Here is a 230,296-nt window from a genome sequence, read left to right on the forward strand (position 1 = left end):
TCGGCTGTGAGCTGAGGATGACATCAGTCCTTGCTCTTGCAGATGGTCGGCCACTTCGCCTGGTAAAACCAGTGGTTTTCTGCACCTTCCTTGGCATGTCCCAGCTTGCCATCATGCTTTCCAGGCACCTGGGGAGAAGCAAAGCCAGCAGTCCCAAACTGCAGAGACTGGCTCCCCTTCTGCAGCAGCACACGGTCCCTGTGGATGGTTTTCCATCGGGGCTGAAGAACATGGGGAACGGCAGCGCCAAGAGCACAGGCTCAGCAGGAGATGCTGCAGAATACCCGGGACATTTGTTGCTGAGGGATGGTGCAGGGCTGGACAGGACTCTCCTGGCAGAGGGGTTCATTAGCGTTGAGACACGCTGAGGGCCGTGAGCAGGTTTGGCCATTTTCAGGGGATGGAGAGGGTCTGGCCGAGGTTAAGGTTTCCTTTCGCTTGCAGTGGGCTTTTTAATCTTTTCCAAGCATCAGCTCAGGGCTGCTGTTAAAGACAGGATCCTGATTTCTTGTCTTTAGGGTGTCTGCAGGAAGGGCACACAGTGAAAGCTTGCGTCGGCTCTCAGTCCCACAGAGCTCTCAGGACTCTGTGTGAGGGTCCCTGGCCCGGGTGTCTGCAAGCCCAGCACCCTTGCTGGGGTTACACCATGTGTGAAGGACACCAGAAGGTCCTCCTGGAGCAGGGTCCTCTCCTGGACATTTTCCAGTGTCCGCTGCCACCATCGACGCAGTCCCTGATGTCCCAGCCTGCCCCATGGCACATGGTGCACGCTCGGATGCGTCTAGCCCGGAGCCCACGCTCCCCCTTCCCCACCGTCCCCGGGAGGCTCGAACGCAGTGCAAGCACCCTGGGCAATGCCGCCACAAGCCTGCAGAGCAAAGCTGCTAAAAATACCCTCCAAGCCTCAGAGCGGTGACAGCTAAAGCCTCCTCCCCCTGATTTACAACATCTCCAGCTGCAGCGTTGGCTCCCCGGGGCATCGTGGCCGCGCTGGTCCCTGCGGGATCATGGAGATTGATTTTCAGGGTGACTTTCCCAACCAGAGCAGGAGAGCCCTGGTGCTTGGGCAGCCCCGCAGCGCTGTGTCCCCCAAGGAGCCCGGCGAGAAGCCTGCGTGACGTGGCTTCTCCTCCGGGCTGTGAGTGGACATCCCACCCTCAGGCACAAGCCCACTGTAAGCCACCAGAGAAGCCTGGAGGGGACGGAGGATGGGAAGCAAGTGACAGGGACGTGGCAAGCCAGAGCCTGGACAGGAGCTGCCTTGGAGCCAGACGTCCTCGGGGGACACTGGTTTGGGCTTGGGAGGAGGAAGAGGTTCCTCACAGCCCTGCACCCCTGGGTGTGCGCAGCTGGTTGGGGAGCAGCACCCAGAGCCTGAGATCTGGCCTCTTGTAGCCAAGAGCAACTTGACCCTGAATTTTGCAGCGACATGAGCAGAGCTTTGCACGTGAGGATGCTGAAAGCCCTGAACTGGGGTCAGAAACCAGTGTGAGCTGGTGGCCCTGTGGGCGATGCCAAACCTTGGCAAGGTCCCGCCTGGGCAGTCCTCCCCATCCAGCTCTGCCAGCACTGGGACATCGGGAGCATTTGCAGCCGAAGCCCTGACCTCTTTGGGGCACTTACCCCTGACAGGTCCCTTGGGTGGGAGCCCTGCACCCCTCAGCACCCCAGGCCTTCCCCAGCCCTGTCTGCAGAGAGGGAGGAGGTCAGGATGAGCTCATGTGTGGAGCACGGACAGGTCCCTCCATCCGAGGTGGCTCATCCTCTGTGGCAGCTTTCAGGGCCCTGTGTTTTGGGGGAGGCACGGTCAGCAAGGGGAGCATGGGGGTACGAAGGAGCCCTGAGGCCCAGGTCCTTCCCTGCCCAAACCCCCCAATCCCAAAAGTCCAAGGGGAGGTGACTGGGGATCCTCCTCCTGCTCTTCTCCTGTATCTGAAAAGGCGAGAAGCAGCCCCAGGAATCAAATTCCCATCTTTAATCCCTCCAGCAACATATTCAGTTTTGGGGTCTCTGCCCTCCACAAAGACCCCAGACCCCAATAAGTTGGGGCTTGGGTGGGGCTGTGGGTGACAGCCCCTGGCAGACCCCCCCCCCCCGCGTTACTGTCCTGGGATGGGACAGAGCCCTTTCGGCAGCCGGGAAATATCAGAGAACCACAGCAGAGCATCCTTTGCTGCTTGGCATGCCGGAGGTAGGAGGATGCAGCATGCTGCTCCTCCCTTCCCAAATCCCCCAGCCGCTTCCCAGTGGGAGCCCAGGGTCCTCGGCTACTGCCGGTCTCCTCAAGTGGGGAAATGGGAGCAGCAGGAGGAGTGACAAGTGCCCACTAATAGCTGTGCCAGTCAGCTTAAATGGCCCGGGGAGGGTCGGGAGAGCCCAGCTTTACCGTTACAGAAATGGTAAATTTGACCTAAAATTACCCCGCTTGACTAACTGACTTCCCCTGCAAGGAGTGGGCAGACTGGAAGATCCCCAGACCCGCAGACATTTGTCAGAGGGTTTCGCTGTGTGGGAGGCGATGCTGTCATCCCCAGCCCATGCAATCCCAAGTGACTCCATTCAGAAATCACCGATGATGCAAAAGAGGAAAAAAAAAAAAAAAAAAAAAAAAGGAAAAGCATCTGAAATGGAGGAAATGCCAGAATCCTGGTTGCCCGGACAACGAGTTTGGACCCCCTTGTCCGCACGTCTGATGACTCAATCCTTAATAACACAACGGAGGATCGTTTTTGCCTGCAGGAGCCCCAGCTCACCCAGGGAGCAGAAGCAATCACAGCCAATGCGTGAGCAGACACAGCCCATGTCTGGCCTCCTCCAGGCCTGCCGACAACGTCTCCCTGTTTAAGGCCAGGCACAGGCTTTTGCCCCATTACCAAAGGACCGTCGTGCTGGGATTGGGGCCGGCTAAGCCCTGGGGACACCGGGGACACTGGATGGGAGGCTCCGACTCCTGCAAGGATGCCCAGGGAAGGGCACCCAGTGCAGGAACCGGGAGGCAGCAGCGGTTACAAGGCTGGGTCACCCACGTCTTGGAGACGTTTGGTCTTTTCCTCTGGTTTTCAGCACTGTGAGAAAGTCACCAGCAAGATCCACTTGTGACTTTTATTTAAAATCCTGTCATGTCATGCTTTTTTTTTTTTTTCTTTTACGCTTGCCATCTGCCGGCATCCATTCTCCCCAAACCCTGCTCCCATAGGGAGTTTGGATTGGGGAATAAAAACGCTGGGTAGGGAATAAATAATTCATCGGGCACAGTAACCGAATGCGGCATCCAAAGCCCGTGGCGTGATAGGTATTAAACTGTCCCGCTGCGGCACGGAGGCCAAATAATATTGCTGGCCGCGGCTTCGTCCTGATGCTGGCATCTGCCAGGGCTGGGAGCACGATGTACCTGGTGCCTCTGCTGATGCATCACAGCATGCCCAGCCTCTTCATCCTGAAGATTAGGATTCCTGGCACGGAAAAGAGAGGGAGACTTGGGCTTTAAATAAGAGAAGCTGGCGGGCTTGGGATGGTGATGGATGGGAGTTTTGGGGGGGGGGGGAGGCAGAGCTGGGGGCATGGAGGACGCAGCCCTCCAGGGACTGCAGCGGCCTGGCCAAGGTATCCTCAGCCGAACCGGTGGCCGAGTCTCCGTCTCCTCGGCGGGGACAGTGTCGGAGGCTCAGCTGGGGCCCGGAGGGGAGGAGGTGATGTTTCCCCCTGCCCTGGCAAGGCAGGGTGGGTTCAGAGGGGCTGGCAACCCTGCCAGACTGTGCCGACGTGACCTCCGGCAGCAGGGCAGAGCCGAGCAGGAGCTGGCAGCAGACACGACGCCACAGCCTTGTTTGTGTCTACTGAGATCATCACTCCGGTTCTCCTTCCCCTTTGCAATGAGAGGCTTGTTACAGAGAGGACCACCCCAGAAAGGATGCTCTTGCCAAGGGGCTGGTACCCCTTGCTGCCCGGCATGGCGGGGTAGGGGCAGCCGGGAAGGGCAGCGAGGGGCTGGGAAAAGGCGCTGCCGGGGAGGGGACCTGCTCTGAGAGGCAAAACAGGTCACGGCTGTCTCCCATCCTCACCGGAGACAGCACGTAAGAGCTGGCAGGCAGGCTGGCGGCTCGCTGCCAGCCCTCGGTGATGGATAGTGACTCACCCAGGTGAGGACCACGCCAGGGACTGTGCTTGTGATGCTCACTGAGCTCCAGCCTCCTCCGTGGAGAGCTCTGGGCTTCATCCTGCCACCCTCACACCCTCCTCTGCCTCTGTGTCGGCACTGGGAGCGGGTCGGGGCTGGCCAAGGACAAAAGCCATATTCTTGCCACATCCCTGTGCAGGCAGAGAGCAGGAGCAGGGGCTGGGGGTGAGACCGGGAAGGTTTCCCCCAGCAGCAGAAGGGGCTAGGGTCAGACGGGGTGTAGCTTGTTGTGGGGAGGTACCGCCTGAATTTCGGAGCCACGTGCAATTCGGGTGCAGTTTGGTGCTGGAGCGGGGCTGGGGATCTGAATCCTCATCGGAAGGAGGGTGAGGTGTGGGGAGGGGGCAGCCGGTGCATCCATCCCAGGGCAGCCCCCATCCTGCCCCGCCGGCGGCTGAGCCCCTCAGCTCACCCCACGCTGCAGACCCCCAGCCGGACAGCCGGCTGGCTAACGCTGCCGAATATGCTGTTCTCCCAAGGCTTTTTTTAGCCCCTAATCCAGGGGTGGTTCAGCTGGATTTATCCACCGGGTCTGACCTCTGGGGGTTTCAGGCAGCTGGGTTTCCCCTCCAGCCTTTCGGTTTTCCTTCCAGCATTTTTGCAGTAACATGTGTCGAGAGCAGAGCGGGTCCTCGCCAGGGATTGCTCAGAGAACCCCCCTTTTACACGCTGCTCCCCTCGCCGCCCCTCTCCTCTTGCAGGAGACACACAGCCCACGGCCGGTCACCTGAATCACCGGCTCGTTTTAGCTCGGCTTGGGTGCCAGGGCTTTGTAAAGAAAGGACTAAGGGATATTTACAGGGAAACCATCCCAGGCAGGACTGGCTGCTGCTGTGTGTCCGTGATTCATTTTGCAGGAATCTGCCCTGTGAGGAGGGACCATCCTGTCCCAGTTACTTTACCAGAACAGAAGGGGCCCCGGGGCCCGTCTGCAGGTCAGGACTGTAAAAACAGGCTTTAGGCTGTGCTAGAGAGGGAAGCGATGGACGCACCGGCTGCCCTGGGGCGAGTGGGATGCTGCCAGCTCCCGGCCGGCAGAGCCATGGCCATGAGGGGCTTAGGGCAGCGATGCCGGGTAGCCCAGCTCACGGCAGGGATAGCCACACCAGCCAAAAGATGCTAATCCCGTTGAAAGCGGCCAGACCCCGCTCCAGGATGAGCTGACCCCTGCCTGCACCATCAGGCGGGGGAGCAGGAGGAACCAGGGGGGAGGACAGGGATGCTGCAGCCCTCCAGCAGCTATGTGGCTACAAAAACCTGCCTTTTTTTGCTCAGTCCTTGAGAAATTTTTCCCCGGGGAACCCTCAAAAAGGAAAGGCTGGAGGGCGGGGGTGCACTCAAAGCTTTTGTTTTTATCATCTAAGCAATGCCGCGTCGGACCCTGTACACAGGGGCTTATCCAGCTGCTGCCGCTTGTCTCACTGCCTCCGGGGGACAAAGAGGGTCACGGCCACCGAAACAGGACACCCACGGCCGCCGTGTGTGCCCCTGGCCGGGGATGAGCTGGCAGGTTCCCCGTCTGGGAATAAACATCTCTGCAGGCAGCCCTGGCATGGGCACGCTCCCCTGCGGGACACGGGTGCTCCCACCCTGCCGGCCCCGGGTCTCTCACCCCAGGGGGGCCTCCAGGGTTGGGGTTTGTACTTGTTTGTCCTTTGGGGAAAGGAGATGGGGTTTGGTCAAGGAAGAACCTGCCCTGTCAGTCTTCTCAGCGTGCAAATACCCTGCCTGGATCTCCATGAGGGCTTCCAGGGCTGATTCAGGGCTAATAAACCCCCAGGACCTGACCTGGGTCCCCGCAGAGGCACTTGGGTTCCTCAGCATTGCGCTTACCATTACTGTCCCAGCTAAATAATTTATTTTTACCATTACCTGGGTTATCTTTATCCTATTGCCTCAATAATGGCAATTTGGCCTTGAAAAGCACTTGGCTTTCTGCACCACACAAAGAATGATGCTCTACTTGAAGAGAAGGAAAAGAAAAGAAAAGAAAAGAAAAGAAAAGAAAAGAAAAGAAAAGAAAAGAAAAGAAAAGAAAAGAAAAGAAAAGAAAAGAAAAGAAAAGAAAAGAAAAGAAAAGAAAAGAAAAGAAAAGAAAAGAAAAGAAAAGAAAAGAAAAGAAAAGAAAAGAAAAGAAAAGAAAAGAAAAGAAAAGAAGTATTTTCATTTGGAAGGGACCTACAGTGATCATCTTGTCCAACTACCTGACCAGTTCAGGGCTGACCAAAAGTTAAATCATGTACCCCCCAGTCCTTCCAGGCGGCAACGTTCGCCTTCACATCTTCTGCGACTTTCTCAGTCAGCCTGGGATTGAAAACGATCTTTCCAAACAAGACCGTGGCAAGCACCGGCATTTATCCTTGTAATGCTTAAATTTGTATGTCTGTGTCTGCACACGGCCGGTCCCCCTGGCTGCGCATTATCTTATTGACCCTATTTAGTAGGATCGTGCTTCCTCATTTATCATCAAAAGCCGGTGCTGGCTTTGCTGGAGCCACGGGCTGTATGAGCAGCTGAGTGGAGCAGTAAGCCCTGTTTCTGCCCGTGCAAGGCGGTTCGGCTGCCCTCGGAGGCTGGGCAATGCCATCCCTTGGTGCCAGCAGCCCAGCCTCCTTCCTAATAAGCTTCTCCAGCACTTCAGACTAGATCCGAGGTAGCAGCCTTCCTAAAGGAAACTGAGATATTAATTAAAAAAAAAAAGACCCTGATAGCCACCTCCCTGCTCATCATCTTAGTGGTCACAGCTGGATGATGGGCAAATAATGGGAAGAGAATAACAGGTTTTGTCCTCCTTGGTTGATTTCTGCTGTAGAAAAGTCTTGTTCTTGAAGCTCAGAGCAGGGTTTGGACAACCTTCAACCATCTCCACTGCTACCTGGAGCTGCCTGTGCAGCAGAGAAGGCAGGGGCATGTGGCAAGGAAGGTCCATGGACAAAGCATCTTCCAGAGCACTCAACCCCAAAAAGACCAGCCCAGACCATCTGAGCATCCCTGGCGCCAAGGATGCTGGCTTTTAAGCATCTGCTAGCAAGCCAAGGGCCAGGAGCGACGGGGTGTTTGCGAGCAGAGGCTTATTAGACCAGCCAGGTGCTTGATGGAAAGCAGAGATTGCTGCAACACGTCCCCAAAATGCAATTAATGCTTTTAAACAGCCAAGTCCAGCTCAGCAGGGTGGCTGCAGCTTCCAACAGCGATGCACTAGCCAGGCCCTGAAGGGCAAGGTTTGGCCAGTCAGATAAATGGATAATGCCACTGGGTAAGGTTTTGCAAGGGAAGGAAGGTTTTAGGTGGCAGCCCAGTGAGTTGGCAGAGTGAGAAAACAAACACAACCTAGGTCTGGTTATGAGTTGCTCGCAGATGGCAGGAGAGGAACAGAGGTCACCCGGGATGGAAAAAGGTAAGCAGCCAAAGTCCAAGTGCCTCAATTCCCCAGCGTGGCTTTGGAGAGTAATTTGTACCAGGGAAGCGATCTTACCACTGAGCATTAGAGCTGAGGGTCTTCCGTCTCTGGTTTTGGGTCCCCAAAATGTTACCGTCCCTCCCCTCCCAGCCTGCTGTGTGCAGCTAGCGGAGGCAGGATGGGACCTCAGCAAGTGCTGAGGTTGTTTTCCTCATTCACCGCTATTTAACGCAAGCGCTTCTGAAGCCGACAGGGACAAATAAACCTCCTCTTGTTGCAGGTTTGGGGGCTGGGGGGAGCGAGGAGCTTTGCCCTGATCCTGCCATCTTCCAGCCTCTCCTGTATCCTGCACATCCCTTTGCCACCTGCAGAAGGGGGATGGAGATGGGATGTGGGAACCGACGGCTGGCGGCAGGAGGAGGATGGGGTTGGCAGGTTTGAATGAAAGAAAATTAGGGCAAAAAACATTCTTTGGCTGTTTTCCCCACAACTTTCCACACCAAGTAAAAGTCTCTCCGGTCCTTCATCTTTCCATGCTGTGCCTCATGGCAAAGCACATCGCTCCCTTTCTCTGTGGCTCTAATTGGCATCTCTGCTCTCTGTCAGGTTCTTGGCTGCTCTCAAGAATGGTGAAGAATTGATTTTTTTTTTGCCTTTGAAGCAATCAAAGGGCTTATTTTTAAACTCTGCTTTCCTCTAAAGAATCCCATTTTTCTTCTTGCAGAATCTAAATCCTCGGATAAATAAGATCCTTGCAAAGATAGTATTTCTGACCTGGTCTGATCCGTTTGAGTCAATTTATAGTGTAACTGCTCCCTGTTTGGCTGCACGGGGAGAATAATTAACGTCCGTGTTGCAGAAATGAGTCCAGCAAGGTAGAAAGAGCCAAAAGCCATTAAAAGAAGGAGAAATATAAATATTGAAAGGCCAGGGTCAGCTGGACTTCAGGTTGCTGCTACAACCTTAACTCAGCCCCTTGGGTCTGGAGGGCACTGCCATCAGCTGCTTTTGTTGGGGACCAGGGAAGGGGACTCGGGTTCACTCAACCTGTTGCTGCAGTTGGGACCATGCAAGCGTTGGTGCCTCTGCCAGGTCATTCCCAGACAAACTGTCCCAAAACTACTGCTTGAAGAACAGGACTAGTTTGGCAGAGGGTAAGAGATGATGCTCGTTAACTTTGCTTCCCTACTGCTGGAACCAAAGCTGTTTGCTGCAGCCCATTGTCCATCAGCACGGCCCTGGCACGGGTGAACCATGGCCAACACACCCATCCCCATCCCCGACCAAGGCAGAGGTTAGTCCAGGACAAGCATCGCCTGCTGGTGCATCCTGATGGTATCTTTAACCCTTTTCATCTGGGAGAGCGAAACGGGAGCCGCATGCATTGGCACAAATCACCTCCTGTCCACAGCAGCTCCAAGGAACTGCCCCCGGATAAGGTCTTTCTGCCCTTGGAGACTGCTAAGCTATTTCTGAGCTATATTTGCTTTACCCTGGGGAATAATGAGTTCTTATAGACTACTCAAATCACTCAACTTTACGTCAGTCCTCCATCAACATTTACTATCCTATTGCCATGGTTATATTATTACTGCTTAATATTTGGTCAGTGACCAAAAACAATTCCTGATAATAATCACAAGCTAACGGAAACGTCATCTCCTGGATTCCCTCCTTCGCTAGTGGCCACCCCAGCTTTCTGGGTAAGAGCCCGATTCTGCACTGTCAGCAATCCGAGCTCTCGATTTCTGCAAGACGTCAACCTATGCAAACAGCATGGGCGCCAAGGGACAGCCCTGGGAGCAGTTGATATTCGGTTTTCTCTTCTTGTGGGTCTCACGAAGGTACGAGCCACCAGCACGGCACTTGCCCGAGATGTGCTGCTCTGCTGCTGCGGCTTCAGCCGCGCCACATGCGATGTGGGGCACGATGCCCACGCAGAGTGCGGCTGGCTTCTAGACTCTGGTAAGCAATGCAAATCAGCATTGCTCTCTAATCCAGAGAGGTGTAATTTGAGCAAATCTGGGTAGACATTTCTTTTATACAAAGGTGCTGGAGGTACCTCTGCGTCATAGCTCCAGCTTTTTCATGAGCCCATTCTCCAGGTGAATGCCAAGTCATCCGGAAAGCAAAGGGACAGAGCTCCCTAGACGAGCAGTCCTTCAGAGTAAAACCATTGCATGAAAGTGAAAGGAACATCTTTTCTCTTGATCTAGTATACAGCACAGATTGGCAAGATGATAAATAAATTAATAGCTCTGGGGCACCCGGTGTGTTGCCCAACACTGAGATGTTGGACAGTCTCAGTGCCTACCCAGAGGTGAAGCACCTCGTGCTCCTGTTGCACAGACGGAGAGAAATGAGCCTTTCCAGGAGGAGTTTCTCTCTCTTAGCTGAGATGAATCATTTCCTAGAAGAACCCTTTTCTCCTCCTTCCTCCAAAGGCAGCCAAGGCCACTGACCCAGGGAGATATACAGACATATTTTGTCTTGTTGGGCTGATCTCTAGGTGTCCTCCAGGCGCTACTCGTTGGGGTTAATTAGGCCAGCAGTTCCCAGGCTTTTGGGGATACCAGAACAGCCCAACCTCACTCCATCCTCCCCGCAGTTAGCTTTGTCCCCCAACAAGTGATGGGACCGTGGGCAGTCATGGCTATGGGGTAGGTGCGTAGTGGATGGATGGTGGAGCTGGAAAACATCTGCAGAGAAGGTCGCAGATGGGCTCTGGGGCCAGGGAGAGCAGCGAGAGGGTCCGGGACTGTGCGGGGCAGTACCCTGGTAGTGTGGAGGAGGGAGGAAGGTCCATCAGCTCCTGTCCTGGTCAGCTGTCCTGCCAGAAGAAGCTGTCCCACATGGAGCAAGGGGCTTTGGAGTCTGAGCCAAAGAGCAGCCTCTGAGGCAGGAGGGATTTCCTATCCCAAGATCGTGAGCTGCAATTAAACCCCCGCATTGGTGCAGTGGCTCACTTTCTCTCTTTCTCTCTCTTCTTGCAGCAAAGAAATGGGTGGCATCACGTGGACCGGTGTTATACCAGGCTTATCTTTCCTCCAGGGTCAGAGGTTGTAATGCTGCATTTGTGCCCAGGATTGAGCCCCTTCACCAGGTCCCATACTCCAAAGAGTCCCACTCCCCGCCATGGCACCTGGTGGAGGTTGATTTACTCCCTTCAGCCCACCTCATTTGGTACTCCTTGTGCATCAAAGCAAAGGTGAGCAGGGCTCTTGGCACTAGGGCTGGCTCAGCTACCTTTTCCACTGCTGCAGGAGGCTGTTCCTACTTGGGAACAACATGCATCTGAAGAGAGATGAGAGCTTTCAAGGAAGGTCCGGGACTTCTGGTACCAATGCAGGACTGTTGGTGTCACGTCTTGTTGCCGATGTTATCAGGACACCTAGCGCTGGTCTCAGCTGTGCGGATGGTTTGGTTTGGGGCTGTGTATCAAGACCCTTCCTCTCCTAGCTCCTGGTCAAGCTGCAGTCAAAGACGCCAGGGCCACACCAGCTCTGCCAGGGGAACAGGAGGGAGAGCTGCAGAGATATCGTGCCAAACTTCAGGACCCAGAGGCTGTTTGGCATAACCCTGAAGCTGCTCGGGTGTTTGTACCCCTCTGTTGCTTGAAAACAACCAGAATACAGTGGAGGGAAGAACTACATCCAGCTGCTGTCTGCTCTAAGGCATCGAATACAATTGACATCCAGAGCCTGGATTCAGTCCAGCCTGATCATGCACCTTTCCATAAGCAATCTGGAGAGTAGAAGATGCTGGCCTGGAGTAGATGCTCCAGGCTGTGCCTCATCAGCCACATGGAAACCCTGGCTGGGGTCCAGCCACCACCTCTGGCTGCCTTTAACTTGGGGTTTAAGCTCAATTGCATCTTTGCATTCTTGCACACTAGGCAGTGTTGTCCACTTCTGTTTGAGCTGGTCTCCCAAGTGCCCAGTGCCACAGTAAATGGCAAGTTTGCTTTGCAAACCAATCGATAATAAGCTATTTAAACAGTGTTGTGTTGAGGTAATAGCATTAGAGTGTCTGTAGGGAATTAAGGAAATAACAACTGGCTTTATTAAGGAGCTTAATTCAATTGCATAGGCAGGATGGTTTAAGCTTCAGTCCTGAGCTCCACACCTACAGCTCTTGGAGCAGGATGCTCAGCGGCAGTGGCAGCGAACAGGCAGCCAAAACCAACTCCGATCTCCCTGGGAAACTGCAGCATGGTGTATCGGTGGAGCCCGCAGGACACGCGACAGCTTCCCTTCACCTGGAGCACGTATGCTCCATGCTGGAGTGGCAGGAGAATCAGCAGGGCTGAGGCTGGTGGGACTGGGAGAGGGCAGCCCTGCCCCAAACTGGGATCAGCTCTTCACATGTCATCCCCGATAGATGCGTGCTAACCGTCCTCAGACCACGCTGGGATGGAGCCTCCGCCCCCTCCCAGTCTATCCCAGACTTTCACTTGTTTGAGACTGTCCCTCTAGTGCTTAACCTCACCGTTCCGTGTCACATCACCTAGCCTCACCCTCCCATGCCATGTCACCTAACCTCACCCTCCCATGCCATGTCACCTAACCTCACCCTCCTGTGCCACTCAGGACACCCCATCCCTTCCTTGCCCTGGTGAGCACAGAGGGATGAGCAGGCTCTCTCCCTCTGCAGAGACTTCTCATCAGTGCGGCGGTGCCCACCTTGTTACCACTTCTATTTGCCCACCCTCCTTGCACACTGCAGCGTGCTCGAAGCATCCGGGCTGACACACAGCAAACATTTTCCAAAATTATCCAAGCCCAGAGAGAGGCTTTGCTGTCTGACTGCAGTTGGTACTGGTGGTTACTGGTCTGGATGCAGACAACAGCATGGGGACAGCAGTAAGAGATCCCTTCACCCTGTCTCCCCATTCCAGAGCTCCTGAGCACAGAGGACAGGTTGACACTGGCCACAGATGGTTGCAACGGAGATGTCTTCCCGGGATCCTTCCTCTCCCAGAACGGCAGCACAGCTGCTGCCCCAAGGGCTGACAGCCATGACATGTCCTGCTGGGGCTGGGAAGAAGGAGGGAAGCAGGAAGGGTGAGGCAGAGTCTTGGGAAGCGTCAGCTCTTCCCAGACACCGTGGTGGGACACCATCACCACAAAGCAGATGTGTCTGCTGTAAACAGGCAAAAAATCTTCCAGCATTGTCACTTTGGGTCCTCTGGCAGCTCTCATGAACCTTGATGAGGATGGCCTCACCACAGCAGACTTTGGGTAAATTCCTGGGTATGCTGCAGAGGTAACGGAGATTGGGTTTCCATTAAGAAGGGCATCTGCAACGTGCCTGCACCCGCCAGGGCACACAGAGTACTGAGGCATACCTAAAATAAAGATGCCTTGCATCCAGTGCAGCACCCAGGGAGGATGCTGGGGGCAGAGCCGAGGTGAACATCTCCAAGTCCCGACTCAGAGCTGCCCTGGGCAGAGCCCAGTGCTCTGCCTCTCTCGGAGCTCAAACAGCAACAAGGAGGCTGTTCTGTCTCCAGGACACTGGGGAAGAGAGATGAAACGCTCACCCTCAGCAGCAATAGCAGTTTAATAAACACTGGCAGGAATGGTGAGGGACATCTGCCTAAGAGACGTAACTGAATTTTGTGGTAGCAAGTGGATTAAGGGATCTGAAATGGAGAAGTTTTGAAATCATAATAACGCAAGGCAAGAGACATTGCACAATCTGATTCTGCTGTGGACAATGGAAACAAACAGATTAATCCCCGGGAGGACAGGAACCAAAATATCTGGCAGGCAGTGAGAGGGGGTCATGTTTATACAACTTGAACTACGCTGCCTGCCTCTCCTGCCTCTGCGGAGCTATTGAAAAACCCATTTTGGGTCATCTGAGCCATTCTCTACCTCGTTTGGTGAGGGAGGCAGTTCTAGCAGTTTGCCAGCACCCTTTGAGACCCAGAGGCTGCAAGTCTTGTTGATGTGACTTGAAACATTTTGGGGAGGCTGATACCTCATCACAAATGCAAGATCAGCTGTAGGGGCATCCTCCTGCCCTGGACACTGCCTCCAAGCGTGACCGACAGCAGAAGGCTGGGACAGGACACCCATGATGGATCATTTCTCTGGTCAGACACCCCTGGCTGCTGGTAGCCAGAGGAAGGACTCCCGGAGCCAGCCGTTGCATGCACGATGACCGACCACAGAGGAGCTGTCTTCCATGGATCAGTCTGGCCCTGTTTTGAATGCATATACATTTTTGATGTCTTTGACACCGTTTAATGACAGACTCGATGTGCAGAAGTACTTCCTTGTTTGTGTTTGAAGCCTGTTATCTTCTCGCCAGGTTGAAAGTCCAGCCACTCCGGATGACACTGGGACATCCATCTGTCAGATTATTTGTCAGGACCAAAGTACTGACTTCAGGAGAAGAAAGGCAACTGCAAGAGATAAAGGGGCTGAGATAGGAGCGCTCCCAATACGAGTGCTGCCGAGCACCAGGGGCGGGGAGGCAAGCTGTCCAAGCTACAGGACAAGAATGACTAGAGACACGCTGCAAATGAGTAAATGAAGCCTGTGAAATAGAAAGTTCATAACCTTAGAATGGCTGTTTTCAGCCTGCAGCAAGGCTTATCTTGACCAAATGTGTCCTCTCTAATTTCAGTAGTGATTGCTCAGGAAAAGTGTGTAAGACCAGGGTGTTATTTAGTGTCCCCTTGATCTCTGGCTTCTTGAAACAGTTCGGTGGAGGGTGGGTAAAAGCACCAAACACCACTCTGCCCCAGTTCTCAGACTTCTGCTGATGTGCTGGGAACACATAACTGGGCCACATGAACCTTGTTCCCACACCATCAGCTCTTCTTCTGTTCTTCATCACAGTGCAGGAGAGCCATCCAGCTTCAGCGATCAGAGGTTGTCTTAGATCTTCCCACACCACAGATAATACCTACATTTTTAATGCAAGAGTCCTTGAAAAGAATTTCCCTCATGTCTTGAACATTTTCTTTCGGCAAGAAAGGGCCTGCATCAGTCTGTGGTGCTGGGTGGTGAAGGAGTTCTTCCAGCTTGTTTCACAACTCCCTTCAGATCATTTCACAGAGACTGTTTTCCTCATTCAAAGTGGTTCTGCAGCAACGGGTCAAGAAATAGTGTTCTTAAGCCTGAGTTAGTCCATGTTCTGGAGATGAGATGGGACAGGATGGCATGAGATGGCATGGCATGGCATGGCACGGCATGGGGTGATGAGACGAGGTGGTGTTGGGTATCACAGGGCCTTTGAGTATACAGTCCAATTGCTCCATCACATTCTTCATCAAAAGCGCCCCAAAGAGAGGGAAACTAGAGCAGCTAAAGAAGGCATCACTTGCTGGGAGGTAAAGCCCCTGGGAGCTGGAGCAGGGAAAGGATTCCCTGCCCTGATGGGATGTCCCAGCTCTCCCAAGCACCTGCAGCATGCACCAGCCAAACACACTGAACTAGTAATTCCAGCCTGGCAGGACCAAGCTGGCCAAGCAAACTGAACTCTGAAGCAAATGCTTGTTCTGGTGAAGAAATGTGTGTCCCATTTCCCCCCTTTTCCCTCTCTTTTCATGTGTCCCCTCTGTGAGAAACAGCAACAGTTTCTACACTCAGTGTGCAACCGGCAGAAATGATGTCTTCACTCTGCTGCCTTCTGGAGTCCTGCTTCAACAAAGAGGGGAGTTTAATTGTTTCTTTACTAAAACTGGATGAAAAAATAACAGCCCTGCACAGTTTCATCCTCCTGAATGAAAACATCTCAGGGAAGCTGCGATCTATTTTATTTTATTCTTTTACACTCCTCAGTGGCTCATACATCTGCTCAACAACAATTTAATTAGGAGAGTCCTCACTTCCTTTCACACATGGAGGAACAGCAAAACAGAAGCGAGCAATAGTTGTACGAAATTATCTCATTCCAGCCTCTTTTGAGATGGAGAAAAGCAAGAGGGTGTTTTCCTTCCTGGGCTGTGGAGAGATGAAGAGGGTCAGGCTGTGCACTTGTGTGAACAACTGATGCTCAGTTGTTCTCCTTGCTTCCAAATATTTTTCTTATGCTACTCCAGGACCAGGCTTGCATGGCAGAAAGGACATTGCTCACCTCTTCCAGCCACTGAGAATATTTTGTCCTTAAACTTGCTGGTATCCAGTGACTCCCGCGTCGGTGCCTGGAGAGCATCACCCCGGTCCCTGCTGCTGCTGCTGCCCTGGAGCCCACACGGCAGAGGGTGGTTCTGCCGGGGTAAGGTGCATATCTGGACCCCCACATCTGCACAGGATGGTCTGATGAGCCTTTTCCCATCATCCAGCTCTGCCTAGCGTCATCCTCTGCTGAGGACAGGCTGAATCATGTTCCAAATGGAGACACCATCTGTAAGTGCAGGGAGTTCTCGTGTGACCCAGCTCCTCTTAGCTTTCATCTCCAACACGACATGAAATGGAGTCTCTAAGGGCCAGTTTATTACATTTTCCTGGAAATTTCACTGCCCAAATGTGTTTGATGATTGAGAGAATGGAGGCAAGCTAAGGCAGGGCCAGCGAGGCTAGGGAGCGCCAACATGTCCCAGTAACACACTAAAAGGGCAATAATTATCTATCCAGTTCCCCAGAGAAATTAATTCCTCCAAGTACAGCACTTGAAATGTATTACTTAGGCTACTAGTGCTTTCCACACACAGCCTTTCAGGAGGGTGCTTGGGGCAAAGCTGGCAGGAGCATCTTTCCATCCCTTTAACCAGGCTGGAGCTGTTTCCCTTAACAGATGCTCCGTTATTTGAGTGAGGCTGGGATGGCAGGGATCATAACAAGAAGAGATGCCCGTGGGTATCGGAGGCATCCACATGGGGCTAGAAGGTTTTAGGGGAGACCTCTGTCTTTGTCTGGACTTCGGGACTGAGCCCAGAGCAATTCAGCTGCCCAAGCCCAAGGCAAGCTGGATTGCCGCCTGGGTCGGATCTCCACGGGCTCCAACAGGAGCCGGGCACCAAGAGCGCATGCAGATGCCAGGACACAGTTTGGGACCTACATCTGGAGGGGACTCCTGCCCCAGCCACCAGTCCCAGCCAGGGAGGATGTTTTTAGGCAGGTGCCGATAACATTCCTCCTCCGTCTTTTCCAAGCACTTTCTGGAAATGAGTCAACAGACGCACGAGCCCATCCATCAGTCTGTCCTCCAGCTGGCCGAGGAGGAAATGGATGCAGTGAGGTGAAGTCTGTTTAGATTTGCTAAAAGCATGCCTGTCTTCTTGCCTTGCTCACTGTTTATGAGAGGGGAGAGGGCAGAGAAAAGACACACCTGGACGAGGAGATGGAGACATTGATGATGGCTCATGCCTCTGGGAAGGCTTTTGACTAGGATAGCCTTACTTCTGTTGAGTAAGGATGCTCCTTAACCCAGGCACAACCCAATGCAACCTAACTGCAGAACAAAAACCCAGGTCACAGCACCCCCTTTCCATTCCCTTTTTCCCTAACCAAGATGCAGCAGGTTAACACAGTCTTTCAAGCCGTTCAGCTTTTCACCAACAGCCTCCAGGTCTGCTCAGACCAGTCACTGCACTGGCTCAGGGATGCTCCGCTGCCACCCTTGTCCCAGGTGAAGCTCACTCCGTCCCCTCTAACCAGCCTGTGCAAGAGCCCAGAGAGCTCAAGGAGGTGCAGAGACCAGAACTATCAGAGATTGTGTCTCCTAATGAAAAAAGGAATCAGGTAACCATGGTAACACTCAGCAGGGAAACCATGGAGACCAAACTAATGGTATGGGGCAGCGGGTACTGCTGGGAGGGAAATTGTCCCTGTCCTAGATGGGTGGTGGGTGTCCCAGCCACCCATGAAGCCCCATGGGATGAAGTGTCCCAAAGGCCATGGAGAGCAAAGTCCTGGGCATGAGTGAGCAGCCGGCCTGCCGATAAAAGCACAAGGGTTGATGCTGGAGGAGACAACCCAGTGCCAAGAAGTTCTGAACCACCAGCAATGCTCAGGAGGTCAGGAACAGCAGGGTCTGAGGCTGGGATGTCTGTGGAAGTGCCAGGACCCCAAAGCAAGCAGGGACCCCAGGACATCAGTGTGAGGACAGCAGAGCAAGGTCGGGGAGGTTGGTCTCACCCCAGGACTCGGTGTTGGGCTCAGCGAGCTGGCAGAGCTGGAGCGCAGGCAGCAGGTGAAGGCAGGGCCGCGGAGGACGCGCTCAGTGATGCTCCCAGCCTGGTGGCACCATCTCCATGGGGTGAAGTGTCCCACTGCAGAGCTCTCCTGGGGATGGCATTTTGGTGCCATGTGGCTCTGCAAAGTTGCACGGGCTCAAAGGTGGCAGCAGGGTGACCTTGGTGCTGCCAGCCCCTTCCTATCCTAACCCTGCTTATCCCAAACTACAGAAAAGGACCAAGCATCACTTTTCTCTTCACCCCCTCAGTGCCGGCATCCTCCGGGGAGGCTACAGAGGTATTTTGTGACCATCCTCAGCCCTGCGTGTCGTGAGGCTCCAGCTCTTTAAGTGGGTAAATGCTCCAACTTCTCCATTTCCCATGAGCAGAGCTTCTTATTTCAAGTCAAAGCCACCTGCCTGCCCGTTAATCTCCCCCAAATCCAGCAGAAGCCCAGCGATCCCATTTAAATGGGGTTGTTTTATCTGTGGCTCTGGCCCAGTGTCAACTGGGATGGATACTCCCTTTTAACTCCGCTGTGTGCAACTGCCCATACTGATTTGTATTTAGGATAAGTGTGATCTGCAGCCCTTGTTCATTAGTTACCTCCCACAAGCAGCAGGCACGAGGGAAACAAATGGGTTATTTTACTCACATCTAATCCATTGCCCTTGGAAACCCACTAATCTCTGAAGCTGTCATAATTGTAAGGAGGATGCTAACAAGACTGATGCCGAACAGAGCAGGGTAAATAAGGGATAATTTGGTTTAGCGACTGAACTGAGGAGTCAAAACTCCAAGTTATTCTGTGAACAGGGAAATTCATTAAGCCAGAGTTTGGTTTGGATTTTCTTATGCCTCCCAATGGGATAATCTGGCTGTCAAAGATGGAGAAAAAGGAAAAACGAGGAGTTCTACTGTGTTACGCAAGGAGCAGTGCAAGAAGTTGGGGAGCTAGCCACATCCCTTCAAACCCTAGGCTGCACCACAGCAGCATGGGGGGACAAGGCAGGGAGCTAAACACAAAACCTCCAGCTGGAGATGTTGCACCAGGTGCCCGGCTCTGGGGGGAGAGCAGCGCATCTCCCACGGTGGTCTCGGAGGACCCGGAGGCTCGTGGAGGCTCTCTGGGTACCACCGAGCTCTGCCCAAGCCACACGCTCAGGTCACGCGAGGTGACACCAGCAGCAGGCCAGGAGCGAGCGAGCACAGTTTGTTCGAGACACCTCCCGCCTGGGAAAAACATCTGTCCTGCCAACGGACACACGCGCAAGAGCCTTGGAGGACAATCTGAAAATAATTTTGAGTTTTCCACTGAGGGTCGGGGGTTTAACACATTTTCCCCTGTCCACAGAGAGTAGCAAGTCCAGAAAAGGCAGGTATCTGGTACTAACCTGTCTCCTACATTGCATCTGAAGGGGATTAAATACGCATAGCATGCAGCCAGGTCTTCCTTTTTTTTTTTTTTTTAATTTTCCCTTTGTCATTTCCCTTTTTAATCATTTGGCACACTTTAGGGATTAAACGTCTTGTTAGAAAATTCATGTTACTTGTATCTCTTGTCCCTGAAAGAGGTGACACAATCCAAATAGTCTATATGCTCTAAGAATAATGTCTATATTTTCTTAACAGAGAAACTACACATGTTAAGATTTTAGAAATACTGCTGCCTTATCTGCCCAGCGGGAAGGAAAGCACACGTTCCTGCAGCAAGGTTAATGAACGGCTCCCAGCCCCGCGCTGCTCAGTATTCCCCTCGACGTGCCCAGAGCCAACCTTAAATCCTTCCTGAGAGCTTTTACCTCTGCCTGACACAATGACGGATGGAGAATAACGGCCGAGCTGAGATGCCAATGCAGAACAGTGGCGAATCACTTTGGGGACGATTAAGCAGCGCAGGGTTTAAGGCAGAAATAGCAACAAGTTTTTCTTCCTCTTCGCCCCTCGCAGCATCGCCCTCGTGGGTCAGGGGATGGATGGGGGCGTGGGCATCATGTCGGTACCCAACAGGTAGGGACAGTGCGAGGGACAACAAAGATCCAGAGTTAGGAGTTGCCAGAACATCCCCAGTCTGCAAAGTCCTTCCCGCAGCGTGCTTAGGCTTTCACATCAAAATAAAGGTAAGGGAGAAAACTTGTCACAGCATATAATGACCTCTCCTGGGGGGAAGTGACTGGTAGTGGAGGCTCTTTAATCAAGCAGGCAACGGGAGCGTGAAAGAGCTGGAGACTAAACTTAGAGCAAGCAAAGATGAAAGTAGGAATAAGATCAGAGCTTCCCAGGATGACCTTTCCAAGGGAACTGGCTATCCTGGGATTCAAATGAAGCCTTCATATCCACTTAGGAAACCTCCACGAAGGCTTCCTCAAGCCCCTCAAGGATGAACCACGGCTGGAGCTCTGCAGGGATCAGCTCAGGAGGTCTATCTTCTGATCCCCATCAGGACATGGACCACCCGGGATGCCTGTGTATGGCATGGGGTGGAGGAAGGTGTTAGGACCTGGCCCCCAGCCCGGTGCTGTGCTCCTGGTACCCACCGCCCCCTCCGTGCTCAGCTCTCAACATCTTATCTTCTCCCCACCACCCGTGCTCAGACATCTCCTGCGGCCTGGCCTGGGCACCACGTTTAAAACCCTTAACCATGGCCCAAGCTCCTCTAAGGCTGGGCAGGGTGTGAACCATTTGGATATCACTATATGAGCATCGTATGTAATTTCCAGGCCTGAAGGCTATGGAGCACTTCTAGGGAAGGGGATGCGGTCCTGCTTGGTATGCATGACATTGGTCCTAAAGAACTTCCCCGACTGTTCTGCTAAAGACATCTTTTGGACTTTCATGCAACACTGCAAAAGTTCCTTTAAGGGCAAATCCCCTTCCTGACTGCAGCAACTCGGGAAGGTGCCGGAGGTTGGGTTTCTGCAGCCAGACCTACCACGAGTTCCTCAAGACCCGGGGCAGCTGCAGAAGAGGCAAAGCTGCTGTGTCCTGGCCACGGTGAGGTTGTCCTGCTTTTGCATCTGTGGGGAGCTGGGAATTGGCACCAAACTCATGCAAAAGGTTGTCTTCTGCTAAATCAACCCTACGGGGGGACTTGGCCAGCCCTAACCTCACCTCCATATGGCTTTCTCAACCATCTGCAGAACCCAGAAAGGATTTACTGGGATTTTCTCTCTTCTTTTGACGTGAAATACAAGTTAATCATGCTGAAGACTCGGGTCTTTTCACATTTTCCCTCTTGTTTCCTTTTTTTTTTTTCCTCCCTTGTTTTTTTCTTGCTTTGTAGTTTTTCCAGCTCTGGGAAAGCTGCGGAGCAGTGAAAGGGGCTGTCAAAACTGTTTCTTAAAGGCAAAACTGAGAAAACCATCCACTTGTTTGAGAACTGCTCCTGGATTTTGCTCTCCCCCTCCCCCCCCCCCCCCGCCAGCTCCAATCATCCTGGTTAAATCTTGACCTTGCATTTTCAGCTGCAGCTTGCCTTTCATGCTCCTCACCCCAGGGCAACTCTGTTCTTTCCAGCAGAGATTCCTCCAGGCCCTCCCAGGCAACTCTTGAGAGAGACAAAAGCTGCGCTGGAGCTTACTTGCCAAAAAAAAAGCCCTGTTATATTGGGGTCCCCGAATTGCTCACCGCTGAGTGGCCTCATGTGTGCTTTGCCCCTTGCATCACCTGCAGCCAAAGTGCAGATCCCTAAAAGCAACGATGTACAGGGGCTGCCCCAAATAAGAGGGGGACAGCCAAAGAGAGCCAGCTGGGAGGGAGGAAAAAGGTCAACGGATGCTAATAAGAAGTATAAAAGAATGGTAATAAGGTGGCCCCGAAGTTTCCTTAACGGCACCTATACTCAAGGGGCCATGGAAGCCTTACACATAAAATTGTGCCACTCTCAGTGCTGCTGTATAATTACACATCCCTGTTAGGGAAGAAGCTTCTCATTTCCCAGGGTGCTGTAGCATCGAGGACATATTAATGAACAATCTCATTTAATTACTTCCCCTCCACAGGACAGATGGCATGGAGGGGGGTGGGAGCCAGATGTTCACCGCGAGCCCACAGCAAGACATGGTGGTTCCCAAATGAAGCCCCAGCCCTAGCAAGCAACTGGGAGATACTGGAAAAGAGGATGCCTCTGCCCAGACCCTGGCAGTGCCCTGGCACAGCCGGGCACAAGCCTCTCCTGGAGGCCAAGAAGTCCGGACAAGGATCTAGCAATCACCATCACGGATTTCTAGTGCCCTAACCGTGTAATTACAGGGATTACACTGATTAGGGAAAAGCAGGGCACATGCAAGGGGGAAGAAATATGTTTCACTTAATACCGCTATTTCACTTAATACCACAAATTTGCTTTCAGACACGAGAGGAGCATCTGGGGACAGCTTGCTTTGGGGGGGTGGAGACCCTCTCCGGGGGCATTTCTCCATCCCTCATCCCAATCCAGCCATGGACCAAAGCAAACCCCACTGAGATGTCTCCCTCACGCTCATCTTGGGAGCATCCAAGTACTTTGTAGATTTCCTGCAGGGATTTTCAGTGCTGAGGGTTCATTTCTGGGATATTTATGATCCTAGAAAAAAAAATAATTGTTTCTCTTGAAAGGCAAAAAATGAGCAACCTCGCCATTCCTATAATCAGAGAGAGTCTCTTGTTGAGACCCATCCAGATTTCCTGCTGATGTCATGAGCGTCCATCACCTGTCTGGGACTTAAAATATATGAAAACACACAAATGCAAATATCTGTGCAGGAAATGCGCTATCCCGAGGAACAGCAAAAAGTAAAAAGGAGAAATTCTGAGTTGTGCTTAAGGAATCAGACAATTGCTTTGGAGGACTTAATTAAAATCCAGGAACTAAATATATTTAGATACACTGTCAGTCTGAATTACACCAAGTGTGTTTGACTTTCACATGTTTAATTAAAGTTCTTTGCATGACGGGCTGCACAAATCTCACAGCTCAACTTTACAAGCTCCTGGAACAAATGTTTTAAGAATGAAGAGCTCTCAGAGGCATCGAAAGTTGAAAGAAAACTGAAAACATGGGAGGAAGGCTGTACCCCCACGTGCATGGGGGAGGTGGGGTGGGACAGAAGGATGTGTTTTGGGGAGGTTTTTTGCTTTCCAGGTATCGATTGAGATCTGGGACTGTGGGGTCCTGCTCTGGGCAGGTGTCCTGCAATGGGAGCTCATAGCTGGTATCACCCCCTCTCCCCCCACCATCCTGCAGAGGTTTGGGGGAGATGCCCCATTCCCGCATCCCCATCGGGCGCTGCACTTGGTACCCGGCTGCGCTCTGCAACCGCGGCGCCTGCATCCCTTCGCCCCGACAGCCCGGCGGTGAGCTGGCCGCGGGGGCAGACACCATCACCGTCCCGTCCTCCCAAAACCCAGCTGGGCTGAGAGAGAGCACAGATGAAGTTGTTTATTCAGGGCCGAGATGCTCGTGCCAGGCAGAGCCACATGCCCGGCTGGTGCCCCACCGGCTGGGGGGGGAACCAAGCTCAGCGATGCCGAAACCTCCCGGGACAGGCGCCAGGCGGGTTCCCCCCGTGCCAGCCATCCCACGCACCGTGTCACCGCGGTCACCCCTGCGCTGCCTGAGAGCCCGTGCTAATTAGCCTGTGTTTTAATATCCCTCTCCGCTGTTTTCGCCTTCGCCACTTGACATTTGGAGTTATGTAAACACGATGAGCCGTGGCAGACTTTGTGCTTTTTTCCATTCAACGCCACTGCTGAGATTACCTCCGCGACCGCGGCGGCCAGCAGCATGTCAGCCAGGAGCATTGCAAGCGTGAGAGGACCGTGCCTTCCCCGAAATGTGCTGCCACCCCTCTGTCCCTGCCAGATGGCACGGGGGTTCCCACCAGCATCTCCTTCCATGCGTGGGAGCACCACCAGCCCCCAGCCCTGCTGCTTTGGGGGATTCTTGCCAAATCCCCCTTTGGGGAACTCTAGCCAGCCTAGCTCTTGGGACATTTTCTGCACAGCTTTCCCCCTCCACATTGTCCCGATCCCATCCTTGGCTGGTTGCTTACTCCTGCGAAGTGCCAGTCTGCCCCATCCTCACGTTCGGTAATGTGACTCTGTGTTCCTCTCCTGCTTGCCAGCAGGACGTGGGAAGGGCTTTTCATCCCTTTGGGGCAACACCTCGCTGTCCTGGTAAGCAAGGCAGAGGGATGGGAATCACCCGGGAAAGCTGTGGCAGAGAGGTGGCTCCCAAACGCTGCGGGGAGCATGGTCAGTGTGACAGTCCAGCTTTAGGTGTCTTTCCAGGTGGTGGGGACAAAGAGATGTCTCCTGGGTGTGATTTACCTCCTCCTGGAGCCGCCGTTGGAACAAATTCATGTGACTCCTGCCCCAAAAAGTAGCTCTGATGAGGATGTCCCCGCTGCACACATCGCAGCACCGGGATGGATCCTGCTCTGTGCCGGCACAGCACTCCCACCGCCCTCGCCGCTCGGCTGCGGGTCCCCTTCCATGGGGTGGGGAGGCTCCTGAGAAGCGGGGTCCCTCTTTGCAGAGCCAGCATGGCCCCGAGGAGGTGCAGGATGCGTCCCGTTGCCTTGCACCCGCTCAACAGGCTCCTGTCCGGAGGGGTTTCTCCTGGAACTGCAGAAGACCCCTTCCCGCAGGCAGGACTTTGGGGTGCTGGCCCTGATGCCATGCAGCTCCCTCCCTCCTCCCCAGCAGAAATCTCCCCCTTGGGAGACAAAACCAGTCCCCCAGGCGAGATGACTGGTGCAGAGCTTCCCCCCTTCTTATGTATTCCTGCAGCATCCCCAGCGCAGAGCGAGCCGGAGACAGTCAGAGTCTCGCCACGCGTCTGCCATGGATCATTTCAGATGAACACTTTGCATTTCGGGAGGGCTATAAAATGCTCAAGCGAGCCTTTCCCCGGGCTGCCTCTGCAGTCATTACCCGCCGAACAGACAATAAAGAAGACACAACTGTGCATGTTCCCATAATAGCGGGACGGAGGGCTCCAGCAGGCAGCTCACGCTCGCCCGCCTTGATTGCTTATGCAGATAACGGGGCACCGAGCACAGCAGCACCGTCAGGGAGCAGCTCTGGTTTGCCTTTGTACAACTGGATTTTGCACAGAGCTGGGGGCAGAGAGGTGGGGGTTTATTTTCACTTTGGGAGTCAGAAAACAAACACTTTGTTATTATGGATCATCTGTTTTATGCAAGTATCTAACGGCCCTGCCTAACACCAGGCGTGCTTTGTGCCGCTGGCTGGCTGAGTACACAATAAAACACATCTCTAGTCCAAACAAGCGCCAGTCTAAACACAGAAAGGTGGGAAAAAGCCAATGTCACCCGCTCGGGTAACCGGAGCACAGAAAGATTAAAGAAGTTGTCAAAGACGGTAAAGAACATCAGATCGATCCAGCAAACATCCACCTGCCGCTTCCGTAGCCGGAAAAAGACAGCAGGACAGGAACTGGGGCTGTAAGGGCGGGCGCCTACCTGGGTTAACCTTTACCTGGTTAAACGGTGCCGGTGGCTGTGCCAGCCGATGCCCGGGCTGGTGGCGAGGGGGGACCCCACCTTCAGGAGGGATCCGAGATGGGATCTGGGAGCAGGCAAGGTGGGGAAGGGGCAGCGGTGGTCAGCGGGAGAGGCAGATTTCCAGGGGCAGAAGAGGAGGAGAGGGCTTGCTAGGAGCTAAGCTGGGTCTGGACAAAATCAGCCTGCATTTGCAGAACACTGAGCCTGACTTAATTAATGGGACATGCTGGAGGGTGGGAAGAGTGCAGTAAACAACCATGTCACAGAATCATGGAATCACGGAATCATAGAACAGTTTGGGTTGGAAGGGACCTTAAAGATCATCTCTTTCCAATCCCCCTGCCATGAGCAGGGACATCTTCGACCAGATCAGGTTGCTCAGAGCCCCGTCCAGCCTGAGCTTGGATGGTTCCAGGGATGGGGCAGCGACCACCTCTCTGGGAAACATATGATTGAAGGGATGAAGGGAATAAGATGGGCAATGAAGGGTTTTCCTTCCCTTTCTCCCCTTGCTTTCTCCCCATGTGAAAGGCAGGAATCTCTGCTAGTATTCAGGGTGTACTCAGATTTCCCAGGCAGGTTTGACCAAGACCCACAGAGGGGCTATTAAAGCCACATGGATGAGCTGGGGCATCCTCCTGCGGCTCCGGAGCTGCTTGGAGGCCAGCAGATAAAGTGAGCAGGGGTGGGCATGGGTCCTCTTCTCAACGGAGAAGAGCTGCTGGCGGGGCTTTCTGGAGCTCTGCGCCCAACAGCACCCACAGGTAACATGGAAAAGTGGCACGAAGTAGGCTGGGACACTCAAACCCAGCCTGCAGCCGGCAAGGTGAAGAAGGAACTCTCGCTGCAGGCTGCCTTGGCAGGACATGGGTCATGAAATTCAACATTGACAAGTGCAAAGTAATGCACCAGGGAAAGAGAGACCCACAATGGGTTTTAAACACGCTATGACTGCTTGAAGAGGGGCCCAGGCTTGAGGGCAAACCTCACGTTAGGTTTTTCCAGGAAGGCAAGAGTGAGCGAAGGAGGGCATCGCTTCCAGCTGTGTGTTTGGGGGTGTCAAAGGAGGACATTGCTTCCAACTGTGCTTCTGAGAGTGTCATGCAGCTCTGGAAAGCACATCCCCAGGAAAGCTGTGTTAGATGGCACAGGGTGGCCAGTGGAGCGGCTCAGCTGCCCAAGAAAGAGAGGAAGGACAGAGCAGGGGTCTTCCACCCAGAAAAGGGGCAGCTCAGGAGGGTGTGAGGCCTGCAGGCTCGGGGCCACCTGAAGAAGATGAATAGGAAGCGGTCCTTGCTGTGGGCTTGACCCATCCTAGAGCCTGGGCCCCACCCAGGGGGGGAATTCCCACCCTGCAGACCTCTTTGCCATGCAAAAGGGTCGAGGAGCTCCTTCCCCTCCACCCGCAGCATGGAGGAGCTGGTGTCCTCTTCCCTAGGGCTGCAGCAGAGTGTTTGGCATGTCCCTTATGTTTAATGAGGATTTCACTCTCTTTGGACACCAGGTGTGTCAGCGACGCTTGCACTGTCCCCGTCAGTGGGCACCGCTTCCCCATCAAGGCTGTGACCGTGTCCACGTTCCTCCTCCTGAATCTGGTGGTGGTTCCCACCAGCCAGTGGTGCAGGTCCTGGACCTGCAAACCACAGAGTGCTCCCAGTGACCCCAGCATAGCCTTTGAGGTGGTGACCCTCAAATTTCTGCTGTAGTAGAGCACCTCAGAACTCCCTAGCATGTTTTAATGACTGATGACATAGCACCGTCTGCGCACCGCCTTATATAGTCCTCCCTGACACTTTGGATTTTATCCCTACATCATCCTTTTGATGGTTGGAGCTTTTCCAGCAAAGTAAAATTCTTTTGGAAAACGCTGGTCCCTGGAGCGCCACATGTTTTGGTTTGTTTTTTCGGTATCTCAGGTTCAGTGAACTCTCGCTGGTGCCCAGGCCAGGTCCATGGGGCTCTGCCTGGCCTTTCTGCAGAACATTCTGGGATGGGGGACCTTCTCCCAGCACCTCCATCTCCAAGCTCTCCATCTTGGCTCCAGTGGTGCTTGCACAGCAGGGTGCGGGGTCCCTGCTCAGGGTGCCCCAGACCACCAGCTCCTCCACACAGGACAACCCCCAGCAGGTTTCCCATGCCTCTTATGGGGTCTGCAGATAACCCCCCCCATACCACCACCTCCTGAGGGAGCTGCTTGGGGTCAGCCCGGTGGGATTTCCGGGGGGGGGGGGGGGGGTCAGCGTGGGGAAGTCTCACTCCTGAAGCGCTGGTGAAGGGGGGTTTTGAACACATTTTCCCCCACAAACTTCAGCCATCTCAGGCTATTTCAAGGCCATCTTCATATCCTGCCCTTGGCTTTTGCTGCAGAGGGGATGCTCCAACCCTTTATTTCTAACCTGGCTGCTGCTCCTCCTCTCCTGTCCACCCCATCACCCCATCGCATTTGGGGTTACCTCTCCCAGCCCCTTCTAGCACCACAGGAGCAGCAGAACATGACAGCCAGGATCGGTCTGCACTGCAAAGGAAAATCCCATCCCACTGTGCACGGACATGCAACAGCCTTGTTTGGATGGTGGGGTTTAATTCCAGACACAGCTGAGCTGTCCCAGTCCCCAGGCCCCAGATGGTGACAGCCCCACGGGTCTCCCTGTCCCCCGGGGATTTTCTCCCTTCTCCCCGGGCACCCAGGTCCTGGAGAGGGCCCTGCAGACAAGCAACACCATCTCGGTGGGCTGGGAGTCAAAGCAACTGGAAAATGCAGCCCGGTTTTGCAAATGTCAGCACTCTCCCCTGCCAGAAGGGAGCCTGTCCCTGCCCCAGCTCTGCTGCCCGGGCAGGAGGCACCCCGTGATTTCTACCTTGCCCTTCCTCTGTCACTCACCCCTGCCCCATGTCAGGAGCAAGAGAGATGCCGGAGTGCAGGTCCCATACAAGCAGGCATGGTCCCCACGGGATCCGGGTGCCTCAGGCTCCCCCCACACCCAGACAAGTCCCCAGTTGCGTAGTCCGAATCAGCGAGGGAAGCGATATGGGAAACTGAGGCAGGAGAAGCGGTTGTCCCTTCCCTGCACATCCATTGCACGTCCCTGCGCCGCAGCTGGGTCCCTGCACCGAGCAAAGCCCTATTGCCCCACGTCGCGGCACCAGCGTGGGGCAAAAACTGAGCGGAGATGCCGCAAGGTAAATTCGGTGTCCGTGCAAGCAGCCAGCTTGGAAACCAGTCCAAAGGATTGGGGGTCCCATAACCCACCTTCTGCCCGAGCAAGCTGCCAGTGAGCACAGAGCACAGTTTGCAAGCTGCTGGTGCCCTCTAAAGGGAGATGCAAAGGGAAAAATCCCCAGCAGCTTGGCCCCAGCCGCAGCAGGACAGCCACCCTGCTGCAAGACAGATGTCTTCTGCTTCAGAAACAAGGCATGGATTTTGGCAGGGGGGGGCTCCTTCCACCAGCAGCACCACCCAAGCAGCCTGGTCTTGCCCCTGCTCCAACCCTGCCTGCGAGAAGCCAGGGCTGCAGAGCAAAGGGACCTGATTATCAAAGCCCTGGTGAGAACAAGAAAGCCACAGAAACCCAGAGAGACACTTTAAGGGTATAAACTTGAGGCAGTTTTCATTTGCTTCTTGTCCTAGGGAGAGTTGTACAGCTCGAAATGGCCAAAACAAACATGTACTTCATCAGGATTGTGCTGTTCCTCGGCCCGCCAAGATTGCCACCCTGGCACATCACCCGCTGCAGGGGCCAGCCCATCTGCTGCAGCAGCCCCAAAACTCTGTGCAATGGGGGAAACACCAGAAAATGGGGCTGTTTGCTGCATCTGTGCTGCTTGAGAACAGGGAGGGGAGATGTACCCACCCTCCTGGGCTGATGGAGAACAGATATTATGGGTGTGAGTGCTCCAGAGCAGGGGCTCGCCTTCCCCTACCTTCAACATTTCTTATTAAAGACATTCAGAAATGTGGCAAGGATTGTCTGCACCATTGGCAGGGCTTAGGTGCTCATATGCTGAAAACATCTCCACTTCTCTTTGCATTAAAGGGCTACTGAAACAGGGTCACCAGAACTGGCTGTTCAAAATATCTCCTGGAAAGGCCAAGATATTCTTGGTGCCTTCACGAGAGTGCTAGGGAGGTGGAAGGAAAAGGAGCCAGGAAAGCAATTGAAACGTCTCTTGCCTCTGTTACACTGGGTGCAATAATTGCCAGCATAGTTTAAAGCTTGGAAAACCACCCTGATGTTCTCAGGAAGGTTTCTTCACTACAGGATTCTTTTGCATCTGTTTTCATTTGCTTTCCTGTGCTTAAACCCTGCAGGGTGTATTCAGGCAGCCCTCTTTTCCCTGCCCGCAGGTCAGTCCTGCCAGGCACCGAATCTGCACCGTGCCCTCCACACACCACACTTCTGCACTTGAGGACGTGCTAGGCAGTGACAAAGCATGTCCCGGGCTAAAAATAGGCCCCACGTTGGGTATTTGCGGTAAGATCACCTCCCCTGCCAGCTCCCTGCCAGGCGGCCCTGTGGAGGGGATGTGGAGTCATCTCCTGAGGACGTGGTTTGGTAACCCCTGGGCTGCCTGTCTGCTGCCGTCACGTTTCAGGGACTGGGGAGAAGAGGGAGAGGTTTCCCCACGATGGGGAACCACCTTGTAGGGTTTGGTGTTTGGACCGTGCCACGCACGAAGTAAAGACCAGGGGTTTCTCTACGTGCAGGGGTGGCTGGAAGGATGAGTTTGTCTTAGAAGTCTTGGCCAGGGCAAAGATAATAAGAGATATTTATCTGCGGCACTGGCTTTGATGTGCAGGGATGCTCCAGGGAACTTCAAGGACAGGGCTAAGGAGCTCCTCCAGCATCTGTGGGGAGGGGGCTGGTGATGCTGAGGGGCTCAGGCTGATGTTGAGGAGCTGCAGAGGGGTCTCACAAGAGTGTGAATAGGCAAAAAAAGTCTTCACTTGGCATCTAAAATGTTAGCCTCCGAGTTGGCCATGGTCCAGAGCCGTCAGCAAAAGGACGATTTGGGCTTGGCCACCTCGGGTGGGAGCTGTGAGCTGGGGACAGCAGGCAGGGGTGCTCCGTGAACCCCATCGGCCCCCACAAACCCACCAGAGAGCTCACAGGAGGAGGGTGAGGGGTGACATACCCACAGCCCCTCTCTGTCATGCAGGCGGGTGGGCAGATGCTCAGTTCCCACTCCTGCAGCATCCCTCTGGGTGCCTAAAAACAATCTCAGGATCAGATCCTGGACCTGCAAGGGGTGACCCCTGTGATCTGCTGATCTCCACCCAGCCTGGGCCTCTGCACTAAAGATCTCAAACCTCTTGTTTAATTCAGGGGTCCATCGTGTGATACAGCACCCAGACAAGAACCTCCCCAGGACACCTCAGCAGCCACGTCTGAGTCAACATGCAAAGCCCTTCCAGGGAGACAAATGAAATTTGGGGGAAATGATGCCATTAATTAATGTTGTCTTATAGTTCAAATAAATAGATCTCTCTTGCTGTTTGGCCTTTGCACCACTGGCTCAAAGTGACTTTCTTCTTTGTGGCTGCTGCAAACATCCTTCCCGCCCTATAAATGCTGCGTGGTTGATCTTGGCAGAGGAACAAGCCCTAAAAAGCATGCACGACTCTGTCTCACTGCAAACGATGACCTGACAGGAGTTTAAAGTGATTTTAGTAACGCACTAGAATACATGAGGACTTTCCCTGGTGTGTTAAACCCGAGCTTTTGAAGTGCTGCAGTAGTAAGTCCCCATCAGCTTGCTCTAACTGGATGAAATGTGCTGGCTGGGGAGTGAGGAGGAGATAAGTTTAAAAGGGTTATTTCACTTCAGATGTCAGCGAGTGGGGGAAAAAAGTCAATAAAAAGCTACAAAAAAACCCATCTCTGGGTTTCCAAAATAGCTGCTACAAAGAGCCCCTCATTGCTAAGCTACTTGTGTGTTTCGAATCAGACATGGGAATCAGACAGGAGGCTGGTTATGAACCAGCTGAGTAAGGAAGAGCCCGGGGATGTGGCTGGGGTGGAATTGGGGCGAGGACGCGAGGCTGCTCCTGTCCCTGGCAAGGCAGCAGTGACCAGGGCTGAGCTGGACCTCCAGCCTCTGCCCTCCCTCCCAGCAGCTCCAAGCTGGGGTAGGAGATGGACGTCTGCCCGTAATGGTGCAGAAGTGGGGTCAGGACCCCTTCTCCAGCCCCGTGGGCAAAAGCCACAGGCTGACACGCAGGGAAATACTCTTCAGAGGTAAGCAGATATTTCTCAAACACTGGCACAGCTTGCAAGGGTGCTCACTGGTTGCCCATAGGTGTCAGACCCCTCATGGATGGGTGGCATACGGGGCAGAGCCCCGGTCGTCAGCATCAGTGACAGACTCTGTCTGTGCCCTACCATGTCATCCACTTCCAAAATCACAGGAGAAAATATGTCTTCTCAAATAAATTAAGCAGGGCTAAGGCTGTGTGCTGCCCCTTGCCCACACTGGGACACTGTCCTACCAGCCCTGGCATGGCTTAACCCATCCTAACGTGCTCTCCATGGTGCATGAGCCCTCCCAGAGGATGGAAGAATTAAGTTCCCCTTCCTCCTAGCAAAGCAAATCCTCCCTAGAGTCATTGTCCTTGTAGTCAGTCATCCTGAGAGTAGTTTTCTTCCGCCAGTTTCTCTGGTAGCTTTTTGAAACCATGTCAGATTTTGCTGTGCACAGCATCCTAGGAAGGGGACTCCAGTGGTTTGGAAGAATTACCCCGTTGGGTTTGGTTTGAACTTGACAATGGCCACCTCCTGTGGTCCTGGATGAGACAGTGGACAACCGACCCCACCGACCCCCTGTCCTCTCTCTTCCAGGCTGACGGGCTCTATGTTGCATGGCTGTTTCTTGCACGGACGCCACGTGGACCTCCAGCTGCTCCAATACCCTTCCCTGAACCTTCTCCCGCTCCAGCATCTTACCCTCTCCTGCTCCTACTCCATCATCTCCTCCTGGAGGCAGGACAGCCATGCCATGCACAGGCAGCAGGGAGGGCAACCCCCTATGGGCTTCCAATGCTGCCTGCTCTGCTCTCCACTCTTTTCCTAATTATTCCTGGGGTCTGATTTGTTTTTTTTGGCCACTGCCAGCCACCCACCCGCTGTAAACCCATGGTCTGGCTGCTGGGTGGTACCACTGGGCTGGGAACCCCATGGGTGATTTAGCAGCATCTTCCCCAGAGACCCTCCTGCAGCCTTGCCTTCGTTACCTGGACGATTTCATGCTGTCTGCAAGCCCGTCACCCTGTCTGAGGTCACTGGTGACTATGCTGAAGTCTATGTGCTCTTCCCCACCATTGCAACACTTCAGCAGTTATCCCAACCCAGGCGAGAGGGTCCTGGGTGACCCCCCACCACCGCGAACGGAGCCCAGACTGGGACAGAGGTTCCCTTCACCCCCGGCAGATGCAGCAGCGTCCATGGGCACGGACAGAGCTGGGGGGGACATTTTGCCTGCCAGACGGTGACCCCGTCAAACGGAGCTAATCCCCCGCCTGCCCGCAACCTCAGCCCATTGATCATCCCAAATGGCAAGAGGAACTGCGTGGTGGGCAGCCGCCCCCTCTCCTTGGAGGCCATGGACAAAGAGCACCCCTGCCACATGCGGGCAGGTCCCCATGGCACACAGAGCCCGAGACAGCCGGCAGCCCCCTCTCCTTTATTTTCCTGTCACTCCACTCCCAGCTGGAAAACTCGGTTTCCACCGTGGGCAGGGTGGATGCCATCGCTTAGGCTCGGTACTCGAAAAAGCTGTCTCGGGTCTCTCTCTCTCGGGAGGTGACTCTCTTCCCTGAGGGGAAGGTCTGGTAGGTCCGCAGGTTCACCGGTGACACTCGCAGGAAATGCCAGTGGGTCTTCGCACTGAGCGGTGGGCTGGGGAGCAACAGGGCACCAAGGATGGTTACAGAGGTGCAGGCAGCAGGTACGGCGGTGCAGGCAGGGGTTACGGAGATGCAGGCAGGGGTTACGGAGGTACAGGCAAGGGTTACGGAGGTATGGGCAGGGCTCAGCCATAGGGGTGTGCTCCAAGGGCACTGGGGCACCCGCAGTCCTGGCACCGTTCACCCCAGCAGAGCTGCAGAAGTAGGCGAGCTTGCAGCCCCAAGAGAATTCTTCTTTTGTCCCCACAAGAGAACTTGTTCAGTCTCACCTTGTGCTGGGCTGATGCAACCCTAGGGCTCCCAATTCCTGAGCTCCCGCTGGCTCTGTCAGCTCCTGAGCCCCTCACATGCACCCAAAGTCTTGCTGTCACGGATCGCATGGGCACAGGTACTGCTTACTGATAAGTGCAAGGAAAACAGAGGCAGAACTGGGGTATTTTGTCTGTGCCATGTTCGGAGCTGGTGCTGCAAGGCCAAGCGATGCTCTCCTGTTTGCAAACACCCATGACCTCCAGGCCACAAATACTAATGCAGACCACTGCACGGGGAAGGACCCTGGGGATGGGGAAGTGCTTGAAGGGATAGAGGGAAAAGACAGATTACTTTTGAGGCCACCATCACTTGTGCCCCTTTGGGGACACGTTGCCTGTCCCTCCAGGAACAGGTCAAAGTCAAATCATTTCTGTGGACACGAGTCAGGGAGCAGCGAGGTACTCAGCAACAAGGAGCAGGGGTGCGTTAGCAGCAAGTCAGGGTCAGGATGAGGTCTGAAGACCGTGGTCGGGGTCAGACACAGCCCGAGAGCCACCCAGCAGCAGGTAGGTCCGAGGTCAAGCCCAGATCGGGTCCAGGTTGGAGTGGAGGAGGTCCAAGACCGGGCGCAGGGCCAGCTGTGGCACAGCTGCAAAGGTGGGGGCCCGTGATAAATCTGTGGCTTAAAAGCAGAACCCAAAGGAAAGGAGGTGCCAGCCATCACCTCCAGCTTTGCTCACAACAGCTCTTATCAGCGCTGGGGCTGACCTTGGCCTCTGCCAGCTAAACGCCTGGAAGGGGGATGCGCTCATGGCCCCGACAGCATCTGGTTTACTCCATGCGCTTTCATCTATCCTCCTCATCCCACACATTTCTCTGCCTTGCCGTGAGACCTGGCCTGGGTGAAGGACAGCCTCCCCCACTCCTGTTTGTTTTGGATGGGCACCGAAGGGTTGATATGAAAACATGAGCTGGCCTAGATAGCTACAGCACACCGCCAGGATGAAGCGCTCCATGCCCATCAATTAACCTCTTCTTTAAGCAGCTTCTCTGAGCTTCGCACACACAATTTTGCAGAGTCCCAGGCTTCCAGGGCTGGCCATAACCAATTTCGCTGCTGTGCTCACAGCATGGCCATGACTTCCCATCTCGCAGCAAGGAGGGTCCAGCCACCTCCTGGGCTCTGCAAGCAGGAGAGCGGCCAGCGAGGCAGAGGCAGCATCCAGCCCCCCTGGTCGGTGCCTGTGGTGCTGTGGCCGGTCTGAGGCTTCTCCGTGCAAGGAAGACACGGACATACCGCAGCAAGGGCCACCAAGATGGGCTGGAGGACCTGATGTGGACCAACCCCACCTGGAGTCCTGTGTCGGGCTCTGGGGCCCCCAACATAAGAAGGACATGGACCTGTTGGAGCAGGTCCGGAGGGGGGACACAAAAATGATCCGAGGGCTGGAACACCTCTGCTGTGAGGACAGGCTGAGAGAGTTGGGGTTGTTCAGCCTGGAGAAGAGAAGGCAAAATTGTCTACAGCTACCTAAGGGTAGGTAGCAGAGAAGAGAGGACCTAGAGAATGTGGAGATGCAGGAGGCTGGAGGATGCACCTTGAATTTCGAGGTGCACGCTGATAGGAGCAGTGATAGGCACAAGTTACAGCATAGGCAGATCCAGCCAGATATAAGAAAAATATATGAAGATATTTTATCCGAAGCCCTCTGAAGATGAATGGAGGGGTTTTTTTCCCTGGATTTTACACTCCTGTTGGATCACAGGAACACGGCACTAGAGGGCACCCGCGTATTTCTGCGGGCAGCTGGCTCCAGCTGCCTCCCACCGCAGCTCAGCTCCCAGGCCTGCACTGGCAGCTCTGTAGGTGCATTTTCAGCCCATTTCGGGTGCTATATAATCATCCCAGGAGGCCAGTGTTGTGCTCAGAGCTCAAGGCAAGAGGCTATTTTGGATGCCAGCTATAACCCGCATTGGTCCAGAGCAACACATTCCTCTGACAGCTCCCCTGGTCCTTGGAGGGTTGAGCAGGGCAGTGGGGGCTGTCAGTGCCATGGGTGTCCATGGGTGGTGGGAAAGGTCCCAGGGAGCAGCAGAGCCTGCAGGTATCCCATAGTAACGAGGAGGGGAGGAGATGGGACAGGGGGCCCCCAGGATGCTGCTCCCGTTTTTGTGAGGGCTATGAAATAAATAAACATCCAGGATTTCAAACACACAGCCAGGATGCTTTCTTTAAAAAAAAAACCAAAACCCTGGGACTGCTAGGTTGGGAAAGAAGCCTCAAAGCCTGGCACACCTCCCACTTTTTCTTTCCTTTCAAGTTAATCTGGCTTCTTCTGCTCTCATTTTTCTGAAGACAGAAGGTTTGGGTGAAACAGAGAAGGAGGATTAGGCTCGCACTCCCCCATACTTCTCCAGTTTCATCCCACTAGCCCAGACCTTGGGATTTGGGTGCCACCATGTCCTAGGGACTGTCCACAGGGCTGTCGGTACTCACAGGTCAAGTGGATGAGGATATCTCTCCTTTTCCTTCGAGGGCAGCACAAAGTAGGGAAGGACATACAGCATCCCGCTCTTGTCCCGGTAAAACTCACGATGCTGCTGGGTCAGCTGCAGATAAAAGCAATCACCCAGGCATTTTGGCTGAGTCCAGTGTTCCCAGTCACGTTTGCACCAGCATTTTGCAGGGCTTACTATCGCAAAGCACGTGGCAATCACCTCCCCGCTCTAAGCGTGCAGAAACACCGGTCACAGCCCTACTCCCAAGCTGCCCTGCCTCAGACACTCGGGCTGCTGCACTAACAGGCAAATTAATAAGCAGCATCTGTGTTCCCATCATTAATTTGGCAGCTTGGCTTGAATTATTCGTGATGCATCGTAAGGTGTCAGCAAGAAATGGGCCCTGCCGTGGCCGGGGCAGGGGGGGCTCCTGCAGCCAGACGCTCCCCCTGCTTCTCAAATGCTGAGTTATCTCAGGCGCTTGTGCCCGCAGGTCTCTGCCCACCGCTCTGCGGACAGTGCCCGTTGCATTCAAGACCCTCACCCTGTGCCCTGCCCTCCGGCATGCCAGCCCGTGGAGACAGGGGTCCTGGAAGGGGCAGAGCTGGCTGCTGCAATGGGGGGGCTGCTCCCCACGCAGCACCTGGGAGCGGCAGCCCCGGCTGCCTGATAAATACACACGGCGCACTCCCCCATGAACACACACACACGTGTGATGCCGGGGATTAAACCCCCTCCAGCCGAGGCTTGTTTCAGTTTTGTGAGCACCCAAACACACGAGCTGCCTGGAATCAAATTTGGCTGCTGAGGGGGCATCCCTGCCTCCTGCCTGCACATGGATTTCGGACGGCGAGCCTCACCGTGTGCAGGCGGCACAGGAGGGGTCATCTCTCCGCAGCCCCTGGCAGCTAGTGGGACACTGTGGCCACCCTGGTTCCCCTCCATGGTCCCTCGTGTCCTCACCTGGTAAAACCTGCTCAGCTCCTGGGACCGACCGCCGTCCAGGCTGAAACGGGTGCGCAGCGGGGTGCGGGGGCACGGGTCCCGGTCCCCTGCTTGGCATGCCATCACGGTCTGGAGACCCTGGGGGTATCTCATGGTGGCGTTCCCACGGGTGTTTCTGAAGGAAAACATTGCGTTTGGGATGTGCCTTCAATGCCTGCGTGGGAAATGTGGTCAATGAGGGCCATGCTGGGGCTTTCCAGGAGCAAGGAGCTCCCCTCTCCTCCCTCAACCTGCAAAATGCCTGTGGGAGCCAGCACCCACCTCTCTGGGTTTAAATAACGCTACTTTAGCAAAAAAACCCACATTTGATGCACAGTGTTGCATCTGAGGATAAACTGCTGCTCAGGGGATCCTGGTGATGGAAGGAACGGTGCCTTCATGACCCAGGACATATCCCATTTTCCTTTTCCCTTTTGAGCACTCTTCCTTGCATTTTAGAGGTGCCCCGGGCAGGGAGCTGCTGCCAGCAGAGCAGGGTTCACTGCATCCCCGGCCGGCCATGCACCCGAGGAGTGGGAAAGGGGAGCAGCTGGTCCCTCTCCTGGCAGAAAACCTGCAGGAAAAGGGAGAATGAATGGGACCCCTCCATTCCAAGCATGCAGACCCCCAGCATCCAGGAGAGGTCACCACGCGTTTTGGCCAGCTGTCTTCTGGTGGCCTCACATCCCACAAACCACAGGGTTTCAGGCTGAGGACGTGGTACCAAACTCGGCTCATTCCTACCGGGCAGCTCGCGGAGGGCTCAGGGCTGATGGGGAGATGCTGCAGAGCATCTCAGGGGACCAGCCTTCTGCTGGGACGGTCCCAGAGGCCCTCTGATGCTGTCTCCCATAAAGCAACCAGGAACCTCTCTCAATCAGGGAACAGCCCCACAGATGCCCCCTTTCCAAAACCCAAGGCCGGGCTGGGGCAGGGAATTCATCAGGACGTGGCGCTGGCTGGCCCTGAAAACAGGGGAGGGCTGTACAGACTCATTTCTACCACTTCATCTGCCCCATGAAGACATTATTTGGAAGTTCCCTTAGCGCTTTGCACGCTCAGAGCTGAAAATCCAGTTATCACTAATAATGAGTGGTAAAAAAATAAACTATATTTGCCCCTTCAGCCACCCTGGAGATCTCATAGGACTCTCTGTGTGTTCCCAGAGCATGGATATATGTCATTATTCTCCCGCCAGCTTCTCGCAATGGCCGTGAGCAGTTGGGTTTTCTGCAAAGCCTCATGTGTCGAGACAGTGCCATGTTTCACAGCAGTCAGTGGAAACTGCTTCTTTTCACCAAGTAAACTCACCCAAGGCATATTGGAGTTAATTTTCCTGCAGTCTGAGATTCTGAGAGCCTATAACCTGAAACCAGTGTTTCAGCTGGTGCAGGAGACCTTGGCTCTGAGCACAGAGCTGTACCATTCTGCAAAAGCCAGGAGGAGAAAAGGAATATCTAAGGGAAAAAGAAGGAAATATAACCCTTTCCCCTAGCTGCCAGCGCAGAGAAAACAGAGCTGGCAAAGAAAGGAGATAACTGAAGGCGAAAATCAATGACAAACTACTTAGCGCATCCCCTGGTCAATGAGACCCTGGGCTTGCTGAGTCCTGTGCCTTATGCCCCCCTCCCCAGCGATGCTGCCACAGTTGTTTTTCGAGTCTGGGTGGATGAAACCACTGTCCTGCTGCCTGGCCCGCAGGGACCGGCCTTGGTGGCCCCAGCAGCCTCCCGTGCTGAGCCCAGTCCCTGCCCGGTCCTGCTGCGGGGACAGCACTAACACCCAGCAGACACCCCAGGTACAAACACAAGTTCATTTGTCTGGCAGACAGCAAGATTCCACTTAGAATTCTGGGACAAACACAGCACAAACCCCCCAGTTTTCCCATCCATTATATAGGACTTTTTCTGCCTGACCCTGCCCAGTTACCATAGTGTAGCTTGAACCTGGAATGATGATTTGCACACCACAAATTTGGCTCATATTTGAAAAAGATTGGGTACCAGGGGTTTTGCTCATTTAAGGACTCAAATGATTTTTCACAAGATAAGGTCATTAATATGGATTCTGCTTGCCGTGGCCACTGGTGCAACAAGGCCATCAGGCCACCAGTGGCCAGACCCAGCCCAGCATCGACCGGCCGCAGTTTGCTTCACCTGATCCACAGGACATTTAAATACCCTGCCTTTGACAGAAAACACCCTCGTTCACCAACATACAGGACGAGAGCGCTGTGCTGGCCCGTTCCCTCTGCTCAGCCCTGGTTTAACAGCCAAATAACGAGCATTTCTCTTCTCTGAGCCTCTTGAGACACAAAGGGGATGACGTGCAGCTGGTGACACAGCCCTGCAATGCTGTTCACCTCTATGGGTATCAACGGGCCACAAATCCAAAGCAAAGCAGTAAAGACAGACATCTGATATGCAAGTACCCTGCTGCTTGCCACCCTGGGAATATTTGTGTGAACAGGTACAGGTGCCAAAAAACGTGGGATGCAACTTAAGCGTGCGAGCACCCGTGCAGTCAGGGCACCCAGCCTGGAGCCCAGGGCAGGCAGAGCAGAGCCCAGCGCCCGAGCATGCAGCTCAGGACATTTGGGTGTTTGTCTCTGCAGCGTGGCTGCAGTTTGCTGTTTGCCAGAGCAGCTGAAGAAGAGAAAAGGTGAAAGATTTGGCAGCAAACCCGCTTCGGGGTTGAAGCCGTGAGATGTGAACTGGGAGTGGGCTGTCAGCTAGAGCACTGGATGGTTGACTGATGCTCTGGAAAGACCAGAGGAAAACATTTGTATACATATACATATAAAAATAAAATATGCATATATCTCCTACAAATATAGCTCTGCCTGTAAGGGAGAAATGGAACTCCAGCAGGCTGGAGAGAAGCAGCGAGAGGGATGGATGCCAGCCCCACACATAACCCCACCAGCAAGGAGCCCGTGGGTGCGGGTGCACCTCCTGGGCGCACGGGACACGTAGCCTTGGCACCCGGCCTGGCTTTATACCAGGGGAAAGCTGCCAGGGACAGGCATTACCCACCCAGGGCAAGGGCATCCCGCGGCAGTTTGGACCAGCCCTGGCCGCAGAGGAATCTTTGCTTACATGAAACAAAAGGAGACATGAAAACAAACAAGAGAAGAAGGGGGAAATATGTGATGATGGGAAGGGGCTGGGGAAGCTGCCTCACCCGAGAGGGCAGGACAAGCTGAAACTCGCTTAGACAAGAGACATTTGGGGTCTATTGGGGAGAGGAAAAGCCCCCAAAGTCCTTCCAGGACCAGGCGGGTGTTTTGGTAGGGTGCACTTGAGAAGTCTGCCTCTCTCAAAGGCTGCATGCATTATTCACTGCCCTCATGCGATATGCATGAGGAGGTGAGAAAATCCACCGCTCTGTCCCTCTACAACCCCCGATAAAGAAGACAACCCCTGACCCGTGTAAAACAACCCGAGGGAACGCGCAGACGTGGGGTTGCAAGAGCAGAGCAGTCAGGAGACGGAGTCCCTGCAGTACTCGGCTCTTACAGCCCGTCTTAAACGCGGTCCGGTCACGGGAAGGGTGCAGGGTGCCTGGGGCAAGGTCCCAGGACCCGTGAAGGGTTCCTGGGGCAGGGTGCAGGATCCGTGAAGGGTGCAGTGTCCATAGGGCCGGGTGCGGGGTCCCAGGGTGCGGGTCTGGTTGTGCTCAGCCCCTACCCGCTGCCAGCCGTGTCCGGGCTGTGGAGGGTCCCTGCCTTGCAGCTGCCCCCAGAACTGTCCTGGCGGTTTCTGCCTGGCCCAGCCGGGTCACAAACACCGTCACTGGGCAACGGTGGGAGTCCAGCAACACCCCTGGCCGCCCCCGCACCCCGCCGGGACCCTGAGATACCCCGCACCCCCCTCGGCACCCACTCTTGACCGTGTTCAGCACCCACCACTTGCACCCAGCCAGCCCTCACCGCTGCGCCCACCCCAGAACCCCCTGCCCTGGACTCTCCTGCTGCAGGGGATCCAGAAATATCCCCAGGTTTGCATTTTGTTAGGCTTTGGGTGGTTTTTTCCCACCCCCAGCTCCTTGTGTAAGGGGAGTAGTGGGCTCTGTTCCTGCCCCAGGAGGGCAACCAGGGACCTGTCCTGGAAAGGCTTTGGGAAGGGTCAGTTGCCTATAAAGAACCAATGTAAAAAAAATAATTGCACACAGAGATCTGCGTGTTCTAGTAAAATAATCCTTGCTTGTAAGGGGCACTGGAAGGTGTGGGAATTGGAGGGGCTGCTCTTGATTTGTATTTAAGCTCTGAGGTATTTCAAATAAAAAAAAAAAAAAACAAACAGGAGAGAATAAGAGAAGGAAAGAAAATAGAAATCCAGGGGCTTTCAGCACCTGCCTCACGCTAGGACATTACAGTGCCAGCTCTGGAGAAGGTCTCCCAGCCGCTTTCTCTCCCAGCTGGGTTGTGAAGCAGAGGCATGTGTTGGTCTCACCAGGCTGTGCAGCCTCAGGTTTCAGCATTTCCAAAAGCCACGTGCCATTGCTTCCCTCGAGGACGGATCCACTGGGGAGTCGATGGGCTGCTCCCAGGTCAAGCCGTGCATCCCCGTGAGCTGGACCCTGCGGCTCAGTGGTCAAGCTGGCCAGGCTTCTGCTGCCACCTTCTCTAGTTCCCAGTGAGACGTGGATTCAGCCACCGTGGGACTGGGGAGAAACTGGTGGGGTGGGATCCATCGCTGGGAGTTTGCTACAGGCATGGGAGACCTCATGCAGAAAACCACTGCATGTCCTTACAGCTGGCTCCTCTCTGAGAGGAGAGATGAGGTAATCTCGGTTTGCTAATTGCACTGAATTCAAGAAAATGGGAAACCCCCCATGACAGAATTAAAAATAATAATAATAATAATAACAATAAAAAAATCCACTCATTGAGAGCTGCTGCATTGCTACAGCTGCTGAGTAACAAGTACAGCTCTGGCATTTAAGAAGGAATGAGAAGGTTGTCTGGCTCCCTGTGGGCTTGTGACCCGGCATCCGCACGGCTTTCCAATCCGTCTCGGAGGATACAATGGGAAGATAAGAAAGTAAACGGAAAATGATGCAAAAGGCCAGACGGATTTACCAAAAGTCAGTCCTGCTAGACTGACTAGTTATTGTTATTGTTATTCATCCTTGTTATTCATCCTCCAAGGCTCCAGCTCAGTCCTTGTCGCTGGGGCAAAGGGGCAGCATCAGCACAAGGAAGAGCAGGGCCAAAAAACAGTGAGTCCAACGGGAAATGAAGAAATGCACATTGCTGTCCCTCAGGGCAAGGAGGCTCTGGCACTGCTGCCTGCACCTGCGGGCCCTGGGCTTGGTCTGAGGAACACCTGCATTGCAGGAGAAAGGGGGTTTTCTGCTCCTTTTTTGTGGTGCCTTCAGCTACAGCCTCTTTGCCACCCAGGCAGGGCTCCCCTCCGGGCTGATGGTGATGGAAAAGCTGGTTCGGTCGCTGCTCCTGTTCTGCAGGACTTGGGACTTTAGCTGCCGATGGGGAAGAGGACCACCATCGCCACCAGTGACCTCGGCAGAGAGCGGACCCAGCGTGGGAATCTGCAGAGCTAAGTGCTGCAGGCTTTGACAAGTAAATAAAGCAGCCTGGAGGAAAGGGCAGGGAATATTTCTCTTAGCAAAATCACCCACTGGAAAATGAAATCCTCTCCCTCGTCGCACAGAGCCGCTGCGTGTCCCGGCTCAAGAGCTCCCTGGCAAGGGTATTTCCTACGTCTGAAAGGAGCCCGTCAGCCAGAGCTGCACGATTGCTCTCTGCTTCCTCTCTCCACCCTCTGCAGCATCGCCCTGCCAGCACCGCTGCCATACTAACACGCTGCCCCAAAGCACACTGTCCCCAAATCCTGCTGTCCCCAAAGCCTGCTGCCTGCAGCCGGCTTCGTTTGCCTCTTCACCGGGCTCTGCCCGGCGCTGCCTGCATCCTCCCGGGAGCGAGGAGAGCAGCGGGATGCAGTGCAATCTGCTGGGACACCTGACGGCTGCGCCTCCAGCGCAGAACCATCTCCCTGCCCACGTCTGGCAGGAGGAGACCCCCCGGTTATTGCTGATTTCACTAAAACACCAAATTCCTGCTCGGCGGGACTCAAGAAGCATCACTGTGCTGGTCTGCAGATGCAAGGAAAGGGGATGGGTCAGGCACCCGTTAAGGCTTTCTAGCAACTGGAAGAAAATTTGGAGCGGATTATTCGGCACATTTATTGCGGGTATGTTACTGGAAGGAGAACTGCCTTCTTCAGGCTGTGTTACCGCAGCCTGGATCCGCTCAGGCTAGCGGGCTCCTGGGGATTTTACGCAGCAGCCTGGATGGCAAGAGAAGAGAAACCTAACGCAGGAAAACATACAGCTCTGTATAGGCACTCACACTCTTACACAATATATTAGCATCGCCCATTAGCGTTTAAACGTCACTCAAAGCCTGTCCCAGAGATTCCTGTTGAGGAAAGGGGCCAAAATCAGCCCCCAAGTGCGGTGTCTTTGTCCGACTCTCAGGCAACATGAAAAAAATGGGAAACGAAAACCACAACAGCTTTCTGTAATTAATATAGAGGATTTCAGTGGTTTGACAAATGGGGAGGCTGATATGATTTTTCCAAGCGTGGGAAGAGAAGAGCTGGGAAAAAAAATAGAGAAAAAGAGTTAAGAAGAGAAAATTTAATTAATTTTGGACTTAACGTTCCATAGCATCATAAGGCTATTGCTTCAGCATGTGCAATTGGATTTATTTCAACGGGATCCTGGTGCTGTGGGAGGTGTACGCGGAAGGACTAGTTAAGGCCTGATTCTGCCATGGCAAGAAGTGCCTTCCCCCTTGCCTTTGGTGTAAAGCCATAGTAAATAAGAGCAATCATCAGTGATTCAGAGGTGGGTGTGTAATTTTGATCACATGCAGCGATGTGAAAACTGCAGAGACATTGTGAAAAACTGGAATTAATGTTTAAAAAAGGCATTTTCTCATCTTGCTCAGTCACAGGCAGGCCTCTTTAGCTCTCAGGCTGGAGAGAGCATTTTTAACACACCGTAATTTGACAGTCCTTGTGTTTTGTCGACTTTGTTGCAGTTGGGTTCCCGTGTTGCTCCTGCTCGTCTTCATTATCCAATTTATGAGTATAATGGGTGGATAAATCACCAGGGGGGCAAGTGTAGATCCTCCACCATCCAGAAGAGCATTGAGCTCTAGAGGTGTCTTCAGCTACGAGAGGATAAACTTTGCTGAGTTGTAGCATCCTAAGAGGATGCCAGCAGCTGAAGGGCAGTAGTTTCTTGCGCTGCTTTCAGCGACTACAGGCACCAGATTGCAGTCAGATTTAATGCACCATATTAAAGACCCCTATGCATATCGTCTCCTGTCTTAATTTCTTCTTTCTCACTTTGCTGTGTCTCTTTAAGTCTGCGAGTAAAACTATGGGTTATCACTCCCCAAGAGCCTTCCACGTGTGCTTTTACAGTAGGAACGGTTAAATCATGTCTGGGATTTCATACAAAATAAAATCAGGAAAAAAGTAGTCATGGTCCTTATCAGGTCCTTCAGGCTGGTGTTTTCACGATGGCCATCCAGCATAACCTAACCGCACGCTGCAGCTCTAAGCGATCCCTCCTACTGCCTCTTGTAACGAATATCTTCAGCCAACAGCCCTTCCGCTGGATTTTTTTTTACTTAGTTATCTACTTTCTGATATTGAGTAAGAGGTTTAAAATTAACTACATGATGTAGCAGGTGTTTTCTGTGGTACTTGTGCTTTTAGGGCAACGTGGGTTGCTCTGAAGATGCCTCCTAGAAACGCTGGTGTAATTTGCTTGCTCTCGAACCGGGTGAATTGGAGAGGTGGAGCTGGGGGCGATGAAGGTGAGGCCATCTTCTGCCACAAAAGATGAGCAGTATTTGGCTGAGGGGTTTCACGTGGCTGTTACGTCCCACTAGAGCTGCTGCCTTCACCGCCACCTCCTCCGTCCGTGCTGCAGCACTCTCCCCTCCGGGCCATGCTGCCAGGAGGTAATTATGAACATAGTGAGAAACGGCCCACACTGTTAATCTCCACAAGTTCTGTCACTCTCGTGCACTTATGAATGAGCATAACGATCTTTTCCGCTGGCAGGAGGACAGCAATCCAGACTCACTAACAGAACCTGACGTGGTAGATGGAAACAAATGTCTTATTTCCAGTTTTTTATTACCCATTTGCGAAGGTTTCACCCTCGCTTCTCTCTCTCTGATGATGCTGAAGGTCTCCTGGGTTTACGCTTCACCACAGATGGATTTTTCCTGGAAGTGCCCACGCAGGAAAGGCAGATGTGTGAGGCTCAAAGGCCCTTGCGTCTATGTTCTTCCTCTTCCCAAACTTGCGTGTTAGTTGTCTTCCCTGAAATAACGGACAAGTTTAAGACCCCAGGAAAGGTGTTCATGAGCAAACCTACAGGCAAGACCCGCTCCAAACTGAGCCTGCAAGCCCAGATTGTAAAGCTATCACTTATGTCTGGAAATTCCACTTAATCCTGTTGAGGTTCAGCCTAGCACACGGCAAACACGCAGAGCGGAGCGCGGAGCACGCTGCAGCTCGGATAAGCGCGCGGTAGAGCGCGGCACTGCCGACGTTTAGGCAGCGGCTCTTCCAGGCTGGGATGCCACAGCCCCGCGGTGTGCCGACGCTGCCTGCGCTGCCCAGGACCTTTCTGCACCCACCCAGCACTGCTACCAGACATGTCCCATCCTCCGGTCCAAACTTGTTCATGGTCCAGCTGAAGGGCTGTGGTCTAGCGGCCCTGCTGCCATAGCCGTGAGCTGTGCAGGCTGGTCTTAGCTCTGCCTCCCACCACTGCTGGCTGTCACGGCGGAGGGGGGACATGGACAACAGCCCACCCATCTCTTGCGCCTGACCCCAGGAGATGCTGATGACAGTGTGGGATCCCTGTGCTGCTGGCCCTTGGTGGTCCCAGGCAGTGGGGGGGGGCTGCGTGTGGTCTTGTCCCAGAGGCTCCAGCGCACCCGGGGAGCCCTGCCTCAGTTTCCGCACTCACAGTCATCTCCTGCAAGTGGAGGGGGAAGTTCCCTGCAGAGTCCCATCACTCCCCCCAACCACCCACTTTCCCAAGGGAAGGGAAGGAAGAAAGGAAGGGAAGGGAAGGGAAGGGAAGGGAAGGGAAGGGAAGGGAAGGGAAGGGAAGGGAAGGGAAGGGAAGGGAAGGGAAGGGAAGGGAAGGGAAGGGAAGGGAAGGGAAGGGAAGAAGGGAAGGAGGGAAGGGAAGGGAAGGGAAGGGCAGGAAGAAAGGAAGGGAAGGGAAGGGAAGGGAAGGGAAGGGAAGGGAAGGGAAGGGAAGGGAAGGGAAGGGAAGGGAAGGGAAGGGAAGGGAAGGGAAGGGAAGGGAAGGGAAGGGAAGGGAAGGGAAGGGAAGGGAAGGGAAGGGAAGGGAAGGGAAGGGAAGGGAAGGGAAGGGAAGGGAAGGGAAGGGAAGGGAAGGGAAGGGAAGGGAAGGGAAGGGAAGGGAAGGGAAGGGAAGGGAAGGGAAGGGAAGGGAAGGGAAGGAGAGGGCGGGCGGTGCCGCTGCTGAATAATTCAGCGCTGGGGGGAACACCGCCCCGCGGCTCCGCGCACCGCCCCGCGCTCCGGAGCGCAGCCGGGAGCGCAGCGCGGCGCCGCGCATCGCACCGCGCATCCTACCGCGGCCGCGGGCACCGCACGGCGGGCAGCCCGCACCGCTCCGCGCCGGGCCGCGCACCATGGCTCTGCTGCTGCAGCTCCGCACCGTCTCCGGCCTCCGCGGCAAAGCCGACCGCATCGCCAAAGCGGCTTTCCGAGGTAGCTGGGGTGGGGGGGTGCCGGGGGGCTGTCCCGGGATGGGTTGGTCCCTGCCGCCGCTACTCCCTGCCTCAGTTTCCCCACCGCGGCCGTGGTTGGGTTGGGAAGGGGGGATGCGAGCCTGACAGCTTTAAGGGCTGCGCACCCCTCCCTGTCTGGGGCATGAGCCCCCCCCCCCAGCCACCAGAGCTGCTCTTCTGGGGTCTCCCCGCCTGCCGGCACCCAGCCTGGGACACTGCAGCCCCCACGCTACCTCCCCTGCGGGCAGCCCCTGGGGAGGGGGATTCAGCCAGGGCAAAGTAGGTGAAGTCCCAGGGTGACACCCCCCCCCCCCCTCCAAGGAGCGGGACCGTGCCCCAGCTGGAGGGAACTGGGCTCCTGCCGTAGGGTCAAGGGCTTGGTCATGAAGCTGTGCCACCAAGAAAGTGTCACTGGAAGGGCCAGGAGGAGAACTTGCCTTGTGCCGGGACCCGACGTGTGCCTGGATTTCTTCTAAGGATGCTGCAGCTTTGGTTTTTCTGCTCAGATCCGCACCAGCTCCAAAGCTTTCTAAGGGAAGCTTGCAAAAGGAGCAAAAACTCTCCGGGGGTGCGTACCCTCAGCAGCAGCCAAACCTTTTCCAAGTCCCTGAGGGCTTGGGGAAGCCTCTGCGTGAGCTCGCTGTGTGGTGCCGGATCCATCCCCCAGCGTGCGGGAGCCCACCAGCAGGCAGAGGCGGGCGTGGGATGGTTTGACAGCACCAGGAATCAGGAATAGCAATCCTTTTTCTTGGCAAATGTGCCATGGGAGAGCGGGGAAGCAGGTATTTTCATGACCTCCAAGCCAGGCCAGCCAGCACTGCCTGAAATGGCCTTCCCTGCACTGCCTTAATGACCATAGTGTCCTTAAAAAGGTGTAAGTAGCCCCTTATTTCCCTGTCCCTGCCTCCCAGCATCAGTGCAGGGGCAATTAAATAACCTCTGCAGGAACAGATCGTATCCCCGGCTGACGGTGAAGCCTGGAGCCATCCCAGCCCTAAGCCACCCCCCGGCAAGCCCCCACCTCCTGCCCTGGCAGTGGAGAGGGGGGATCTGCAGGAGAACCAAAGGCCACTGCGGGTTTTCCCAGTGAGCCCCGGGAGGACCCATGTTTCCAGTCCTGAGCGTGCCTGGCCCCTAGCCTGGGACACAATCCCTGTAGGATGTGCAGGAACCATCCCTGCTTTCACACCTTTACTTAAGAGCCACTGTGAGACCCTGCGGTCCAACCGATGGGCAATGGGAATGACACCCACTTTGAGTTGCTTTGGGATCAATGCTGTGCCTGCTGCGCTCCTGCAGCCCTGGGCTAACCCCTGCCCTGGGATGGGATGGGGTTGGATGGCCCGGCAGGATGGCCTGGACCCTCAGAGCCAGACCCAGGAGAACATCCCGCTGTGGACGGTTGGGTTTTGGTGCCAAGATCTCTAGAGGGAAGAGTCTCCTGCCTTTCCCCAGTGACTCTAGAGGGAGCTTTAGACCCCTTTAGCATGGAGTGAGGTGACCTCCACCGGTCTGGCATCCCTCAGTGCTCCTCACAGCAACTCACAGGTTGAGTGTTGTGCTGATACTCCTCAGTACCCTGGTTTTCCTGGAGTTACTGAGCGTTGCAGAGAGGGATGCTCTTCGCTAGTCAAGCTGCCATCCAGCCTTCTGCCTCTCCTCACCCACCGGCAGCACAGCCTGGGGCGTTTGGGCAGAGCTCCCCGAGTGGTTCGTTCAGCCACAAGTATCTATTATTGCACAAGAAGAAGTTAAAGAAAGAGTTTGACTCCAGTGTGACAGGCTGCCATGTGCGTTTCTGCAGGTGGGCAGTGCTCTGAAATGCTGCTTGACTTCCGCTCAGGTGGGAGATGAATAAATCACAACCTTGATAAAAGCATTCCTGAGAAAAGGGCTGAGAATGACAGCTGTGTGGGATGGCTATGGAATAATGCTGCTTCTCTTCTCCCAGGGATGCCAGCACTCCTGGCAGCCCCTGTGAGCCGTAGCTGCACTATTTGCATTTTGCAAATAGGAGAAACTGAGGCACAGGCAGGAGCTCCCAGTTCTGGACCCATGGGAGCAGCCAGGGAGAGATGCCAGGTTATCCAGGTCCCAGTCTGGAAGTGGAAGGGAGAGGTAGCCAAAAATCCACTCCTACCTCTGAGCATCAGGGATTCATCTCCCACCATGGTGCTGGATTTGACTCACCAAATGCCCAGGGAACACTCGTACCCTGGGAGGTTGCGGGGCGGGGGGTGGGTAACCAACAAGATCCCTTGACTTTATGACCCTCCCAGTTATTCATAGGAGATTCGGGGCTGGTTTCGAACTTCAGTGTCTTGTAAGGTACACATCGCTCCACAGCAGCTGCCCTGAGCGTGCTCCAGGCTGGCTGAAAAGGGCTCTAAAGCCCCAAATCCAATGCCATTGCAGCTCCCCAGTTCTCCACCTCTTTGCAGGTGAAACTCAGCTAGGGGTGACTTTAGGATTTTCTGCAAATACTTGCTCTTCAGGCTGGCTGCAGGGGAAGAGCAGAAAAATGGTGAATTTTCTTCAGCCTGCCCATTTTGGGGGTGCTTGCTCCTGTTCCCCAGTGGGGTCTGAGCTCATACAGGGTCACTTGCCCATAGCAAAGTTTTCACTCTTAGACCAGCCTAATTGCATTTGCAAAGGAGGGGACTTCTGCCCCAGTGCAATTAGAGTGCTTGTCAGCTAATTGATCACAGATGGAGTTATAAAGAGCTTCTTGGCGAGGCTTCCTCTCTGGATTAGTGTGTGTAAATGAGGGAGATAATTCATGGATACCTCCTGGACCACCACTAGGCACCAGTGGGTAATGATACTGCTGTAATGAAACATCACCGTGATGCTCGCTGGACTGGGAGAGGATGGGGCAGGGGAGTCCCACCGTGTTGGCTTGTCTTAAGTCCTGCTCTGCGGAGAAATATTTTGGGTGGCAAATTGTCCCCCTTAGAGTGCCTTCTCCCAGATACTGTTTCCTATGTGTGTTCGCTTGCAGCCGATTCACCCCCTGACCCGTGCACGTCTCCTCATTAGTTTGGTCCCGTATCTACGTGAGGGTGCTCTGCAGCTTCCCCTTGAGCTCACACCACGGCTGAGATGCTGGCTGTGCCTCTGGCACGTGATGCCTTTTCCATCACCTGGGAGGCTGGGGGGTCCTAGAAACATAGAATCATGGAATGGTTTGGGCAGGAAGGGACCTTTCAAGGTCACCTAGTCCAACCCCCTGCCATTCAACCAGATCAGGTTGCTCAGAGCCCCGTCCAACCTGACCTTGAATGGTTCCAGGGATGGGGCAGCGACCAACTCTCTGGGCAACCTGGGCCAGTGTCTCACCACCCTCAGTGTAAACACTTTCTTCCTTATATCTAGTCTGAATCTGCCCTCTTTTAGTTTAAAACCACTACCCGTTGTCCTATCGCTATAGGCCCTGCTAAAAAGTCTGTCCCCATCTTTCTTCTAAGCCCCCTTTAAGTACTGGAAGGCTCCTGTAATGTCTCCCCGGAGCCTTCTCTTCTCCAGGCTGAACAAGCCCAACTCTCTCAGCCTGTCCTCACAGCAGGGGTGTTCCAGCCCCCTGATCATCTTTGTGGCCCTACTTCTGGTGGCTCCATCCCAGTGGAGGACTGGTCCCATTCCCATTCCCCATCCAGGTTCCCTTGCTTTGGGTGAGGAAGGGCTGGGCTGCATCCCACTGCAGCTCCCATCCCACTCCAGTGAAAGCGAGGAGGGAACCAGCACTGGGTCCTTTTGCACTGGGAGGCAGCCAGTGTGCACAGGGCAAGGGTGGGCAGCCATCCCACAGCCCTCGAGGCTTGTGGGTCTCCTCCACCCTCACCCAGAGTCAGCTGGCATGAGAAAAATACAGTGCTCTGCCTATATCGCCGAGAAACTCAGCGGGATACAGGACTTACCTTCTGGGTTTGCTTTACCCAGGTCGGATGTTGCAGACAGCAGAAAGCCTGACAAAATGATTTTCTGGCTCTTCTTGGGTAATAGTTAAATTAGAAAGGGATGGGGCATTCCCTGTCAAGAGCCGTGTCAGCAGGATGTCTCAGTCTTTGGTAAAACGAAGTAAAAGTTGACCCTGCAGCAGTAAGGGGTACCCTGGCATCCACTTACCCTGACCACGGGTTGTCTGTGCAATGCTGGGCCCAAACCAGGCTCATGCACAGAGATGTTTTTAATTACCCAGGAGACAATTTTCTTTTCTGGAAGGGAAAGCCTCACTGTGATTCAGTGATTAAATATTAGCATTTTTATAAGTTTTCCTCCTGCAGTGTTATGAAGTGGATATTAACTAGAAATATTGATTCAAGGGAGTGTGTGTAGCTAAGGTTATCCTACCGAGAGCAGCTGAAAGCATGGGGCAACCTAGGAGCTGGGGCTCCTTGGGAAAACCTGATTACTTCAATAACTAATGCACATGCTTGGCTGCTCTCCCTGGGCTTTCCCTCCACAGTAGCTTTTCCTCTCATCCCATCGCTGACGAGGGGCTTTCGAGGCTCCCCTGCCTGCACAGGCAGAGCAGCCTCAGCTCCTCACCTTCCCCAAATCCCTGCCCCGGGACAGTGCCCGGCAGATCCGGGGGTGCGGCGGTGGAGGGATGCTGCCGTCGGGGTGGGGACGCGTGGCTGCATCCACGCAGTTGGACTCAGACCTGCAGATCCTCTGCTCTGTGCAGGAGCTGGGGTGGTTTTCTTGGGGTAGCCGGTCCTAAGTCTCATCCCTGGGGTTCGAGCATGCTGCTGGGGTGTGTAACCTGCATCCCAATACCCCGAAGCTTGAGGACCCCCTGTTCAACCAATGCAGAAACTGCCACCATCCCCCTCCCCTTGCTCTGTTTCATCTGCTCTGCAATAGACGGGACAAGACTTGAGCACACCAATTAAGTGTACTCCAGAAAAAACTTCTTAATCAGCTCTTAAAAGAGGTTAATATGGTGTATAGTGCCGGTGCGGGGGAGCTGAAGCTGGGTTCACCCTCTTGTGTGGGCTGTCCCCCGCTTTGCAGACACGCACACGTGCCTGCAGTGCTCTCACACCTTCGCAGACGCCTTTTCCCCACCCCAGGCGATGCCCACAGACCGTGTGCCATCGGGGCCACCCCTGCAGACCCCGACCCTGGGGTCTCGCTGCCGCCGGTGCTGTGCAGCTCCCACCCCGTGTCTGCTGCTCTGGCTGCGCCTCGCCTGGCGGCAGCCAACCTGTTTTTCTTCTCCCCTCTCCAGGGCTCTCCTTCTACACCCGAGTGCTTGAAAACTGCGAGGACGAGGCCAGGTTTGATGAGGTAAGAGAAGACGTGTTTTCTTCCCGGTCTGTCTCACACATCTGGTTGCTTTGCCGTGACCCCCTTTCTGGAGAAATATCCCCGTTCCCCAATTTAAGTGTGTTGGCATCTTCATTGTCTGCTCCAGGGTTTCTCCTGGCAGGTACCAAATGGGTCTCTTGGCTGTGGTTTGGCTGGGGCTGAGGACACGGGCTGAGGACATGGGCTGAGGACACAGGCTGTCCTGTGACCTGGGAACAGCCCTACAGCATTTCCCCATGAGGCGATTAATTAAAAAAACAAAACCAACAAAAAAACCCCTACCCTGTTGTTTGCACTGAAGTTTCAGGAAAAAATTTCTTGTCTCCACTGGCAAATCCCACTGGGCTCTTGGCTCTCCTTTTCCTCGTCTCAGGGGGAAAAACTCCTCCTTGTTTTAAATCCCTGGTGCGTCAGTTGATGCTCACCCTGGCAGCCTCCCCCTTCGTCTGCATCCCTCAGCTTACACCAGATAACAAACCAATTGATCTGCTTCAGGTGCCGATCGGATTCTGTATTGGCCTTCAGTGCTCAGTTTGGGGCTTGGAAAGGGACAGAGAAGGATTTGAAACCCAAGATCTGTGTGGTTTTAAAATACAGCCTTTTCTTAAGCAGTTACCAAGCAAATATTCTGAGATGACTGAAATAAGGTCACCCACACAAGCAGGGAATAGAGTTGCTGCTAAGTCACATTCAAAATGGAAATATACTTTCAAAAGAGAACGGATATTTCCTCTGATTGCTTTGTGTTTCTCGTAGAAGATAACCTGTTCCCAGGGGCTGGAGAATACAAGAGGCTATGAGGAATATTAAGATCTTTTATCGCTTTCTAAAGCTTTTCCCACCTTTAGCAAATAAGGTTTTGTCCTGGTTCCAGGCATGGGATGTTTTTATGTGGTGATAAATCCCATGGCGTTCCAGCCTGCGTGGCCAGAAGCACACCCGCCTCCTCCCTGCCCCTGGCATGGGTTAGTCCTCATTCCAAGTTTTAGGGGAAGAGCTTAATCTCAAGCTCCCCTAAACTGCCAGGGAGGATTAAGGGTCAGGGGAAGCCTGCGTAGGATCTGCCCCTCATAGCTCCCGGTTTGCATGGGATCGGTGAGGCACGGCAAGAAGGCGGCTGGAGATGTGGTTCCAACCACGCTCCTCGAAGCTGAGGCAGCTGGGGGAAGCTGCTGATGGTAACGAGATGGAGATTTCTATACATCTGCACACAGCAATTTGTTAGTATAATAACCGATTTGAATAACAACCACGGAGGTGTGCACTGGTGGAGCTGCCTGTGTCTCAGAATCCTTTGTGATCTGAATGAGGAGATCGTTCCCTGCCGGGGCTGAAGAGCTGGAGGCTCCGCGCGCTCTCTCAGGCTCTCTCAGGCTCGGTGGGTGCCGGATGGCAGCTGCTCCGAGTGCTTGGTGCTGCACAGTGATCCTGGAGCATCCCAGCCAAGCTTGGAGCATCCCAGCCAAGCTTGGAGCCCCCTGCGGTCCCAGGCAGCGTGCAGGAGACAACGGGCACTCGGTGCATGTCAGGACAAGGACTAGAGAGCTTAAAAGACAGCAGGTATAAGAAAGCCTTGAGCTACAGGTGTATCTTAGTGTGTATCATATTTTCTTCTAGTGCCTCTTACTGCATCTGTGGGGATGAGCCCCAGGCTGTCCCCATCTCTCTCTTTAGATCATGTTTATTACAGTTCCTGCTGTGAAAGCCTCAAGTAAACCTGGTTAGAATCAGCCTGGTAGTATCTACACAGTGAATTGCAACAGAGTGAGGCAAGCTGATTTGGAGCAACCTTGCATGCCTGGACCAAGCCTTGGGCTCTTCTCATCTCCTTGCGCCGGGTGATAGGCGATGCATTGGCAGCAGCTAGGCTGTACCCAGCTCCCGGCTCCCACACACTGCAAATACCCTGATTTTTCTCATCAACCACTTGGCTCCAGCCGGAGGAAACTCCAGCGTGAATCAGAGGTTACTTTGCGCTGGGGACCAAGGTCAGCACGGAGCCCTGGCAGAGATGACACGAGGGTGTGCAACTTCTGGTCGCTCCAGGTCTTGAGACCTGCCAAAAAAGAGTAATCCCAGTGGTTTTCAAGTTAAGCACCTTCTTAAGTCTTTCCCACATCGGTAGGAGAGTGCTCATGCCCTGACCGACTACCCCATCAGTCAGGCTTTTATCCTCTGGGTCACGCAAGGTCTTCACAGCATCTAACAGATGAGCCGGCATGTGTGTAGCCACTCCGTGAGGCATTCCGTTACCTAAACGTGTGCTAATGCCATGATGTGTTCTGATAGTTTGATGTGTTCCGACGGCACGGAGCGAACAACACAAAAAACCCCGCAGGAAGCGACGCGGGGGACTGCCGGTGAGATCGACATTCCTGCAGGTCGGAGGGGAAGGCAAGCCTACGTTTCTGGGTTTGCCTTCCCAGCTTTGCTGGGGGCTTGCTGGGAATTCAGCCACATCTGCAAGATTAGCCCAAGTGGGCCATGCCTCCTGTACGGCTAGGAATGGGGCACCTGCAGCTTGCCCTCCTCTGTAAATTGCGGAGATCTCTGTGAGAGCAGTAATACCGGTGCTGTAGCCCTGCCGCACGCTGGGAGGCTGAATGCTGGTCCCTGCTTGCGCATAGCTGGTTACTGGGGCTGAGAATAGGTAGCTGCCTTTAGGAGGAACAGGCTGGACACTTGCACAGATGCATCGTCCTTATCATGTAGGGCAGAGCACAAGCCACAGCAAAAGAGGTGCAATCCTGTTTCTTCTTCCCTTATTAAATCTCTCGTTATCTCGGGCTGCTGAAGGACTCCCTGATGCAATGGCCACGGACACCAAACCTGCTGTGAGCTAGGGAACGTGTCTTGAGCTGCCTGGGGTAATTAGCTGATGAGGCTATCCAGGAAAGCAGATATTTCCCTTTGAGTGTACACACAAGGCAAGTTATCGTGCCACTGATGACAAGCCCAGCTGATGAACTTTATCGAATAAAATTTTATTATTGCATCACTGCAGCACTCAACTACTCCTCTGCTATTCCCCCACACAAGGCTATCACACGGAGAGCTTTTGCAGGGAGGTGGTGGGTGCGTGTGGTCTGTAATGCTTGCGATGCACAAAATTGAGCTGTCCTCTAGGTGAGCCCTGATGGCTGGAGCAGTATCAAGGGGTCTGCCTGGGGGCACTGCCAGTTCGGGACAGTTGAAGATGAGCAGGAGGGTCTGCCTGCCCTCCAGTCCCTCTGCAGAAGCGCTTTTATTCCCTCTTCAGCTTCCTAGTTCTCCTTGAACTTTGCAATGAATTAATACCCGTGGGATGAGAGGTAGGGTGTTATTTCAGATTACTCTCCAGTTACCCCGTGCACCCTCCTAGTGCTCACGTGGTTCCTTGCACTGATCATTTATGAACCAGAAGCTTCAGAAATGACCCCATTTCCTCCTGCTTTCCTCTCAAAATGGGGTAAAATGGTGACCTTGTGTCTGGGGGGTGATTTGGATGGGGGGATGTCTCATCCCCCATGTGGGGAAGGCTTCCGAAGCTGAGCCGGCCGATCTCTCATCTCTGTGAGAGGAGATGAAACGGCGTGAGGATGAAGAGGATGCTCCCTCCCTGCAGCAAATTCATATTAGGTTCATGTGAAGCCGAAGGTTTTTTTGACAGCACTAATGAGGACATCAGCCTTCCCTGCCACCGCTTAACATTCATGAGGATCCACTACCAGGCTGAATTTGGGCTGCCCCAGTGGTTTCCATTTGTTTGGTTTCACTCTATTCCTTTTGCAATTATTTTTATTCATTGTTTAATGAATTATGCAAAGCCTGTGCTGCTCCAGAGCCTGGGGAAGATGATCTGCTGCCTCTTCCAGAGGGTATGTACGGCACTATGGCTGTATTTGACTTAACTGGGACCAGCTGCATTGTGTCCTGCCTGCACCCCAAGGGGTTTCTTCTTAGAGGAGCTTGTCCCGCAGCTCTTCTGCAAAAACCCACAGGAGGGAAGGGGACTCCGGTGACGGTGCTGGGCATGGAGAGCTGTGGATGGGTCCTGTGTGGTCTTCCTTGCCTGCATTCAGTCTCTCCTAAAGGGTCCGGGACAGGCTTAGGTGCTGCTGTCGAGACCCAGAGCTGCAGCCCTGACCCAAACATCTGGAAATGCCCCCGATTAATCAGGCTTGGAGATGATAGGCAGCATGAGTGTCCAGCCGAGGATCCCAGGTGCTGCAGAAAAAGGGGTGACATGGCTTAAAAAGGGGTGGCATGGCTTGCAAAGATGCCCTTTCCCAGCTCCCTTGAAGCAGCATCAATATAAGTGTCTGGCTTCTGCATTCTGCCAAGGCATTTCTCTGCCTCTATCTTTTTTTTTTATTCCCTTCATTAATAAAACCAGATAAAATCGACCCAGCAGATATCACTTGCTTAGCTTTGCACAGGGCTTTTTAAAAGGATTTTAACAATAAAACCAGTAAGGAGAATAATCAGGCAGTCAGCCAGGGAAGGAGGAAGGGTACTGAAAGCAGGGAAGTATTTGGGAGCAGCCCCAGCCCCAAGCAGTGCCGCGGTGGTGGGTGTGCTCCCGGACCAGTGCTGCTGGCGTTTCCTAATGGGACCAGTGGGGAGGGAGCAGGGAGAGTATCCCATGGGCGTTCAGGATGGTGCTGAGCCCCATTCTGAGAGCTGCTTGCTATCAACTTGGCTATCAACAGCAGTGCAGGCACTGTGAGATGCTGATCTTAGCTGTGCACCCTCTCCCTCCCTCTTCCACATCTGGCACACAGCTGGATCAGACCTCATGGGCAGTGCTGGCATAGCTCTCCCCCAGGGATGGTTTTTTCCTGGCATGTGTCCGGGAGCATGAGGCATTGGTGTGGGCAGGGAAGGGGTAGCAGGGGCTTCTCCAGCCACCCCACTGTAACACCACCCCCCCCACCACCCCATCACAACAGTGTCTGGTAGCTCAGGATCTTGTTCTTCACTTTCTGTGGTTCCCTTGAGCCTTAAATGCCGGCTGGTTGCCAATTCTCACCTCTTTATTTGGTGCATCATGCTTGTCTTTTCTCCCAGGACTGCATCCCCAATACCTTCCCTACAAAAATGTGAAGTAAGAGCAATTATTTCATAGAATGGTTTGGGTGGGAAGGGACTTTAAAGGTCATCCAGTCCAACCCCCTGCCACGAGCAGGGACACCTTCCACTAGTCCAGGTTGCTCAGAGCCCCGTCCAACCTGACCTTGGATGGTTCCAGGGATGGGGCAGCGACCACCTCTCTGGGCAACCTGGGCCAGTGTCTCACTACCCTCACAGTACAGAATCTCTTCCTTATATCTAGCCTGAATCTCCCCTCTTTTAGTTTAAAACCATTACCCCTCGTCCTATCGCTACAGGCCCTGCTAAAAAGTCTGTCCCCCAATTTCTAGGCAGATCATTGAGAAGGAATAAAATGGGTTTGTGGATCATACTATTACTTTAATAATGACGTAGTACTTAGACCATGCCATGGCTGGAGGGATTCCTGATGGATATGAGATCACCAGTCCCAGGAGGTCAGCTGTGGAGAGCCAGACAGGTGGGGAAACCGTCAGGGTCAAATGCCCACCTTGGTGACAGAGGAGCGACCGTCTGACTTGGAAGGAAATAGAAAACCCCACAGGTGGCAGATATTTTTGTCCCCACCCAGCAGCATGCAGCATCTCCTTGAACGCATCCCTTGGTTAGATGTGAAGTTAGGGTTTAGCATGAGGTTTTTTTGTTTCTTGGTCGGCACCCGCCGTGACGTCGCAGGCATGTTTTGCAAAACGCTTGGATGTTCATTTCTCTGTAAAAATGGGCTGAAAGGTTGAGTGGAGCCGCTGCTGCTGCCGGGGGAGGAGGGACAGACGGATGTGCTCTCAGAGACCTTCCAGCCTCATTCCCTAGGCTTCTTTGACCCCGTGGGCCGTCAGACTGCCTAATTGCATCCGATAAATGTAAAGTCTGTGGCTTTCACCCTGCAAGCCAACTCCAGCGCTCGTGCTGAAGCGGAGTGCTCTTTGCAAGCTTTTCTATTGACACAAGACGCATTTTTTGCAGCAGCCCCCGCGCAACCTCCTGCCGCGGGAGCCCTCTGCCACGGTCATAGTCGCAGTGAAGAGCAGCCAGTAAGCGCAGCCCCTTGCGCAGGTCGGACTGTCCCAGGACGGGCAGGCTCTGGGAGGACAGACGGGTCACCTCCGTGGATGCCCCATCTGGGGAGCACTTTAGGGCTGGGGATGCATCCCAGTCCCTGGTGCTGCTGGGTTTTAGCAGCTTGGAGGAAAGCAGCTTGGGAAGGCAGGCGTGGGACTCGCTGCAGGCACTGCAGCCCCTGCAACTGAATTATTCCGCGGAATGGTTTGTGTTCGCTTCCCAGCCCGCGTTACCTGCCACGCGACCGGTGTTTCCCTTCAGCCCGGGCACTCTGGATTGATGAGAGCAAGTAACCCCTCAGGGCCTGTTATAAATTAACCCAGAAGACTTCAGCTCTAAAACATTTACCCTCTTTCATTGCTTACCTGAAGGGCAGCACCCAGCGAGGGTGTCAGGGAAGGAAAACCTGCCTGCAAAGAGCCGAGGCTGGGCGAATGCAATGCCGTTCCTGGGTGACCTGCAGCTGCTTCGGTGCCAGTGAGAGCGGCAAAAATTTGCGGTGCGATGATGCCTGCCCCGGCAGAGCTGGTGCTAGGGGCTTTTAGCAGGGTGCCTGTCTCCAGGCTCCTTTCTGGGGGTGCTTGGCTTGGGCTGGTGGCATTGCTTTGCCTCTCTGCGTTGCAAAGGGAGCGCCGGCTTCAGCCTTCACCGAGGCAATTCCCTGGGTGCGTCTCCACAGGCAGCGAGGAATGAAATCTAAAAAGCCAAATGAAAGAGTTTAGGCAGCACCTTACTTGGTGGGAGAACACAGGGCAAAGGCTGGGGAGCTGAAGCCCATGAATTCAAAGCAGAAATATGGTGCAAATGTTTATCGCTAGAAGGCAATCAGCTGTGGAAACCACTTATCTGAAAGTGTAATTAAATGTTGTTGCTTGAATTCTGGGATGTCTTCTTTTCCTGTTTCCCTGTTAAAAATATGTTCTGACTGCGCTACGAGTCATATCTGTTTGATTTAGGAGCCTTTGAGTGAAACATGAAAATCTGTGGTCTGGGTTGTTTAAGAGGTCAGGCTGAGCGACTGTAATAATCCTTTCCAGGCTTAAAAGATAATAATAATAAAAAATATCTATCTTAGGAGGGAAAGCGTATCGCCCAGTTCTTTTGAGCTGATTTTTTTTTTTTTTTTTTTTTTCTGCCGAGGCTGAGGTGGCTGTTGTTAACTCAGAGAGATAAAGCACAGAGATCTGCATTTTCATTTCCCAGCCAGGCTGACTTGCCACTGTCAGACCTCCACCCACAAGGTGCTAGATGTGGTCTGGGTGTTCCAGACCCACCACCCGCCTCTCCAAAATACTCAAAATCGAACAACATTTGGAGAAGCTGACAGCAGCCTTGGGGTATCAATGCCCCAGGATGTGTACGGGACAACGCATTTATAAAATGAAGAGGGGGAAAAAATAAGTTTGTAGAACTCATGGCTGGGTGCCACAAGTCGATGTGAGTGGTTTTCCATGCACTGGAATAAAACCAAGAGGAGACTGAGGGTGACTGGGCAGACCAGCAGAGCATGGGTCATGGGTTGGGGAAGATCGTGCAGCAGTTTGTTCATAGCCTGAGGGTCTGAGTGCCCATTCCTTGTCCTGTTAGTGGTTTTTTGGGGGGGGGATTTTGGACAGCTTCCAGAGCAGGGTGTCCTCCTTAATCTGAGGCATATAGTCATGGCTGGATAGTCTGCCCAGAAAGGATAAAAAGAAGTGTGACCCCCTCCCAAAGGTGAGCCATGGCTCGGTTTGTACCCTGGATGTGCCAGAGTTTCTCCAGCGACGGAGAGCCCGGAGGAGGGGTGTTGATTTGGGTAGGTAACCTCTAAGCTCCTCAGTCAAGGTGGAGGAATCCCAACCCTGATTTTGAAGCCCAGAGAGCATCTGCATTCCACCCGAAACGATTTAGCCAAATTCAGCAGATCTGCAGCAGAATTCAGATCTGAGCCCCTTTCCGAAGCCCAGCGCCAAGAAACCAGGGATTACACCATGAAGAGATGATTTCTCCTGTGGTAAATGGTACCCTGTATTACATTTCCCAGGATTTTAGGCAAAACTCCAAGTGCTTTAACTAAATTGCTTTAGTGCCTCTAGACAGGTGGGTCCCTCTGGAACTGGAAGCGTGCCTGCACGTGTGCTGGCACGTGTGCGGGGAGTGCTCCCAGGACGATACGGCACGTCGCAGAGCACAGCAGATGGAAGCGTGCTCCTCCCCGCCGTGCATCACTTGCCGGCCCCCCAGGGTTTGCTGCTGCAGCAGCAGCGGATGGGCTGCAGCATCGACCTCCCCGGACGAGCTTCTTGGTGCGGAAAGCTGTCGGCAAGGCTGTTCAGCAGGGATCCTGGGAGGCTTTCTAGGCCACCGCGCTTTCCAAATGACCTTATTTGTTCTTTTGCTTCCTGGCAAACCTCTAACCGAGGCAGGGGTGCCTACACATAGTTATTTCTGTGCCTTATCTTGGTAGCCACACCTGAGCTTTGGGATCTGCGGGTTGCAGAGGACCTAACTGTAGAGCAGGACTTCCCTGTACTCAGTGCTGTGCGTACCCAGAGAGCAAGAGACGGCCTCTGTCCTCCACCCTCTACCCAAGGATGGGGAACAGAGACTCACCCAAATGTGTTTGTGACAGAGGCAGGGATGCCCGCTGATTCCAGTTCCTCCCCCAGATTTGGTCTGTGGACAGAGAATGGTATTTCTGAGGAAGGAAAAAAACCACCCCAGGACCTGGCTGTGTCCAGCAGCAGAGCTCTGCTGGGGTTTCAGGAGGTGCTTCCAGACTTCTTTAAACTGCCAGTCTGTGTCAGATATGTGTGTAAGCAGAAAAAAAGCCTGTGCCTGGACCATGGTTTATTATTCTATGAAGACGGTGGAGGGGTTTGTGTTTGTCTTGTGCTGGCCAAGGCTCTGGGCAGAGGGATCAAAGCTGAGGCGCTGTTGAGGTGGTGAGGATGCAGACAGGAGGTTTCAGAAAGGACCAGCAGGATCCTTCCAGTACTCAAGGAGGGCTTAAGGGGGGCTTGTAATAAAGATGGGGACAGACTTTTTTGCAGGGCCTGTACCAATAAGATGAGGGGTAATGGTTTCAAACTAAAAGAGGGGAGATGCAGACTAGATATAAGGAAGAGATTTTTTTTATGGTGAGGGTGGTGAGACACTGGCCCAGGTTGCCCAGAGAGGTGGTCGCTGCCCCATCCCTGGAACCATCCAAGGTCAGGTTGGACGGGGCTCTGAGCAACCTGATCTGGTTGAAGATGTCCCTGCTCACGGCAGGGGGATGGACTAGATGAGCTTTAATGGTCCCTTTGAACCAAAACCATTCTGTGATTTGATGATTCTATGATCCAGGCAGAAATCAGGTCCCTTGAGCTTGGGCTTGTTGTCTCCATCTCAGAAGCAACCAGAAGTCTTGATCTTGACAGAGCCGAGAGCAGTACACACACACATGCTGTAAGGGGAAGGGCTGAGTTATATCTCCATGATGGAGAGTAAATCTGGCTGCAGAATGAGGAGTGAGGCTGGACCATAAGCAAAATGGTATCACTGTCGTGGGGCCATTTCTAGTTTTCTTTTATATTTCATGGGGTTTTTTTCATTTGCTTCCTTGACTCACTGCGGAAAATGTAGAAGGGGGAAAAAATAGCTTAAAAATGAGTGTTGGCATATTTCTGAAGAGTCACTAATTTCTTCCTGTGAAGTCACTTGATAAGCACTTTCCTTTCAAGACTTTGAATGCGGTCCTGCCACTCCTGTAAGTGATGCAGGGCTCAACCTCCGCATCCAGGGTGTCACATTCCCATCCCGCGATGCACCGAAAGCAGCTTGGCAAGGGGGTGTGCTTTGCTTTGGGAGGTCACAGGAGGCCTGTGACTTGGAAAACTGCAGGCAGCTCAGGTGGTTTAACCTGGCAGACTGATTTCTTGCCTTGGGAAGCAAAAAAAACCCACAAATGAAAGTGATTATATGTATTTAAAATATGTTTGTATATATATAATGTGTGTGTGTGTAATATGTGTACACACACACATTTATACAATGTATGTATATATTTATACTATCTACCTATTGGTATATCTATCTAGAAAATATTTGGCACCGAGATACATTTTTGGTGAGACCCTTGTAAAACAGCCCTGCCTGCCTTTTTGCTGGGGAAAAGAGGTAGTTAGCCTTTTTCCATGGTCATCTCAGCTCCGTCCTCATCACTTCTGCAGCAGCTCCCTGAAACAAGCCTGAACATCTCCCTCTCATCCTTTCTCCGCAGACCTTCCGCTGGCCAGTGGCAAGCAATATTGATGGGAATGAGATCCTGGAGATCCAGGTGTTCAACTACAGCAAAGTCTTCACCAACAGGTGAGAGCGTGGTTTGTCCTTCCCTCCCACCGATCCCCCAGGTCCTCTCCGGTGGGAAGAGGGAGCTCCTGCTTGAGCTGGAGCCACATCCCCATTTGGTTTGGAGACTGGATGGTGAGGAAGACGTTGGTGATTGATGTCTCCTGGGAAGGGCGAGGAAGCTGAGATGCGACGTGTACAGCTCAGCGAGTGAGGTTGCTAACCACCAGCAAGTAGATGGTGGTCAGTGCCATGTCCGTGCCACGGTTTTCCCAAGGTGCTGCCATTTGGTTCAATACAATTTGCATGTCTTTAAGAGAAACTGAAATCTTTTGGTTAATTAGCAAGGTGGAAGTCGATACCTAAATGTAGTGTTTCAGCTTTGCAAATTCTCCACCTGTTTATTTATCTTATTCTTGTAATTTTTTCTCACATAGATACTATGGTGGTTGCCATGCCTTATGTATTATGTGCAATGTTATGAGCATTTTTTAACATTTCTTACAGTCTAAGTTTGCCCCCACATTAATAATGAACACGAGAGAAGGAAATCTTGTCTTTCCCTTCTGTCAGCCTTAGTGTATATTTCCTACATTTGTCCATGTTGCCATTGCAAAAATATGGGAGCATTTCACAAAAACCTGAGTGGCATATGTGAATTGTCCTACAGAACATTTACACTGACATTAAAGAGGGGAAAGGAAAAAAAAGAGCTGAGGAAAAGATCTTGCTTGTGGTTGGATGCTGCACTAACATTTTTGTCCTGAAATCCAGTGTCTTCCCCAGCTGGAGCTCAGCAGGGTCTCCCGAACATCTCCCAGGCACATGTGCATGCAAAAGCTTGCTTCTGAGCCAAAAAAATGAGGAGACAGACAGATGGCATGCAAGGCAGGCATGCTAAATATACATGATTTTAAAAAAAAAAAAAAAGGGGCAAGAAAAAAAGAGAAAAAAAATTACCTACCTTTGTCTTGCTTTTAAGTAGGAGCTTGAGTAGCAGAAGGAGAGTTGAAAAAACTTGTTTCATTCAGTCGGTCGGTGGGAGGAGGAAGGCAAGGAGTGCCCAGAGGGTCCCAGCCCAGGTGGATGAGTTGGGTGGGGAATGGACGGCGGATACAGGCAGAAGAGTGGTCCAGGGCTTGTGGGGCGATCTCAGCTCTGCCACAGGAGCCATACGTAGTACAAGTCACTCTGAGCTGTGTTCAGACCACCTCCGATAGGCACCTGCATTGAGATAGTGCAGTTGTGGCGGTCACTCAGTTCATGAGTGATGGGTGCATGGAATAGATCTGATTCATTTCTGCAGCCCTGAAGTGCCCCAGGGTCCGTGTGCGAAGGGACTCCTCAGGGGCTCTGGGCAGCAGATGGGTGATGGGAGCCCAAGACGGACAGATGCAGACCCGGAGATCCACCTCCTTCCCCAGCCAGTGTCAGCTCCAGCCTCTGGAACCTGCTCTTCATGTTGCATCTGTGACAGCAGTGGGTTTTCTTTGACTGGATGCTCCTTCAATGCCTTCCTTCACTTTCTACTCCCCTGGTGTGAGCTAGCAGCCTGGATACTGCCATGAATTTGTTTAGTGCAGCCGGCCGCTGGACAACGTGAAGGGTCAGAGCATCCTTCCATCCATGATGGCTCGAAGCTTCATGTCTTCATTACCCGGCAGAAGTGGATGAAAACACGCCACCTGAATCAGATGCTTTTGCCCTAACAAACTGCATGTCAGGATGTACCCAATTTACCTCCTGGACAGCAATCCTGCGTGCTCTGCACACAAAGAAGCAATCCCTTCTCTCCCTGTCTTAAAACCTGAAAAAAAAAAATCCACTTGAAAGACGCAATAAAAAGCAGAAAGTGGTGTTTCTGTGTCTGGAAGTGAAGAACTGTAACTGTTCCTCCATGGAATTGGGAATTGGAAAGGCCAGGGCACATCAGCAGGTTGCACTGATTAGAGGCTGAGAAAGCGATCACTCAGGTAATTCCTTCCACTTTCAATGTGACCAAAGTCTCTTAGAAATTTCCAAACACCCAACACAGAATAAATATCCAGCTAGTTCAGCCAAAATGCTTAAAGTGCCTTTTTTCCATTGGTGAGTTGCACGTGTATCAGCCAGTCGAGAGCCACTTCTACCTCCAACATGACCTTCTGTTTTATCATTTTCATCACTTTAGATGTTTTCCTCAGTTTGTCTTTGACACCTGAGGGCCTGGGCTGCTGCAGAGGAGCAGCCTTACCTTTGAGCAGCATTTGCTGATGCTGCAGGGCAGCAGGCTGCAGCCATGTCCCAGTGTCCTGGCTGGGCTTGCACTGCCCAGGATGCAGCTTGCATCTCTTTACCTTCTGCTGCCATCTCAGCTAGCTCAGCTGATGCTTGCGTGCAGTGCCATTAACTTTATTCCTTATGAGTAAGGGATGGCCGGATCTGCAGTGGGTAGGACTCTGGTTCCAACACCCCATGAGAACTGCCTTCTTCCATCAATTTAGTCCCCCCGTGGTACAAAGAAACCCCCACACGCCGTGGTTCTTGTCCCGGGGACCCAGGAGTCTGAGCTGAGGCAGCTGGGCTCCCCCGTCGTGGTGTCTGCAGCACGTGAGACCAGGAGCGTCTCTGCCCATTGCTCGGCAGGCATGTTCTGCCCTCGAAAGCTCTTGCACATTTGTAGTCAAAGCACCTCCCAGTCTTGTTTATAAGAAGGCCGTTCTTGGCACCTCTCATTGCACAGTGGTTTTTACCATCTCAAATCATCTTTGCAGTTCTTTATCCCTCTAACGTTCAACTTTCAACATCCTCCCTCTAAAGAACAGGCACAGGCTGGATGCATCCAGCGCATCTCCCCAGCTCTGCAGACTGAGGATGAAATACATCTCTCTTCCCCCCATCCCTCCTCTGGTCATGCAGTTATGGATTAATTGGTTGTTTATTCACCGTGCTGGGCTGCTGGTGCACCGCACTCCCTGGAGCTGTCGCGTTTGTGGAAGTCGAGTCCATTTTCTGCCAGCCTGAGGTGCAGATGCTGCTTCTTGGAAGTGCTTTTGGCACGTGACTGCCCTTTTTGTTTGGCTCGGGCATATCCCAAGGTCCCCACTGCTCTGCATGGCTGCCTCCACTCTCAATGTGTCAATCTTCACATTATTTGAAAATTTGATTGTAAGTTATTTTTACATCCCAGTTACTGATGTAGTAGTCATGGGCTTAATAGCAAAATTGCACCGTAGCACTGTCATTCAAAGATGATTTTCAGCTGATGTCCTGTTTTTAGCATTTCTCCATTAATCTGCTCTTGTTAGTGTGTAGCACTGGTAGCAGGCAGTGTTAAACCAAACATTTTGTAAGAACCTGCTCCTTTCATGCAATTACCAAACAAACCAACCCCAAAGAAGCAAACCGAGCTTGTTTTGACAGGCTCTATCTCCTCATAAACCCACCTTGAGTGTCACTGATTACACTCCAGTTTATAACTGCTTCTCCATTGTATCCGGTACAAGCTTCCCTATTCTTTTCCTAGGATGGCTGCCAGGTTAGCCTGGCTCTCTTCATTCACCCCATAAGAACTCTTTGTTGTGCTGGGATTTCTCTAGTATTCCAACTTCATTAAAAATTGATATCAGTGGATCAGAGGCTGCTGGTTCTTTTGTACTGATTACCCACGAACTACCCCTGGCCTGCAACAACCAACAGAAATATTTATCCAGCATATTTGCCTATTTTGCATCGTTACAGGCTGGAACAGGAGCTGCTGCTCCTGTTTCTGGTGTGCATTTGCCTTGAAATCATAGAATCATCTGATCATAGAACCGTCCTTACTGCCCATCTTTGCTTTGGGCCACTGGAGCGACCCAGCCCTGCAGCCCAGCCCAGGAAAGGAGCCGCGACCAAAGAGCCCCTTCAGCAAACGCCAAGCAAGACATCTCCCCTGGCTTTGCCTTGACAGCTGTGGGAAGCAGAATCCCAAAAGGGGCTTCATCTCCTCTCACTGCAGCATAGGTGTCCATGGGGAGCCAGGGCGCAGCTCAGGTGCCCTTTGAGTCTCCAGCTTCTGGAAGGACCCATGTCTCCTGTAGATCCAAAGTTGTGTCTGCCAGCCCTGAGTTTGTCTGCACGGCAGCAGGTACTCGTGTTTAGGTGATGGAGCTGAACCTCTGGAGAGGGGTCTGGGGGATCCAGGAGCAGCAAGGCATGCCCTGACCCAAGGCAACGTGCTTTGGGCACAAGGAACTGAGAACTGCCTGTGGCTGAAGGATGGGCTGAAAAGGCTGAAGTTCCCTGACACAGAAGGCAATCGGGAGCCCAAAGGAGGCAACGCCAGGAGAGCCTTAGTTCAACCCTATAAGCTGCTTACTGACAGGGGAAGGAGTAAGTTTCAGACCTGAGCATCAGTGGCAGGAATCAACCTGCAGAATAGACTACTCCAAGTCACAAATATAAAGGAATTACCCAGGGATTTCTGTTCAGACTCACAGCATTTCTCCTGCTGGCTAAGAAATGTCTACACCAGGATATTAGTGACAAGGCACAACCCATGAATCTAGCCCCATCCCACCCCTGGGCAGCTGGTGCTGAGCACCTCCCTCAAGGGAATGTAGGGAATCTGTGGTACAAAAATAAAATTAAAGCCCAGGGTCATAAGCCGGTGCTGTAACTACAGCCTATCCTTCTTGTACAGCAATGAGTTGGAGGAGGACAGACAGACATAAATCTTGGAGAGGAGGGAGAGGAGTGGCGAGAAGCAGAGCCCTGGCGCTGGGCTTTGGAAAGGTGAGCCCTGCTCTCTGTGAATAATTCACACCCAGCTGATTAGTGCTATTTATCAAAGCCCCAGATAAAGGCACGACACCTGATGCGGGTCCACGCTGAATAATGGAGGGGGCCAGTGCTGAGACGTGGCTGCGTGGCTCATTGAGTTGCTTTTGTTTCCCGCCTCAGTGGCCATCAGCACGTAGCTAATTAGCTGGTAAAATAATCCTTTCCCGGCCCCAGCCGGGTGCCTCAGCCTCCTTACAGCATCTGATCACACGCTGGCTCCTCGGAGGGGCTGTGGGCTCCGGCGGGTCTCGCCTCTGGGACGGTGGCTGTCCCTTGGAGCCATTCCCTCACGTGTCTGAGTGCCCAAAGAAAGGGGCAGAGCATGGAGGTAGGGAGATAGTTCATGAGGACAGCTCAAATGGGCCAGAGCAGCAGTGCCACCAGCCCAGAAAACTGTCTCCAGCCCCTGACCAGGTAGGGCATCCCCAGGCTGGGAAACTCTCCCCTCCAGCCAAGACCCATCCAAACCACCCCAGGGATGCCCTGTCCCAGTGCGGGTGGATGAGGGGCAGTGCCAAATACTGCCCATGGTTAATTTACTAGTGTAGACGCAAACTGAAAATGCTCCACACAAGAGAAGGACCAATAATCGTGGGTCCTACACACCCACCCTGCAGACATGAGATGCTTCATCTGACGCCACGTATTCCATCCTGGAAAGCGGGTGTTGAAGCCAAATAACTGCTGCATGGTGGGATGACCTGGGTAGAAATACTGAGATCCTACTGGAAGTCAGTTCATCTCTGTCCTTTGTCTTCTGGTCCCCTGGGGAGACCTACAAAATACCTTCAAGATGGGTGAAAATTCACAGCATGTGGTCCCACAGCAAAGGGCCCTGGGAGAAGGCATGAGAGAGACAGTGCATGGTGTGAGATCCCAGATGTGGATTTGAGCGTGTCTGAGTAGGAGAAAAAACTATGGGACACGTATGAGTGATGTGGGTGGAGGACCATACACACAGGAGAGGGCAGAGATGCAAGAAGCAAGTCGAGGCAGCGGCCAGGGCAGCATCCTGTGCTGGTGAGACATCAGAGAGGATGACTGTGCGGTCCAGCGCCACAGAGCATCATCCCTGAGGAAGGAGGTCTGGTCCCTGCTGCTGCTCCCATTCCTGAACCGCTGGGACAGCCTGGACAAGCCTCTTCTGGGCCACATATTTTCCCTGTGTAGAAAACAAGGACAATACCAGTGAATGACCACATCCCTTAAGGATGAGGAACGCTGTGCAAAAACGAAGGGCTTTTGCTTCGAGGTGGTTTGTTTTCCTCTGTGTCACTGTTTTCCTCTCCAGGGCAAGAAGCAGTAACTGGAGCTGGACAAAGGCTGAAAGCCATATTACAAACCCATCGGCTCCCCATCGGCCTGATGGGTGCTGCAGGGGTGGGGGCACAGATAACATCCCCCTGCAGAAAACTGATACCCACGGGGAAGAGGCAGGAGCTGGCTCTCCTTACCTGACAGAGAGACAAAGAGACTAATACCAAAGGCTTTTAATACAGCACTGTGCTCTCCAGGATAAAAATAGAGCTTTGTTTTGTCCTTTGTACTCTGGCTTCGCCAGCAATTAAGATCTTTGAAGAATTCAAGTCTTTTGTATGAAACTGCCTCCAACTTGCAGAAACCAGGGTGCTCACCATTTCATCCACAGAAAATAATCCGCTGCAGTATCAGTGTAGAAAGAGTATAATGGAAAAAATTATTAACTCTGGCACAGTAGGTTTCCCCCCTTGTCTGAGTGCCCTCCCCGTGCAGAGCAGCACTCAGACTCTGGGCAGGTAGGGAGTTGCAAGAGCTGCGTTTTGCAAACCAGAAGGCGCCTCGGTTTCCTTGAGACAGTGCTTGGACCGCAGCTGAGCAAGCCTTTCTGCTGCCCAGCTTGCTTAAACATTGCAGAGCTCTGAGCTGCAGCCCTTGGAGCATCGTCGGTGATGCAGGAGATTCAGTTCTCCCTAGTTTCTTCCCGCTCGGTGTGGAAGATCCCAGGGATACCCTGAGGTCACATCCAGGGGTCTGTGTCTGACTCACCAGACCACTGGACAAGTGATGTCTCCAGTGCACACATCAAGATGTTATTTTTGTCTAGAGAATTGCTAAAAGGCAGAAAACAATTAAATCTCTACAAATCAAACTGAATATGCTTGCAACCCAGACAAAATGTTTACATAAGATCATGACACACTGGCCTCATGCTTGGTTTGCTTCTGTCTCCATCCAAAACAACTTTTTGGAGTCCCTTCCTAATTCACCAGTAAGACAAAAAAAAAAAAGTATGGGAAGATTTTAGGGCCACCTGCACAACTTAGGGTTTATGTTTGTCATTTTCGCATGTGATTTGGATCCCCAGACTTTATTGTGTGAAGTCCAGACTGCACAGGTCTCTTGGGGGGGGATCTTACGCCTGTCTTAGTAGTTGGGAGCAATCCAGTAACCTTGATTATCCAAATATCATTAAAACAAGCTCTTCTGCTAATGCTTTCAGCACTGGAAACACAGAAAGTTGCTCTCCATTGCTGTTATAGCCTGTCTTTGCAACACACTGTTGGTCGTAAGAGTCCTTTTGTTTGTGTTATTAACTGTGCAGGAGCAAAAAGGATCCAATAGAACAGACAAAAGCTCTGGAGCAGCTTTTATATGAGGAACTATAAATTAAGTTAGTCCAATTCAAAAGAGGACGTAATGGATAGCCACAAGATTAAACTGGGGAGGAAGCAGTTATTCATCATCTGTTTCAGTAGAAAAACTTGGAAGACATGAAAACAGACAGTGGGAGGGAGGCTCAGGTCGAAGTAGGTCTTCAGATGATGCTGGGTGAGCTGTGGAGAGCCCCACCATGAGTGCTGGTGGATACTGGAAGTTTACAGGTTCAAAACTGAGTGTGACATCTTCAGAGGAGAAAAATCTGTGCGAGTTTATTGAACACAAAGATATCCCCTCTGGCCCCAGGAGTCCTAAGGTGGACATCTTACATAGGCCAGAAGACTCATGCTCTGGATGACAAGGTTTGATGAACTGTGGTCCTTCCTGATGTATCTGGGTTGTCATTACAAATGGATTTGTCCTCCTGAGAGCCCAGGCTCCCCCATCCTCCTGATCCATGGGCTGCCCTCTTTCTTTTCATGTTCTTTCTTCAACCAGCACTTTTATTTCTTCTCCATTTTCCATTGCACTTCTTGAGCTGTGGGATTATTCACCTCAGGAGGAAGGTCCTCCTCCAACTTCTTTTCCAGGTGATGCAAAATGGATATGGCGGGGCCAGTCCAGTGAGCAGGGTCTCCTCCCACATACCCCTCCACAAAGTAGGGTGGGTGGCAAGTGCTCCAGTGCCTGAGGTTCGTGAAGCCCAGCTTAGCTTCCCAGCCCTAGGGACTGGTGCCTGTGATACACCTGCAGCTGCCCGGACCGCAGGCAGCTGTATCATCTACCTGAAACCTTTCTCCTGCACGAAGCTCCTTGCAATGGGATGGCTGCAGCAAGCAAGTCTGAAGTGTCATTAAGACTTTCTAGCATCAGCTTCCATGGAAGGTAATGGATAGATGGACTGGGGGTGCTTGGTTATGACCTGAGAGGACTGATGTCACCAGGGGCAGGAGCCTGGAAAGGCAGAAGTTTCCATACCATGTCAGAGGTGCGAGCTAATCAGCCGAGATGTCTATGGAGGTATCAGCTCAGCCTTTCTGTGAGGGATACCGTGTCATACAACTTGTCCAGTTTTGCAGGCAAGGCTGGAACATGATAAAGAGCTGAAATGCTGAGCTCCATTGGAGGAGGGAAGCTGCAGAGACAGAGACAAGCAGAGTCCAGACTTCCCAGGAGGAGCTGTAAATCATCTTGGCTCACCAAGAGCCAGAGTAAAGCGAGCAGGGCAGAAGGCAGCTGGGATGGCTGGCTGTGCTCAAGTTGGATGTGGCCAGCAAGCGATGATGTGGCTTGTGTAGTGCAAGCTGTGCAGACGAAGAGGTCTGAGCCCTTTCTTCCATTTTTTATTACCATCTGAGGCAGGCTGGATGTTTGCCTCCTAAGGGAAATGATACTTTGCTGGCTTTCAAACCCCTTGCTTTTTGTAATGCCAGAAATTCAGGTCCTCTGCCTGGAAGTCTGGAGGAGTTCGTGTTTGGGCACTTTCAAGAGGAGACCTTCCTTCTCTGGACTGAGCCCCACCAAAATCATTTTGCATCACCAGGAAAACACATTTCATGGAGATCTCTGGCAGCAACAGGACAATTTCCACCACCCAGCTTCGCCTGCCTGTAACCTGGGCATTGGGTTTAGGTCCAATGGTCAGCAGAGAAAGACCAGAACGTCCCACAAGCATTTTCTCCCCAACTCAGATACATCTAAGGCATGTGGGACTGACTTCCCTCGAGCTTGGACAGTCCCTCCATTTGAGCACAGAGAGCTCAGGGACTAATGGTGATGAACTGCAGGACAGTGACGAGTAGTTGGGATGGACCCTTCCACAGGGAAAGAGGAAAATGAGCAGTCACCGGCACATTTTAAACCCGGATGATTTTGAGTTGCATCAGGGCTTTTTGCCTTTTGGGGTTTTGTTTCGTTTTGGTTTGGTCATTAAGCAAAGTCTTTTAGAGAAAGGGAGTCTTTCAAGATTCCTCAGCCTTATATTTAAGCTTTAAAAGCAGACAGAGCATAGGTGGGCTTCCCGCAAACTGCAACAACAGCCAGATCTGATATCCCTTGGCAACTTGGGTGTCTGGAGGAGGGGAAAAAAAGGAAAAGAAGAGAGCACTTCTGTTATTCTTTACACAAAGACCCAAAACCACCTGACCTGACACCACTTTTTTTACATCAAGGATAGCTTTAAAATGATCTCCGGGCAGAATCTTGAGCCCAAAGTCCTTCTTGGAGGCAGCCTGGGATGTTCAGTGATAGCACCTTGGCACCTCTGCCTCCAGGGTGGAGCAAAGCCCTGCCAGGCAGGAGGTGGGCATGAAGAAGGCTTGTGCAGCAGAGCCATGCAAAGGGGATTGGTGAGCCCCTGCCCTGGACTTACCCTGTCCCAACCTCAGTCACAGCCCATCGGCAATGTGCCAAACACAACTTGGTTGGTCACATCGAGTTGGCCGTGCTTTTCCTCTTTGCCCTGGCATGGCCCAACCCTCTCACCTTGCAGAGTTCATGCGTGCTGAGCGTTTTGGCTCAAAGCCTCCCCTGCTTCTTCAGATCTGGGTTGGTAAAATAACCTTTCATGGGTTACTGTCATTTCCATATAGCTTCTAGATTCATGCAACTGAAAACCCAAGACCTCCTTTGCCAAAACTGAGTGAAAAGTTGAAAACAGTGATTTTTTTTTTCTAGCCATCGTAGCATTTTCTAGTGGTATAATTTCTCTGTCTCCCAGCACATGAGGACATGCACCAGGGGCTAAGCTGTCGGCAGCTTGCCTCCAAGAAAGGTTTCTTCGCTGTGGGACCTTCTTGCTTTGCATCAGCAACCCACAGCCATGGCTGTCCTTTGGCTCTGTGATGCTTTGCAACCAGGCAGGACTGGCTAGGAGACCAGAGTTGTGCGAGGGGTCCAAAAGTGGGTGCTGAGAAACCAGGGAGCCGCTCTGATGAGCATCTGGGTGGGTTGGTTTGGTCCATGAAGTTCATTGGGGTACCTGGCAGGGAGAGGCAATGGCTCTCTGGGAGCTCAGGCTGGAAAAGCAGAAAGTGAATGAGCTGAAAGGGAGTTGCTGTTGGATACTGGGGGAGCTGACGGAACGTTTGGAAGCTGCCCTGCTTGCATTTATGTACAAACCCGTGTTTGGGCAATACTGATAAATGCAAACTGTTTCCTCTCGCGGCTGATGTGATGAGTGCCCTAGAGCTTGGATCAAAATGAAGAGCCTTTTTCACTGTCTAGCCAAATTGCAGCTTCATCTGTAATCATCTGACTCTTTAAGTTAAAGCTTCCTAAATCACTTCCCTCCTAATTACCCCCTTTGCACCAAGCCTGTGCGGTAGGCAAGTCAGAGCTTACACTTGCAAGCGTATGTAATTAGTATTGTTTTGTTATCATTTGGATAACCTGGTGAAATGTAGGACACGACAGCAGCTCTATCTCAGCAGCCTCCAGATATTAAAAGTTGCTTCAGTGAATTATCTTTTTTTTCAGCAAACCCTTGCAAAAATTCTCATTAAATATAAATAGATTTTCTTTCACCCTTGAAGACAAGTGGAATAGCATAATGAGTGCCAGCAGCCCTGTTGTATTGAAATATATCTTGCCAGGTAACGAATCTGGGATGAGATTACAGATCTGGTTGCTGAAGTGGTAATTTGTCTATACTTAGACTTTTGCACTGTGTTTGACTTGGTGTCACGCAATATTTTGATTAAGAAAGGAAAAATTATGCGGAAATTTGACACGGCAGGTGCTGAAGGTGTTATGCATGTGAGCAGTGCTCGGGACCGACTACAGGCCGGGATTTGTCACTGAGGATGCTGGCGGGCAGTGGAACCCTGTGGGGACCAGACCTTGTCATACAGCAGTTCGCATTTCCCCGGGTGCAGGGAGCGGTTATGGCTAACAGCATGGGCAAGGATGCCGAGCTTGGGGAAGGCATCTCTAGGGAAGCTGGCAGGGAGCTCCTGCAATTGCTTGGCAGCCCGGGAACAACAGCATTATGTGCTTCAGTGCAGTCCGAAAAAACCCATACGTGCCTAGTTTCAGAGCCCACTGCTTCAGAAAGGTGCTGGCGAAGTGGGGCTGGTTAGAGAGGAGCAGCCAGAGGCATTAAAACCTGAGCACATCTGCCCACCCTGAAGTCAGCAGCAGCTCTGTCTGTTTGGCTTATTGGTAAGGAAAGGAAGAGGTAGCCTGATCGCGGACCAAGAAGCAGGAATTTGGTGGCCATCGCCCTGGGAGCTGACAAATCCACAGGAGTTCATCAAGCCAGCAGATTTTAGCTGAGTAGGGCTGAGCCGCTCCTTCATTTAAGCCCCATTGATGGTCCAAAAGATTAGCATCTCCCATGATCACTTCTTTGAGCAGCCAGGCATCAGCCATGTCCCTGTGCTGCCTGGTTTGCATTGCAAAAGCTCATGAATTCAGGGAAGACGGTGGGACAGGCATTTGGGAGAACTGCTCTCCCACCCCACCATGCCTCCAGGTTGGAGGCTGTGTCGACGAGGAGCCCCCAGATCTCCTCAGCCCTCTTTACAGGTTGAGCAAGGCAGTGCTCGGTGTGTCACCTGGGTTGTAGCCAGGGTGCAGGAGTTCGGAGATGCTGCTTTGGGTTGGGGGGGTGACCAAATCCTTCAGTGTTTGCAGCTCTTGGTGTCAGGGGGTGGGAGGGCATCCTGGCAGGGGGATGCATGAAGATGCAACATGACTGCTCCTGCCTGCCCTACTCCCCCCCCCCCCCCGAGTATTCCTGGTTTTCTCTCAGACACTTTGGAGTATGACGAGCGTTGAAAGTTTGTTTAGGTGGGGAGAAGGCGAGGCTGCAGGTATGGGCTGTACAATGGTTCAGCAAGATAACTCTATTTATTTATTATTTGCCTGTTTGACATCAGATTGCAATCCTGATTTCAATTCCAGTTTTGATTTGGGTCTGACCCAGTTTCTCCATCTATCCTACTGCCCCACACAGACATCACCAGGGTCCTTTTCTGTCCCAAGACCCCAGCTGGGTTGTCCATGGCCAGGTGAGGAAGCTCTCCTCTCCAAACCGCGCTGGGCTAACCCCTGCCCCTGCATCCCTGCGATGGGTTAGGGATGATGCATTGGCCTGGCTGACCCTGGCAGGCAGCATCCCAGTGTGGATGGGCGAGGGACAGTGCCCAGGCAGCACTTAATTCATTAATTTAGATGGTGCCAACAACTCTGAGTGGTTCAGGAGCAGATACCCGCTCTCCCTGAGGCCTTTACTGTAATTGCAAGTTGGATCCTCCCTTGGGCAGCTGAGCCTTCAGTCCCATCTCCTTAGCTTTTGCAGCCTGGTAATGGGTTAAAAGCAGTGGCAGCCCTCTGCTTTCCCGCCCTACCTTGCGAGGAATGTCTGGAGGTAGGGACCAAACAGAGATGCCACGATTTGCCTTTTGTCACTTCCCAGGATCTGATGATGGATGGATGGAGATGCAACCCCACACACACACAGAGGCTCTCCCTGGCTGCAGGAGCCCAGGGAGCAAACGGCATCCAAGGGACACTAGCAAAGAAGAGGGGACAGGACTTCATGGGCTGGAGGATGCTCTTAGCAAAGCCAGACCAAGATGCACAGGCAAAGAGCAAAGCATGTCGCGGGGTATGCAGCAGCCCCAGACTACCCCGATCCAAGGCTTTGAGCAAGCTCTAAGCAACGAACCAGCCAGGCTGGGTTTGAAACAAGAGATGTTCCTACAGTCTGATAAAATTTCGAGTGACCCAGAAAAACGCCCTCTCTTTCCATCAGCAGAAACGCCAGGGAAGGGAGCAGGGCACTTAATGAATTATGAAACACTTGGAAAGGAAAGGCTGTGTAGACAAGTGCTGAATATTTCATTCCCTCTTTTTTGGCTCTCGCCTGCCAGGGGAAGTGGGTTGGGAGGGGTCCGAGGAAGGAGTGCCTTGTCCCACGCCTAACGCAGGGACATCTTCCCAATAATTCACACACTTGCAGACAAGCTGGCCCGAGGTCTGTGAGCGGAGCTGGGGAGTGCAGAAGCACATAAGTCAGGCTGAAAGTGTTGCAAAGACGTGCCAAGAGGATGGTGAAAGGGCCTGCACCTCGCCATCTTCTCAGGAGATGGGGGCATCTGCTCATTGCCTGTTGCTACCATCCAGGCTGGGGAAAAGCTGCCACGGGGCTAGCACTGGCTCTGACATACCTGCTTTTATCTGCTGCCACGGTAGCGACAGTCTGCAATTACGAGCACTCACAGGCAGTGTGCACCTTCGACTGTAGCTCAGCTGGGGAGAGCATCGACGTGCTGGAGATGGATGTGATGTTGCTGCAGCCTCTGGGCTTCTCTAAGGTGACCTTGTCCCAGGCAGAAGCAGCACCACAGCAGGTCAGAGAAGCAGGAGATGTCTGGAAAGTCAGTTTGGGGGGGTCAGGAGGGGCCCCTGGCTGCAGCTGGGGCACGTGCTCTCCCGACGGGTCCCTCTGCCTGGGACACCCCCGCTGTCCTGTTCTCATGCAGAGATGTCGCCTGACTCTGGGGTCTCCCCCACCAGCCCCAGGTCCCCCCATCCCACAACCACGCTCCTGAGCAAGCACGGGAAGGCTGTGCACAAAACATTTCTTGGAGATGTTTGCACCCTGTCGACTCCTGGGGTTTTCCCACACACGCTCTTTTTGCTATTTATTTTGATAGGGCCAGATCCAGATGGTCTCAGGGAGAACCACCGCATGGGTGCGTGGCTGCTGCCATGCCATAAAGCCTTGAGCACACAAACTGCCGCAGCTCTCATACCCCTCCTGGCAAAGCCACAACAGCTAGACTGGAGGAACACCCCAGTTACTCCTCTTTCTAAGGTGGCATTGATATCAAGACATGACATGTTGCAAGATGGGCTGAAAGCTGCCAGCTGGGGCAGGGAGCTTCATTAACTGTAAAGGACCAGGGAAATGCACGTGCATTGTTGCTGCTATGAAGCAGAGCCGTGCTCTTTCAGACCAGCCTCTCCTGTGCCCTGGCCCACCACCACCAGCAAGGGGATTTAGAGGACCCAGAGGAGCCCCTCATTCCCCCAGTGTATGCTCTAGGATACCTTTAGGTATTTCCCATGGAATGGAGTTCCTTGGAGGCACCAATTCATTGCAAAGTCTTGTCATGACTCATGTAAGACTTCAGTTGTTTCCTCGGTGAGGTCAACACCACCAGCCATCATCTGAAACTACTACCACCGCCATCAACGAGCCCTCAACTGACTAGTGCCTGGAGCATGCAACCTGCAGGGAGAGGTGGAAGGAGCAGGGCTTGGCTGGTCTGGTGGAGAGGAGACTGAGAGACCACCTAACAGCAGCCTGATGACAGTAGTGACAGGTGAAGTAACAAGGAGCGACAGGCACAGATTGTGGCTTGAGAGGTTCAGGTTGGATATCAGGAAAATATTATTCTGCAGGAGGGTGGTGCAGCCTCAACAGGTCAGCAAAGAGGTGGTGGAATCTCCATCCATGGAGGTTTTTGAAGCTTGGATAGACAACGCCATGGCCAAACTCATCTAGAGTTGGTGATGGCCTTGCTCAATGCAGGAGGTCCCTTCCACCCATCGGGTCTGTGATTCAGACACACTGGCCCTTGAACAAAAAGCTCTGTATTCTGCTGCGAGATCCCTCAGAAGAAGTTTCAGCTCCACACTGATTTGCTGTTGAAGCAGCAGCTGTGAGTGCTGGGCTGCAGCAGATTTCAGATGGGAAACCGAGAGATGTTCAGGCAAGAAGTGGGTACAGGCACATCCTATCCCCTGCAATTACAAAAATAAGGCAAGGCAGCCGGAAACCACTTTAGAGCAGCCTCCTCAGCTTAAATAGAAAGCAGAAGTGCCCAAAGCTGTGGTACTGCAGTCTCACTGGTGTTCATCCTCCATCGGCCCGAGGATACTGAAGTAGAAGGTTGACTGCAGTGTCATGTAAATCAGCTTTTCTAGAGCATTAAATTGATCAAGAAAATTCAGTTTTCTGTCTGAACCTGGTGAACACACTTCTGGTGTCAGACACATGCCTGGTTTATGGTAGCTAAGCAAGCTACCACACAACAGCTGAGCTTTGACGAATCTCCACATACTCATAGCCCACTGCAAAGACAAGCAAAAGCCTCCCTCTTCCTCATCCCACAGACATCATACCATGTCCCTCGGCAAAGGAGCACACCTTGTTTTGAAACCATGGCTCTTCCCTGAGGGTAACTCGGTAAACTAGAGGAGCTGGGAGGGAGCCTGAGCCTGGGGCAAGTTCTCCAGAGATCAGGCTGGTTCCAGGTCATTTTGCACTTCCCATCACAGTAGTAAGGACTTCCCTCATGGCTGGGGAATGTTCCCACTTACAGACACATCTGCCATCGCTCTGTCTGTGCAAGAAGCTTTCTGTTCCTTCATTATGTCACCCTGGGGCAATATGCATCCATGGGCCAGAGGTACCTGAGTCCACCTTGATCCAAGAGGAGCAGAGAAGCCACCACTACAGCTTAGAGCTGTGTGGCATTTCCAAGGGGATTTATTTCTATGATGTGCCATGAGCAAACAGGTTAAATAATACCAACACCTACAAACACATGTAAGAGCAAGAACTGCGCGGTGTGTTACCAGCTAAGCCTAGCAACCTTCACAGGCAAATCTAACTCATCAGCAACTGTGCTAAGATAACTTGATTTTAGAGCTCAAGCCACAAGAGCATCACTCCAAACTGACCTGCTGAAATCAAATCCAGCCAAAGGCAGAGGACAGCCCTCCAGAGCCCTGCAACAGAGCCTGTGCTCACATCCTGAGAGATAAAGCACAGACTTCTCTCAAGGAAGCCTTTCCAAAACAAGAAAGCTGCAAACAGCAAATAACATTATTTCACAAATCCTGAAATCCAGGCTGACACAGCAGCCTTTTCCCCCTGACAAGCCCATCTCAGAGAAGAAGCAGGTCTCCATGGAAGGTGATGATGCATTATTCATTGTGCATGAAGCAGTACGAAGAACACGAAGAAAAGGTGTTCACGTTCAATGCCCAACAGGGCACCTTGGAGATGGGCTAAAGGAGCTCAGTGCTGGGATCCACCTGCACACAGCACATGGGAGCTGAGGAGGGGACATGAAGGTCCTGCAGGGAAGGGCCCCATCCTGCACAGCACACAAGGGCAGGTCTGCCATGGCTCTCCTCTGCTCCTGGAGCATCAAGCACCACCAGCAAGCTACAGCAGGACCCATCAGAGGTTTGCTGGAAAGCAAGACCTCCCTGCTGCTGCTGCTGCAAGTCAGACAGAGCTAGATAAGTAGATGAGCAACAGTAAGGTCATTGTTCTGTTTTCCTCAGGGAGTTTATTAATTTCCTCAGGTAGTTTATTATTATGAGTGGTGTACAGTGGGATAACTACACGGCACAGTTTGATTTCTTTGGTCAGAGAAACACCCACAGCAATACCATCTGATCCCCATGCCTGCAGGTGTGTGCACAAGGGGACACAGGGACCATGCAAAGACAGGTCATTTGAGTGGGGAAGTTAAAGAGGGTTGGCAGCGGCAGGACCCAGGCAAATCAAGCCCCAAAGCCAATGAAGACCCCAGGGAGCTGAGCAGGGCTGAGCAGACCCTGCTCTTCCATCCAGCATTGTGCTGCATTTCAGACAGTGCTTCAAAGCAGAAGGGGATGGCTTGAGAGCTGAGAACGATAAAGGCATCCTCAGCTCTGCCACAGACTGACCTAGGGTAAACCTGCTAACCCGGCTTTTACCTTGGGTGTCCAGGCACAGCATCGGATGCTTGTGGTACACGGGGGCAGAGGCAGGAGAGGAGCCTTCGCTATCCCACCCCACAGCACGGGGAGTTCTTGTCTCCCCCTCTGAAACCACATCTCAATAAATCAGCATCGCAGTAAGCGATGCCTTAAGGTTTGCAAGGAAGTAGTTCAACCCACAGCAGCTTTCTCGCTGGCCCCAGCTGGCTGAGCACTGCAGGCATATTCCTGATGTGCCATGTAATATTTTCACTGTCATCTGGGATCACAGCACTGGAAGTGACATGCAAGGCAGATGAGGTAAGGCAGCTCCGCATTCACTGTTTCAGGGCTTTTTCTGCGTCGGGAGTCACTTGTTGATTCATAGCTGGCTCTTCTCAGGCTGGGAAGGTCCCTCTGGTGCCACAGCAGAACATGAAGGACATAAAGCCACAGCTCCTTGACAAGCCATGAGCTGGCAAATAAGTAATGACTTCTATTAGAGAGCGCCAGGCTTCTCCACTCTCTGTGGTATCTATCTAGACCTGTGATTTAACAAATGTGGCTGCTTTCAGTGCACACAGTGCTGCACTCCCTGGCTGGCTGCAGCAAGCCCAGGCAAGAGCCACTAAGAGCAATTTGATGCCTTTATCCTGCTCATCTTGGGGGATTTTAGGTGGTGATCAGATGCTCAGAGGAGGAATGGCCATGGTGGTTGGAAGGTGTTATATGCCCTCACCTCAGCGTTCATCTCAGCCCATGGTGAGAGCCAGCACCCGCAGGTCGGGTGGGAGAGATGCGAGACCTCCTCCTCTGCTCCCGTGCAGAGTCAGGCAGGCTGCTCGGTGCAGCAGTGGGGTTGGAGAAACCAGCGTGTTTTCCACTGAAGGAAAGTTAGAAGTGCTCTGCTGTCAGGACCAATAGCATCCAGCACAAAACCGAGAAGAACCTGGGAAGGAGGAATTAGCATTAAACCATTACTCCACGCCTGCTGTAAATGTCTCCCTTCAGCCACAACAAGCCCTTGGGGCTCTGGGACATGTTGTCCTGGCTCAGGTGAGGCTGTCACCAACTCCATGAGGTGTGACAAATACACAGGGACTGAACTTTGGCATGCAGCTTGCCCCACACCCTACCACAGCAATAGTTATAGGATCAAGGATCATATCAAAAGATCACAGGATAATTCAGACTGGAAGGCATTCCAGGAGATCTCTAGGCCAGCCTGATGCTCCAAGCTGGGTCAGCTTGACCTCACGGCAGGTGGCTCTTGGCTTTTTCCAGTTGGGTCTTGAAATTAATGTCTGGACTTGATGATCTTAAAGGTCCTTTCCAACCTAAATGATTCTATGAAAGCCCCCAGGATGTAGACAGCCTAGCCTCCCTGGGCCCCGGCCGCACTGCTTGAAGATACCCAGCAGGATGGGAGTGGGTTGAGACAAGGACACGAGCCTCCAGGCATCAGTTATGATTAGACCCCCCTTACCAGAAGGGGGTCAGTCTTCTCCCCTGAGCAGCTTTGAGACTCACATGCAGTGCCTTCAGGCTATGTCCATCCAAGTAAAATAACCAACAGAAGCCCTGTTCTCCAACCCTGGGCCAAGCCAGCTGGGCTGTTTGACTCATCCCACACACAACCAGGCACATCCAAACTGCTCCAGGGATGCCCTGCCCCAGGACAACCCCTCCTGGGCAGGGTGGGTTGGGGTCAGGCATGTTGATCTGGGGCCTCCCCATATCATGTCCTGTGCTGACAATGTCCTGGTGCAAATAGATGAGGGACAGTGCCCCGGTTCTTGCCTTGCTCAGTTTACAAATGCAGACATTCAGGATGGAGAAGGCCAGTTTGGGCTCCCTTAGTTGCATCCCAATAATGCAAGACCGATGGTTCCCAAAGTCTCCTCTTCTTATCCCAACAGTGTTACCTTGTAATGGCTTCTCTCCTGGCTCCTCCTTTGCCCACCATCTCCACTGAGCTGGGGTCACTGGCTGCAGCTGCCAGAGTCCTTGGCCATGCTCTGATCCTGCTTCTTACAGCTACCTCCTCTTAAGGCAAATGGGAAGCAAAACCAGCCACACGTGCTTGGGCGACTTGGCCAGCAGAGCCCTTTCCCATTAAAAATGAATGCTGGTTGGTGCTCACCACAGCTCACCTGACTTTTTTCTTCTTTGCTCCACAGGCTTATTGGCACTTTCCGGATGGTCCTGCAAAAGGTGGTGGAGGAAGGGCAGGTAGAGGTGACGGACACGCTCATAGACGACAATAATTCAGCCATTCAGGTAGGTCACGAGGAATAAGCAGCCCCTGCTGCCCTCCAGTCTTGGTCCATCTGTCCGTATTTCTGCCGACTCTGTGGGAACAGCGAAGGCTGCGTTACGCACCTGAATCCCTGAATCCTCAACCTTTCCTTCATCCCATTACTCTTGGTCTGAAGGACTAAGGCAGCTAGGACTGTCCTGAGGGTGCAGAGCAAAGGCTGGACATTCTGCATGCCGTGAGAAGTTTAGGATGGGGGCAAAGCAGGAACGGATCAGGTTTAACCTGCAAACAGGGCGCAATTGCTCATGCCCCACAGCTCAGAAATAGCCTGCAAGCGTCCTACTGCTGGAGACCCGTGGCAGCTCAGAGCAGAGCGTGGTCCTCAGATCCCCGCAGAGATGCTGAGCAGCTGCTTTTTACCTCAGTCCCACGCTGAGCTCGGCTCCCAGTGCTCTCCTGCACCTGAGCAATCCCATGCTGGCTCTGCCCTGGCCAGTAGTATATCGGCTTTAAGCCATGCCAGTAGTACTGGTTGTTTGAAATGCTCGACATTTACAGTATTTGTCTCTGACTTCAGCACTGCTTTTATCTGACCTCTGTAGCACATGAGAAATACCTCATGCAGCAGCTCCCCTGGAGGCTCATTCCTTATACCCCTCTGGGGAAAATCAGGAGAAGAAATACCACTCAGTCTGGGCCTGCAGCCCTCATCCAGAGCCCCCGATGCCAAGGAAAAGGCTCCCTGTCTGCGGAGCAGCTGCTGTGTAACTTGGTGCATTTCCATCTGGTTAACACATCTCTCAGGAGCTGTTTCCCATGGAGACTGAGTTTTATAACACACTTGGAAATACAGCTACTTCTGTTCTTCTTGGCTATCAAAACCCTGGTGTTTTAATTAAAAAATGAAGACTCAGCCTCCCCCCTTTTCTTAATCCTTTGTAAGCTGCTTCCTATACTCAGCATAAAGGAGAAGTGTAATTGCACGTAACCCTTTGTGCTAACAACAAGCAATTAGCTATGAAAAGACGAGTGGTTTCATTAGGAGGAGAAAGGAGGTGACTTCTCCTGCGGGGGTAGAAGGAATGAAACCAATAAAAGTACAAGGGACACAGTGCTGAGGTGGGAGAAAAGTGGAGGGGGTGCAGACCTAGGGTGCAAAAATAATTTCAGGGTTGGAGAAAACAGCTCCAACTGTTCTCTTGGTTTATCAGGCCGAGAAGTTGCCTGATTAAAGTCCATAGGACCCACCAAAGGAAGACAATCCCATATTTTTAAGAAAGAGCCTTCAGTATCACAGAGGGAGAGAGGAAAATCAACGGATGACAATGAAATACCTGCAACTTCTTGATGTTGAAAATTATGAAGTTTTTAGCACAAACTAACCTAGGACTGAGGAGGTGCCTGGATTGCCTGGTGCCTTGCAGCCTGGCCAGGAGCTTGGTGTAGCTGCATAGAAGGTCAAAGCAAATAGTCTGCTACCCTTGGCCTCTTTATAAGCTGTGTGCTTCTAACTGGAGGCACCTGGAGGAGAAACGACCTTCCCCAGCTGGTGCCTGATGTGCTGGATAACCTGCGCTCATTACCTCCCCTCTGAGGACCTCATGTCTACGTCTCCTCTGTGTCACGGCAGCTCTGCTGGAGTTGTTTTTGTTGGTATCCACAGAGTGCTCTGGAAAGCATAAATACTGACTGTTGTCTATTGCTACAAAACTGGGGCAGCCTGGGCAAGGCAGATTTTACAGGAGTGCAGATCTGTCTTGGATAAGGCAATAAATCCCGCCATGTTCTGCACGCCACAAGCCATATGGATGCACATGCACAAATCCTGCATTTCTAGTGCTTGCTGTGAGCAGAAATACCACGTCCCCCTCTTTCCCCTGCATTTCTGGGACATCGTCTTAGCCCCAGGTCACCCCTGTTCAAACCAGAGCTGGGAGGTGAGGGTATGTGTTTGCATTTTGGGCTTTCATCAGGATTTCGAATCCCTTCTCCCATGCAGTATCCATTGCAACTTCAGAGACAACTCAGCTTCATAAATTCCCTCTCCAAACTGCTTGCTCCCAGTCTCTGCTCCAGCAAGAGGACAAATTTGGACTGAGGGAGCCTTGAGAAGAGAGAATCCAGAGGGCAATGCCTGGGACATTTTGCATGGAGAAATGTTAGTGGCAATATAGATCTGGAATAGCTCCTGATGGGCAGCAGAGTCAGCCCTCCTGGAGAGGTGACCCACTTTCTCCCGGAATCAAAAGATGCTGATTTTTTTAGTAGGCGTAGGGGTGGACCGCGGCCAGTGAGGGCTGTTGCAGGAGGAGAGAGGGACTCAAAAATGATCAGACATATTGAGAAGGCAAAGGTGGGCAGGTATGGAAAGACACTGCCCATCAGATGAGACGGGATAACTGGCCATCTGCACTCCTTGCCCTTTGAGATGCAAAGGAAAAGGTTTTGCTTGGAAGCAACATGCTCCTCACATTGAGCAAACTCAAGGACAAATCATGTGCAATGGTTGCAAAAATCACCTCCAGAATTAGGAAAGAAAGCAACATCCATATGTCCCCTCTCGGCAAGCCTCATCTCTCTCCACTCCTTCAAACCTGTGATTTTAAAGGCATGTTTCCTCTGCAAAGGTACCTGAGCAAGTCCTGGCATTGCATTATCTCCAGAAGGGCTGCTGGCAAGCACAGCACAGATGCTGAAGGTGCTGTAATGCAGCACAGCTCCATTTTTGCAAGACGCCGAGCTGGCACCAGGGATCCCTCCTGCAGACTGTGCTCCCCGAAGGTCCTACCCCAGCGCAACCGTCCCACCTCCAAACCCACCCGGGGGTGACCACACTGCGGACACATCGGTGTGAAGTGTCTCCAGCTCCAGACATCAGCCCCCGGCTCTGGCTGAAGGGAGAGGAGCATCTTCACTGCTGTCAGTTCTTGGAAAGCAGTTTCCAGGCATAACTTCATCTTTCTGTAATCAAAGGCAAAGGAAGGGTTGAAAATTGTTTTCCTTTTTCTGGGCTGACTGCAAAACATCACTGGCAGCTTCCAGCCAGCCCTAATGAAACTATTGACTTGCCTTAGCAAAGAGATTAAAAGAGCCAGAAACTGTAAAGCCAGGAGGGATATGACTATCGTGTTGTCTGGCCTCCTACAAGAGAAGCTTTGGGACGTCTCAGAATTTGTTATTATCTCCAGTGGTGAAAAAAAACCCAACCAAATAAAAATGATTTTAAACTGTCCAGTGACAGAGCAATCCACCAGCCCTTTTGTGAATCATTCCTCTCGTTAATTTTCTATACTGTTAAATTGAGAAGTTTTTTTCCAGTGTGAATTTCTCTTGGTTTCAGCTTACACCTACTAATTCCCCTTCAAACAAGTGATGGTTTTATTCAGCCCAAACCAAAATCTTTCAGTTTATTACACCCATGATTTTTCATTGCTTTTAAAGGATTTTTCAACTTTTAATATAGTTTTAAAATGAGATTTCAAAATCGAGTGTCGCACAACAGCATTGAGGTGGTTTGAAAAATGTGAAAAATTAATGTTTCGACATGGCTTTTTGTCTCTCCTTTGCATTTGCTTTTTTAAACAATCCGAAACAGCTTGGTGAGGTCAGCACACTGTGGCAAATCATTTTGATTGACTCAAATTTGTATTTTGCCATATGAAGAATAAAATCAGTCAAAACCTTCCACAAAGCTCTGTTTCCAGCTGGGTTTGAGTCACCCCTTAGCTGTCATTTGCTAAATGCACACAATCCTTCCAGGCCATATCTTGTATTTTCCAGCCTTTCATCATCCCTTTGACAAGCTGCAGTTGGAGCGAGTGAGGATGCTGTACCTTCTCATGAACATGTAGATGAAAAAAGGAAGATTTTGTAATAAATTTTCCTGCTCTGGCTTGTTAGCCTTTTTGTTTTGTCCTTGCATCCAAAATCGATTGCCTTTGCATCGAATATAACTTCTAATTTCTCCGTGGAAGCTGAGTGGAGGTGGAGAATGGTTTTTGCTTTTGCTTTGATCTTTGTAGCAGCTGTTTGCTTTTCAAAATAGATATGTTTTTAGGAGAGAGATTTTTCTGGCTGCTTTGTCCAAAGCAGTGGTTTTACAAGGACTTTGGTCATCAGGGCAAAGGTAGTGCCAGCAGCTGAACTCGCACATATTTGGGTCTTAAATCCAGAGAAATATTTTGGGGGGGGGGGGGGGGGAACATTTGGGAGCTCCAACCCTGAATTTGCTGCAGCAGCAAGGTGCAATCTTGGGTAGGTAAGTGGGGAATGACCATGTAGAAGAGGGAGAGGACCTTACTCTTACTGGGTTCATCCAGAAGAAGCTTTGGATGAAGCTTGGACAGACCCAGTACCAGTGCCAGGTCCCTTCCCATCCCTGAGCCCCAGCCAGGGTGGTCGTGGCCAGGCTGGGAGACCCCCTTCCCAAACCAGGATCCATCCAAACCTTCCCAGGGATGCCCATCCCTTGCCAAATCCTGCCCTGCCTGGGCATGGGATGGGGCCAGGCAGGAGCAAGGCACCATGCATCCGTGGGGCTTGGCAGCCCAGCACTTAACAGCAGGGCACAAATTCTTAACAAGGTGATGCACCACAGGGAAAAACCCACCACATGACATGGCTTCATCTGCTCGTGGTGCCTTCAGCTGCTTGAAGGGTTGGTCTGCTGTTCAGGGCTTTTTATATCTCTCGTATCTGATGTAGCTGGTCTGGGATGCACCAGCAACTCCAAGTGAATCAGATCCCTGAGCAGGAGGGAGGCTGCAGCACCATGCCCAAGTTGGGTTGGACCACCTCGTGAAGCCAAAGACCTGGACTCCATCTCATGCACTAGGAAAGAAGAGACTTTGGGGTCAGTAAGGCTCAGAGATCGAGCCAGCTGATACCACAGCTCTTCCTGCCTTTCAGATTTTGCAGGACTTTCCTTCCTCCCTATGCTGCCCTGGGGGGCTGATCCTGTCTTTCTTGTGTGTTGCAGACCAGCATCTCCATAGAGATCAGGTACCAGGCTCTGGATGGGACAGTGGGTGCGTGGAATGACAAGGAGTTCTTGGAGACCCCCAGCGTGCACTCAGAGGGGGATGGCAGGTACCCCTTAGAGACAGACAGCCTCCTCTCCGGCCACCGGCAGGGCTCAGACGTCTCTCCAGGCAAATCCAACCAGCAGTCTGCGGAGAGGAGCTTCAGAAGGTAATGTGAAGCTCAGCACTTGAAAGCTCAGCAGGGATGGGGAGGGCTTGACTTGTCATGAAAGGGCAGCATTGCCCCAGTGCTCCTCTAAGGTACATCACACCTCCTGGCCCTCAGAAGACCTATTACCACAGCTCAAGGTGAGGATGGGCTGTAAGCATCCACCCACCGGTACCAGCAGGTCCCACCACGCCAGCCTGGCACAGAGCTAAGTCTTCCAGCAAGCACTGAGGTTTGTGGCACACGGCCGATGATGGAGAGCAAATGCAATTAAGTACAGATTCAGAGAGGATTAAGGGTCTGGCTGTTGGTCTGGCCTCATATTGGATAGGATTAGAGCCATGTGTGGGGTGTAGAGCCATATGTGGGATCTTGCACCTCGATGGGGCTCGTGGTTCCCCCAGAACTGACCTGCAGGTGTGCCAAGGGGCGAGTGCAGCTGCAGCCAGGGGCAGGGAGAGGAGGGCATGTTGGCCACAAAACCATACCAGTGTGGATGCTTCTGGGGCAGAAGGTGACCGTGACAGTGCCTCTGACCTGTGTCTGCGTGCTGGAGGCCAGTACGGGTGTGCACATCCCATGGCAAGGCAGGTGCCACAGCAGAGGTTGGAGGAGAAACCATGGATGCTGTGGCACCGGTGGAGGGAATGAGCCCTGGCACGTCCCTTGGCACTCAGACGGGCACTTAGCTTCACCAAGACATTATCAAAGCTCCCTCCACGGCAGTCTGTCGAGGCTTCTGTACCTCACCAGGCTGAAATGAAATCCCATACCAAAGGCAGTGCCTGGGCAGGTGAGCCCCGTTTGGATTAGCTGAGGGACCCCTCACCCTGTGATGGCAGGGGGCACCTCCAGTTCTTCTAAGGGACGCTGTTACCAGCTTTCTATTCATTTAAGGGACCTTAGCATCACCCTTGTGTCTTTCTAAGCTCATGGGACCTAACACTGGATGAAAACAAGCCCAGGGACCATATTCGTGTCTTGTGACTCAAAGCTGCTGTAATGAGTTGCAAATCCAGCCTGGTGACTGGGATGGGTGGAGAGGGCTCAGGACTGGGGATGCTGCAGCTGGCTGTCCATTGGGATGAAGTGCAAGCTGGAACCAGTTCTGCCATAAGCTGTTGCTTATGGATGCTCAGGGCTCAGTCCTGGCTGGGAGGAACAGCCCCTTCGCCACCTCATATGCAGCCAGGAGGGCAAGGCATGGACGAACACTGCAGCCACAGCGATGCTGGGCCAGATTCAGCCCACCCCATCACAGGTGGTCTGAACCCCGTGCTCAAATCCTCACCCAGCTCATCAGACAACAGAGTTTTGCAAGTGTAAACCCACTTGTGTATAAATAAATTGGCTCCATAGGCTGCCAAGCCAGATTTTCAGGCAGCTTTACATAGTTATGTAGTTGTGTTGTCCACAGTAGTGACTTTGTTGGTCTCCACTCCGGTATTTCCTGAACCCATTGGCCTCTTCCAGTTGGAGGAGTGGAGACATCAAAGTCCTGAACTTGCTAAAAGTCTTGTGGAAAGAGATAAACTGGTAGAAGAGAGAGACCCTATAAGTGGGACAGGCAGAGGGTGCAGGCAGCCCAGGCAGAGCTGGGTCCTCACGTCACCCAGCCCTCTCCTGGGATGAGCACAGCCCCTGTCTGAGGGTTGCAAAGTGCTGGTGGATCGAAGAAGGACAGCCCTTGTGTTTCCAAATGCACATGGGAGCCCAGCCTGGAGGTGTGAATCCAAACATACCCCTAGGAATCGGCTGCTTTTTTAATACCGTTTACTTCTCAGGCGCCGCTGCAGCCATACATCCCCCATGCTGGGTTTATGCAATTGTGTCCTCAAGCAGCATTTGCTTTCTGTCTGGGTTTAGCACTTTATTGAGGCCATATAAGGGCAAAATTTCTTTCTCCCCATGGTGTGAGATTGAGGGACGATACCTCCAGTCGCTCGCATCACTCCTAGGCAGTTAATTAACCATGTGAATTGGGCTGAAACCTGTGGATTTTCAAGCAAATTGAAAGTGCAGATTCGTTTCCCGGCTCAGTGGACCGTGAGGTTCCTGAACAGGGAAGATGCTGAAGGATTTAAAAGGGGGATGGCAGGGCAGAGTACCAGGCACAGCCCGGCTTGCGGAGTGGGTTTCAGCCTGTCTGTCAGCCCCGTATGTCGGGAAATCAGCGTCCTGCCTGCGCCACGTGGGCTTTGGAGTCGCGGGCAGCATGATGTGAACATGACTTGAGATGTAATTAATGCTGCGTGGCTGATGCATCATCGCCTGCAGCAGGCAGTCGGATGAATCGAGGCTCTGGATTAGGTCTCCAGGGACTGTAACATAAGTCTAAGGTGACCAGCTCAGCTGGAGGGTGAGGACAGCCACATTTAGCCTGACAGATCCCACCCCGGGGCAGTTTTTAAGAGGAGATGTGTGGTTTGCTGAGCACCCCTGCCCCGGCGCACAGAGCTGCATCGTGGCTGAAGGCTGCCAAGGTGCGCTGGCTGCATGCAGACAGTGCCGAGCAGAAGGACTTTTTGAGGTTGGTTCGTACATCACTGGTGAAAAATCCTTCCTGTTGGAGAGCTGAAGTAAATGCAACAGTTGTTTATAAACAGGCAGCGGGGACATGTAGAGGTTAAATATCACTGTGGCATCTGCAAATGGTACCGTGGCACTGATCCTTGCACTGCCTTTCCCCACAGGTCAGCGTCTCTGAGCAGGGGGGAGAGTGGCTCCTGGTGGTCACAGCGTGGGGCAAGTCCCTTGATACTTGGCTTCAGTCTCTCCTTCAGATCTGTGATGCTTTAGAAAAAAATCCCTTTGGATATAGGGCTTAGGCTGAGCGATACACGACTTTCAAAGGAGGAGAGGGAGGAGCATTCCTCAGCAGACACGCCAAAAAAGCAAGGCATGCTGGTCCCGCTGTCCCAAATAAGCTTGCATGTGGACAATTCAACTAAAACTGGTTTCATCTGCTGCTTTTGTCCCAAGGAGCTTCCCCATGTCCTCTGATTTGGAGTCTTGTCCCACCGCAGATTATTCTGAGCGCAGGGGGCTGTCAGGCTCGGCTGTGCCTTGCTGCCCTGCACGCCCCTCTGCCAGCCCCAAGGGCTGTGGACATTAATGTCACCACCGCTATCATTAAAAATACCAGGGAGGGAAAGGGCTGATGTTTTCCGTGTCACCACCCTTGCAGGATGGAAGAGGACGAGATGTATTACCACAGTGAAGATGAACTTCTGGGAGAGGGGGACACCCTTAGCCAGGGATCCCTCAACACGAGGTAGGGAGTCAGTCAGCACCCACTCGTGCTGGTGGCAGTGGGGTTTGCAGTGCTGTGTTGCTACTGCCTTGTCCCTACGGATGTTCCACAGGCATTGCCCCAGGATTCCCATTTCTTGGCTGCAGGAGAGCTGGTGGGGAGAAATGATGGAGCAGCTGGAAAAGCATCCTTGGAATGGATGCTCCGGAGGTGTGCTGGGATCCAGGGAGGAGAAAGGGCCTTGGCGTGAGGCTGTAACTGGGGTACCGCCTCGCCTTCGAGGCGCCCTTCCTTCTCCAGGTCCCACCACACATCAGGCACCGCTGTCCCCGGCCCCAGAGACCAGCCATGTCCAGTGCATGGGGAGGAGCTCCTCGTGATGTGCATGAAGATCTGATTTCTGTTTGCAGTGGCTTTTCTTGCAGTGCAGTGCTGTAAGTTGTTGCCCACTGTGTGCCAGGAAGAGTTTGGAAGGAGCTACCGCAAAGAGAAGTCCAGGTAAAACCCAGGGGCCAACCCAACGCCTCTGAGAGCAGCTCGGCCAAAGGAAGGAGCATTCTGGGGAGGAATCCTCAATTCATGTGGGTCCAGTGATGGCAGAAAGCACATGAGGGTGGTGCTTCCTACACCCGGCGCTTCTGGGGAGCTCATTTCTCGTAACAGCTTCCCACGCAGCCTGTCGCCGAGTGCCTCAAGCTTCACTAGCATGAAGATACTGACTCTCCGTCATGGGAATTTATGGCCACGTAAATTACACTGGTAAACACCTCTGTCAAGTCTCATTAATTAGAGAGTGCCAGGCCAAGCATCTGAAGTGCCCGTAACCTTAATGAATTATTAGGACGGTCTCTGAGAAGGTTTTGGGTACCTAGCAGTGACCCGAATGATCCCCAGGAAGGTACAACAGCCATGGGCCAGTACCAAAGGGCAGATTAGGGATTGCCCATCCAAACCCTTTCTTTGAACGGGAAGCATGAGCGTGGGTGCGATGCGTGCCGGGCAGTTTGGCTTCCGATTGTGCCCTTGAACGTTTTACTCTGCAGTGTAGAGCTACGTGGCTGTAGCACATGCCCCGTGAGCAGGGCACCCCAGAAGCATGTCTGTTCCTGCACGTGCCCCAGGCTGTGGATGTCTCTGGGATGTCTGGGTGCCTGGAGATGGAGGGACAATCAAAATGCTCTGACAAGGGTGCTGGATGCCTGGGAGTCCCCCAAAAGCTCAAATGCCACTCGGGCCAAGCCCGGGTGTGGGAGCCATCACTCCGTGAGTTGGCTGGGGCATGGCTGTGCAATGCCTTCAGCTTCCTGCGGGTACCACGGCTCAGGGTGGGGACTGAGACGGGCAGCCCTGCTGTGCCGCGCCGACCTTTGGACCTGACCAGCCCAAGGAAGCCAAGTTCAGAGCCAAGCCCAGCTCCCACCTTGCCTTTGAGGGTTGGGTTTGGGATAAGCTGCTCATCTTTTTGGCACAGGGCAGCCAAAAATCAAATTTCTGCAAGGTGGCAGTGAGACATGTTGTAGGAATAAGGGGAGAGAAATCCCAGGTCTGACTGGGAAGGAGTTCAGCTCCCATCCCTGGAGATGCTTAAGTACAAGCTGGATGCACATCTGAGGAACAGCTTGGGCCGAACTGATCCCTCTTGGGGAAGAAGTTGGACTTGAAATCTTCTTGCCAGCCCCTTTGCCTGTAATTCTGTGTGTCTTCACAGTCTGTGTCCATCCTCTGTGTCCCCCTGGGGGGTCTTTGAATCCAAATGAAGGCAGTGGAAAGATCTCCCTGGATTTCTACAGGCTTTCTGTCAGTGTCGTCTCCATCACAAAGCTGTTTACCTCCTCCCCTGGCTCATTAGGGACATTATTTTGTTATTCAGCTGATTCCATCTCCTGAGGGGTTGCAGAAGGGGGGAAACAAACAGACCTTGAAATGGGAAAAGCAGCAGCAACAACAAGGAATATATAAATAGCGCTGGGCTTGCCAAGCACTTCTCAGCCATTCGCTTGCAGCCTAATAGAGGTACCAGCGATGCTGGCGAGACACATGCTGGAAACCTGTGCCGACAGTGGGGATTATATCAGAGTTATCTGGAGCCAGGCTCAGTCCCTGTGCTGTCAGGAGAAGACACACACCTTGGAGGGAAATACCATATTTGCTCTTGTAACTCCTCCATGCCCAGAGCAACGACTTCAGTTCATAGAATACATTTGCACAAGGTGAATTCTCTTGTTTTCTGGACAAAATCTCAGGAGAGGGAGTGAGATGGGGGAGAAACAAGTTCGTACGGGGTAAATCAATGGCCCAAATGGAAACACAGGTGAGGGTTGGGCTCTGAGAGAGTAAAAGGCAGAAAAAACTGCAAGTGCCATCACAATTCACTGTTTCAGTCAAAGAGGTGCCCAAATCCCTTGGCCCTGCTGGGCAGGGATTGAGGAATGGTCTCGGAGCGTCCCTGTGGCTGGATGCTGCAGAACAGAGAGATCAAGCAAGGTCCCTCTGCTGCCAGCATCCTCCATCACTCCCAGCACCCCTCTCCTGCCACCACCTCTGTTTGCCTGGCTAAGCCAACAGCCAGGTTAGGGCATGGATCCACCAGGCAAAAAGAGTCAAGCAGTAAATAAATACACACTCCAAGCTTTTATTTATGTCTTTTTCAAAACTGGATCGCTTCCAGTTCACAGTGGGACCACATGCTGACCACCAAAGGAGCTGGCTCCAAACCTTACACCACCTTTGCTGTTGATCCAGAGCCTGAAACTCACTGAACTTCTGCCTGGCCTCAGACTTTGCATTTTTGCACAGAAGCTCAGACCTGCGTGCAGGCAGATGTGGAGGTCTGGCCAGGTTACTAGCCAGGTTCGCCTCCCTGTGGTCACTTAGAGGTGGGGACGTCCTTATGGCCAGGGGCTGCCCAGGGAGGTATCCAGCACTCCAGGGAAAGCTGGTGGGGATGTTACAGCACTGAGCTGTTACGCAGCAGCGAGCAAGGGATGACAGATTTGTCTTCCCTTTGCCAGTCTGTGCTTTATCTCCCTCAGCAAAGCAAGACCTGAAAGCCCTGCCCCAGTGCGTGGTCCGCAGGGGCCACTCTGCCCTCAGTAGTAAGAACAAATCCTTCAGGGTTGGCCATTTACTCCCCATAAAGTCCCAGCAGGATTCCTGGCAAGAAAGTGCAGATGCAAAGCTCTTTTTGCTATTTTTCCTCCATGACAAGGAAAAGTACCCAAGGGCCTGGAGCACCTCCCCAGCTCCCTGCTAATGATTCAGGCAGAGACAAATACGACACCAAGAAATAAGACTGCAATCAATAGACCTGCAGGAAGCAGTTTGTTGGAGGCTGCTGCCTCACTGAAAATATTCTTCTTAAAACACAGCTATGCTTCCACATGGCTTGACCGTTGCCTGCTGATGGATCCCTTGGGAGCCTGGGCTCATCCTCTGGTTGTACGCATGGTGCTTTCATGCAGTGTCAGCATCATTACTGGCATTTAACTTTGCCAAGACCGTGAACCAGTTGGTATTGGCATAGTCCAGCTCCACCTCTGTTTTTTTTCCACCCCCTGGAACAGCTTTTAATTTTTGCCATCCAAATATGCGATGTCTTTTCTAAGCTACCTTCCCAGGCTCCCTCAAAGTTAAATGGAGAGCAGTGGGGCATCTTCACAGGCTGTTTGTCCCCCCCGTACCCAAGCTCAAGGCAAGTGGAGGATCCGCCATCCACTCTGCCTCTGCTTCACCAGTCAATGTGGGGGATCCTAGATGAGAGGTTTACTTTCCACCTAAAGTTTAAATGTCTCAAGGTTAGCGAGACAATTCCCACCTCAGAAGTGCCTGCAGACAGTCCAAGTTGGCATTGCAAGAACTGCTTTTATTATTCCACTAACTGGAACTGTAAGCTTGAGTATTTATTAAAGACAGGCCATTAGTCCCTTACTTCTGTTACACTTCAATGTTAGAGCTGTTACCAAATTAGCAAGGCTTTTAATTAGCTGAGTCTCACAGGGTGCTAATCATGATCTCTTTATGACACTTCTTCATATGGGGTCCAGAGAGAGCTCCTGCGCTCCTGACACTCCATGGACCAAATGAGTGGTGGGTGGAACGGATGGGTCCCTGTGGGCCATTGCGGCTGGAGCATGCTCCCCAGGCACAGCGTGGCCAGCTCCAGTTTTTTATGATAGCTCTAATTATTTCGACAGCTCTTGTTATTTTGGCAGCCAGGAGCAAGGACTCCTGGTGCTCTGCATTTGCCCTCCGGCAGAGGAGGTGGGCTGATGGGCTCCTCTAGACCTCATTGCTCTCTGCAGCTTCGTGAGGAGGGGACGTGGAGAGAGAGGTGCTGAGCTCTTCTCCCTGGGATCCAGGGACAGGACACCTGGGAATGGTTCAAAGCTGCATCAGGGAAGGTTCAGACTGGACATTAGGAAGCATTTCCTTACCAAGAGGGTGTTCAAAGCCTGGAACAGGCTTCCTGGAGAGGTGGTCGATGCCCCAAGCCAGTCAGTGCTTAAGAGGCATTTGGACAATGGCCTTAATAATATGTTTTAGCTTCTGGTCAGCCCTGAATTGGTCAGGCAGTTGGACCAGGTGATTATCGTAGGTCCCTTCCAACTGAAATAGTTCTGTTCTGTTCTATTCTTTTCTATTCTAGTCTAGTCTATTCTGCCTTTGGCTTGGCTGGGGCCAAGGGCTCTGTCTGCGTAGCAGGGCAGAAGACGAGAGCTGGACCTTGATCATCCATCCCCAGGATGCCCAGGCAGGACCACCCCCTGGTCGGTCTGGATGGGTCCTGGCTGGAAGGGAAGAGGTTCCCACTGGCAGGCCGGGGTCCGTGCTTGTGGGAGTCACAGATGAGTATGTGAATAAAAAGTTAGAGCGAGGGAGATGGCGGCAGTTGAGCAAACCTGTTTGAATGAGGCAGGTTTTTTCAGGCGTAACGGGGCTAGCTGTGTCCATGCAAGCATGCAGCAGGAAGGGGAAGATGCAGGAAATATTGGTACGCTCTGCCCCATCCCTGAGTGGCGGAGGGTTTAGCCGCCTGCCCCCCTCCCCAAATCTGCACTGGGATCGATCCCCTTACAGATTGCACCTCTGAAGGTGTTAATGGCATTTTACCATTGACCGTGTTTTCAGTGAGCTCCCCTGGTGCCAGGAGGATTTTGCATGGGAGGACACAATGCTCGGAGAAATGTCTGGGGCGCTGCGCAAAGCTGAGCCTGGCTTGGGCTGTAGCAAACCTGTGCTGGAATTTACTATGAATCAAACAAGGGAAAAAAAGATGTTCCACCTTCAGGCTTTTGAAAAGAATCGCTTTGATGTGAACCATCCTTTCGAATCAAAGAAAAGGACTCATTTTGTTTAAAATTTTTTTTGTTCATGTGAACAAAAATGTCCTGGCTCCTCTGGAAGGTCTTTACTTTTCCATCAGTTACAGATCCCAGACTCAAGACAAAATTGCACCAAAAGAATAAAAAGAAGAGAAAGCTTTGGTGTTGCCAGCTCTGCATTTCAAACCCAGGTTCCAGCGTGGCTCGGGAGGGCTCCCGCTAGACTCTCCTCTGGCCATCCTCATCCCCCCATCCCCTTCCCAGCGGCTGTGCCGAGAGCATCGCAGACCCGAGCATGCCCCAGGGTGTCCTTCCTCCAGTCCAAGGAACCCCCTGGACTCTCTGTCTTCCACAGAAGATGGACAGTTTGCACCAGGGCAGCTGGACCAGGGTGCAGACAGCTGGATCTGGGCTCAGGAGCAGGCAGAGGAGCGAGGGGGGGAAGGACAAGAGAACGGGGATTAACAAGGCATGGCCCCTTCTGTCCCTGAAGGTCCCAGGATCAGCCTAAGGGATCATGGGCCAAGTCAGTCTACAGCCCTGGGGACATGGAATCATAGAATCACAGAATGGTTTGAGTGGGAAAGGACCTGTCAAGGTCATCTAGTCCAACACCCCTACGATGGGCAGGGACATCTTCAACCAGATCAGGTTGCTCAGAGCCCCGTCCAACCTGACCTTGGATGGTTCCAGGGATGGGGCAGCGACCACCTCTCTGGGCAACCTGGGCCAGTGTCTCACCACCCTCAGCATAAAAAATCTCTTCCTTATATCTAGTCTGAATCTCCCCTCTTTTAGTTTAAAACCATTACCCCTTGTCCTGTCACTATATACCCTCCTAAAAAGTCTGTTCTGGGACATGGGGACCTGGTTTAACTCCCATATTTGCCAATGACCTTTCCTATGATCTCAGGCATCTTCCTTCCTTGCTCAGCCTTTCTTCCACCCCACTCCCGGCTTTGAGACCTGATGCTCTCCTTTTCCCCCTGGTCAGTCTGCTGGGACTCAGACACAGACATCCCTGAGATGGCTCAGCCCAGAGATCACGCAGCTTTGGCAGGTCTGCTAGCAGAGGTAGGGCCCTCTCCAGCCCCAGCAGAGCCAGCACGGTCCAGGGCAGCCCTGCCATCTTCCCATGGAGCAGAGCAGTGCCCCAGCACTGCAAACCTTCATCAAGGATTTTGGGGATTGTGCTCTAGGGCTTCACCTCATGCTGCCAGTACCAGGGGAACCAAGTGCATATGCATCAGCAAAGGGTCCGCACGCTGCATTCGATCCAGCTCCTGCAGAGCCCCACGGATGTCTCTGCACCAGGTTCCCACCATGCAGGTGACCAGCGCTAAGCAGATCAAAGCCCTACTAAAGCTGAAACCCAGCAGTAATTCCGTGCTGACCAGTTCGGACTGCTCATCTTTTCCCACGTGGGCTGCCTCTGTGTTCCTCATGGGGTTTGGGTGGCCGGGCAAGCTGGCAGCCAGTTGGAGATGAGACAAGGAGAAGGCAGCTGATACCAGTGAGGAGGAGGAAAGCCATTAGCACCCCAGCTGGAAAAGCCCCCAGCAAGATGGCCTCACACATCAAAGTGCACTAAAGCAACATGGTTTGGGGAGAAACAGCCTTAACTGCAGAGGCGCCACGCTGGGCTCTGGCTCCTACCCCTCAGGAGCAATCTGGTCCCTGTGAACGCAGCTCAGCACACAGGAGCAGCCGAGAAAGCAGGCTGTGTGCTGGGAACACGGGACTGGGGACAAAAAAGGGAAAAGCATCTGGTAATTCATCTTCCCTCCTTCCAGGCAGCCTCGCACAGGGTACGGCACCAACCCAACACAGTTTTTTCCAGCCTCAGCATCTTTTATTCACCCCAAGCAGAAAGGAAGAGGGGAGGAAGGAGGTTGGGGTGTAGGGAACCAGTTCACTTTCACCCTAGTGTGGAGCTTGGCCAGCCAAATAGCCACAGAAAACCAGTCTGGGTCATGCATGGACCCTGCAGGCGCAGACGGGAGTGGTGTGGGTGGCAGAGGGAGGATCAGCCCCGTGCAAGGTGGTTGTGTGTTTTCAGACATGCATGGAGTGGTTTGCTGTGTTGGTATGTTCTGAAGTTCTTCCTGTACTGAAGCACATCATCCTGTTTTTAAAAACACGGACACAGTGGAAGAACCTCTGCCTCATATCACAGTGGGTTTTTTTCCTCTCTCTCTGTAAATGCCCTAGCCTTGGAGACGATGCAGGAGAAGAGCAGCACACCAGGTAAATACCCACACCAGCCCTGCTCAGATGGTGGCCCCAAAATCCTGCCTCTGCAGCGCTGAGACACATTCAAATTCTTGCTCTCCAGAGAGCGCTTCCTTAAATCCAGGTTTAAATGTCAAAACTTGGAGGCCCAGATCTGTCAAGTCTAGACAGGCTAGGAGCCCGCTCGCCCCATGCAGCGTCCATTTGATGGAGCAAGCCCGGACACAGGCAGTAGCACCTTCCCGTCTCTTAGGTTGTTAGCATGGTTCCTGGCATGGCTTTGGCTCAATAGATGTCTGGGATAGTTTGTGATAGCACAATGAATGTGATATGACAGACCAGGGACCACCCCCAACAGGTAGCCTGGATGCCATTTGCAGAGGGAAGGGACTTTACCTGCGGGACACAAGCTCTGTCATGGCCAGAGAATGAGCCCTGGTCCATTTATTTTCCGTTTATTTACCAATATAGGCGTATCCTTAGATTTCCTCTGTGGCCAGTAGAGATGGGCACTTCCAGAGGTGGTCCAGGGAGAGCAGGGATCCCGCTGGACTGCCAAAATTTGGATGGGATACAGCTGTGTATGCCATGGCTCCTGGCCACCTTGAAACTGAGATCCCAGGAAGCATCACCCGATAGCTGTTGACCTTGAAATATTCATGGGCAGGACAGAGCTCTGCAGCCGAAAGCAATCTGGTCATGGTGAATTATTGATGCTGTCTTTTCTTGTGTGTACCACTGGATCCAAGACATGTCTGACTGGGTTCAATCCTCTGCCTGCCACTAATTATCCCCGTGGGTCATTTGCTCCAAAGCTGGGGTCATTGCCAAGCACTGGAGTTGAACGTGGTGATGAAAATACCCATGACAGGAGTCTGGGAGAGGCAAGACTCCCTGCTTCTGTCAGGCCTGGGCACCTCGCTGGTCAGCCTGTGCTGGTCAGTGGTGCAAACACGGTTGCTTAGTGCTATTGCTGCTCATGGTGGCTTTCCAGAGCTGCTGTGGCTATAGGGAGGTAGAAATTACATAGTGCTGTGAGGTGCATTCCAGCACCATCCTGCATGGTCCTAGGAAGCTCAGCAAGGTTCTCGCTATGATCCCAGTCTTCCTAGGTTGTGCCTATAGTCAAAGGAAAGAGGAATCTCCCAAGGGATGTTAACCCACATAGAATCTGACTCAGCCTTCGGATGTATGTCTCTCCATCCTCAGTTCTCGTGGAAGACCAGTGTGGACCCTTCATAACCTCCATGTCCAAGTAGATAAGGAGGGTCCAAAATTGCTAACTCAAGTGTGGCATTTGGACACACATCTTAGGGGTGTCACACACCAGACCAGTGCCTCCATCAGCATAACCAGGCAAGTCTGGAGTCCTTTTCATCCTGAGCAAAAAAAAAAGTGAAATGGTCTCCCAAAGTCTGTCAGTCCCTGTCAAGTTTCCCCCATCCTTTTTGCAACCCCTCCAACGTACCATTAAATTGCTAGAAAAAAATGCATCCTGAGGACTGTGAAAAGCAGGAAAAGGGCTAGGAAAAGGTGTTCAAAGCACTGGACTGGGTGCTGCTGTGAGTCCCAAGGCAGAGCCTCCAGCAGCTTGAGATATTTCCTGGAAGCTCTTAGCACCTGTGATCTAGATCGACCCCAAACTGTTCCAGTGTAGGAGATCTTCCAGACCGAGCAGGAGCAATGGGTGAAGCTGGCTGTGCCAGGGTGGTGACGGCTCTAGTGCCTTGTGCCAGAAGCGCAGATCCTGTCACCAGCCAGATTTTTCCTGGGGACAGTGCGAGCGGAGCACCCTGGGCTGGGTGCACACAGCTGAAGTTACCATCCGTCAGCTGTCTTGGAGTACCCTGTGGCAGGGAACTGTGGCTTAGACACACCACCACCCCTCCTTGGAAGGGATGTCCCTTGTCAATGTTTCCCTTGCTGCTGGTGGGCTGCTTCAAGAAGCCTGACACTGGTATTCTTTTTTTTTCTCTCTCTTTCTCTTTGGTGCCTCACTCAGGATTAAGTATAACGATGGATACAAGTCAGTAGCAAGGTACCAATATGTCATGACTGGCGGGATCTTGGCTTTTGTGGGGGGGTTGCTCTCATCTCAGCCCATCCCAGTCACCCCACATCCCACAAATATGTGACTGCCCAGGCGTAAATACGCCCAGGATTTGGGATACAGGCCAATGTGGTTTAAGCTCCAAATCTTCCTTAATTCAAATTAATTCCCGAATCTTAAGCCAGGAGAGCAGGGTATGTGGTCCAGATCTGGGTGAAACCAATGCTTCATGCATCAGCATCACAGCACTTCTCTGCAAGTGCAGGACAGCACACGGGAGTGTTCTGGAGCTGGAGCTGAAGCTGGAGCTTTCTGTGGGACCCAGCCACACCTGCAAACCTCCTCCGTGACACACTGCAAAAGAGAGGAGGGTCCTGTGGTCCCTTTACAGCCATATCCCACATAATATGATGATGATCACCCCATCTGTAGGGCAGGTGGACTCCCAAAGGCACCATCAGTAAGAATACATCTGTGTAAGTAAATTTATCTGGCATGGGTGAGTCCAGGGCAATGATCCCAGCCCCAGCACATCCCTCTAAGTCTGTTCTTCATTGCTGCTGCTCAGTATTTGGGGGAGGTAGAGAAGATGCAGAAGAAACCTGCAGAAGAGTGCTGTCCTGCCGCTGGCAAGCAGGACCTGGGAGGTTCTGCAAAGAGCTGTGGGACAATGGCTCCTCAGTACCTCGCCACGCAGTGCTGGCCGAGGCCAGAGTGAGACCTTGCCCACCGGTGCGCGTTGCCCTGAATGAACCTTCTCGGCATCAGCCCAGGAGGATCCTGCCGGGGGGTGGTGGCAGCCGTTAGCCCCTTCCCCTGGCCTGGCCGGCTCCCAGGGAGTGTGGGAGGGTATGTCTGTTTGGGTGGGTTTGTTTCTTCCTCACGTTCATCCTCCTGGCTGTGTCTCTTCCAAACAGCGAAGACCCTGAAGATGCCAGGTACTGGTCATGGTATCCCTGCTTCGCTCAGGCCCTTTGGGCATGCTGTGTGCATGTATGTGACATGCGTGTTGGCGTACCAATCCCTGCATGGCATTTGGACCCAGGGAAAGGTCCTAACTGCTTCCTGCCCTCCTCTTAATGCGGGGCAGGGCTTTCTTGTATTCACCCCATCTCCTCCTCCCCGAAGAGCAGGGCTTCTTTGTGTTCAGTCTGTTCTCTCCTATGCCCAGCAGGGACATGTTCCTTCTAGTCAGGGGCCTTCCAATTGAGCTTCAAGGATAATATTTGTCTGTCTGCCTAGCTATCCACCCAGCCGTTACCCATCCATCCATTCATCCCAACGCAGTTCTCACCATCCACCGATCTGTCCACCTGTCCATCAATCCATCTCAATACAGTCCTAAGCATCCATCCATCTTACTGCATTTCTTTCCATCCATCACTGCAATTCTCACCATCCATCTATCTATCCATCCATCCATCCCGGTACAGGTCTGTCTATCTGTCCATTCATGCCAGTGCCATTCCACCCATCCATCCATCCTACTGTGATGCTATCTGTCCATCCATCTATGCATAGCACCAGCCAGCCCAGTGCCATATGATTTATCCATCCACGCTCTTTTTCTGTCAGTTGTTCTATCTTGTTCATGCACTCTCCCTCCTCCCTCCTCATTCCAGCACCACCAGTACTGTCACTCTCTCTGTACCAGTTCCCTGGATGCCAGTGGGTGAGGAAGTCCTGATGCAGCAAGATCTCCCTCTGGCATGCTTGCGAATTGGGTTTGGTTGATTGCTTGGTGCATGTCGCTGATGGGGGCTTTGAGGGGAGAAGGTGGGCAAGGGTCTTTGCCACTGCAGCAGGTTGAATCGTGTCTGAATGAATTGCTCTTTGTGATTGCAGAGCTAAGGCTAAGGGGAAAGAGAAAAGACATCTCATGTTACCATTCAGGTACCCTGACTCCCCCGTCCCTGATTGTGCCCACGCTCACTTTCCAGCTCCAGCCCCTAGCCCTTCGCAGCAGTGTTACTGCATCCCCCTGAAACGGCTGCAGGGCAGGACCACAAGTTCTTCTGTGCTAGTGAGAATGCTTAAGACCCAGTCGCTTGAAGGCAGAAAATGAGAATTCTCTGGTGGTGCCGCTAATGGGAAATCTGTGCCCTTTTCAGGCACCCAGAGCCCAGACTGTGGCTGTCTGGAGTCAGTGAGGCAACTTTTGCCGTGCGGGTTGGAGTGGAGGTAAAGGAGGGGAGGAAGAAAGAGTAATCTGGTGTTAGCTGTTCCACCAGGCCCTTGGAGAAGAATCTCTGGATCTCTCATGTAGTGCAGTCAGCTTGTTCACCCAGGCACTGATGATCCAAGTGCCCAGGACCAGAAGCACCACGTGTTGCCGCATAGGGGAGCCAGGAGAGCAGAGAGTCGCAGGAGGAGGGAGACCCTCAGAGCAAGAGGGCAGCCACTGCTGTGTTCCTGCATCCCTCATCCAGCCCACATGCACACCAGTGAAATGAACAGGGGAAGGATGCAGGCTCAAGCACTGCCCAGTCCCACCCCCCTGAAAATATTGCTCCCCATCCCAGCATGGGGGAAGACCAGACAGTCTGGCACTCACTCCCAGGGCGGTTCGGAGGGGCACTGGTGGGGAGGGAGAGTTTCCCAGCCCTGCTGTGGCAGGGAAGGGTCTCGCACCAGTGAGCCACTCGGGGAGATGCAGGTGCTCATCCCTGCAGCGATGCAAAGGGCTTTGTTCAGGCCCAGATGAACCAGCGACACTGTGGGGTGAGACGGTGATGAACCATGGCTTTGCAGGGAGCTCAGACCACATCCACGAGCTGCAGGAAAAAGCACGGAGTGATTTAAATCCTCTCCCTGCACTGGGCAAGGGCACTGGGGCAGCTTTTACAATGCAGATGAACCAGCTGAGGTGCTGGCATCGGTGTTTGCTTGCTCCCGTGGCAAGCTCAGCTGGCAAGGGAATAATTTCTGCTGGTTTGCTCTCAGAGCAAGTGTCTGTGCAGGGAGAGAGCAGGACTGCTTGTTTCAGAAGCAGCTCCTGGATGGATTTCCTTGGGCGTTTTCCAGCCCAGACTCTAAGCTGATCCCTGCCCACGCTGGGCTGAGCAGCAGGACCCTGCTCTTCCCAGGCTCCCACCCACCACTGGGTCCTGCCCCCTGCCTTGTGCTGGAGCTCGTCTTCTGGACTTCACCTCTCTAAAAACCCATCCAGCAACACATCAAACTTTTTTTTTTTTTTTTTTTCCTATGTGGTCTTCCAGCAGCTAAGTGCACAGGGAGCTGGAGCTTCATGCTCTGAAGCCATCCTCCTGCCCCACGTCCTCAGCACAGACACGGCCATAGGGTGAAGCAGAGTAACAAGCTGTAATTAAAAAACAACCCTCCTAATTACTTTCTAGAGCTGGTTAATTGCTTTCTCCTCCCTGCTTTGTTGGCGCACAATGGGGGAGATTAGCCAGGGAAGAAAGAGTGACTGGGGGGGGGCAGGACACAAAGAGAGAAATGCGGGACCCGTGAGAGAAGGAAAACAGGTTTAAAAGCCAGAAAGCCGAGCCAGAGCAGGGGTCTGCAAAGTGAACCGGGGAGGTGAGGAGTCGGCCCTGCGCGGTATGAGGGCAGGAGGACGCAGAGGCAGTCTGGGCAGGGGTGAGGACCCCCAGATCCAGCCCATCTCCTCCAGCTGAGTCCTCTCTGGAGGGAGGACATGAATACACCTTTGTGGGAGGTAAGGAAGACCGCTCCCCTCTACCAAGAAGGAGAAGCAGCCTTGTCTCCTGCCCCGGCAGCATCCCCAATCCGTGCACGCACCCACTCATGTCTGTGCAGCTGTAGCTGCTTTACTGGTCCCGTACACGCATCCAGTTAATGCCCGTCACCTCCAGCTCCTGGCGTAGGGAGCTGCGGTTCCCCTGAGCCCCTCTAGCCTAGCAAAGGGTCGCGCAGAGATGTTATCCACCTAAATTACAGATGTGGGCAGGACAGGGGTGTTTGGGGTCAACCCTGCTGAGGAAGGTTGCCCGTGACTGCAGCCTGGGGATGGGGCACTTGGAGCTCTTGTGAGGAGCACGGAAGCTACAAGGGAAGAGCAGCCTCTTCTGATTTTATGGTCTGATTTGAAGCACTTGAAGTGCACTGAAGCTTGTTTGCCTTTTGTTCCCTTGATGCGTGGCCACCGGCTCCAGCAAAGGCAAAGAGAAGACGAAGGAGCACAAGTAGGTTCGCTCTCCCTGCTCCTTCTCCCCCTTGTTTCCAGCTTTCCTAGCTTATGTCGTGGCTGATCCCGTACATGGTGTGCTCTCCCTTTCTCTAAAACTGAGCCTGCCAGCCCTGGAGGAGCTTGGGTCTCTTGGATGTGTGGCCTCAGGCTTCAGAGTCTGCAGGGAATATTTATCTACAGCAAAAGCCAAATGTAAAAGACAGGCTTGGAGCAGTCTCTGGCAGCACTGGAAAGGAACTGTGAGGTCTCAAGAGAAGCCTGGCTCCCATCAGGTTTGGATGGGTCCTGGCTGGGGGGTGAGTTTCCCAGCTTGGGCACGGACAGCCTGGCCAGGGCTCAGGGCAGGAGAGGGTCTGGGTGCAGGTCATCAGCACAGGGCTGGGCAAATGGGATTTAGCACCAGCTTTACAGCTCCTGTGCCCACAGGTCAGGCTGCCACATCATCCATGTAGACAAGTTTCTTCAGCTCCTGCCTCTCTTTTATCCACAGCTGCTTGCATTGGTGCCAGACCGGGCTGTGTCTGAGCTCTCTCCCAACAGCAGCATCCTCCAGCTCTCTGGCTTAGCAGATCTGCTGAAATTTAAGCTCGAGTCTCCTCAAGCACAGGCTAATCTCCTGCTGTCCAGGGGATGATCCCTGCAGTCACCGCAGGGCAATTCCCAGTCAGTGAGGTCCCTTCTGGCTTGTTTGTATTGCACTGCAGCTGAAGGACCAGTTTAGGGCAGTATCTTACTGATGGACTCTTCTGATTAATGGTGTAAAGCAAGGAGGCAGAGACGAGGTGGGGAAAGGAGAGAAATGCCTTCAAGCAGTCAGCAGGGAGAGGGCAGACTCAAGAAAAGATGGGAACGGATCGCCCTGCACCAGGCAGCCTGGCCTTTGCTGGCTCCCCTCCCCAGTTTGGCTGTGTGGGGAAGAGGGAGAGGCAGACTGGGTCTGAGGGCCAGGGTCTTCCCTGGGCTCAAGGGCGGTGTGTGCAGGATGACCCTGTGGGGCTGGCAGCGGGGTCCGTCCCCAGTACAGGCAGGAGAACTGGAAGCCTTCTTAGCACAGGAGCGATGGAGGCAGCACCTGCCTGACGGGCATAATTCCTGCAAAGAACTGAGCCTTGGAAACCGTGTTCCCTGCTCCCAGCTCCCCAGTAAAAGGCAATGATTAAAATGTCCTTTTTACCCATGAATAATTAACCAGTAACCTGCAACCGTATCGTTAACTAGAAGCTGGCCAGGAGAAAACCTGCTTCCACCTCTCTGACCTTGTCTCAAAATCTGTCTGTCCTTCCGTGCTCCCCTCCTGGAGACCCACACAGGCAAAACCCTAAAGGACAAAGCCAAGTGCTTCTGGGAGCAGCAAACCAAACAGAGGATGTGTGCTTTGCCATCAACTGAAGAGAATTCATCTGCTCAATCCTGTATGAGACACAAGAAAATCCAAGGGGAGAACGCTGTGGGAGGCTGGGTGGAGCCTCTGGTGTCTAATACAGGCTCGAGCGTGTCTGGAGGCTTGTCCCTGGTTGGGAACAGCCAAGGTGTTCAGTCCTCCACCCCCAAGCTTGCAGGAACCCAGCGTTGACCCTGCTGCCAAATTGGGTTGCAACAGGCCAGCAGCTTGCACTGGTTTGGAGAGGAGCAGGCAGGTGGGCAGCAGCATCCTCTCCAGCTTGTCAGTTCTTTAGGAAACCGGGCTAAACCCAGGCTTTGGCAAAGGGCGGGGGGGGGGGGCTCTTGGTGCCACCACGCAGACTGTGTCGGCATCTCAGGTTCGCGGGTCCTCATGTAATATTCATGTGGGGACGGTGTCAGCTCTCTGCCAGTGCCGGCTTCCCATCCGCACCCTCGGATGCCTGGCAGGACCAGTGGAGGGGTTGGCACGACCCCTGTTTAATGCTGCAAAGACCCTGCTGTGCCCAGAGAGGAGGCTTGGCCGGGGTCCCCATCCCCGCTCCATCCCGACCGGCACGTGGGGCACGGCTCTGCCCTCGGCACTGGGATGGCCGCTCCACCCTAGATGTGCCACTGGGCACTCTCCTGTCTCGGCTGAGCTCTTCCAGCATCTCCTTCCTCCTGGGGGAAGCCAAGTCCTGGACAGCCAGCGGGTGAAGGTAGTACTCCCACGGGATGGGAAGGAGGGGGTGTATGGGACGTGTCAGTACTCGCTTGGCTTGGAAAAGGTGACAGATGGGTCTTGGGAAGGGGCTGGGGAACAAGGGTGAGCCGCTGGGCATCTGCCTCCAGAGCATCTGGGGTGGCTCCTTCCTCATCCTTCACTTACTTCTTCCCTTCTCCTCAGCACCTATCAAGTATGCTGCCAAAATCCACTTTTGTTTTTCTTTTTTTTTTCTTTTTTTCTTCCTTTTTTTTTTCTTTTTTTTTTTTTTTTCTTTTCTTAGTGATGTTCAAACTCTGTTGTTTCCTAGATATTTGCCTCCCTGGGACTCCAGTCCACTGCAATAATACCAGTAAGGTGAAGGAAGGAGGCAGTACCAGATGTTGTGGGCTGTGAAGAGCAACAGGGAGTTGTGGCCAGGATGCAGGCGTGGGGACAGCACCTGAAGTTTTATGCCACCGAGGGACCTTGTGTCCTCTGGACTCAGCTCTCTGAACCAGCTAGAGCTGAGGCTCGTTTTGTGGATGTGCTAGAGGCCATTTCCCATTTCTGGGGCCTCTTCTGCAGTAAAACTACCTTTGGGGACACACGAGAGGCTCCTGCAGCCGATGTCCCCAGCACATTTACTGAGGCTCAGCTGGCAGCGAGGGGTCATCGCTCCGGGAGGGGATGGGGTTGACACCAGCTCCCACGTGCATCCCTCTGGAAGGAACTGGGTTGGGCTGGTGCTGCTGGGACAGGTCTCAGTGCACGCTGCTTGGCCCAGGGGCTTAATCCCAGTCTTGTTCCACATGGCCCAAAACCAGCTTGATCGTTTTACTGATAGGGGCATCGGATGCTGTGCTAACCAGGACCAAATGCATCCTCAGTGCCCACGCAAGGACCTTGTTATTTTGGGTCCTGGTAGAGGACCAGCGCTGCCAGTGTCTTCCCTGCAGAGTCCTGCTGGTTCCATCACTAGGGGCTCTTCTGCTCTGTTTTATTTCCCAAGAAGCCTCGGAAATTCCCAGGACAGATACAGTGATTTTATCACTAACCATCAGTGAGAAAATGGCCTGCATGCCAGCTCTGGGGCTGGTGGGATTTTTTTCCACCCTCCATTTTTAAGAAATTAATTGGAAAGAAGCAAATGTAATGTAACTGACCCTGGAGGTATGTTGCCTTATGGAGGGGCTGTGTGTCTGCTGGATTTCCCACAGCTGCTGGAAGGAAACTCAGTGATGGAGAGTGGTCTTGGAGCAGAGTTTCACAGCCTGAGCTCTTATCGCAGCATTTGCTCGTGAAAAAATGAGTTTGCAAATAGCTTGAAAGTGTTACTTCCCCCATAGCACCTCAAGGCAGGTGTTCCCTGGCATGATTACAGATACAGAAATCTAGCCCTCATCTTTCCTCCTAGCTGTTGAGAAACTGCCCTTTCACTGAGGATCCTGTGAATTAATCACAGCTATCAGACTGCCTTGAGGCCCAAGCATGGCTTTAGTCCCAATTAAACCTCAGCTATAAATAGTTCCTGTATCTTATGCTGGCCTTCTGCCCCGATTGAATTCCCCCTTACTTGGTGAATACTTTAGCCTCCTATTTTCCTTCATTTTCTTCTCATTTGCTCCGGTTCTGTCAGCAGCCTGCAAACTTCCAGTTGTTATTTAAGACAACAAATGCATCAGGCTGGCTGCAATGAGAGGACTTCTTTGTTTTGCCAAGAAAAAAAAAAGTGCAGCTTCATCCTTTGGCCCCAGCCAGATGTGAGCAAAGCTGAGACTGGGAGATCCCACAGTTTCTGTGCTGTTGCCTGGCTCATGGGCAGCACATCCCAATCCTGCTGCATCCAGGGCTGGTGCTGAGCCCTGGCTCCCCTGCCCTGGCAGCCAGCTTGGAGGTGAGGTCAAGGCTGGAGGTGAGGTCCCCCCTTGCTTCTAAGCTGGCCCAAGAACACGTCCATCCAAGCTGCAAGGCTTCTGCAAAGAGCAACGCTTTCGAGGAATGGCAATTTTCCACGCAAAAAAATTCCCCTTCAGCTTTACCACCTTCTGCTTTTGGGACAGTCACAGGCCATTGCCTTCAAGTCTCTCTCCACCTCTTTGCTCTTTAATATCAGAACAGGGTTATCGCGTGGTCTGACTTGTACTTCTTGCTGGTTTCAGTTTTACAGATACTGTGGAGGTTCTTTCCTCCTGAGGTTTTCAGCTGAATCTTCAGGCTAAAAATCCACATCACATCCAGACTCTGTAACTTTCACTGGGGTAACTCGGAAGCTCCCACCTCTTTGCAACAGCAGCACAGACTTACCTCCAAATACAGGGAACAGTCTCCTGAAAATATCTGCAAGGCTTTTACGGTCTATAACAATACCTGCCCGTTTGCTAGATCTGCATTTGAGAGCAATCCAGGTTGCAGTGCAGAAATCCTACCGTTTACTGAATGCTGTATTTGTGTATATTTGCTGTACGTGTATGTAACAAATGCCAAGTAACGTAGGGGTCCAGACTGGCAATGCACTTGTGGTTGCATGGACTGATTTCTGAGCCGGAGTAACCGTCCCAGCCCCACTGAAGCATTTGGAGCTAGAAGTTCTACTTCTTAAAGTTGTCTTGAAATGATCGCTATTTTTAGAAAGCAACTGACAAGTCATTTGCAAACCATTATTTTGTCAGACAATCCAGCCCAAACTGCCCTCAGTGAATTTGACCCCTGCCTAGATTCAGACAAGGAGCTGAGACTGACCTGGTACTGGTGTTTACCATGCTGGAAGGGGGAAAATCAGGTTGCTGCAATGGGCTGCTGAAAAACTTCAGGATCTGCATAGGTTTGCTGCTGATCTAGCCAAAGAGGTTATTGATTTTTCACAGCAGGGTGCTGGGGGAAGTGGTTGGCTGTTTTCATTTTTAATAAATGGTTTTAGGTAACTGGGGAGCAGTTGCACAAACAGGTCGGGAGAGATGAGAAGTCCGCACGCAGCCGGGGCCAGCAGCAGAGACAGGAGGCACAGGTCTCGGGGAAGAGTTTGCTGGCTGCTAACTTTGTGCTCCAGTTTTGTGGTTTATTCCAAGTCAGGGCATTCCCTGAGGCAAAAAAAGGAGACCCAAGACTCTGCCGGCAGTGCATTTAGCTGCAGTCTTGACTCTGCCCTGTGGCATGTTTGCAGCAGCCCCTGCTTAGTCTTTCAGCTGATATTTCCTCTCTTGCTTTTGAGCTGTGAAAGACTCCTCCTGTTCCCACTCCCAAGTCCCAGAAACAGCATGAAAAATACAGGAATTGATGGGGTTTTTTTATTTCTCCATCTCTTCTTCCAGAGCTGGGAAAGGAGTTTTTTCAGCTATGAAGCTTGGCAAGACGCGCCCTCCAAAGGATGACCATCGGAAACAAGGTACGTTGCTCCTGGGAAGAGGTTGTTCCCTGCCCCAGTGCCGCTTTTTGGCTATCCTCCACATCCCAGGAAAGCACCTGAGAGACCCCATGGAATTACACAATCGCAGAATGGTTTGGGTGGGAAGAGACCTTTCAAGGTCATCCCCCTGCCATGAGCAGGGACACCTTCCACTAGTCCAGGTTGCTCAGAGCCCCGTCCAACCTGACCTTGGATGGTTCCAGGGATGGGGCATCCACAAACCTCTCTGGGCAACCTGGGCCAGTGTCTCACCACCCTCAGCGTAAACAATTTCTTCCTTATATCTAGTCTGAATCTGCCCCCTTTCAGTTTAAAACCATTACCCCTTGTCTTATCGCTACAGGCCCCACTGAAACGTCTGTCCCCGAAGTGGGTCACGTCGGGCACAGCCAGTCAGTAACTCGGGGATTAGCCAGGGAGCATTGGGTGCTTGGGAGGAGAGCTGGAGAGAGGGTCTCCACAGGGGAATGGGAAGTAGGAACTGATGGAGAGAGTCTCCAGCTGAAGGCTCGGCCGGGTATCACCCACCTTGTGATATCCCACCTGTGACAACCCCTGGGAGTCGTGCAGGCAGCATCTGGATTATATTGAGGGGACGACCTGCAAATGTGGTAACGCAAAGCAGGATTTAGCCCTTGCACCTTGCTGGGTGCGCGGTGCAGCAGCAGCACCACGAGAGGAAGGGCTCAGCTGCTGCGGGGCTGCCGGTCCCCCCGGGCTCGGCACCGCAGCGGCATTGAAATCGGACGCCTTTCTGGAAATGCACAAGAGAGTCAGCGATCGGAAATTCGTTGTTGTTTCCATTCAGAGCAAAGGATTGAGTTTCAACAGCAAAGAAACGGGGGAACGCGTGTTTGTGAGCAAGGACAAAGCATTGCTTTGGATAATGTTTCTGGGCAAATCTCCGCTGTTTTTCAGCCAGGTTCGAGGGTAGGAAAAGGGAATTTGGCCTGGGACATCAGCGTAGGTAGAAGCATTCGCAGCCTGTGGGAAGGGATGGCATTGAAACCTGGGTGGCCCCCCTCTCTCCCCAGTGCCTGAGCGTTCATCTCATGCTTAAAGCTTCACGCAAGACCGTGGGGAAAGCATCTGGGACGCAAAGGCAGGAAGAGGGTGCACGGTCAGGTAGTAGAGTGCTGTCACAGATGGGGATTTACCCGTGGTCAGGGAATGGCTGCGACGCAGCTGCAGTATTGCATGGTGTGGTCAGTGCTGCACAGCTGTGGAGCTCCTTCTTCCACCTTCCCCAGGCTTTCACACACCTCACCGGGGCTCTGCTCTCTTTACACCACCCTCATCTCTCAGCCTCCATGCTGGCTTGGTTGTGATTCCTACCCTTGGTCTGGCCAGCTGGTGATGGGACGGGCTGGATGTGTCGCACCCTCTGCCTGTTGGCCAAGCCAGCAGCCCTCTTCTGCCATGGTCTGCTTTCCTCCCATAGACTGCTGGTCCTGCTCAGGTCAAAAGACCCACTGAATCACCAAAAACCAAGCTGGGAGGATGCGAGTCTGTCCGCGCACCCGCACGTGGCAGCATCGAACCCGCTTAGGTCCTTAGTGGCTGGCGTGGCTCTGACTCAATCTCAGAAACTCCCAGCTGAGTTGAGGACCCCCTTTCCCCACCCAGCCTGCAGCAGTGCATCTCTCTCCACCCTGATGGAGACCTTTTCCTAACACCCAGCCTAGACCTCCCTCGCTTCATCAGAAGCCCATCTTATCTCACAAAACCAATCCAGACTATGGTGAAAAACCTGATTTCTGCTCTCCTGGAGCATGCCGATCTCCTGGAGCAAGGTACAAGCTTGCCTAGGTTAGTAGAGAGACAGGGAACCTGTTTCCCAGGAGCAGCGTCTGTGCTGCATGAGCGGATTCATACAGCCATGCCACCAAAGCAAACCAGTGACCCGACAACTCTGCTGATGTTTCTGTCCCAACAGAAAAAAATCATTGCTGCTTTGTGGTCATTTCTCAGCCAGAGCAAAGGCAGGAGGAGCAGGCATGACATGCACACAGATTGTGCACAGGAAAGGAGTATCTCAGCAACTTCTTCCAATAGAGACGCAGACCAGCGGAGTACACAGCTGTGTCTCAGTGCCAGCGGAATCTGGGGTCTTGACTCTCCCTGCAGAAATTTTTCTTCTTGGGAAATGACCCCTTTCTGCTGTTTTTTCAGACCTCTCTACCCCAAAGCTAGACAGTTGGTTGTCTTTGCAACTACTCTTCTGGTAGTTAGAGCGGCAACACGTGCTCAAATGCACTTTCACCCCTTGAGATCTGGTGTGTTTGTCATTTTTGGATTTCTGCCTGCACAAAGCCATACATGGGCATGCTGCCCAGGCAGAATAATGTGTCACAGGAGGCAATACCTCTTTTTTAATCCCTTTTTAGACCAGGTTGATTGTGACCTGACCTGGTGACCATTGTTCTTTGTATTATCAGGTGAGGTTGACAGGACATATTGGTTACCTTTTTTCTTTGCCTTTAATTATTCACCGAGTGGAAACAACAAGAGACATTCTTTTGTCTCCTTTATGCAGATGAACCTGCTGTTTTGGAGGCAGAAGACCTGGACCGAAAAGCCATGAGACAGGGAGGCAGACTGGAGCCAGACACCATCTCCTTGGCCTCCGTCACGGCTGTCACCACCAATGTCTCGAACAAGAGGTGAGGTCCAGATGTGAGCTTGTGCAAACCAGGAGGTGAGGCCACGCTGGCAGACACCCCACAACCATGTGTTCTCAGGGGTTTTATTCCTCAGGTTCAAAGAGGGCAGGAGCTTTGAGGGGTGACCCTGCAAATGCTGTGTCACAGTTTGCAAGTCCAACTGTGGTTTGACTGAGAGTTTCTTCTGCCCTTCCCAAGGTCCAAGCCTGACATCAAAATGGAGCCGAGTGCTGGGAGGCCAATGGATTACCAGGTAGGTGACAATGTTATGCCCCCAACCTCAGCTCACGGAGGTCACAGCTCCGGGGATGCGGAGACCGTTTTGATGAGCAGGGCACAAGTTCGTGCTGGGTTTTAATGCACTGCACTCATAAAGCATGACTTCCCAAGAGCTGGCATTTAAATAGTCAAGCGATAAACTCGAGATTAAGTAATTAATTGGTTTTGCTCTCCATCGTGTGAAGCCTAGAAAGCCCAAATTAATCTGTGATTGAAACAAGCTATCTCCAATACATTTCTCTTACTCCCTGTCATGGTTTAACCCCAGCCAGCAGCTAAGCACCAGGCAGCCGCTCACTCACTTCCCTCCACCCAGTGGGATAGGGGAGAGAATTGGGGAAAAAAAGTAAAACTCATGGGCTGAGGTAAGAACAATTTAATAGAACGGAAAGGAAGAAACTAATAATGATAATAATAACAATAATAAAATTACAATAATAATAAAAGGATTGCAATATACAAAAGAAGTGATGCACAATGCAATCACTTACGACTCACCAACCGATGCCCAGTTAGTTCCTGAGCAGCAATTTGCACCCCAGGCCAACTCCCCCCAGTTTATATACTGGGCATGAGTTCACATAGTATGGAATACCCCTTTGGCCAGTTTGGGTCAGCTGTCCTGGCTGTGTCCCCTCCCAACGCCTTGTGCCCCTCCAGCCTTCTTGCTGGCTGGGCATGAGAAGCTGAAAAATCCTTGACTTAAACACTACTTAGCAACAACTGAAAACATCAGTGTGTTATCAACATTCTTCTCGTACTGAATCCAAGACATAACACCATACCAACTACTAGAAAGAAAATTAACTCTGTCCCAGCTGAAACCAGGACACTCCCCAAGAGCTTTCAGTATGCTGTTTAGTATTCAAGATGGTGAGCCCTGGCTGGCAGTAGGTTGCTCACTGGATTTTCTCGGATAGGCTGGTACATGGTTGCTGTTGTCCTGTTCAGGGATGCTCCATTCCTGCCACTTTATCTAGAATTAGAACTACACATTTAGTTTCCCAAGGCTCAGATGATCCATGCTGCTCCCTTTTCTTTTACTAGTTGGTGCCAGCATGATTCATAAATTGGCTTGTCTTCTCATTTTTGCCAAGTCCTGCTGATTCAGCAGTGATTTAGCTTTATGTCCTCGCCTCTCAGCACAGCAATATATATTGGAACAATGCAAATAATGATTGTTGTTAGAGATTTATTACGTAACATTTGCAGCATCCACTGCAGACCAAATTGTGAGGCTTACAGGGAATGAATGTGCTTGGTTCGGGGAGGGGGGGGGGGACACACACATAAAGAACATGAAGGGGAGGGGGAAGGTGCAAAACAAATTACAACCAAGAGGCAGAAGGAACACAAGGTCCAGTTATTTGGCCATTGCAAACACGAGGATCACAAGGTTAGTGTTCATGGGGAATGGCTAATTTCTGGAGTATAACAGGATTTGCAGTGCTAGGCTGGTTTATGAACAAAGTACGTGCCTTGCTGACCTCCGTATGTCTGCCTTCCTTTGGCAACTGGCTTTTGTGGAAGATCTGAGAATTAAGAGGAAAGGACTTGATCTTCCAGGCTCCATCCCTGGGAAACCTCAAGACACTGCCTCAGCCCATGGCAGCAGAGGGGATGGGAGGCAGGGATGGATGAGAGGCATCTCTCAAAAACAAGAGATGGGGAGACGGGGATTAAGGCAGCGAGCAGCATCTGGTGCTGCTCTCGGGAGGTGAAGGCACACAAATCCCTCTCCCCAGGTCAGCATCACCATCATCGAGGCCCGGCAGCTTGTTGGGCTCAACATGGACCCCGTGGTCTGCGTGGAGGTTGGAGAGGAAAAGAAATACACATCCATGAAGGAATCGACCAATTGCCCTTACTACAATGAGGTGGGTCTGTCTGCCAGTGATGCTCGCAGCTACCTGTTCCTCGGGGTCTATGTTGCCGTTAGACAATTAAATGTTATTTCTTGTCACTTGGGGTTTTTCTTTTTTTTTTTGTCTGTCACCTCTTGTTGGAATAAGATGAAATCTCAAACCACGCAGAAGGAGAAATGAAGCCTTTGCCCTCTGATATTTTGCAAAAATGGTAAAAAGTGCTCTCACTTGATCTGTGCTGAATTATTCTTTTTTCTAAGAAGTTAGTGCTTCCTACTAATTCCCCAGACTGCAGAGGTTGGAAGCGTTGGGGCTTACACAGGTGCATCCCTGCTGTGACATGTGCTGTAGGATGCTCCTCCAGGCAGTCACAGCTTCTCCAGCTGGAGCATGCACTGCAATACTGCCTTTCAATCCAAAAGGAGCCCACCCCAGCTCTCCTTCCTTCACGACTGCTCTTTGCTTTTCAGTACTTCGTCTTTGATTTCCACGTCCCCCCAGATGTCATGTTCGACAAGATCATCAAGTTGTCTGTAAGTGAGCATGGTTGCGTTGTCCTTTCGGTGGGGCTTTGGAAGAAACCAGCCTATTTTGTATATGCACTGGGGATAGATTTAAGGTCCTTGATGCAAGACCCCCACACACACAGGAGCTGAGATGTTTGGTCCTACAAGCCTCACCTCTTTTGCAGACCCCCGGTCCCCCTATCTGTTGCTGACCTTCGTTGCTGGGTCCACACAGCTCCACTCCTGTATTCATTATCTCTCTCTCTGGCTGATCTCTGGTATTTCAGAGCCAGGTAGAACTAAACCTCTCTTGGGATGTGTTTAGGCTTGGGGAGAAGCAAGACCTTCCCAAGCCTGCCAGAGGATTTCCTGGGGCATGAGGCTGGCAGAGGTATTGTGGAAATTCAGGACTGCAGGTGCTGAGAGCAAAGCAGACACTGCAGCCCTCCCCACAGCCATGGAGGAGGGTGGCCAACAAGATTTGGAGATTCACTGACCAAAGCATGCTAATTAATTAGGAGTATCCATATCTATTCCATGCACAGACCAGCTGTACAATTTCTCACACAAAGGTAATTAGACCATAGATTTGGAGCATCCTAAAGGCCCTTCCTTCAGGTAAACATCCCAGTGGTTGTTCCCATAGTGGCTGGAAAACTGCATCTTGTTTCAAAGATAAATTTCTTTGCATTTTTTTGTATTCAATCCAAGTATATACTTGCTTGCAATACCGCTAAGTGAGAGCTGCCAACAGCACCATGCCCCTTAATGTCCTTATACAGACCAAGGAAAACACATAGCTCCTTTTCTGTCTGACACTGAACACCTCTGAAAAGAGCCTTATGGCTCCCAGGACATGGAAAAACAGTCTGACCTGTTTTCCCCCTTCAATTTCCAGGTGATCCACTCAAAAAACCTCTTGCGCAGTGGGACTTTGGTAGGCTCCTTCAAGATGGATGTTGGAACCGTTTATACCCAACCTGGTATGTAAACGTTGTTTGCAACCAGTCCTATGTGCCTACCTGCACCATCGAATAAATGTCCCTGCAAGGTAGCCAGGCAGGTGCTAGTTTCCTTGGGTGATGCTTATCTACCTTAATGTTAGTATCCTAGACATAAGCAAGTCACCTGGGCTACCCTCTGTGGTCAGGAAAGAACACTCTACCTCCAGAGAAGGTTGTATACCCCATCCTGAAATAAGGTGTTACAGCCAGAGGCTGAGATGCCTTCTGGGTGCGCTGGTCTCTATCCACCAACCTGCTGAAGAAGGAAGCCCAAGGCAACTCGCTTAGGCAAGATATCAGCCTTCCAGATAGATGAAGGTCACGGGCTGGATCTTGCCCTCTGTGGCTGGCATTTAAACCAAGAAAGGAAGATATCTGCTGAGCAATGGAAAAGAGAGAGACGTTGATTAGAACTGCTGTTGTGTTGCTCACTGATGATAAACACAACAGCCATGGCCATTTGAGGGCCCGGTGCTCGCAGCATGCCAGAGCTGAACACACAACATCCCTTCAGAAAAGATACCTCCAAAATCACTGCATTTTGGGTTTTTTTTTATTTTCCTTGCTCCTATGTCACACCTATTGCAGCATTCTGCCTCTATAAATAAGCCTGAGAGCTAAGATGTAAATGAAGCCTCCAGAGTCTGCACTTGAGGGGTGGTCAGCAGATGATAAGGGGGACCTTAAGGGAGCATCTAGTCTGATTCCCTGCTCCACAGAAGGGTGAAGTCTTTCTAACACCATCCAAAAGGCACCTGAGACCTTGAAGACTTAGGATTGTAGAATAATTTAAGTTGGTAAAGGTCCTTAAGGTCATCGAGTCCAACCGTTAACCTAACACTATCACATCCACCACTAAACCATGTCCCTAAGTGCCATATCTACACGTCCTTTAAATACCTCCAGGGATGGTGACTTCCAGTGATGGAGACTCCACCCCCGTTCAGACAGTTTACCCCGTTGCTTCTCAGTCTTCAACATGAGACACATCTTCCTAATGAATTTTTCAGGGGTTTCTGTCTGAATTCCTCATACCTGAAGATGTCTCTTACACTTCCAGTCCATGCAGCAATTGCTGTGTCTCATTCTGATAAATGACTGTTTTATCCCCTGCCTTCCAGAGCACCAGTTCTACCACAAATGGGCCATCCTTTCTGACCCTGAGGATCTCACCGCTGGGCTGAAAGGTTACCTGAAGTGTGACATTGCCGTGGTAGGGAAAGGGGACAACATCAAGACACCCCACAAAGCCAACGAGACAGAAGAGGACGATATTGAAGGGTAAGGATCTGCAGAACCAGCGTCACACAGACTTTCTTGGGAATGACTTTTCACGTCTCTTTACCTTGGATCGTACAATGATGACAGCATCCCTACCACATCAGGCTGACAGCCCCTCTAGGACACATACCTACCCTGTGCAACGAAACCAGAGGGACCAATAAGTTGCTTTTCAGAGAGACAACATATGGCAGATATTACTGGTGCAAATCCAGGTCATATCAGGTACAGACCAGTTCTTATTGCCGGGTCAGACCATCTGCTAGTCATTGACATCTCTATACCAACGCTGGCCTGATGTCAACCAACCTCATGTCCCCAGTGTTTACATAATGCTCCTGTCTGCCCTGGGATGGGATGGGATGAGGTTTCATCACTCACTGCCAGGGTCTGGATCAGGTTCCCCAGGCTGCCTGGGTAGGCAGGGCTCTCTGACTCCCCAGAGCATCTAAAAGGCCATGGAAGAAAAATCAGGAGAGCTTAAAACTTAGTTCCAGCCTCAAAACGTTTCAGGCTGATTAAATATCTCCACGTGCAACCACAGGCTTTCAAGTCCACCTCTCAGCCTCTCATCACATAGTCAGAAACACAGACTAGTAGTAAAATACCAGTGCAGCTTTCTTGACTTGCTGGGTACTAGTCGGCTCAAGGCACCACCTGAACTATTTTCGGTCAGTGTTCCATGCTGCAGTGGTGATATTATCCCACTTTTTCATGGACAACTCCAGCAATTCCTCTAGAAATTGTTTTGTTCACAGCATCCCCCATGGCTCTCATTTCTTCCCCCAGAAGAGGAAAGCCAAATATGCCAAGAAAACCAATCTGGTGCGGCTCCTCTTGTGACCTGATAAAGAAAAAAGGCTCTTCTAATATCCTATTCATCTGGCTTGCTTTAGATGTCTAAATGAGGCTGAGTTTATTTGTCCCCTAGATTCCACTGACAATAATAATTATACCCCTTTAGTGGAATGCACTTTGTCCCAGGGGCACCTTAAGGGGCTCCTCTAAGATTTTGCTTACAAAACCACCACTCCCCACCCCAAAACAGGAGGATGGGCAGAAACAGAACAGCACTAAAACGTACGGCTGCAGAAATGGTCATCTTTCTACCTCCACAGAGCCAGTGCTCAGAAAGCGTGGCAGCTTTTCCCTCTTCGGTAAGCCTCTCCTGACAAACCTGCTAGCCCCAGCAGCTGTTTCCAACCCTGTGCGTTGATGTTGTAGGAACCTCCTCCTCCCAGATGGGGTCCCTCCGGAGAGGCAGTGGGCTCGTTTCTACATCAAGATCTATCGAGCGGAGGGACTGCCCCGTATGAACACCAGCATCATGGCCAATGTGAAGAAGGCTCTCATCGGGGAGAACAAGGACTTGGTAGACCCCTATGTGCAGGTGGTCTTTGCAGGGCAGAAGGTGAGCAAGCTGCATGCAGTACCAGGGTAACCCTGAAAGGTAACGTGAGCAGGACCAGCCATTGTGCAGGTGGCCAGAGATGATCTCAGTTGTCCTGGCATGTAGATGCTGAGATGCATGGCTAACCCACCTTGTTTGCTATGTTTCCCCTCTCTCGTGCAGACTATGATGGGTTTGCAGCACTCTCCAGTTGAGGAAAGGAGCTTGTTACTTGGGAGAGGAGAGTCAGAAGGCAGAACGCGTATTTTAGCGGTCATTAGCAAGGGAGCAGTTCGGGTTGCGAGGGATGGCTTGGGAGCTCAAACTGTTACCAAACGTCTATCTCCTCTCACTCGGCAGGGGAAGACATCCATACAAAAAAGCAGCTATGAGCCTCTCTGGAATGAGCAAATAGTCTTCACAGAAATGTTCCCCCCGTTGTGCAAGCGGATAAAGATCCAGATCCGAGACTCAGACAAAGTCAATGATGTGGCCATCGGTACCCATTTCATTGATTTGCGGAAGATCTCTAACGAAGGAGACAAAGGTAAAGCTGAGGTGGGGGGCACACTGAGATACCTTCTTCATGATAAAGAGACTTCCCTTTGGCAGAGTCAGCAAAATAGCCTAGGATCCTTCCCCACCCCTGGAGATAGCTGGTTCTTGGTGCACAACTGGAGAGACTTTGATTCAGTGCAGTGGTCTTCTGAGGTCACTGGATGTGCACTCTTTGAAAACCAAGTATCATCACAAGCATCCAGTCTACCACTTGAAAGAAAACACACCCAAGAACAAAAAATTCATTGCCATAAATGGATGAATATCTGACAGGTTTCCCTGTTCACACACACATGAACACACCAGCATACATGGGCAGGACCAATGTGAACCCAAAGATGGCTCTAGAAAGGGGACTAATGGGGGGCTTCTTTTTTCCTGACTCTCACATTAGGTAACTCACACAATTGCAACCATACACTGGGCATTGCCATGCCCACACACATGCATATTCAAGCCTGCGTCATCGTACGCAGACCCGGAGTGAGGCCAACCCACGGCTGAGTTTGTGTCCTGAGGCAAAGATGTGCCCTCCTCCTCCTCACACATCCCCTTCCTCACGTGCATGTCCGATCTGCTGCAGGCTTCCTGCCCACCTTTGGCCCCGCGTGGGTGAACATGTATGGCTCCACTCGGAACTACACCCTGATGGACGAGCACCAAGAGTTGAACGAGGGTCTGGGTGAAGGCGTCTCCTTCCGGGCCAGGCTTTTGATGAGCCTTGCTGTGGAGATCTTGGACACCAGCAACCCAGAGATCAACAGCTCCACCGAGGTGCAAGTCGAGCAGGCCACGTCGATTGCTGACGTAAGTCACCCTTAACCCTACAGCTGGCAGTGGTGAGTCGTGGGTCTCGGGCCTCTTGGTCTCACGAACTGAGGATTTCACTTAGTGTTGTCCTAAATGTTCTGGATCCTGGGGGATCCAGAATGAATGCAAATCTTGCAAGGATTTTATATTTTACGATCATTCAAATGCTCACCTCTTAGGAGTGCTGGACAGAAGGAATACCTGAGTGAGGGAAAATCCTAAACTTTTGAGATGTTTCTCCAGCTGGGAGTTAGACAAGGACAAAGAGCCATCTCCTAATGCCAGCTGTCTCGCTCCTATCCCAAAGATGGATTTCAGACAGAAGCCAAGAATCTAATCTATTTCCCAACCAACTCTGGCAGGGTGGAACTGGTCAGAGAAATTGAACCGCTGTTTCCTGACAAGAGAAGCCCCACAGCTTTAGTCCTGAGATGTAGACCCCGCAAGGCTGCTGCCTGTGCTCTGCGTAAACAGGCACATCCAGGCTTGTCCTACCTGGGGATGCCTACGTATGCCAATCCATATGAGCCAACAGTATGAAGCAGAAATGGAGAAGTCTGATGGCAGCACACCCTCTGTGTGAAAGCTTTCCTTCAGAAGTAAAGTGGCCTTAATTCACCTCCCGGGGAAATGAAGTCACCTGGAAATAAAGCCATTCCAGTTCTGAAAGAGCATCCACACAGATGGTTTGGTGTGGTTTGATTAATTCAATTTGTGGGTGAACTCAGGCTCGTACTCCTGAATGTCCCTTAGACAGTCCCTCATGTGCAAGGGATGACAGATCTCAACACATTTAAAAGTTAGGCTAAAATCTTTAAACTCTCTCTGCAACGAGCCTAGAGATGGCTCAGGCTGGGGGAGTGAAAACCCTCACGGTCCCGTTGAAAGCTGGAGCAGTGACATCTCGCCTTCAAAAAGCCCATGAGGGTGCTCAGAGGTGCCAGGTGATGCACCTCTCGGTCCAAGGGGACCTGCCCTCCTAGGTGTCCCTCTGACCTCAACATGGATCCCCGTGATCTCTCCTGCAGAACTGCACTGGGAAGATGGAGGAGTTCTTTCTCTTTGGAGCCTTCCTGGAAGCTACCATGATCGACAGGAAGATTGGTGACAAACCCATCAACTTCGAAGTCACAATAGGTTGGTTCTTTTTTGTGGAGGGTGGTTTTGAAGCACGCCTGGTGGGAAATGCAGTATCCAAGGCTGAGAGCAGGGTTTCTTCCCCATATTCCATACCGACACATGCTAGAGCATGCAGGGCCCTCAGTTTAGGGAGAAGGTAGTGGCTACTCTACGGGCACAAGCCATATGGAGCCCCAAATGACCTGTTGAGTGCATGCTGTGCTGTGGCCAGTGGAGCTGCTCCCTCTCTCATCCCGGCTTTGTGTCTCCTGCGGCTGACCACCCAAGGGAGGGTGTGTATTCCTATGGGCTCGATAGGGAACATGAGCAGGGGACAGACACCTATCACTAATTTATGGTTCCTGGGCATGGTTTCGGAGAGTTGAACTCCACTGTCCCCCATGGTTCCTGCAGAGCAAACTTCTCCCCAGCCTGAATTAAAGCCAAGAGATTGAGCCCAATTGGAGTTACAACCCTGTGACTTTATTTCACATTTTCTTCCTTGAGGTAACTACGGGAACCAGATCGATGGCATGGCCAAACCCACCCTACGGAGGAAGAAAGAGGGAGCGGATGGTGATGAGGAGGAGTCCGAGCTGCTCCAGAACTCAAGTGAGGATGAAGGTGATGAGGATGGAGAGCTGGTCTCTGTTTCTTCAACTCAACCCGTGAAGCCCCTGGTCACAGACAGGTAAGCATGCCCACCTGGCCACTGAAGTGCCACAGGGCAGAGATGTGGCTTTCAGTTCAGACACGGTCTGTAGTTGTTCCCACAGGAGCTGGGTGTCCAAGCTCCCACCACTGTCTGCAGAGGTGAAGTCAGTGCCCACACTGGGCTTGGATTCGTGTGGCCAAACAGACCTGGAAGCAGCAGTGGAGACCGGATCTCCATGCCCTGCAAAGGGAGTTTAGATACCACGTGTAGATACCTTAGATACTACAGTCTGCCAGCTGAATCCCCACCCCATTCCCTACAGCTCTGAGCATTCTTGTGGGTTCTCTGATGTCCAATATGGGCTGAATTCATCTCTCAGGCTTCTCTACAAAGGCTGTCCTTCATACACCTGGCCAGATGTGCACCCAAAATTCAAGGCTATCTGATACCTTTAGTGCTCTTCCTCTATGGCAAACAGGGATGAAGTGAACCAGTGGATTCAAATAATCGTTGGTGGACACTGCAAAAAACAGGTTAACTCCTGTACCTATAGGTTTTGTACATTTAGGAAACCAGTCTATAAACAGGTCCTTCCTTAAGATCACTGGCACAAGCTGGTAATGCATATCAGGGAGGAGACGTCTGGGCTTTGCATCTGTGCTCTCTCTAGCTGCCCAACATATAAAAACATCATGAGCACCATGTGGAGAAAAGGAAAGGTCCATCTAGAGATACGGCATAGATTTCAGAATTGAGGGTAATTTGTGCTGAGACAAAGTGCTTTTCTTTATCACTTGGGGGTCTTAAAAGCTAGACAAAGTCAGTGTCATGCAGAGACAGAAGGATGCAAAAACTGCTGGAAAAAGCTCTTGAGAATGTGTTAGGCAGGAGATTGGGGTAAAAGACTCCTTACTTTACAGCAACTCTCTTTTGGTCAGTCTGTCTGTCCCCATTGCTTACAGTCATTGACAGCCACACTCTGGTGTTTAACAGAACCAGGACTTGGAAAACCGGGTCCTACCTGGCTCTGTCATTGTACAGCTGATTGTCAGTAGACAAATTGCTTCTGGTTTCTCTGCCTCAGTTTCTGCAGCTATAAAATTATGGCAATTTTTTTGTCTGCTTTACAAATTGCTTTGTGATGTGCAGGTAGCCGTCATCCTAAAATTCAGACAAGATCCAGACAGCAGCAAGTGTGATTCTGGTGCTTTCCACCCCAAGCAGCTGGATCAGAAAGCTCCAAACTGAACAGGATCAGCACATATGGCTTGGGATGTCTGGGCTGGGCTTCAGCTACAGCCTGGATTCGAATACAAAGGACTAGTACTAAGGAAAGCTAATTGGATTTAACCTGATGACATATGCTTAAAGTGGATTTTAACCGTGTTACACCAGATGTTAATAGAATTAACTGCCTGACTTAATTCAATTGGGAGATGAAAGAAACCACACTGAATCGAGGGTATTTGCACTCCAGACAAAAATGTCTACCTGGGGTTCCCTCGCTTGTTCACCAGCTCCTTGCCAAGGCCCATGTCGCATGGACATGAGCATCCCCAAAAGTTTTTCAGCCTGTCCCCTGGGATCTGACTTTTATGCTCTTTACCCTGCTGTCTCCAGCCCCTGGGTGCTGGGAGCCTCACGCTCAACCGTGGGGCTTTGCTGACATCCTCTGGCTGGAAACACACCGGTGGCTTCAGAAGGATGAGCCGAAGCTGTTTTTTAACTAAGGGTACAGCAGGATCTGCAGTGGCTTTACACTGGGTGGATCCCAGCTCAAGGCCAGTGCTCAGGCAGCCAAGAAGCATGAACCCATTCTTCATCTTCATCCTTCTTTTAATTGTACCCACGACTGTTACCGCTCCATCCCACCAGTACACGGAAAGCTGTCAGCTCTGCAAAGGGCAGAGCCCTCTGCCTGCTGGGAAGGCCAGGGGACTATAGGAGATGCTTACCAGCATTTAGAAAAGGGTGTTAAGGTTTCGGTTTCTCTTGTGCCCCTGCTCACACTGCTGCCACGCCGGAGAAGTTTGCTCTCTGCTGGGCTATGGCTGAGGTCGTGGGAGTGGGAGCTTCCCTAGTTTCTCTCTGGGCCACCAAGTCTGAGATGATAGTAAATTTGCAGTCCCTGGGCACTGGGTCTGGCATTGGGAAGAGTGCTAGGAGAGCTGGAGCCTCTGTCCGTCAGGGTGCAATCCACCTCGGCCCCCTCTCTCCCATGCCTGACCTCCTATATATGCCGGTCCCCAGCACAGCATTGCCTTTCTGGGAGAGGTGTGGGACAGGGGCTGTTCCTGGCCAGGAGCATTATCACCACGGAGCATCTCTTATGCCTCCTCTTGCAGGAACTACTTCCACCTGCCATACTTTGAGAAGAAGCCCTGCATCTATATCAAGAGCTGGTGGCAGGACCAGCGCCGCAGATTGTATAATGCCAACATCATGGACAAGATTGCGGATAAGCTGGTCAGTACGTGCTGGGGAGGGAGGCAGCTTGGGGCGGGGGCTGGCATGAGGCACATCCAGGCTCCCTGCGCATCTCTGCAGCTTGTCACAGAGCAGGGACAAACAGTGCAAGGACCCACCGGCAAACTTGTGCCAGAAAGGGGGAAGTTTCCCAGTGCTAAATGCTCCACAATTTGAATTTCCAAATCCTAAGAACTCATTGACTTTTCTGTGGGTCAGACCCAGGTGTGCCCACCAAGGGGAGCAGGAGCAGGGAGGCTTTGTCCCCCTGGACTGCAGGGGTGAACCACTTGTGCGGCAGAGTCTCCTTAATAGTCTCAGCTAATTCCCAAGGAGCCTTTGTGACAGCTTCGTGCCGGCAGGGTCACAGCAGGATCCGCAAAGGGAGAGCCTGGCAGGTCCAGCCAAGACGGTGTGGACCTTGGCCAGCTAGTCTCACGGAGGGCGGTGGGGCCATTCCCCTCAGCCAGAGTCAGGTCCCCTCAGCCAGATGTGTGCCCGACCTGCGCCCTGAGGCCGGCAGGTCTGGAGAAGCAGCAGATGTTTCCCACTGGCAGCCCACACGGGGCTGCTCTGTGCAGGGTTGGACCTCAGGGGGGACCGTGTCCCACCAAGGGGCTCTGCCCCACCACCCCCTCACCAGTCGCCCGTTGACGCTGCAGGAGGAAGGGCTCAACGACGTGCAGGAAATGATCAAGACGGAGAAGCCGCACCCGGAGCGCCGGCTCCGAGGGGTCCTGGAGGAGCTGAGCAGTGGGTGCTTGTGAGTAAAAGATGGGCAGAGGTGGCACGCTACAGATCCCTGCTCTGTGTGGGCCTATGGGCAAGGTCATGAGCATCAGCTCACCTTCCTTATTGTCTGGATGACAGGCAAGCATTTAATTGCATTGACACAATGCCATGTCAGCTGCCTTCTGGCTTGGAGCAAGGGTGAGGTGGTGCTTACATCTGCACCCCAAAGACCCCAAACCAGTGGCGAAAGCCTCAGCCTTGTGGCCTCCACAGGCTGGTACCTGATCAGCACCTACTCCCCATGCATGACACTCAGCATTGGGTGCAAACAGGCTGCTTGGCCGCGATTGCGTTGCGGACTGGGGAGGAATGAAGGCATTTTCCTCCAGCGAGGTGCTGTCCTGCTGGCAGAGATCCAGCCGGCCACGGGTCCTTGGGGAGAGCCCACGAGCTCCTGTGGGATTCATGCTGCCGACATTTTTCCACCAGGCGCTTCGTGACGTTGGCTGACAAAGACCAGCACCACTCTTCCCGCACGAGGCTGGACCGGGAGAGACTCAAGTCCTGCATGCGGGAGCTGGTAAGTGGGATTCAGCTGGGCAGGGAGGAGGATTCATGACCAAAGTGGGGAACTTTGGTCCTTAGGCGTGCTGATTTTCAGGCTCTGTGGATTGAGGGTTTGGGGTTCATTTCGTAATAGAGGAGCCCAAGAGCACTTGGGTCTTGCACAGATCCCAGGTGGCACTTGGGTCCATGCTGCTGCCTCTCCTCCAACACACTCTGCTTTGCCTCGGAAAGATATCCAGGAGTGCAGAGGAGGAGCTGCATTGCTGCTGAGGAAACCGGGAAGGAATAATTTAAGGGAACCCTGCAGAGCACAGCTGCTCCAGGGATAGATAAAGCTTAGATGTTTGGGACTGCTAGCCCAGCTCCTTGCAAAGGAGTTGGATGTGCAAAAGAGATGCGCAAAGAGCAGGTGGCAAATCCAGCTGGCACAGTCATGGACACTGACTTCGTTAGCCAGCCGCATACTAGAGAGCGATAAATTCAACATGTGAAAGCCTCCACGTCCCCTTTTCTGAATGGTCAGGTGCTGAATTACAGCAGGGTCAGCAGAAGGGGAGAGACTACCCTTAATAGCAGGCTAGAAGCCATCCCAAAATGCCCTAAGCACAGCTGACACCTCTCTGTCCTGCACACCTTCTGCTGAGACAGATGTCTCTGCACTGTCAGGGGCCCTCCCTGCATCCTGCCAAGGCTGCTGAAAGGGCATCAGAAGTACCATCGCCAGGAGGCACATGGTGGGATTAAGGCATCTGCCTCCTCACCACCCTTTCCCAAACACCGGCAACCTGCCCAGTGCTGCTCCCTTCTCCGTGCTCCATTCTGCTCTTGCTAATGTGGTGTCCCGGGGTCTCCTTCAACCACAGGAGAACATGGGGCAGCAAGCCACAACTCTGCGGTCGCAGGTGAAGAAGAACACCGTGAAAGACAAGCTGAAGCTGGTGCAAAACTTCCTGCAGAAACTCCGGTTCTTGGCAGACGAGGTGAGTCCTTCCACATGTAGAGACAGTATGAGCTGGATCAGCATGTGGCGACAGCAGCAGGGGATGGATGGAGACCTCTCTGCAAACCCTGTAGGCAGGAGAGGTCCCCAGTAGCACAGGTCTTGTGCAAGGAGCCGCTCCAAGTCTACACACTGCCCCATGCCTCCCGGGCTTGCCCGTGCGCTGCTGGGTTGGAATGAGTCGGTGCTAAAACAAACTTAAGAGCCCTTCCCAGCCAGTAACAGAGCTGGGTCCTCCTGCAGCTGAGCTGAAGGCATTTCTGCCAGCCTCAGCCATGGCAAGGCCATGCACTTCCCTGGGAGATCAGTCATTGGAAGGTGGCACATGTCCACAGAGCAGTAAAGTCAGCAGCAGGGAGCCGTTTCTGATCCTGGCTAGGTAGAGAGTTGTTAAAATAAGCGGCTTTACAAAGGGCTGTGGGATAAAGCCCTGTCCTCTCACAGAACTCAAACTGTCTAATTTTTAGCAATGCAACTGTATTCTTGCTTCACTCCAGCTCACGGGTGAGATATAAAAGTCCAATATATTAGAGTTACTCACAGCATTTCTAAAGGGATGCTGTATCTGCAAAGTATTTTTCCCTTTCTTCAGAAAATTATACCATTCCTCTGATATTTTTACAGTTTAGGACCGAGTCAGGCAATGGGAGTTATTGGTCTTCATGGGAGCTGTAGTTGTTGCACCTCATTTCCCATGGCAGGCTCCCAGCCTCGACTACATATCCTTTGTTACAGCAAGGCCCTCCTTGGCTTTGATGCACCACAGCAGAACATAAACCAGACTATAAGGTGTGATGGGACCTGTCCAGACAGGGAACCTTTTCCATAGTAAGGAATGTTCAAGGTATTGCCCCTGCCCTACAGTCCCCGTGGCCACTGAATGAAGAGAGAAGGAAAATCTTCAGTCTTCTAATCCAAAATTATCTTTTTTTAAAACTAGAACAAATGTAAATCCTGCTTTCCTTCCTGGTAGGCTTCACGCTGCTGAGCTTAGCTCTGAGCAGCTTTTCTTAAGCAGACAAGCTTCTGCAGTTGGAGGCTCGAAACCATTTCAATGGCCCTAATGTGGCAATAGATCCATCCCTCTCCTGTGGCATCTGTTGAATTTGCCTTCAGAAGGTCTCCAGCTCCTCTGGTGCCTCAGTGGTCAGAAAGAGCAGAGACACTGACAGGTGTCTTTGCTGGTGTTCACAGCCCCAGCACACTATTCCTGACATCTTCATCTGGATGATGAGCAACAACAAGCGCATTGCCTACGCCCGCGTCCCTTCCAAGGATATCCTCTACTCCATTGTGGATGAGGAGATGGGCAAGGACTGCGCCAAAGTGAAGACCATCTTCCTCAAGGTGCTGATCTGTGTTTCCAGGGGGAACTGCAGCCAGGAGGAGGGAGATGGAGGAAGGACAGACTAGGAGGATGGGAGATGAAGATGAGAGAGCTGTGTATCCAGTTTTGCTGGGGCTAGAATACTAGGCAAAACAGATCCATAATCTACTGGTAGGGGTGGAAGTCTGCTGCTAGAAATTGTGAACCACTGATCTTACCCAGACCAGTAAGTGAGAAATGCTTGGAAGGAGAGAGATGTTTGATCCAGCTGGCCACCAAACAGGATGCTGGCTTAGAAAGAGGAAGCCAACACGGTGGGAAGGAGATAATGCATGAGCCAGAGTAGTGTCGTGATCTAAAATGATGAGCTCTGGGTCCCTGGTTTTAAGGCGCAGTGGTACAAGCCGTGCAAGAGAAGGAGATGAATGCTGCAAGAGGTGGTCTGTCCATCTCTGAAGGCCTTCCCTATATCCATGTAAGTTCTTCTGTCCTTTGTGCCCAGCTACCTGGGAAGAGGGGCTTTGGACCTGCTGGCTGGACAGTTCAGGCCAAGATGGAGATGTACTTGTGGCTGGGTCTCAACAAACAGCGCAAAGACTTCTTGAGTGGCCTGCCCTGTGGCTTTGAGGAGAAGAAGACCACCAGAGGCCAAAACCTGCCATCCTTCCCACCCATCAGCCTCCTTTACACCAGTAAGAACTTCCTGCCTGCAGTGGGTCTGGGGACAGGACATGGAGAGGGCAGGAGGGACCCTGGCTGGACGCCACTTGGACCAAGGGCTTCCAGGAGCTAAGGAGGAAATAATTCCAGTTGTCCCAGTCTGAAACCCACACTGCTCCCATGGGGAGCTGGGGTGTGAGCTGTTCACCCGCTTCCCTACCCCGTTCATAGCTGTCATTCCGCACAGGGCGAGCAGGATGGCAAGGAAGTCCCTATCCATTCGAACTCATGCTTTGAGCCTATACCCTTCAGTAGTGCTGGCCCTGAGCAAAAGCATGTCCCTGAGACCTCGCTCTGTGGGCTGAGCCCCACGGTTGGGCTCCAGGGTTGCGTACCAAGCTGTCTCACTTCCCCTCTCTCTTGCAGAGAAGCAGGTTTTCCAGCTGCGAGCCCACATGTACCAAGCCAGGAGTTTATTTGCAGCTGACAGCAGTGGCCTTTCGGACCCCTTTGCACGAGTCTTCTTCATCTCCCAGAGCCAATGCACCGAGGTAAGCACCATCTCCTGACCTGGAGGGCTGGGCTCTGAAGTTTGCACGCCCCTGGACACCCTGCTTCCCTGCCACAAGTCTTGTGACTGCTCGTCAATCAAGGTTGAGGTTGATCATGGGGTCCTGCGGTGGGAAAGCAGCTGTGGCACTGGGGCTTGACTGCCTCCAGGAGCCCCTTCCCCAGGATCACGACATGTCCCCCTGCACCAGCACAGAGCTATCCCGTGTCCCTGTGGCTGTGATTCACCTGCCCGGTTAGGAGAAACTGGAGCATGCTGAAGTGGGTTTTGTGTCTTCCCTTCCTGGGCTGAGGACTGCAAAGCTTTAGCAAGCCTGGTGGACACTGGAAAAGGTGGATATGGTGTCCCTGCCCACGGCAGGGGGATTGGAACTAGATGATCTTTAAGGTCCCTTCCAACCCAAACGATTCTATGATATGATTCTATGATATAATTTGTGTCTGCTTGCCTGCTGTTGGGGAGGGGGCGGTGGTTCTCAGAATGGTCCTTGGGAGATACCCCATGACTTGCTGGTCCAAAATAAACGTGCAGCAGCCCACTAGTGCTGCCAGGCAGCTGAGACCAGTGCCTAGTCTGCTGCCCTTGCACCAGGGTCTTAGCCTCTATCTGGAGCAGTAAGTGTCTCTCCCATTCTTCCAGGTTCTCAATGAGACCCTTTGCCCAACCTGGGACCAGCTGCTGGTCTTTGACAATGTGGAGCTGTATGGAGAAGCCCATGAGATGCGGGATGACCCTCCCATAATTGTCATTGAGATCTATGACCAGGACACAGTGGTAAGATGAATCCCAGCAAAGGAAAATGTTTATGATTTAGATGCTGCGATCAGTCCTGAGTCAGAGGGTGCAAAGGATGAGAAGCAGCTTTACTCCTGGAAAATGGTCCCCGCCACATCTCCCATGGCATGAGAAGCCTCCGCTGCTCCTTAGACCTCAGACTCAACTTAATGATATCTTATTTTTGGAGAGTGAAGCAAAAGCTTTTGTGAGGTTGGGGGCAAGGAGACATTACCTGAGTCTTTCCCTTTAGAAAAGCTCCTCAGCCCTGGCCTCCTTGCTGTCCCAGCCCTAGGCCATCTCTTTCACCTTATTTGAAGAAGCCAGGAGTGAAAGCTGTCACTAAGCTTTGGTGTCCCAGGCTCAGTGGGACCTGGTCCTATTCCGGTCCTGACTGACCACGATGGGGAGAGCTGTGGGGCTAATTTGGGAGACCTCCTGTTGGGTCAGCAAACCCAAGAGCTCTCTTCGCCTCTCCAGGGCAAAGCTGACTTCATGGGCCGCACCTTTGCCAAACCGGTGGTGAAGATGTCGGATGAGCACTACTGCCCGCCGCGCTTCCCCCCGCAGCTGGAGTACTACCAGATCTACCGGGGCAACTCCACCGCAGGTGACCTGCTGGCTGCCTTCGAGCTGCTCCAGGTACCAGCTGGCCAAAGCCACCCCAGACCAAGGGAGGGAAAGGACGGGATGGAGGGTTGCAAGGGAGCGGGGCTTAACCTGTGCTTATATATCTTAGGTGCTGCAAAAACCAGGTAGTTCATATATCCTAGAGAAGCTAGAAGGGTTTAGCACAGCTACTAACCCAGTGAGAGGGCAGCTCCTGCCCAGATACACTGGTCAAGATGATGTGCAGTGAGTCCAAGGTATCCTGCTGGACAGGACACCCCACTAAAAGTGTTGTGTGAGCTGAAACTCTCTACAACGTCACTGGGATACAGGAGATGCCAATGGGAGTCTTGTCTCAGTGATGCCAATTTGAAGGTCTCAGGAAAAAAGGGGTGTGAATTTATAGCAGCATCCCGAGGATATGGTGACATTTTAGCCGCATAGTCTGTGGGGCAGCAGAGTTAAACCCTCCTGCTTTCGTACTTCCTTTCCCATACGCTGTCACTGTTGTATTTGTATGGACGTGTCTCGGCAGTCTCCTGGTGTGCAGGAGACTTTGCTTTTCCTGCCTGTCTGCAATGTCCTCAGATGCCCTATGACAGCGGTGAGATCAGGGCAGCCTTGCAGGCTGCTGCTGAGCCTGGTGTCCCACTCTCCAGGGTGCTTTTCCCATCTCCTTTGTCTGCCAGGGCAGGTGCTCATCCAAGCCCTTTTTCCACCCAACTTTCCTTGCAGTGGGGTGGTTTCTGTAGGGAATGGCTCACATGGGATATTTGATCTCCCTCACGCCTTGGGTTGGAAACGGGACCTGAAACCCGCTCCTGGGCTGAGCTCTCAGACCATTTCTGCATCTTTTCACACCCAGCCCAGGCAGATGCAACCCCCTGCAGGAAGAAAAGGAACAGCCTTGGGGTTGGGGTATGTTGGTGGGCTGAGAAGTTTGCTTTGCTGCTGGGTCTGTCCTGTGTGGAAGCACAGCACTGCCCAGCACCTTCTGCTCACGTCTGCCTTCTCCTGAAGTACCTGCGCTGTACAGTCAGCTGGATGCTCAGCAACCCTTGTTGCTCCTGCACCCTCTGAGATAACACGGACTCGATGCATGAGACCAGAGTGTGCCAGTTACAGCTGACAAAAAACTGCTTCCCAGGAGCTGAGCACCAGCTCAGAGGAACAGATCCTAATCTATGCTGCATCTCTTCCAGATTGGCCCTGGGGGCAAGTCAGACCTGCCCCCAATCGATGGACCCACAGACATGGACCGGGGACCCATCCTGCCAGTGCCACTGGGGATTCGGCCAGTGCTGAGTAAATACAGAGTGGAGGTAATTGCCTCGAAGCACCAAATTTCAATGTTCAGCATTGTGTGGGGCAAGAGAGCCCGTCCGTGGGTGTTTGAAGGCCAGGCAGGATCTCCGAGGCTCTGATGACTAGCTGGGCACCAAGACCAGATGTTTGCAACTGCAAGGATCTGTCTGTACTGGCTGCACAGGGAGCGAGGTTGCAGCAGCCCTAAAAGACCAGGGAACTGGATCACTCCTTGCTGTCTTAAATGTGGGCACCACAGCAAGTGAATGCCACTTGGGCTGAGATGCAGTGCAGGGCACATTAGAGATACACATGTAATACACCACCACACGAAACAGTCACATAGGGCAGGTAAGCTGCATGCCGCCAACGTCAGGCATCAAGGGCAAGATGCCTCTCCGGTATCTGTAGATATCTAAAGGGTGATGCATCCAATCAGCATCCCTTTCCCTTGGTTGTCTTGGTAGATGGTGGTGATCCAGGCAATACAGTCGGTGACTTTCTGTGCACAGTTCACCCATGGTTGTAGGTGTCTCTGCTCAGGTGAGATGCTTCTGACCAGATCTCCAAGTCTCTAAAGGGATCCGAGCTCCTGGTCTTCAAGACATTTGCATCTGGTTAAATAAATTGTATTCCTCTGATGTGCAAGGTGAATACAGCCGGGAGAAGCAGGAGGTGGAAAAATCTCAATTTAGGGGAACTTTTGGTCTTGGTGGCAGTCTGTTACCCTAAGAAGGGAGAGGAAAGTTTCTCCAGTGATACTGATATAATTTTGACAAAATGATGCCAGTGCTGAATTAAGAGCCACTATGGATGGCCATGGTCCTGCTCCATGGAGTCCCACGGCAGAAAAAGGCTAGAAAAAGAGAAAGGCAGAAGAGTATCGAGGGCAACAGGTTGGAGACCTTAGGCTGCTGCAGGTCAGTTATGGGGTGGATTATGTGGGGTGTCAGAGACTGTGCTGCAGCCCTGAGCCACGTGGAGGAGAAGAAGATACTTCAGGGATCCACCACTGCCCGGACAATGACATTTGCAGTAGGGTCCCTGCTCCTGGGGGGTATGGAGAACCAACTCCGTTGTCTCTGGCCCGGCTCCAGACAGGGGCAGTCCCTCTCATATTCATGTTCTTCCTTTTCCTCCTCCTGCCCTAGGTCTTGTTCTGGGGGCTCAGGGATCTGAAGAGAGTGAACCTGGCCCAGGTGGACCGGCCCCGTGTGGACATTGAGTGTGCTGGAAAGGGGGTCCAGTCAGCCCTCATCCAGAACTACAAGAAAAACCCCAACTTCAGCACTTTGGTCAAGTGGTTTGAAGTGGTGAGTGTTTCCTCTTCCTTCTGAGCTACCAACTGAAACCCAGTTTTTCTGGAGCCCAAACCTAGGCTCCTAGCCCTTGCTTCAGGTTCAGCACAGCAATGGAGGACGTGAGCTCCATCCCAGTTGGTGATGGCCTTTCTCTGAGGGCTCCCAAGCCATGCTTTGCTGGAGCTGCTCTAGACCTCTTCCTCCAACACAGTCCCTGCTTTAGTCCCTACTGGCCTTTCCAACTACCAAAGTAGACATCCCACAGCCCACACCCAGCCCTTGATAACCAGCATACCTTTGCTTCCCAGGACCTCCCAGAGAATGAGCTGCTCCATCCACCCCTCAACATCCGGGTGGTGGACTGCCGGGCTTTTGGGCGTTACACCCTGGTGGGGTCCCACGCTGTCAGCTCCCTCCGAAAGTTCATCTACCGCCCGCCAGATAAGAAAGCCCAGCACTGGAATATGACAGGTACCAGGCTTGGGCCATGGGGGCCTGGCTGGTATGGGTCATCGGTGGGGCATTGCGCACGGAGAAGAGGGAGATGGGTAGAGGGTTGTAAGGACAATGGGATATTGCCTGCTGGTTGGTTAAGCAAGCAATGCGTCTGGGTTTGGGTCAAGGGGGTGAGAAGCCACAGGGCGTGAGGCCATGATTCCCCTTTGATTGTTTTGATCTGTGGGTTTCACTGCGAAAACTGTGTGCTCCCCCTGACACCTGTAAGACAAGAAAGGCTGGTTCACCTCTAACATCTCTGCAGCTTCATGACTCTAGACTTCCCAAACATTCCTCAAGACTGGGAGGTGAATTTGCTATGCTCAGTGCCTGCTGCTGCTATTATTTAAGTAGAGACTAGAAAGCTACAGATTGAGGCCACCCTTTCAAGCCCAACCACCACCCCATCTATCAGCACCCGCAGCAAAAACCATCACAAACCCACTTTTCCTGCACCCAGCACAGCAGCGGAGGGCTTGGTGAGCCACAGGAATTGCTCATCTCCTCCCAGTCCTTGGTGGAAGTGGAGGGTCTCTTGGCTAGGCAGAGACAGGAGGTCTGTGGGGGGATTGCCAAGGGCCAGCCCTGGTTCCAGCCAGAGGTCTGGACCTGTGGTTGTGTCCATGCCATATGATACTTTCAGGGCAATCACCCTCTCTGCCTCTTCTCCTCTGGACACTGGTGCGGGTGAAAAAACCCAATTCTTTCTCACCATCTGCTTTCCTTTGCTGTGGAAGGTTTTTTTACTCATGCTGTAAGGATCTGTGGTCATTTCCTCTGCTCTTCCCTGAACAAGGCAGTCACACATCACTCCTGCATGAATCCTGTAGGATCTCTCCTGAGCTCTCCATTTCTCCTCTACACTATCCTTCTCTCTTGTTCTTTCTCTTTCTCTGTCCTCTGCCCAGCTAAACACCTCAATGGCTACCTGGCAATGGCCAACGGGGCCCATCGCTCTCGCCCCACAGGGGAGATCGTTGTCAATATGGAACCTGAGGTTCCCATCAAGAAGATGGAGACGATGGTGAAACTGGAGGCTGTGAGTGTCCGTATGTCAGCACCACTTTAGCATCTCTTTCCTCACTGAGTTGCCAGTCTTTGAGTAACCCAACCCAAACAGAGGCCGCCTTGTCCTGCCGAACGTGGAGTTGGGCTGATGTCTGGAATGAAGGGCTTTGGGTCATTGTCAGTCCTACAAATTGGCCTCTTTCTGTCCTCTCTGAAATTAGCTGGTGCCTGCTGCTCAGAAAAGGACTGTCCTGGGCTATGGAAATCAGACAGCTTTATGTTTTCCTTCAAAAGTAGTTAGATGGGAATGAGCACCCACGAGCACAACCCTGTCCCTGTCTGTGACCAGCACAGACACAAGTGACCCATCAGAAATTCCCCATCTGCACAGCTGCAGCAATCCTGCCCTTTCAAAGCACCGCTCACTGCGCAGTCTCTGCAAGCAGTCATGGTCATGCAGATTTCCCTGATACTTTTTTCCTTTTTACAATAGTTTTGAGACATTCAGATGGCTACATCAGCTCTTTGAAATGCCCATTCAGCAGTCTAGATGGGTGGTCAGCACAGTGCTGCTGAACAACTGCTGTACAGCAAGCCTGCACCTTACAGGACACAGCAGATGGACGTGGTGTAGACCTGATCCAAGCACACAGAGTCAGTCTGAGGCAGCCAAAGCTCTTTAGACCTATTGTGCTTGCCCTGAAAATTTGACATTGTATGCATTGGACCGGCAACGTGTCCCAGAGGCATCAGGCTTTGTTCACACACTGAATGTGCCTGTGCCCATTTTCTTGCCCAGAACGAGAATTTCAGCTCCTTCTCATACCCTTCTGCTCCAGAGCTTCCTCCACAGAAAGAAACAGATTTCTTTTTGCAGGAGGCCCTTTGCAGCAACATGCTCACACACACCCCCCAGACAAGCAGCATCTGCATATGTGTGTCTAAAGGCATGTTGTGGGCTCCAAATATGCATGGCCCTTCACATGTGCACATTTACAGAAAGGCTATGGCACATACAAAGCCTCACAAGCACACATGTACAGATACATACACACCCCCCACAAGGTCCCTGGTGCATTCACATACGCACCTGTATGTGGAGTTCCTCGTCTGTGCCCAAAAAGCTGCATTGTGTGTGTCTGCTCCGACAGCCCCATGCAAGAGGAGCCTCAGGATATGTGTATGTGGGTATGTCTGGAATGCCCCAGCACACACGTGCTTCTTGAAATCTACCACAGTAGCTTGCAGACCTTCCCAGATAGACAAGAACAGCTCCAAGAGAGCAGAGAGGTGTTATCCACGCCGAAGGCCAAAGTGTCTTTCCAGCCCCAGTCCCTTGCTGTCAGGGACTGTGGTTCTCCCTTAGCAGAACGCAAGAGAGACGTCTCCCACGCGGAGGTGGGTTTGACGTGTCACGGCAGACGGCTCCCCTGTATGCAGAGCTTTCCCAGCCAGGGCTCTTCATTCCAAGGTGTCTGCTTCCTTCATTTTTGGGGACCTGTCCATGACTTCTAATGCATGCATGTGCCGGGGTGTATTTGTACTCAGCCAAGGCTGCGCTGCTAACCTGCTCTCCCTCTCCCTGTTCCCTTCCACCCCGGGCGGCAGAACTCCGATGCAGTGGTGAAGGTGGACGTGGTAAGTGATGGATCCGCTCTGCATCCCTGCTCCCAACCCTCCACACCCCATCCTACCCTTCCATGCGGCTTTCAGTGGACCATGCATCCTCACCAACCCCAAGATGGGGGGGGGGGGGGGACCAGCGCCCCTTCATCCCAGGGCAGAGACAGAGCAGCGTTGTCTCATCAATAGATGTGGCAGTGGTGTGGTTCCTGCAGGTGGGGAAGCTCTTCTGGGCCAGCACTTCTCAATCCAGCTGTCCTGGGAGGAGCAGGGCAGGCAGCACCCCGTGGGAGAGATGCTGGTTATTCCCACCACAACCAGATTCCAGCTGCAAAAGGCTTTATTGCACCACTAAATGGACCTGGGGTACTTTGCCGGGCAGAGGGAGGATTGCTACCGTGTCAGATTCAGGTGCTGTAGCCTGGGAAATGCGTGGATGAAAGGGATGATGGACAGGAGGGGATGTCTCAGGACTCTGACACTGTGTGTCTCTCTGGAGCCTTGGGCATCTTCCTTTGCTGCTCTGTGCCTCAGTGTCCGCATCTGTAAAAGGGGGACAGTGCCGGAGAGTACTGCCTTCGCAGGTGCTTCTACCCACCACATTTGCCCTTCAACAGACATTTTGCTTTCATCTGATCCCTCTTCTTATCTGTCTTTGCTGCCCTCATCCCTGCAGTCTGAGGAAGAGAAGGAGAAAAAGAAAAAGAAGAAGAAAGGGGGAGGAGGAGAGGAAGTAGAAGAGGAGGAGCCGGACGAGAGCATGCTGGACTGGTGGTCCAAGTATTTTGCTTCAATTGAGACTATGAAGGAGGTGGGTGCAGAGCAGAGGAGGGGTGTATGTGGGGGGGGAGAGGAAAACATGTCCTGCCTGCAAGGTCTCGCCTATTTCCAGCTACTTCCAAAGGCTTTGGGCTGTGCTGCTTCCCTTGCTAATCGTGGCTGACTGTCAGCAAGGCTTTTTTTTTAGCTGGCAGAGCCAAGCAGGATTCCTCTTCCTTGAGTGCACTCTGGGTGGACTTTGTGACTGGTTTGTACCCGGACACAAGTGTTTAACAGCATAAGGCTGCAGTGAGCAATTTCGATTTCTCCAGCACTGCCAGAACCTCGCTCGTGGCTCAGATGGGAAGAGCGAGCTGTGAGCCTGAGGTACAGGCATTTCCAGTGAGCGCAGAGACCTCGGCACCAGCACCCACTCCCTGTTCGCTTCATTTCTTCCCCAGCAACTCCGGCAGCAAGAAGCGGCCGCAGCAGAAGCAGAGGAGAAGGAAGAAATGGAGATTGCAGAGGGTAAGCAGGTTGCGAACGAGAGAGGGAGCATGGCAGGGAAAGGTAGGACCGGGACTCCTTTTGGTGCTCAGGCATCCCTTTCAGAGCCTGCTGCTGCTCTTCTGCCAAACCAGATGCTCGCAGTGTGCTGTATATCCCCACGCAGGATCAGTTTCTGTGAATGCAGGCCTGGTGTGGGCTAATGCCAGGTGAATCCAAATCAGAGCATGGTATTGTGGCAGCCTCCAGCCCATCCATGCTGGGAGGAAGGCCATGTGCAAGTAATGCAGACTAGTGACCGGGATCCGCGTTATTGTCCACGGACATTTTTGTGCAATTACAAGTCAGTATGTCAGTAAAAGTCCTGTCGCTTTGGCCGTGCAGATGTGTTAGCTACAGGACTCTGTGCTTGAAGTCTGTTGAGCACACCAAGTAACATACTTCTAGATCACCTTTGTGGGCTTTTCTATCCTCGTTTTGCAGGAGCCTTAAAGTTTGGGTTTTGTTTTGTTTTTTTTTTTTAATTTTGCTTCATTTTTATGAGGAAAGATTCAACCACACAAAAGGTCTGGGATTCATCTAATCTGATTGCTTTTACCTGCATGCAGAGGCCTTCTTGTCTGCTGTTCTAGCACAGGCAGTGAAGAAAAATACACAATTTTAGGGCAAGTTCTCTGACCAATTTTCAATACTATGCTACAATAAGATGAATAGCACCCTAAAAGCATTTTTCTCTGAAGGAAGTCACGGGTCTGTAGCTCAGATGGGGTGTTGCAGATGTCTAAAGTTGGGCGAGATGAATTTTGTACCACAAGCGATGTGGGCCAAGAATACTAGTGAGTTGGGATATGTTGGTCAAGGGTGACTTTGTCCATTTACAGCCTGGAGGCTCCTTGCCAGTCCCACCAGTGGGGCTTGGAGGGGTTTCCCTGAGGACTTTCACCTGTGCTCTCCATATATTCCATGTCCCCATGACAGCAGGTTGGTGTCATGCTCAGGCAATGCAAAATCCATTAGCTGAGAAAAATACAAAGCCTGGTTTCTTTTGGAAGACTAGCGTTCATATCATGAGAAAGATGAGGCTGGGACTTGCTGAGCTTGGAGACAACTCTAAGCAGCTTCTTCCTGGGCTTGCTGTCATGGCAGGGCTGCTGGGGAGGGTGTCTTGTGTCCCCCATTGGTTTCTTTCTGTCTTCTGAGAAGGATCCGTTTTCCCTTGGCACTCCCATTCCTTCCTCCTTTCCTCTTCCACATTAAGTCTGTGTCATCTCTCTGTCCCCATCTGCATTGCCCAGCAGTCATGAAACCTGGCAGAGGCAGTGAGGGACGGGGATTGTAGAAGGGTGGGAGAAGTGTTCTTTGAACGTGCTTTCTCCAGGCAGCCTGTTCCGACTGTAGTTGATGTCCCTGGCTGGTGGTTCCTCTGAATAGAGATCTGAACAACCTGTTGTTGCAGCTGGTCATGGGCAGCAGCCTGTGCTTTGGTGCTGAGCATCAAGCGCTGTCCCCTCTGCAATACCTAGGCTGGGGTTTTATCTCCAGGCTGCATACAGCTGGAAAAGTCTCCAGTGGAAGGAAGAAAAGGAGATGCTATGGGCAGGATCAGGTCTTCTCACTGCGGTTGAAGCTAGCCAGTGTCCAGCACTCTCAGTCTGTGTTTTGTAGTCCTCCAAGTGACTTCTGCTCAGGTCAGCTCTGGAAGTTCCCTGCACAGAGACCTCTGGGCTTCTGGAGATGCTGTGACCTGGTCAGAAGTGGCCAGAGTCAAGAAAAGACAGGAGAGGGCTGAGATGGGAGTTGCAGGCAGTAGCAGCTGTCAGCTTTCATGGTCCTCCTGTTTGAAGGACTTTGATCAAGTTCCCCCCTCCCTGTCTCCTCCACCCCTCCTCACCCTCATTTCCATGTCCTCCTTCCCCGCCGCTTCCCCTCGGACTCAGAAATCAAACTTGATGACTCTCCCATGAAAGGCTCCAAGGGTCAGGCAAAGAACAAGGAGAAGTCCAAGATGCCCAAAGACGATAAGAAGAAGAAGCAACAGTCAGCCCCCGAGCTTCCGGAGAAGAAGAACAAGCAGAAGATTGACGAACTGAAGGTGCGTGTGTCGGCAGGGGAAGAGAAGGTCCTGCCTGCTCAGTGGCAGGCTGGAAGTCCAGCAGGATGGCAGTCCCAGCCATCTGGAGATCAGAGCAGGATGGATCAACCCTGCCTGAGGCACCTTGCCTATCCGAGGGGTATCCCCCCTAGGTGAGATGTGCCTTGGGACCGCCAGCTTCTCTCCATATTTTGAAGGAGTCAGACGTAACATGCTTTACAGAAAAGGCATTGCCCTGGGATAGAATTGTCCTTGGGACAGCTTGGATGTGCCCTGGCTGGAGGGGAGAGTTTTCCAGCCTGGCCATGGCTGGCCTAGTCAGGACTCAGGACAAGGATGGGCTCTGGTTCAATGTATGGCCCCACGGTGTTTATTTGGATTAATGTAGTCTGTGATTCTGGGGCTCAGAAGGGGGTTGAACCTGGGTCTTGCACAGAGCACGGACAGCTGAGATTCCCTCTTGTACGTTATCAGTTCAGGGAAGTGCTTGTGGCGTCAAGGTCCAACCAATGATCCTGGAGATCCTTTTCCTTCTTAGAGAACTGGGTATTGAGAGCTGAGGTGTCCAGGTTCCCTCCAAGTTGACTTGGGCAGTCACCATATCTTTTCCTCACTTTTTTTTTTTTTTTTAACCTAATTCCCCTCCTTTAACTATCTGTCATCTCAGGTCTTCAACAAAGAGCTGGAAGCAGAGTTTGATAACTTTGAGGACTGGCTGCACACCTTCAACCTGCTCCGTGGGAAGATTGGGGACAACGATGACAATGCAACAGAAGAAGAGCGGATAGTGGGAAGGTTCAAAGTGAGTTTGGTTGCTGAGTCAGGCCAGGGCAGGGACAGCTTGGGGAGCTCTTGTCAATGGGTTTCCCTGCTGAAGCTGGTTTAGCCGGAAAGGGTTGGATGCAGTAGAATCCAATTTGCATTGACCCAGCTGCAGGCACCTTGCAGGGAGGGAAAGCCTCTAAGGATAGCCCCAGAAATCAGATGGGTTCAAAAAGCGCAGCCACAGAGGTGGTGATCTGCAGGCAAACAGATCCTTGATGGTTCTTATAGAAGGCCAAGGGAAAAGCAGCTTCTCTTTCTTGCCCATTGTGAAAATAAGTCATGCCCTGGGTTATCTCTGTGAACCGTTTTTCACCAATACCAGTCACCTGAGGTCACGGCCGTGTTGCACCATTTCCAGCCCCCAGGCAATGTAGGAGCACATCTGTCAGCTATAAGATTCTTAGACAAGAATCTTTTTGAGGGTGTAATCCTGGCCAGATGAAGCCTGTTGATGCCAGTTTTGCCCTTTGTTTGCTTGGTGGAGGAGATGAGCAGGCAGTTCCCTACCTTAGCGAGGATCAGATGCTTTGGGAGCATAGAAATCAGCAGTGTTTCATGTGGTAGTTCCCAGAATTTCCAGCCCATCCCTCATCAACCCTTTCATTCCCATTTTGTCCACCTGTCAGTTTTACTCTTGGAAATCCCAGTCCATGAGCACCTTGCTAGCCAGATTCCTCTGCAGGCCTCCTTCCCTTTGTCCAATTTCTCTGCTCATGGTTGCAATCTCTGAAAAGGTGCTTGTGCGGTGGAGGAGTTTTCCAGATCTGGCCTGTCTGCTCCAGCACATCGCTAGAAACAAGGATATTGACTGGGTCCTCAGGAAGGGTGGTTTGGGATGGGTCTGCCCACCCTGAGCCCCTGGGCAGAAGGACTCTCATCAGGCTGTGCCCTCCCTCACATTAGGGCTCCATGTGTGTCTACAAAGTGCCGCTCCCTGATGATATCACCAAGGAGGCAGGATACGACCCCAACTTCGGCATGTTCCAAGGGATCCCCAGCAATGACCCCATCAATGTGCTGGTCCGAGTCTATATTGTGCGGGTGAGTATAACTGTGTGATGTGGTAAGGTGTGATCCTGCGCTCCCTTCCATGGCACGCATCCAGGAGCTGGTCCCAAAGCTGTAGGGATGCTGGGGGGGGGGGGGGGGGGGGGGGAGTGTGCTCCAAGCACTGGGAGCAAGCCAGATCCAAGCTCCTCCCAGATCCTGAGACCTTTCTTCTGGTGTGTAGGACAGTCCAGCATATCTGTCCTAGTGCTTAACTCATGTGAATAATGTGGATCAGCCCAGACTATGAGGTGGTGGTTCCTTACATAGCCACGACACCTCAGTGAAGTACATGCAGAGCAGAATAGGAGCTGGCAGGGGCTAGTAGAGCTGGCTGAAGGGCATGGCACCTCCTTAAACTTGCACTGAGACATTATTGATTCATCCAGCTAATGCACATTTCTTTATATGGGGTGTGCTCTGGAAAAAGTCCTTTCCTGACTCCTACACTAGTCATCCTTGCGTGCCCAAGCATGTGAGTGAGGTACCATAGCCAGGCACTTGAGAGGGATCTCAGTCCTGCTAGAAGCACTGGGGCTGCTCTTTGTCACCACCTTGTCCCAGTGTTTTACAAATGCAACCTACTTTTGGCTACTTTTCCCACTAGCCTGATTCTCCATCCAGTGCTGCATCCCATTGCAGTAATGAGTCCCCCATCCATTACCAACAGACTGAGGCTGCAGTAGTAGACTCCAGCCTGGTCAGCACCACCAACAACAACCAGGACTGGTTGGATGTGTCCTGGCATGGGCATCTGCTGTTGTGTGCCACGATGGAGGTTGGGACTGGAGAGTTTGGGGATACTCACCCCCTTTATGGGGAGAAGCCAGAAGTCTTTGGCCCTAATGTAGTGAGTGGAGAGAACAAGATGGGAAGGGGACAGTTTTCTTGACATCTTGGTCAGGTTGTTGCTCAGGGTATTTCTTTACAGGACCCTGTTTCTTTCCACTGATGAAAGAGATGCCAAAGATGACTGTGGTTATGTCTCTCCGAGGGGACAAGGCCAGCCCCAACCCCTCCCCAAATCAGGACAGGGATTGACGCAAGGCAGGATTTATCCTCAGTTTAAACCAAGACACTCCATTTAGGGGGACCAAAGTGCTTAGCCACATGCCTATGGCTAGGCAAGGCCGGATGGTCTCAGGGACAGAGAATGGGGCCATCCCCGAATTCTTTGCTACTGTGGACAGCACTGATTTATCTCATCTGTTCTCTACAGGCCACGGACCTTCACCCAGCTGACATCAATGGAAAAGCCGACCCCTACATTGCCATCAAGCTGGGGAAGACAGACATCAAAGACAAGGAGAACTACATCTCCAAGCAGTTGAACCCTGTCTTTGGAAAGTGAGTTGCCCCAGCCCTGTTACCTGTCTGCACCTGGAACTGGCGAGCTAAGCCTGAGCCAAGCTTGCCAGCCCTTGGACCTGCACCCTAGCTGTCCCACAGCTGCTGCTTGAGCTCAAAAGATGGGAATCATCACACAGAACTTGCCTTGCAAGCGGCGTAGGCATCCTCATTTCAGCCATCTGTCCTTCTTTGCCAGTGGTGTGGTCAATATAGTAAAGGGTGTTTAAGAGATGTCCATATCTGATCAAGATTAAGTACCTACTTTAGGAATCGTTAGGTCAAAACTCGAGCGAGGGTATGGCCTGTGTCTCTGGTGACACACAAACTTAGCTTCAGGGCTACTGAGACACGCAGGTCAAGCAATGACCCTGTGCCAGCTCCTGTCTAGGGCTGCTGGATCTGAAACAGCCCATGCAGAGATTTAGTTAAAACCCCTACCTCGAATGTCCTGCAGCGGTAGATGCAAACTAAACACCCTCCACGGACTGGAGCAGACCCACCTCACCTGTGTGTCTGTCTTGTGTGCCTCCTTCAGCAGCTTTTCTCTTTCCCCTCACCTGCTTTCCCCCGGCTTAGATCCTTTGACATTGAGGCCACCTTCCCCATGGAGTCCATGCTGACAGTGGCGGTGTACGACTGGGACTTGGTGGGGACTGACGACCTCATTGGAGAGACCAAGATTGATCTGGAGAACCGCTACTACAGCAAGCACCGAGCTACTTGCGGGGTGTCACAGACTTACTCCATGTACGAGCAAAGCTTTCTCAGCCCAAACTTCTGCCTGGACCCATGCCTGTCTCATCTTCCACACCAAGCCCAGATCTCCCGCAGGAATTTCACTCCTTTACTGCCTGCTAATGGAGGAGTCTGTGCTGCACCCTCACTCTTAAGACAGGTTTTGTGACCTGTACAGCAGGGCAGCAGCGGAGTGGGTTATAAGGAGCCCAGGGCAGAGAAGAAGGGACCGAGGAGCACTGGTGGGACTGGGCAGAGGGGTGAGGCCAGAACTGAAATAGCAGCAGTGCCAGAGGAGCAATGCTGAGCATCAGGAGTCAAGTGGGGTGCACTGGGAATTTCAGGTCTGGGTCAGCACAGAGTAAAGGGGCTGGGGTGGAAGGGTGTTAGCAAAGTGTAGAGAGGGGGCACAAAGGGACCTGGTCTGCTCTCAAGTGTCACATTTGCTGACTCAGACCTTTTCCCTGTGAATCCCAGGTCCTTCATGGCAGCAGCGTTTGTTTTGCTGGCAGAGGGGAACAAAATGGCTTTTTCCTCCAAATCTTGCTACTACCTCACTGACCTTGCCCTCCTATTCACAGACATGGTTATAACACCTGGCGTGACCCCATGAAGCCCTCCCAAATCCTGTCCAAGCTGTGCAAAGAGGGCAAGGTGGATGGGCCGCACTTTGGGCCAGGAGGAAGAGTGAAAGTTGCCAACAGGGTCTTCACCGGCCCCACGGAGATTGAGGATGAAAATGGTACCTGCCCCATGGGATGAAGGTTGTGGAGGGGAGCAGGGGTCTGGGGTATCCCCTCATCATCCAGGACTGGAGACAGATGTAGTGGCCCCATCACCCCAAAGCAGCACTGCAATCACTCTCCATCCACCACCTTAAATAGACCTTCCAGTATGTGACCAGTTAGAGTCTTACAGACCACCCACACCAGTGGGTTGCTCTCAGAATCACTCAGGGGTATCTGTGGCATAGCATCATCAAAGCTGCCTTTGAGGAATTCCTACTGGAAGTGTATGCCCAAGGAGCAATGAAGACAGCCCACCCTGGCCTTCCCAGGGTTTAGGAAGCCATTCTCCATGTAACTGTACCCCCAAACAATGGTGGCGTCCCAATGCACTCACGTGTGCTCAAGAAAGATGAAGGCAGGCCAGGAGGGGTGCAGAAGAGGAGGAGAATGTGGACAATGGTTTCGGAGCTTGTTCAGCCTGGGAAAATACAGACAGGCAGGGGATCTGGACTTTCTATAAATGACATGGTTTAGAGAGAGGAGAAAGAGAGGAGTTAGGAAGTATTGGCTGAAGGACAAAGTGTACACAAGGAAATGGACAGAAGTAGCTAGTAGGTAGTTCCCCCTTGGAGTTAGGGGTAGAGGAACAGTTTGCTGTGCCTGGTGTCTCTCTGCTCGGTTCTCCAAGCTCAGCCCTCCTTCTGCCCATACAGGTCAGAAGAAGCAGACAGATGAACACCTGGCCCTGACGGTGCTGCGCCACTGGGAGGACATCCCACGGGCGGGCTGCAAGCTGGTTCCCGAGCACGTGGAGACGCGTCCGCTGCTGAACCCTGACAAGCCGGGCATCGAGCAGGTCCTCAAAGTCCCAGAGCAGAAGTGGAGGCAGCCCACGCTGCCGAGCCTGCGGACCCTCCAAGCAGGGAGCAGAGATGTCAGCTGGGCAGAGCAGCCGTAACCCACTTTGTCATGGGCAGCAGAGACGGGGGAGGCATCCTGCAAATAGTGGCACTTGGGCATCAACGGCCCTTAACAGTCATCTGTTGACTAGCAAACTAAATCTTTTTTTTACTAAATTACTAAACTAATTCTGCCTCTCCTGCTCCAGCCTGCATCCATTTCGTGTCCCCCCCCAGGTCCCTTGGTCCCCTGACTCCCCACGCTGTGCCCCTCGGCACCACGCTATGCCATGAGATACTTCTGCAAGGGGGTGGGAAAGGACTGATGGCACGGGGGAGCCCTGCCTCCCCCCATATCTGGCAGGGTTCAGTGCTGCAGGGCCCTACCCCACATCTGGCACGGCCAGACTGATGTTGAAGGGCAAGAGGAGCTGGGGGGGACCCTGCTGGGTGGAGGGGGCAAGGAGGGACCAGGGGAGCTGACTGCACCTTTCCAACCTTGCAGGGTCGCCTGGAGATGTGGGTGGACATGTTCCCCATGGACATGCCAGCGCCTGGCCCTGCCATTGATATTTCCCCCAGGAAACCAAAGAAGTAAGAACCTCCCAGCCAGCCAGCCCCAGGGAAAACTCAAGGCTGGGGACAGAGCCCTGCTTCTCCCTTCTCCTGCTGCTGCTCCATGGCCCAGCCCAGCCCTCTGCCTGGGTACCTCGACCGCGCTGGCATTTCCAGAGATCCCAAGACTGGAGACATCAAGTGATGTCTTCCCTTCCAGCGCTGCTCCTGAAGGGTGGTATCATGCCCGTTCCATTTTCTGCAGCTCCCGATTTTTCTCGTCTCTGTAGAGTAGGAAACTAAATTGTACCCCAGTGCCCAGCATGGGGACGGGGCAGACCAGTGCAGCCAGCCCTGAGACCCTGGGTTAGCCCAGGGCAAGGCGTCCCTGGGGAGTTTGGATGGGCCCTTTCCAGGAGGTGATGGCTAGAGCCCGGAGCAGGGAAGGTTACTGAGACAGAGTTGGTCAATCCAAGCAGGAGAGAGCAGGCAACAGGCAGGGTAATAAAAAGTTCTTCCCTCCCCACCCTGCCCTCTCCCAACTCATTTAGAGAAAAGACAGACATTTCTTCCCTTGACATCCTTCCTATCCCTGCCTTACCCTACTAGACTGTGTCCTTGGACCCCCTTTCCCACCCTTAGGGCCGAGATACAGGGACAGCACTGGGCATCCTGGTGGGAGTCTCTTGCACTCCTGTGCCCTTGCACAGATGATGCTTTGGATGGAGAGAATGTCCCTTGATCCCAGTGGGCTTCATCTGGGGTCTGAGGAGCAGAGCAGACAGCTGCAGGAAAGCTGAGGCCAAGGGCAAGATCCAGACACCAGCGTGGACCAGAAAAGCAGAGGGTTGTCTGCGAGACAGCCATGCTGAGCAGTGACCCATGAGCTGGAACTGAGATGTTCCTACTGATGGGCTGAAGAGAGGGTTTGCAGGTAGATAGCCTGTTTCAAGCAAGGTTATGCCTGGTTATTATCCTAGGGGTTGAATCCATCTCCTCTGTCTTTGTAGAGCACTGGGCACTACCTGACACTAGCTGTAGGTGCTGGAAAGGCACAGTATGGGACAAGCTCCCACCCATGGGTGCAGACAGGAGGGGGCTGGAGGAGATGGCAGGAGTCCCACAGCTGGGCTCAGCCAGGGCATTGCTAGAGGGAGATACCAGAGGAGGTGGGTTAAGGAAGCTGTAAATCCCCTTCCCCTCCCCTGTAGGTACTTCTAGCCATGTGTTGTGCTTGTGGCCACATGGCTGCCTTTCTTTGCCACCGTCCCCCAGCCTTCCTCCAGCCTTTCCACGTTGCAGCTGCGCCCTGCAAGGAATATGGCTTCTGCTCTTCCTCCACCCGCTCCCACCGGAGCTGCTTTCTCCATCACCAAAATTCCCAACCAAGCCAAATGTGACTGGGAAACCCCGGGTTGCTGCACAGAAAAAGCAGGGCTGGGAATATCTCAGAGTCTCTGAAACTGCTGGAGTCCTAAGAAGGACTGTGATGCCCATTTCTAAGGGGGGGCAGCCCTGCTGACTAAGGTGGGGAAACCAGGAAGAAATCTGGACTCAAGACCATTTTGCAGACACCATTTTAGCCACAAATCCACCAAAGACCAAGCCTGGGCTGTTCCACTGAGCCTTTGGCATGGGCTTTGCAGAGGTTCAGAGCAGAGGGAGGTAAAGCTCCCCTTGCAGCTCATGCAGAGACTCCCCCTCCTGTTCTTGTCCCCAAGATCCCTCAGATAAGATCCCTGTGAGCAGTTCCCTGCCATCTCAGTGCCTGGCCCTGGTTTCTGGCAGCGTCACCCCTTTCCCTCCTGCCCCTGTGCCTCACCTCCTTGTCTCCCTTCCTCCTGCCAGATATGAGCTTAGAGTGATAGTGTGGAACACAGACGAGGTCATCCTGGAGGACGATGACTACTTCACTGGCGAGAAATCCAGTGACATTTTTGTCAGGGGGTAGGTACAGCATGGCGTGCCAGTGCCAGCTCCTCTGCTTCTCCCTGGGGGGTGTTAGTGCTGGCTGGGATCCCCGGGGTGGTTTTGGAGAGGGGAGGGGGGATACGATATGGACTGTGGTGCAGGGTCAGACAGAGCCAACGCTGCCATTGTCTTCTGTGCTGTGTTTCTTGCCTCTCCATCTCTCTCTCTGGCTGCACGACCCGCTGTGTGTGCCTGGCCTGGCTGCCCAGCTTTGAACTGCGGGTTATTATCTGGAACACCGATGAGGTGGTTTTGGAAGATGATGCTTTCCTGGCGGGAGAGAAGATGTCTGACATCTATGTCAGGGGGTAATGGCCGAGGCCTCGCTGCTTGGTCCCCGCCGTCTGCCCCTCTACCCCTTTTTGAGCTTGTCTTGATGACCCCACTTGGCATTTCAACCCTGCAACCTCCAATTCCAGCATCTGGAGCCAAACTGTGGTTAGTTCCCATCTCTGCTTTGCTCTCACCCAGCAGCAGGGGAAAGGCCTTTCCAAAACTTGCCTGTACAGAGGTGAGGGGACTCACTCTTGGCCATAGCCCAATTCTTTACAGGACCTCACATCAATGCAACGGCATTTCAGGCTGGTGGCTGACTATGCAGTGACTTCCCACCAGTCTGTTAACCTGCTCGGTGATTTCTCTGCAGCCTCACCAGCTCAGGCCAGGTCTCCTCTGCTTGCATCTCATGCTGCTCTCAGGAAACTGGGTCTGTTTCGGTGTCTTGGGTTCCACCAGCCCAGTGGCTTTTCTGCAATGGCTCTGAAGCTGAGATGCTCCAGCCCTTCCCCATCTGTATGGTGGGGGATCACTTGACCTTTTTGTTTTGCGCGGCAGAGCAGGGCATCAGCATGCTCAGAACCTGAGAGACCAACCCTGCATTGGGTGCTCGAGCATGGAGTCATGTCGCTGCTGGCTGCAGTCCCTCAGGACAAACAGACACACAAAAAACCTGAGAGCACTCTGGGGAACGGAGATGCCTTGGTTCATCAGAGAAAGGGGGTGGGGGGCACTCACAGTCTTTAAAACAAAACTGTGTTCCCCAGGGACCCAGACTTGCTGGTATGGACTGTTCTCTGTGTCCCTTTTGCTCTTGGAACCCTGCTCCCTGGAGCCAGAAAATTAGGGGCACAAGCACATGCGACGGCAAGGTCAGCACGGCCACCCCATCTCCCAGGGCAGGAGGATGGGGATCCCACTGTCACTCCAGTGACCTGGTGTCCACGGTGGCTGTCTGAATGGGCACTTCAGGTCCCTTCACCGGAGATTAGGTCAGCAGAGACAACCCCACCCTCAAGCAGAGCCTGCAGCAGGCTCTAAACACCTCTGACGGGCTCGGATAGATGTGCCCTGACACAGGGAGCCTGCGGTGACCAGCACAGACCAAGCTGCCTCCGCAGGGACAGCTGCCATCAGAGGAGGCCTAACTACCCCACGGCGGAGTGAGGAGGTCTCTACAGCCTCCCCGCTCCACCAGTGCGGGATGGGGACATCCTTCCAGGATTCTCTGCTCCAGACTCCCCAGCAATGCTCCTTGCTCCTGTCCACCTCTTTAACATCTCCCTGCCCAGAGAAAGACCTCTGACAACCCGCTTGCATTTCTCGCTCTCAAACTCCCCTGTTCCTTCTAGGGCCCTCCTGCCCCCATGTCCGTTCTACCGCTTGGAGATGCTGCTGCTGCAGTGATTGGAGCAGCCCCAGCCCGTTGCTCGCACCTTTTAGGTCCTTCCAGTCTGTCCTGGAGACATCCTGGTTGCACGGACAGGATGGTCCTGTGCCCTCTCCTCCCTCCTGTAATGCATGCCACCCCTCTCACCCCTCTGGACCCTGCAGGTGGCTGAAGGGTCAGCAGGAGGACAAGCAAGACACGGATGTCCATTACCACTCGCTCACTGGTGAAGGCAACTTCAACTGGCGCTACATCTTCCCCTTTGACTACCTGATGGCGGAGGAGAAGATCGTCATCTCCAAGAAGGAGTCGATGTTCTCCTGGGATGAGACCGAGTACAAGATCCCAGCTCGCCTCACCCTGCAGGTCTGGGATGCTGACCACTTCTCTGCCGATGATTTCCTCGGTAAGTGGAGGGTCCGCTCAGGTGGGGCAATGGGGCAGCCAGCAGGGACCCCATGGCCGGACAAGCAGAGAGCAGTGTGGGATGAGGCAAAGCCTATATAGGAACAGAACCCATAAGGGCAGCTCTGCTCCTCAAGTCCACAACATCCTACAAACCCCCTTAGATGCTGCTCGTAAGAGCAGGCAGGATGAGAGCCCTTGTCTCTGCTGCTGCTGTTCAAAGGCTGCTCCTGTAGTAAAGGTGTCAGCTTTTTAGTTCCCAGAGCTAGTTCAAAGTTGTTCTCCAGGGAGGAGATGCTGGCCCAGCCCACCTCCAGCCAAGGACTCAGCATTTGGGGGTTCCAACATCTCTGCTCCTCTTTCTCCTGCCAGGGGCCATCGAGCTGGACCTGAACCGCTTCCCCCGGGGAGCCAAGACATCGAAACAGTGCAGCCTGGAGATGGTGACAAACGAGGCAGAGCTGCCCATGGTCTCCATCTTCAAGCAGAAGCGGGTGAAGGGCTGGTGGCCGTTCGTGGCCAGAGATGAGAATGATGAGCTGGAGGTCACCGTAAGGAAGGGGAAAAGGGAGGGATTTTGCATCCTGGGGATGGCAACTCTTTGCAGACAACCTCCACCCCCCCTGCACTTGCTTCTGTTCCCTCAGGTCCCCTCTGTCACCATGTCTCGGGGGCTGAGGTGGGGAGCATTGCCCAGGTCTCAGCACAACTCTCTGCTCCCTGCAGGGGAAAGTCGAGGCTGAACTGCACCTTCTCACAGCAGAGGAGGCAGAGAAATCCCCCGCCGGGCTGGCTCGCAATGAGCCTGATCCACTGGAGAAACCCAAGTGAGTAGGAAACCCCACTCCCCAGCAGGCACCTGGGCTTCTGGGAGATGCTGTGAGGTGGTCCCCAGGGAGGGAGCCAGGCATGGGGAGGAGAGGAGGGGTCGCACTGGGGGGATGTAGGAATGAGAGTCATGGGCAGAGCAATCTCTACTGGTTCCCCCCCGTTGCCTACTATTCACTGCCCTGCTGCTTTTCCTTACTTTATTCCTTCTCTGCTTCTCTTCTTGGCTCCATCCCCTTTCCTTGGCCTCCTACCACCTCCTCCACCCCTCCAGTCCTCACCACCAGATTCCAGCTTTGACTGGAATCCTCACCCTCCCTCACAAACCGGCATTACTCCATCTGGCATTTGCCATGCTGACTCCCCTTGTCCACTCTCCTGACCCTCCTCCTGGTTGGGCTCTTTCACTCTGTGCAGGCTTACACAGGGAACACGATCCTGCACCTCCCTTTGCCCACCATGTCCATTGTTGCACTGCCTGCTGTGCCTCCCTTCTCTATGACCAAGGCATTAATGATGGGTATTTGTTTCCCCTGCAGCCGCCCGGACACGTCCTTCATCTGGTTCCTGAACCCGCTCAAGTCCATCAAATACCTCATCTGCACACGCTACAAGTGGCTTATCATCAAAATTGTGCTGGCCTTGTTGCTCCTCATCATGATCGCCCTCTTCCTCTACAGCATGCCAGGCTACATGGTCAAGAAGCTGTTGGGAGCATGAAGCATGGGACCCTCCCCCATGTCCCCAGTCCCATGGCACAACCTTCCCCGGCCCCATGCCCTTCTCCTCCCCGCAGCCTCTCAGCAGCTTCTGGGGACATCCCCTCTTTTGCATTCCTCCTCTGTGGGTCTCTTTCATGGCTTTAGTCCCAGAGAAATGGGGCTGGAGGATGGCACCGATCCCGAGGCTGTGCATCCCTCACCGGGGCACCCAGGCTGGGACTCTCGGAGCCCTCCCAGGGAGCTCAGCCCCCAGCCCCAGGGGAAAGGGAGGGAGAGCTGGGGCCGGGGCCGTGGGAGCGCTCCCAAAAGGCTCCTTGGAGGGACTTCAGGAACAAGGGTGAAGCAGGGACCGGGGACAGCTGGAGACACACCAGCCCCACCAGTGTGGGGATGGCACCGAGCGGCCCCAACACTCGTCTCCCTTGCCAGCACTGTCCCCGCTCCACTCCTAGCTCTGGAGGTCACTGCATCCCAGTGCAGGGACCCATCCCACATGGGGGAACACCAGGCATTGTACCCCGGCAGCCACCAAGGCCCTTCAGAGAGCCCTGGGGCTGTGCAAGGGGACACCCTGCCCTTCCCTCCCCACGGCTCTGGCAGAGGCAGGGAAGGGTCCAGCAGATCAAACATCTTCCTAAGGTTACCAACCCAGAGGTGACTGTGGCCAGACATCCCTGAGGGCCCACAGGGAGCCAGGTTTTGTCACACAGTGTGAGCTCCCTGTGGCCTTCTTGATTCTCGGTTTCTTTTGTGTGGATTGGTATATACTGCAGCTGGAGACTTTCTTGCCATGTATATTAGGGAAGGGCTCTTTCCTCAGCTCACTGCAATATTCAGCTGTTGAAAAGCCACCTTTCTCAGCTTCAAGTGTGCAAGACCCTCATTGAATAATTGAAGAGATCTCGGGGATGTTTTTAGGATACTACTGTTTTAATCGGTCAATAAAGGTTGGGTTTCCCTGATGGGTTCTCGTGTTAGTGGGGAAACCGTGTGTCGCTGGCTGCTTCTCAAGACAAGCCCCTTCCTCCTTCCCTCCGGCTGCCCCGCGGCTTCCCAGTGGCAGCCTCTTTTCCCGCTGCCTCTCCCCAGTGTCCGTGCCCTGGCCGGCAGCCTGGTCCCTCAGCTGCACGGGGAGCAGAGCAGGCACGGCCCTGCCTTCCCCTCTGGGCAGGACGGCAGCAGGCAGACAGCGATGTCTTGGGGGCAACGGGGACCGAGAGGGGCTGCTGCTGGGCAGGGAAGCCCCAGTCACTTCTCCCCATCGGTTGGGGGTGCTGCCCAGCGGGAAGTCTCTTCTGGCCTGCCCTGGAAGAGAGAACGGGGTTGAGGAGGGACCCCAGGGCTCCATTCGTCCCCGGGCAGGTTCCCCCCCACAGAGGCCCAGGCTGGGGGCAGAGGGGGGCCCTGGCCTCCAAACGGGGTCTCTGAGCGAAGGGGCATCTCCTGCACATCCCCGGCATTAACCCTTGCCCTCCGCAAGCCCCGCAGGATCCCCACCTACCCCGGCCACTTTCCGGCTCTGAGCCGGACCCTGCCTCTCCGCGTGTTTTCCCTCCCAGCGGTGTCCACACCAAAACTCAGCGAGAGGCCAGCGCATCTCTCACTGCCGCCCCCGCTCTGCCAGACCACACGATCTCGTCCCACAGAAACGCCTCCTGAACAGCACAGCTTCCACGGCTGCACAAGACAGCCCAGACCCGTCCCCGTCCTCCCGTCCTGCGCTTGCCCTGCCCACGCTCCTCCCCGTCCCACCTTTTCTTGCCGATGCCCCTCATGCCTCCATCGCCATGGCGTGGAAGAGCGCGTCGACCTGAAACCGGAGGTGGAACGGCAGCTTCGGGTCCGCTTCCATGGTGCCCTTTGGTGCCAAGCGCCCTCGCACGCTGCTCTTCACTTTGCACCAGGACTTCCGGACGCGCTGCAGCCTGACCCCCTGCCGCAGGCCCTTGTAGCCCACCAAGGGCAGGGGCTCCAGCCCAACTCTCCGCAGCCGCTCCAGGGCCGTGGGAGGGGGAGGCTGTGCCCATGGGGGCAGGGGCCACGTGGGGACCACGGTGGGGACAGACTCCCCCCGCCTGGCTGGCTGCAGGTCAGCACGGCTGGTATCTTTTGCCCCAGCGTGCCTTGCAGGAGGAGCCCTCGCGTCCTGCCTGCCCAGCCTCATCTGTCCCGCTGCTATTCCCGAGAATCTGGGCACGGGGAACGATGCCCGCAAGCCCTTGCTGTCCCTGAGGCTCCTGGGCAGAGGCGCGCTGCACTCCTCGCAGCATCTTTCAGGGGCGATTTTGGGGAGCCGCTGGGTTATCTCCCACGCGTAGAGCAGCTCCCCGTTGATGGCCAGCTCAAAGCCCAGCCCCACTTCCAGCTGGAGGTCCTCCTCGTGCACCAGCATGTCCACAGTGCAGAGGGTGACGGCCAGCGTGGGCAGGTCCTGTTCTGCCACGGGCTGGCTGCAGTGCGGGCAGCTGCCGGTGAGGCATCGACGGCACTGCAGGCAGACGGGATATTCTTCCCTCATGGCTCCGCACAGGACTGGAGCGCTGCTATCCCGAGGTATGTTCAGCTTTCGCAGCAGGTTGCGGCAGATTTGGGCGATGTTCAGGGACTCCATCAGAGATCTGGCGAGCTCCTCCATGTTGGCGACGGAGGGCTGGCTCCCTGATCTGCTGGCAGCACTGAAATTTCCACGTTGACCCACGTCTCCGGTGTCCGAGGGGATCTCCCTTGCAGAGGCTGCTTCCTTGCCGTAGCCGCTTTCCCACCATTGTCCTCCATGGGTCTTCTCCGACCTGTGGGGGGACATACCGGCGGGACTGTGGGGGCTGCTGTGGGACAGGACCCACCCGGCTCCCTCTCTCTGCCTTCTCCTGGGCGATCTCCCAGCTGCCCGCAGCCAGTCCTGCCAGCTCTGGGATGCTGGGGGTGAAGCTGGGGTCTCGAGAACATGGGGCCAGCCCAGGCCAGGGGCTGAGGACAGAGAGGGGTGACGGGGCCACCGGTGGGCGGGGGGGGGGGGGGGGGGTCACCAGAGGGCACTGGCCTGGAAACCTGCCCTCCCCGAGCCATCCCTCCCTTCCCTCGCCCCTCGAGCCCTTTCCCTTCCTGGGGCTGAGCCCGGACCCTGGCTCTCTGCTGAATCCTGCTCTCGCCCACCCACAGCCTCCCGGGGGCAATGGGGCAGAGGAACCCACCAGTGGGGTTCCCCAGCCAGGGGCTCCCAGAGGGGCTGCCCCCCTGAAGGGAAACACTCCGCTTACCTTGCCTTCAGGCTCTCAGCAGAGCCCTCCATGGCTTCCCAGGGGACGGATGATCCTGGGAGAAGAGACAGAGGGAGAGTGAGCGAGGGCAGCCATCTCTCGCAGGGTGCAACGGCATCTCTCGGCCGGGAGCTGCTGTGGAGCCCGGCGCAGCTCTGGGATGGGGCTGCTCACCTATCGGGTCCTTCCTCCTGCTGCTGCGACGTCTCTTCCCCGCACAAGTCCCCTGTTCCCAGAAAGCAAGCCCCCGGTTAGCGTGAGGTGTCTCCCCTCTCCTGCCCAGCAGATGAGGACCCTGGGAAGGGTAACCGGAGTTTCAGGGACAGAAGCGGCCCCGGCCCCGAGCCGGTGCCCAAGCGGAGGTGGCTCGGTGGCTGTGGAGCAGGGGCCTGCCTGGGTGGGCAATGGCCTCTGTTCACCGCTCCCTCCCAAAAATCCCCGGGGATGGGCTCTGCCCTGGGCTAGCCCCTGCCCAGGGAGCATTTGGAGCAACGCCAGGACGGACGCCTACCTTGACCTTGGCCTTGATGTTGGGCCACCAGGCCATGAAGATGCCCAGACCCAGGATGGCCACCAAGCTGGGGGTGCAGGGCAGCACGAGTGTGCAGAGGCCCCAGAGGCTCAGGCTGGAGAGGAAGAGCAGCACCGTCACCTTCCACTCCTCCATCTCGCGCAGGGATCGCCAGCATCTCCTCCAGCGGTTCTGCATGACCAGGGGATGTGCAAAGGCGTCAGGAGGGCCCCTTTGTGCGGAGGCCGAGAAACCCGGGGAGGAGAGGTTGGGGGGATGCCAAAGCACCCCGCTCCTACCTGCTGGTTTGCTTCTCCTCCCATCTCTGCTGTCTTTTCCACACGCTTGCCCATCTGCTCGCTGGCTCGCGTGCAGTCAAAGTGACACCCGAGCCTCCCCGCAACCCACTAAGAGGGGGGACACCTTTGTGATGTTGTGGTGACATCGTGTAGACACACAATGGCTGCCACGTCAACCCAGGGCTGAGCTGGCGTGGGAGATTGTGACGCCATCGGGGAGCAGCCACCCCAAAGAGCCCCTGTGTCAGGGTTCGGAGGGGCAGCGCAGCCCAGGACGTAGCCCAGGGCCTGCGGGAGAGTGGGCAGGGAAGGTCCCTCTGGGCCACCCACCTCCACCCCTCGGCCAGGATGGGCCACTGCGATGGCTACTTGGTCTTGGTGGCACCAGGGCTGCTCTAGCACCCCGGGGGGACCTGCTGGTGGCCCTGGCAGCAGCCCCCCACTCCCATCCCCAGGGACTGACGGCTTCTCACCAGCCAGGGACACCATGATGGTCCCTTCTCCTCTCTGTTGCACCAGGGATCCTGGCCAGGGCCCTAGCACACCCCGTCGGAGTAGTTGTGTGGCTGCAGGGAGGCAGGGAAACCTGAGAGGGAAGACTGGGGAGTAGGTTAGGTGAACTCGCCTCAAGGGTTTCTCCACGAAATTCCCATTCACGCTTAAGGGGCTGTTATGGTGACTTTTCTTGCCAGTGCTCCTTATACCTGCATCACCATGGCGTGCAAGAGCGCATTGACCTGAAACCGTAGGTGGAACGGAAGCTTCGGGTCCCCTTCCATGGTGCCCTTGGGTGACGAGCTCCTTGCTAGCCACAGCCAGCCCCGCTTGGCCCCGAAGCTCCTCCGCACGCTGTTCTTCACTTTGCACCAGGACTGCCAGACGTGCTGCAGCCTGACACCCTCACGCAGGCCCTTGTAGCCCACCAAGGGCAGGGGCTCCAGCCCGACTCTCCGCAGCCGCTCCAGGGCCGTGGGAGGGGGAGGCTGTGCCCATGGGGGCAAGGGCCACGTGGGGACCACGGCGGGGACAGACTCCCCCCGCCTGGCTGGCTGCAGGTCAGCACGGCTGGTATCTTTTGCTCCAGCGTGCCTTGCAGGAGGAGCCCTCGCGTCCTGCCTGCCCAGCCTCACCTGTCCCGCTGGTATTCCCGGGGATCTGGGGACAGGGAACGATGCCCGCAAGCCCTTGCCGTCCCCAGGGCTCCTGGGCAGAGGCGCCTTGCATTCCTCGCAGCATCTCTCAGGGGCGATTCTGGGGAGCCGCTGGGTTATCTCCCACGCGTAGACTGGCTCCCCGCTGATGGCCAGCTCAAAGCCCAGCCCCACTTCCAGCTGGAAGTCCTCCTCGTGCACCAGCATGTCCGCAGTGCAGAGGGTGACGGCCAGCATGGGCAGGTCCTGTTCTGCCGCGGGCTGGCTGCAGTGCGGGCAGCTGCCGGTGAGGCATCGACGGCACTGCAGGCAGACGAGGTAGTCTTCCCACGTGGCTCCGCACAGGACTGGAGCGCTGCTATCCCAAGCTTTGTTTAGCTTTCCCAGCGAGTTGAGGCAGATTTGGGTGATGTTCAGGGATCTGGCGAGCTCCTCCATGTTGGCGACGGAGGGCTGGCTCCTGAGGAGCTCTGATCTGCTGGCAGCACTGGAATTTCCACATCGACCCACATCTCCGGTCTGTGAGGAGAGGTCCCTTGCAGAGGCTGCTTCCCTGCCGTAGCCGCTTTCCCACCATTCTCCTCCATGGGGCTTCCCCGACCTGTGGGGGACATACCGGCGGGACTGTGGGGGCTGCTGTGGGACAGGACCTACCCGGCTCCCTCTCTCTGCCTTCTCCTGGGTGATCTCCCAGCTGCCCACAGCCAGCCCTGTCAGCTCTGGGATGCTGGGGGTGAAGCTGGGGTCTCGGAAACATGGGGCAAGCCCAGGCCTGCAGCACAAGGTGCATAGTGAGGGGCTCGGCGCCCGCCAGCCCAAGGAGAAAAGGGCCAGCCCAGGCCAGAGGCTGAGGACAGAGAGGGGTGCCAGGGCTACCTGTGGGCTCTGTGGGAGGGGCTATAGTGGGTGTCTGCAGAGTGCTTGGGTGAGGACACCACTTCAGTCCTGGTTTGGGGAAAAGGCGTGCCCATGGCCTGCAAGTCCCAGGTTTGGGAACATTGGCCTGATCCAGGGAGGCTACTGGCCTGCCGCTGATTCTGTCCATGGGGGCACAGGGTCCATGGCAGGGCGATATCTTGAGGCAGGGGGTATCGCTGCCCCAGGGCTGGCCTGGGGACGGGACAGGGATGTCCCTGACTGTGGGCTGAGCTGGGATTGATTTGGAGGGTGGTCCCTGACCTCCTGCCAATCGGCAGGGAAGGGGGAATGTCTGACTGGTTCCGGATTCAGGGTGGTCCCTGACCCCAGGCCCCTTTGGGGAGAGGTCCTGGGTCCCGGGAAGGCTGGCAAGGCCCTGTCAGGTCCCTGCCCCCTGCCAGTTGGTGGCAGGGGTCCTGGCCCCAGTGCCGGTGTGGGGCAGGGGATGTTCTGAGACCCGAGGACAGTCTCTGAGCCTCTGCTGGTTCTGGGTGGGGGGGTCAGGACCGGGTTGCAGTTTGGGGTAAGGGATCTGGAACCGGCACTGGTTTGAGGGTGGGGACGTCCACCCCCGTGCCAGTTCGGGGAAAAGAGGAAACCCTCCCAGTTCGGGGAAGAGGAAACCCCCTGTGACCAGACGCGGGGTCTGGGGAGGAGGTGCGCGACTTGGTGCCGGCTGGGAGCAGGGAAGGGGCCCGGGCCCAGCTCGGGTTGAGGGGGAGCCGGCTGGGGGTGCAGGCCGCCGCAACCGGGGCGCTGGCGGACGAGCCCCCGTCTCTCACCGGCGCTTGGCATCGAGGCGGGCGGCGATTCGCTCCTGGGGGCCGGGGCCGGGGTCGCTGAGAGCCGGGGTCGCTGAGAGCCGGGGTCGCTGAAAGCCGGGGTCGCTGAGAGCCGGGGCCGGGTCCCGCCAGCCCGCCGCCGCCGCCGCCATAGCGCCCGCTCCCCGCCTCAGGCAGCCCCGTCTGAGGCGGCGACCGCGCATGCGCGCCGCGCGGCTGCAGCGTCCCGGCGCCGCCTAGCAACGCCAGGGGAGCGCGTGCTCGCCGCGGCTTCCCGCCTCCTCCGAGCGGCGCGCGCCGCGGTCCGCGCAGCGCCCGTTGCTGCGCGTGCCCCCTGAGGCAACTGCCCTGAGGCGGGAGAGGGGGAAACGCGGGCTTGATCCCAAGGAAAGGAGCGAAAAAGGGGGAGAAAGGGCGAATTATTGGGGTGAAAAACGTCCGCGGGGGCACTCTGAGGCATTGCTGGGGCTCTGTGTCCTCTGCGCTGCACCGCTGGTACTGGCTGGGTCGGCAGACCCCCCTGTCAGCCACCACAGGGCTCCTCACAGGAGCCTGTCTGGAGGTGGCCTGGTCTGAGCCCCTGCTCAAGCAGGGCCACCCTCAGCCGCTTGTCCTGGGCCACATCCAGACTGCTTTTGACTTGTCTCCACAGGCAGAGGCTCCACAGCCTCCTTGGGCAACCCTCCCAGTAAAAAACACGTTCCCTCCTGTTCAGCAGGACCCTCCTGCGTCTGAGTGTGTGCCCGTGGCCGCCGGGACCGCTGAAAAGAGCCTGGCTCCGTCCTCTTTGCACCCTCCTTTCAGTAGGCGCACATTTTTCCTCAGTCCACCCAGGAGGTGGGAAGGAGGGATCACGCCAGCTGGAGCTTCCCAAAAGTCCCCGTTCCCCAGAGCTGCAGGTGCAGGGACAAAGCACAGGTGACTTCTCAGCAGAAGACAGCCCTCCCTGCCTCCACCCCGTGAGCGGGAAGATGGCAGCAAGTTGCAGCATCTCCCCTCAGCTCTTCCTCCCCCTGTGAACCCCATGCCCAGCAACCCCTCTGTGCCAGGTGTGAGAAACGCACTCACGCAGAATTTTATGAATTTTACAACTTTATTATAAAGCAAAGGCAAACAGCGCTGGGCACATGGTTGAAACCAGAGGCGCACCCGGTTGCACCCGAACTCACCTTTTATACACTGTGTTCGTGGCATTTTCAAAAAGTCACTTTAATATTTCAGATACCTATTAACATAACTCCACCCCAGACCACCCCCACTTGCACGCATCTCTCATGGTTTGGGGGGGCTCCCAGGGATCCGCAAGGGATGAAGTTAGTAGTCTTCCTCCAGCTGCACCTTTCACCCCGCGATTTTCCGGCATCTGCAGGCGGTTGTCTTATCGTTCCATCTTTCCATTTCCAATTAGCTCCAAGGTTACATTTCCCGTGTCAAGGCCTAGCTTAGTGTCAGTGAAGCAAACATCCTGTCAAGATATAGCTTATGCGGCAGTTAGGCAAACTTTCAGTATTCTCATTTTGCGAAAGACAATATACATTTCGCACCAGGCACATCGCCCCTCCGCCAGCCTGGGTGCCGATCCCCAGAACAGCTCAGGAGGGCCCCGTTGCTGGTGGAGGGCATTTGGACTGGGGAAACGGGGGTGCCCTGTGCACTGTGCCCTTCTCCTGCAGCCTTTCAAGGGACATCTCCCTGCCGCTGCTGCTGCTGTTGCTAGGCCTCCTCTTTTGCACTCCTCCTCTGTGGGTCCCCTTCGTGGCTTTAGTCCCAGAGAAATGGGGCTGGAGGATGGCATCGAGCCTGAGGCTGTGCATCCCTCACCGGGGCACCCAGGCTGGGAGTCTCGGAGCCCTCCCAGGGAGCTCAGCCCCCGGCCCCAGGGGAAAGGGAGGGAGAGCTGGGGCCGGGGCCGGGGGAGCGCTCCCAAAAGGCTCCTCGGAGGGACTTCAGGAACTAGGGTGAAGCAGGGACCTGGGATGGATCAGCTGGGGACGTTGCAGCCCCGCATAGGGTGGGGATGAGGCACAGAGTGGCCCCAATGTCCGTCTCCCTTGCCAGCACTGTCCCTGACACCCTACCCTACCCCCGTTCATGCAATAACAGAAGAGCTCTTGGGTCTGTTTTAAGGATGCTACTCTTTTAATCGATCAATAAAGGTTGGGTTTCACTGCTGGCTTCTCTGCAGAGGCCTCGTGTTAGTGGGGAAACCGTGTGTCGCTGGCTGCTTCTCAAGACAAGCCCCTTCCTCCTTCCCTCCGGCTGCCCCGCGGCTTCCCAGTGGCAGCCTCTTTTCCCGCTGCCTCTCCCCAGTGTCCGTGCCCTGGCCGGCAGCCTGGTCCCTCAGCTGCACGGGGAGCAGAGCAGGCACGGCCCTGCCTTCCCCTCTGGGCAGGACGGCAGCAGGCAGACAGCGATGTCTTGGGGGCAACGGGGACCGAGAGGGGCTGCTGCTGGGCAGGGAAGCCCCAGTCACTTCTCCCCATCGGTTGGGGGTGCTGCCCAGCGGGAAGTCTCTTCTGGCCTGCCCTGGAAGAGAGAACGGGGTTGAGGAGGGACCCCAGGGCTCCATTCGTCCCCGGGCAGGTTCCCCCCCACAGAGGCCCAGGCTGGGGGCAGAGGGGGGCCCTGGCCTCCAAACGGGGTCTCTGAGCGAAGGGGCATCTCCTGCACATCCCCGGCATTAACCCTTGCCCTCCGCAAGCCCCGCAGGATCCCCACCTACCCCGGCCACTTTCCGGCTCTGAGCCGGACCCTGCCTCTCCGCGTGTTTTCCCTCCCAGCGGTGTCCACACCAAAACTCAGCGAGAGGCCAGCGCATCTCTCACTGTCGCCCCCGCTCTGCCAGACCACACGATCTTGTCCCACAGAAACGCCTCCTGAACAGCACAGCTTCCACGGCTGCACAAGACAGCCCAGACCCGTCCCCGTCCTCCCGTCCTGCGCTTGCCCTGCCCACGCTCCTCCCCGTCCCACCTTTTCTTGCCGATGCCCCTCACGCCTCCATTGCCATGGCGTGGAAGAGCGCGTCGACCTGAAACCGGAGGTGGAACGGCAGCTTCGGGTCCGCTTCCATGGTGCCCTTCGGTGCCAAGCGCCCTCGCACGCTGCTCTTCACTTTGCACCAGGACTTCCGGACGCGCTGCAGCCTGACCCCCTGCCGCAGGCCCTTGTAGCCCACCAAGGGCAGGGGCTCCAGCCCAACTCTCCGCAGCCGCTCCAGGGCCGTGGGAGGGGGAGGCTGTGCCCATGGGGGCAGGGGCCACGTGGGGACCACGGTGGGGACAGACTCCCCCCGCCTGGCTGGCTGCAGGTCAGCACGGCTGGTATCTTTTGCCCCAGCGTGCCTTGCAGGAGGAGCCCTCGCGTCCTGCCTGCCCAGCCTCATCTGTCCCGCTGCTATTCCCGAGAATCTGGGCACGGGGAACGATGCCCGCAAGCCCTTGCTGTCCCTGAGGCTCCTGGGCAGAGGCGCGCTGCACTCCTCGCAGCATCTTTCAGGGGCGATTTTGGGGAGCCGCTGGGTTATCTCCCACGCGTAGAGCAGCTCCCCGTTGATGGCCAGCTCAAAGCCCAGCCCCACTTCCAGCTGGAGGTCCTCCTCGTGCACCAGCATGTCCACAGTGCAGAGGGTGACGGCCAGCGTGGGCAGGTCCTGTTCTGCCACGGGCTGGCTGCAGTGCGGGCAGCTGCCGGTGAGGCATCGACGGCACTGCAGGCAGACGGGATATTCTTCCCTCATGGCTCCGCACAGGACTGGAGCGCTGCTATCCCGAGGTATGTTCAGCTTTCGCAGCAGGTTGCGGCAGATTTGGGCGATGTTCAGGGACTCCATCAGAGATCTGGCGAGCTCCTCCATGTTGGCGACGGAGGGCTGGCTCCCTGATCTGCTGGCAGCACTGAAATTTCCACGTTGACCCACGTCTCCGGTGTCCGAGGGGATCTCCCTTGCAGAGGCTGCTTCCTTGCCGTAGCCGCTTTCCCACCATTGTCCTCCATGGGTCTTCCCCGACCTGTGGGGGGACATACCGGCGGGACTGTGGGGGCTGCTGTGGGACAGGACCCACCCGGCTCCCTCTCTCTGCCTTCTCCTGGGCGATCTCCCAGCTGCCCGCAGCCAGTCCTGCCAGCTCTGGGATGCTGGGGGTGAAGCTGGGGTCTCGAGAACATGGGGCCAGCCCAGGCCAGGGGCTGAGGACAGAGAGGGGTGACGGGGCCACCGGTGGGCGGGGGGGGGGGGGGGGTCACCAGAGGGCACTGGCCTGGAAACCTGCCCTCCCTGAGCCATCCCTCCCTTCCCTCGCCCCTCGAGCCCTTTCCCTTCCTGGGGCTGAGCCCGGACCCTGGCTCTCTGCTGAATCCTGCTCTCGCCCACCCACAGCCTCCTGGGGGCAATGGGGCAGAGGAACCCACCAGTGGGGTTCCCCAGCCAGGGGCTCCCAGAGGGGCTGCCCCCCTGAAGGGAAACACTCCGCTTACCTTGCCTTCAGGCTCTCAGCAGAGCCCTCCATGGCTTCCCAGGGGACGGATGATCCTGGGAGAAGAGACAGAGGGAGAGTGAGCGAGGGCAGCCATCTCTCGCAGGGTGCAACGGCGTCTCTCGGCCGGGAGCTGCTGTGGAGCCCGGCGCAGCTCTGGGATGGGGCTGCTCACCTATCGGGTCCTTCCTCCTGCTGCTGCGACGTCTCTTCCCCGCACAAGTCCCCTGTTCCCAGAAAGCAAGCCCCCGGTTAGCGTGAGGTGTCTCCCCTCTCCTGCCCAGCAGATGAGGACCCTGGGAAGGGTAACCGGAGTTTCAGGGACAGAAGCGGCCCCGGCCCCGAGCCGGTGCCCAAGCGGAGGTGGCTCGGTGGCTGTGGAGCAGGGGCCTGCCTGGGTGGGCAATGGCCTCTGTTCACCGCTCCCTCCCAAAAATCCCCGGGGATGGGCTCTGCCCTGGGCTAGCCCCTGCCCAGGGAGCATTTGGAGCAACGCCAGGACGGACGCCTACCTTGACCTTGGCCTTGATGTTGGGCCACCAGGCCATGAAGATGCCCAGACCCAGGATGGCCACCAAGCTGGGGGTGCAGGGCAGCACGAGTGTGCAGAGGCCCCAGAGGCTCAGGCTGGAGAGGAAGAGCAGCACCGTCACCTTCCACTCCTCCATCTCGCGCAGGGATCGCCAGCATCTCCTCCAGCGGTTCTGCATGACCAGGGGATGTGCAAAGGCGTCAGGAGGGCCCCTTTGTGCGGAGGCCGAGAAACCCGGGGAGGAGAGGTTGGGGGGATGCCAAAGCACCCCGCTCCTACCTGCTGGTTTGCTTCTCCTCCCATCTCTGCTGTCTTTTCCACACGCTTGCCCATCTGCTCGCTGGCTCGCGTGCAGTCAAAGTGACACCCGAGCCTCCCCGCAACCCACTAAGAGGGGGGACACCTTTGTGATGTTGTGGTGACATCGTGTAGACACACAATGGCTGCCACGTCAACCCAGGGCTGAGCTGGCGTGGGAGATTGTGACGCCATCGGGGAGCAGCCACCCCAAAGAGCCCCTGTGTCAGGGTTCGGAGGGGCAGCGCAGCCCAGGACGTAGCCCAGGGCCTGCGGGAGAGTGGGCAGGGAAGGTCCCTCTGGGCCACCCACCTCCACCCCTCGGCCAGGATGGGCCACTGCGATGGCTACTTGGTCTTGGTGGCACCAGGGCTGCTCTAGCACCCCGGGGGGACCTGCTGGTGGCCCTGGCAGCAGCCCCCCACTCCCATCCCCAGGGACTGACGGCTTCTCACCAGCCAGGGACACCATGATGGTCCCTTCTCCTCTCTGTTGCACCAGGGATCCTGGCCAGGGCCCTAGCACACCCCGTCGGAGTAGTTGTGTGGCTGCAGGGAGGCAGGGAAACCTGAGAGGGAAGACTGGGGAGTAGGTTAGGTGAACTCGCCTCAAGGGTTTCTCCACGAAATTCCCATTCACGCTTAAGGGGCTGTTATGGTGACTTTTCTTGCCAGTGCTCCTTATACCTGCATCACCATGGCGTGCAAGAGCGCATTGACCTGAAACCGTAGGTGGAACGGAAGCTTCGGGTCCCCTTCCATGGTGCCCTTGGGTGACGAGCTCCTTGCTAGCCACAGCCAGCCCCGCTTGGCCCCGAAGCTCCTCCGCACGCTGTTCTTCACTTTGCACCAGGACTGCCAGACGTGCTGCAGCCTGACACCCTCACGCAGGCCCTTGTAGCCCACCAAGGGCAGGGGCTCCAGCCCGACTCTCCGCAGCCGCTCCAGGGCCGTGGGAGGGGGAGGCTGTGCCCATGGGGGCAAGGGCCACGTGGGGACCACGGCGGGGACAGACTCCCCCCGCCTGGCTGGCTGCAGGTCAGCACGGCTGGTATCTTTTGCTCCAGCGTGCCTTGCAGGAGGAGCCCTCGCGTCCTGCCTGCCCAGCCTCACCTGTCCCGCTGGTATTCCCGGGGATCTGGGGACAGGGAACGATGCCCGCAAGCCCTTGCCGTCCCCAGGGCTCCTGGGCAGAGGCGCCTTGCATTCCTCGCAGCATCTCTCAGGGGCGATTCTGGGGAGCCGCTGGGTTATCTCCCACGCGTAGACTGGCTCCCCGCTGATGGCCAGCTCAAAGCCCAGCCCCACTTCCAGCTGGAAGTCCTCCTCGTGCACCAGCATGTCCGCAGTGCAGAGGGTGACGGCCAGCATGGGCAGGTCCTGTTCTGCCGCGGGCTGGCTGCAGTGCGGGCAGCTGCCGGTGAGGCATCGACGGCACTGCAGGCAGACGAGGTAGTCTTCCCACGTGGCTCCGCACAGGACTGGAGCGCTGCTATCCCAAGCTTTGTTTAGCTTTCCCAGCGAGTTGAGGCAGATTTGGGTGATGTTCAGGGATCTGGCGAGCTCCTCCATGTTGGCGACGGAGGGCTGGCTCCTGAGGAGCTCTGATCTGCTGGCAGCACTGGAATTTCCACATCGACCCACATCTCCGGTCTGTGAGGAGAGGTCCCTTGCAGAGGCTGCTTCCCTGCCGTAGCCGCTTTCCCACCATTCTCCTCCATGGGGCTTCCCCGACCTGTGGGGGACATACCGGCGGGACTGTGGGGGCTGCTGTGGGACAGGACCTACCCGGCTCCCTCTCTCTGCCTTCTCCTGGGTGATCTCCCAGCTGCCCACAGCCAGCCCTGTCAGCTCTGGGATGCTGGGGGTGAAGCTGGGGTCTCGGAAACATGGGGCAAGCCCAGGCCTGCAGCACAAGGTGCATAGTGAGGGGCTCGGCGCCCGCCAGCCCAAGGAGAAAAGGGCCAGCCCAGGCCAGAGGCTGAGGACAGAGAGGGGTGCCAGGGCTACCTGTGGGCTCTGTGGGAGGGGCTATAGTGGGTGTCTGCAGAGTGCTTGGGTGAGGACACCACTTCAGTCCTGGTTTGGGGAAAAGGCGTGCCCATGGCCTGCAAGTCCCAGGTTTGGGAACATTGGCCTGATCCAGGGAGGCTACTGGCCTGCCGCTGATTCTGTCCATGGGGGCACAGGGTCCATGGCAGGGCGATATCTTGAGGCAGGGGGTATCGCTGCCCCAGGGCTGGCCTGGGGACGGGACAGGGATGTCCCTGACTGTGGGCTGAGCTGGGATTGATTTGGAGGGTGGTCCCTGACCTCCTGCCAATCGGCAGGGAAGGGGGAATGTCTGACTGGTTCCGGATTCAGGGTGGTCCCTGACCCCAGGCCCCTTTGGGGAGAGGTCCTGGGTCCCGGGAAGGCTGGCAAGGCCCTGTCAGGTCCCTGCCCCCTGCCAGTTGGTGGCAGGGGTCCTGGCCCCAGTGCCGGTGTGGGGCAGGGGATGTTCTGAGACCCGAGGACAGTCTCTGAGCCTCTGCTGGTTCTGGGTGGGGGGGTCAGGACCGGGTTGCAGTTTGGGGTAAGGGATCTGGAACCGGCACTGGTTTGAGGGTGGGGACGTCCACCCCCGTGCCAGTTCGGGGAAAAGAGGAAACCCTCCCAGTTCGGGGAAGAGGAAACCCCCTGTGACCAGACGCGGGGTCTGGGGAGGAGGTGCGCGACTTGGTGCCGGCTGGGAGCAGGGAAGGGGCCCGGGCCCAGCTCGGGTTGAGGGGGAGCCGGCTGGGGGTGCAGGCCGCCGCAACCGGGGCGCTGGCGGACGAGCCCCCGTCTCTCACCGGCGCTTGGCATCGAGGCGGGCGGCGATTCGCTCCTGGGGGCCGGGGCCGGGGTCGCTGAGAGCCGGGGTCGCTGAAAGCCGGGGTCGCTGAAAGCCGGGGTCGCTGAGAGCCGGGGCCGGGTCCCGCCAGCCCGCCGCCGCCGCCGCCATAGCGCCCGCTCCCCGCCTCAGGCAGCCCCGTCTGAGGCGGCGACCGCGCATGCGCGCCGCGCGGCTGCAGCGTCCCGGCGCCGCCTAGCAACGCCAGGGGAGCGCGTGCTCGCCGCGGCTTCCCGCCTCCTCCGAGCGGCGCGCGCCGCGGTCCGCGCAGCGCCCGTTGCTGCGCGTGCCCCCTGAGGCAACTGCCCTGAGGCGGGAGAGGGGGAAACGCGGGCTTGATCCCAAGGAAAGGAGCGAAAAAGGGGGAGAAAGGGCGAATTATTGGGGTGAAAAACGTCCGCGGGGGCACTCTGAGGCATTGCTGGGGCTCTGTGTCCTCTGCGCTGCACCGCTGGTACTGGCTGGGTCGGCAGACCCCCCTGTCAGCCACCACAGGGCTCCTCACAGGAGCCTGTCTGGAGGTGGCCTGGTCTGAGCCCCTGCTCAAGCAGGGCCACCCTCAGCCGCTTGTCCTGGGCCACATCCAGACTGCTTTTGACTTGTCTCCAAAGGCAGAGGCTCCACAGCCTCCTTGGGCAACCCTCCCAGTAAAAAACACGTTCCCTCCTGTTCAGCAGGACCCTCCTGCGTCTGAGTGTGTGCCCGTGGCCGCCGGGACCGCTGAAAAGAGCCTGGCTCCGTCCTCTTTGCACCCTCCTTTCAGTAGGCGCACATTTTTCCTCAGTCCACCCAGGAGGTGGGAAGGAGGGATCACGCCAGCTGGAGCTTCCCAAAAGTCCCCGTTCCCCAGAGCTGCAGGTGCAGGGACAAAGCACAGGTGACTTCTCAGCAGAAGACAGCCCTCCCTGCCTCCACCCCGTGAGCGGGAAGATGGCAGCAAGTTGCAGCATCTCCCCTCAGCTCTTCCTCCCCCTGTGAACCCCATGCCCAGCAACCCCTCTGTGCCAGGTGTGAGAAACGCACTCACGCAGAATTTTATGAATTTTACAACTTTATTATAAAGCAAAGGCAAACAGCGCTGGGCACATGGTTGAAACCAGAGGCGCACCCGGTTGCACCCGAACTCACCTTTTATACACTGTGTTCGTGGCATTTTCAAAAAGTCACTTTAATATTTCAGATACCTATTAACATAACTCCACCCCAGACCACCCCCACTTGCACGCATCTCTCATGGTTTGGGGGGGCTCCCAGGGATCCGCAAGGGATGAAGTTAGTAGTCTTCCTCCAGCTGCACCTTTCACCCCGCGATTTTCCGGCATCTGCAGGCGGTTGTCTTATCGTTCCATCTTTCCATTTCCAATTAGCTCCAAGGTTACATTTCCCGTGTCAAGGCCTAGCTTAGTGTCAGTGAAGCAAACATCCTGTCAAGATATAGCTTATGCGGCAGTTAGGCAAACTTTCAGTATTCTCATTTTGCGAAAGACAATATACATTTCGCACCAGGCACATCGCCCCTCCGCCAGCCTGGGTGCCGATCCCCAGAACAGCTCAGGAGGGCCCCGTTGCTGGTGGAGGGCATTTGGACTGGGGAAACGGGGGTGCCCTGTGCACTGTGCCCTTCTCCTGCAGCCTTTCAAGGGACATCTCCCTGCCGCTGCTGCTGCTGTTGCTAGGCCTCCTCTTTTGCACTCCTCCTCTGTGGGTCCCCTTCGTGGCTTTAGTCCCAGAGAAATGGGGCTGGAGGATGGCATCGAGCCTGAGGCTGTGCATCCCTCACCGGGGCACCCAGGCTGGGAGTCTCGGAGCCCTCCCAGGGAGCTCAGCCCCCGGCCCCAGGGGAAAGGGAGGGAGAGCTGGGGCCGGGGCCGGGGGAGCGCTCCCAAAAGGCTCCTCGGAGGGACTTCAGGAACTAGGGTGAAGCAGGGACCTGGGATGGATCAGCTGGGGACGTTGCAGCCCCGCATAGGGTGGGGATGAGGCACAGAGTGGCCCCAATGTCCGTCTCCCTTGCCAGCACTGTCCCTGACACCCTACCCTACCCCCGTTCATGCAATAACAGAAGAGCTCTTGGGTCTGTTTTAAGGATGCTACTCTTTTAATCGATCAATAAAGGTTGGGTTTCACTGCTGGCTTCTCTGCAGAGGCCTCGTGTTAGTGGGGAAACCGTGTGTCGCTGGCTGCTTCTCAAGACAAGCCCCTTCCTCCTTCCCTCCGGCTGCCCCGCGGCTTCCCAGTGGCAGCCTCTTTTCCCGCTGCCTCTCCCCAGTGTCCGTGCCCTGGCCGGCAGCCTGGTCCCTCAGCTGCACGGGGAGCAGAGCAGGCACGGCCCTGCCTTCCCCTCTGGGCAGGACGGCAGCAGGCAGACAGCGATGTCTTGGGGGCAACGGGGACCGAGAGGGGCTGCTGCTGGGCAGGGAAGCCCCAGTCACTTCTCCCCATCGGTTGGGGGTGCTGCCCAGCGGGAAGTCTCTTCTGGCCTGCCCTGGAAGAGAGAACGGGGTTGAGGAGGGACCCCAGGGCTCCATTCGTCCCCGGGCAGGTTCCCCCCCACAGAGGCCCAGGCTGGGGGCAGAGGGGGGCCCTGGCCTCCAAACGGGGTCTCTGAGCGAAGGGGCATCTCCTGCACATCCCCGGCATTAACCCTTGCCCTCCGCAAGCCCCGCAGGATCCCCACCTACCCCGGCCACTTTCCGGCTCTGAGCCGGACCCTGCCTCTCCGCGTGTTTTCCCTCCCAGCGGTGTCCACACCAAAACTCAGCGAGAGGCCAGCGCATCTCTCACTGTCGCCCCCGCTCTGCCAGACCACACGATCTTGTCCCACAGAAACGCCTCCTGAACAGCACAGCTTCCACGGCTGCACAAGACAGCCCAGACCCGTCCCCGTCCTCCCGTCCTGCGCTTGCCCTGCCCACGCTCCTCCCCGTCCCACCTTTTCTTGCCGATGCCCCTCACGCCTCCATTGCCATGGCGTGGAAGAGCGCGTCGACCTGAAACCGGAGGTGGAACGGCAGCTTCGGGTCCGCTTCCATGGTGCCCTTCGGTGCCAAGCGCCCTCGCACGCTGCTCTTCACTTTGCACCAGGACTTCCGGACGCGCTGCAGCCTGACCCCCTGCCGCAGGCCCTTGTAGCCCACCAAGGGCAGGGGCTCCAGCCCAACTCTCCGCAGCCGCTCCAGGGCCGTGGGAGGGGGAGGCTGTGCCCATGGGGGCAGGGGCCACGTGGGGACCACGGTGGGGACAGACTCCCCCCGCCTGGCTGGCTGCAGGTCAGCACGGCTGGTATCTTTTGCCCCAGCGTGCCTTGCAGGAGGAGCCCTCGCGTCCTGCCTGCCCAGCCTCATCTGTCCCGCTGCTATTCCCGAGAATCTGGGCACGGGGAACGATGCCCGCAAGCCCTTGCTGTCCCTGAGGCTCCTGGGCAGAGGCGCGCTGCACTCCTCGCAGCATCTTTCAGGGGCGATTTTGGGGAGCCGCTGGGTTATCTCCCACGCGTAGAGCAGCTCCCCGTTGATGGCCAGCTCAAAGCCCAGCCCCACTTCCAGCTGGAGGTCCTCCTCGTGCACCAGCATGTCCACAGTGCAGAGGGTGACGGCCAGCGTGGGCAGGTCCTGTTCTGCCACGGGCTGGCTGCAGTGCGGGCAGCTGCCGGTGAGGCATCGACGGCACTGCAGGCAGACGGGATATTCTTCCCTCATGGCTCCGCACAGGACTGGAGCGCTGCTATCCCGAGGTATGTTCAGCTTTCGCAGCAGGTTGCGGCAGATTTGGGCGATGTTCAGGGACTCCATCAGAGATCTGGCGAGCTCCTCCATGTTGGCGACGGAGGGCTGGCTCCCTGATCTGCTGGCAGCACTGAAATTTCCACGTTGACCCACGTCTCCGGTGTCCGAGGGGATCTCCCTTGCAGAGGCTGCTTCCTTGCCGTAGCCGCTTTCCCACCATTGTCCTCCATGGGTCTTCCCCGACCTGTGGGGGGACATACCGGCGGGACTGTGGGGGCTGCTGTGGGACAGGACCCACCCGGCTCCCTCTCTCTGCCTTCTCCTGGGCGATCTCCCAGCTGCCCGCAGCCAGTCCTGCCAGCTCTGGGATGCTGGGGGTGAAGCTGGGGTCTCGAGAACATGGGGCCAGCCCAGGCCAGGGGCTGAGGACAGAGAGGGGTGACGGGGCCACCGGTGGGCGGGGGGGGGGGGGGGGGTCACCAGAGGGCACTGGCCTGGAAACCTGCCCTCCCTGAGCCATCCCTCCCTTCCCTCGCCCCTCGAGCCCTTTCCCTTCCTGGGGCTGAGCCCGGACCCTGGCTCTCTGCTGAATCCTGCTCTCGCCCACCCACAGCCTCCTGGGGGCAATGGGGCAGAGGAACCCACCAGTGGGGTTCCCCAGCCAGGGGCTCCCAGAGGGGCTGCCCCCCTGAAGGGAAACACTCCGCTTACCTTGCCTTCAGGCTCTCAGCAGAGCCCTCCATGGCTTCCCAGGGGACGGATGATCCTGGGAGAAGAGACAGAGGGAGAGTGAGCGAGGGCAGCCATCTCTCGCAGGGTGCAACGGCGTCTCTCGGCCGGGAGCTGCTGTGGAGCCCGGCGCAGCTCTGGGATGGGGCTGCTCACCTATCGGGTCCTTCCTCCTGCTGCTGCGACGTCTCTTCCCCGCACAAGTCCCCTGTTCCCAGAAAGCAAGCCCCCGGTTAGCGTGAGGTGTCTCCCCTCTCCTGCCCAGCAGATGAGGACCCTGGGAAGGGTAACCGGAGTTTCAGGGACAGAAGCGGCCCCGGCCCCGAGCCGGTGCCCAAGCGGAGGTGGCTCGGTGGCTGTGGAGCAGGGGCCTGCCTGGGTGGGCAATGGCCTCTGTTCACCGCTCCCTCCCAAAAATCCCCGGGGATGGGCTCTGCCCTGGGCTAGCCCCTGCCCAGGGAGCATTTGGAGCAACGCCAGGACGGACGCCTACCTTGACCTTGGCCTTGATGTTGGGCCACCAGGCCATGAAGATGCCCAGACCCAGGATGGCCACCAAGCTGGGGGTGCAGGGCAGCACGAGTGTGCAGAGGCCCCAGAGGCTCAGGCTGGAGAGGAAGAGCAGCACCGTCACCTTCCACTCCTCCATCTCGCGCAGGGATCGCCAGCATCTCCTCCAGCGGTTCTGCATGACCAGGGGATGTGCAAAGGCGTCAGGAGGGCCCCTTTGTGCGGAGGCCGAGAAACCCGGGGAGGAGAGGTTGGGGGGATGCCAAAGCACCCCGCTCCTACCTGCTGGTTTGCTTCTCCTCCCATCTCTGCTGTCTTTTCCACACGCTTGCCCATCTGCTCGCTGGCTCGCGTGCAGTCAAAGTGACACCCGAGCCTCCCCGCAACCCACTAAGAGGGGGGACACCTTTGTGATGTTGTGGTGACATCGTGTAGACACACAATGGCTGCCACGTCAACCCAGGGCTGAGCTGGCGTGGGAGACTGTGACGCCATTGGGGAGCAGCCACCCCAGAGAGCCCCTGTGTCAGGGTTCGGAGGGGCAGCGCAGCCCAGGACATAGCCCAGGGCCTGCGGGAGAGTGGGCAGGGAAGGTCCCTCTGGGCCACCCACCTCCACCCCTCGGCCAGGATGGGCCACTGCGATGGCTACTTGGTCTTGGTGGCACCAGGGCTGCTCTAGCACCCCGGGGGGACCTGCTGGTGGCCCTGGCAGCAGCCCCCCACTCCCATCCCCAGGGACCGACGGCTTCTCACCAGCCAGGGACACCGTGATGGTCCCTTCTCCTCTCTGTTGTACCAGGGATCCCGGCCAGGGTGCTGGCACACCCTGTCGGGGTTGTTGTGTGGCTGCAGGGAGCTATCACGATGACTTTTCTTGCCGGTGCTCCTCACGCCTCCATCGCTATGGCATGGAAGAGCGTGTCGACCTGAAACCGGAGGTGGAACGGCAGCTTCGGGTCCGCTTCCATGGTGCCCTTCGGTGCCAAGCGCCCTCGCACGCTGCTCTTCACTTTGCACCAGGACTTCCGGACGCGCTGCAGCCTGACCCCCTGCCGCAGGCCCTTGTAGCCCACCAAGGGCAGGGGCTCCAGCCCGACTCTCCGCAGCCGCTCCAGGGCCGTGGGAGGGGGAGGCTGTGCCCATGGGGGCAGGGGCCACGTGGGGACCACGGTGGGGACAGACTCCCCCCGCCTGGCTGGCTGCAGGTCAGCACGGCTGGTATCTTTTGCCCCAGCGTGCCTTGCAGGAGGAGCCCTCGCGTCCTGCCTGCCCAGCCTCATCTGTCCCGCTGCTATTCCCGAGAATCTGGGCACGGGGAACAATGCCCGCAAGCCCTTGCTGGCCCCGGGGCTCCTGGCCAGAGGCGCGCTGCACTCCTCGCAGCATCTCTCAGGGGCGATTTTGGGGAGCCGCTGGGTTATCTCCCACGCGTAGAGCAGCTCCCCGTCGATGGCCAGCTCAAAGCCCAGCCCCACTTCCAGCTGGAGGTCCTCCTCGTGCACCAGCATGTCCACAGTGCAGAGGGTGACAGCCAGCGTGGGCAGGTCCTGTTCTGCCACGGGCTGGCTGCAGTGCGGGCAGCTGCCGGTGAGGCATCGACGGCACTGCAGGCAGACGGGATATTCTTCCCTCATGGCTCCGCACAGGACTGGAGCGCTGCTATCCCGAGGTATGTTCAGCTTTCGCAGCAGGTTGCAGCAGATTTGGGTGATGTTCAGGGACTCCATCAGGGATTTGGCGAGCCTGTACTAGCCCCTGTTTATAGGATCCAGACTGATCAAGCAAAATCCTTCAGAGCACTTTTTTAATCTGTCAGCTTCTGAGTGGTTCCCAAAGAGGTGAAATTTCCTCCGACAGCATCTCCGCTCCTCAGCAGCAGCTGAGTCTGCAACCGGGTGTTTGCAGTGGTGTAGCCCCCCCACGCAGTGCACGCTGCTGCCCAGGCCTGCACGAGTGGGTCCTGAGTTGCTTTCTACAGAAGCCACGCTATTTTGGAGGTGGCAGAACCAGTGTGACCATTGCTGTGAGCCAAGCTTTGCCTTTGTCATTGCCAATTACCCATTGCACTGTGGACGTGCATGGGTCATGAGCAACGCAAGCTGAGGCTGGGCATATGTAGCCAGAAGGAGCAGGAAAATTGCAGCAAAGGAACAAGTTTTGCAAGGACAAGCTGTCATCCAGCACAAACCATGAGCAAAGCTGCAGCCAAGGGCATGGAGCCCCTCTGCAGCCCCACTGCATCCCTGGCTACTGGGCTCCTGCACCGAGGATGCACCTGAACACGCTCCGCAGGAGCTGTTTCACCGAGAGAGATCCTCAGAGGGACACAGGACATGACCCAGGCGAGCATGCCCCGCTGCCGCTGCAGGACCCCAAACCCAGCCTGACGCCATGTCACGACCTAAAGGGTTCCCCGGCCTGCCGGTGTGTCCAAATCAGGACCTTGGGTCTGCCGGATTCCCTAATACACAGGGACACAGAAGCTTGATCTCTAAATTTCTCTACTCTATTACGCATTGCCACAAATACCACAAAAATCACTTCTAGCAATGATTAATAAAGGGAATATATATGTATCAAGCTATTACAATTTACAATATTATTATCAGCAATCAATAGTACAGCAGCAATTAATTATAGCAACAACCAATAATAGCAGCAATCAATAACAGCAGGAATCAAATACATATAATATTATGGATTACTACAATCTTATCACTAGTGAAGCAAATTTATAAATAATATAAAACACTAGATATACTTATGATAGCTTACTTATATACACACACATATATATATAATGTATGTTTCCTATATCAAGTGCATTAAACAGATCCCCAAAGGGGACCCAGCCATCCCAGAAGTGGCAGGACAAACTGAACCAAGCCCAACATGGGACCCCGAGGGGGACCACTAAAATAACAGAGTCTCACTTTGAAGATGATCTGCATCATGGAGTTTGGAGTCAGCCAGACATCCTCAACGAGGGTCCAAGATCTCATAGAAAGTTCATGCAGACCTGTTTAGGAAAGGGAAAAGTCTGTGCAGCGTGTGAAGGTCTCAGAGAGAAAAGCTCTATTTGGGTAAAAACTATGTCATTTTTATACTAGACACATAAGAGGGCATAGGACACCACCACTTCAAACAGCCAATATATGCTGTTAATTCCTATTTTTCACCTGGAACAGACAATAGATGACGACGTTTTCTGTTCTCTCTGACCAATTTCTAGTTTTCCAGACTGTTTTCCTGTTCTTGCAGTTAGAACAGCCAGCGGCAGTTACTGATTCTTACTTTCTCAGGATGTTTCCCCCTTTTTCCAGACTCTTTTTCACCTTTTCAGACCATAAGTTGCTGTTACAGTTCCTTGTTTTTGCGCTTATTGGTGGTATCTCAGGATGTCTCTGGTTTCTCGGTACCCAGCTGCACTGCAGAGATGCCAGCTGCACTTCCCAAGGATGCTTCTGGCTCCCAGGCTGAGTTCCCAGGCTGGCAGGCATTTTTGCTGTAGACATTTTCTTCTGTTCAGTAATTTTCCCCTTCCAACCAGGTTGCCTTTATGGCTGCTCACATCACCTCCCCAGCTTCACCCAGCTCCCACCTGTCAGATACAGTTCCTGATTGACCTGCGCACCAAATGACTCCCAAAATCGGGCAAACTGGGGAGCTGGCTGCAGACCGGTCCCTCACGTCACCCATATCCCACAGGCCATGTGACAAAGGAGGCATGGGGCTCTGGGGCTGTGCATTTGACCCCGTTTCTTGGAGCAACATCAAGTAATTATGGTTTGTAGGAGGTAGTAGCAGGTTCCCCTCACCAGCGTGATGGGAGGACACAGAATTTGCTTTCTGCCTCCCCCAGAGCTGCAAACATCTCTGCACGGGGCAGGACCAAGCTCCATTTCCCTGGTCCGGGTATGTCGCTTGCCCACAGCGGGGATTCCTCAGCGCCCGCCCGCAGCGTTCCTGCAGCCCCAGGGCTTACCGGCACTCGGACCCACTGCCCTGGATGTGCACCAGCAAGTCCAAAGGTGGGCAAACATGCCACATGCCTGGCTCCTCTGCCATGGGGCAGCCAAACCAGATTGCAGCACCCAAATCTGGGGTGCCCTGGGAGGGGTAGCCCCCTTGCCAGAGGATGCTGAGGAGGGTGTAAGGCCCCCCCAGTCCCCCCCATTTTGGGCAGGTGATACCCACCTGCGGAGGGTGAGCGGAGAGATGTGTGAGGAGCTGCTGAGCAGGACTGCGCTCATCCCCACAGTGTTGGGGCACCGTGTGCTGGCAGGGAGGGGACAGAGGAGGCCATGGCTGGATAAATATGGGTGGGCAGGCAGCTGTGGTGCCAATGGCAGGTACAGCTCTTCCCCCCAATTAAATGATGAATTAGTGAATTCTTGTGTTAGCCTAGTCTGTACAAAAGGGATTGAGCCCTTGTTTGTTTGTTTTCTTTCCTAATAAGCTCCGAGAATAAAGTTTAATTGACAGAGTATGTTGTCCTGTAAATCTGCAAGGTCCAAACGGACCGTGGCAGCAACCTGGCCTGCTGGCACACGGTGTGCTGCCGAAACGCTATTGTTATTAACAATCCCTTAAGTATATTACACCTACCGCAACAATCCTCTTAGAGGAAGCCGTCGAGACGGCTGATAAAGGACGGGACATCACTTAAATACACCTAGGCTTTAGCCCAGAGGGAAAACGCGTGGCCCCGGGGCATGGGAAGAGGCTGCAGGGCTCTTGGGTTCTGCTCAAGGCTTTGCCACCAGCCTGCAGCCTCCTCCACTGCTCCCAGGACAGCTTCAGCCCCAGATTCCCTGTCTCTGCTGTCACCCCATGTGCCACATGCGGCTCTGAGGTTTCCCCAGCCCGGCACCACGGTGGCTGCTCACCCGCATCCTGCAAAGATGAGTTAAAGGTGGCCTGGCCAAAGACAAGCTCCCCCAAAGTTTGGGGATGCTGGGTGGGTGCCACAGTGTGAGGGTTTCAGACCCTCTGCAGCAGCTCGGGTATGTCTGTGGTGGGGCAGAGCCCATGTCCGCTGCAACGTCCCACTGGCTGGGGTGACGGCCATGCCCCACGGAGCTGCAGGATGCAAAGCAACCCCTTTGCTTCGGGAGCAAAATGGCTCCTGGGGCTGTTTCACACCCACAGTTTCACAGTTGGGAGAGCGTGGTTCCTGCCCCAGCAGCACCATCCATCTTGCACCTTTATTTAGAGCAATTCTGGATCTTTTCAATAGAAATGCTAGCGGGCAGGCTGGCACTGATGGTCACTGTGGTGGACGTCACCGCGGTGCTGGGTACAGAGTGCTGTGGGAAGGAACAGCAGCGTGGGGCCCCCAGGACCCCCCTGCCGCAGCACCGGTGGAGGAAGGCAAGGCTTTCCCAGCAGCAAAGAGGTTTCAGGCCATGACGGCATCGGTCTGAAGGGCACCAGGCAGACAGTGTGACCCGCAGGAGGGTGGGACTGGGGCTGAAACTCCCATGACCACCAACTGCATTCTCCCTTCTACCGAGCAAAGGGCATGAAGAACAAATTTAGGGCATGGGGTGTAAATCCTGCACCTCTCAGCCAGTCTGCTGAGCTCCCCAGGAGCTTCTGGGGTAGAAGCACTGCTTTCTGCTCTGGGATGTCTACCTGGAGATGGCCAAAGCTGCCACCGGTCCGTTCCTCTCCATTTAGCTCTCTGCCACTCGTGCACTTTCCTGGGCACGCCTGGAGCTGCACACGCAGAGCAGCGACTCAGAACCTCCACATCTAGCTGAATTTTGATGCAATTTGGTGGCCACAAACTAAGATGCCTCCCCCAGCCCCAAACTGTGTGTTTGGAAGGCAGAAGGTAGTCCCTCTTCCTTCCCCTGCCACAGCCTTTCCCACCACTGGGCCACCCACCGGAGCAAGGACTATGTCCCTGGCCACCTCCACGTCCCAGCACAGTCCAGATCCGAAGCTGGGTGACCCAGGAGGGCCATGACTCCACTCACCCCCCCTACAGAAAGTCATCCTGGGGCTTGAGAGGATGTTCTTCCTAATTCTTGACCTCAGCCTCCCTGGCTAAATCAGTGTCCATGGTCTCCTGCCCGGGACCCGCAGCCGCCAAGAGCAGCTTATACCCCCGTGCGCAGCCCCAGCCGTGCTGGCACAGGGATAAGGCAGGGATCACCCTGATTAGCACCAAAGAGCTCGCTGCAATGGCGAGCAGCTTTGCTGGGGCAGAGCTGAGTCCTGACTTGTCAGGGCAGTCAAGCTGCTGCCAGGAAAACACCCATTACCAGTGATGCCCAGCCTCCTGCGGTTGAAGCAAGCCATGATCCCAGCTTCAAGGAGGCAGGAAAGGGTCGTCAAGTAAAATACAGCATCTCTGCCCACTCTGCATTTTAAGCCCCAGCAGACAGTTGGGAGCCCCGTGGCCACAGCCCCGCACAGCCCCAGCTCTACCCGAGCCATCCATGGAAAAGCAGCACCAACTCCAAGGATGCTTTAGGGATTTAATCACTCGTGCAGGGCTTAGGGCTGACCCCTGGCACACCTGTTGCAGAGCAGGGCCTGCAGCCTGGAGCAAGGACAGATCCAGAGCCAGCTGCCCAAAAGACAGACCCTGCCACAGGGAGCAGCTTCGCTGCAAGGGCTGCCCTTGGCCCCTGACAAGGGGGCTGCTGGGGGGTGCCTGAGCAGGGGCCAAACCCCTGAGAAGAGGGTGTCTGAGGACAGGGACTCTGTTTTCCTCTGAGGAGCCCCGATGCCTGCCCTGGGGAGGTCAGAGATGCCACCTCCTTCCCCAGGGCCCAAACCAGCACCCTGCACAGGCAGGAACAGGGCAGGATGTGCTACTCCCTCATCCCATTGCCCTTAGTGTCCAAGTCCTGCTGCTTCGTCTTTCTACAACAGCCATATCCACCCCATCAGCTGTAACCCACAGCCTCCCCAGTACTGCCAACTGCTCTATCTGCCTCACTCCCAAGGAGCAGCCGGCAAGAAACCATCTCTCTGCACACTGCCCTCGAGCCCGTACCTTGCTTCACCTTACCTTCTTCTTCCTCACCACATGTGTCTCAGTCATGTTACCGGGGTACACGATGACTTAGAGGGTGCCAGTGGTCAGCACTGGCTGCAGGAGCGGCAGAGCAAAGGGGAGAAGCCTACAAGTCAGAGGAGAGCCTTTGGGATGGTGGTTTCAGCTAAAAGAGGATGCTGCACAACTCCACGCAACCCCCTGTCCCTATACCACGGCCCAGGGTCCTGTTAACCCAGGAGGGTGCCCTGGGGCAGGCACAGCCCAGGGCAACGCTACCTTCTCCTTGCCAAGTCCTCCCCTATACTGCAGCCAGCCTGCTCCCTTCCTTCCCTGCAGCACTTCCACAAGCAGCCTGTCACAGCAGGTGAAGAAAACCCAGCCCTCCAGGGAGAGCCTGCAAGAGCTTTTCCACCTTGGCCATGGCAAGCACAGTTGTTCAAAGCAGGGCTGCAGCTCCAGCCCAGGCACCACTGCCCAAACTTGCCACTGTTATGCTGGGCTGCCTGTTCAGAAGAAAGAAAGAAAGAAAAAAAAAAAAAAAAAAGACAAACACCATTAAAAGGCTTGGAAAATTTTATTCTTTGCTGAACTTTAATAGTTTTTTGTTTGGTTTAAACACAATAAATATTTCAGTAATAGCATTTAACAGACTGGAATTCAAACTCACTGCAGTACCTAAACTCCCAGCGACAGGACTTCAGGGAAGCGATCGGGGTCCCTAGGACCATGGCAGTGCTGGGACCGCTGCTGACAGCCAGGCTGCTTCATCTGATCTCTGAGTCCAGAAGGACTGGACTTTCTCAGCTCCAGTGGGCAGCCTGGCAGAGCACCCTGAGCCCCAGGCCCCCACTGACGGCAGCTCCTCAGAAAGGCTCAATGGGGAAGGGACAGAACCAAACCACCACACCAGCACAAGCACCAAACGCATCTTTCCCTGCATCATTTCACAGCCCCCACAGACCCAGGGACCAGGACAGCAGCCACCAGCATTGGCTCTCCAGCCCCACTGCACAGAGAGCTGGTGGCAGAAAACCGGGCTGCAGAGTCCAGTTAGTGCCTCCAAACTTGTTTCTAGAAGGACAAGGCAGCATCACTAACATCCTCCCCACCCTGCCCAGGAAAACTGAACAGCCGCACGGACACAGGCCTTTGAAGATGCTCTGAAGAGTTGCAAAGAAGCTCCCTGTCCTGCATTAATAGCAGGGGCCCAGTGGCAGGAGCCCAGAGAGCCAGGACCGTTTCCAAAACCACTCAGATATAACGGTTGAGTCTGAAATGCTCCAGTTCACCCCACCTCTGCAGGTTGGGTTTGATGCTGCTGCCTTGGTTTGCCTTTAGGTGCAGGGTTACAGCTAAAGAAGAAAGTGATTCAGCACTCAGTCAGAAGACCCGAGCCAAAACCAGCCTGGGACCCACCACCCTCCTCTTCCAGAGGGGCTAGCACCAGCACAACATGGACCACTACCAAAACCAGCATCCACTTCAGCTGAAAGCTTGAGGGACAGAAGCAGATCAGTTTGAAACACTGCCGGGAAAAGCAGGGCAGAAGATTTTGATTAATGAGGTCTCCAACCTGAAGCATAGCACCAGCTCCTACCAAACAGCCACCACAGGTGCCACTGGCTGAGATGGAATGGCACCTTGGAGGGCGAGCAGCAAATTTCACTGAGAACCTCTGCTCCTGGGGCAACAACACTCCGACCACCTCCTCAGAGACCAGCTGAGATACCTCTCAAGCCAGGTCTGACCACACCTGTATGGGCCAAAGGGTCTTCTACAAACTAACAGAGACCTCTTCCAGAAGCAAAAAGGTCAGCGTAGCACCCATCGACACCACGTCCCACCAAAAGCAGCCTCCACCTCACCTCAGCCACTGCTTCGACACAGCACAGCGAGGTACAATAGGTGGGCAAAAGCAGGATGAGTCAAGGTTGCAACCCCACGCCAGGGCTGCAGATCTGCATTAGACAAGCAGAGAATAAATGAGCTTTCAGCTGACCCAGCTCCATCACCATTGAAGCAAGGCTGACACACAGCACTGAAAGATTTTGGGATGGGGGTGTAAGGGAATGGTGGTGCGCTGAAGGACTCCCACTTCTCAAGCGAGTGATGCACACTAAGCAAAAAGGGACAACTGGAAACAAGACTGCTTCAGGGAAGTTCCTGCAGGTTTTGGAAGGATACAGAAAACCTCATGCACAGTTTTGCCATAAACTAAGGTGACCAGAGCTCAGCTACAGCTTGTTTGCACAAAAATCAATTGTTCCCTTAGACCCATGTATGGAGGGAAAAAAAAAAAAGGGGGGGGGGAAGATCTGAGCTAGTTTCCAAAAAGCACTACTTCTCTTAGAGACTTTCCATGTCTATCACAGGCAGGCACAGATGCTCTCAGAGGAGAAGAGTTTAGGGGCCTTGCTAGAACTGACCTGACTAAGATCAAAACAGCTCCCGGACTACAAACTGCAGGTACTCAATGCACCCAGGAGGTAACATCAGGCCAGCTCTATTTAAGGAGCTTAAATATGTTTCCAGAGCCTTAGAAGCTCACGCTTACAACATTCTGCTCCTCTGGCTCTGGCAAAAGCTGCCTTTATCGGGTGGCTGATGTTTACGAGAGAAGTGAATGCTGCCGAGCCCTTGCAGTGACCAACCGCAGAAGAGAGGAGTTAATTGCAGCACTGGGGAAAGGAACAAGCTAAAACCACAGTGGTAGGTGCTTAGTTTTCCTAGTGTTTGTACGCCCATGGGTCAGCTGCAGCGTTTGTACTTGTAAAACATTGCTTTTAGTGTGACAGCCAGTTTTACGCAAACCCCAGGTGGTCCCAAAACCTGCACTTCACCCTCAGCCCTGGCTCCACTTGTGAATTCCTGCGCTAGGTCCCTGCATTGGTGCAGAGGCAGGAGCTGTGATATGAACCACAAGACCGAGATGAGAAAGGCTGCAAGCAAAGCTGCCTCTCTGCCTCAGCTACGCAAGTCCTTTGCCAACACATTGGCGTGTCCCAGGCTCCCACCAAAACCTGCTTCAGAGCAAAGGCTGACCGGCCGCAGCGTGGTGAGGACCAGGAGGAGCTGGCAGTGCCGGCCACCTCTTCCCACAGCACAAGGACCTGCCTGGAGCCTGAGACCAGGAGACTGACATCCCAGTCAGTCTTGAAGGGGTCTTGAAGGACTGCACCCCCTCCCTGAACAGGTTTTTTCCTGGTAATACTCTGTATTGAGATAGAATGTGCAAAACAGATTTAGGAAAGCATAAGACAGTCCTATTATCAACTCAGCAGGTCCATCGGTAATTAAGAAAATATGATTAACACTATCCCTGGGAGAAGAGACAACACATATCAGCTCTTAAATACCGGACAGGAGGAGCTGAGGAGTGAGCACACATCCTACCCAGCCTGCGCACAACCCTGTCCCATCCCAAGGAGCACATCTCACTGCAAGGACATAGTCTAGCCAGCAAGGCAAGCAACCATCACCATAACACAATTACCCTCAGATGCTGTTAGCAAGGAATACATTTATTTTTAAGACTTAAAACCATTATTATTCATAAATAGTTTGTTTCTCAGCATGCCACACCCCACCATGGCAAGATGGTTTGGTCTTTCTGTTTGTTTCCACTCCCCCCAGAATCTGGGAGCAGGAATCACTTAATTTCTAGCAGCCCAAAGAGAACACCCCCACCCCAGCTTCACAGCAGCAGGAGTCAGGAACAGTTACCTGTGCACTGAGATCAGGTCTGCTCTCCCCTCGCTCTGCCACAAGCCTGGCAGCACTAGAGACAAGCGAGCCTATTTTCCAGCACTGATTTAAGGAGATATTTTTCTAGCTTCAAGGTGCAATAAATTAAGGCACCAAAAATCCAGGACTCTCCAAAGATAAAGCCTGTGCAGATAAGAAGTGGTTCCAGTTTAAGAGAGATCTTTCTCCTACAGCATGACAAATATTTGCAGAATTTTAGAGAGGAAGCCCTGCTTCCACATGTTTGTAACTTCACAAAGGGGTTTTTCAGGGTATATTACGTGCTGCAAAAGCGCACCAGCTCACAGCTAAGTGAGACAACAGATAAACAGTGTATTACTGAGACAAAGTGACATCCTAAGATTTCAGATTGGACAACTTCTCACAGCATTAGCCCAGCCTTCAGGGCCCAGCAACACTAATGGGAAGAGACAGGAAAATGCAAGCTCCAAGCTTGGGACCCCAGAGCTCACTGAAAGCCTAAGGGAACAGCTCAGTTATTCCCTGGTCCTGCAAACTACAGGATCTAGTACTACAGGATCTAGATAACTACAAAGTAAATCATCTGACCTCCACTTTTTGTCAGTGCTGCTAGCACAATTTTGCTATCTATGGGACATGCTCAGATAAGTGTTGTATCCCATTTTAAGATTCCCTGTAATTCTTGTGCAAGTGTGACTTAAATTTATCTCCCTTCATAATTATATTTCATTAAATAGCAAGAGTCAAAAATTCAAGCACGGCCCAAGTCATTCGTACACTTAGGTTTTTTCTCTGTACAACATCAGTAAAATATATAGGAGTAAGCTACTTTATTAAATAAACTCTGAAAACCATTTGCCCCCTCTCCCAGATTAGCCACCCTTCCCAGACACGTCATAGCCGTACAGACACATGAGCATACAGACGTTCAGCCAAGCCCTCCCACGATGTCAGCCCAGATGAACACACCAGCTCGCTCCTCGCAGGGCGTACCGTGATCGAGCAACCCTGACGTTGCACCCCATGCGCGGTGAATGCGTGAGCTTGCCTCAGGATTTCAAGTCTCATAGGCAGCATGACAATGATTCAAATTTACAAAAGAAAAAGCATTAAATAGCAGTTACAGTTTGCAGGTTTCCTAAAGCAGGAGGGGTCTTCACCTGCAGAAGGAAAATGCTGTGACCAAGCTTCTACGAACCACGTTGCACAATAATCAGTGTATAAGCGACTTTGTTCCCATGGTAGATTACATATGCACAATCTGCTGTGCTTGTTCGCTTCCGGATGCAGCCTTTCCAGAGCCTGGGTTTAAGCTACACTCTTCATTCAAGCACAGGTCTTCATTAAATAAAGTGAACCGAAAAGAAAATCAGCATTCAGTCTTCACCACCCCACTCTAACTCAATTGAAAAACAAATTAAAAAAAACAAAAAGTCAATGCAAACATATCTTTTACAAATGGACAGTAAACAAATATATCCCTGGATGAGACATGCAGCCGCTGAGGACACTGGTTTTGAAAAATAAAGGGATATTTGGAAGGACCCCACCACACACACGCCTGTCAGCTTTCTGAAAGTGCACACACAACCAACACAACACTTATTAAGGTGCTTCTCCAAGCGGTGGATCTGCTGCCGTTGATGGTCTGGCGGGAAGGGAGATGTGCAGACTGAGCCTGGCTGCACTGCTACAAAAGAGGCTCAGGCAGCATGCAATAACCCAGCAGAGCCGACCTGAAACAGCAAGTTCATCCTGGTAGGAAGAGGGGGGAGTTAGGCAGGCTAGTGTAAGCCACTTTCTGCTGCCAATCAGAGCCCAGACCCCACTTCCAGGCAGGGAACGCACGTGGACAGACAGGAACACAGTCCAGATGTGCTCCCAGGTACCCACAGCTCGAGTGGAGGTATGCAGAAGCCACCTTCCCACTCTTACAGGAAATTGAGCCCTGATTTTCTAAGCCCCCCAAGTAGAATATTACTAGACATTTTGTGTGTTGTTCTTTTTTTCCCCTCTTAAAAAAAAAGGTGCAAGTATTTGCCCAAATAGGTGAATGCAGGAAGGCAGGACAGAATGCTGGAGAACTGTCACCATCTGCTCCCTAAGTACCAGCCCAGGACAAGGGCTGTCTAGCAGGATTAGGGACAGACAGGATCTCCCCCGACCATCAGGATGTTCCCCGACCTTGTAGAAATCAGTTGTTATGTTGGTTTTGGTGACAGGTCAAGATGCTTTGCTCAGGTAAAGCCATTTGCATCCTCAACCAGCTTTACCTGAGCAAGAGCTGGAGTTTGAGGTTTCACTGGGAACATTCAGCTGGTCTAATATACAGTAATAGTGACCTGAAAGGCTACCCTCCATGTCCAGTTTCACCCAAAACCGAAAGCTTGCATTCAAACAGCAGCGGGGGCTGCCCCACACCAGTCCTGCCCTGGCTGCACTGGATACCGTGCGTACTTTGCCCTGATGTCTGTCCAGAGGATAGGTTTAGATCTGTGGTGATGGTTGAAGTATTTACAGGTATTTGCAGCAGTTATTTACAGTACTTCTGCAGACCGCAAGCCGATTTTCTCTTCCTCCACTCCTAGTCAATCTGGCGTGGGCTTCTTTAGGGAGAAAGGCCGTATATTGAAGTGCCTGCTCAGCTGGCTTACCTGGGGACAAGGCAGACACCAGGACCAGGTTAGCGAGGCTCAGAAGGGACAAGGAGGAAAGCAGGCAGAGTGCCAGACCGGTTCCCAGTACAGCTGACAAAGCCCCTGCCACCTTCCTCCACCCACTTTCCCCACCATCGCCCACCCTACACACTCCCGACGTGAGCAGCAGATCTGGACCACAGCCTCTGTCTTGTGCTATGGGGCCAGCCAAGCTGCCCGCCCCAGGAGCCGAGCCCTGTCCCTGCCAGCCCAACACTGAGGCCAGCCAGATGCTGAGGCCAGCCAGACGTGTGGTTCCACAAGGTGCAGCCTTGCTCCCTTCCCGTTTAACAGCCTGGTCTATCCAGGAGCAGGCTCGCCTCTGTTGCTGCCCTCCTCAGGGGTAGGATTCAAAAACACCTGCCCTGAGCCCAGGCACGCAGGATTCTACCCTGTACTGCTCCCTCTCTGCCCCTCCCAGCAATATTTTTATTATTTGGCTTAAATTAATATGATAATCTCAGATATCTATATGAAAAATCACTCCCTGAATCCATCTGCAATTCAAACTGGGGGTCGGGTACTTCGCATTGACCATGAAGACACACACAGGAGGGCTACAGAGAGGGGGGAACCCAACACCAGGTTTTGGATAATCAGGTCCCTTTTACACCAGTCTTTGGAAGAAGCATTTACCACCTCCTTTGCACACATGAGAAAACCACAGAAGAGCAAAAGCTGCACAATGCAACGAGCTTTCAGGCATGGTTCAGAGAACTGCAGACAGAAGGATAAACGGATGGTGTGGCACCGGCATCTGGTGACTGCGAGGTAACAGTCATTGCAGAACCAAGAGCGAGCAGTGCTGAGCAGCATTGGAGGCTGAGCTGGGCACAGAGTCAGGGCAGAGGGTTTATACCTAATCATTACTCCCAAATTCAGAGCAGTTTGGGATTATGTCCCAGTCCCAGAGCCTTAAAAGGCTCTTCAGCAAAAAGTTTCTTCTTTCCTGGAAGAGAAAACTGCACAGATGGGCTCTTGGAAAGCTAGAGGAGGGTAACGAGGGGAACACAAGCTCAGGGCAGCAGAGTACTAAGAAGCTCACTGCAGGGGATGGGCAAGCCTGGGCAGGAGGATTACACCATCCGCTCAGTCCCCATCTCCAGCTATGATTCCAAGACCAAATTTATTTAAGCTTCTTAGCTATTCAAATCCTTCTTGCACAGAAGCCTCATTACACTAATTGGAAAGACAAGACAACCTGGCTATTACTTCTTTGCTGTAATTACAGTTCAAACTCGACTCTGGAGGCTCCACGTTGTAGCTGGGGTTCCTAGGAGACAGGGCTTCCCAAGGAGGGTGTACACACATGGCAGCAGCCAGCTCTGTAAGGGACATCAGGTCCCTTGCCCTCGTTCCTCAGCAGCTTCCTGGGGCATTTCTAATGGCACTCAGTCTCCTCTGAGTTTGTTCTCTCTCCTAATCAAAACTCAGGGAGTCAAGCAGAGCTGGCACAGAGCAAGGGGAACAAATCAGTCCCTGGATCTCTACACAGCCCTTGCAGCAGGGGAAGAGGCATTGCAGCTGCAGTGTCCCCACCTTCCCTAGCAGGGACATCCCCTCTTCCATCCTGGCTCTCCCAGTGACTCCAGCGCAGGGCACGTCAGCGAGGTTGCAGTTCAAACTCATCAACCAAAGTAACACCAACAGCAGTTTAACTTTCTATACCAAGACTCCCAAATTAAGCACTCCTGCCCAACGTGCAGGCACAGTATCTGCTGCTCTGGGTACCTGCTGGAGTCACCGTTCCCAAGGGTGCAGGTCACCCATGCTGGCTTACATCCAAGCTGGTCACTAAGCCACAAGCGCAGCCAGGATGAGTTAAACACGGTGGCAGAGATGCAAGTTTTTGTTTCAAAATAATCTCCGGTACAACAGCCCCCTCCGTCACATTGGATGAAGCTTGCTTCAAACCCATGCACCAGTCTGCACGAGCCTCTGACACGGAAGTCAGCTTAAGTTTCATATGGTCACAGACAGCATGACAAGAGAGCCATTCCCACTGACATCCACATTTTTAAGTGGACTATTCTCTGCCCCAAACAACAGCAGCACCCAAGCAAAGCCTGCAGTCAGAGCACGGCAGCCAAGCCCGAAGCCCACGTGCCGAGTTCACCTACCACGACCACTCCATAGTGGATGTGCGCCAGGGTGAGGAAAGCAGTTAACAAGTAGAGGAGAAGTGTTTCGCTGTTTGGCGCAAACCCAGACATCACCACGAAGAGCACCGCTGCTATGGGGAGCAGCATCCAGTTCAGAGGCTGGCAGCGCGTGCTGCTCATCTGACAGACAATCAGTTGGCACTGCAGGAAGAGAAAGCTATCAGAGCTTGCACCCAGTATCAACGCTGCAAGTCCAGAGTTGTCCATAGTTGCAGAGAGGACGGTCACACACATACATGTACCAATCGTCTGTGCTTACAGCTACCATCGTGCAGTTTCCCCAAGTTTCTCACTCGGGATCTTTCTTTGCATTAGAATTCCTGTGGGAGACAGAGCAAAGCCTCGTGGGGCAGGAATGTAATAGGGAAACAGGCATCAAGGGCATCTTTAAAAGAAAAAGGAGTTCCCTTGAGCTGACCAAGCCTTACCAGCATTACGTGCACGATCAGCAGAAAATCCTGCCAAGCAGCAGCGTGAGCTGCTCGACCCAGGACACGCACACACAGAGCTGCTCAGCCATGCGTCTGAGGGGACGAGCACAGGTGCCTTTGTTAAGGTCTCAAGCAAGCACAGATGCAATATGCAGCTAAATTGGATTTTGGCAAAAAGCTTTAGTCCCCCACATTTTAAGTTTCTCCCAAAAAAAGGAAGCAGAAACTCCTTTTGTATTAGCAGTTTGCTATTCACAACACAGAGGATGCATGCTTGTGTAAAGACACTCAATTTAACTCTCTCGTTTCCCAAGAGTGAGAGCTGCAGCACAAAATTCACAGACTCCAAATCCTGTCTAGTTTCCTGTTTGCTCTTTCAACCATAACAAAATAGTAAAGCTGTTAAGTTAATCTTCACATCTCCCTTCTCTCCTCACATCTGAGCTGGTCTTTTTCTTCCTGCCTCCCAAGCATTCTGGCAGGCTTCACACTTCCCAGGGGATAAAGTGGAGCATAAAGCAAAAGCCACTTACAGAAATGTTAGCAAAGGCTGTTCCAACCATGAAATAGAAGAGCCTGGGATGGACCTCCAGGATGTCTGTTGGGGACATGAAGATCCACGTGGTGCAGAGCAGGAAGAGCAACACTGGGGATACCAGTGGCAGCATGATTTCATACACAGAGTGGTGCTTCAAGGTGTTATTTTTATAGGCCCTGAAAGGCAAGCAAAGACATGAAAATACCTGGAACCACAGCTGAGAAATACCTGGTCCCTGCTTTCTGGAGAGGGCTGCAAAATCTCATTGGCCATTCTGCTACTCAAAACTGCTGGTATCAGTCATAACCACGGTTAGACAAGGAAGATGCACACCTTGATTGTTAACCCAAAAAACCTCCTGAATTACAGAAGCACCTGGTTGTCTGGTTCTCTGGGTTGTGACCAACAGTACAAGCCTACAAAAGCTGGTGGCCCTTCTCTGCAGGATGGTGCTGAGCAGCCTGCCAGCCCCCTCCTCCCAGTGCACCCTGTAAACTGGCGCCTTCTGGTGTGTCAGACCCATTTTGCCACATGGAAAACAAGTCATCTGACTACTACTAAGGAAACCAAGTTCTAAGAGACTTTGGGGGCTCTTGCAAAGGTGCTAGTGCAGGGAGGGAGTCCTGAGGACAGAGAAACTTACTTGTAGAAGTTATAGAGGCTCATCGGCAGTGTCACAGTGAGCGCACAAGCTGGAAGAGAAAAAGCCATGTTACTGCCCCACAATAGAGGGAGACCATCATGTGCACCCCACGAATAGGCAGGTGGTTGTGCTCTGGTTTAAGTTGCTCTCAACAAAAATAGCTCAGAGGTGCACCAAGAATAGCTTGGCACGTTTAAAAGTAGGTGCTCATAATTCTGGTCCAAGAGCTGTAATTACAAGTTAAGGTCTGCTATAAATTAAAGACATTTCAATTTTTAAAAGTTGCATTAATGAGCCCAGTATTATGTTTTAATAATTTATGAAGTCTTGTTATAATACCATCTTTAAAGAGACATGAGGCGAGCTCAAACTCCACAAGTGTGGAGTATTCATATGTTAAGTTATACAACTGCCAAAGGAAAGCTCAGAATATCCACCTGATTAAGAAAAGCGCAATCACTAGATTTAACATAATTCAAGACATACTGACTTGAAATTGAGTAGCTACAATCAACCCCTAAAGAAAGGGACACAGACTAAGAAAAATTAAACCAAGAAAGAACTTCTGAATAAGCCAAATTTCATTAAGCAAAGACAGCTCTCCCCAGCTAAGCTTCACCTACATTACTCTCCCCTTTGCAGTGACTCGTTCTGACTGACGCGTGGAGAGAAAAGCTGGGCTTTTATTTATTTCTTTTTTTGTTTCATTTTTACACGGGTGGATGGAGGGCAGGATCCCCAAACAGCAGAGTGCTTTTCCCCACCTCCATGGCTGTAACCTCCCTCCTGCAGCAGCCTCAGGCTCCCGCACAGCATTTGGGCTTTAGGTCCTACCCCAAACGTGCTGCAGGGCAAGACGGAGGCCCAAGCAGCAAACCAAGCACACTCTGCCAACAGCCAAAGTGCCAGGGGGTCCCCGCTGGCCGCCAGCTCCCAGTACCCACCCACACACTTGTGGGTGCATGTTATTCCCTAAAAACTCCACAACTCTTGCTGAAAACAAACTGTCCTTCCCCTGGGCAACACAATGCCTGCAGCCCCAGCACTCAGGCAACACAGCTATTTAGAGGAGACGTATTTTCACACGCTCACAGGTCCCAGGCACGAGGGAGTCTCCTGTTTAGCATTCAGGGGCCAGCGCTCGGCTCCAGCTGCCTCCCAGCATCCTGGGACACCCGGCCCCGAGCAGCAGCCGCAACCCTCAGCCGCTCTTCATCTGCTCGCTGTGCTGCTCCAGGCCAGGAACCATTTTGTGTCTGTCTGCACAAACCCTTAGCCACAGGTAGGCAGCACCAGGGCTGATCTCCCAAGCAGCAGCATGCACCTATACCCTCAGGATTGGCACAAAATATATCTGAGGCACAAGCACAGCACTCTGCTTCCTTGCCCTTTTGGTCAACACAGACCCAGGCAGACTGGAGTTAACTTCTCCAAAGTAACTACATGGAAGACAACAATACTTTGAAATCCTGGGAAAGGGCAGGCTGCTAGAACACCCTCTATTACTCACTTCAATAACAGCCTACAGGAGCTTTCATTACAGCAAACACAACAGCATTATCATATAATTAAGACATTGTGTTTTGTTAAAAAGGTGGAGTTTAAAAGACAGGCTTCAACATGGAGTTTCTTACCAATAATCATTGCAGTGAATAGGTCTCTATATAAGAAATTAAACAGGAAAGGTGCATACCAGGCCTCAACTCCCACAATGGCTGTCACTATGTAGACAATTGAAATGGTCTGAAAGAAAGCACAGGACAAGCAGGCATGAGCAACTGGACAGGCAAGTCTGGCAGCACCCTACCCGGCAGCACAACGCACGTGCTAGGCAGCTTCAGGGAAAGGCAGCTCGAGAAGTACGCTCTAAGCTACATCATGTTCATTTCTCCCCACTGGCAGGAAGGAGAAAAATAAAAGAAATCCAGAAACATCCCATGTTGTGAGACCAGGTCTAGTTAAGTGTAGTAGCTGAGCTGCTGAGAAGGATATGACCAGGAGCTGCTCCTCACAGCAGGAGCAAAGATGCCCTCCCACAGCTTGAACTCACAAAATGCTTGAAGCGTGAGAGACCACTTTTATACTACAAGTTGCAGTGACCCTGGAGGGTTTGTTCAGGGACTCTTACCCACCTGCTGAAGCAATTACAGGGAACAAGCTAACACGGGATATTTCAGTTTTAATAGTAACCCTGAAGCTGGCTGAAGCATGCTGCAGCGTGGCTTAGCCCTCCACCCCCTGCCTTTCTGCAATAGGCAGAGATCTGAAAGCATTAGGGTTAAGCAACACTTTTGGAAAAACGGGCCAGAGTATAGTCACAGGGGACCAGCTTCAGTCTCCTTTTACCAACAGAGATGATTATTGCAATTAATGCAGCTGCATTAATCACACTCTCCTTCCAACCTGTTGCATTTCCCAGCCAGCATCTGATAAGCCAGAAGATAAAGGAGTACTATGTGCTGTGCAGTGCCATGAGATTGCATCCTGGCTAGGAAAGACAGCTGCCAGCAGCAAAGGTGAATTATATCATCCAGAGCTTGCTCCCAGTTCTGATGGGCTCTTCAGAAAGAGCTTCCTGCAGAGGAGTCCTTAATGGGAGATGGACATGCCAACATACCAAAGGGTCCATCACTGCCAGTCTTAACATCAACTGCCTGGTTACCACAGTACAAAGGGGCACCTCCCCAGGAACCTTTGCTCCAGGCACAGTGATTAACGTGCCAATTAGATACTCTGCTTCATTTTGGCACATATCCTGCTAGTGCCAAAAGGCACCCCAAACTTCTAGACTTGAACGTACCCATGTTTGTGTAATGCAGGAAACTAATTAGAGCAATGATTAAGGTGGCCAAAACATGCACCTTAGGATAGCAGAAACCAAGCAGAGGAAACACAAGGCAATATCCATTCTTCAAGCCTCATTTTTTGTGAAGAGTCCATCTACAAAAGCTACTCAGAACAAAATAAAAACCACACAGCACAAACCTCCTTAGATTTAATGGTTTTGAGCAGTCAAACTCTAGTGCCACATGACCCTGGCTCATTAAAGCAATTAAAGCTTAAAGTCATGCAAGCAGTCTTGGAAAGCTCTCCTCCTCCACAGTGCCTGGAGACAGGCTGAAGACACCCACCTCCAGAGAGTGTTGCAGTGACCAATTTACAAGGCTCTGGACACATAGCAGAGCTGCATGTATCCCAGGCATGCTAGCAGTTTATTGAGCTTCTGCTGAAGCCGAGCAGCGGCTGCGGCAGCGTGTACTTACCACCTGGCTGATATCATATCCCCAGGGCAGGAAGAGAATCCCTGTGTTATACTTCTCCCAGTGGGAGAGGATGAACGAAAACAAGACCACCCATAAGAGGAGGTAGAGAACGAAGACACTGACACCCGTGGAGCCCCGTCCAAAGGTGGAGTAGACTGTCACGACAAAGTACACGCATGCCCAGCTGTCCAAGCCATGATCAAAGAGCTCTCCCAGGGGTGTGCTGGAGTTGGTCCGGCGAGCCTGTTTCCCATCAACACCATCTGGGAAGAGAAGGAGGAGAAATGGGGAGCTTTGCTAGATGCCCCCACACAAAGTAATCGGACAGTTTGCAGTCGACAAAGTGTGCGCAGCTAGCGAACAGCAGCTTTCACTACCTCCATCCTCTAATGGGGAGTGCGCTTCCCACCCCCCTGCTCTACCTGAGACTGAAAAAATGCAATAGTCTGGCAAGATTATATTTATTTAAAGCAGACCAAAGACAGAACTTCACAATTCATCTCAAAGTCAGTTCCAGCATCCTCCTTTCACATCACCTGCTCTAGGACAACTTCCTTCTATCCACTTTGCAAAGCAGCTCCCAGAAACTGCTCTAGCAGCCCGAGCAGCAATTGGATTAGTGCATGGCAGAAACCCAGAATCAAAAATTTCTCAACGGGCTCAGAGATAAGATGACATGCAGCCACAGCATGAACAGATGACAAACACAAACTCCCACAATCAACTAGATAAAGTCTTACCTAACGTATAGGCAATGAAGTTGAGGAGACCCACAATGACCCACACTGCATTCGGAACGTGCTGGTGATCAGGGGCTGCAGAGATCAGAAAGACCCAAGTCAGGACAGCTCAGTATGTACTTTCAATGGGTTTATTTTGGCACAAGAGGCACAGCAACAAGGACCGGCAGCTCACCAAGACAAAGCACCTACAGAACGCAAACAGTGACCTGAGATGTTAGCTTTCCAGGTGGTGATGACAGAGCTATTCCACAACAGCACATGAAGCCAGGTCACCAAGGACTTTTCTAGGACATACTTGTCCTCCATCCCCAGCTCCCCAAAGTCACGGGATCTAAGAACTGATGATGGCAACTAGCAACTGTAGCCCAAATGCATGACATGAAAGTGTGTGCAGATCAGACTCTCCTCAATCTCTTGCTCACAGAGCATCAGGCAGAGCCTCTTTGAGATGTGGCGACACTCTGCCTCTGCAGAGACATGTCAGAATTCCTGGCCCAGTCTCCAGTCTGCATCCTGCCAATTGAAACAGAGTTCGTCCTTAATAACATCTCCACCTCCTCCAGCACTGTTTCAGCAGATAACCAGCTTAGCTGTCTGCAACTCAGGGAGCCCAAAGGTGCATTTCAAAAAAGCAGGAACAGCTTCTTGGCAGCAGCCTCGCAGGAGGACACATGGAGGTCTCCTAGGAGGAACAATGATTCTGTGAAATGCCACCTCCTGTTTGCTTAGAGCAGCATGATGGTGCCTTTCCAGAAGCATATGGAAAGCATCATGTCTACAAAACCATCCAACGAGGAAGGCAGGCACAAGCTTCTGGAGGCCTCACCAGCAAAATGAAAAATTCTCTTTCCAAGCAGGACATGCATAACACATACGTAAAAGGGTCACGAAGCATGAGCTTCATCATCCTTTTGGCAGAGGCCAAGTTTCTGGACACTTGATGTCCTGGGGATTCTCACATTGAGCTTCCTTCCCTGAGCTACTGTCAGCTTTTCTTCCTGTGGCTCGTGGACCAAAACATAGTCAAAATCTTAGCTAACGGCCACTGATGCCACCCAAGCTTTTGAAAGTCTGGCATATCATGAATGGTACTTGTCTACCTACCAATAAAGGCAATCCCAAGAAACAAGTATTTTTCCCACTTAACTGTGTTTTGATGATTGGCACAGTTTTAGAAGAACTAGAAGAACTCTTCTAAGCAACCTAAACCAAACCTGGCAGGGGCAAAGGGAGAGAAAAATATAGAGAGGAAGCCACTGATAAGTGAGAGTTATTATGAGGAAGGGGACACAAGTGAACCTTTGGATTCACGAACAGATGAACATGGGTACTCTTAAAAAGTTTAAAGCTGTACATATCCTTGTCTTATGCAGAATGGTGAAGCTGAGAAAGAGGATTTTGCCTTTGTTAGTCTGAATATGGTGCTAGCATGTTTTTTGCAAGAGAGTCATTAGCTGGGATGCAAAGAACAAGGCTCTACCTGCTGACTTCAGGGAAGCAGCGTTTCCCACGTTACCCTCTTAAGATTTTAAAATAAGGATACCGGGTTCTTGTCTGGTGTGTAAGCAGAGCCAGTTCCTACTCAATATTTTGGCTGTTTCCTCCTCCCTTGCCTGCATGCTGCCAGCCAGGCTTACGTCCACCCAGCAGTCGGAGGGAAGGTGTAACATTCAGACAAGTCCTCATCATGAAGCCCAGTAAGTTCAACCCCTCAACTCTGTCCCTCCTCCAGCACAGCCACCTGCCACTGGAAAGGCCCAGACTAAGAGGCCTTATCAACGAGCACCAGAAGTCACGGCAGAGGTGGTGACAGATTTTGCCACTCCAATGCTTTGTGTCCAAACAGGAACATGCAGCCTTACCAGAAGCATAAAAGTCAGGGTCGAAGTATGCCATGAGGAAGAAGTTGAAGACAAGCAGCAGGAAGCCAGAAAACGTTATCAAATTTGGGGCCAGCCAGGTAGGGAAGATCTACGGGAAAGCAGCAAAAGAACACATGAACTCATTAAAACATGTAGTAAGGACCACGTGCTGCTCCCAGCCATGGCACAGACCTGGTTACAATCGTCTGGGCGTTAGACAACACTGCTTAGTCGCATCTGGCTTATTACGGGGCAGCAGGAAGCTTCAGGCTGCGATGCAGTGAGCTTGGGGCAGGCTGCAGGCTGGAAGGCAGTGCCCTTTGTAATTAGTTGCACCACAAACAAGGCAGGGCTTTTCAGCTGACAGTTTTACAGAGAAGACTTTGTGGTGACTGGAGTTTTGCTGTCCCACTCAGGGTAGGACGAGGTCTCACCTTCACTATCGTGTTCCAGAAGGGATGCATAACATACAGAGACAAGGGGTTGCTGTCCACGGCACTGTACTGTGAATGACAAGGGAAAAACAAAAAACAATAGTTAGGGCTCCAACAACACTCGCAAAAAGCCAGAGATCCCAAATATTGAGCTTTCTGTGAGGACACCTGCTACCTGAGTGTTGGCATTGCAAGAACAGATGCGTCAAGGATGGAATCGCACCCGGGACAGAGCTAAACCACCTGAAAAGCACCCACTAGCTCCAGCAACATTGGCCAAGGACCCACAGATGCAGCTCTCAGGTACACCTTTCATGCCTGCACCCAATGCCTACCCTCCGCAGGGAGCAGTCCCACAAGAATAGTAGGTAGCATGCCCATGGCAGTGATTTTTGGAAGGTGAGAAGAGACTTGAGGACGCACACCCTTATTTTGCAGCCAATGCTCCTGCCAGAGCCCCACACCTCGATGGCCGCAGGCCTAGTGGCAGTCTTCACAAGCTGGAGAAGTGACAGTCCCATGGCCCCAGGCACCCATGCCATGGGACCGATCCACCGAGGACAGCTTGGCATGCTCTTGCTTGAGCAACCCTATAGAGTCCTGCCCCACAAGATGAGCAGGACCAGGAACCTTCTCGGCTCAGCACCCAAAGGTGCCATGCAGAAGGGCAGGGGGAGACTTCCCCACCAACCATGAGAGCTGGGGCTGGTCTTCAGGCTTCTTAGCTCTCACACCCCGGCACCCCTTTTGCCAAAGGCTGCAGGAGGACAGCAATGAGCACCTTTGGTGGGTCCTGAAAACAGAAGACTGTTCTCTGACAGACAGAATACTAACGGGCAGCTTCAGGGCACACATTTCTGTGCCGACAGCTCTGAGCAACCCAGACGCAAGCAGTGACTGTCCCCAGAGGTCCTGCACAAGAGCTGGCGTGCTTTAGTCAAGGACTAAGCTCATTGAGATGGCAGCTATCACTGTCTCACCCATCTCCAGTCACTTGGAAGGCTTTCTCCTCCCGGAAAGAGAGCAGATATTTATAAGCAAGGTCTTCAAACCCCTCCCTTGTCGTGCAGATACTCCAAAACACCACGTATACCACTGTACCACCACACATCCACAGGTATCTCCAAATCCCACACATCCCGTCACAGTTTCAGGCATGGAGGGTCATTTGGCACTAAAGAGAGGTGCAGAGGCACCAGATTCCCAGTGCAGCCACGCAGGTGACCTCAGCTGGTTGGCAGACACCATGGGACATGGGGCTCCCAGCCCCATCTCAGGAGGTGGGGGCAGAGATTGGGTCCAGCAAAGGAACAAAGTGATGATAGCAGAACAGGCAACAGATTTCACCGTTTGGAGGTAGGACCCATGACATTTTTCCTTATTCAGTTAGGGCAGAGCATTTTGAAGCAGTTGCCCACTGACCTGGTGAAGGATCAGCATCTTGCTCCTTGCCTGTGTCCAGCTCGGCGAGCTGGAGTTCCCATTTCCAAAGGGGGAGGACTGGTGGGTGAACACCAGGAGGCCCACGGGTATCCCATGCCAGAGGGCTCCTCAGAACAGCTTCTCTCCGTTAAGGAGCTGAGATTTCTGCAGAGGCAGCTGCTGCCCTTGGTAAATGGGGAGGAAGAGGTCTTACCCCTCATCCCACTGCTTTTAGGTCATTTGAGGTGGTCAGGGTGTGTATGTGGTGGGGAAAACAAAAACAGAAATAAAAATCAAAGACCTAGACAAGCCATGGAACAGTTTCCAGTTAGAAAGTTAAAATTTGACATCATTTGACTCTCAAGAGCACCACAAGCTGTTATCTGCTCTCCAGCTCACAGCTGCTTCCTAGCAAAGATTACCCCGTCTAAAGTCCTCTTCCCCAAGTAACACTTTGATAAGAATCCCAAGAAAAAATTCATAGGCTACAAAATTCCTCAACTCACATGCTCAGTGCCAAGCAGGGCAGCTACCAGCACCCACCCACCCCGGGTGATGAACCCCATGGCTGGGACAACACCCAGCATCAGCACCTGCCACCACCTCACGCGACTCTAATCCCAGGTTATGAGCAGTGTTATGGAGAGCAATCAAAGCCTCCACCCCTCCTGCACCACCACGGATACAACCTATGCACTCTCTGAGATAAGAGCAGTTTGGCTGGTAAAAGGAAACCCATCAGCAGAGAGCAGCTCCTGGTCCCCACACACCCCACGGCCTTGAACAAGCCACAAACTCCACACCCACAGCTTTGTTCCTCCTGTGCTCCTCTCCTCGGCTGGAAACCCCATCTTGCCTAGAAGCTGGGAAAAAAGTGATGGGAAAGGGCAAAACAACACCCTACAAGACAGATGCTAGCACAAGGAAGGGGCACCAGGTCTCGCCAGGCTCTGAGAACACAGGCTAAGAGCTTACAGCATTTGTTCCTAATTGGGTGAATCCCATCCTTGGCAAGCATTTCTGTACCCCCATCAGCTCCTCCCTGCCCTCCCCGTGACAGATCAGTCCACCTCCCTGGGGGTTAGCCCCAGCACTTACATCCCCATGCCAGCAAGCCCACAGGAGCTGCAGAGCAAGCAGCAACAAACACTGAGCTCAATGCCATACAGAGGCGAGGTTTAAGGCGCAAGGAATTTCTATCCCAGCTTAATGCAATTTCAGGGGACAGAATTCCAAACGCTTTACAAGATAATAGGATTTGAACCACTAGTTAGAGGAGGAGGAGAGCTGGAGACTGATTAAATCTCATTATCCCCAAAACAGCCTGGAACAAGAAAACAGACACAACGCTTGGAGCAAGGCAGGGGAAGTGCTCTGTAGTTTCTGTGCTCATGTTTGTAAGGTACCTCAGGGAAGTTTCCCCACGCCCATGTCCCAGGAAGCTTTCCCCTCTCCCCTCAAAGGCTGGGGATAATAGTCAATAAGCAGCTTTTTCCCCATGGTCATATGTGTTCCCACCTTGCTTGGAGAACTCAAAGACCTGGAACAACCTATTTCTTGAGGGAGAGGGCAGCTGTTTTGCAGAGGTTTGCTGATACAATGACCCCAGCTCCAACCAGTCTCCTGGAGGGACACTTCTTTGCCTGCTGAGCAAGGCAGGTAGGTGCTCTACGAGCTCAGAGGACACCAACAGACCAAGGGAACCGAGCTGGGGCTGGCTGTGGTGCCAGGCTGCCTGCCACCCTAAGGGACAGTGCTCCTGGGCATCCAGGACAAGGCTGCCTGCCCAGGACAGCTGCCTGCCAAAATACCAATGATCTGCCAGGCACTTTCAACTACAAAACTCAAAAACTTCCACCATACCTAGCCTCCCCACAACTGCTTTTTGTCATCTGGTTTTCTTCCTGCAGACATTCCACCTTTTTACCTTTCTGCACTAGCAAGAAGAGGGTCACAACCTGCACAGCACATGCACTCTGCAGAGGACAGCAAGCCAGCAGCGCTGCTGGGGACGCTGGCAGTAGGTGAAGGAGGAGGGACAGGCAACACAGGCACGGTCATCACGTCCTCCAGGTGTGGGGCCTCTGCGTGGTCACAGCTGGAAGCAAAGCAAGCTGTAAAGACGCTTCACTTGCAGCTCACTCCTCTGGCCACTCACCTTCCAGCCCACAACATGGGAAGAGAGCAGGTCACACCATGCTGGTGACAGAGGCAGCAGCCTAACCTTGAAGGAAGCCCTTAGCCAGGCTCCTCATTGCGTCAGCCCTCCAGGGCCAACATTTTTGGAGACTGACATTCCCAGAGAAATACAGGCTCAGGATATCTGTCTTGATCTGCCTGTTCATACATGCTTGTGCCTTGGAGCAAAGCTGAAGAAGGAGCCCAACAGCCCAAGAGCACCAGGCTGAGGCATGGGGCTCATACTCCCCCAGAGCTCATCTCACGCTCAGCTGCTGCGGTTACTCTGATGAAACACTCTCCAGGCTGTAAACACAGTGGTGTTTTAGCTCACCACACTGTCATTCCCCCACCTCATCCTCACTGCAAATTAGCGTCACCTTTTCCGTTTTGGATCTCTACACGTTGGTCTAGTGACTCATGCATGTGACTATTAGCCCTCTCCAAGTCATCCTTCTATCATGGCTGATGACTACCACCAGCTAGGACTGTTGATTTCTCCCTCATTTTCAGGGAGAGAACATCAAAGGAAAAGCGTGAGCGCACAGAAGGAATTTTGTATGCCTCAGAGCCTCCTTCTCAAAGGAGACAGACATTTTGAATAGGTCCTGCTCTAAAATAGCACTGTTGCATGCAGACACAGCTTCTCCTTACCACTGCAGGAGGGAGGGAACCCAGCCCAGACAGTCTCCTCAGCATTTGGTTTTAAACTTCTTAAGAAAAGAGCAAAGCCAACTTTGCAGCAACAATCCCATCACTCATACTGTGCAGCAGCAGCCTCCCCCGTGCCCTGTCCATGCCAGGACAGCCACGGGATCACTCAGCCCCCTGCTTGCTGCATCCAGCCACTCCACAGGGTGCCACAGGGCACCCCAACAGCTGGCAGACTGTCGGGGCTGCCCCGGTACTGCTACAGGTGCAGCAGTAAGCTGACTGGCATCATTATGGGATTGAGAGACACGAATGGCTCATACAACTTAAAAACAACATTAATCATGCAACCAGGATGTTTCTGGAAGATCCAATTATGTGCTCAAGGAGGAAAAAACATACAGATTTATAGCTCAGATCCTACTAATAGCCTTCCTGTCAGAAAAAACAATTCCACTTGTAAGTAATCTGGTTACCCGGAGCCAGCAGCAGACCAAACACTGTCGCATGGGTGCCCTGGGCGCACCAGTGTCAGACATCCAAAAGGATCCAGGGTAGGCTGGGGGAGTACAACAGCACTGGTGGCACAGGCACCTGCGCTGCGGACAGCAAGCAAAGAAGGATTTGTACACTGCATTTTGCACGCAGGCACTCTGGCAAGGTCCATGGCAGCCTGTGCTGCTGGTCGCAAGTTGGCATATCACTGCTTGCACTGGCAAAAGGAGCAGGGCAGAGAAAGCCTCAGCAGAGCAGCTCCAGCAAGTCCATAAGGCTGTTTCCTATAAATCTCCTTAAGTACAAAGAGGGCACAAAGCTAAGAACCTTCTCCCATCAGACTCGAGATAAGTCAGGAGGCAGCGAACTCGACAAACCCTGGCAAACTTAATTGAGCAGAGCCATGCCAGTGTAAACAAGTCACATTTGCACTATGCCCACACTGCACTGATGCATGAGAAGTCACATCGTGCTTTAATGATACTTATTAACTTGAGTCTTGTTTATCTTTTCTAAGGTCATTTCTCAGCTGGCATAAGAATAGAGTACATTGGCAGTGGTAAACCCCTGCAACCACCACACCAGCAGAATGGTTTGGCTCCCACCACAAGCAGCAGCAGCTCAGCAGACAGCAAACAGCACGAAGGATGTTCCGTCTGCCTGCCCCGCGGCACGGACGACTGCCCGAGCAGTCAGCAGCACTAGCTTCAACACCGGCATCGCTTCTCTCCTCCTGCCTGCTTTTCACCATGCAGGTTTTAGACACCTAGCAATTAAAGGTCAGAGCAGAAGCCCTGCAGAGGGATAAAACAAGCACGCTTGCATGCAAAGCATCAGCAAGTGGCCCAGGCAGAGCGGATACACAGCACATCTCCACCCAGCCTAACCCAGACCCAGCCGCTGTGCGGGTCAGACTCGCTCTCCAGCACAGCGGCTCATGAAGGGACCTGCCTGCGGTCACCCCAGGAGCTCACCTTATGAAGACCTACCTGATAGGGAGCCCACACCCAAGTCGATCCTTGGCTGTGTGAGCTCCAGCCGGCTCATCCAGAGGGCTACAGCTCTGTGCTGGCACTGGGGCCACCCCGCAGTGGGACGGAGCAGGCAGCCAGCCCCAATACCCTACTGCCGAGTCCTGACCCCTTCCCATCACCATGCTGGGGGAAGCGGGGGGAATCATTTCCCCATGGATACATAACATGGAGCAACACTTGATGTTGATGGCAGGCTTCAGCAAACAGCCTGCCAATTTCCACTGCATCCAGGAGCGCTCTCTGTTTGGGAGCATTAAATATCCATGAATATGGGTCACCACTGCTTCCGCTACAGTTTGAGGTGATCGGCTGTAGAAAGGATGCACAGATGGTGAGCACAGGAGTGGGAAACATGAACCTTCAGGGGCCTGAGGCAGGGATACAGTTAGAGGAGGATCAGCCAGCAACGAGCCTCTGGAGTGGGAATCAAGGGATCAGAGCAGTGACTCTGGGGAGGAAAAACAGGGGGAGAAAGAAAAGGCAGAAGCAAAAACCCACAAACAGGAAACCTGTTAAAATAACACTGCAACAGCCTAAAGACTTTTTTCCTACAGCTGCCAGAGCTGTTTCAGATTTCGAAAAAGAGGGCTGAAGTACCTGAGAGGGGGATCAGACTAGTTTTGCAAGCCTGTTCATAGTGCCAAAGGAGAACAGAAGGGACCAGGGTGAGCACAGCAATGCAACATGGGCAAGGGGGCAGGGGAGAAAGCAGCAGTCACTCTCCATCCCCAGGCACACTTTGACATCCACCCTGTGCCCTCCTGAGGGCATTCAGACCCAGCAGACCACCCCAAACCCAGTTTTCTGCTGGTTCAAGGGAGGCGAATTGACCCCTCCAGGCTGGGCTTCCTCTCGCAGAGGCCATGAGCCACTGGGGAGGTGCAGATGCTTGCAAGATTGCAACCCCAGTCTCCTCTCCAGAGGACCAGAAGGCCATGCGGAAGTGGGCCAAATTCAGGAAACAGCTGGGTTTGATGCCAACCCACCAACCAGGAGAATACACGAGTCAGTGCAAGAAAAGAGAATTCGTTACAATCCCTCGAAAAAGAAATCAAGTTGAACTTTAAAGTATACCTATCAAAGGAAAACACAAGCCCACGCATAACTGGAGATGATTACAGATGAAGCAAGGCACTGCAGGGAAGGAGGGGGAAGACTACCTTCAAGTTTCAACAGAGCCTATGTGAAAGGCACAAATAAAACATTTTTTTCCAAAGCACATAACCCTCTATAGTACATAACACTCTGCCTCTCTCTATATCCCTCATCCTGCCTCTCCACAAAGAGGAAATTCACAATTAACAGAAAAAAGATGTGTTACTTCATAAGCCCTGACATCTTGCTTTGTGCAAGACTTGAAGCACAGCAAGTCAGGTCAATTATACAAGCCCTAATAACGCAGCCATTTTCTGAGCCAGCTATGGGAAGTGATACTTCAATTTCCACAATGCACTCCACTTCTCTTCCAAAAAGTCCCAACAGCCAAATACTTGCTGCTAATTAGCAGAGAGTGACTTTTATGATCTAGTTCATTGAAGCCAAGATTCAACATGCACCAATAAACACTGCAGTAAACTTTCAGTGCAATTAAAGAGACCCAAGATGGACTGACAAGCAGCCTACACTATTTTTACGTGACTGCTCTGCACGTCTTGCAACACTGGGTAGGCACTCAAGGTAGAGCTACGACCCAGCTCTCCTCCACATGCCACCCACCAGACTTGCCTCTCAGACAGGGCTAGGGCTCCTCCAGCACATGGAAAGGGGTCAAACAGCCAAGTACTCCAGCATCCTTATCGGTGTCACCCACCACAACTACTCCTTTCTTTCCACATCCCTGTGGTCATTCATTTTGGGACTGGCTCTGTGCTGACACTGACAACAGGGACAGGGGAGCGCAGCAGAGCCAGAGCACTCAGCTGGCTGCCTGCTCCCTATGGAGGGTGAGGGAGATGTATACAACCATCACAGCAAACTCCAAGCAGGACAGCAAAGGAGGAAGGCGTGTGCAAAGATCTATCAGATATCCAAAGCAAAAATGCAGAGTAAATAACAGACTTTTTCCTTTTTAAAGGGAATCTAAAGAGCAAAAGGCTGCTGAGGAGCAGCTCTGCTTCCTACTCCTCCCTTGCGCTCAGACCCATGAGAAAGGTAGCTGGTTTTAGCAGACGTCCCCAACCCCCAGCTTGGCACAGCAACCTTCTGTTTCAGGTGGGGCAAAGGACGCAGAGGGATGCGGGCAGCAGTCAGCTGGGCAGAGCAAGAGTTGCATCCTCCACCTGCACAGCAAGAGAAGAGCCAGAAGGGCTCTTGCTGCAGTGCAGGACAAGGAATCCACTACCTGCACCCATCGCACGTGCGAGCTGCCCAATTCACACCTTTAAGGGTAGGGACTGCAGTAAAAAAACCACACAAACAGCAGTGAGGAGCCAAAGACAGCTCCCCTCCCCAGAAAGAAGGGGCAGAGACGTGGTTTGCAGCATCACAAGCCTCACCCCGTGAGAATCAACCAAACCACCAAGAGAAGGAGCAGCCCTGGCCTGACAGTCGTGCTGGTGCACCAGCTGTTTGGCAGCCAACACAGCGAAACTGCATGTCCGTGAGCAAGTCATCTTGTCATACAGAAACCCACAGAGCTTTGAATTTCCTCCGAGGAAACCCTACAGGACCCACCGTGGACTGAAGTAGCAGTAGGTCCCCAACCACAGAGGGCTTCATCACTGCCACTGTATGGCTGAAAACAGAGAGTCTAAGAATCCCCCACCAAAACATGGTTCATTATCTTTGATACCCCGTAGAGCAAAGGCCACCGTTCAGAAACCAGATCTGCGGCAGCACCAAACAGCAGCCCAAGCTGCTGGCAGCAGTTTCAGGATTGTTCAAGATGAAGAGATGTAAACACACACAGACTAGGTCACAGGAGCGGAACTAGCTCATTACTCATCAAAACCTTACAACACACATCAGAAGTGTCTCTAGAAAGCAAGATAAATCCCTTACCCTCATCTCATTGCTTAGCACAGAGCAAAAGCTCAGCCAAGGCTTGTGAGCCAGGTCATTTCCAGTTAACCTAAAAGCACTGCTACTGTCTCCTCCAACCACGGCAGCTGGGCAGTTTTCAGACCACAAGAGCTGCAACGGACACACTAAGCTGGGCAGACGTTCAAAACTGTGAATTTAACTGCAGGACAGGAGAAGAAGAAAAACACCTCTAACTTTTACACCTGCCCATCTCAGAAGTCATGGAGTCTAGGAGGACTTCTGGACTTCCTTACAGCATCCTCCGCAACACAGCACAGCCAAGCAGCACCTTGGGAAGATGTGCGCAGTTTAAAGGCAGACAGAGACACAGTGTCTCAGAGCAATTAGAAGAGCCCTTGGGGAAGGAATTAAGTGATTCAAGAACAGGGCTCAAAAGCTTCCCCTTCTTCACACCCTTCCTGCTAAGGACCTTGCAGGAAAAGACAAGCTGTTTGTCTGGGGGTGAGGAAGACTGGCCTTTTAATGACCATGGCCTCAAGCCTCACATCCACATCCCTAGCATCAAAAAGCTTTCCTTTCTGCTGCTCTCACTACCAGTTTTGTTGTTGTTCCACTGGTCTGAACTCTCACTGGCATACATTGGTGTCTCTGCTCAGCAGAGCAAACCTGCAGACATCTCTTTAGGGCTCATATTTCCAGAGCAGCCTATAAAAGCCCGCCAGGGACAGCTTCCAGCCATCTGCTTCCCACAGTGCAGCATCTGTAGCCCTGCTCTCCATGGCACTTGAAGTCTGAAGGCAAGAGGACTTCCTGAGGCTGGTTGAAGAGAAGTGCACCCTCTTCTTCAGGGCAGAGAGGACACCATATGGGATCAGCAGTCCTGCTTCATGCTGTTTGCTTAAGGGACCTATAGCAACTGTTCAATCAACAGCCAAAACATGATATACACACGACTCGTGGCTCTGCAGTGCCTGGCAGGTCTGCTGCCAGTGCTGGCTTGGGCTGGTGACAGCCCAGGAGATCAGGGGTTCCCACCTGGAAGAAGGGTGCAGAAAAGGGAGAAGAGCATCCAGAAGGAGAGTACTTTCCACAATAAAAAGAAATCCTTTAAGCTAGATGCCTAGCCCTTTGGTGCATTCAGTGCACCAGGTCTCCCAAGCTAAGGTCTCATCTGACACTGCAGGACAATTGTGCCTGACATACTGCAAACCCAGTCCATTGTAGTAACCCTGACCAGGAGATCGCTGTACATTAAGGAGTCAGTGACCCACATCACAGTCAGCCTGAGTGCGCCCAGGCCCATGCTGTGCTGCACAGATTCCTCAGCCACAGGATAAACTCAGCCAGCTCGTTGCAGTGGAGAAGCCTGCAGGCAGCTCCCACTCAGCATCAGTAATGGGGCCACCTGTGTGCCCTTGCCTTTATGTAGAAGTGCAGCAGGAAGCTCTCACGAACATCCTTTCCATCTGACACTGGAAATGAGCAATAGAGTTGCTTTCCTGTAAAAAAACCCTGTAATAGCTCAAATGATCGAATGAGGGAAGCATCTTCTACGGACGGGGTCTGCCCAGCATGCCGCACATGGATCAGAGGCCCATTTGATGCTACGCCACCTGGGGTTCCCGCCATCTAAAAGGGATCCAAGATTATCTATACTATCCTCTCCTTATAGTGTTACATCTAATAAATAGCATTTTAAATGGCACCTTACAGAATCCAAGTGCCTTTCTTAGTGGGATAACAGACCAGCACCTCCTGGTGCAAAATCTCTGCACCCACCATAGGGCTTGCATGCTCTCAACCACACAGCTATGCTCAGTACAAGATGCCTTCTCCATGCTCAGGAACACGCAACTGGAGAAGAGCCCTCCTTTCCCAAGGCAAGAGATGTCACCCCTCACTGCTGCAGCCGTCCTGCAGCAGCTGCTTTGAGCAGCTCTACACTGGACGTCTCAGTAGGAGAGAGATGCTGGGACCTGCTGAGGTACTCCTCTCTGCACTGGGAGAACGGAACAAGCTCACAGCAGATCACCGGCCAAACCCACAGCAAAGTGTGGGTCACTGCAGAGAGAAGCTGGGCTGAGCAGCAAGTCAGGACATTTCTTCTAGCACTTGAGCACTGCTGGCTGCCCCCAAGCCTCAGCCCAGCAGGCATGCGGAAGCAGACACCAAGAGGACTTCATTTTACTGCCCACGCAGGTAACGAGACAAAGAACCTCTTCACAAGAGCCACCAGTGAGCAGGCTGCCACCAGCCTCCCCCGTGCTGCTGCTGGTTGTGTGTGAGCCATGGGCTGCCATCAACAGCTCCTGCTCAGAAGCAAGTACACAGAAATGAAAGGGGTTGAGGGTGCAGTAATTTTGCTATAAAAGGCACTTCCCAAGCCCCAATTCACTTTCCTCTTACTGAACACATACTTGCTCCCAAAGCTTCTGGGGTGAGACACCAGCCTGTCCCACCTTTGGACCCAAACACAACACGTGTCATTGCCTTTCCTCTCACATCCCTCCCATGCCACATGTAAGGAATGGCACTGCCACGTCCTCCCTCGCTGGCATTTTCCCCAAACCATTACTCCTGAGGATAACATGTACCCTTAAGGAAAGCCCAAGATCCAGGTGGCATCACAATAGAGGCTCGTACCTGCACTTTCACCCAGCTCACACAGTGAGGAAAGCACACAAGCAGTGACCACTTACGCACGTGGCCAGAGCCCCATACACAACACTCATCACTCAAGTACTTTCCCTGCTCCTACATGAGCTGGATGAAAGAGCCGGATGAAAGTGCCATACAGCGACCACACATCTGGCTAGAAGACGTGCCCCAGGAATAGTCATCAGTGACTCCATCACACCAGAAGACTCCAGTACAAGTGCAGGACCCCACACAGCAGAGCTGAATCAAAAGCAGCTCAGACAACACCAGGCAAGGAAAGGCTACAGGAAACACAGGGCACATGACTGGAATACAAAAAGACAGTGACAAACCATCAAAGCTGTCTGTAACTAACAGGACACATTAAGTTGCAGCGCTCTCCCCCCACTTGCAGTCAGTATCACTTTCCACAGCTGCTTTTGGCACACGGCAGCTGCGAGCACAGCCTCCCAACCCACTGAAATGAGCTGCAAGAGTCACAATGCCGCAGAAGGCGACGTGCAGCTCATCGGGACGCACAAGCAGAAGTAATTCGAGTGCTGTATGCGACGCACGAAGCCATCCTTCCCCTCTCTGCTGTGCTGGCAAGGCTCCAGCACGCACGCTGCATCCAGCTCTGGCCACCACACTCGGGAAACGCAGAGACAACTTGCACAAGGGAGAGTTGTTTGGGTTGCTCTGTGAAAACAGGACTCAGAGGCAGTCTGGAGGAAAGAAAGGAGTAGGTCTTTCTCCTAGAGAAACCGAAGTAGGAGCAGACACCTCTGTGAATGTTCCAGACGGTCCCATTTCCCCCCTTTCCTACAAATTTATAGAAGGAGGTTGCCCAGAAGTCTGCCAGAAAGCAATTTGCAGACAGGTTTTTAAGACGCAAATCATGACCTCTGGCATCCAACTGCAAGGTTTACACTCCAAAACAGCAGTGCCTGGCTGCAACTTTCTTGACAGAGGACATTCAATACTTAACAGTAAAGGAGTGTCTGGTTTTGGCAGAGGACATTCCATACTCAACAACAGCAGAGCATCCGGTTTGCTTTTCTTCGGAAGGTCAACACATGCATCCTGCTCTACAGCCTCAAAACAAGAGATGTATTTTTGATATCACAACCTCCACCCTGCCAGAAGCATCCATCATCTACACCAGGCTGACAATCTGGAGGAAGTACTAGAGCAGACACACTTAGGGTTTGTCTGGCTCTCTGACCGCCGCGTACAGCATCTCCTCGGGGAAAACCTCAGCATGCTGCTGCCAGGCAGGGCTGTAATACATTAGCTACAAAGGATGTATTTGTTCCAGCAAAGAAACCCTTCCTTCCCATTGTAGGTTAGCTTAACTTAAATTGCTTCCAAAGGTACATATGCTACACCCAAATCACACAATCCTACGGAAGGACTGTTAGAGGTACAAATTAAAAACTCTTCAATAACACTGCACTTTTTGCTGCACAGCTCCCTCAGGCAGAGCAGCTCTTCGGTGTCCCTTCAAGAACAGCTAAAGGACGGTTCCCTCTACACCCCTACCACCCATGGCACAGAGCCAGCCTGTGACAGAAGGAGCATACACCTACCTCTCCCCCAGCCAGGAGAAACGTGCACGCTGCAAAGCTAAAACCATCTGGACTCCTGACTCGCCGCTTCCCATATGTGCTCCTGGCAGCAATGGGAGGAGTAAACCAGCCAGGGCTGGAGAAAGCTGTGGATCATCTTGCATGAAGCTCTTCTGCTCCTGCTCTATCAGCTCCAGGGACACTAGCTCCTCTCCAAGGACATGTTCCTTCCCTTGGACACATGTTGCCTCCTCCACATCCCCCCCGAATCTGCTTGCTCTTCTCCAAAACTATCATGTGCAGGCTGGAGAGCTTCTGCCTGGCACAGCTTAAAGGCTGAGGCAGAGTCAAAGGCTGCACGGCCATTTGCAGTAGGAACTGGAGGAGTCTTCCTGCAGAGGGTTCTGACTATGCATCACCTTTTTGGCTGGTCCCGCTGCCTTCCAGCTACACTGGCTTTGGGTACATATTCAAGTTACTCAACGTGAGCCACCTTCTGTGGCTGCTGCCGCACACTGACCTCTTCCACTAAGGTTAAAAACACAGGCCCACTTTGGGGATGAGGCAGAGAAAGCAGCTCAGCAACAGCTAAATTAGCCTTCCGTTATTTTACATTGCCATCCATACCCATCCCACACCGCTCCTTCCTTGCTCTGTCCACTTGGGATGACAGTTTATGCTGTTGCAGAAGTTTTCTGGGCAAGAACAGTTAGTTGTATCCAGGTCAACTGGCTTTTCATCGACAGAGCAGTGATGGATCTGGAATCACACCTTCAAGGCAAGGAAAGGGCAGAGCAGGACAAACCTCAACACCTAAAGCAAGGCTGGAATATGTGACCCAGTATCAGAGATTTGTGCCTGGACCAGCCACTTTCTCAAGGCTAAAATAGCAAAGGAAAAAAAGCTTCCCAAGCAAACAAGATACATAGGAAGGGAGCGCTGCAGAGAGGCCGACTGGGGCTTCATTACACCTTACGGCAGTCCAGCATGTCAGCACCTATCACTCTCCTCAATACAGTTTATTACAATCTCCAGCAAAGCACTTTCACTCACAGGTGCTCACACTGCCAGCGCTACGCAGCCCTGACAACCATGCAAAGATGACGCATCGGCGTAGGGCAGAAATGATGCTCTCTGAGCACTACGTGTGAACCTGCCCATTCTTATCAAAGTCCCTATTGACTCAATAAAACCACAATCTCTCGAGCAAAGCTCCTTCTGCCAGCAAGACTGCACTCCTGCCCTTAGGGCATACGCAGCTTTATTGGTCTCTGCCTGTTGGTTCAGCTGTGCCAGGCTGGAAGGGATACCTCCATTGAAGACCTGCTTACACATTTCAGCCCTGTGCCATCCGAAACCAAAGCCAGGAAGCACAACGCCAGTGCATTAACTGGTGACAGTAAGCAGCCGATGCTGCCCACACCGTGCTTTATGTGCTAGATGGGGCTTTCCACTTCACCCCGGTCTGCATTCAGGGTCCTGTTCATAGATTTAACTGCAATGATATTTCTATCAGAGGCATCTTCAGAAAGACCATGACCTGGGAGCAAGTCTTTGATGCCTACTACACAAATGACACAGTTGTTCCAGTTGTCTGAACCTTTCCGAGTTCAACTGCCAGCACAACCTGTGGAGGGTGGAGACCCCCTTCTCACGGCACAGGTACTGAGAGATAAGGTAGCAACACCACAAATCCCTCCAAGCACTATTGAAACAGGCTGAAGACACGACAGTCTCCCTCTTTAATCAAAAGCATTGTCTTTGCAGGAGCAAAATTTGTCACTTTGGGAGGCCTGGCTCAAAGCTGACTGCATTTTGCTTACCTTTTTCCAGCACCCACATAAACCCACTATCTTTCACTGCCTTTCTAAACACAGTTAAAGTTTACTGACGAATCCCCATACGATCCATCTTCCACAGGGAACCTCAGGCAACCTGTCACATTGGTCAAACTCGCTCTACCAAGTCCATTTATCTCCACCGCCTCAGCTCCAAGTGTGCAAAAGAAGAGCACGAGCAAGCCCTGACCACTCCTGCCCCCACAGACTGCTACAGAAGGAGATCAGACCCACGTAGACAGCCTCACCCAGCTATACAAGACAGCATGTCACCTGCTTTGCTCCCTGAGTGCATCACACTTGTCCTAACTGTCCTGTGTGCTTAAATGACACCCCATGAACCACCCTGGAAAGACGACTGCAACATGGCCCAATGTGATGTATCCTAGAACAGGAGCAAAGCAAACAAGAAGGTGAGGTGAAACCTTTTAGCTTCACTGCTGGTGTCAGAGAAGAAAAAATACAGCAAACACCTTCCCCTCCACATAAACGCACAACCCAGGGTTCCCCCATGTTAAGGATGCCACGTCCTTTGGCACAAAATCAGCCCCTAGGGATTTAAACTGCCACGGCAGAGCCTGTTAGCACTTACAGCAGCTTCCTTCAAAGGTTTCCAGTGCTTTGAACAAGACACAGACTGCCACGCTTGCATGAGGAGACAGGGACGATCTCTGGCACATTTCTGTGGGTCTGACTGTGCAGGGAGCAACCACAGGGCAGGAGCAACGTGGTCCTGAGCTAAACGTGGGGGGAGCCCCTGGGCTGGCTGTGCTCCTACCGTGATGCAGACCTACACACCCCTAGAGCTCCCTCCTCTGTGGTCCTTTCACAGCAAGGGCAGCCACAGCACAACCTGGCAAGGCGCTGACTTCACTGTGTGCGGTGACATGCCACAGCTGCTTCTCTTGACCACATCGCTGCCAGCCCAGGAAGAGGTGGGAGGACAGGCAAGCAGCCACACCGACGCTCCCAATCGCACCCACATGGCGCCCAGCAATGCCCCCCACTTCCAGGGACAGATGGGGGGGGGGGGCCACACACATCAAACGTGATCACACCCCACGCAGTAACATCATACAGTGCTGTACTGTAGAACGTGATGGTGTGTCCCCACTCCAGTAGCACGGCTAGGGGGAATGCAGTTGGCGTGAGATCACGCTGCCACCGCCCCACGCTCTGCCGTTCCCACGCCAGACCCCACAGCAGCATACGCAGCCTGTCCTTCCCCAAGGGGGGGGGGGCAAACAGCCAGGGGGTGCCCACGCAGACACGAGGACACACTCGCACCACGTTGCGTTGGACGTTGTACCCCACAGCATCATAGAGGGAGTCCTCATCCCCGCTGGGAAACCGGCTGGGGATGGGGGGGGCGTTTGCAAGCAGACACCCCTACACCCCTTGACTCGCTGTGGGGCACACGAGTGTCCCCCTGCCCCGCTTCCTGCGCGGAGGGGGTCCCACGTCTCACACCATCACACCTTCATCCTCACTACACCCAGCCCCCCGTGAAACAGCCCGGGGAGGGGGACTGGAAAAAGGAGAAGGGAAAAGCGTTTTATTACACCGCATTGCACTGGCCCACGGCTCGCCCCACCCGGGGAACTGCGGGGGAGTGGGTGGGGGGGCCCTGCACGGAGCCCAGCACCCATCGCGCTGCCCCGGACTTCACCGCACCCCACGGTGAGGCAGCGGGGGTGGGGTGTGGAATGGGGGACACGCGTACTTCACACAACCACCGTTTCAACGCACAGCACCGGGCCCCACTGCGGCCGCCCCCCGCCCCACGGAACCGAGCCCCACGGCTCCCCCTCCACGGGGCCAGGACCTACGGCAGCCCCCCCCCCCACCTCCCCTAACCCACCCCCGTATCTCCTTTCCCAACGGCGTCCCCCGAGAGCCCCCTCCCAGTCACGGCGGCCCCCTCAGACACCCCCTCACGGACGCCAGGCCCCGAGGCGCTTCTCCACCGGAGCTCCGGGCCCCACGGCCGGGACCCCCGACACCCCCCCCCAAGCCCCTCGTCCCGCCGGTACCTTGTACTTGCCGAAGCCGGCCAGCTGCTCGGCGGTCACGTACTCCATGGCGACCCCGACGCCCGGTGCCCGGTGCCGGTCCCTCCGCTCCGCACCCGCCCAGGCCCCCGCCGGCCGCCGTAGCCCGCCTCTGCCGCCGCATCGGCCCACCCGGCGTGTCCGTGACGTCACGACGCCCCGCCCGCTGCACACGGCCAGGGGAGGTGAAGGGGGGGGGGGGAGGTCCGGCGGCGGAAGGGCGCCGCCTGCCGGGCGGGAGGCCGGCGGGGTTGTGAGGGGAGAGGTCGGCTCTAAAAAAAAAAAACGATTTTGGGGGGGAAATAAAAGACCTGGGGAGGTCCCGTAGGGACCAAGCAAGCGCGGAGGAGGGCGAGCCAGGCCTGCCTTGGGCAGTTCTCCCATGAGGAGGCGAGGGGGGCCGGCTTTCCCTGGGGAGATGGCTTCCCGCCTCGGCAAGGCCAGGGTCGCAGCCGGCACCCCGGCTCTCCCCGGGGACTGCTGACCCTTCTTTCCACACCTGCGGGTGGGGAGGAGGTATTTGGTTAAAAAGAAACCCTTCCTCGGGGGAAGGAGAAGGAGCAGGGGCTGCCGCAGGCGGCTGGGTCTCTGCTGAGAGGACTGGCCGCAGTAGTGGGCTTGGCAGTGTTAGGTTTATGGTTGGGCTCGATGGTGGTAAAGGTCTTCTCCAAACCTGAACGAGTCTATGTATCTTCTCCCAAGCACCTCCTCCCCCATCACTGTTTAATTGGGAGTTCTGGGATTTTTACAACTTTCCACCACATGGAAAGAAAAGCAGCAACATTTTCAGTTTCCCATCTCACAGGAACGTCTACCCAGTCCCAGTCCTGCTTATTCCACTTGGGTGTTTTGTTGCAGTTTTATCTTTTTTTTTTTCTTTCTTTTTTTTTTTTTGAAAGACAGTGTCAGAGAAAGGTGATCCCAAGGGGCCAGAACAGGGACCTTCCCAACACCGCTTGGACTGGGACCATCCCAGGCTCCATGCACACCGACGCCGGGACTGGCGGGGGAACCCCAAGAGCACGTAGGGCAGGGCTGGGGTGAAGGGAACCTATGGACTCCGCAGAGAACCTGTCCTTGTCCCACCGGCTCCAGGGACAGGTGGGACAAAGGATATATATTTGGGATCCCACGGGATGGGGGGAATGAGGGGAAGGGTACACACAGGAAAGAGGGATGGGAAGGATAGAGCAAGGAGGGGGAGAAGAAGATAAAGCAAGGAAGGGGAGAAGAGGAAGCGAAAGCAAAGTTGGTACACTCGGATCTCCCCATTTCCATTTCCAGCACCATCCTGGCCTCCTCCCAGCCTGTCACCCCAGCCCCGTCACCTGCCTTCTCCAGCCGCCGTCTTTCCCACCTTGTGCATCAGACAGACCCCCACCAGGCAGTTCCTGCTCAGCTTTACATTCACATCCCAACACCATCAGGTCTTTTGCCTTCCCTAACGATTCTTTTGAGTGAGTCGGTGTCACTGAGAACCTTAGTTACAGACAGGAGAGTTACTGCATCCCTGCGTCACTTGAAGGCATGTTTGCATTCCTTCCCACAGCAATGTCTGCAAGGAAGGACGTGCCGCATGATCTCTCCGAGGGAGACATGGGCCAAGGTGGACTGGCAAAGACACCGAAAGGCGTGGGCCACCGCGTAGAGTACTGGCTCCCTGTACTGGAGAAGGAGCTGGGAGTTACCGGCATACAGGATTTGAGACATCTGAAAGATGATGATCACCTACAGCTTGCAAGCAATGCACAGTACACATGGGAGAAAAAAGCCCAGAAAGAGTGCTTCAGGCACAGGGCAAGGCGAAGGTACCAGCACGGACCCTCCACCCGCCTGACACCCCAGCCTGGGCCCGAGGCCACCCTACTCACCGGCTGGTCCAGCTTGAAGTTTGCTAGTGAATTCACATGCACGCCCCACACACACCCGGTTTGGGGGATACGGACACTCAGTCTCTGCCCAGCAGCCAGCACCAGGCACATGGGCTGAGATCCACAGTCCTGCTCCAGCTGCTGGTGCTCAGCCCTTCACTCCCCTCACTCACACTGGTCCCCCCAGGTTGTTCATTTTCAGGACACACACCATTCCCATTCCCCGTGGCTGTAGGGTAAAGACCCCCACTTGCTCCAGTAGCTGGCACTGAGACCCCCCCACTCACTCCAGTAGCTGACACCATGGGCCAGAGGCACCTACACTCCCAGTCTGACTCCAGTAGCTGGCCCCAAATCCACTCATACACACACATCTCTCACTGGTGCTTAGTCCTTGCAGCACACGCTCACACAGTGATGGTGAGGTTTGCTTCCTGTCCTTGTCTCCATGTCTGTTTTGTCAGGTCTGCGTCTTGGGTTTGGTTCCCCTTTTTTTCCCTTCGTTTCCCAGCTGACCAGCTCCCCGATCAGATAACCTCACTGGAACAAACCTTCTCACCCTCTCACTCATCAGTGTGACTGACCAGGCTTGGTTCCCACCACTGCCTCCCTTATCACTTGTTGGTCAGATTTGTTTAACTGGATGTTCTCATTTACAGCTTCCTCCCCTCCTTATTATCCCTTGAGACATCAAAGAAGGTTCTTGACCAGACACTCTGAAACGGGCAGACACTATCCTTCCACGCACCATCGCCCAGTTGCTGCCTGTCTGTCTTCACAGCACAAACGCTGAATTCACACACAACTGTGGCTCACCTGGAATTAAAGGATACAGAGACTGGTCCAGTCCAATTTGACTAGTTTATTAGCAAAGACTACAAGGGATTATAGTGAATCACCACTTTGGCCAACTCTCCAGGAGGGCTTGGTCCTTGGGTTTCCAGCGGCGTTGCAGGAACTGCACAGCAAAAACCACCAGCCACTCACTGGTGCAGTCCCAGCTGGTTACACGTTCTCCAGACCACGGCTCCGTTGCCACTAGCCTGTCTTGACAGCACAAACACCAACGTCACGCACTGCCGATGGCTGCCGAGGAAGCTGCAAAGATGCGTAATTCTCCACATTGGTCATATAGAGGCTTTTGCTCAACAGCTAAGCAAACGGCAAGAGCAGTTGCTATTGTGGCTGAGAGCTGGAGGAAAGTTCCCCAGGCCCAGGCACCCGAGTAGGAACAGCTCGCCTTAACATATGAAGTATAGCTAGTGAACATTGAGTTAAGCCAGTACCTAAATCCACATAGGCTGTTGTGTTAACTGCTTTAATGACATCGGAGACAGAACAGCTGCTGGTCTCAGTACTAGCTCAGTTTATCAATAAGGGATCAATAAGGGAATGATAATACTGAAAAGCTAAACAGCACAGCTTGCAGTCAATGGTGAGCTGCTCTCAGATCCTGCAGCCCTTTCTTTAAGCGTGACAAGTACTTGCTGCAGGAAAACTGGGGTTTTACCAGTGTCACTTATTTTCTCATAGCAGCTGATAAAATTGGTACTTTCTAATGCTGTCTTTGCTCTCCATCTGGCACTTGGTCTTAATCTTGGCCATATGACTGCTCGCTGCAGGAGTGTTTTGGTTTTTTGCTCTAAGACAAAGCAGAGTTAAATGTTTATGGCAAGAAGGAAAGAGCATGCTGACTTTATCATGAAGCAAGGAAATTTCTGAGTGATGGCAGAAGTAGCATGCCTTATTTCACCCAATTTTGTGAGCAATTAGATATTGTCTTCTTCATGTGGCTTGAGGTCATAGTCATTATAACAACATTTTGTGGATAGACTTGTACTATGTTCTTCCAAAATGCAAAGCAGTTGCAGTTCTTCCTTCAGATCAACTTGACCTAAAGCTGCTCCAGTTCATCAAGCGCTTGTTGCTTTGTAATTTGCTGCCATGAAGCAGGGATTTCTCCTTTGCCATGAAATTTCCCATTGTAATATTCTTCTAGCTCTGTCCTGAAATGGCACACAAACCATTTCCAGTACGCTTGCATGGATGGATCAGAAGGAATGTTCCAAGTGGAATAAGGAGGTCCTGCATCCCGGTATCTCTTGTAGGGGATCCATGTATCTTCACCAATCCTGAATAAACAGTCACTGGCAACGCTACTAGAACAAATATCAATGACCAGATTGTCTGTTTTATGCCACTTGCATCTTCTCAAAAATTCTGGACGATGGAAGACAAGCTGATGGTCTCCACTGTGATTCGGTATGGTGCTTGTGCAAACAGCCCCACAAAAGGGACACCGCTCCCAGCACCCTGCAAACTGTTCAGCCAGGATTGTGTGAGGCTGTGTTTCAAATGAGTTCATGTCAGCACTAGCAAGCTCTTTCTTGAGACGATCCTTCAGGGAAGCCAGTGCTTCTGTCACGGCATTATTCAGGAACTCTGTGTCTGTTATCTCCTGATGCTCAATGCCTTTCAGGTCCCTTCTGGGCAAGCTTAGCACCTCTCCAAGTGCACTGCAAAATTCATCCAGCCAAAGAGAGATTTTGTCTTCTCTGTCTTTTCTGTCTTTGACAATGTTGGTTGATTTAAAAACAGCTGACTGGATGCTTTCATAGAGGTGAGTAAGGGAGTCATCTAAAAACTTCTCCAGCCTCCTGTTCTCATCTAAACAGTACATCTCAACACATGTCTCAATGTAACTCAGTAAAGAGTCTTCTGGGTGATTAAGGTACTCCTTGAAATTCTCAAAATCTTCTTCTTCTGCCAGGCATCTCAGTATGCAAACTTCCAGAGAGGATCTATTGCCATTGAAATCTGGGATTTTACCCTTCATGTCTCGAGCTATGGCAAGAGCTGTCCTCTCATAGACCGCCCGGTGAAGAGCTGGGGCAATCTTGTCACACAGGTAAACAGCAAATATTGTGATAGAAGTGGCTCCTCGGCAGGAAATCTGGAAACTTTTAAAGAAATCTTCTCTCTTGCTCTCCAGGTAGATGGCTGGATCATTTGCTTTTTTGAATGCTACATGCATGGCTTTAAACCTTTCCGCTGCCATTCTGCACAGATACAGTGATAAATCTATTCTGTAATCTTTATTAAAACTATATTTTGCATTGCTAGGGACAGAGTTCATACCTTTCTGTACTTCATTTAGTATTTCATGAATAAAACTTCGACTATAATCCCTTTTCTCCTTTTCCTTCTTATCAATGTTTACCTTCACACACGCTATGATGTTATCTGTAATGCGGTGTATGTTGCTCACATCAGCATCCTCAAAATTCATATTCAAGATGGCCCAACGTTTTTTCTTAGCGACATGTTTCTCCAAGTCAACAGAAAATACCCTGTGTTTGGGAAACGTCCTGATTCGTGCATGTAACTTAGGCTCCTTAAAGTGATCTAGAAGGACATTTTCTATTTCCACATCGATATCAACCTGTTCCACAGGCGGAGCAGCAGAGGAGACTTCAGTAATCCAGATTGCCCAGAGAGAAATAAAGTTGTCTCTTAGTTGTCTTTCACTTAGTCTTTGGCCTTTTAGAGACAGAGCCAACTGCCTACTCCTTTTCAGGAGCTCATTTTCATATTCTGACTTCCTTTCATCCAGTTTACACTGGTTCTTCTTTAGTTCAATAAGATTCTCACATTTCTTTTTCGTTTCAAGAAGAAGAGACTCTTTTAGTTCTTTCAGCTTCAGTTCCGTGCTGCCTTTCCACTGGACCAGTGTCTCAGAGTCTCTGTCTTCACTGAAATACTTTTCCATGTCTTTCATGATCACATCGCTTGTCCCTTGCACTAGTTTTTCAAGATGTTCTGTGGTGACCTTTTGCAAGTCCCCATTCCGAATTTTATTGTCCAGTTTCATTTGCAAGTCTAAGATGTGACTCCTCAGCTGCCAGGTCCACTGACTAAATGCGGTTTCCAGTTTCTTGTACACAGCAATCTCCACTGAATTCTTGAAGCTGAAAATGAAGTTTTCATTCAGCAAAGCGTTCCAGAGGTCACTAATACGAACTTTCAAGCTCGAGAGCCTCAAAATGCTGCCCTGCAACTCCTTTGTGGCAGCTTGGAGAATTTTGCTCTTTAATTCCTGGACATTCTGGCTGTAGGTGGGGTTGGGTGGTGCCATTGGGGGGTTTCCTTCCCACAGGTGAGCGAAGTAATGGATGTGGGTGTTCACATCAAAGCGGATGACGTCGCTGAAGCAGGAGACGTCACAGAATTCCTGCTGGGCAGCTGTCACAGTCATTTCATCCAACTTTTCCTGCAGACGTCTTTGTCCTTCCATGTTCTGTTCCTTGGCAGTTATTTCTCCCACATTTTGGTGTACAAACAGGCAGCTTGGGGAAAGATTTACTTGCTTCATCCTCAGGAAAGCCTGGACAGCAATCTGAAGGACATCTTGCATTTCTGAAGGATTTTCTCCAAAGATATTGATCAAAGTCATGTTGCCGATGCCAATGACAAAGGTGGCCAGCTCGTTGTCATGATTACGGGACTGTTTATTGGCCATCTCTATGGCACGAAGTCCCTCTGTGTCAACAATTAGCATGTAATCGAAGTCCAGATCTTGTTGCAGCTTCTCGTCCACTTTAATTAGCTGCATAAATGCTCCCCGGGTGCACCTCCCTGCACTGACGCTAAACTGAAGACCAAACATGGCATTCAACAGGGTTGACTTCCCTGTGCTCTGGATGCCAAGCACTGAGAGAACAAATACTCGTTTGTCCCCTAGCTTCTCAATTAATCTGTCAAAGATTGCTCCGATCCATTGTAATGGTACGTAAGAAGCATCACCATCCATCAGCTCGACAGGATGCCCTGAAACCATCAGATCAGCTGCAATTTCAGGTAGTTTGACACAACAGTTATCCTTTGAGTTCATTGATTCCAGAGCTTCATAAATCTGCCCTATCTCTCTCAAAATATGCTCAAGGCCAATGGATGAATCGTTGATTTCACTGGAGAGGGCATCTAACTGACTCAGCAACAGAGGCTTCACATTGTTTTTTTCATTGGTTTTCTTTATTGCCAGGATTTGAGACCATAACTGGTGATACTCTCTCTTCAGTTCGTCAAGGCCACCAGAGGACAGGTCATCCATAAACACCTTCATCCACTGCAGGAAGTATTTCTTGGTATCTGCTGGCTGTGACTGGAGAAAGCCGAGGACTGATTTCATCAGCTGATTGAGGGGGAATGCCTTCTCTAGTTGCTTTCTTCTTATTGCTGACTTCTCTGACTCAATTTGGCTCCGATGATGCTCTATGCTCTTGTTCCCCTTTTCCTGCAAGCGAGTGAGTTCTTTGTCCTTTTTGCACCACGTGTACCACAGTTTTCCTTGAAGAGGCAGTAGCTGGGATTTGATCTCAGACAACTTCTCTTTCTTCAGAAGCTTCACCAGCGCCTTTGCCTTTTCTTTGGCTGTCACACACGCATCTGTATCTTCGTCGACTAAGAACCCGTGCTTGCGAGCTTTGTCCAGGCAGGAGTCAAGGCTGAAAAGCGTGTTAGACCCTTCCAGGAGATCCCTGATTGTTTTTGTCAGCTCGCCCATTAATTTTGCTTCATTTTTGTTCTTGATGCCTATTCTTATGTTTTGCCTAGATTGGCCAGGTGCAACATTCTCTTTTTCAGTGAAAAGACAAACCAAAGGACTTTGCGACTGCCACAGGTCACGTAAAATTTTCTTCCCTTTCTCGTCATTCTGATCAGAGTTGGATATGAGAGCCACGTTCACAGCAGAGATCTCCTGTAAAAACTGCAGCTGTTCTTCGTGATCCCTTGCATCTCCGTGCAGGTTACAGAAAGCAACACAGCAGTCAAAGCTGTCATCGTCACTGCCCCGGGGACAGTACCAGGAGATCTCCACAACACCTTTCATCAGCAAACAGTCCTTGGTGCTGCCTTTGCAATGTCGATGGAAAAAAGTATCATGGTTTTGTTTGCTCAGTAGAGCATTCAGGATCTGAGACTTGGAAGAGGAGGGAGAACTGCCGATCCGTAGGAAGGACACGATGGGTGTCTTTGCCTGGTAAATGAGTTGGTTTTTGTAACTGTTAATTCTGGTCTGCTTTCCCGACTTCTCAGACCTTTTCCAGCTCTTTTTTATTTGGCTGAGGGACCAGAGGGGGAACTCTATCTGTGAAGTGCATGGGTTTGGTACCAGGAGAGGTAGCGCAAATTGGCAGAAAGCAAGCTTCGTTGAAATGTACTGTCTCATGAAATCATCAGCGCAATGAAAAATTGCCATCTGGAGGTCCATGGGGTGCACACTACTGTCCCTGATTTCAGAGTCAGGGGCTTCTTCCTCCAAATCAGTGAAAAAGTCATCAAAGGACTGCGAGGGTTCATGCTCTTGCTCTGTGGGTTTTGGCACAGCTGCGAGTCCTGGGTTGCTGTCGTCCTTGCAAGTCAGGTACCTCACCCGATAATCCACAGTTAACAGCTTTTGCAAGAAGTAAAATGGTAGTTCATTGTCCTTGCTGGGCTGGCTGTCATGTAAAGATGTCTTGTATATGATGTGGAAATCTTCAGTCCCCATTTTTCTTGGATAGTGACTTTCAAGTCCCAGGCGCTTAAGTAAGTGGAGGAACTCTTGGTTTGCAATGGCTTGATTTGCTTTGGATTCGCTGCTGTCTGATTTGGAATTGGACTGACTGGAAGGCTCTGTTCTTTGGAAAGTGTCTTCCATGTCTTTGATGATACTGTGTTTCTTCAGATCATCACATGTATCATCCAAGCGCCCACTGATGAAGGAATGCAAGTCACTTTCCAGCTTCTCCCAGTCTTTGATTGCACTATGCTTTTCAAGGAGAGTTTTTATTTCTGCGGACCATAAGTTTTTCATCTGATCTTCCATGAAAACTAAACGCTCATTCTTCTGCTCAGGGGACACCACTTTATATTCAGATGTCACAGTTAGACCCATCATCAGCAGGAATGCCTGGGCTCTGTAAACATCTTGCTCCTTCAGACTCAGATACTCCTTATGTCCCATTTGGATTTCATTTATCATGAAGTTAATTTCTGGACATCCAAGGAGGTACTGAAAAGTGCTCCTTTCCACCTGGTATCCCATGCTGGTCGTAATTAAGAGCACCAACAGTTCTATGTCTTTCTGTGCCCTTTCCTGGAGAAACTGGAGTAAGGAATAAACAGCTAGACTTACAGTCAAGGTGGCTTTTATCTTTGCTTCGTGAATGGCAGATGCAGAGGTTTCGGGTGCATAGGTGGTGTCCTGGATGTACTCCTTCATTTGCAGCAGTGTCTCGGTGAGATCTTCAAGCTCAGAAACATTGGGAGTTTCAGGAAGCATGTGCTCAGTATGGAAGATCCATTGCATAATGAAGGAAGACCTGGGGAAGTCCTTGACAGAATAGACGTGAGGATCCAAGAGGCACCTCAACAGAGACTTGATGTAGATGGTGTTTTCTGGAGGTGACTTCTCGCAAAACAGAACAGTATTCACCAGGAACTCCTGCACTGCTTTGTCCGACAGGCATATGTTGATCCAGACACTATGGTTTCTGGTTTTTTCATTCAGATTCTGTTTGAAATCTATCAGCGTGAGCAGTTGCCTTTCATCCCCTGTCACCTCCCAGGCCCTCACGCACTCCACGAAAGCTCTGGCCTCTTCCACTGCACTGACCAGTTCCTCTCCAAACATGGTGCCGACACTGTGATTCGTTAGCACCTCGTACGCAGCCCTGAGGCTGCTGCTCATTTCATAGATGGACTTGAAATCACTTTTGTGATTGAACAGGATTATATCCCACACTGGGATCAGCTGAAAGCCTCGGTCGATAACATGCCACGTTGTGTTATTAGTTACAAGCCCCGATTTCCACTGAGGAAGAGAATCTGTCTCTGATGGGCCCCCTGTGGTGGCCACGTAGAGCTGAACCGCTGTGTGGGCACTCCTGCTGTCTCTTCCCTGAAAAGAAGCCTGTGAGCTGGATTTTGAAGCACCCACATCTGCTCCCACGCTGACACTGAAGCCGCTGTAGCTGGCCCCGACGTAGCAGTTCAGTGCTTCAGATGCTTGTCGCTTCACCTCTTCCCGCTGCTCAGCTCTGAATCCTTCCACGGATGCCTTCCACCAGAATATCCCCCCAAAGTGGAGGGGACCCTGGTTTATGTGGGACCCAAACCTGCTGAAGAAGCTCGCACACCTGCTCTTCAGCATGTGGGGCCTGTCTGCTTCCTGAGTGATGCTCAAAAGATGCTCGATGTCTTGCAGCTCCTGCAGGGCCGCATCCGAGAGGCGAAGCTGGTGCTTTTGGAAGTAGCAGGAGGCCAGTGGGATGTACTGGTACTTGGTGGTGCATATGTAGGTCTGCTCAGAGTGGGACTGGTGGGTGTCCTCTGACTGCAAGGACCTGCCGTAATCTACACCAGCTTCCACATTAAACCCCCAGAACCCAGCTTTGGCAGCAACACTGATGCTGAACCCCAGCTGCTCCATGGACTTGGTGAAAGTGGCTTCTGCTGCAGAGGAGGAGAACTCCTTCCTCTCAAGCAGCGACCCTTGCTCCGGACTGGCGAGCTTGAATCCGTCGGGAACCCCAATGAGCTGGTCTCGCCTTGCCAGCACATCCACAAGGCTGTTCGTTCTGTAAATGCCCTGCAGGGCCAGTCCCCCCGACGCCCGCCTCAGGACCTCCATGTCAGAGACGTTCTCACCCTGGCCCGCTGACAGCTCCTGCTGCTCCAGCTGCTTCCGGATGCTCTCCAGCACATCCACCAGTGACTTCTCCGGTGGTGCCCAGTACTCTTTGGGAATCTCCATGGCTTGCCACAGAGCCTCCTCTTTCTGTCTTATAACGTCCTTGCTGTGGCTGCGGCTGTTGTGCATTTCTTTCAGCTCCTTCAGGGCGAGCTTGGCAGCTTCTTGTCTCTGCTTTGTTAGCTCCAAGCGCTCCTTCTGCAGCTCCTCAAAAGTTGCTTTGCTGTCTGTTAGTTCCAGGAGTTTTCGGAGTGCCTTTGTTTCCCAGGGGTACCGTACTTCGCACTCCAGCTTAAGGTAGTCCTCATACTGCAGATGTTTCAGGGCTTCTCTGGACTTGACTCCCAGTATCTGCGACAGTTTGGGGAGCCAGTATCCATCATCTAGTCCTTCTTTCTCGCATGTTTCTGCCAGTAGTCTTTTAGCAAGATGTGCCTTTTCATCATCCTCTAGTATGTCCTCCTGTGAACCCATGGCTGTGGAAGAAAACAGACTTTCTTTAAGGTATGTTGTAAGAGGCCAGGGCCTCTTACAAGAGGGCTCTCCAGCCCTGGGGATTCCTCCTACCCGGCTGCTAGAGCCCAGCCTGGAATGCCCCAAGACCCGGGGGTCTCTGTCCCAGGACGATGGATGCGCCTGCTGCTTTACCATTTGCAGGTTCAACCCTGAAGCTGAGTGTCTATCCCGGAGACAACACTCACAGACACACACGCACATACGCTCTTTGTCTTGGCCACGCAACCTGCCGTGGACAAGGTGCTGCTTTCAACAGTGCCCATGAATACCCAACAGGACTTATAAACACATAAGTACAGGCAGCTGTGGGCATTCCTGGATCCCTCGAGCACCAGCAGAGCCCCTCTGTCCATCCAACACCCCTGCCTGCATCCTGCACCCTCTTACCAGCCCCACGGGTCTCCTGCTCGCTGGCTGGTCCAGCTTGGTGCTCACCAGCAAACAGAGGTACGCATCACACACTCATCTCACACCCCACGCTCACAGGACACACTCACCCCGGATACCCAGCACCAGGCACACAGGCTGTGACCCGTGGTCCCGCTCCAGCTGCCGGCGTGGAGCCCCTCATTCGCCTCACTCATGCCCGTTCCCCCCAGGAGCCGGTTCTCGGGACATGCATCATTCCCACCCCAGTGGCTGGGAAAAATCCGAGTTGTTCCCATCCAGAGCTGTGCCTGGAGCATCCTGTTGGCCCATTGTTAGTGACTGGAGACTTTGGGTCGTCGGCATTGTCTCCGGGACCCCCTGTCTATCCAGTCTGCGTCCCTGTGTGGTTTTGTTTATCATTTCCCCCCTCACTTAGTATCCCATATGCACTGGAAAGGTCCTTGGCTGCTAACCTTAATGGAGCTGATGCTCTCACTGTCCACGTGCCTTTATGCCTTTTTTTTTTAAAAAAAGATCCCCCCAGCATTGGTATCCTCCCCCAGTACCCAACCGCTGCAAATATTCTGATAAAGAAATCAGAATTTAATCACATAGAAGAGTTAGGTTTGATTAAGAAGTAAAATTGTGAAGCATAACGTATAGGATTGTTAAGTTTGAAATGTAGCCATAGAAACTTTAGGAACTGTTATGTGTGACTATAGGAACCTTAATATTGTTGAAGTTTGAAGTAGCTAACCATAGAAACCTCACCAGCAAGTTACTGGGTTTTCTATGTTTTGTTTCAAGAAACTAAGGAAACTGTCATGGACACCAGTTATGCTTCTTGGAAACCCCTTACCCTTCCCATCTCGATCTGAGTATCGAAGACTCCAAGCAGTAGAGCTAAGTGAAATTGACCAATGATTGTTTTTAAATAAGAATATTGATAAAGTTATATAATCAAAGGACCGATCATTATAAAGGTTAAATTTAAGAGCAAGCATAGTATGCATTTTTATGTAAAGAGCTTATGTAACAATGACCTGACAGAAAAAGTCTATAAAAACGGGTGGATTTTGATACTAAGTGGGACACGCTTTTGGAGGAGCGATCCCCCTTGTCTCCAGCGCTGCAATAAACTAAGTGCCTGCTTCGTAACTTCACGTTGGCGTTAAGGAGTTTTATTCTGGATTTCGGTAACACAACTACCAGCTGACCTCTCAAATACTGGCCCTCCTGCCAGCACCATGCAGCCACCAGCAAGGGAGGGTTCGGGGCTCACGCCTGCTTTCTCGAGGGGAGAAGATGTGGAAGGACGGAGAGCAGGCCGAAGGATGGAGAGTAGGCTGGTCTGTAAGAGCAAAGCCTGGACACCTGTGGAAAAGTCCCAGCTCCAGATACACGGGCTGTCCAGTTAACATCCGTGCTCTCTGGTCAGGCTCAGCCAGCCTCAAGACAAAGTCTGGACGTGGCAGAGCCTGGGGGAGCAGCACTGACAACGTGGCAGCACGTGCCATGTCCCACCACTGCCCAAATCATGCATCTGCTGCTGTGGGTGAAGCTCAAGCCCCCGAAGAGAGCGGGAGAAACTTGAGGGGGCTTGACCCCACCAGCAACTAAGCACCCACCAGCAGCTCATGCATTCCCACCAGCAGGACTGGGGAGAGAAGTAGAAAAGCAAGAGCAAGAAACACTCCTGGGTCAAGATAAGGAGAGTTTATCAAGTGAAGGAAAGCTGCACGTGCTCACAAAGCAAAGCCGAGTGTTTATTCACTACTTCCCATCAGCGGGCAGATGTCCAGCTGCTCCCTGGGAAGCAGACCCTCAGCGCACGTGATGGCCGCAGCCACCAACATCTCCCCTTCCTCATCCTTCTCTCCAGCTTTGATTGCTGACCGTGACGCCATACGGTGCGGTCCACTTGGGCACCTGTCCCGGCTCTGTCCCCTCCCAAATTCTCGCCCGTTGGCCCATTACCGACGCTATTTCAGCCTCAGATGCCCGAAACAGCACCACATGGCTGCAACTGAGAACATGAACTTCAGCCCAGCCGGACCCTGAACTAGCACCCAGGCACACTTGGAAGTCCCAGCATGGCTTCATATCTTGTCAAGAGTAAGGAAAAACCACATGCAATTGCGTTAGTGCACTCAGAGGATGACTAAGCTTATTTATGGAATTACTCAGGATTGCTTTCTTGCTTGGAAGCAAATGAGGGAAGCAGGAAGGCTGGCAGCTTGAACTGCCATGGGACCGCCTGCACCCTGTTTCATGGCAGCAGCCCCTTTGAGAGTGTTTTCCCCAGCCCTGCGCAGGGGAACCGGTCTCTGGAAGTGCTTGTGCCTTAGAGAGACCAGAGACTGTAGGAGAGGCTGGAGGAGGTGAATCCCGCCATCACTCCATAGAGACGAAAAGGGAGAACTCTCCCCCCTAGGCTTGGGGACAGAGCAGGATGTCCCACGAACAACACTCGTTACCCCAGTGCTGCCACGCTCTCTAACGAGCAACACGGGAGGCAGGCACCACCATCCAAGCAACCCATGCACCCCAGCACCCATTGCTTCTGTACCCTCGTTAATGCTGACAGAGAGCATGCCACGGGAAGGGTTATTATCAGTGATGTTCCCCAAATTAGCCGTTGCAGCCTCCGAGGCCACGGGAGGGCCCACAGAGCTGCCTTCCCACCTCCCCGGTTTTGCTCTGACACGTCCCAGCCCTGTCCCCTGTCTCCAGAGCAGGGAAGCAAATGGCATCAGGGTGCAGGTCCATGCACAGCTCCGCAGCCGCCCTGGCCCCTGGCCCACAGCCCAGCTGGGCTTCAGGTGAGCGCACCCATCCTGACTCACCGTGGGGCTGTGTCACGCCTGGGGTGGGCAGGATCAGCCCTGGCTGGGAGGAGCATTGGTAGCTCCCTCCCCATCCAGCCTTGCTACCAGCTCTTGAAGCCAGGCTTTGCGCCCCCCCAGACATCAGTCTGCCCTGAATCCCCCCGGCATGTCTTCTCCTTCCCCACCTACTCCTGCTCTGACCCCCTCGCCTCCTTCCTGCCCTCCCAGTTCAACCCTTGCAGACACACACACCTTGATCTTCCTCAAACAGGCTGGCGAGCAAAGGCTGCTTCCTCCATCCCACGCTCGGAGCAGGGACCACTCGCCTGCTGCCCTAAAACCCCTTATTCATTCCTGGCATCTCTCAAGGGACAGGAAAACACATGAAAGACGAAGCAGATGACAAAAAATATCCCTGCTCTCTGCTGATCCCCAGCTCCCAGCATCCCAGAGCTCATCAGCAGGTTCCTACCGTCTTGGCCGCTCCCAGGCTGGCGTCAGCCCAGCCTAGCCCCTCTCTTTATAGAGCCGACCGGTCTCCAAGGTGGCTTGTTGCTTCCCGTTCGTAAAGGCAGCGAGGAGGGCTTCTGCTTTCCTGGAAATCAGGACACTGCCTGCAGAAGAGTGTGAAAGTGAAACTTGGCAGCTGCTGCCCGTGCTGGAGCCGAGCCAGGCAGATCAGAAGGCAGCAGCAGCCCCGGGTATCCACATCAAGCTCCCAAATCGTGTCCTGGGCTCTGCACAGGGGTGCCCGGTGCACCCATCCAGAGCTGGTGGGGTGCTGGCAAAGCTGCTGCCTATAATCAGGGAGAAAGCGGCAGGGACTGGGCAGCACTTGGGGCTTTCGGCTGGAAACCTCCCCAGCCTGCTCCTCTTACTCATGAATCATCAAATCACAGAATGGTTTGGGTGGGAACGGACCTTTAAAGTAATCTAGTCCAACCCTCCTGCAATGAGGGAAGGGACATCTTCAACCAGATCAGGTTGCTCAGAGCCCCGTCCAACCTGACCTTGGATGGTTCCAGGGATGGGGCAGCGACCACCTCTCTGGGCAACCTGGGCCAGTGTCTCACCACCCTCAGCATAAAAAAAATCTCTTCCTTATATCTAGTCTGAATCTCCCCTCTTTCAGTGTAAACATTGCCCCTTGTCCTGTCACTACAGGCTTTGGTAAAAAGTCTTTGTCTTTCTTATAAGCCCCCTTTCGGTACTGAAAGGCACAATAATGTCTCCCCGGAGCCTTCTCTTCTCCAGGCTGAACAACTCCAACTCTCTCAGCCTGTCCTCATAGGAAAGGGCATTCCAGCCCTCTAATAATTTTCATGGCCCTCCTCTGGACCCGCTCCAACAGGTCCATGTCTGTCCTGTGCTGAGGACCCCAGAGCTGGACGCAGGACTCCAGGTGGGGTCTCACCCGATGGGAGCAGAGGGGCAGAATCCCCTCCCTCGACCTGCTGGCCACGCTGCTTGGGATGCAGCCCAGGACACGGTTGGCTTTCTGGGCTGCGAGCGCACATTGCTGGGTCACGTCCAGCTTTTCACCCACCAGTCCCCCCAAGTCCTTCTCTGCAGGGCTGATCTCGATCCCTTCAGCCCCCAGACTGTGTTGATACCGGGGCTCACCCTGACCCACGTGCAGGACCTTGCTCTTGGCCTTGTTTGAACCTCAGGAGGTTCACACAGACCCACATATTGAGCTGGTCCAGGTCCCTCTGGATGACATCCCGTCCCTCAGGTGTGTCAACTGCCCCACTCAGCTTGGTGTCATCTGCAAATTTGCTGAGGGGGCTGATCCGAGGCTGCCTCCGGGGAATCCCAAAGGCACCCCATGGGCATCACCCCTCCAACCACAGCCCAGCACCCAGGGTCCCCCCAAACCTGCTCCCCCCAGACCCACCTTTGCCCTACCCAGCTGATGCTGCCTACCCAGGGACTCCCATACCGCCTGGATCCCCTGCCTCTTTGGGGGGTCCATAGGATCCAGTTGGAGCCCCCTGACCTCTCAGACCACACGAGACTCGGGGTGCCACAGGAGGGTATTGCAGGGGGAAGGACCACTCGTGCCACCCCCCACCCGGGAATCAGGTCCCAGGGACGGATCCCGCCCCACCAGCTCACAGCCACCCGGGAAGCCTGCCTGGTGGTGGCTCTACCAGCACGGGGGCTGGCCCTACCAGCACGGGGGCTGGCCACCTTCCCACTGCTGCAAAAGTTTAGGGCTGGGAAAATACCAGGGGAGAGCAGGCTGCAGCCTCCCTCTCCCGGGCTGTGGTGGGCTTGGGCTTTCAGCACCGAGTGAAATCTGGGAGCGGAGACCCCTCTGTCATTGCCAGGAAGGTGTTTATTTTGCTCCTCCTGCCAACCCTGGGCACCGAGGCGATGGATTTCCCCATTGCAGCAAGTCGGGACCTTGTTCCCCCCACCACGCTTGCCCCTCTGCCCCACGGATGGACAGCCCACTGTGCCCCATCGCTGGAGGGTCGCTCCTGGGGCTGGGCTGCCCCGTGGTTGCAGCAGGGTCCTGGGGGACTGGTAGGACTCCCCCCAGCTTGCCATAGGAGTGGCACAAGGGGCAGCCACCTTCAACCTGTGCTGCCGGGGACCCGGTGACCACTTCTCCCTGCCTCGCCTGCCAGCACCGGCCAGGTCTGGGCTTCTCAGGGGGACACAGCGACCTCGGGGCCCCCTCCAGCACCGCTCGTGCCTCAGGTGTTCAGTTCCAGCCGCTGCTTTGTCCTCCCGTGGCGTCACCTCTCCTCCCGCAGGCTCCGGGACATCCATAGGGACACCACCTTCATTCTGGGGAGAGAGGCGATGGTGACCACCTGGGGGAACCTGCCTGCGCAATCCCCAGCATCGTCACAGCCAGTGCCCACCCTAAACCCACAGCCCCGGGGTGGAGGATGCTCACCCTCAACGATGCTCAGCAGCTCTTCGAGCTCCTGCTGCAGTCGCAGTCGCAGCAGTTCCCGCAGCAGCTCCCGGCGCCGGCTCCGCGGGGCCACCCCCATGCGCCGCAGGGTCCCCTCCGTCAGCCGCAGCAGGACCCGGCCCGAGACAGCGTGCTCCTGCGCCAGCTCCGCCAGCTCCCGGGTCCCGCTCCGCGCAGCCAGCCAGGCACCCACCTCCGCCACGGTCCACTGCCCTGCTGGGCGCTGCTCCCACCGGGCCCCCTCCGACACCTGCGCCAGGAAGAGAGGGGTGAGCTGGGATGTCCCCTTGCCCCCAGCCTGTCTCTCCAGCCCCACGGAAGCTATAGGGTCAAGCTGGCTCCTCCGTGCCGCAGTCCCCCCTACCCAGCCTGAACATGACCCTCAGTCCTATCCCCACATCTGACCTTCACGTCCCCATCCTCCACCCGTGGGGGGTCTCCCAACTGCCAGGACCCTGCCGCAGTTATCCATGGGGCACCTCCAGCCCCTGAACCCCTGCCCATGCTCACCTCAGCCGTTGGGCATCCTTCCTGCAGTGCCTCGGCCCCATCCTGCACCCGTGTGTCCATGTGGGGCAGCGTGCAGGGCAGCTCAGGCTCCCTGCAAACAGGGCTTCATCAGCCAGGGGTCCCATGGCTTTCCCCCGGACCACCGTGTCCTGCCAGCCAAATAACCCCCCCAGCCCCTCACCACAGCAAAGCGCCCCATCCCATGGTCCCTGCCCACTGCTGCCTCCCCAGGAGGATGCGGGTGGCCATCCTCCTCGATGCCACCCAGTCCGTGCCCCCCCAGCCTCCCCAGCAGAAGGGGACTGCTCACCGGGGTGCCAGGCCGGGGGCCACAGCGAGGCCCCATTGCCCATCTTGCCATGTGGGCGTGCAGAGCCCGGCGCGCCCAGGAGGTGAGATCAGCCCCAACTTGCCCATGCCCACCACCTCTGTGAGCCTAAGGTGGGGGGGGGTGGGGGGGTGGGAACTGGCACAGCACAGCTCCCCCAGCCCAGCCAGGACCCCTTCCCCAGCCTGACCCACCTCCTCCTCCTCCTCACCACCGTCCACTCCAGGTTGGCGCCGAACACCAGGAGAGCGAAAGAAACCTTTGCCCCAGCCCTGCCTCTGCAGGCACAGCCCCGTGCATGCCCCGACAACCCGGCTTCCCCCCCAGCAAAGAGCACCGCCAGGCTGCGAGGGGCTCCCCGCCATTTCGGGGAGCAGAGGGTCACTGCCAGGCTGGGTCAGAGGAGAGCAGAGCCGGGCTCTGTCTGTACTGAGAGCCGGTGAAGGAGTTCTGCAAAAGCTCTTCCATCTCCCCTCCTGCTTCCCTGGAGCCAGCCCGCCCAGTTTGCCCCGAGACCACCACCGGACACACCAGAGCAGCTTCGCCAACGA

The 230,296-nt window shown here is 53.5% G+C and overlaps 8 protein-coding genes across 33 annotated transcripts; 1 reads left to right on the forward strand and 7 right to left on the reverse strand.

Annotated features, from left to right (window-relative positions):
• Positions 1-32,964: 32,964 nt before the first annotated feature.
• FAM166C (family with sequence similarity 166 member C) lies at positions 32,965-36,966 on the reverse strand. The gene is made up of 3 exons (XM_049819446.1): positions 36,832-36,966; positions 35,867-35,979; positions 32,965-33,109 (listed from the first exon to the last, which is right to left on the reverse strand). The coding sequence occupies exons 1-3, from the start codon at positions 36,964-36,966 to the stop codon at positions 32,965-32,967; spliced, it is 393 nt and encodes a 130-aa protein (XP_049675403.1).
• Positions 36,967-46,527: 9,561 nt separating this feature from the next.
• Positions 46,528-151,571, forward strand: OTOF (otoferlin). 19 transcript variants are annotated; one of them, XM_049819053.1, is made up of 52 exons: positions 46,528-46,655; positions 51,909-51,967; positions 62,382-62,470; positions 81,778-81,877; positions 86,836-87,047; positions 90,235-90,321; positions 90,413-90,546; positions 90,711-90,798; positions 100,821-100,841; positions 101,749-101,796; positions 104,043-104,072; positions 109,475-109,548; positions 112,106-112,232; positions 112,431-112,485; positions 114,257-114,388; positions 114,847-114,909; positions 115,781-115,865; positions 117,008-117,167; positions 118,392-118,578; positions 118,918-119,104; positions 119,699-119,922; positions 120,954-121,062; positions 121,552-121,735; positions 124,045-124,165; positions 124,828-124,928; positions 125,387-125,477; positions 126,328-126,444; positions 127,659-127,811; positions 128,294-128,483; positions 128,878-129,002; positions 129,662-129,796; positions 130,277-130,438; positions 131,608-131,727; positions 132,862-133,023; positions 133,320-133,482; positions 134,475-134,545; positions 136,123-136,152; positions 136,814-136,948; positions 137,358-137,424; positions 139,371-139,495; positions 140,163-140,297; positions 141,224-141,361; positions 142,587-142,714; positions 143,294-143,464; positions 144,034-144,194; positions 144,894-145,036; positions 145,585-145,673; positions 147,483-147,581; positions 149,436-149,677; positions 150,049-150,227; positions 150,403-150,503; positions 151,044-151,571. In XM_049819053.1, the coding sequence occupies exons 1-52, from the start codon at positions 46,577-46,579 to the stop codon at positions 151,222-151,224; spliced, it is 6,369 nt and encodes a 2,122-aa protein (XP_049675010.1). In that variant the 5' UTR covers positions 46,528-46,576; the 3' UTR covers positions 151,225-151,571. The 19 variants fall into 19 exon arrangements, with proteins under 19 accessions (XP_049675010.1, XP_049674990.1, XP_049674991.1 ...); XM_049819033.1 differs by lacking the exons at positions 90,413-90,546; positions 90,711-90,798 and adding exons at positions 97,833-97,868; positions 99,856-99,891 and having other exon boundaries at positions 134,415-134,545; positions 139,341-139,495; XM_049819034.1 differs by lacking the exons at positions 90,413-90,546; positions 90,711-90,798; positions 147,483-147,581 and adding exons at positions 97,833-97,868; positions 99,856-99,891; positions 147,815-147,913 and having other exon boundaries at positions 134,415-134,545; positions 139,341-139,495.
• A 696-nt stretch (positions 151,572-152,267) lies between these two features.
• On the reverse strand, positions 152,268-156,672 carry LOC126046528 (uncharacterized). Of its 2 annotated transcripts, XM_049819062.1 has the most exons (7): positions 155,998-156,046; positions 155,294-155,879; positions 154,995-155,186; positions 154,658-154,709; positions 154,484-154,538; positions 152,979-154,015; positions 152,268-152,531 (listed from the first exon to the last, which is right to left on the reverse strand). In XM_049819062.1, the coding sequence occupies exons 2-6, from the start codon at positions 155,345-155,347 to the stop codon at positions 152,998-153,000; spliced, it is 1,371 nt and encodes a 456-aa protein (XP_049675019.1). In that variant the 5' UTR covers positions 155,348-155,879; positions 155,998-156,046; the 3' UTR covers positions 152,268-152,531; positions 152,979-152,997. The 2 variants fall into 2 exon arrangements, with proteins under 2 accessions (XP_049675019.1, XP_049675018.1); XM_049819061.1 differs by lacking the exon at positions 155,294-155,879 and having other exon boundaries at positions 155,998-156,672.
• Positions 156,673-159,869: 3,197 nt separating this feature from the next.
• Positions 159,870-172,573, reverse strand: LOC126046530 (uncharacterized). Of its 4 annotated transcripts, none has more exons than XM_049819067.1 (7): positions 172,215-172,573; positions 163,431-164,167; positions 163,132-163,323; positions 162,795-162,846; positions 162,621-162,675; positions 161,141-162,154; positions 159,870-160,528 (listed from the first exon to the last, which is right to left on the reverse strand). In XM_049819067.1, exons 2-7 carry the CDS (start codon positions 163,482-163,484, stop codon positions 160,309-160,311), a joined length of 1,587 nt encoding a protein of 528 aa, XP_049675024.1. In that variant the 5' UTR covers positions 163,485-164,167; positions 172,215-172,573; the 3' UTR covers positions 159,870-160,308. The 4 variants fall into 4 exon arrangements, with proteins under 4 accessions (XP_049675024.1, XP_049675025.1, XP_049675023.1 ...); XM_049819068.1 differs by lacking the exon at positions 172,215-172,573 and adding an exon at positions 164,168-164,537 and having other exon boundaries at positions 163,431-164,016; XM_049819066.1 differs by lacking the exons at positions 163,431-164,167; positions 172,215-172,573 and adding an exon at positions 164,561-164,809.
• On the reverse strand, positions 168,007-171,739 carry LOC126046533 (uncharacterized). 2 transcript variants are annotated; one of them, XM_049819072.1, is made up of 6 exons: positions 171,569-171,739; positions 171,270-171,461; positions 170,933-170,984; positions 170,759-170,813; positions 169,278-170,291; positions 168,007-168,665 (listed from the first exon to the last, which is right to left on the reverse strand). In XM_049819072.1, the coding sequence occupies exons 1-6, from the start codon at positions 171,620-171,622 to the stop codon at positions 168,446-168,448; spliced, it is 1,587 nt and encodes a 528-aa protein (XP_049675029.1). In that variant the 5' UTR covers positions 171,623-171,739; the 3' UTR covers positions 168,007-168,445. The 2 variants fall into 2 exon arrangements, with proteins under 2 accessions (XP_049675029.1, XP_049675030.1); XM_049819073.1 differs by having other exon boundaries at positions 168,544-168,807; positions 169,255-170,291.
• A 10,890-nt stretch (positions 172,574-183,463) lies between the features above and the next one.
• On the reverse strand, positions 183,464-211,779 carry SELENOI (selenoprotein I). 2 transcript variants are annotated; one of them, XM_049818916.1, is made up of 10 exons: positions 211,640-211,779; positions 194,802-194,870; positions 194,368-194,476; positions 192,503-192,577; positions 191,763-192,025; positions 190,134-190,242; positions 188,500-188,548; positions 187,852-188,032; positions 186,846-187,028; positions 183,464-184,683 (listed from the first exon to the last, which is right to left on the reverse strand). In XM_049818916.1, exons 1-10 carry the CDS (start codon positions 211,685-211,687, stop codon positions 184,567-184,569), a joined length of 1,203 nt encoding a protein of 400 aa, XP_049674873.1. In that variant the 5' UTR covers positions 211,688-211,779; the 3' UTR covers positions 183,464-184,566. The 2 variants fall into 2 exon arrangements, with proteins under 2 accessions (XP_049674873.1, XP_049674874.1); XM_049818917.1 differs by having other exon boundaries at positions 184,618-184,683.
• Positions 211,780-214,375: 2,596 nt separating this feature from the next.
• Positions 214,376-226,544, reverse strand: LOC126046570 (interferon-induced very large GTPase 1-like). 2 transcript variants are annotated; one of them, XM_049819135.1, is made up of 2 exons: positions 226,448-226,544; positions 214,376-222,738 (listed from the first exon to the last, which is right to left on the reverse strand). In XM_049819135.1, the coding sequence occupies exon 2, from the start codon at positions 222,734-222,736 to the stop codon at positions 215,423-215,425; it is 7,314 nt and encodes a 2,437-aa protein (XP_049675092.1). In that variant the 5' UTR covers positions 222,737-222,738; positions 226,448-226,544; the 3' UTR covers positions 214,376-215,422. The 2 variants fall into 2 exon arrangements, with proteins under 2 accessions (XP_049675092.1, XP_049675093.1); XM_049819136.1 differs by lacking the exon at positions 226,448-226,544 and adding an exon at positions 226,228-226,332.
• Positions 226,545-228,537: 1,993 nt separating this feature from the next.
• On the reverse strand, positions 228,538-229,666 carry LOC126046709 (sterile alpha motif domain-containing protein 12-like). Its single transcript, XM_049819447.1, has 4 exons — positions 229,599-229,666; positions 229,418-229,508; positions 228,887-229,157; positions 228,538-228,774 (listed from the first exon to the last, which is right to left on the reverse strand). Exons 1-4 carry the CDS (start codon positions 229,664-229,666, stop codon positions 228,770-228,772), a joined length of 435 nt encoding a protein of 144 aa, XP_049675404.1. The 3' UTR covers positions 228,538-228,769.
• Positions 229,667-230,296: the final 630 nt, after the last annotated feature.

The sequence above is a fragment of the Accipiter gentilis genome, chromosome 16, assembly GCF_929443795.1.
Source record: "Accipiter gentilis chromosome 16, bAccGen1.1, whole genome shotgun sequence".
Taxonomy (NCBI): Eukaryota; Metazoa; Chordata; class Aves; order Accipitriformes; family Accipitridae; genus Astur; species Astur gentilis.

Excerpts from the sequence above, each read along its gene's own strand:
- FAM166C (XM_049819446.1), bottom strand. The coding sequence starts at position 36,966 with ATGAGATACCCCCAGGGTCTCCAGACCGTGATGGCATGCCAAGCAGGG. Across the intron at positions 35,980-36,831 it reads AGCTGAGCAGGTTTTACCAG|CTGACCCAGCAGCATCGTGA; the intron begins GTGAGGACACGA and ends TTTTATCTGCAG. Across the intron at positions 33,110-35,866 it reads TATCCTCATCCACTTGACCT|CCCACCGCTCAGTGCGAAGA; the intron begins GTGAGTACCGAC and ends GTTGCTCCCCAG.
- OTOF (XM_049819053.1), top strand. The coding sequence starts at position 46,577 with ATGGCTCTGCTGCTGCAGCTCCGCACCGTCTCCGGCCTCCGCGGCAAA. Across the intron at positions 109,549-112,105 it reads GGATGACCATCGGAAACAAG|ATGAACCTGCTGTTTTGGAG; the intron begins GTACGTTGCTCC and ends TCCTTTATGCAG. Across the intron at positions 114,389-114,846 it reads ATTGCCCTTACTACAATGAG|TACTTCGTCTTTGATTTCCA; the intron begins GTGGGTCTGTCT and ends TTTGCTTTTCAG.
- LOC126046528 (XM_049819061.1), bottom strand. The coding sequence starts at position 156,651 with ATGCTGGTGCACGAGGAGGACTTCCAGCTGGAAGTGGGGCTGGGCTTT. Across the intron at positions 155,187-155,997 it reads TGCACGCCATGGTGATGCAG|AACCGCTGGAGGAGATGCTG; the intron begins GTATAAGGAGCA and ends CTGGTCATGCAG. Across the intron at positions 154,710-154,994 it reads ACATCAAGGCCAAGGTCAAG|GGGACTTGTGCGGGGAAGAG; the intron begins GTAGGCGTCCGT and ends TTCTGGGAACAG.
- LOC126046530 (XM_049819066.1), bottom strand. The coding sequence starts at position 164,788 with ATGCTGGTGCACGAGGAGGACTTCCAGCTGGAAGTGGGGCTGGGCTTT. Across the intron at positions 162,155-162,620 it reads GCTGAGAGCCTGAAGGCAAG|GTCGGGGAAGACCCATGGAG; the intron begins GTAAGCGGAGTG and ends GTCCCCCCACAG. Across the intron at positions 160,529-161,140 it reads CACGCCATGGCAATGGAGGC|AGGGGAAGGCAGGGCCGTGC; the intron begins GTGAGGGGCATC and ends CGTCCTGCCCAG.
- LOC126046533 (XM_049819072.1), bottom strand. The coding sequence starts at position 171,622 with ATGGGCAAGCGTGTGGAAAAGACAGCAGAGATGGGAGGAGAAGCAAAC. Across the intron at positions 171,462-171,568 it reads GAGGAGAAGCAAACCAGCAG|AACCGCTGGAGGAGATGCTG; the intron begins GTAGGAGCGGGG and ends CTGGTCATGCAG. Across the intron at positions 170,985-171,269 it reads ACATCAAGGCCAAGGTCAAG|GGGACTTGTGCGGGGAAGAG; the intron begins GTAGGCGTCCGT and ends TTCTGGGAACAG.
- SELENOI (XM_049818917.1), bottom strand. The coding sequence starts at position 211,687 with ATGGAGTACGTGACCGCCGAGCAGCTGGCCGGCTTCGGCAAGTACAAG. Across the intron at positions 190,243-191,762 it reads GATATGATATCAGCCAGGTG|ACCATTTCAATTGTCTACAT; the intron begins GTAAGTACACGC and ends GCTTTCTTTCAG. Across the intron at positions 187,029-187,851 it reads CAGCCTTTGCTAACATTTCT|TGCCAACTGATTGTCTGTCA; the intron begins GTAAGTGGCTTT and ends CTCTTCCTGCAG.
- LOC126046570 (XM_049819135.1), bottom strand. The coding sequence starts at position 222,736 with ATGGGTTCACAGGAGGACATACTAGAGGATGATGAAAAGGCACATCTT.
- LOC126046709 (XM_049819447.1), bottom strand. The coding sequence starts at position 229,666 with ATGGCCACCCGCATCCTCCTGGGGAGGCAGCAGTGGGCAGGGACCATG. Across the intron at positions 229,509-229,598 it reads GGATGGGGCGCTTTGCTGTG|GGAGCCTGAGCTGCCCTGCA; the intron begins GTGAGGGGCTGG and ends CCCTGTTTGCAG. Across the intron at positions 229,158-229,417 it reads AAGGATGCCCAACGGCTGAG|GTGTCGGAGGGGGCCCGGTG; the intron begins GTGAGCATGGGC and ends TTCCTGGCGCAG.